This window comes from Hemiscyllium ocellatum, chromosome 28 (assembly GCF_020745735.1).
Source record: "Hemiscyllium ocellatum isolate sHemOce1 chromosome 28, sHemOce1.pat.X.cur, whole genome shotgun sequence".
Lineage (NCBI taxonomy): Eukaryota > Metazoa > Chordata > Chondrichthyes > Orectolobiformes > Hemiscylliidae > Hemiscyllium > Hemiscyllium ocellatum.
Window position 1 is genome coordinate 27038408 of NC_083428.1, and position 222083 is coordinate 27260490.

At 40.0% G+C, this 222083-nt stretch overlaps 1 protein-coding gene across 1 annotated transcript; it reads left to right on the forward strand.

Moving 5' to 3' along the window:
- The first annotated feature begins 36664 nt into the window (after positions 1-36664).
- On the forward strand, positions 36665-196954 carry LOC132828835 (A disintegrin and metalloproteinase with thrombospondin motifs 6-like). The gene is made up of 25 exons (XM_060845994.1): positions 36665-36871; positions 50801-51139; positions 68085-68449; positions 73848-74010; positions 76561-76778; positions 82368-82451; positions 93297-93442; positions 128437-128480; positions 131099-131204; positions 134100-134246; positions 136991-137132; positions 141975-142082; positions 143987-144132; positions 147416-147479; positions 160515-160617; positions 162755-162888; positions 163999-164122; positions 171513-171593; positions 178709-178872; positions 180132-180270; positions 182694-182823; positions 186937-187141; positions 187941-188117; positions 189313-189469; positions 196548-196954. Exons 2-25 carry the CDS (start codon positions 51043-51045, stop codon positions 196655-196657), a joined length of 3354 nt encoding a protein of 1117 aa, XP_060701977.1. The 5' UTR covers positions 36665-36871; positions 50801-51042; the 3' UTR covers positions 196658-196954.
- Positions 196955-222083: the final 25129 nt, after the last annotated feature.

Consider the following 222083-nt stretch of genomic DNA (forward strand, 5'->3'; position numbering starts at 1 on the left):
CTGCATCCGATGTGGCCTCCTCTATATTGGGGAGACAGGCCGCCTACTTGCGGAACATTTCAGGGAACACCTCTGGGACACCCAGACCAACCAACCCAACCACCCCGTGGCTCAACACTTCAACTCCCCCTCCCACTCCACCAAGGACATGCAGGTCCTTGGACTCCTCCATCGCCAGACCATAGCAATTGAATCTGGGACCCTGGCACTGTGAGGGTGTCAGTGGAAGGATACTAGTTGGTACAGCGGGAAAGGAAGAAGCGGAGGGCTTTGAGTCCTTCATGATGGGGGATGGAGGTGTACAGGGACTGGATGTCCATGGTGAAGATAAGGCGTTGGGGACCGGGGAAGCGAAAATCATGGAGGTGGAGGGCATGGGTGGTGTCTCGAACGTAGGTGGGGAGTTCTTGGTCTAAGGGGGACAGGACCCCCTTAGTCCAAGTACCTCGACACGGTCCTGTCCACCTTAGTCCAAGTACCTCGACACAGTCTTGTCCCCCTTAGTCCAAGAACTCCCTGGCAGATCAGGCTGTTTCTCTGTCATGGTAATGGCCAACCTGCTAAGCCTACAAATCACAAGAGAAAAGGCGTCACTGCCAACGGTTGGAAGTGGTATGCAATAAATGGGCAGCAGGTATAACATGAGAGTTCAGTGGAAATAAAACTGATTGATGGGACATGGGGATTTCAGCATGTCTACAGAAGCAGTCTCAGTCTTCTCTTTTCAAGTGGGTGAGGAGCTGAACATCCAACATCTCACCACCCATCCAGCCTCTTTTTGCCATGAAAAAGGCTGTTCTCTGTTGTACTATGAGAAAGGGAGGACCCAAGTATGGTGTAAATGGCAAGTACATTTAGTGATAACTTGTTCTTGAGCATCATCAATGTTTTTCAAGCTTCATTCATCAAAGTAAGTGGTGAGTATTCCATCACACCCCTGAATGCACCTTCAAATGGTGGATGGACTTCAAGAAATCAGAAAATTAGTTAACAATGAAGCTAGTTACAAGAATACATAAAACAATTACATTTCAGGTTTTTGAGTGGAGCAGAGAAAGAAGAATATTAGATCTGTAAAAGCAGAACTTTAGTCTAGCTCTGTCTTTCCTGCACCTTCTCTCAGCCTCTCAAAAACAGTGCTCAGTGAAAAGCAAATTTGAGAAATATTCATTTACCATGAGCTCAAACCTACCTACAAATTTCACAAGTGAAAAATACAAGTCATCAATGGCCTTAAGTTAAAATTAACTCTAAACACTTTTTAGCCTGCATAAACTCAATTGTTTTTGTACTCTCTTTATTAAATGTTATATCTAATCTTTTATCCATGTTTGATGTTGCACTGTTTTAGAATTAGTAATAAAATTCATTATTTTAACGAAAAAGTAGATTGCAACTGGCTCCTTAATTTTGACTACCTTTCCTTCTGATTTCTATTGACTTCAATTTTATCAGGATTCCTTTGTGTTACATTTACTCAAAAACTGTCTTAATGTTAAGGACAATCGCTGTCACCTCATCCCTGGAATTCGGTTCTTCTTCTCCACGTTTGACTCAAAGCTGTAATGAAGTATGAAGCCAAATGGCCTTGGCAGAACCCAAACTGAACATCAGTGAGCAGACTGGTGCTGATAAACACCTACGGCTAGATAACACAATCAAGTAACACCTTTTATCACCTTGAGATTGAGAGAAGACTGATGATATAATAATTGATCAGATTGGATTTCTCCGTTTTGTGGGAAGGACATACCTAAACAATTTTGCACATTGTTAAGATGATAGAACCTTGTGTTGTCAATGTATTCAAACAGCTTGACTAACACAGCTAGTTCTGCAACACAACTCTTCAGTGTTATTATTAAAATGTGCTCAGAGCACACTGTCTTTACTGTATCTAGTGCCTTCAGTCATTTCTTCTTAGCATTGGTATCATCATACTGTCCACAGTCCAATTTAAACCAAGAAACAATTGGCAATGTGTTAAAATAGAACAAAGATTATTGGAATGAAAAGAAAGTGCTCTGGGTGTCAAGTAGCATCTGTGGAGAGAAACAGTTAAAATGTCACATCTGTGATGAGGATCATCAATTTTAAATGTTCACTCTGTTTTACTTTCCATTGATATATCAGACCCACTGAATATTTCCAACATTTCTAGTAATTAATCACATTTTCCAGCGTCTCTAGTGTGTAATTAAAATTACAAGAGTTGCAAACTCGTCAAAGGTTAATAAGATCATGGGGTCATCATTCAACAATGCTGACATCTGTGAATACCTGAACCACGCAAGAATAAAACCGAAAAAAAAGTTGACCCTGATCATATTAAACTTCGAAACTGTGAATGAGATTCTCATTTTTTTTTGGTATGTTCAAAAGGAAATGAATGTTAACTTGCTTGGATATGCGGTCTAAAAGCAGACAGTATGTACGGACAATTTGATCATAAAATATCTACAGTGTAAAGCTGAAAATATTTCTTTCTTCATTCAGTTCTGCAGAAAGGACTTTGACTTGAAACATTAACTCTTTCCACTGATGCTACCAGACTAGCTGGGTATTTCCAGTATTTTCTGCTTTTTATCATCAGACAGTATATAGATTGTCATGAAGGATGGTGAAAATGTGTTGCTGGAAAAGGGCTTATGCCCGAAACATCGATTCTCCTGCTCTTTGGATGCTGCCTGATCTGCTGCGCTTTTCCAGCAACACATTTTCAGCTCTTATCTGCAGCATCTGCAGTCCTCACTTTCTCCTGTCGTGAAGGATGGTAAAACAAGGAAGGCATTACCATGATAGGTATTATGTTTTGGGGATATAAGAACACAGTTGAAGTGACTTTGAGTTGGAGGTTGAGCTATCATGCCAGAAGATACCAGCTGGGCCAGGTACTCTTCCGAGAGATGGAAAGGAATAGTATCATTTTCCTTTTCTATAATTACTGCTGCAATATCAGTGCTTGTAATCAACAACTGTTTCACCAAATCTGATGTCACCTCTAGTTTTTTAACATATTGTCCACCTCTAGAGAATTTTTTTACCTTACAATAGTTTCCATTTCCTCAACGTTGTCTACACCTACGCCATTACCAATCTCCACAACATATCTCAACTCTGCTCCACCATCAAATGCTCCGATACAGAAACACTTTCATGTTATAATCACCCTCAGAGTCACCTATGACAACAGTCTCTTTGCTGGTCTCTAAACCATTTATTAGCTAAAATGTGTTCTAACGTCTGATGTACTATCAGACCTTAGGCCCAATTCCCCTTTTATGTCAATTTGCTTAAAGCCACAGAGGTCTACAGCACAGAAAAAGACCATTTGGCATATCAAGTCTGTGCTGGTCAAAAAACACCACTAACTATTCTAATTCCATTTTTCAGCACCTGTCCCATAGGTATGTATGTCTTGGCATCGCAAGTGTACATTTAAATACTTCTCAGGGAACTATATTAACTCCCCACCCATCAATGCTTTACATCTAAATTTTATCATTTATGGTAAAATCCTTTACTGCCTTTGTCCTAATTTCTGGTATTGCCTTCCTAAACCCCCTTGCCTCCACTTCTCTCTGACACTATGAATTCCTTCTCAAAACCCAACCCTGTGACCAGTCTCTAGCTTGCTTCTTCAAATTCTTTCCTTTATTTTCCATTAGCCTCACAGATGAGCCAGAATTTCACATTGATAACATTGTCTAACTGGTACTTTTTAATAATTGTATATATTTCACACTACGATAAACTTTGGATTACTGTATCCCATCTTATTTTGTTCATGGCATAATAGGCCTTGTGAATAGAATGTTGGTCTGGAAAATACTGACTTTAGATTCATTGGGAATTCACCAAAATGTCCAGGAGCTAAATTAGACCCAAATACAAAGTTGGTGGCCTCCTTCCTAATCTTTCTTCTTTTGTGGTTATTCTGTACATAAAGTCTCAATCACAAATAAGGCAATAGATGGTCAGTTTCCTGTTTCTGAATGCACACTCTGACCTATTTTGCAATTTGACCTTTTTCACTATCTATACTTGGGAAACCCTCTCAACTCCTTGCAATTTCCTAACTCTCTCATCTTTGTCCTACATTCCATCGACACTTTTGCAGCTACCATACATTGTGGCTTTAATGATTGAAAGGTCAGTATTCCCAAACTCCTCTCATTTGTTGTGGCCTGTTGAAAATTTTACACAATTTGTATTATTATAACTTTTGTAAAGAAAATAATCTTGTCTTTAAAATGAACATACAGAAATTTACAAAATGGCTTCCAGATGTCACCTGAGTACTCTTGCGGATTCAACTGGTATGAAGACCAGACTTTATCTATCTCAAGAAATTGCCAAATAACTTTTAAACATCAATGAAAATTTCTAAGTGCAAACATCAACTCCTTGCAGTGTGAATAGTGTTTTCCTACTTCATCTCAAACCAGACAGATGAGAACCATACATGCTCATAGTTGAAGTAGTTATAAAGTTAATCATTTTGACTGAAAGACATTGGATGGATTTATGCCCCAGTCCTAGGTCAATCTAATACCTGACATGGAAGCATGATTTTACCTTTCTGGGATAACAGCTATTTTAAATTTTGATCTGTATTAAACACCGACTGTGAGCAACTATTTGTGCTGAACCACCAGGATAAATTCTGAGAGACATCATCAGAGATAAGGTCTGCCGTCAAAGGGAGCACAAGAAGGAAAGCGTACAAAATCAACTACTGTTCCACTGAATGTATCAAGATAACTTGCAAGTGCCATAACTGCAGAACAATAAGGGATAAAAAAAATCTTTTCTCTCTCTCTAATATCCTACTGGCCTGCTAAGTTCACATGTATAAAGCAAATATTAACTATTTGACTACAGAGCCATTGCACATGTGAGCTTGACTTCAAATTTCAACCTCTTCACTTCAGAAACTGAAATTAAAAGATGTAACAGGCTTGCAACAGTCTTCACCTATTTTTAATTTTTGTATATGTATGTTAGCTAATAGCATTTACTCTAAGAACTACAACAATAATCATGCAATAAATTAACATTTTAACTTGTTTACAAATTGAGGTGTGCTGCTGTTTTTAAATTGAAACACTCGATCTAAAAAGAGGCTATAAACACTTACTAATGTAACAAATGAAAGAATCAGTTTATACAGGACTTCAACACAATCTGAAAATGTGTTGCTGGTTAAAGCGCAGCAGGTCAGGCAGCATCCTAGGAACAGGAAATTCGACGTTTCGGGCTAAAGCCCTTCATCAGGAATCACTTCAGGCTTTAGCCCGAAACATCGAATTTCCTGTTCCTTGGATGCTGCCTGACCTGCTGCGCTTTAACCAGCAACACATTTTCAGCTCTGATCTCCAGCATCTGCAGACCTCACTTTTTACTTCAACACAATCTGACATGCGGTCATGACACACTGTTTTGCCGTTACCCATTATGACATCCAGACTTTGTGTTTGTCCACTCTGCATTGCATTAACTTTACAGTTTATGATTGTTCTGTGTTTAATCAGTGTGTACAATATTGTTTGCAGTCTATCAATTTTGCTACTTCCTGCAAAATTGGAGACTTTTGTTTCTTCCCAATGATCAAGTGACTGACATATTTTAAAACTAATAACATCCATAGTGATTACTGAGGCACTCTGCAAATTTGTTGCTTCAATCCCAAATCACATCCTAAAAAATTATCCTCTGCTTAATTTCTTTGAGTCTTTTTAAAAGTTTATTTCAACAGTGTTTCAACTGTGCTATAAGTTTCAAATTTAGGTAGCATTACCAAAGCGTCACTTTGGCAAAAGCTTTGAAGAAATTGCATTTAAAAATATTCACTTAATTTGTATGATGTGTCTTTGAGGTACAGTTTGAATATGTTGGTGAATGCAAAATAAAGTAGATCTATAAAATGAAGAATACGAAATAAATCTGCTTCTTCCTTCTCTTCATAGCACTTCTATTTCAGTTATCTCTTAAATATTGTTTTCCCTACGTACACAGCCCTCAAAAGATCGAGATTCTTCTTAGACAGCTTTTTGTATTCCTTTGAGTTCTCACTACTGGTTATTTTCTTACTAACATTTTTGAATCGATCAGTGCTGCATTTATTATAGATTTGTTCTTCATAAGTAGCTATTGTTGCCCCCTTGATCTTGCAGCATTTCTCCCCATGCTTCAATAGTCCTATGTTTGCTATCCACGTGCATTAGCTCTATTCTACGCCAGATATCAACTTACAAAATAATTGAATAGTACAATGCACACCTTTGACTGGAACCTGGATCTTGTACTGAACTCACTAACAAAACAGTATGCTGAAATTTATCATCTACTCCTCATCGAGTTGATTAAATAAAAATGCATTGGACTATCATCCACTTACTTAAAATTATAAAAATAACTGCAAATGTAAGTTTGTAAAGTAAGCAATCTGATTCAAAGTTCTTCACATATTTGTGAGAAAATTGCATTCAGTCTTAATGTTTAGTTTCTGAAATCAATCTTCAAAAGTTTTCCATGGAGTAGCTCAAAGTTGTGGTCTTTGTCGAACTATTCAACTGAAGACTAGAATGTTCACAAGTATACAGCTACTCCCCAATACCCAGTTTACTATCCAATTTTGTTAAACTGATAAATACTCATTCTAGTGTAATATTATCCATGAGTTATTATGTTATTTATTGAGTGATTACCAATGCAATTGATTTTTTCATTGTTTCTTGTGTTCTTATTTTATATTTTACTGGAAAATTAATATTAGACAATGGTCATTTTAAGATTTACAATCTTTGAAAACAGTTAACTTATCCAGAAGCTAGGTGTCAGAATGATCTGCTGTACTGAAATTATATTTCTGTAATGGTGAACAGTTTATTTCTGTATTGTCTAAAATCTTGTAACTCAAGAAACTATGCCTCAGCCCAAAGTTAAAAATCACACAACACCAGGTTATAGTCCAACAGGTTTAATTGGAAGCACTAGCTTTCGGAGCGCCGCTCCTTCATCAGGTAATTGACAAACACCTGATGAAGAAGCGTCGCTCCGAAAGTTGTGTGATTTTTAACTTTGTACACCCCAGTCCAACATTGGCATCTCCAAATCATGCCTCAGTATGTTTGCATCTAAGTCAACGTTGTAACTGGCGATGAATTCCACTAAAGTCATTGAATATGTGACAATAAAGGCTATTCTATTCCTGTTCTAAATCCAAACTTACAGCTCAGTCCAGCAACAGACCAAAATTTTCCAGCGACTATTCTATGAGATGCATTTGAAATTAGATGATCAATTATACTGCTCCTAGTAATCTTTAATATGTTATGTCAGTATTCTGTATCTATGATATCTTGATTCTATCATTTGTTGGCAATATCAAATTTCTGACAGTCCTGATTTCTTTGGATGAAAGGTCATCCATCTGAAGTGTTTAATTTCTCCCCAGAGTTGCAACATGTCCTGCTGAGAATTTGCAGAATATTTTTTCAGATTTCGAGTGCATGCAATATTTTGCTTTAGTATCAGATTTAGAAGAGTAGTATCTACATGGACATCATATTTCTTCTCCACACAGCAAATCCTGAGTCTATTCAGAGTGCCTGCACTTTCAATATAGTTTAGAGTTCTAAAAAAAAGCCATTGACCTGAAATATTAACATTGCTTCTCGCTTCACAGATCTTTCCTTATCTGCTGAATATTTCCAGAATTCTTTCTTTCTTGTTTCAAATTTCTATTATTCACAATATATATTTTGCTTTTGCTTCAATCAGTTCTACAATAGTTCATGAAGTCCACTGGATCCCCATAGCACTTTGCAATGTAAATTTGATGTTGTACAGTAATTATACATCAGATGTGTCAAAGCCAAGTAAATGTAATACTGACAAGACAAGTGGACCTCCCAGTAATCCTCTCTATATAGTCAGGTCAAGATCCAAATCTGGAATTATACTGCAAATTTAATGCAACTGCAAAGATAAACCATTTAACAATGATCCTTGGCCGCAACAGTACTTGAGCATTTTGTTACGATTCTTGTTGCGTACATACTGTTGGGTTTTTTCCAAAAATTAATTGTAGATACCATTGTTTTTGCAGAAGCCATGATATTTCAATCTTCACAAATTCTTTGGTCTGTGGTTGGCATTAAACACCATCATGAAGTTTATATTTATCCACATTGGACAAGTTAAATGACCTCAGAAAGTGCATCTTTCAAAGCATTTTGTACTTACCCTTCTTGATTTGGCCTAGAATCTCACCATATAAGTTTCTAGCAAGTTACACACATTAGCCAACTGGCGCCATTATATATATTAGTCATTATATGCTGTCAGCATGCCACATCTGCAATTTGCAGACAGTCAGAAATGTGAGGCATTCACCAGCGACACTGCTTATAAAATGATTGACATGCATGACATATTAGCTGAACCCTAGAACACATCCTCAGTTTATCTGCATAACAGATTCTAAGTTTTGGTGTTCATTTTTATAGGCTGCAATCAGTAGTCTTTTTTTAAAAGCAATTGCGTAAACATAATTTTTAAAATGCATGAAGTGTTATTGGAAAGATCTCCCAAAAATACAGCAAATAAACTTGCATATCTATTCCTTTTCTGCGTTGTGTGCAAATAGAGCTCTGAACTCATGGCTTTGTATCATATTACCAAGGTACACTATGAATGAGTTATTTATTGTCACATATATCTAGAAAGATACAGTGAAAAGTGTCTTGTCACCACAATCCAGCACCATTTTGAGTTACAAAAAGAATGAAAATAAGTTATACCAATAGATTTCATCTTCTGTAAAAGAGGTCTTCAAACATAGCTCCATGGCTTCTGCAAGGTCTATGCACAGTGTTCCAGGCCTCAAAGCGTCCCTGCTCCTGGGCACAGCGATGCTGACACTGCCAAGAGTGTGCATTTCAGGCACACTGCAACCAGGACTCCCCTGTCCCAACACCATCACCGCCTTAGCCATAGACCAAACACCACCTAACCCTAACTGAATCGCATGCAGATCTCAGAAAAGTTCACTGAATTCCTTCAAGGGAGAACTGGACCTGGCTGAAACTGTGATAATTCCGTATAAAAAGCAGGTATGTTATCAGAGACATCATGATCGCATGGATTAGTTTTGATCATTGAAAGTCAAAGAACATGGAACAGTACAGCACAGTACAGGCCCTTCAGCCCTCGATGTTGTGTTGACCTTTTATCCTACTCTAAGATCAAACTAACCTACATTCCCTTCATTTTACTATCAACCATGTGGTTATCCAATAGTCACTTAAATGCTCCTAATATATTTGACTCTACTACCACTGCTGACAGTGCATTCCAAACACCCACCACTCTCTGAGGAAAGAACCTCCCTCTGACATCTCCCCTAAACCTTCCTCTGATCACCTTAAAATTATTACCCCTCGTGATAGCCATTTCCGCCATGGGAAAAAGTCTCTGGCTATCCACTCTATCTATGCCTCTCATCATCTTGTATGCCTCTATCAAGTCACCTCTCATTCTTCTTCGCTCTAATGAGAAAAGCCCTAGCTCCCTTTCTTCATAAGACATGCCCTCCAGTGCAGACAGCATCCTGGTAAATCTCCCCTGCACCCTCTTTAAAGTTTCCACATCTTTCCTATAATGAGGCAACCAGAACTGAACACTATATTCCAATTGTGGTCTAACCAAGGCTTTATAGAGCTGCAGCATAACCATGTGGCTCTTAAACTCAACCCCCATGCTAATGAAAGCCAACACACCATGCCTTCTTAACAACCCTATCAACTTGGGTGGCAACTTTGAGGGATCTATGGACATGGACCCCAAGAAACTTCTGTTCCTCCACATTGCCAAGAATCCTGCCTTTTACCCTGTCTTTTGCATTCAAATTAAATATTCCAAAATGAATCACTTCATACTTTTTCAGATTGAGCTCCATTGCTACTTCTCAGCCCAGCACTGCATCTGTCAATGTCTTGTAACCTGCAACAACCCTTGACACTATCTACAACACCACCGACCTTTGTGTCATCAGCAAACTTACTAACCCACCTTTCCACTTTTCATCCAAGTCATTTATAAAAACTACAAAGAGCAGAGGCCCAAGAACAGATCCCTGTGGGACATCACTGGTCACCGATCTCTAGGCAGAACACTTTTCATCTTCTTTCAGCAGTCTCCTTTCAGCCAGCCAATTCTGTATCCAGACAACCAAATTTCCCTGTATCCCATACCTACTAACTTTCTGAATGAGCCTACCATGGAGAACCTTATCAAATGCCTTAGTGAAATCCACATACACCGCATTCACTGCTCGACCTTCATCCTCAAAGAACTCAATAAGGCTTGTGATGCATTACTTGCCCCTCACAAATTCATGTTGACTATCTCTAATCAAACTACATTCTTTCAAGTAATCATAAATCCTGTGTCTCAGAATCCTCTCCAACAGTTTGCCGACAACCAACATTAAGACTGACTGGTCTAAAATTCCCAGGATTATCCCTATTCCTTTTCTTGAATAAGAGAATAACATTTGCCACCCTCCAATCATCTGGTACTACTCCAGTTGACAGTGAGGACGCAAAGATCTTCGTCAAACATACAGCAATCCTTTCCCTTGCTTCCTGTAGTAACCTTGGGTATATCCCATCTGACCCAGGGGACATATCCATTCTCATGTTTTTCAAACTTTTCAGCACATCTTCCTTCTTAACATCAACCTGTTCGAGCATATCAGCCTGTTTCATGCTGTCCTCACAACTGACAAGGTCCCTCTCACTAGTGAATACTGAAGCAAAGTATTCATTAAGGACCTTCCCTACCACCTCTGTCTCCAAGCACAACATCCATCCCATATCCCTGATCAGCCCTACCCTCACTCTATATTCCTCTTATTCCTCACGTAAGTATCGAACCTTGGAGGTTTCCTTAATTCTACCCACCAAGGCTTTTTCATGCCCCCTTCTAGCTCTCCTAAGTTCATTCTTCAGTTCCTTCCTGGCAACCTTGTAACTCCCTAAAGCCCTGTCTGATCCTTGCCTCCTCAATCTGAAGTAAGCTTCCTTCCTTCCTTGTCATAAGGTGATAGACAAATAGAAAGATAGTTTGCTTCAAATATTTTGTGTTTTTATAAGGTTTTTCACATTTCCCAGCACATTGCATAGAATCATAGAATCCCTCCAGGGTGAAAGCAGGCCATTCAGCCCATCAAGTCCCCTGAAGAGTATCCCATCCACACCCACCTCCCTACCCTATCCCTATAAGCCTGCATTTCCCATGGCTAATCCACATAGCCTGCACATCCTTGGACATTATGGGCAATTTAGCCTGGTCAATTTACCTAACCTGCACATCTTTGGACAGTTGGAGGAAACAGGAGCACTCGGAGCAAACCCACGCAGACATGGGGAGAATTTGCTAACTCCCCACAGGCAGTCACCCAAGGCTGGAATCAAACCCAGGTCCCTGGTGTTGTGAGGCAGCAGTGCTAACTACTGAGTCACTGTGCTGAAACACGGTTTTGAGTGGCATGTTTGTCGAGTGTAGTGCTCAAATCATCACAATGTGATCATGAGGCTAGATCGGCAAAACAGTCTTTCACTGAGGGCCACTGATTATTTCTATCAATTAACTGTTTTTCTTTAATTAAAAAAAAAGTTTCCTGAGGATCCATGAATTACAAACTCAAATAAATTAATCATCGAAACATGAAAAGCTGCATGAGATTTTTAATGGCCTGTTGACAAATACAGGCTGAATGCAGCTCAAACAACAGCACCAGAAAAAAAGTATGATGAGTGTTTTTCCATACTGTGTGGTATCTATGCAATTTTATATCGGCTTTTAGTACAGCAAATGAATTTCACTTAAATTATTATTTGACAACTTATTGTTCTATAAGTTGCTGTAGGAAAAAATATTGTTTTGATTCACTATAATAAATTCATTCTTTGACATATAAAAACCATCAGGCTGAAAAAAAAGATTGGGAAAATGTTCATTCTGTCTTTCAATGTTTACTTAGAAATTGACAATCTTTCGCTGATATAGAAATATTGAATGGGCACAATTAGGTGTATCAGAAATTCAGGAAATCAGAAAACTTCCTTCTTTCAAGCCAAGCTGAAAATCTACATAAAGTGAGTGCATTTTATGGCAGCCTGACATGAACTTTATTTCCTTGAAATAAGATGCACTCATTTTCAATTTATATTTTAACTGTTAAAAATATGTTTCTTAAAGATGAATAATAAACCATTAATTTATGGCTGATAGTGATTAATATGGTCTTGGTTCTGAGTTCATGGAAAATGCTAGTTTTTCACAGAATGGCTGTCTTTTGGAATAGATAAAATAATTGATCAATATTCTGAAATGTGCGTTACAGGAAAAATATATAAAAATGAAGGCACACTTAAAATAACATAACTCATGGTGAGGGGAGCATATTTAATTTCTGTCAGAACCCAGCCAACCATTTGCTATCCTTTCAAAGATCTCACAACAGGTAATACTACTGCCACATTTTTAACTCACTATTAAAAAGATAAAAAGTTTAGAATTTGCAAATATTTCACTCTCAAATGAATTAATGACTTCAGAATCCATATTTTCCAACTGAAAGATTTTTCTTGGAACAGTCCAAATCTGATTTTGATTTAAATTTCATCAATTTAAACAATGAAACACAACAATATCAGAAAACACATGTTTATTAAGACAATTTTTCAAATGAATTTGTATTAGAAGAAAAATGGCCATATCAAGGATTCACTCTGATGTTCTGCTGCTCATTAAAGTGCTTTATGAGCAAAATACTGCCGCTGCAGGAATCTGTACTAAAAACAAAGAATGCTGGAGGTCACAGTGGGTCAAGCAGCATCGGCAGAGAGAAAGTAAGCTAACACTTTAAGTTTAAATGATTCTTCATCAGAGCTGACATGAAGTGCAGATGGGGGAAGCATTTATGCTATAATGGGGAAGTGGAGTGCTGGTAGGCAAAGGGTGCTGATAGTGCAAAGTAAATGCTTTAATTGTCAGAAAATATTCTAGTTAGCATATTATTTTCTTTCCACACACACGCCTTCCCAGATACAATTTTCTACATTTTATGTTTTGTCATTAGATTAATTTGGAAAGTGTATACCATTCTTAATTCCAATCTCATTGTTCCAGCTCTTGAAAATGTTGAAGTTGCAGTGCAAAAGGTTTGATATAACTTGATAAAGCTGCACTTACAGCTGTACACCCGGTGGGCTGTATAGTTCAAAAGACACAGATTTTGGATCTGATTTTGCAAAACAATATTACTAAAATGGCAGTATAGAGACTACACCATAAGATTTTCTGAAATTAAGCGGCTGTCAAACCAAGAAGACACATCCCGCCATTTTTATCATAATGTATGTGCTGCAAGTGGTTTTTGAATTCAAACGGAACTTCAGAGCAACTGTGGCATAAACAAAATGTCCAAATATGTATAAAATATCGGCGATCAGTGGATGTCATCTTGAAAAAGATATGAGTTAGAAAAATCCAAAGCGGAAACCGAAAGGTAATGTTGTGTACCCTACAAGAGCTGCAATGCCGCAAGTGAAATTTCATTCTATCAATTTGTTTTAAATTGAATGTATTTGAATGAATAATTACTTATTAATGCAGTCCAGCTTGAAAGCCTCACAACTTAACATTCTTAGAGCACAAATATGGTGTTACAAAATTTCGTTAAAATATACACAACTACGTGACAAGATTTGCATGGTGATAGCATTATAAGTAGTGATTTAGATAGTCGGAATGTAATCTTGCTTTTTTTTATCTTTTTATGCAGTGTTGGGTTTTTACGCATAATATTTGCATGAATACAGTTCTCACATTCTTGTGACAGCAATTTAAAAATGAACTGCTGGCACTGATGTCATTAACAAAAGAAAACTTCAACAATATTCTAAAGAAAGCAATGATTTATATGAATATTTCTGATTAAAGATATGAACATAATAATATAATGATTTATAAAATAATCACCTTGACAGCGGTATAATTCTAGTTTGATTTCATTTATTTCAAATATTAGTAAGTACACATTTGATGTGCCCATAATAGTTACAATTCTTCAGCTTTTTTACTCATTAATTCATTCATTTTTCTCTATTTGTTTAAGTTCTAAGAGAGTTGTGGAGACTCTCATTATTGGGGTTTAGAGGTAGGTGCTGTTATTATTGCTTCTGTTCATTTGGTACTTCACTGACTTCATTATCGCATCTTTTATAAGATACCAAAACAGAATTGAATTTTTAAATTGTACAGAAGCTTGTGCCTGACAAGTATAGAATTTTCATTTAAATTTGGCATCAAGCAGATACCTTTGTTGAAAATAACCTTTAGGATCAGTAGGAGGAGAGGGGAAAAAAGGCGCATTTAGATTCCTTCCAATCTTTTTAATAGTTCTTTCAAACAGCGAACAAAAAAAAAATTGTTTTCTAAGGCAACTGTTTCATGCTCTACAATGTCTTACATTTTGCCTTCAAATAGTCATCAAATTAGAATAACCATGGTGTTTTGCTCTTAAAGCATTATTCAAAGAAAAAATGTTAGCTCGGCAATATTAACTTATAAAAACTATGCAAAACTAGCACATGCTGTCAACATGAAATTAAATAAGTTGCTAATATCACTGAAATGATAGCAATATTTCTTTAGTGGCAATTATATGATTATAAGCATTAGGCAATCAACTTTGGTTACTAGACTTTGCATTGATCCTAGTCAACAATCAATCTTCTTCCCTATAATTAGGAACTTAATGTACAAGAGAAAGCATTTTGTCAGAAAACTATACAGTTCCAATTCCAAACAATTCTTCACAGGTTTGGGACTTTATCCCTCTCTCACATTTAACGATTCAAAAGCTTAACATGATATTCAGTAGCTCAAAAATATACATTTCATCAACAAGTTTTTCTAATGCACAAATTTCGGTATGGAAACAAATCAAAGTAAAAATTCTTGCATTGTATTATTAAACAGAACATAACTCAACGACATTAAGTATTCAAATGGTCTCCTCTGCAAGCTAAATTTATAAACAAACTTTTATTCTTACATAGAAAATATATTTCCTTAAACTCCCGGTATCTATAATACTAACATTTTCTCCTTATATAGAGCAGTTAAGATATGTAGAATTACATAAAAATATGAATTTAGGTAAATAATGTTGAAGCATTTTATATTGATTTCCTTGACCTTGTCATCACGCTGTACAGTAAAATCACACTTGGTTATGGTCAAGCTATGGATCTCATGATTGGTATCATGTCTGAATTTATTTGTAATTTTCTACAGAACTATTTTAATTAAATTAAGTTATTAAAAGCTCATTAATGAACATACACAATTTAAACATGCTCCAAAAGTGGAAATGCATTAGATTTCATTCTTCCCAATTTTACAAAAATATAGCACAGTAGAGCAACAAATGAAACTTACACCGTAATAAGACTATTTTTTGAAGTAAATAGTTAGCTGCAGAGTCTATTATGATAGTTTAATGTTCTAGTTTTTTTTAATGTGAGACTTTAATCCTGCTCATGTTTAGAACGTGGGTGTAGGTGAAATCACAGAATGGCTTGACTTTTGTCAATTACAACTTAAAGTGAATAGTGGAATCTGTTGTACATTTTTTTTTGTTTAACTTTTAATTATAAAAAGTTTAGCTCTAGCCATGGCTTTTAAAAGGGGTCTCAAGGGAAGATAATGAGGTGAAAATACACAAGAGTTTAGTGGGGGAAGTTTGGACCATATAGATTAATGTGTCTAAGGGTATGTACAAGAGATCAGAGTTGGACGGTTAGTTCTGCAGGGTTAGAGGGAAGGGACCATGAAGCTGATGGGATGGAGTGACAACATGAAGAGATTTTGAATGCTTGAAATGGATGGTAGCCTTTCCAAGTCTTGAACCCTGATAACTTCATTCAAGGCATGAAAATAAGTTTTAAGGTGCTTTTACACAAATGAACTTAATATCTTCATATACGCCTGTATATGACCCAAGCTCAACCTCACCTTCCCAATACACATGGTCAGACAGCCTCTCGAAATTAAGTCCATGACAACTGAAACCGGGCAAAGTGTTTATCTGACATTTGATTCATATCCGCATTTGGATATTTTTTTCACAAATGTATCATTTTAATGGCAACCTACCTTCCTTTGAAGATTAAGGTCTATTGTTTTCATGTGTAAATCTAGTGGAAATATTGACTGTATCAGACAAAAAGTTTGTCACACTAAATCGCCATTAAACACCTTATTTGTGCTTGCAAAGGGAATATTGTCTCAATCAAAGGATTCTTTTTTGCTTCATTTCGATATGGCAGACAGTATGCTTCTGGCTTAGAATTAACACACACTTCTTGTCTGCTGCTTTGGAAGGTTGGCAGCCTTGAATAATGCTATCATGTTTTGAAGTTTCAGTGTCTAAGATGTTTTATTATGACCCACATCTTATCAAAGTCAGTACCTTTGTTATGCCTTTTAATAAATAGTCATCGGTATAAACATTCCAATGCGCAATCTCATTGAGAATGTCAGCCGCTGAAACCGCTCATTTCTGTAACCATTCCTCTTACTGCCAGCAGATGGCATTCAAAAGCCTTTCCAGTGAGATTTTGAGAAATGTGCCATGCTGTTCCTGTCACAGAGGATAGTGAAAAGCTGATCTGTGTCTTCATGTTCTTCTGACTACGACCTTTTTTCCACTAATTGCTCGAGATGATTTCAACTACTTTACATCACAATTCTTTTCAGTGAGCAATTGTCGAAATTAAGCATGTAAACAAGGGTATCACAAAAATGTGGTCATTTGCCCATCAGACTGTATTTCATATCTTTTAATGTTTAAGTTTTTGTAAGCTGTCTCAAAAGCTTGAGCCTCAGCTTTTACCTCACAACAATTCAAAGAGACATGGTGATCATATCTGCACAATCTGAGCGTGTGCTGTCTACAACATTTGGCAGTGTGCAATCTGGTCATCGAAAGGAGTTGAAAGGGAGTAGGGTGGGTCGCCTCATCCTGTGAGAATTTGAGAGTTTCTTCATTTTATGTCCAGAATTTGAAAGAAAATAGTTTTCATGTTTTAAAGTTGTCAAGGGACTAAAACTATCTTTAAAAGAAAGATATTATCTTTATGCTACACAGATACAACCTTTGTAAAAACACCGATATGCAAAAACAACTATTTCAGTGTAATGAGTGAATATTATAGGACCATTGCCAATTGTGACAAAATGATTTTATGAAAAATAGCTGCTAATTAATCAATTACTCTTTTAGTTTAATATATCCTTAAAGTTTCTATCAACACCCTCAAGGTTTTCAGCAAGAGGTGGGTACCGTGGGGTGTGGAGTATTTATTTCCCACTCAGATTCTATTTCGATTTGATCCCTACCCCACCATTACTTCACTTTTTCAATCACCTAGGCATTTGGCTTGAAGAGAAGGACACTGCATGTCACTGGCCACTCAGGTGTTTCCTTTCTTCCTGGTGGTGGAATATGATTAAAGTTGTCTGCGCTCGTTGGTTTTTCATTGTGTCCTACACCTGCACATACAGGACATGGCTGCTGTTTGGCGGTAGTGTGCGAGTTTATTAAAAATAAACATCTAGCCATAAAGTTATAAGCAAACTGTCCTGAACCATTTTAAAACTCGAAGAAATTCTTCAATATAAAATAGGCATCTGTATAAACAGTATAAACAATGAACTTTTGAGGATACAATGATTTGTGATATTTATTCTCATTAGAAAGTTAAGTTCAATTTTAACAGGGATAGGAACTAAACAAGTCTCCACACACGTCTCCAAGAGCTGGCCAGTTTGAGAAGCCAATGATTTAAGACCCAAGCTTCCATATACTACATATAGTGTGTATCTGATTTACGAATCTCTGACTAATGATGCTCACACAAATGAATGCAATATCTTATAGGAATGTAATTTTAAAGAACCAACCTATGAACCAACTTATGAATGGCTATTGTCCTGCATTGTGTTCCAATTTGTGCACAAATTGACTTGCAAACAGACTCAAGAATGGAATCCGTTCACAACCCAGGGACCATCTTGATAAAAAATAGGTTATACTTTTCTATATATGTGTGTTCATGCATGTATATGTAAATAAAATACAATGAATTCTGCAATTAAATTTAATATGATGCTTCAATTCAATATGGTGCTCATGTGATTACATCAGGAAAGCTTTAAAAAGGGAAGTTCCAAGCCTAGTTTTCAGATTTCCTATGATAGTATGGCAATGAGAGCTATCTCTGATATGAGTCCCAGGCTTGACCTTAGGTTTTCACATACCTCACCTTCAGGTGCTGTTGAAAGACCTCAGCACAGAGAGAGAGAGAGATAGAGAGGGGTTGAATTTTCCCATTTTCAGTTCAAATGTTTTATGGGGTGAGATTCCTGGCACCCAATTGGCCAACACAGGGGATGACTTTTCTCATGCAATCTTCTGCTCATCACCTCATTAACCATGGGCTTGATGGCTCCCTTCTCATGGAACCACATGGCAGGAAAGCAGGAAGTGCTCACCACGGCCAGGACCTTCCAGCTGCTCATGATCTCTGGAACAGCAATCCAGACACAGCTCCTTACAATTATAATCAATACGATGGTCCAGAAAGGGAAGCTGGCAAACGGGAACAGCAGGGACCTGGATGTGCTTGTGGAATGTTTGGTGGAGAGGAGGGCACTGCAAAATGGGCGGCATTGTGGCACAGTGGTTAGCACTGCTGCCTCACAGCGCCAGAGACCCGGGTTCAATTCCCACATCAGGCACCTGACTGTGTGGAGTTTGCACATTCTCCCCATGCCTGCGTGGGTTTCCTCCCACAATTCAAAAATGCGCAGGTTAGGTGAATTGGCCATACTAAATTGCCCATAGTGTTAGGTGAAGGGGTAAGTGTAGGGGAATGGGTCTGGATGGATTGCACTTTGGCGGGTCGGTGTGGACTTGTTGGGCCAAAGGGCCTGTTTCCACACTAAGTAATCTAATCGAATCTAAAAGAACGCCAAGCCACCAGATTCGGCCAATCTGAACTGAGTTGGCAACCTGCGTCAGTGTATAGCTGTGGGTGAAAGGCAATGCACAGCAGTGCAGAAAGAAAGTCAATGATCTGCATGCAACAAGGTGGTACTACCTTCTCTCCATTATCTCTGTTACAGTCACAGGGCCACCACTCACTCTGACTCTGCCTCTGCACCAAGGCTCATGTGCTACAGCTATCATTATTGCACACAATATTTCCACTCATCAGGTCTGATCAACCTCATCCTCCCAAACGCCTCATCACCTGTCCTGATCCTGTATCACTACTAATATCTTCCAGCCATTTGCATCATTCTCAACCTGTCCATTTGTGTCGTGACATGAATAAATTGTACCACAAGAATGATGGCAGGATGGTGGACATCAAACTCCTCACTCCATACAAAGGGAAATTTCTTGAGTTAGCTGGACCTTAAGAAGGCCTAAATCCTGTTCCACTGTGGCCCAGCTGGAAGTGTGAGCAATTTATTCAATCCTCCTCACAATAAACATCAACAATAGCTTTCCTACTTGTTGTATGGGCACCCTGACCTGAACAAAAACACCATCACAGCCTTTTGTGATTCATGTACTTGGGCACAGCTTTTCAGAGCTGTGCACTCTCTCACCATTTAGGTGATATATTTTGTTTTATTCCTACTGCCAAAGTAGACAGTTTCATACTTTCCCACATTACACTTCATTTGGCAGATCATTGTCAACTCACCTAATCTATCTAACCTATCTTGTACCTTCCTTGTGTCCCCTTCACAACTTAATTTCCTAACTATCTGTCATCAGCAAATCTGGTGGATATTGACAGTTCCTTCATCCAAGTCATTCTATATAAATTATAAAACGTTAAGGCCAGCACTGATTCCTGTGGCATACCATTTCCCAACCAGAAAATGAACCATTTATACCTATTCTCTTTTCTATTGGCTAATAATCTTCAATCTATACTAATATATTACCCACTACACTGTGAGTTATTGTTTTCACCAACAATCTTCAATGTGGCATCTTATCAAATGCTTTCTGGAAATCTAAGTCCACTACTTCCACTGATTCCCCTTATCCACACAGCACATTACTTCCTCAAAAACGTCAATAAATTGGATAAACATGATTTCTCTTTTACAAAACCATATTCACTCTGCTTGATTAATCTAAACTTTTCTAAGAAGCCAGCTATAACATAGAACATAGAAAAATACAGCGCAGTACAGGCCCTTCGGCCCTCGATGTTGCGCCGACCAAAGTCTACCTAACCTACACTAGCCCAATAACCTCCATATGCTTATCCAATGCCCGCTTAAATGACCATAAAGAGGGAGAGTTCACCACTGCTACTGGCAGGGCATTCCATGAACTCACAACCCGCTGAGTAAAGAATCTACCCCTAACATCTGTCCTATACCTACCACCACTTAATTTAAAGCTGTGTCCCCTAGTAACAGCTGACTCCATTAACAGAAAAAGGTTCTCAGTGTCTACCCGATCTAAACCCCTAATCATCTTGTACACCTCTATCAAATCTCCCCTAAACCTTCTTTTCTCCAATGAAAACAGCCCCAAGTGCCTCAGCCTTTCCTCATACGATCTTCAAATATTTACTAGTAACTTCTGAAGTCTTCCCCATGATAGATGTTTGATTAGATTAGATTCTCTACAAGATGGAAACAGGCCCTTTAGCCCAACAAGTCCACACTGACCCTCCATTGAGCAATCCACTTAAACCCATTGCCCACCTTATAATTACACCTGACTAATGCACTTAACACTATGGGCAATTTAGCACGATCAGTTCACCTGACCTGTACATCGTTGGATCATGGAGAAAACCGGAGCAAACCCAGGGAGAATGTGTAAACTCCACACAGACAGTCACCCGAGGCAGGAACTGAAGCCAGGTCTCTGGCGCTGTGAGACAGCAGTGCTAACCATTGAGCCACCATGCCGCCCACAATGTGAAGCTAACCATTCTGTAGTTTCTTGTTTTCTATCTCCCACCCTTTTTAGAGTAAATCCATTGATCAACTATTTTCATTTTAATGTATTTTGAACGTTGCCTGAAACAAGGGAATTTTGGAAATTAGATCCATTACATCACCTATCTCACGAGCCACTCCTTTAAAGACCTTTGGACACAGTTAATCAGAACCCATCAAACTGGGTGTCACCCAACAGTTCCAATAGTCTCCTCAGGAATACTTCTCTGGTACTTGCAATTTTCTTTAGTTTCTCCTTCTCTTCCATTTCTTCATTTACACTTTTTTCTGGGATATTACCTGCATCCTCTATGGTGAAGACTGATGCAAACTACTTGTCCAATTCAACTGCCTTCCCTTTATTTTCCATTATGAATTCAATCAGCTAATTTTTATGGAACCGACACTCTCTTTGTTAACTCTTTCCCTTTTTACACATCTGTAGAAACTTCATATTTTTATATTACTAGCCAGCTTTCTCTTGTTCTTTAATTTTTGTGATTCAGTTAATCTTGGAGTCATAGACATATACAGCCCCGAAACAGACCTTGCTCATGCCGACCAGATATCCTAAATTAATCTAGTCCCATTTGCCAGCATTTAGCCCATATCCCTCTAAACCCTTCCTATTCATATACCCATCAAGATGCCTTTTAAATGTTGCAATTGTACCAGTGTCCACCACTTCCTCTGGCAGTTCCATATATGCACAACCCTCTGCATGAAAAAATTGTCTCCTTGTCCCTTTTAAATTTTTCCTCGCTCGCCCTAACCTATACCCTTAATTTCTGGAATCATTCACACCAGGGAAAAGGCCATGCCCATTTACCCTGTCCATGCCTCTCATGATTTTATAAACCTCTATAAGGTCACCCCTCAGCTCCTGATGCACTAGGGAACTCAGCCCCAACCTATACAGACTCTCCCTTTAGCTCAAGCCTTCCAACCCTGGCAACATCCATGTAAACATTTTCTGAAACCTTTCAAGTTTCACAACATCCATCAGACAGGAGTGGGACCAGAATTCATCAGACAGGAGGGGGATCAGAATTGCACACAATATTCCAAAAGTGGCCTAACCAATGTCTTGTCCAGCTCCAACATGATCCTCCCAACTCCTATACTCGATGCTCTGACTAATATTGAAAAGCATACCCAATGACTTCATTACTATCCGAGCTACCTGTGACTCCAGTTTCAAAGAACAATGAACCTGCACTCCAAGGTCTCTATGTTCAGCAACACGCTCCAGGATCTTTTAGTCATTTTTTAAAAATATTCTGCCTCATCTTTAAGTTTGCTACTATCATTAACTATTTTTGTTAACCACAGACAGTAAGCCTTCTAATCTGAATATGTCTTTATCTTTGGAATGTACCTCTTCTGTAATTTAAAACATCCCTTTAAATGTTTGCCACTGCCTCTCTATTTACCTATTCCTTAACCTAATTTTCAGTTCACTTTCGCTAGCTCTGATTTCATGTCTTTACAATTGTCCCTATTTACATTTAAAATAGTAGACTTGGACCACTCCTCTCTCCCTCAAAGTAATTGTAAAGTTTAATCATGTCTGCTGCTGCCAAGGGTCACCTTCTCTGTGAGGTCATTAATTAGTCAAGCCTAATTTGTTGCGCAATACCAGATCTAGTCTATCCTGCTCCCTGGGCAGCTACAAAATATACTCTTCTATAAAGTTTCACAAACTTCCCTTATAATATAACCTCGCCTATCTGTCATGGTGGGACTGCCAACAACTACCTCTACCTCTACCTCTTATGTGGCAGAAGGTTCCATCTGGGATGCCAGAGATTCCTTACGATGGTTGACCTGTGTCATGGGGCAGCTTATTGATTGGATTTGCCTTCTTTGCTACATTGCTCACAATATACTTGAGACATGATTTGGCAACCAGTCCACAATATACTTCATGGTTCTTGTTGGAATGTGATGTACTGATGTGCTGATAATGTGGGAATTGAAAGTGGCTGATCATGATTCACCACTCACTAGATGTCCCTTCTGTCAGCTGGAAAATCTAAACTGCAACTCTGACCATCCCTTCCCCCCAAATAACTTCTCTTTCCAATTTAGGTGTAGCCCTTTTGAAATTGAAAGAGAATTCCATGTGTCATTTGAATATAAAAGGTATGATTCACTATTTGTATCAGTTATTTTCAGTAGCTAACTCCTCCATCACCACCATTGAGTCTGACCCCCATTCTACTGCTTCCTCACTGCTTTATTATTTTTATTGCTTCATGACCCGCTATACTACCTCTAGTTTTGCAACCTCTTCAACACCATTGTTAAAAGGTCTCCTCCTACATCCAGATTCCTTCACTATCCATACCCTAATGCTCCTACCAAATCTCACCTTTCTTCCAGTCGAGGCTTCTCAATGCCAACTTGTGAGAAATTAACTTTTTGTTGGATTGAGAAATTTCAAAGGTGTGAACCTGATTTTTCTGCCTCTTGCATGATTCAGTCACTCCTCCCAGCCTTCTCACCTCTTCTGGGACTGTAACCTATCTCATGGTTCTAATGTTAGATCTCATGGAATACAGGGAGAACTAGCCATTTGGATACAGAACTGGCTCAAAGGTAGAAGGCAGAGGGTGGTGGTGATGGAGGGTTGTTTTTCAGACTGGAGACCTGTGACCAGTGAAGTGCCACAAGGATTGGTGCTGGGCCCTCTACTTTTTGTCATTTACATAAATGATTTGAATGCGAGCATAAGAGGTACAGTTAGTAAGTTTGCAGATGACACCAAAATTGGAGATGTAGTGGATAGCGAAGAGGGTTACTTCAAATTACAACAGGATCTGGACCAGATGGGCCAATGGGCTGAGAAGTGACAGATGGAGTTTAATTCAGATAAATGCGAGGTGCTGCATTTTGGGAAAGCAAATCTTAGCAAGACTTATACACTTAATGGTAGGGTACTAGGGAGTGTTGCTGAACAAAGAGACCTTGGAGCTCATAGCTCCTTGAAAATGGAGTCGCAGGTAGATAGGACAGTGAAGAAGGCTTTTGGTATGCTTTCCTTTATAGGTCAGAGTATTGAGTACAGGAGTTGGGAGGTTATGTTGTGGCTGTACAGGACATTGGTTAGGGCACTGTTGGAATATTGCGCGCAATTCTGATGTCCTTCCTATCGGAAAGATGTTGTGAAACTTGAAAAGGTTCAGAAAAGATTTAGAAGGATGTTGCCAGGGTTGGAGGATCTGAGCTACAGGGAGAGGCTGAACAGGCTGGGGCTGTTTTCCCTGGAGCATCGGAGGCTGAGGGGTGACCTTGTAAAGGTGTACAAAATTATGAGCGGCATGGATAGGTTAAATAGACAAAATCTTTTCCCTGAGGTCGGGGAGTCCAGAACTAGAAGGCATAGGTTTAGGGTGAGAGGGGAAAGATATAAAAGGGGCAATTTTTTCACGCATTGGGTGGTACGGGTATGGAATGAGCTGCCAGAGGAAGTGGTGGAGGCTACAATTGCAACATTTAAGAGGCATTTGGATGGGTATATGAGTAGAAAGGGATATGGGCAGGGTGCTGGCAGGTGGGATCAAATTGGGTTGGGATGTCTGGTCAGCATGGACGGGTTGGACCGAAGGGTCTGTTTCCATGCTGTACATCTCTATGACTCTATGACTCTCTGCTTCATGAGAGCTTGCAGTCTCATATGAACCCAAAATTTTTATTTTTTCCTAATGTCCAGGTGAAGAAATGATCACATTCCAAAAGATATCTGCATCTCAAGGCTAATTGTATCTCTATTTTCCTCTCCTGTCAGACCACAAACCCAAGCACAACAAATGTCCAGTGCCCAAATGCAGCTGAGTCCCTTGTGATCAAGTTCTACTTAACCCTTTTGCGAGATATTTCCTTCTGTCACTTCTTGTTATTACATGACAACATTGTAGAAAGGCAGAAAATTGGTCAAAACACTCCCAACAGCTTCAAGCAATTTTGCTGCTCATTTTCCCAAGGATATCAAAGATATTTCAAGTCACTCTAGTTATTCAACAAAGCACCAAGTCCAAAGAATCGATGTGAGCATAAAAAAAAGGCTTGCATTAGAATGACAGTGAAAGGAGAATTTGGAAAGACAATTATCATAATTGGAACAAGGGCCAGGTGGCTCTCATTGACAATGAGATCCTTGATTGGGATGTAAACCCTGGGCCAATCAGGGAGCCCTGGCTGACAGACATAAACAGGAGATTGAGTGTTTCATTTCCCCCTCCAACTCTATTTTGATTTAATCCCTACCCTCCCCTTCATTGTTTGATCACGCAGCATTGTCCTCCCTCAAGAAGGGCACTGCTTGTCACTGACCTCTCGGGTGTTTCCTTTCTTCCTGGTGGTGGAATATAAATAAAGATTTACTTACTTGTTGTTCTTCACCTGCACACACGACATGGGTGCTGGGGGAAAATAAGCACTATCGCTATTCGGTGGTAGTATGAGGGAAGGAAAAGAATATTTTAAAAAATAAACAGGAATGTCAGAGGTTCTAAACAAAAGAAATAAACAGGAGATTCAGAAGGTCTCCTCAGTCTAGGGACTGACTTTGAACAGGTTGGTCAGAGCCAATGTAATGTGCACATATAAATAAAGGGTGACCGTGATGGGACATCGGCCCCTGTGCACTTATTTCAGCAATGCAGTAAATGGAAATGAGAGAGAGAGTGAGTGCATGTGTGAATGAGTGACAGTGTTTCCTCTAAACTGTGCAGGTGTACAGTCATTCAGCAACCCAAATGTACCATCCAGGAAACAAACCAGTTGCACAGAACCAAAGTACCCTTAAGATTTTAAAGTGGCCACGCAGCAATCTTCAAGGGAATGAGCAGTGCAACATATAGACTACACACAACAAAGAGAAATTCGACGGAGTATTGGTGAGCACCAAAGTGAATGAGAAAGGTTGGAACAGTGCCTTTCAACAACGTTAAGAAAGAAGACATAGCTGGCGACATACTGTTCCTACTGTGGACATTTATAGTTTTACCCTCTGGCCCCCAAAATCTCAAGTATCTCAACTTCTAAACAAATTAACAGCATCACACACACACACACACACACACACACACACACACATCTGAGGAAGAGAGGAGATATCAAGTTATCAGAAAATCTGAACCCAGGACTCTTACCACAAGCAACTCAACCATCTCTGCACAAAACTGTGCATGTAATGAGAAAAATATATGCTTCATAGACAGTAAGCTTCACACATAACTAAGCCAGAATAGAGAGGCACAAGAAATTTTATGGAGAATGAAAAATCATGCAGGCCGAAACTAGCGAGCTAACTAGACATGATTGAAAGGGAGAGGCCAACATGCCATACTGCACTTAACTAAAAGTCAAGCTTCTACGACTAAATTTTTAGTCAAAAATAAAGGATCTGACTTTTACATGAATAACATTTTGGGGGAATTTGAAGTCTACCCTCTCCCACTACCTCACTATTACAACTGTCACACTGGAGACAATTCCTGTCAAAACTGCCTGAAAAAGTCATATAAAAGGAGACAAAGGTATACATTTTTTAAACCTCAACTGGTAAGTTGGCACAAGTGATGCCTAATCAAATTAATCATAAACAAAGTCCATGTCTAAAACTACATACAATCTCATTCAGTTCTCACAGTGTATAAAATAATGGTCAACCGCAGCATGCACTGAATCTAGAAACATCACCGCCCGTTTCATGACAGAACCAAATAATTTCTCTTACTATGCTTCTCTAATGACCTTATTATATGAATCATTGACATTACCTTCTTCATGATTCACCATGTCAGCGGCCCCATTATTGCATAAATAGTCACCTCCTATGCCATCAAATGCATGAAAACCCCACATGTTTTGAATAATTTGATGACAATCTCCATTTTGATTTCATCCCAGCTCTCTGCAACCTATATAGGATTGCCGAGAAATCTTGGTCTTCTGACACAGTTTATATATCTGCTATCAATCTGGCTTTGAATTCTGCACAGCTTAATTTTCTTGTTGGCTCCAGAGTGGAGATTTGGCTTGATCTTCAAAAATTGGGAGATACTTGTAGCAATTTTCAATGATGCATTTTGCAATTTCAGTTTCCAATAAAGGACATTTCTAGGCGTAGCACAACATTATATGCACACAGCACATTGAGTTCATGAAGGTGAACTCTCTTAAAGGCAAGATACACACTTAATAACTCCTAAGCCCGTTAGGAGTCAACAACACTTCAAAATGTCAGCACTAATATAGTTAGAGACAAAAAAACTGCAGATGCTAGAATCCAAGGTAGACAAGTAGGAGGCTGGGCAAACAGCAAGCCAGGCAGCATCAGGAGGTGCAGAAGTCCATGTTTTGGGTTTAATCATAAAGTCATAGAGATGTATGGCACGGAAACAGACCCTTCGGTCCAACTCGTCTATGCTGACCAGATATCCCAACCCAATCTAGTCCCACCTGCCAGCACCTGGCCCTTTTCCCTCCAAACCCTTCTTATTCATATACCCATCCTGATGCCTTTTAAATGTTGCAATTGTACTAGCCTCAACCACTTCCTTTGGTAGATTATTACATACACATACCACCTTCTGAGTGAAAACGTTGCCTTTTAGGTCTCTTTAATACCTTTCCCCTCTCACCATAAACCTAGGTCTGGTCTCCCACACCCCAGGGTAAAAACTTTGTCTACTCATCCTATCCATGTCTTTCATGATTTTATAAACCTCTATAAGGTCACCCGCCGGCCTTCAACACTCCAGGGAAAACAGTCCCAGCCTGTTCAACCTCTCCCTATAGTTCAAATCCTCCAACACTGGCAACATCCTTGTAAATCTTTTCTGAACCCTTTCAAGTTTCACAACATCTTTCCGATAGGCAGGAGATCAGAATTGCACGCAATATTCCAACAGTGGCCTAACCAATGCTCTGTACAGCCGCAACATGACCTCCCAACCCCTGTACTCAATACTCTGACCTATAAAGGAAAGCATACCAAACGCCTTCTTCACTATCCTATCTACCTGCAACTCCACTTTCAAGGAGCTATGAACCTGCACTCCAAGGTCTCTTTATTCAGCAGCACTCCCTAGGACCTTACCATTAAGTGTATAAGTCATGCTAAGATTTGCTTTCCCAAAATGCAGCACTAAGCATCCTTCTCTAAGCACTAATATATTGGCAATATGAACAGCAAAACTCCTGCCCAAAGTGACATTAAACTGCAATTTTTTTGCAAATATCTGGCAGCTTCAAGGTCATTAATGTTGATTTTAATATCCTTTTCAATTTTACATTAGTTAAGCAACATTCTGCTTCAGTCCTGATGAAGGGCTTTTGCCCGAAACGTTGATTTTCCTGCTCCTTGGATGCTGCCTGATCACGCTAATCTAGACTCTGATTTCCAGCATCTGCAGTCCTTGCTTTTGCCCTGAAATATTCACCACTATTCCTCATACTTACCCCAGTAATACAGAGCATGGTGTTCACACTGAAAGACTATATTGTCCCTTCATCTGCCAGTTGAATAAAACTTGCAATGGTTCCAGCCTACCCAGGAGAAACCAGCTGATGAATTGAAGGTGGAGGAAAAAGGAGGCTTGCATAAGGATGAGATGCCTCAAGTAATTACATAACATATGGAAATGGAAGAAGGGAAGCCATGAAATTGGGGTTTCACAGCTTGAATTAGCTAAGATAAAGATAGGAAATGAAAATAAAATACTTGCCTTAGAGAAAGAGAATGAAAAGATTTGAGTTAGTAGAAAAAACAAAGGAAGATAGCAAGTAAGGAGAGATTTTAAAAAAGACTAAGGGAAAGTGAGGATAAGTGAAGGAAATAGTAATAGAAAAGGACATAAAATTGCGAATTTGAAATGGAATGGAAGGAAAAGACAAACAGAGGCAGATGGATATTTTTATAATTAATTTCAAAGGTAGAATTTAGACAAAGTGAGTTGGTCAAACTGTAAAGAAGGAAAAAGAAAACAATAATTAAGAGGATGATTCTGATTTCAATGATGGGTTTGATTGAGATAAGAATTTATGTTCAGTGCCTTAATTTTATCTAATATGATAAGGTAGTTGTACAAATGAAGTAGCTACAAGATGTTTGGACTGCAGAGTATGAAGCTGTCAAAAAAGCAAATATGAATACTTGGAGAGCTTGTGTCTAAAGCTTATCAATCAAAATTTAGGACCAGAAGAAAGAAAACCTAATCAGACAATTGGAGAACTTACAAGGGAAAATAAAAAGCTTAGAAATAAATAATTTCTGTATGTGACAAACAATTCGCTCAGTAAGCCTAATGGTCTGGAAGGACAGTTGCAGTATCTGTTTTCTAACAATGTCAATCATGTACAATCAATGGTGGGGTCTTCGGGAGAACAAAGGGACCAGTTACATAATTCGTTGAAGTTTATGCCACATATAGACAGGGATGTTAAAAAGGCATTTGGCATACTTCCCTTCATTGCTCAGTTCTTTGATTGGGAAGAGTTGGGAAGTCATGCTCAGGTTGTACAGGACATTGGTGAGGCCTCTTCTGGAATACTGTGTCCCACTTTGGTTGCTCATTCATAGGAAGGATATTATTAAGCTGGAAAGGGTTCAGAAGAGTTTTACTAGGATGTTGGTGGGTATGGAAAGTTTGAGTTATAAAGAAAGGCTGGATAGGCTGGGACATTTTTCACTGGAGTTTAGCAGGTGAAAGGCAACCTGGTAGAAGCTAATAAAATAATGAGGAATATAGACAGAGTTAATAGTACTTGTCTTTTCCCTAGATGGGGGATTTCAAGAAAAGGGGATACATTTTTAAAGAGAAAGTACAGATATCTTAAAAATGACATGGGGGCAATCTTTTTACACAGAGGGTGGTTTGCATGTGGAATGAACGTCCTGAGGAAATGGTGCATGTGGGCACAATTATAACATTTAAAAGACATTTGGATAAGTACATGAATAGGAAAGATTTGGAAGGACATGGGCCAGAAGCAGGCAGGTTGGACTAGTTTTGTTTGCGATTATGATTGGTATGGTCTGGTTGGACCAAAGGGTCTGTTTTCGTGCCTTATGACTCAATGACTCTATGAGGAAAAAAAAGCTGTGGAATCAATGGTTTAGATCACTCAAGCTAGAGAAAGAAAGAGAAAATGTATATGGAAGAATTCTGAAATCGCATTCCTACTACCAGAAGAACTTATATACTAATATCGAGTATATACTGGCAATATCAAAATTCACAGAAGAAACAGAAAATCTGCGTAAAGAAGAGATATTAGTTTTATAGAAAAAACAGCAGGATGCCACTGTAATAAAGAGAAAGAGAAAAACAAAAAGCAATAGAAAGAAATTAACATACCTCCACTGAAATAAGTCTGGAGATATCAAAGCAAAATGTGAGAGGTTTAATAGGAGGCTGATTGCAGCAGTTGGATGTCTAGGATGAAAAGGGAGCACCAGGGAAAGAAATAGTTATTAAACCACAGCTGCAGTACAAAGACAAAATGTTTGCTTAGAATGTACTAAGAAGGGAGAGATGGCTCAGGCCAGTTATGTTGAGTTTTATTTTCAAACATTGACAAGGAGAATCAGACCATTTGAGGTTCTGAGTATTTTGTCTCAAAAAGCAAGGTATTCTCTTATGCTTCCAATCCAGAAGATAAAGCAATAAAGATATTGAGGCACACTGGAGCAGGTCAGTCACTGATGATGGTTGATGATATTATTATCTTCTTGAGTGGTTCATGAAGAAGAAAATATTAATTGGAAGTATACATGGAGGTTACAAACCAGTCTCCTTATGCAGATTTGCGTTAAAGAGTGACTTAGTAAGTGGAGAATTTTGTAGTGGGAGTAGGGAAACTAACTCCTGTGGAAAGTTTGATTTTATTGTGAGAAACGATCTGGCAGGTTCAAGGATATCAACTTCTAGAATGAGAAGTCATAGTTTTAGGCAAGGGGGTGGTAGATTTAAAACAGATGAGGAGAAATTACTTCTCTCGAAGGGTTGTAAATCTGTGGAATTCACTTCCCCAGAGTGCAGTGTATGTCAGAACATTGAATAAATTCAAGGAGATAGACTAACATTTAATGAGTAGTGGGTTAAAGGTTTATAGGAAGCATGAGTTCTATCTGAGTATTGTAATGAAATTTTTACAAGTGTCTCACGAAGTTCCAACGGCAGATCACAGGTATTGGAAAAACACAGACTGAAATATTAAAACATCTTTATTGGTCAGGATTGCATAAAGATGTGTGTGGTAGTGGAGAAACCCTAGCCCTCAATTAAACCTTTAATTCCAATACCAGCTTTTGAAGAAACATTTAGCAGGAACATAATCGATGGTGTAGGTCCTCACCTAAAACCAGGAATGGTAATCTGTATATTTTAATTAGTATGGATGTTTTCACAAGATTTCCTGAAGAAATGGAACTTCATGAAATGTTGCTACAAAAATGGTAGTGGAAAAGTTGGTTCACAAGACATGGATTACCGAAAGAAATACAATTAATCAACGTTCAAATTTTAAGTTGCAAATATTTAAAGAAGTGATGACTAATTTGGGAATAAAGCAATTTGCATCTTTGCTCATCACCCACAATCTCAACAAACATTGGAAAAATGGCATCAAACTTTGAAGGCCATTATTGGAGTTTATTGCCAAAAATGTCCTAATGACGGTAATAAGAGAATTCCATTTTTACTGGTTGCCATCAGGGACAGTCCTTTTGACCCAATATATGAACATGAGGTCAGAGGACATTTTAAATTGAATTATTTAAAGAAAAATTGCTAAGTGCAAAGTTCAAAGATTATGATTTAAGCCGATATTTCATTTTTCAGAGTGAAACTAGCCAAAGCATGTGAGATGGCTAAAAAAAATTTGAAGGGTGCTCAGCAAACATGAAAACGAGATATCATAAAAAGGCCAAGGTGCAACATTTTTGTTGCTGGAGAGAAGGACTTGGTGTTGTAACCTGCCTCTGGGGAGTACATAAAAGCAAGGCTTGCCCTGCTTGATCAATTCTATAGTGAGTACTCCAGTCAGGAGAAAGAATCATTGAGTATGGCAGGTTAACATGTTAAAGGGATCATGACCAGAAGAAAAGTCTACTTAGAGTAGTGAAAGACATAGAGAGTGAAACAGAAAAACCAGAACAATCAGACAATTGGAACTGAAAATGTGAATGTTGACCCTCCAATAATCAGATTGGACAATTGGAAAGTGCTTAAAAGTTGAGATAGGAACATGGTTAATCATCCAAAAATCTATCAAAATGACTTATGCAGGAATTATGGAATTATCAATTTATTTGTGTGGATAAACTGGAAGATTTTTTTGTGGCTTATTATGTTAATGTAGGAGCTGTCTTAGCTGCAAAACAACATTCATATGGACTCAATCCAGTGAGGTTAGCTCACGTGAGAGAAGATTTTTATTGAAAATGGACAATGACATGATTGCACTGAATCATATTAGCTGAAGCTCACCTATCTTGGTGGAATTCAAGCAGTCTATTGCAAAATTTCTATATTAATTATCACAATGTCAACATGGTAACAAAAGCAGACTCATATGCTATCCAGGATTGGAGTAATGCAATGAACAAATTAGACCTACGTGATTCATCACAAAAAAATGACCTCCTAAAAGGTTATCAGTAAGTTCCATTGACTAATTGAGCCAATTATTTTAAGATCAGGTTGACTTTGTCAATGCAAAGTCATGCTGTTTAGAACAGAAAATGCACCAGCACATCCTTTTAGGTTTTAGCCAAACCTTGGGAAGAACATGTATATCATTTGACTGAATGGTTTGATTATGTACAAAAAGCCAATTTGGTTATGAACCTGATTCGAAGTAAATTTGTCAAAGCAAAAGTGATTTATTTGGACCACAGTATAATACAGGGTCAAGTAGCTTTATTTGATATGAAGATAAAATCTATTTTGGATTTTCATGTGCCCAGGACAATTGTGAAATTTTGCATTATGTTGTCATCAGTCGATTTTATTGCATGCTTATCTTGAACTTCAGCACTTTCAATGCACTATTAATGATTTTGTTGAAGTAAAGCAGAAATTTTGAGTGGATGCACGAGGGTCAGAGGGACTTTGAAAAACTTGACAATAATGCTGACAACCACACTGCTTTTGGCACTGTTGGCTCCAGCTGTTAATGCCAGTGACATTGGTAAGGGTGCTGTTTGACAAAAGTGGCATTGAATGGCCTAAGAGTTATTTTTCAAGGCAGCTAACTATATGTTAGTAAGATTATTCAACAACTGAAAAGGAGACATTGGGTCTTATATGTATATATTGCCAACAGCATGGAAGAAACTTATTTATACAGGTGACAATTATTTGATTCTCTTGGAAAATGTTTAAGACAACAGTTTATCATTGTGGGATCGCACAGTGGCTCAGTGGTTAGCTCTGCTGCCTCTCAGTACCAGGGACCTAGGTTCGGTTGCAGCCTCGGGTGGCTGTCTGTGTGGAGTTTGTACATTTCTTCCTGAGTTTGCATGGGTTTTCTCAGGGTGCACCAGTTTCCTCCCACAATCCAAAGCTGTGCAGGTTAGGTGAATTGGCCATGCTAAATTGCCTATAGTATTCAGGGATGTGTAGGTTAGGTACATTAGTCATAGGTAAATGTAGAGTATTAGGGTAGGCGAATGGGTCTTGGGTGGGTTACTCTTTGAAAGGTCAGTGTGGACTTGTTGGACCAAATGGCCGGTTTCCACACTGTAGGGATTCCATGATTGTTTTGGTGCTTCTTGATTCTCCAACTGGTAATTGGAAAACCATTCGTGTGCCTTGAAAGAAAATGTTGTACTAAATACTTTATTAAGAGTATATTTGAAGCACACAGAGTGAAACGCCTATTGACTTATGTAAGATATGGCTGCAATGCAACTCATTATATGCTTAAAATCAAAATTTTATTACTACTCATGTGACATAAAAATAGTGCTAAGACATTGTTGATAGGTAATGAAAATTCTTCCTCAAGATACATTTTCATTTTTCTTTGGGTTAGGTGTGACTTTTATAAATATAGATATATTAATATAATAATTTATTTTAGATTTTTGTTTTGAAATAATGGACTGAGAGTTTTGATCAATGTGTAATGAGTGGATTTAATGATTAACTTGTAGTTATTTCCTGAACCCTAATTTGTTAAAAACCAGTATGAGAGAAAGAGTCCCTGGAATGATAATGGGACTTGTTTGCATCGTGACAGTTTCATAATCAGACAGAGTAAATTTGGAGAAGCATTAGGTTGCTTTCTGTTTAGAAGAATTGGGAACTGATTTTCTTCTTTATCAGAAGAAACATCCATATCTTGGAAAGCTCTTGGTCAGTTTGCAGAGGTTGATTGTAACGAACACTTTCACTCCTAGAGAAAGTAGTCCAAAACAGTTAGGGAATATGTTTCCTCAGTATAAAGATTTTTAGTTTGATATTCCAGACCAGAATTCAGAGTCTTAGAGTCATAGTGTTATACAGTACAGAAACAGCATGATCCAACTTGTCCATGCTGACCAGATATCCCAATATAACCTAGCCCCATTTGCCACAATTCGGCCCATCTCTTTCGAAACTCTTCCTATTCATACAGCCATTAACTTTTGTTTGACCAACTGGCAGGAATCAAACTAAGAAGCTGAGCCAGTTCATTTCGCCTCACCCAGGAGTATAACCATTTCGAAGTATTCATTCGGAATTGTAACCAACTGAGGACATTCACACATGGACTATAGAGTTTTCGAGTCAAAGAGATGAAGAGCACAGAAACAAACCCTTTGCTCCAACTCATCCATGTCAACCAGATATTCTAAATTATATCCTTCTAAACCCTTCATATTCATATACCCATCCAATATATCACCCAATTCCATAAGCCCTTATTTTGCCTACTTTCCTTGTGTGACACCTTATTTAATGTCTTCTGAAAATCAAGGTATATTACACCCACTATTTTTACTTTATCTCCCCTATTAGTTACATCCTCAATAATTCTAATAAATTTGTCAAGATATTGTAAAACCACAGTCACTTGTGTTTCAATAAATGACCACAATATTAAAGATAAGCAAAACAAAATGTGATCCATCTAGTCACATTTCAGTCTGGGAACTGACTTGTCTGGTAGTAGTATCAGCTGGCATCGGAACAGAAGTCATTATTAATGCTCTATTCTAACAAAACAACTATAAGTATTAGCAATCAAAGCCTTAGTAAGCAGTTCACAATAGAATAGGTGCAGTTGTTAATATTTGAATGAAATAAACCATTGAAAATTAAAGTCCCAGTTTATTTTTGGGGTGAAATAAAATTAGGTAAACTCAAGTGCTTTTGGAATGAGACAGTTCACCTCTAATCTCAACTCAGTAACTTAATGTGCAAATAGACAAATCTGCAAACTGAGGCAGGCTCAACATGTACAAGTCTCTTCAATTCTTCTCTGACACAAAAAGTCCAGTCTTTTTGGGAATAGCTGAGACTTAAAAGAAAGAATATGATGGAAAGCATTAAATGACACAAGGAGCTATCCAAGCTATACACTGAATTCATGTTAAAGTGAAAGCTGAGAATTTCTGATTTTGTTTGACATTTTGCTTTGCAGATTAGCAACTTCAGTTATTGAGAACTGGCAGAGGAAGCATAGGGAAATTAAACGGAGATAGTGGCGCTTTTACAGAGTCATTGATCAGATTAATATTAGCAGTTTTATCAGACCTCCACCTGTAGGCATTACAGTAAAATAGCAAAGAACCGGAGATGTTAACATTGTAATTTCAATGGCAAACATTGAATGATTTTAATGGAGCAGGATTAATCGGGGGTTCTTTATAAAGGACTTGTGAAGAATTGTTCACTGCAAAACTGCAGGACAAAATAAGTAAACCCAGAAGTATATACTCTTTCTTAATTCAGAATACACATCAAACGTATGATCTTCAGGAAACTCCTGACATATTATCATTATTATTGCAGACTTCCATTATGAATCGATTCTATTTGCAGCTTTACATGCACGTGAAAAATCCCAGGAGGACACAAAAGCGTACTGGCAACCGTTCTTTAACCAAGGATTATCGGACCATGATCTGTGTTGTACTTTCGGGAATCCTGATGCGTGCCTATGGGTCGCCACATCTGTATTTTCACCTAATCGAGCTGTTCAGAGATGATATTCCACATGTGTAGAGCAGGCTTGAACCCAGACCTCCTGGCTCTGGGGTAAGGTGACTACCACAAGGGACCCTAGCCACCGCTCCTACAATGACAGCACTCGCTCAAATTTCCTCATTGTTTGTACAGGAACACGCTGAGATTCCCTGAAACCTGCTCTTGCCAGTGAAAGGGTGCGGGGTAAAAATAACGTTGAAGTAATTGGTAAGATATTACCAAGTGGGTGAGTCACCTACAAATGGGGTAAAAAGTGAAGTTTTTTTTCTAATGTTGGTCTCATGACGTCATGACGTTAAATATAGTTTATTTAAAGAAGTTGTCAGGGATTAAGGATGTGAACGAAAGACTTCCACACTAGGCGGACCCCTCCATCGCTGCTCACTGCTTCAACTGGCGTGTTCCATGGAGAGTGAGTCTCTGAAAATCGTCAGTGTGTGAGCTAGCGGTGGAGCAGTTCAAACCTCAGAAACTTGACAAACCTGAAGAGAAGCTTCAAACAAATACTTGGACTGGAAGAAACAAGAGACGCCAAAAAGGTGGAGTGTGTCGTGCTATCCAGTTAAATCTCTTAACATTTATTCATGTCAGAATATTATAGGGTCAGTTCATAACTGCAGTTTGCAGAAAGGTAACTTGCTATTTCTCTGAACGTCGGCGTCGTGACACTTACTGAACTGTGTCTGTTTTTCAAACTAGCCTTCGATGCTGTCAGATGAATAGAGAATTAATACTCTTCACTTCCAAAGTTGGAGTTCAGGTGGCTTTTAAGAATGGAGCTTTGCAGCACATCTGCCTGTTCCTACTGTTTGTACCTATTAGGTTAGGGCCAGCATTGTGCTACAATAGTTCTTTTCATGAATTCTCAAAGTCAATCGGAGCTCGTTGAAAAAAAAGCAAAAAAAAAACTAAATAGACCAGTATTCACTTTTTTTTGTAATTCTGCAAATGCGTTCAGGGAACCGGCAAGTACTTCAGTGGCAGAAAGCCATCTAGTCTGGGTCACGTTTAACTTGTGCCAAGCGCTTCATACTCCTGTCTGGGAATAGGTCGAAGAGTTTTTTTTTAACTTTTATATATTATAGCATGAAACTACTACCGAAATATTCCTAAGGAGCTATTCATACAATTTAACTCGAGACCTGGAAGATAATTCTTCAGTGTAGATTGAAAATAAAGATTTACAAATCTCAGTCTGAAAGTTTAAGCAAACATTGATGTGATTATTGGATGTACCTAATTGTATAAAACAGCAATGTTTCAGGTATATAATATTTTCTCCATCTAATACTTCTAGATATACATATAGTTCTATTAAATGTAAAATTGCATAAGAAAAAAGAACATTTTTTTAAAGTACAGGTTCCATAACTAAATATCTTTAGTTGAGTTTTGCAGCATTATGTTTAGGTATGCTTTCTACAGTAACTATTAAAGCAAATTATTATATGTAAGAATCACTACACATCTTTATAAAAATACTAAAAAGAAATTGCTCAATTTCCACTTCATTTTCTAGGAGGCCTCTTGGAACTTGCCTTTTCAGACAAATTATTTCTCCATCTGCTCCCCATTACCTTCAGATACAGCTGGCTGCCAGCCACCAGCTGGGACTTAACACAGTTTTGTCTGTAAATGTGTTGTTCCAAGTTATTTACCATTATGATAATTTTTCTTCAGGTCTCTTTAGTGTCTGCTTTTGCTTTTTAGTTATATAAACATGATTTCTAAATATAATTCAGAAATGTGCTTGACTAGGTTTTTCTAAAGCTTGTTTTTTTGTGGAGATGAGATACATAAGTAATGGCAAGTTCATCTCTGACTGCCTGTAACAGTTACCAGCAGTTCTGGAAAGGAGATGTCTAGGGGGGTCTATGCTTCTGACTTTGTGGCAAAATGCTCATAACAAAAGGTTATTCAAGGTGTCAGTCTTCGAATGCAGCCAAGGCTACATACATTACAGTACATCCACAATTTCACTCAAGAAAAAGATATTCAGTTAACTTGGGCCAAATTAAAATACTCTTTTAATTTATGCTCAGATCATTACCACCATAAAGATCAACCTTTTAACTGCATACTTAGCAACTAAGATTGAGCGCTCCTTCACAATTGCAGTTTTTAACATAATCTGCAATGAAGTGTGTTTCAGAATATATACAGCACATAGCTTAATTTTAATTGTGAAATCCTTAATTTCTATGAATTTTATCTATATGAAAAAATGATTTTATGTCTATGCAAAATTCTCATCTCCCATGAATGTAAGCTAATTAGCTTTCCCCAGAAGCAACTAACTTCAGTTTAAGATATCATGAGCTATAATTTATTAATTTCATAAAAAGAAGACATGAGTAATATGGCATATAAAGTTGGAAAAAAAGCTAATGAATTACTTCGAGTTTGGTGCTGCTCTGGGATTTCCTAAATCCCCCAAAATGTACTAACGAACAAAAGTGAGAGGCAGAGCTGATCTTTGTCCATGGGATGAATAAATTATGAATTCAAACAGTGTTTTGTAAACTGCAGCCAAATCAAAAAGAAATGCCACATCAGAGCTGTAATTAATGAATTCAGCAAGGGAATATACTTTCCAGCATTGGCACAGCAGTAACATAAGTGACCAGCACATAGAAGGTTTCTTTTTGGCAGAAGCCATGAATATAGTGGCCTTTGTAGTTACATCAAGTGGAATGGAAGGAGGCAGTGACCTAGGAAAGCAAAGATATAAGACTTGCACCAGGTATTGCACTAAACAGAAGATTAGCATAACAGGGTCAGATAGCAGGGCATGAGGCTAACGGTCAGTTTTGCAAAAGCAAATATAAGAACTAAGTGCTAGAGTAGCTAATTCAGCCCCTCGAGCCTGCTCCACATGTCTGAAACGTACTACTTTGTCAGCAATTGATATCAGAGTGCCAATGAACTTAATGCTAAGGTGACAGGGTTTTCAGGAACCATCACAGCATGATGCTAGCATCATCTTTGCCTAATACAGAATGGAAGAATCATAGTTGCATTAGATTTATTTCATAATGTAGCAATAAGATCCATATATTTAACATGCTTCTCTTGTGTACTGTTATTGTTTTGTTTACTTATGTACTTTGTACAAAATGAAGCCTAAATTACAGTAGTCATATTAAGAGTTAACTGACAAAGTATTGTATCTCAAACTCATCTTGAAATACATGTCAGTGATTTGCTTTTCTATGTACAGTCATTGTAAGCTCAGGACAAGTGCTACCTGTTGAAACCAAACTACTGCTGACATAAGTTAGCAACCTCAATGGTCCAAGGTACATGATCACTGCAGGAAGACATCCCTTGCTGAGCTCCACAAACATGTGTGATCTTAGTGTGGTGGTAATGTGTTAGGTGTCAGGAACTTAACTTCATAGTTGCCCATAAATATTCTCCAAACAGATGAAACTAACTGGAATTTTATCTTTATGTTTATTAACCCTGCAGCTAAAACATTTGTAAGAGATGCTGCCATTGTGCCTTTACTGCACATATCCGAGCCGGGCATAGCACTTTGTCGGTGCTAGACAACAATGTTGATTCATTATTCTCAGCATCACACGTGAGAGTGACAACTTAAATCTGGGTATTAATCTGACCATTATCCTTCACTGTGAACAGAAAGGGAAACACTACATAAATATAATCCATCTACTTCAACAGCTTGCACATAATGTTTGGTGTGAACCACTGAGCCCAATATTAACTACCACCACTTACAATTGCTTACCAGGTTCATTTTTAAAGGCGGGGGGGGAAGAAGGCTTGGGTTTGTGTGGAGTTGTATCCCCAAAAGTGGCATCGGCTCACAACGGAAAAATCATTCCTCCCTTTTCTTTCATTATCTTTACTACTACCCCTCAAAGTTCTGACTTCTCAAATGCAAGTGGTCTGGAGTTTTCACAATTGTTTCCAGAATGCACTGTACTCAGACTTGGAAGAATAAATCTTTTGGTTGTGGATCCTTGACTTTGCCCTGATCCATGGATCATTTCTCCATTGGAGGATCTTCTTTTGTTTAGATTTTTTTTATGAACAATACTATTCGTTGTAGAACTTGCTGTTAGTCCATTTCTTTCTCTGTTGCTCTGAAACAATGGGCTGAATTTTCCCATTTTCAGTTAGTTTTATGGAGTGTTATTCATGGTGCCCAATCTACCAAGGCTCCCAACAACTTTTCCCTGTAATCTTCCACTCATCTCAACTCTTTGGCACCAAACTCATGGAATCAGGCAGCCCCGAGAGGTGGAATTGTTCGCTCCTGCTGGAACTTCCAACATTCACACTGCTGCCACTATATTTGAAGCCTAATCATATTTGACTTCAGACACTGCAAGTCAGGGACTGACCCTCACACTGAGGTGCTCAACCTTTATCACCAATGACTTGTCAAAATTCACTCCCTACTTTGTGGATGGGGGCCTGCATGTGCTAATGGCCAGGGTGGTGCAGAGGACGCCAGTTCTTTTGCCAGCAGATTTCCAAAGGAGTCCAGATCAAACCAACCTTGACCCACATAGCAGCCCAGCTCAGCGCTGTAACCCAGATTAAAACAAACAGTAGTGCAGGAAGAATGTTAATAACATTCTGTATCCTGGAAGGGTAGGTACCACCATTTTCTCTCTCCTCTCTCATATGCTTAAGGTTACCACTCACTGTAACTCTGCCACCGCAAACTCAGCTGAACAAGGCTCATACTACAACTCTCACTGTTGCATCATCCTAGTCGCTCATGGCTCTCGCCAACCTCATCCATTCAAACTACTAGTCTTGCTGTGCAGTGCGTTCACCTTAGGGGAAATGTCATCAGGTACCCCCTCCTAAATCACCGGTAACTGCTCTTCCATCCACTTTCAGCATACCCTGTCCCTTCCTACAACATATTTTGGGGAATAAAATGGCCCAGCCTCCAGACTGATTTCTCCACGGCACCCCAACGGATCGACCTTAATCCCAGTCTGGTAGCTCTTGACTTAGAGGACTGATGTGGCTGAAGTGCCAGAATTGCAAGAACACGGATGCCTAGACTCTGGTAGGATTGAGTGCCTGAGTGACTGTAGCTAATTCTTTGGACTGGAATAGGACACTTCCACTGACCTACTGCAGCAATACCAATAGTTACTCCTGAACCCACTAAGTACTGCTTCCATTATACTTTAACAAATACCCATTTGCTTGAATCACAAGCAATGTGTTTGCTGCATAAACTGTTGTATCCTGCAGTGTATATGTGACATTGATCAGGCACAGTGCCATTCAGCATCATGTCCACATGTTCAGTGCTACCCATGGTCAGAGGCTGCCTGTTTCTTCCTCTGTGCTACAGTACAAAGCAACCCATGGAGATGACCGTCCTCCAAGTCATTCACTGACTTAGTGTTGAAAAGAAGTCAAGCTAAGAATCATTAGCTGCATTGCTTAGCTGAGTGAGACATGTGTATGTATCTATGTGCTCAGTGATGTGGCAGAGGCATGGAAGTCCTAGATGTTCCTGAGCTCCAAATTAAAGTCTGAAAGGCTGAAATTGTATTTGAGTTTGGCTGGGAGCAAGCATGTAGGGTCTAGCAGTTTGGGCATGCTGCCTTGCATGGATGAAAGGTCGGGTAAGATTGTGTCCACAGAGCATGCAAGGACATTGTGGTGAATACAGAGTTGGATGAACACTGGGGCAAGCTGCAACTACCGGGTACCCACTCTGATTCACAAGTCTGAGAATTTGCACTGTCTGGTTTCTCAGGGAAGGTGAGGGGAATTGGGTGATATAGAAATGCAGTAAGTTGAGGGTTTAATGAAATACCAATGCATGGAAAAAGATAGTTACTCTCCAATAGCGAGATTCTGAAGTCAGCATTTAAAACTTGAGAAAAATTAGTCATTTTTCTTTTTTCTTGATGCCGAGGTTCCTTCTTTTTCATTCTTAAAGTATTTTCTTGACTTTCTCAGCATTTCCCATTACCTTCCAGAGGGCAATAAATTCTAGCTACGTCTTGCACTTGCATATCTTCTGGAAGTAACCCACAGTTTTACAAAGGTAACAGTCCTTTGTTACGGCAGGACACTGTCTGTGCCTGTAAGGCTTTGTTGGTCCACAGCACTGACACTGTCCTTAGCACATGGTATTTGGTTTACTTTGGGTTTTTCTCTTGAGGGTGTACATACTTTTAAAAACTAAGGAGACTCCATTTATGTTCTGAGGTAATAGAGATTTTCTCCTCTCAGGATGTGTCGGTGTCTTTCTGGTTTCTGTTTCCAGCACAATCTTGATTGCTTTCTGCAGCTTGAGGTTTTCTCTGAACTGTAATAAATCTGACTTTTCATCAACAAAACCACTAGCAATTCTGTCTCTTACAAATTCTGATTTCAATATTTCATAGGCACAATTTTTCACTAATCGGAAAAGTCATGAATTAGATGTTCATGCGAATTCTTCTGTTAAATCTTACTCGTTCAAGAATTCTATTTGTTCTCAGATTGAAATTATTCTGAGAGACATTTAGAACGTCATTAAACATATCTGTGCTCTGTTAAATATGTTTGTAACTAATAACATCATTTAAAGTAGAATCAATTGAAAACAGTAGTATGTTGACTTGTCCTGCTTCAACTTTAGTGTTAAGGTCTGAAGCAAATCTATGTCTTAAGAACTGGCTTCACTAAGAAGTCTAATCTTGCACCATGTATAGTCTATCTTGGACCTTGATTTCTTGAGGACTTGTTATTATGTCCTTTTCTATTTCTTTTCAATGTGCTTATTAATTCTTTTTGCTATGAAACCATGTTAAATTTGTATCATTTCAAAACTCTTTATAATCTGCTGTTATTGGTAATATTCTTGTATTCATCAATACTGTTTTATGTTTAATTATGGTGGGGCTTGCTCAACTCTGCAGTGTTTGATTTATTTGCCAGTCCTTTCAAAACCTGTATTGCTGTTCTGCTGTACTAAATTATTCAATACAGCTTTAAATTGTATTACCGGCTGTTTTGTAATGATTAACTGTTTTTAAATATTCAACATTCTATTTCTTTGCAATACTGTTTCTTTGTACTGCATACTGGATTTTCCACTGTTTTCTGGATTTTCATATTCTGTAGCCAAGGTGTTGGGTGCTCCTGGTCCTGGGGAAGAAATAGAAATTATTGTACTTTTTCCAGTTTAAAACACTAAGCATTTTCTTCCAGAAATCATTTTTTAAATGAGGTTCCTCAGCTGTGGCTTTTATAAACCTTCCTATCAAGTTGTTGTTTAAGTATTGAATGATGGAATACAGCAGTAGATTGACTTGTCCTGCTTCAGCTTTAGTGTTTCAGTTTGAAGTAAATCTGTATCTTAAGAACTGTCTCCACCTGGAAGCCAATTCTGTATCACATATAGTCCATTTTTCTCCTTGATTCCTTGAGGAATTATTATTATGTCCCATTCCATTTGTCTTCAACGTGGCAACTCCAATTGTTTTAAAGCTTTAGTTATTTTCTATATTTTCTTCCTTTGAGAGGTTCTCTTACAAGATTGCTTTGAATTTGTACTTAAGCTTATTCACTTCTTTAAGAACTCATTTGTTAAGTAAGGCTTCCCAATTCTGTAGTCCAAATTACTTCTCTTACCTTTTTACTGTCCTTTGCAGTTATGCCTCATGGAGATAATGCTCAGTCATGGTGATGCTCCAAGTGAGAAGATTTAATTTTACTCCCAGATTCATTTCTTATTTCTGAGCTAGTGTTTACTGTATGTTTAAAATGTGGTGAGCTTTTTCTCTTTTTCTCTTTTCTAAGCCAATATTCTTTCTTCTTGACCTTCTTAACAGCATCTCAGTGAAGGTTTATCTTTGGAGTGCTAAGTTTGTGCTGTTGCTGCTTCCATAACTGCTGTTTTCTCTCTCTCCCTCTCTGTCAGTAATTATATTTCTGCTGCTGATTGTCTTCTTAAAGCAATAATGCTCTTAAAGTGGTAAATTACCTTGCCTTCAAAAAAATCTTTCTTGCTCTGGATTTTACTCATGGTGGGATCTCTGCGTGGAGTTTAAATCTCCACTGTTGCCTATCATGTTGCAATGCTGGCACTTTGTCGTATCGTCCATCTCGACTAATATGTGACACAAGGTAAGGGTTGTTGAGGTAATTAGGCCCCTCCAATTCTTCTTTGACAATATTTTGTCCAGAGCCTGTCTAATTATCGTTGTAAAGAATAGACCATCGATGAATCTAAACAAATGAGACATTTGTCTCAGGTAGATATGATTTACATTACTAGCCAGGCATAATTAGCAAGAGATCTTGAGATCTCTACAGATACATCTGCTCCCAATGAAGATTAGTGTAGAAACCTTTGATTCTACCAAAAGACCCTGTAACATCTTAAAATTGAGTAGAACTAATAAAACTCAACATTTACTCTTTCAGAACTCTTGCCTTACAGATGTGAGAATACAATAAGATGAGGGTGAGTGTGAAAATTGTGTTCAGAAGGGGATTTCAGGATCCTGGAGAGAGGAATAAATGCAGCTGCAAGATGTATTCAGCTGGAGAGGATTCAGCAGGAGATTGCAGGGAAAGTCAGAGTATGGGACTAGATACATAAAAGTTTTATGGCACTCTCCTTTCCTTCCATCCTGAGTTCCTGGATTCTCTTAGCATACAGTCCCCAGTTTGGAGAGAACATCCTTCAGCTCCTAATTTCCTGACTCACTTCCGTCTGCATCAACTGAATGGAGAGACAGCAACCCCTTAGATTCCACTGAGAGGATGGTTGTTGACTGAAAAATTTACAAGCAGACAAGTTATTCCAACCCATGCCAGGATTCATTTGATTATAAGTCTGTTCTTTGTCAGATCCATGATGCCCCCAGCCCACTCTTCCTGGTTGAAAAACCAGAAAGCAGGATGTTAGTGCTATGACTTAGTGAAATCCCTGGCAAAGTACATAATTGGGCTGTGAGAGTTCCCAAAGGTCATTTTAGTTTTCAAATTGCACTTATTTCTTCTTCTGTAATATGCATACAAATGTTCAGCTTCAGTTGGCCCCTCAGTGAGTTAATATGTAGTACAAATCATTGGATAGCTAACAATTCATTACCACAGATTTGGACTTATTTCAAAACTTAGCAGGTCCACATTCGCATGCTCCCAGACACATCTATTAGAGCTGATTAAAGGACCATTATAATTCCACATTTACAACTCTGCTCATGAGCTTTACAGAATCTATAGCCAGAGCATCTGCTCTCTTAAGATTTGCAAGCATCAGTGCCTCAAAAGCTCAAGTTTTCAAGTTCAAATTATTGGCTAATTCCCTAATATTTTTCTCAAATATAGCTGTTACCAACGTACCCAAGATGTGGCTTCTTGAATGAATTTTAGTGAATTACTTTACTTAAACATTGTGTGTTATAGTTGTAATAATTCTTTGACATTTGTCATGCTCCCCTCAGTTATGTATTTGCTGCCAAGCTGTTTTTGTCTGACATCAAATCCTGGAATAGCCACAGCTTCCTGGAGCTCAATACTGAAGACTGAGACCATTGTTGTTGGTCTCCACTAAAACTCCTATACCAGCCTCTAACTGTTCTTTAAAGTTGAAATCAGACAGTTTGCAATCTCAGGATGTTAGTCAATACCTAGGCTTTAAAGGGAGCCTCCGAAAAATGTCCACCTTATTCTTCAGTCGAGGATTCTCCAGCACCATTGTCGACAGGGCCCTCCACCAGGTCCGCCCCATCTCCTGTATTTTCGCCCTCACCCCGTCTGTTTTCTCAAGCAACAGCGATAGGATCTTCTTTGGCCTTACCTACAATGCCACCGGCATCCACATGTAGAAGATTATCAGCCGCCATTTCTGCCCCTCCAATGTGATGCCATCATCTGACACATATTCCCCTCCCTTGTCCACTTTTCACAGGGACTGTTTCCTCTGGGATACCCTGGTCAACTTTTCCTTCATTCCCAACACCCCCTCATAGCTCCATGGCACCTTCCCCTGCAACTGCCAAAGGTGTAACATTTGCTCATTTACTTCCTCCATCCTCAGTATCCAAGAACCCAAACACATCGTTCAGGTGAAGCAACAATTTACCAGCATTCCTCACAAACTAGTCCACTGCATTCATTGTTCACAATGTGGTCTCCTATATGTTGGGGAAGCAAGGTGTAGACTGAGTGACCGCTTTGCAGAATATCTATGTTCTGCCCACATAAAAGAACCTGAGCTTCTGCTTGCCTGCCACTTTAACACACCACCCTGTTCCGTGGCCAGCATCTCTATCTCAGGCTTGCTGCAGTGCTCCAACAAAGTTCAGCGCAAGCTGGAAGAAGAACACCTCATTTGCCACTTGGGGACCCTGCAGCCCTCCAGACTCAATATTCAGTTCAATAATTTTAGGGCTTGATTTCCCCCATGTCCTAGCCCCCTACCACACACACCAGGCCTTATTATCACAGAGTCTGCCATTACACACTGCATATTGTTAACCACTAACAGTCTCCATTATCAGTTATTCACCCTCCGAGCCAGATCGTTATCCACTCCTTCTGCCTCTTTGGGCTCTTTCCCGACCTGTGGTTTACTCTTTACTGCCTCTCCTGACTGTATCTTCTGCGTACAAACCACCATGTTCCTAAGTACCATCAGTTCTGAGGAAGGGTCACTAGACCGAAACGTTAAATTTGATTTCTCTTCACAGATGCCACCAGACTGCTGAGCACTTGCAGCAAATTTTATTTGTTCCTGAGATTTAAATCTCTCATTCTTCCCATCAGTAAGAGTTCTTATTTCCATCTTATCAAGATTACCTCAGTCCCTGCTGCTAAAAGGTTTTAAATGCTTTTGTTACTTCCATGCTTGACTGCTCCAATGCCTTTCTAGCTTTTCATCCTTCTCCCTGTATTAAGTCTGACTTGTCCATGCTAAAGTAATATCTAAAAGTAGAATCACTGAACCATGGTGGGTCCTGTTGCAAAGAGAAAGAAGAGTCTGTGAAAAGGAAAATTTATAATATACAAGTGTTATACCATTCTTCAAATAACACCACCACCGGTGTGTAAATGTTTTACGTTATTAGAGATGGTGGGGGGGGGGGAATTAATATTATTAAGTGTTTGGAGTAATGAATTACCCAAGATAATAATCTACTAGGTGAAATAAGTGAGAAGATGGATAAAAGATAATAGATAAAGGACTGATTGCTGTTTCAATTGACTTCCAATAAAGTACTTTATCACTTGCCATCAAAGTGACTTGAGGGATATACAACATCACACAAAGAATGAAAGTGATCCTGTGGCGAGAGAATGGTTAGAAAGGAGAAAGACAAGACCCATAGGCTTTTGGATCGGAAGAGTGTGTAGGTATTGTTTGTGTGGAGATTTGTTTTGAATTCTTCACTTAATTGCCTAGATATCTAGGAATTGATGGAGAAATATTCAAACTAAGTGAATTCTACCAAACTGGGGCATAGCAAACACTAAGAAAGAATGTAAAAGACTGCAGAAGAGCATGCATTGGTTTTAAGATTTGGCAACGTGGTGCCCAGTAGAGTTAGATCTATAAATCTACAAAAATGGAAATAAGTACTCTTCTATTTTGCTCAAAGGATTGCAGATGTTGAAATGAAAACAGGACATGCTGGAATATATTCTGAAGAAGAGTCACATTTGATTCAACATTCACTCTGTTTCTCTGTCTACAGGTGCAGCCAGATCTGTTGAGTACTTTTGAGCATTTGTATTTTTGGCTCAAGTTTTCTAACTGTTGTACACTATGTACTCGGTATGGGGGAAACGTATAAAGTATTTTAGTGTGGGTCTTCTTATTGTTCAATAAAATATAAAAGAACTATGACCTAGGTCTTGAAAATTATAGTCCAGCTCTGTGTGAACATTTTCTTCACATGACACTGCTCTACATTTTTCTGGGACCCACTGAGTCCAATTTTTCCAGAAAAGTAGTCTGCAATGTTCCTCAGTATCTCTGTTGAAATAGAATGGAATCAGAAGGAAGAGAACACACATCCTCTTTTGTGGCACTATCTGTGTTTAAAGGTCTATGTTAGGGGCTGTTCTCATTGGAGAAAAGAAGGTTTAGGGGAGATTTGATAGAGGTGTACAAGATGATCAGGGGTTTAGATAGGGTTGATAGTGAGAACCTTTTTCCGCGTATGGAGTCAGCTGTTACTAGGGGACACAGCTTTAAATTAAGGGGAGGTTGGTATAGGACAGATGTTAGGGGTAGATTCTTTACTCAGCGGGTTGTGAGTTCATGGAATGCCCTGTCAGTGTCAGTGGTGGACTCTCCCTCTTTATGGTCATTCAAGCGGGCATTGGATAGACATATGGAGGTTATTGGGCTAGTGTAGGTTAGGTAGGCTTTGGTCGGCGCAACATCGAGGGTCAAAGGGCCTGTACTGCGCTGTACTTTTCTATGTTCTATGTTCTATGTCCAGTTTGGATTTTAGTGAATGGATGAGAAGATAAGTGTGTGAAAGGATAATGTGGTAACTTTCCTAGATCACTAGTGTGATGATAAGACTAGTGAAATGGCAGATGGGCAGGGTGAGTTGATAGTTGGTTGCGGGATATAGTCAAGTCATCAGGGAGCATTTGTGGGGTCATAGACATAGTCAAGGATCAAAGAGGTTATTTGGGGGCAAATTGGGAGCTCAGTGTGAGTGATTAAAGAGTCAGTTGCATGTGACCTGGTCTGGATGGTTGGAGACTGGATATAACCTAGAAGATATGCTTGGGGACCCCTCAAGTCCCAACATAAGGCTACTGCAAGAACTGCCTGGGAAGATTGAAATTCCAAAGGGCAATTCTCCAGGGCCTCAGGAGCCTCTATGAAGGTCTATGACTCTGAGTTAAAGTCAGAGACTTGAGACAATTCAGATTTACTAACCTCTATATAGTTACTCAGGGAATATTAACAGAAAAATCCTAGCCTGAACTCCTGATTCCACCCTCAACACCATCCAACAATCTCCTTAGCTTCACCACTTAACTATGCTCAGACTCCCAATAACACTTGAATACCTCCTGAAACTCCAAACCACCTTTTGAGATGCCACCACCTAATTCCCGTTCTGACACCTCCAAATAAATACCTCTCAATCGACCTGATAATCAGTCCTGGCTCTCCACCCAATCCAATCTGCCACATTATCCAACTATCTCCTACCCAGTCCTCCTACTTACCAATCCTCTCCCCATACCCACTTGTCTTATCAAACCTACCTTCTTATCCAAGCAAAGAAAATGCTGGAGAAACCTAGCAGGCCTGGCAGCACCTGTGGAGAGAGAAAGAGAGTTAATGTTTCAATATGACTCTTCAGAACTGAATAATTACTGTCGTATCTGTCCGTTACCCCTTATACACATACGTTGCCTACTGACTTCCTTACACACCTCGCCTTATGTTCTTACCTTCTCTCTGTAGTTTTTCTAAGAAGCTTTGGGTCATTTAAAGTCTTGACGTACCACTATATGTTTGCTCATGCTGTAAAAATGGAGCATGGCTTCTGCACAGATTCTCTGCACTGCCCCTTTCGAGGTTTGCTATATTAGAAAATGTCTCAGAAAAAAATTCAAAGGACAATAAGTTTCAATTTTTTTGTCTGAGCAGAGTCAGAGTTTGGATTTCTGATCCTGGTAAGAAAATCTGGGCCTAGGTTTTCTGCTTTCCAATAATTCTTGGGTAGCTATCCAGTTAAGTAGATACTCTGAATAGATTTGGAGGCATTTACTGAGTGTCATGGGAGCAAGGGAATTGGCCATTGGAAATGAAACTTAGTGGGAAATTCTGAGGACTTCTGTAGGGTCCCAACATGAACCGGGTCCCAACATGAACCTTTGGACACCAATGCTCGAGAGACTGAAAATTTTGGACCTGTATTTTACTGTACAATATGTTCACCATTTCCCTGTTTATTTCAAAAAGCTAATAAACATATTATTAAGGTTTATTTCGATGAAACAAAACTTTGTCCTTAGACCATATATTAACTGTAAACTAACAGTCATGATTATGCTGAAAATTTAATTCATTGAGTACCTAGAAAAAGAGAGGAAAAGAAAAGAAATAAGTTACATGCCTTCAAAAGAAATCTATTGTACATCAGAACAGTTAAGTCTTGCTAATAATTATAGGAAATGTCAAGGAGCATTGGTGGAGTAAGTTGATGACTTGACAATATTTCACTTGACCTGATGACTATTTCCAGCATTTTCTGTTTTTATTTCAGATTTCCAACATCCACAGTATTTTGTTTTTGACATAGCCTAGTTATATCGGATATGACTTGTGATGCCTCCAAGCAAACTGTTTGCGAAGTAAACATTTGTAATCGGTACAATTATGAACAGTGTGACTAGTACAAATAAGCTTCTTGAGATTCCTTTTCAGTCCTTTTTTGAGGATTCCAGTATCATTAGACTTTTATGTATTTTCTTTCTTGCAGAAGTTACGTCACTGTGAAGATCTTTTGATGTTGCATATTGTATGGAAAAGTTACCACCTCACCAGTATACTAAGTGAATTAAGCCAACAGCTTTTCAGCAAACTTAGCTGTGCTCAGAAATGGCAACTGGGAAAGTAGAGAATAGCATCCAAACATAAATAGAGTTTGGAGAGAAGACATGTTGGCACTGTGTGATTTAGCTTGGCACAACACTCGCTGCTCTGATTCTAGTGTACTTAATTATGGAAGTTGTTTGGAGGACTGTAACATGGATTTTATGCCTCACGATGGCTCCTTCAGCGTTCCACAGTCTCTCAATTCACTCAATGAATTCACAAGGTAATATTTTTAATGATGTTTGATTTTACTGAGGCAAAAATTTAAAGGTTATTAAAAATAAAGTTGCATGTCATGGTTGTTAAGTCTGAATGAATCAAAACATTAAGTAAAACAGTGAAGCATTTACGCTGAACATGTTCATTTTCAGTTTGTCATCAATGCCAGTGTTATGGTAATTGAGACAGTTGTTGTTGGGAAACATGGAAAACACTGGAACCAGAAATGCCATTCTGTCCATTAAAAGCCATTTCACCTGAATCATTATTTTATCAAGGACTTCTCTCCTACATCATCTAGATCTCTGGAGAGCACTAAATTATCACCTGAAAATAACATTAAACAAAGCTGTTAAATTTTACCAAGGCCCTCAATCCCATTTCTAATTGGTGTCATTCAGCATTTTAAAAAGACATCACTTGACTCCAATTCAGTTTCCTTCTCAAGTGGTTGATTCCACATTATCCTTAAGGGAGACTTTTCTTTAACCTTGCTCAAGATCTGAGTTTTATAGATTGTTTTCTTTAACTAACAGTTGGAAGAGTAGTATCATTCCAAAATGTAATTGCAAATAATGTAACAAAACAGGTTATCACAAAATTGCATGTTCCTTTAGATTCCAAAACTATTCATATAATTTTGCAGTAATGTGCCATTCAAATTCAATCGTGCTAAACAATAATCAACTTTTTTAATTTGCTGGAAGTACTACAGTTTTTAACATGCACACAGCTGTGTACCTTTTCTGAGAAACTTTCCTGAACAGTCTGATGCAATCTGCTGCAGTTTGCTAAGGATACAAGGGGATAGAGGTTTCTCTGTGGCATTCCGAAATGTATTACATTATATTAGAATGCATAGGCAGTGTCAGTTCAAGACTGATAAAATGAGCTGCACAACTGACAACTATTTAATCTCTCAAAACTAATCTTTATTTATATTTAATCTTGCTGTTTTTCAAAGAATGCATATAAATCAACTCAAAATAGCAGATCCAGACTTGGCAGTTTGCGTCGTTGAGAACTAAGTAGTAGACCAGATGTTTGGTTCTACTTTTTTTTTGTCCCACACATTTACAGAATTGACCTCACGGACTGGGTGGATTTTGAGGCCCCGTCCTATTCAGACTGGTCTGAGATGGTCAAATTCATTGAACATCCACATTGCTAATGAAAATGCATTACGTTTGTTTATTTATGTTTTGTATGTTAAGGAAAAGAATGTCCTACTGGTGTGCTGCAGACCTTTTTAAAACATTAGGATTGCACATACTTCAAACCTGTATACTGGTGATATTTCTACTTTTTTAATGAAGCTAAATTATCTGTGCCAATCCATTGATGTCAATAATCTTACAGCTATATTTTAAGCCTGTAGTATTTTGCAATTCGTTTCAGTATGGTATTTAATGTTTGGCCACTGTAAAGGGATTGGGGCCCATTCAGATTGTTAGGTTTAGAATACATCAGATGTGTCTAGCCTGTTTCTCCAAGAATTACCTATGGATGAAGGCCAACTACTCTGAAAATATTGAGTTGAGGGAGCACCATTAGAAATAGCAAGACACAACTTCCGTAGAATAATCAACAAAATTCTGAGACATTCTGAACTTTGTAAGAAGATATATCAGGAATAATTGAAATTGGATTAACTTATACTGTGGGCAGCAATTCCTCCTTTGAAAAATGGGCAACAGCAGAATAGAGTCACACTGACATAAAGTATATTCACAATACAGGACATACAGTATATATTAAGTTTTGAGATGCAAAAATTCAGATTGGATTTAGTCCTAATGTTTCCATAAGTCCTAATGAATCAGTCCTATTGTTTCCATAATTATAAAGTTTCCTTTCTGCCTTTGGAATGGTTTAAATCACATTAAAGTTCTAGATCGCAGTAATTATTATCAATATTAATTTAGGTATTTGAATATATAAAGCTTGACTGTCCTGCATTTCTTTCTTTAAATCCAACTCTAATACTAATATCACCATCTCAATATCCCATTTACTGACTAATCTACTCCTTACCTTTCATCTATCATTGCTCAATACACTGGTCACTTGACCACAATGCTAAAATAAACAGTGCAAACCAACTGCGCAGAGGAAAGTATGTCACACCAGACATAAAAGTCAACTTTCAACCGTTGTGTCTTTCTTTGATAATTGCCTCCTTTGCTCAATCTCTTGCTCCTATTTAGTGCAACCCTTTGGCTGCTTTCAGTGAAGGAGACTATGAATGACCATGCAGGATGAGTCCAAGTAGTCTTCAGTCTGGAAGACACAGCTGTTATACGACACAAACTAACAGCATGGGTCCAGGCAGAATGACAGTGTTGTGAGGATGAATGCTGTCTTCCTGAGAGAGGACAGTAAATTCATGCTCCATAGAGACACTGCTATATCACAAAGCTTTACATGAGCTGACCCCCTGCAAGGCTCTGTCCACATTGAATCCTACAGCCACAATGGCATCAGTCTAAACTTGTATAGCAGTGAGTTGACCTTTCATGACAGCGGTTTAATTTTCTACTACAGCATGGTGGAAGATGAGACATCAGCCATCAGAGACTGCATTGTGATTGTGTTCACAAGTACACAAGTGGAGATAGGTGCCACTTCTGTGCTGATCCAGATGGGTTCCAAGCTTTGTGCAAAGCCCTCTGCCAAGCTAGCTGAGAATTACAATGCGTTCTCACAGGCTTCCAAATACACGCATTTCATTGCGTATACCAATCAACCATATACTGCTCCATCAACCTCCTCAACTGCATTATTTGCACTGGAATCTGCCTATGACTTGAACCTTTGGTGAGCTAATACCTGCATTATCCTTGGAATGTGGATGTTAGCCACTTGTAATTGTTGTTTCAATGCTACATCAATGCTACTTTCTAAATTCTCTATACTGTCATAAAAGTTGCAAAGCCAATGACATTATATCCCATCCACTAACATAAGAAGAGATATCTGAACTGCTGGCTGCAAATATGAAACCAAGTCATAGTTCCTCTTTAATATCATTGCCTTCTATTTGTTTTTCAGAAAATGACTAAGTTTTTGGGTGTCAGAATGGAGAAAGGCACAAGTTTGTGTTTGATGAGAGAGAATGTGGAGAGTGTTGGGGAGAGGAGGGAAGAAGGCAAAGGTGAATGCTTACAGATGCAGCATGAAAATCCAAAGACCAGGTTTAAGGAAGTGGAGATGTGTGAGAATACTGCTATCTTCAATAGTTTGACCTTGAATTTCAACGTGGCCATTTTACCAATGAGTACTACCTTCTCCATGAAGGAAAGACTTCTGTTATTACATGTTCCCAGCCAGTGAGTGACTGATGCCTCCTGTAGTGTAACACCTTTTCCTGCAAGATACAGAGAAGTGTGACATTGAGTGTAGTCCCGTATGGTTCAGATGTGACTGTCATACCTGAATAGCTAGTGGTGCTCACACACTGTGAAATGTTGGATTTGGGCTTGCAATATTGAATGTATAAGGGAAACTGCATCTATGAATGTTCAGTATGAGTCAGGGTTGAGATTGCTTGCAGATGGGTATACTGCACTGGGCATTGGCTGGTTACAGTATATCTGTAAATGTATTTACTGACCTTGACCACTCATGTCAAGTAAGTGAACTTTTCGCAGACTGGTTTCCATGTCCTTGTGGACTCTTGTCACTGACTGCCACAATGCTCTGCTCCTTCTGTTTCATAAAGTTTATCTGGAGAGTCTTTTGATTGCCTGTGGATAAATAGCAGCTCTCCTCCTATTCACCCTCTGTACCAATTTTCAATTTGACTTCAGAAAATCATGGAGTCCACTCTCTTCCATTTTCTCTAATTGAAAACTCCCCTGCTTCAAAAATCACTTTAAGAACAACTTCTTGCACATGCTCCAATTAAGATCGACCTTCCCTTGTAAGAGCTGAAGGCTAGCTGTAAGTAGCAATTAGCACGGTGCTATGGTAGTTTCCCTATTTTGGGATCAAGTGATCTCTGTTCAAATCCCATCTGCCCCAAAGCTGCATCATAACATACCCTGACAGGTTAATAAATACAAAAAACCTTTGCAGTACTTTACAAGAGGAAACAGAGTTAATATTTCGTGGCTTTGATCTTTCACAAGAATAGGCAACCTCATGCATATTGTCATCGCTCTCTCAATCTCTTTGTATTCCCTGCTTTGATGTGCAGCTTAATGCTGATTATACAGTATAATTATTGAAATCAGCAGGTACACAAGCTTTATGCATTGGAAGCAACAGGTTTCAGACGAACCCTACATCATGATACATACCCCAGATTTTTTTTATTTTCTCCTATTTCCAGCTGTTTATTTGCTGTTATTAAATCATTTACACACTGCCTGATGTATTAATCTATGTGACATAGATCTGTGAATAAATGGTAAAATGAAATTGTACAATGCAGCAATATTGTTTAATGCTTTTATGCCTGTATTTCTGTCTCAATTCAGTATAATAGAGAATGAAGAAAATTAGAGAAAGTAAGTTTAGGGTACTCATGCTTAGTTGGTACCCCCAATGTACATTAAATTAAAAAAATATCAGTAGCATTGAAATTTGGTACAAGATTTTTATTTTCAAAATAAATGTTAACTTTGATATGAAGGTCCCTGCCCCAGGTAACATCACAGACAAGTGCTATTATAGAGCATCTCCATAAGAATTAACAAGGGAAGAGGCTTTAAACTTATCTAAGGACTATGATATATCAGGGAATCCTTGCTACAAACTGAGTTCCCAACCTGGTGGTTCCCTAAGATTAAGTCCAGGTGGAGTCTTAAGTCATTGTAAAATCACTGACCCTGCTATTTCATATTGAGAAATTCTACAATATTCCCCAAGGGCAGCATTTGTTGCCCATCCCCAATTGCCTTTGTACTAAGAGCACTTAAAGAGTCAGTCACATTGCTGTGTGTCTGAAGTTGCCGTGTACAGTGAGGACAGCAGATTTCCCTCCCTAATGAAGCTCAATGAAGGAATGGCTTTTACAACAATCAATGCAACATGGTAACATTACTGAGACCAGCTACATTTTCTAGAATTTTATTTTGTTGTTAATTAAATTTAAATTCCGCAAGCTGTTAGGAACCGGTGTTCTTACAGCATTAATCTGAGGCTCTAACTTACTGCAAAAAGATGCTACTGAACTATCACTTCCTCAAAATTGAGGGAGTCCATATCAGTAGGAAAATAAATATTTTCTTCTGTGAGAAAGAGAATTGATCAATCAGTTATTTTTCTGTACATTTCTTCAGCAAATTGTTGATTTAATGTCGTACAGAGTCAATTCCAGAAATCTAACAAAAATGGATAGTTTTTCTCTTCTTAAATTATGATCTAGTAATTAAATTGCAAAAACTTTTGAAATATGCCAATTCAGTGAGCGTAATGTAGCAAGCAAGTTATTAAATACAATTAAAATGTTGCATCCTTTTCATTAAGGAGAACTAGATCCAAAAGTGACTTGAGAAACAAGTCTGCCCAGCTGCCATTTAATCTTGAGTACTCAAAAAAGGTACAGTCGCCATAGTCTTACCAAACTTTAGGGCTGCTACAACAATCCATGACAAAAAGTACAAAAATGTCTTTTTCACCTTTTGAATGATTCCACAATGAGTACTCACTGAGAAGTCCTCTCAATGTCACAATAGCTATCATTTCATCTCTTTAGGTGCAATATGGGAAAAACTGATTGTAGAAGTGTTTTAATCAATTTATCCATTTCAAATGTCAGAGAAACATCAAGTTGACATCAATGTGAAACTCATAAACAAACCTGACCAGAATGTGTCATTCCACTGTTAGCTTTGCTGAAATGGCGTTGGTTCTATATTGAAATCCAGTCAGTGATATGTAGTGCCCAAGGTACAATCCAAACTGGCCACAAAATTAGCTCATTTCTATGTCAATCCAAGAACAATATTGCAACTCTATTTTAGTTCTAATTACTGTCAATCAACCTCAATAACAGTAAAAATAAATGAGGAAGCCAAACATCTCATTGCACTAAATTTCAGTAATAGGATGTATCACATCTACCCTTCTTATCTCCTCTCTCCTGTCATCATCCAAGGCCCCAAATATACCTTCCAAGTGAAGCAGCAATTTATCTGTAATTTTTTTTTCAACTTAGTTTCCTGCATTTACCACTCAATGTGGTCTGCTCTACATTGGAAAAAATAAACGGATGTTGAGTGCTTGTCTTGCAGGAAGTCTTGAGCATTCAATTGCTTACCATTTGAGATCACCACCTTGCTCTCACGCTAATATTTCTGTAATGCAAACAGAAAGTGATGGAGAAACCTAACAGATCTGGCGGCATCTGTAGAGAGAGAAACAGAGTTAACATTTCGAGTCCAATATGATTCTTCTTTGGAACTGAACGTTTCTGTCCTTGGCCAGCTGCAGTGTTCCAGTGAAGCTCAATCCAAGCTTGAGGAACAGCTGGCACTTTATCATCCAACTAGGCACGTTGCAGCCTTCTGGACTCAACAGTGAGTTCACAAATTTCAGACCATGAACTCTATCCCCCATGTTGATTCTGTTTCTTTTTGCCATGTGCTGATCTTAATCCTGTTTTCCAAAGTTTTGATTTTGGACAGAGCTGTTCATTATTTTGCCATTCACACTCACTCTAAACAAATATTTTGCTTATTTCACTACAACCATTACCATCCTACTTTCCTTTCATTATAAAATATCTCCTGCCCTCTCCCTGACCGGAGGCTCTCCCTTTTATTCTTCAAAACCAAACCCCTTCCCTCCTTCCAATGGCATTAAATCTACCAGTTAAAGAGGCCTCTTTAACTCAAAATATTAGCTATTTCTTCTCCACAGTTGCTGCCATGCCTGCTGAACATTTCCAGAACTGTCTGCTTTTCTTTATAATTCTGTAGCGTTATATTGTTTGCCTCCTGCATTTTCTACAACTTTCGCAGTAAAACAGTCCATACTAAGCAAGAACTGCCAAGCCCGGTTAATAGTGTACACCATTCTCTGGTCTGCAACTTATATCTTAGGGGAGAAATGTTTTCTAAATGCTGGTTGATTAAGAAGATGAAGGACCATAATTACCGGCTGCTTGAGCAGACCTATTTACTGGGTCGAGAGGAATGCTCTTAAATATTATATATCTGTTTATTCAATAGCAAGCAGAGCCACTTGAGTTTATAGAAGTCAGTCATCTGACAGTGCTTCTAAAGAATGACCCAAGGGCATGTGTAGCTCTTGAAAATAATATATAATTAGTTGTTTTTTAAATTACGGACATGCACCAAATACTTTGCATGCCTAAATTTGACACTGCCTGCTGTTCTGGCTTCCTGTAAGATTGTTTACTGTGCTTCCCTATGCACTGCAAAGGAAACCAATTAAGGAAGACTGACCATTGAGAGTTAAAGCAAACCACTCTTTTTTTAATAAGAATTAACTACCGTTTGTTTGAAAAGGAGTAAGTTTCCCAAATCCGAGAATTGCCCGATAAAAGTACAATTTAAAAAGAAAATTACATCCCATTTTGAATAAAGTTGTTGCATAAATTTGGAGTACAGGCCCAACTCAATTCTAAGAAGAAACAAAGTGAAACTCTTGGGGGAAAGTTACACACTGCTTTGGTTTTACACCAAATATAGCAAGAATTCCCAAAGTGGAGTTTGGGATCATAAGTGTGGTCACAAATTGAAGTTTTTGAGGTTACAAGCTCTGAGGCAGCAAAGCCTGCTGCTTAGCAACTGTGCTATCCCTTTAACAGGCCTTGTTCTCACAACCCACACCCCTTGACCTCTTCCTGCTGTCACAGCTGCTGAGCCACAACAGTTTGTAAAATGGGGTCAAAGGAGGTAATAAATTTGGGAAGCACTGACATACAATCTCTGCCAATAGTAACATCAAGTGACTACTCAGGATTTCTAGGATCTAAAGATCTAAAGTTTTAACCTGGCAGCAATTAATTAGAGCATTTATAGTGTCTAATAATTAATACTTTCAACAATTAGTTAATCAAATTCAAGCATTTTGATAGGAGCTACGTAAGCAATTAGTGGAAAAGAACACAGTTAAACAGTACATTGCATTGACTGAACTCAGCAAATTTAAATGTATGGATGTAATCAGTCGTGGATTTAGTAGTAAGGGAGCCCATCCACTTTGCAACATGTGTCACCAAGTTAATTAAGCAAAGGCTTTCCACAAAAGAGGTGCACAACTCTAGGTGGATGCTAAAACATATTCTTGGAACCCTTGTACTCTGGTTACTGACCCTCATCAGGGACTAAATATAAGCTCTCCAGCTGCAACAGGAGGTAGTAGTTCACATCTTGGACTGGGGAGCACAATTGTGATGTTTGGCTTCACCTTGGCTTGTTTGGAAGGCAGCTGTTTCAGCATTTCATGACTCAGTTATGTTTAATTCATTAGGGATCTCCCTTGGTGTTCCATCAACTATTTGGGAATTGTGAACTGGAACACCAGCAACCACTTTTCATTCAGTTCTTAACAAGTTAATGCATGAACAGATCTTTCAATGTCAATTCCTAGTGTGGAAATGTGGATCAGTTTTTGCTCGGAAAGTTAGTGAATTCCTAGAGTAATAGCATGGGTACAGTATCCGTACAAGATGGGTACAGCCCAACAGATATTTTACCATGCTGGCATTCTGAAGGAGGAATCCATCGGTACCACTCCCCACATTTATTTTTTCTGTAGCACTCCAAATTTTTTTTTCTGATAATTAACCAAATCTCCTTTTGAAAGACTTGATTAACCCTATCTCTAGCACACTCTCAGGCAGCGCATTCCAAATCCCAATCATTCACTAGATGAATGTGTTTTCTTAATTGTCACCATTACTTCTTTCAACCATTACCTGGAGGTTAACAATAATTATTATCCCAAGAGCTGCTGCTTGATTCAGTGATTTTCTTCATTATATTCTGTATTAAACGTTTCTAAAATTTCCTACTCACTCACAGTTATTGTATTGTACTCCCCTTTCAGGGTAGCAATCCCATTTGTGTAGCTTGTTACTTCTACATCTCAGACGCTTCAAGATGATGTTAGGTACACCTTTCTATGTTTTGATGGGCTGTGTATTTTACGGGCTTTCTTCCCTGCAGCCTATGTACTGAATCAATCCCCTCAATTTCTTCCTTGATGCTTTGTTTACCCTGCAAAAGAAACATCTTATTCTGCCCTCGGAGTTCATTTGACCTAGATATCAGCATTGCTTTTTCAACTGTGAAATCTTGTCTCGCTGGTGAAAGGTCTGGTGAGGCCTCATCTGGAACCTTCAACCCATCGCATGCATAATTTTCTCCAGGTCTGTAAAGGTTATTTATGAACAAATCTAAGCTTACCCAAGGCATCTGTTTTGTTTTCTGATTACATTTTGCAGGCTCTGCTATTAATTTTGCCCCTGCACTAAAGTACACATCGAAAACTCAATGCTATCTCATGCAACGCAGTATTTTCATTTGATGTCGCATCTTGCAACTACATTATTTACAGTGGTCCCCACCACATACAACAGTGTACTACCTTGCTTTTTGCCCTGTTATGTTCAGCTCCTTAAGCTGTTCCAGATCTTCCCTCCAAGCCTCCCATTCCTGACTCTGGAAGACTCCATTGATTTTTCTGGAATGGTTCCTATACTGATAGGTTAGCATCCATGCCTGACCTGCTTACAGCTGCCTGATCTCCCAGTCATTTCTCATCCTTCTAACAATGCTGCAATGATCCCTGACTTTACAGTGACTCTTAATATTATTTTGTTTTCCTTTTTGACTATGAGGTTCACTTTAATCTTGCATTTGATGCCCATTTCAATGTTTTTGCTTCATTGTCAGCTGCTGCCAACACTGGCACTGCGTTTGTATTTATGTGGTCTAACAGTAATTGTTCTCTGAGGTACTACTACACGAGTCCAAGGTACTTTCAATAAGAAGGCTTTATTTGCAACTTAGTAGATATTTAACTTTTTCATAAGACTTGGGTAGAGTTGCTCCCTTCCAGTCTTCTCTGCATAATCATGTGCCAGTCAGATATTTGCTATGCTTTTAATTATCATCATCATTATTCAGCATTCTGCTGATGCGTCGTGTCTCAACTCTCATGATTTAAATACCTCTATAAAACTCCCCTCAACACGTTTCTCCAAGAGAAACAGTTGAAACTTTTCCAATCTCACAATGTGGCTAAAGGCCATCCTCCTTGAAACCATTTTCATGAATCATTTCTGCATCCTCTCTAATACCTTCACTTCTACCCTAATGTTCAGTGCCTAGCAATAACTGAGTTGAGGCTGAAGCCAGTGTTTTGCACAGATTTTACCTCCTTGTTTTTGTATTACTATCCCCTATTGATAAAGTCTAGGCTTCTCTATCCTTAATTATTCACTTTCTCATGCTGTCCTGCTACTTCCAATATTTTATCTCTGGTTCCTCTGCTCAAGTATTCCCTTTAGAATTGCACCTTGTATTTTATGTTGTCTCTTTGCATTTTTCCTAAAAAATTAATCACTTAACATTTCTCTGTGGTGATTTCCACCTGCTACTTGCCTAAGCTGTAAATGTCTATTTGAATTTCTATACTGTCTTGCGTTTTATTTAATCTACAAATATTAAAATTGTGTCCTGTACATCAGGGTATAGATTATTGGTACATATATCTGTGGGACAACAGGGGTCCTACCACCTTAACCCTGGGGAAATCCACTCAATTTTCCTTCAGTCCCAAAGACAACTGTAAAGCACTACTCTGTGCTTTCTGTAACTCAGCCAATTTTGTATCAAGGTTTCTACAGTTCCATATATCACATGAGCACTAACTTTGCTCACTAGTCAGTTGTGAAATGATGTATCAAACAGTTATTGGAATTACAAGTTTCTATTCTAAATCAGTTATATTTGGCTTGTCATTTTCTCTGCCTGTTTTTTAAGACTTATCTTAAGTATTTTTACTTTAAGGTAGCTTACTGATTTATTTTGAGTCAAGAAATTGTCCCAACATTTTATGGGCCAGTTGACCACCCATTATCCACTATTTACTTAATTTCCATACAATCAACTAATGGGAAAATGTCAGAACTTTGCTGAGACTAAATTAAATACATTATCAACATTTTTTATTCCACTGGCCACTTTAAGAAATGAAAGTGATAAGACGTGTAGGAAGGATAAAGGAAAAGGAGATCAGAAGTAGCTGGTTTGTAAACTATTGAGCTTGCCAAACATTTTTTTAAAGAAAGATTTAAGAAGAAAGGTATTTCAGAAAAAATTGAGTTAAATTGACAAAGTGAGTAAATAATATAGAGCTGGATGCAGATATGTAAGTAAGTTTTTTACAAGTGCATTCATAGGTATGTGAATTTGATTAGCACAGGACTGGGGACTGAGCAGTTGCACACCAGATATGGAGAGATGTAAAAATCAACTTTTTGAGACCCATTTTTTGGGTCAAGTGCCAAAGATTAAGGCATTACAGACAAAAAAAACTGCAGATGCTGGAATCCAAAGCAGACAGGCAGGAGGCTGGAACAACACAGCAAGCCAGGCAGCATCAGGAGGTACAGAAGTCGATGTTTTGGGTGTAACCCTTCTTCAGGACAGAAAGGTTAGGGCATTGACTTTTATATAGCTAATATTTTAAAGGGACTTGCTTTCAAGTAAAGAAAGTGACTAGTAATGGGGCATACAGAAACATTTTAATTAACACTCTCATCATTTGGATATATCACTATGAACAACCTTGAATGACAGAACTAATTCAGTGTTCTAAACATGTGTCTACTCGATCAGTTCTTTGTGGAGTAGATACATAACCCATTACACTGAAAATTACATTTTCCAGTTGCAGGAACTTTTAACTGGACAAAGAGCACCCCGTTTTTCAGGTAGCTCGGCACTCAGTTCTGATTAATCCACTGGGCTCATTGGGTGTGAGGCCCCCATCAAAGTCCCATAGATTAGATTAGATTACTTATAGTGTGGAAACAGGCCCTTCTGCCCAACAAATTCAAATGCACTGCCCGATACATTTCACCACGCTGTGGTCCCAGTTCAGTTCTACTAATCGCCAACGGCCATAGCCCGGGAGAGGGAGCAGTCACATTGGTTGCTCTTGCAGTTTCAATGCTGCTTAGGGACGGCACACTGACAGCACCCAGCACTTCACCTGAACCTTGGTTCTGTAGGATTGCATCAAGTTGGCATTCACAAGTTCCATTTTAACTAATAACAAATTGATGTATCTGCAAATTTAAGGTATTTTTGGCCAGCAGTTGGAGGTTGACTTAAAGAAGATCAACTATTGTTCAACAATATATAGTGTTCAGCAAATAATGCACAGGAGAAAAGGGAGAACAGTCGCCGTTTTGATTGAAGGCTCTGCCACAGCATGAGAAATGTGAATGAGGTAAAAGTATCATGCAAATGGTATTTTAGAGTAAAGTAAAAAATTTCTACTCTCTGTAGTTACTGGATCACAGTCTATAAGGTAGGTCTTTTTGGACTGAGATAAGGAGAAATTTCTTCAACCACAGACTAGTCAGCCTGTGGAATTCTTTTGTCATGGAAGGCAGTTAAGGACAATACAATGAATGGTTTCAATAGGGGGTAGGTATAGTTCTTGGTACTAATGGAATCAAAGGGAATGGGGAGGAAACATGAAAAAGGACACTGAGTTGGATGACAGCCATGATCGTATTGAATGGCAAAGCAGGCTGAAAGGGCCAAATGGCCTCCTCCTGCTCCAGTTTCCATGTTTTGATAGTGAGGGGATTACAGACTGAACTTGTGAAGAAGGTGAGTAAAAATGTAAGAAAATAGTAAAAGAAGAACAGGATATTAGTAATGACTAAATCCAACTTTTCATAAAACGATCGTGCCAGGAATATAGTTAGTGATGAAGTAGCTGACTGGTTATTAAAATGGGTCTCCACTTCCACATCAGTGATGTGTTTTGAATTTAGATTAGATTAGATTAGATTAGATTTACAGTGTGGAAACAGGCCCTTCGGCCCAACAAGTCCACACCGACCCGCCGAAGCGAAACCCACCCATACCCCTACATTTACCCCTTACCTAACACTACGGGCAATTTAGCTTGGCCAATTCACCTGACCCGCACATCTTTGGACTGTGGGAGGAAACCGGAGCACCCGGAGGAAACCCACGCAATTTAATAAGGATGTAAATTATCACAGAGCACATTTATGACTCACGGTATTGATCACACATGCAAGGTGACATGGTTCTGTGTAGATTTTCAGAAATAAAATGAGCTGAAAGTTGTGACAAGGGTAATCAACTTGAATTAAACTCCAGATCAACAAAATGTGGCATATAACCTAAATGTTCCTTGTGCTCTGTGCTTGACACAGGGGTGTCGCTTGAAAGCCTCAGATTCATTGTGTATCTTGACTGAAGTCTCAAGAACAGGAACCAATCAAGCTCTGCTTTTGTCACAATGGTGATGATATAGAGTTGTGCCTTTTGAGTTAAGGAACACTAGATATTTATCGTTGGCTGATTAAATCTGTCAGACTGGAGCCAGGGAGTATGCCCTGGCATTCAATGGTACTATTGCCAGTTTCACTCAGGGATGAATGTTACTATTTGAAACATCAACGTTACGGTTGCTGCTGTTATCAGGTGGATGCAGTTAACAGATGTCTGAGGCAGGTGAAAGGCAGTGTGTCCTCAGCCAATCTCACAATCAAGCTCATCAGTCTAACAAGGATGTAACATTTTGGCAAGTTTATCCCAAACTGTAACATGATGGCTGAACTTTTCAACATAGAAGCTACATCATTGACAATTGCGACTTTTAAAACTAAAGGTAAAGGGGAGCGATGCATTCACAAATCTGAAATGAGCTGGGGTTAAACAACAGTCATGTTAGAATTGAAACTTTTTTCAAATGTCCATCTTAATACAAACTCTTTTCAATTTTATCATAGTTCCTAAATCATCTCCATTCAAAGAATGTGCCAGCTCATTTTTAATACATTTGTTTACAAATCAGGATTTACTGAAAGAAATATGGCAGTAAAATCAAGTCACTTAATGCAAATATAAACAAATGATTAGTTGAAATATGTTTTTAGTTAGCAGCTTTTTGTAAATCCAACAGCAACAATCTGTGCCCTGGTCGCTAAAGTATTTTATTTTAAAGGTCTTATTTGGACTGATTTTTGTAACCGGCCAAACAACATGCACAGAGAGAAAAACCGAGCTAATGTTTCATTTTGATAGCCTTCTGTCAGAGCTTCTGATTTAAGGTCATTGATCTGAAACATTGTTTCTTTCACCACAGATACTACCTGATTTGCTGAGTAATTCCAGTACATGTTATTTCAGATTTCCAGCATCTACAGTATTCTGTTTGTTTTTGATTTTGTTTTGGATTTTCTCCCTCCCCTCTCTCATTTTCTCTTTTTCCCTAAACCAAGAAAATATGAGACAATCCATTGATATAAAAGCATTTTTAAAAAAAGCAGACTTCGGCCATTTGGTCCCTCAAGCCTGCTAAGTCATTGAAGTGAATTGGCAGTTGTTTTACCTTGGCTGCATACTCTCACCCTAGCCCCATATTCCCTGATTTTCTTTGGATGGAATCTTCCTAGTCCCTAAACAATATGGGCCATGGTGAGAAATTTGGGAAAATCAGGTGAGCTATCAAGCAAGGCCCTTTTTAATGTTATCTTCAGAAAGCCATGTTTCTGAGTCTTGTAAGTTGATACAAAATTCCTGCTGGTGGGGGCAAAAGACATAGTAGTATGTGTTATCACTCATTATCACCCTCGTTATTACACAATCTCACCCCACTTATACAAGATCTCTCATTTTCCCACCCAACAGGTAGAAACTAGATGCCCAAAAATACCTGACATAAAGATCAGAGTGGGTACCTTATGACTCCAGCTTGCTGTTTGCTCCTCCAGACCCCAATCTTGGACACCCAACACCAACATCCCAAGACATACTCCATGGGCAGCAGCTGCATGCACCCCAGGTCCATCGACATTGGCATCAAACACATACCATCCTCACCACATTATCATGGCACAGAGTCTCTCAACCTGTTTGAGTGAAGTAATTTTCTCCTATCTTATTTCCAAATGGCTGAACCTTTATTCTGAGATTGCGAACCTTGGTTCTAGACTTCTGAATCAGGGAGTCAACTTTGTGCATGCAGCTGATTTTGGTTTGTGTTGGTTTGTAAGAAAGGTCCTCTTTAAATGGACAGAACATTCACCTGGCATGCAATCCTCAACAGAAACAAATGGCTTGTTGGGATGAGTCATGTTTATCCCTCTCTTTCCACAAGATACAATTAACTGGATGCACTTGAAGACTGGAGCTCTCATCTCTTCTCACTAAATCTTTCCTTGCCTGAGATATACTTAGAATATTCAATTTTTATTAGGAGTTAATTTTGTAGTGGTTGTGAAAGGTTATGCATGGCATCAAATGTTCTTGACCTGTTCCATCAGGCAGAAAGTACAGGTGCCCATCTTGCAATATTTAATTTAAGTAAATTGTGGACAGGAGACTTGCAGGTTTCAGTTCAACATACTCCTTCATGATGCCTTCACCATGATTGTGTCTCAGCAAAATGTTGCCTGCAAATTTGAACCTTTTGGATAAATCATGCTTTTTTATAATTTGCTGACTGGATGTGCACCAGATGTTTTTGACGATATGCAGTATACATTTTATTGTTCAATAATTCGTTTTTTGCAATGTAAACCCTATCTTGGGCACAGCCACTGGCAATTCACTCATCCTAAAATGTTATTCCAAATTAATAGCTTCCCTCCAAGGAAATGTGTTCCATCTTTGTTACCATGAATACCTTCAGCTCAGCTGAAAGTCATGATAATATTTAATTGTACTGTGTTGAATTGCCAGTATATTTTGTTTTTTTACAAAATCCTTTTATGAAGTAATGACTCTTGTTAAAACAATTCACATCACTTGCCTGTGATTTCATCATATCCTTCAATTGAAAGAAGTCTTCCAATTTAGAGCTTTTGAAAAATGCCTTTCCGATCTGAGGTATATATTTCTTTTAATTTTTCAATTATCAATAGTGCCAACTGATACCCTGCTCCCTGAATTCATTGTTTTCATGGAAAAGTGAAAACCCATTGTGTCCATTTACTGGTAGAAATATATCTGTAAATTTGACCTTAGTTCACTTTTAAATACCAAATAGCTGGATCTGGGGACTTCAAAATCTATTCGTAGAACATAAGCCAGTTGCTAAATGTTTCAAGCAAATTAATTTCTTTAGATGGTATAAGTTCAATACTATACCATACTTGAATTCCCACGTTATAGCCTGAATAAATGCATGCAACTTGGTTTATTAAAATCAACATTTTTGCTGACCATTTCCCTTCTTTAAGCTCATGGTAACAACCTCAGTGATAGTGATAGGATAAAATTGTACCCTATTTGATTAAGAAATTGACCATGTCATGATATATTAGTATGCAACCATTAGTGTAATTCAAGTGTAGAGAGCTGAACTTTTATTAAAGAGGGCAAATTTTAAACCCAACACTGACTGAAGCTTAAGACTTCTCTATTTGTGAGAAAGTTTTTGCTGATTTTAAGATGGGGTTATGAGATAAAAAGGTCTCCATGAAGAAATATATAACTCAGGGATCTGTTTCTGGTCTGTGAAATCTTACAGTCTGCTAGTCAACAGTTGTGAAGTTGCATTGAAGAGACTTTCAGTAATGATGCATTAATCTCCTACTTTCAGTTTAAAGAGTATTGTAAAGGTACAAAATTATATAATTGATGAGGATTCAGGGAAAAAAAAATCACTAAAGAAAACCTGTAATTGAGGGTTAGGATTACACAGCAAAATCTGTAAATTAATAACAAAATAAAACTTTTCTTTTAACACAGAAGAATTCCTGTCAACTCTTGAACACTATGAAATAGCAATTCCTGTCCGAGTTGACCACAATGGAGACTTCCTAAGCTATAATGTAAAAAGTAGCCATGAACTGCGATCAAAGAGAAGCTTACCTGCGTTTCAACATGAGCCAGTTGAGCAGCAAGTTTATTACAAAGTATCTTCACATGGATTGCACTTCCTTTTAAACTTGACTTTACACATTAATCTGGTATCAGATTATTTTACTGTAGAATATTGGAAAAGAGATGGCGTGGAATGGAGGCATGATTATATGGATGAATGTCATTATTTGGGACATTTAGGTGATCTCCAGGGAGTCACAAAAGTTGCTTTAAGTAACTGTAATGGATTGGTAAGTTATCAATTTCTCTGTTACTGACTGAATCATACATTTTATCAATAGCATGAACTTCATTTGTATCAGTTAAGATGATAATGCAGTTAATGCAGTTTAGTATTTGAAGAAATAAACCTGATATTTCTTTTAACACGCTTTGTTTAGTTATTGGGTAACTTAAACATAATGTTCCATTTTGATTAAACTGAGGTGGAGTGCTATTTTTGTTTCCAGGCACTATAATATGTTAATCAGGAGAGTGAACCTTGGCGGTGTGGCCACGACTAAGTCCATAAGGGATTCTTGTCTTCATTGTCATAATATGAATTGGTACTTTTCTTTAATGGTCTCAAAATTGCATACAACAAATAAATGCCTCATTTCTGAATACTTGTTCTGTGGGTGATGTTATTTCATGTTACAATGGGTTAATTGAATAGTACTCTGTCCTTTCCAGGGACATTTTGCACACTCAACCAGGTACAACTTGCTTCAACAATTGCTTCACTGGTTACTGAAGCAACATCTGTTACAACCATGGTGGTTTCCTCAACAGCTGTTAACTTTTGTTCCTCTCGAGACTACACATGAGTAATCCAAAATATATTTTATTCGCTACTTTAATCCATTAGTCAATACAGATAGGGGCATTAACCCATTTAAAATAAATTGGATTGATATTTTAAAGAAAGAGGAATTTCGTATGAAAATATTGAGCATTTCTACATTGATAATGCAATCAATCTTATTAACTTCTATTTCTTGTTTGTGTTTTTCAAAGCTAATTATACCAATAATCTTCCTTGTTAGCTTTATTCACAGGTCTGGCTATCCATACGATGTAATGTTCCACCTGATTCCCCTTATACTGTACATGATTTGTGAATTGTTAACTTGTGCTATAATAATAGCTTGGTCAGTTCATATATGCAGATCAAACATGTGTATGAATATAGTTAAAGAAGAACCTGTTTACTTAAAAATCATCTTTTTTTTAAAAGTGATAGCAAGACTTATAAGGGGCTTATTCACTGGAGCATAGGAGGATGAGAGGCATTCTGATCGACATTCATAAAATAACGAGAGGTATAGACAGAGTTAATGGTAATTGTCTTTTCCCTATCATGGGGGATTTCAAAATGAGGGGGCACATGTTTACAGTGAGAGAGAGAGAGATTTAAAAAAGAAATAAGTGGCAATTTTTTTACACAAGGTAGTTTGCATGTGGAATAAACATCCTGAGGAATCAGTGGATGCGGGTACAATTACAATGTTTAAAAGACATTTGGACAGACACGTGAATAGAAATGGATTGGAGGGATATGGGCCAGGAGCAGGCAGTTGGGACCATTTAGTTTGGGATTATGGGCTGATTAGATAACGGGTCTGTTTCAGTGCTGTAAGACTCTATAACTCTATGACACTATGTAACATCGGTTAAAGTCAGTGGAGAAACATGGAATGATTTTCTTGCTTTTCCACTTCTTGATTGACTGCCATAGAATGTGTTTAAGAGAAGAAGTGCTTTGACCATTTGAGTGCTGTAGCTTGAAAGAACACATGTAAAATTGTCAGTGTGGAGTTTACACGTTCTCCCAGTGTCTGCATGGGTTTCCTCCAGGTGCTCCGGTTTCCTCCCACAATCCAAAGATGTTCAGCTCAGGTGAATTGGCGATACTAAATTGCCCATAGTGTTCAGGGATATGTAAGTTAGGTGCATTAGTCATGGGTAAATGTCGAGTAATAGAGTAGGGGAATGGGTCTGAATGGGGGGATACTCTTCGGAGGATTGGGGTGGACTTGTTGGGCCGAAGGGCCTGTTTCTACACTGGAGGGATTCTTTGATATTGAACTGATAAAACAAGCTTTCTTGTAGGTTCAGTAGAATGGATAAATGTTTATTTGCACAACACTCTGAAAGTAGTCACAAACCCATTCCCCATCGACACAAGACATCGACACACACACACATAATAAGTGATTTCTTGGTGCACATAGATTAGACAAAGGCCCAGATTTCAGTGTTATTCCATTTTTCCAAGAAGGCCATTAGTGGTCTTGCAGACCTGAAAATTCTCAGTTCAGTTCATTGATGAGTCAGTGGTCTCTCTTGATAAATTCACGACTGTACTCCATTAATTGGTAGGTTTATGGCTTTTCAGTCAGATCTGTGGTTGAGATTTTGTGAGAGAGGATAAAATCTTGCATGTGTAAGTAAAGCTCGACATCTCTGCTTGAAAGAGTCTGTATGTGGCAGAGTTCCGCCATTTTTCTATTCAGGTCATTGTCCCAGAATGCATTTTCTGGGCTGTCCTTAGCCGGATAATATCTCTGCTATCTCAAGCTAGTTTCTGTCTTGTCGCTACTTAATCAATTTTCCCATTAACCTCAAGAAATGATTGGATGTCAGCCATCTGTACGCACCCTGCTTTACTGGATTGCAAATATGCAGATGCCAATCTGAGGCAGCCATTACACTTCAGCTTCTGCAAATATTCAGACAAACATAACTGTAAATTCCATGAGCAAGTTCTTGCAAAATCACAAACTGCTGGAGAAACTTAGCAGGTCTGGCTGCATCTGTGGAAAGAAAACAAGTTCAAGGTCAGCGACCCTTCGTCATCACTTTGCAGTTGGTGTAGACTTTGCAGTTAGCAGGGAAGTGATGACAAAAAGTTTGATAGAGGATTTCAAAACCTTGAGCAGGCTGGATAGGGTAGATTTGGAAAAACTGTTCCCGCTTGTAAAAGGATCAAGAAGAATAGGACATAGATTTAAATTGGTGTGCAAACGAAGCAAGTGGGATAGGTTAGAAAAAACAATCACACACTAAGTATTTAGGGTATGAAATGCACTGCCAGGAAATGTTGTAGTGGGAGGTTCGATTAAGGTATTTAAAGGGCTTTGGGTAAAAATGGTGTGCAAGTGCATGGGGAAAAGCAGAAGATTGGCAGTAGATAATGATGCTCACATGAACAGCCAGCTTAGACGTTATAAGCCGAATGGCCTCCTTTATGTGTTGTAACAATTCCTTGACCCTGTGATGATGCTCACTGTTGACTTTGAATATAGTTACACACAAAATTGTAACAGTTGCTATACTGTGTATTTCACCTTCCTGGTATTAATTTGAATCTACTGTCAAGTGAAAGTAATCTCTAGGCATCCAGCATCGGGGATGTCATCAAGCAAGTCAATCACCAATCACACTGAAGAATTCTCAGACCAGAAACCAGAAATTAAATGCAGGATTTCCTTTAAATAACAATTACTAATAACATTTTATAAATTTTGCATGTAGCAAAAATGCATTAGAAGTAAATTGTCAAACTTAAAATATATATATTAAAGTTATGGATTTATTTTACCATAATGGAAATATTTGACGTTTAAGAAATAGTTTTCAGAACCAGAGAGATTCTTCAGAAGTGGTGATAACGTAATGTATTGTTAAAAACCCAGTAACAGGCAGATAATAGGTCATAACTATTTCAGGAGTTTTTAACCATTTCCAGAGACGAAAATGGGAATTCTTCATCCATTCCTCATTTCCAAGGATTGCAGTCTATGTGGACTTCAGCAAGATAGGTCCAGATTTCCAATGTTTAATTGTACATTTATAAGCATCAGATGTTGCTGTTAGTTTCAAAGTTCTCATGACAACAAATGTTGACAGTTTTGCCATCATTCTAGAAGCAATATCCAAGCCAATGTTGTGTATATTTAAATTGTATTATATTTTATTTATATCTATCATGTAGATAATTAACCTGTACACAAAAATCATATCAACATACCACAAATAGACGTGTCTTAAGTTTGGGTATTATAATCCCAAATTGTAAGATCAGTCCAAAAGGACACTTCATGTATAAATTATTTTCCTAACTGACAAGTTGTAATTCCCAAATCCCATTAACAAATGTAATCACTTATAAGCAGTGCTGAACAATTAAAGAAGTGTTCTGTGTATCTCAATTAGAGTGGATACTAACCTGTGAGTAAAGACAGCTTGTTTCAGCACAACGAAGGACTTGGTTCTGCTCCTGATTGCAGTAAATCTTGGTTATATTTAACAATTGAAATTCATATTTCAGAGCTGCATTGATTTTGACACACAGTGTAACTAGCAAAAGATGGCACTATGACTGATGATTGAGTTTAATTACCACAATTCTCTTCACTGCAATATAAATGAGTGATGAATAATCAGGAAACTCTTTTACATCATTATAATAGGAGTTCATTATTGACATAATTTCCCACCTCACTTCCAACCCTCCATCCAGTAACCCCTGAAAGTTAGTCTAATGGTGACCATGTAACAACTGTTGAGTGGCATTAAAAAAATCTGATTATTAATGTCCTTTTAGGGAAATAAATTTGCTGTCCTTACCTAATCAGACTTAAATATCACCCCAGATTCAAAGCAACGTAGTTGACTCTTTACTACCCCCTGAAATAGCCTAGAAAGGCACTCAGTCTCAGGAGAGTCAGCGATAGACAATAAATACTGGCCAGACACTCACATCTGATGAATGAATATAGCCAAAAAGAAACCACAACTAAATGTGATGCATCAATTTTCTTTTTGTTCTGATTTTATCTTGCCTGTATATTCATATTTTGAAAAGGATATGAATACCTGTTTGTGCTAAGTCTGTTTATTAATTAATTTGGCAGGTGGATATCCTGGTTGTTTTGCTATTTATGCAGTTGTACACTTACCTACAATTACAGAGAAAAGTAAATATTCCTGCCCAGTCATCAAGTTAATTTGAAGGAGTGGGAAAATCCAGAATGGCAACATTTTCAATCAGCCCATTTTTAAGCTATTATTTGAGGGAAATTATTGTGTACTATGTTGTTTTCCATAAAACCGTAAATTAACTCAGTATTTACAAGTAGATGCTTGATATCTACATCTTTTAACAAATTGAAACCATTCTGTTTTCTGGATCCTGTGGTTATGAGTAAAACATGTGTTAGACTAAACACTAACCAGGCTCTCTTGATCTTAGAAGTTAGAATTGCTTTATATAGATGTACTTTGCAAGTACGTGTACATGTATTGGAATTTTAAATGTACTCCAATACAATATTTAGAGGAGGTTGTTTTTCAAAACCTAGCCACTCTGTCTCATACCTCAGTTCTCACCTCCTAGATGTTACAGCTATTAATTATGCTTTTTGTGCAATTTTGAGTAATATGACAAAATGAAACATTTTACCAAATGATGCTGGATTTCAGTCATGTGTGTCCACTGAGGAACAATGTAATGTTTGTTTTATTTTGTTTTGCATTTATTATAATGAAAAGTACTCATAATGGTTTTCAAATTGTTGTAGAAAGCTTGCAGTTTTCATAATAAATCCTGTGCTGGTAGTAACCACAGCAGTGCTTTACTTTCAGCATGGTGTAATAGCTGAGGATGAAGAGGAATACTTCATAGAGCCCCTCACCACTGTTAAAATGGCCGAATTTAATTACAGTGAAGGAAGTCCCCATGTAGTTTATAAACGATCCTCACTTCCAAATCAACGTCGACAACTTGACGCAACGTGTGGAGTTTCAGGTAATAAATCACTTATTTTGCTCATGCCCGCACTTGCTCTCTCTCTCTCTCTCTCTCTCTTTCTCTCTCTCTCTCTCTCTCTCTCTCTCTGTTTCATTCTTTCTCTGTCTCTGCCCTCAGCAGTGCCACCTTGCACTACGTCCCGGCTGAGCTGATCCACTCGACAAAGTGGCATTCGCCTTGTAGCTGCATTATGTTACTTTATGCAGACAGAGCTGCTCAGAGGATTTAGTCAGATGTCTACTCAAATATTGCAGTAGGTGTGGTGCTGCAGTTGTAGTGCTTCTGGGTCAGGGCTTTCCAAACTGGGGGCTCGGGGAGCTCTGGGGCAGCAATGGTTGCTACATAACTCTTACCAAGACCTGTTGCATTGCCAGAGCCCCTTATTAAAGTGGGTTTGGCCCAACCAGCAGAAACTTGAGGTCTGAGTATTGAGTGGTAAAGCCCTGTTGAAATCAAAAAAGGTGTTCTTTAAATGTAAAAACATTGGGATGTCAAGCATGAAAATGGAATCACAGTGGAAAAATGTTTGGGAAGCACTGCTCAGTGGCTAAGTTACAACCATGAAGAGAGCTGGAGCAGAAGAAAGGGGAATCTCTACACAGCACTATTTGCCAAATTGGAGCCGTTCTACTGTGTGTTTCTTGACTGTGATAGGAGGTTGTCTGGCAGGGTAAGCAATGCATTCAGCCTCTCTATATATCCCTCCCCTTCAATGTCCTCAATAAAGTTTGCTCCAGTTGAATTAATCTGCGTTAGGGTTGGGGGTTAAGGTTCACCCTCCAGTGACCTGACAAATCATCCTTTTCAGTCTGGTCTAGCTGCAGCCCTCTTGTTCCTGGTAACTAGTCACATGCAGATTCCAACTCCTTATTAGTCTGGAAGGTATATGCAGTGCCAATATTTGATCTAGTGACTGCCAAGGCCAGAACAAGTGGTAAACCCTCTTCGTCAGTGCTGTGTTTTCGATTGTGTTCTATCCTTGCTGGCTGTGTTATGGTACACAGTCTGCAGTTCTCTGGTGTCCAAAAAGCTGGAATTTTGAAAGAGAAAGGTTGGCAGCTGTTGGGGTGGAAAACCAGGGATCTCTGACTGCACCATTCATGCGATATAACAGAATGAGGGTGAGCTGAGAATTGAGAGTGACAGAAATATACCATCATCCACAATGTTCTTTGCTGATTGGTGATGTCACTGCTTCAGTCACAGCTGGCCCCATGATGCAGGTAACCATCCCCTCAGAAAATGTATGCATCTTGGTCCCCCACTGCTTCTGCCCAAGCCTGACAGGTTATGTCCCAATTTAAAGAGGGAAGCATTTGAATGATTTTGTTGCACTCTGTTTGGGTAATATGTTTGCTGCAGTTAAATCGCTGGAGGTTTGGGGAAACAATAGGAACCTGGGTGCAGGTTTGGCGTCATTGGAATGTGTATGGGACAAACAGAGTGCTGAGTGGCTGGAATTGCTAATGGGTAAGTGAAGGGCATCTGCTGCATTCAGCAGCCCTGAGGGGTTGGTGGTGCAGTTGGGTATGCAGCCCTTTGCAGATGAGGTGTTGTCTTTAGCTTTCTTGTGGCACAGCTGCCAGGTCTTTAAAAACTACATGTGGATTTTTCTGGAACATCTGCTTCAATTAGTTTGGAGAAACCCATGCCGCCCTTCCTCCGTCCCTCTATGACATCTCCATTCTACCTCCAACAGTGCATCCATGAGTCTCAAAGCCCTCTCTTTTTCACAGCCCTCCATTTGTGCAGGTCCTGCATGCATCCATTGCCTGTACTAGCATCAGCAGTAGATCCCTTCTAATGAGAAAACCTCCAATTCAATATGGACAGGCTGTCTTTAAAAAAGTACATTGAGCTGCAGGAAATGCTATCAGTTCCTGCTGAGCATTCAGGCAGCTAGTAGCATTTGCTCCACTATAGTCAATGCCACAAACACAAAAACAGAAGTTGCTGGAAAAGATCAGCAGGTCTGGCAGCATCTGTGCAGAGAAATCATAGTTAACATTCTGAGGAAGGGTCACCAGACCTGAAACGTTAACTCTGACTTCGCTTCACAGATGCTGCCAGACCTGCTGAGCTTTTCCAGCAACTTCTGTCTTTGTTTCTTATTTACAGCATCTGCAGATCTTACATTTTTATTTAGTCAGTGCCACATTCTGGTACATAAGAAGCTAGCACCAAATGCATGTGCTACCTGCCATCGTGGAAGAGGCATAGGCAGACATAAATCATGACTGCAACAATTGAAAATAGGCCATAATTTTCTTTTTAAATTCCTGAATCTTTTATTGACTCATGCATTAAGGATGATCTCATTATTGTTGTACTTTGTGAATGTAGGTGTGATTATAGAATTTGTGTTTTTTCAATGTCCCATGACAAAGATTTTCAGATGACAGGCAATGAGCAGTTGATAAGATTTGTAATGATTCTGGTTGCAGCAGTAATGCACTGTTTTGAAATTATTCCATTCCCATAGTCAGCCTGGTATTTGCTCTTCACATAAGAGGCATCATTTGAATGCTTACAGTGGTTCTGTTCCAGATGAGAAACCAGGGAAAGGAAGATCTCCATGCCTGAAGAATTTCCAGACTTCAGCAGTGACTCTTTCACCAAATAAGACCCTGAGAAACCAGCTACAATTGAAAAGATCAGTCAGTCAAGAACATTATGTGGAAACCTTAGTAGTAGCAGATAAGATGATGGTTGGATACCATGGACGAAGAGACATTGAGCAGTATATTCTTTCTGTCATGAATATTGTAAGTATATTTCATTATTTCACTATTCATTGTACTTCTAAGCACAATTTCCCTTTCACTCTATTTCAACTTTTCCTCTTCCTCTGCATCCAAATCTTTTAAAAAACTAAATACTTGAAGTATAGTATGTGTAGTGTGTTCTCAAGTCTATCAAAAAATCCTTTAAAAATGCTCCTGAATAACATGAGATGCTTTTCCATGCATTCATTGTGATGTTTGCTCATGGGTGAGGTACCAGAAGACTGGAAGGTGGCTAATGTTCTGCTATTATTTAAGGAAAAGCCATGGAATTATAGACTGGTAAGTCTGCCCTCCGTGGTGGGGATGTTGTTGGAGAGGAAGTCGTTGGAGGGGATTCTGACAGATAGGATCTACATGCATTTGGAAAGCAAGGACTGATTAGGGATGGCCATCCTGGCTTTATGCATAGGAAATTGTTGCTTACGTGGACTTTAGCAAGGCCTTAAGTAGGGATCTGCATTGTAGACAGGTTAGTAAGGTTAGATCAAAGGGATCCAGCGAGAGCTAGCCAACTGCATACAAAATTGGCTTCAGGGTAGAAAACAGTATGATGGATGTTCAGACTGGAGACCTGTGACCGGCAGTGTGCTGCAAGAATCGATGCTGGATCCACTGTTGTTCATCAATATATAAACAATTTGGATGAGAGTATGGGACAAATGGTTAGTAAGTTTGTGGATGAACCAAAATTGGTAGTATAGCAGACAGTCAAGAAGATTATCTAAGAGTACAATGGGATCTTGATCAATTTGGTCAGTGGGCTGAGGAATGGCAAATGGAGTTTGGTTTAAATAAGTGTGAGATGGTGCATTTTGATAGGACAAACCAGTGCATTGAGTACAGGAGTTGAAATATCATGTTATGGCTGTACAAGACATACTTGGAGGACTGCTTACAATTGTGTTCACACTGTTATAGGAAGGATATTATTAAAACTAAAAAGAGTGCAAAAACATTTGCAAGAATGTAACAAAGATTGGAGGTTTTGATTTATAAGGAGAGGCTGGATAGGCTGGGAGTTCTTTCCCTGGAGCGTAGGAGGCTGAGGGGTGACCATATAAAGGTTTATAAAATATGAGGTGCATAAATAAGGTGAGAAGTCAAGGTCTCTTGTTGTACAATTACAACATTTAAAAGGCATCTGGATGAATATATGAATAGGAAGGGTTTAGAGGGATATGGGCCAAATGCTGATAAGTGGGACTATATTAATTTAGGATATCTGGTCAGCATGGTCGAGTAGGACCAAAGGGTCTGTTTCCGTGCTGTACATCTCTTTGACTCTATGACTATCTACAAGATGCACTGCAGTAACTCAGCAAAATTTCTTTGACAGCACCTTCCAAACCCATAACCACTACAACCTAGAAGCACAACCATGTTGTTCTCATGCGAGTTCCTCTCCCAATCACACAACCCTTGGAAATGTATTGCTATTAAAATCAAAATGTCTAAATTATCAAAGAATGAAAGGTGATCACATTACTCACAAATTTCTAATGGGACATGACAGTGTAGGTACAAATAAAATGTTTCTCAATAACTGGTGAGTTTAGAACTGGAGACATGATTTCAAATGCCTCTTAGGATGAGATGAAGAGGAATTTCTTTACTCAGGGTGGAATCTTGAGAAAACTTTTCCCCAGAGGGCTCTGGAAGCTCAGTCATTGAACATGTTCAAGACAGAAAGTGATAGAACACTGGAGACTAATTTTATCAAACAAGTGCAGGAAAGTGGAGTTGAGATGGAAGATCAGCTATCCTTTTGTTGAATGCTGGAGTAAGTTTGATGGGCTGAATGGACTATTGCTGTTTTTACCTTAATTAGGGATGGACAATAAATGCTGACCTAGCCAGCAATGCCCACATGCAGGAACAAATAAAGAAGCACTCTGCAGCCTCACCCCCTCACTGTACCTTCCAGGTTGTTAAATATCTGCACACTGGTGCAGATTAATAAAATCATTGACCAAAATCCATTTCAAATCTCAAGCTGGGCTGATATTTTACTTTGGTAATCTCACCAATGGTACATGTTAATTGTGATGGATTGTCCATTTCTGTCTCTAACAGTGACTGGGAAAATCAGAGAGTCCTCCCTTCTAAGTGTTTAACATGGGGATAGTAGTGGTGTAATGGTAATGTCACCAGTCTCAGTACTCCAGAAGGAATAGAGAAATGTCATGGTGACACAGGGACAGGCTCAAATTAACCACAAATCCTACTCAAATCTGGTGGAATTTAAATTCAATTAATGTAGAAATCTGGAACTGACAGTTTGTCCCAGTAATAACACCAGGAAGCACCATTGACACTAATGAAAATCTATCAGCTTAGCTAACATTCATTTGTGAAGGAAATTTGTTATCCCTATCCAGTAAGGCCCTTACCTCGTAAAGGCAATGACATGAGGGAGGGGCTGACCAGAGTCGGTTGGAAGGGGACCCTAGTCAGGAAGATGGTGTAGCATCAGTGGCAGGAGTTCCTGGGAGTAATTTGGGAAGCACAGGAATTCATCCCAAGGAAGACGGGAAGGACAAGTCAACCATGACTGACAAGGGAATCAGGGACAGCATAAAAGTGAAAGATAAAGCATGCAATGTGATGAAGATTAATGGGATTCCAAAGGATTATGAAGGCTGTAGAAACTAGCAGAGGCTAACTAAAAACGAAAGAACAGAGAAGAAGATGAAATTTCAGAATAGCTAGCTAGTTATATTAAAGAAGATTGAAAGATTTTTAAAAATATATATCTATAAGGTAAGAGAGAGGCAAGAGTAGACATATGACCACTGAAAAATGAGGCTAGGGAACAAATAAATAGCGGAAGAACTGAATAGGTACTTTACCTCAGTTTTCATAGCCGAAGACCCCATCAGCATACCAGAACTTCAAGAGAGTTAGGGTCCGAAGCAAGTGTAGTGGCCATCACTAAGGAGAAGGTGCTGAGGAATTTGAAAACAATTAAGGTGTTAAAAATCACCTGGTCCAGATGGACTACACCCCAGAGTTATGAAGACGATAGCTGAAGAAATTGTAGAGGCATTGGTGGTGATCTTTCAGGAATCACTGGGCTCAGGGAGGGTCCCAGACAACTGGAAAATGGTTAATGTAACACCCCTGCTTTAGAGGAGAGGGAGGTAGAATACAGGAAACTATAGGCTAGTTAGCCTGACCTTGGTTGTTAGCAAGATTTTAGAGTCCATTATTACAGATGACATTGAAAGTGGATGGTAAAAAAGGGCTGAGTCCCACAGTTTGCAACTAGAAAATCCCTAGCTGCACTGACCATGTTTCAGTCACTGCAAATGGCACACGATATCGCCCCTGAATGGCCTGAGTTAGCTGTTGCTCTTGTGGGTAGCTGTCTCGCATAACTCTTTAAAAAATGATGCAGATAGTGCTGGCAAACCATTTTCTCAGCAAACAATGGGAATTTCCACACCATCACCTCTGGCAGACTTCCAGATGTGTCCTACATTGTGAAACACTGGTATCGTGAAGTGAGTGGTTAAAGGTGATACTAAGGATATCAGTTTCTAATATTGTTAAAAGATTAGGAGTGGGCATGTTAAATGGTGAGTATCGTGCCACCCCACCGTTGTCGACCAATCAGCTCATTAAAAGTGTAGATGAGTATGTTGTCCAATCACAGCCTATGACACTAGAATCCCATGTTTCCAGAAGCTGGTAGCCTATCAGAGACTGGCAACCTCGAGGTTCTAAAGGCTGCTAGTTTTGGCCTACTTTTTGGGGAATGCGCAGCCAGAAGGCTAGTGACCTTTATCTTCTCATCACAAGCTGGGGGTTCACTAGCAGATGGATTGGTTATCCAAGAGATTGTAGAATTGAGGCCCTCCCACAATCCAACAGCAGTTCACCACTGGTTTACCCATTGTAAAATTCGTCCCCTTTCTCACCCACTAGAGCCCCAAGTATTTGACCTCTGAAGAGTCTTAATTTTTGTGAGATGAGAAAGTCGCTGGTAAACCTTTTTATACAGCAACAAATTACTGAGGTAACAAAAGGGGAGTAAGTTTTTCTCCAGGACAACTTGCTCCATTATTTCCCCTTCTCACCACCCCCAGGGAAGGAAAGTTATGCCGCACATGTTTGAGTACCATTTGTAAATGTATTCGCTGTAGAAATTGAAAAATCATTCTTCTGCCCATAATCTATGTAACAGAATTGAGATGAGTAAGAAAACCACTTGAATTTGTCTGATAAAAATACTCTTTGCATTCTATTAGTAGGAGAGTGGTTAGTGAGATCAGCCACAGCTCTTTTGGAGGCATGGTTATTTTCAAAGGAACAAGGGACAGTGAGGTGTCCCAAATGCTTTCATTCTTTTAACTACATTCCTTCCTTTGATAACTTGGGCATACTTAAGAGAACCTGTGAAGAGGAGAGCACTTTTGGTGCATGTATTGAAATTAAGCCTCAGCGTACTGTATCTCAAGTTGATGCAAATGGAGCTTTTGAATCTAGCCTTTTTTTTAATTCAAGTCCTCTGCTGGAAGAGTTGGCTTGAACCTTAAAATTTTAGAAAAGTCCACTATGAGAAAAGACTACTTGGGCTTTTGCCTTTTAAAGTGAATGTCTTTTTATCACATCCTGGATGTCTTCTCACTTGGGAATATCAGAGAATTCTAATTTCCTTCTCCCACCTTAATATCTCTATATTCAACTGGTAAAAATTGAACCATATTCTTCTTAAGGGTGACAATTCATTTCCATCTTAGTCCATTCCTCTTGCCCACTATTTTAGAGTGAAAGTATATTATATCACTTGAGTTTTTCTTCCTATTTTTAGGCCTCACATTACCCCATCACTGTTCTTCATCTTTTGTCATGCGTTAAATTACTTTTGCTTTGTAAAATGCCTACTTTATGAGCCATAATGAAAATTATTGTGGAAAATAGGAACTGAGATTAATCGATTCAATTCATAGTTTTGGGTTTGGTACATCTTGAGCATTTTAGTCCCAATACATAAAAAAGCATAATTCTTTAGTCAAGGATTGTTATGTAGAGTAGATGTTTCCAAACTGTAACTAGTTGTCCATATACACCCTGTCATCCTTGATATTACGTCTTACAGTTATCAAGCATGCATTATACATTATACACATATATATTATTTGTATTTCTTAGTCACTGCTTTCTGGTTTTAAAATTGTTGAACATAGGAAATTATTCTGCTTTTGGTATTTTTACCTCAGTGCTAGACAAAATCAATAATCCAGATCATACGATCTGCAGCTTAAAATTAGACAGGTGGGAAGGTGAAAGAACTGAGTATTCTATTGGTGCATGTTACAGATAAAGGGGTGTGTGAGAGACATATAATATAACAATAAGTGTGGGCTTGTTCCCTAATCAAAATGCACAAAATGCAAGCCAAGCTATGCTTTAAGTGCAGATACAAAGTCTGTTTTTCTGCAATATCCTAATTAGTGCTTTAAAAATTATTCTGTGCCAGGGTCAATTGTGAGCCTAGAAGTGTCATCTGGTACCAATTTCATTTTTAAGACTGTTTCTTTCTTTCTTTTGTTTTCTGGAGGTCAGGTTGCCAAACTTTTGCAAGACTCCAGTATAGGAAACATTGTGAATGTGGTTGTAACTCGGCTCATCTTACTCACTGATGACCAGGTAAGAATGACTCTTGTTTTCTCCCTTGTCTTTTGTGTAACCTTTCCAATAATGTCCTAATCATCCTGTCCTATGGTCCACAAGCATCAGCTCATCCTACGTTCTGCTGTCCATAACATAACTTCATCAGATCTTGCCTCTTGAACTTAAAATGCCCTCACTGACCCAGTTCACCAATTGCTTGATTGTAAAATTGGCATTCTCCAGGGACTTGCCTCTCCCTATTTTGTAATCTGTTGTATAAGGTCATGGTTCTGAAAGAGTTCATGTTGAAGGCTACATTAAGCTCCACTCACTTGGATGATGCTGCTTAGATGTGGAGGAGAAATGACAGTATCACACAAGGTACCAATGGAGACAGACATTGCATATCTCCTTTTCATAATGTTTGTGATTATGGCTAATTGGTGAACGTATCTTGAGGGAACCTTATCACTGGAGAACAACAGAACCTATCTGCTTTATTCTGATTCAGTGTCTATGCTATAGAACAACACAGCCTCAAAGACAAAAAAACAGTGCCCAGTGATGACAAAATAACTTTACATCTGAAAACTATTGATCATCTCCAGAATACACGCAGAAATATTAAAAAGCCAAATGCTCACTTATATAAAAACGTTAGCGCAGTGAAATCTCCTCCTTCAGACAATGTACAACCAATGCAAAAGACATCTGAGTTTTTAAACTATTCCTTCATAGTATATGAACTTTGCTGACTCTGTTAGCACTTATTGCCCGTCATTAATTGCCTTTGAACAGGGAGCTGTGAGTTGCCTTCTTGAAGGGCTCAATCCTTTTGGTGTAGGTTCATCCACAATGCTATTAGTGTAGGAGCTCCAAGACTTTAACTCAACGTCAGTGAAAGAACAGTGATAAATTTCAAAGTCACTGGCACGAATGAGAGGTTGAGGCCTAAGGTTGACCGACCATGATCTTGATGATTGATGGAGCAGGCCTGAGTGGCTCAGCGGCCTACTTCTCCTATTGCTTATGTTGCCTTGTTCTTCAGTCAGGATGGTGAGTGGCTTAGAGGGGAACTTGCTGGTGTTCCCATGTAGCTGTTGCCCTGGTCCTTCTAGGTTCAAATTAGAATTAGGCTTATTGTCATATGTGTGCAGTGAAAAGTTTGAAATGTCACCACTTATAGCACTGTCTTACATACAAAATCTTAGCATTAAATTAGAAAAATAAAGAAATAAGAAGTTCAGCATTACAGTCTTTCAAGCAGTCTATACTGAGATCTCCCCTCCAGTCTGCACTGGGGCCTTCCCTCCAGTCCATGCTGTGACCTCTCCTCCAGTCTGTGCTGGGACCTCCCCTCCATTCCATGCTGGGACCTCTCCTCCAGTATGCATTGGGGACTCCCCTCCAGTCTGTGCTGGGACCTCCCCTCCATTCCATGCTGGGACCTCTCCTCCAGTATGCATTGGGGACTCCCCTCCAGTCCAAGCTGGGACCTCTCCTCCAGTCTGCACTGGGGCCTCCTCTCCAGTCCATGCTGGGACATCCCCTCCAGTCCACGCTGGGACGTCCCCTCCAGTTTGCACTGGGACATCCCTTCCAGTCCGTGCTGGGACATCCCCTCCAGTCCACACTGGGACGTCTCCTCCAGTCCGCGCTGAGACGTTCCCTCCAGTCCACGCTGGGATGTCTCCTCCAGTCCGCGCTGAGACGTTCCCTCCAGTCCACGCTGGGACCTCTCCTCTAGTCCACGCTGGGACGTCTCCTCCAGTCCATGTTGGGTCCTCCCCTCCAGTCCGTGTTGAGATCTCCCCTCCAGTCTGCACTGGGATCTCCCCTCTAGTTTGCACTGGACCTCTCCTCCAGTCCACACTGGGTCCTCTCCTCCAGTCTGCACTGGGACCTTCCCTCCAGTCAGCACTGGGGCCTTCCCTCCAGTCAGCACTGGGGCCTTCCCTCCAGTCAGCACTGGGGCCTTCCCTCCAGTCTGTGCTGGGTCCTCCCCTCCAGTCTATGCTGGGCATCCTCGCCAATCCACACTGGGGGCCTCACCTCCAGTCCATGCTGGGGCCTCACCTCCAGTCCATGCTGGGACCTCATCTCCAGACCACACTAGGCCTTGCCTCCAGTCTATGCTGGGGCCTCTTCGCCAGTCCACACTGGGCCCTCCCCTCCTGATCGCGCTGGGGCCTCACCTCCAGTCCAGATCGGACCTCGCCTCCAGTCCACGCTAGGCCTTGTCTCCAGTTCTTATATTGCACAACAGATGCAGCCCTGCTTCAGGCACAAAGTTCCGCTGCAGTTAAAAGCCCACTGAGTTCCCAAGTCCAGGCTCTGGGCCTACCGAAGTGAGTCCTCAATCCAGGCACTGCCTCCACTATTGCTGACAATGTTCTGGCTTCCCCATGATGTCAGAAGAGAAAGAAAAAGACAGGAAAGGAGAGAGAGATAGACAGAAGGATATAGCAGGCCTGCAGCATACAAGCTCCAGAGCCCTAACACTCCCTACTCTGCTGTCGCAGCCATTTTCAAATTGCGTTAGAGCAGTATAACTAGGTGCTGACTAGCAAGCATTGCTGAATTTCTGCAGTGCATCATCTAGATGATAAATGTTGCTCCTGAGCTTTGGTGTTAGAGAAAGTGTGGAAGAATGTTTGTGGATGTCGTGCCAATCAAGCAGGCTGCTTTGTTCTGAATGGTGTCAGGCTTCTTGTGAGTCGTTGGAGCTGCACTCATCCAGGCAAGTGGGATTATACAGCGCACTCCTGACTTTTGCCTTTTAAATATGGTTTGGAGATGCCGGTGTTGGACTGGGGTGTACAAAGTTAAAAATCACACAACACCAGGTTATAGTCCAACAGGACAATCACCTGATGAAGGAGCATCGCTCCGAAAGCTAGTGTGCTTCCAATTAAACCTGTTGGATTATAACCTGGTGTTGTGTGATTTTTAGCCTTTTAAATAGGCTTTGAGGAGACAAGAGGCAAGTAACTCTCAGCAGAATTTCTAGCCTCTGACCTGCTTTGTAGTCATGGTATTCATACAGCTAGTCCCAACTTAGCTTCCAGTCAATGGTAACCCCTTAGGATGTTGAAAGTGAGGGACTTAGCAATGGTAATGTCATTGAGTTTCAAGGAGCAATGCTAGATTCTCTCCTATTGAAGATAGCATTTGTGTGGCATGAATGCTACTTGCTACCTGCCACCCCAAACCTAGATATTGTCCAGGACTTGCTGCATTTGGATATGGATTATTTCAGTGTCTGAGAGTCATGAGTGGGGCTGAACTTAACATAATCTTCAGCAACCATCCCTACTTCTGATCAAAGGAAAGTCATTGTTGAAGCAGCTGAGGATTGACCTATCCTGAGGAACTCCTGTTATAATGTCCCAGATGTGCGATGACTGACATCCAACAGCCCCAGCCATCTTCTTTTGTGCCAGGTATGGTTCCAACTAGCAGAGAGTTTCCCCCCTCATTCCCACAGACTCCAATATTGCTAGGGTTCCTTGATGCCAAATTCAGGTGAATGTTATCTTAATGTGCACAGACCCAGGACACAGTCACAAAGAAGAAATTGCCCTGTCTGCATATCCACAAAAAAAGAGTGTGTCCATTCAAATTGAAAAGCAATTGCATGGTCCTAAAATCCAGGTTACTACAAAAAAGTATTTGTTGTAACAATGCATCCGACTTCCAATGTGAACATTCACAAGGTTAAAGGTCCTCCAATTAAGGTAATGGACCTACGAATGGGTTTAGTGGGAACACAATCTTTCATGAAGGACTTAGAGTCACAGAGTCATAGAGATGTACAGCATGGAAACAGACCCTTTGATCCAACCTGTCCATACCCAACCAGTTATTCCAACCCAATGTAGTCCCACCTGCCACCACCTGGCCCATATCCCTCCAAACTCTTCCTATTCATATACCCATCCAGATTCCTTTTAAATGTTGTACTTGTACCAGCCTTCACCACTTCCTCTGGCAGCTCATTCCATACATGCACCATCCTCTGCGAGAAAATTTTGCCCCGTAGGTCTCTTTATATCTTTCCCCTCTCACTCTAAACCTATGCCCGCTAGTTCTCGGCTCCCCCACCCCAGGGAAAAGGCTTTGTCTATTTATCCTATCCATGCCCCTCATGATTTTATAAACCACTATAAGGTCACCCTTCAGCCTCTGACGCTCCAGGAAAAACAGCCCTAACCTATTCAACCTCTCCTTATAGCTCAAATCCTCCAATCATGCCAACATTCTTGTAAATCTTTTCTGAACCCTTTCAAGTTTCACAGCATCTTTCCGATAGGCAGGAGACCAGAATTGCATGCAATATTCCAACAGTTGCGTAACCAATGTCCTGTACAGCCGCAACGTGACCTCCCAACTCCTGTACTCAGTACTCTGACCGATAAAGGAAAGCATATCAAATGCCTTCTTCACTATCCTATCTACTTGAGACTCCACTTTCAAGGAGCTATGAACCTGCACTCCAAGGTCTCTTTGTTCAGTAACACTCCTGAGGACCTTACCATTAAGTGTATAAGCCCTGCTAAGATTTGCTTTCCCAAAATGTAGCATCTCACATTTATCTAAATTAAACTCCATCTGCCACTCCTGCCCATTGGCCCATCTGACCAAACTCTCGTTGTAACCTGAGATAACCTTCTTCGCTGTCCACTACACTTCCAATTTTGGTGTCATCTGCAAACTTACTAACTATACCTCCTACACTCACATCCAAATCATTTATATAAATGATGAAAAGTAGAGGACCCAGCACCGATCCTTGTGGCACTCCACTGGCCACAGGCCTCCAGTCTGAAAAACAACCCTCCACCACCATCCTCTGCCTTCTACCTTTGAGCCAGTTCTGTATCCAAATGGTTAGTTCTCCCTGTATTCCATGAGATCTAACCTTGCTTATCAGTCTCCCATGGGGAACCTTGTTGAACGCCTTACTGAAGTCTATATAAATCACATCTACTGCTCTGCCCTCATCAATCCTCTTTGTTACTTCTTCAAAAAACTCAAACAAGTTTGTGAGACATGATTTCCAATGCACAAAGGCCTGTTAACTATCCCTAATCAGTCCTTGCCTTTCCAAATACATGTATATCCTGTTCTTCAGGATTCCCTCCAACAACATGCCCATCACTGACGTCAGGCTCACTGGTCTATCATTCTGTAGCTTGTCCTTACCACCTTTCTTGAACAGTGGCACCACATTAGCTGACCTCCAGCCTTCCAGCACCTCACCTGTGACTATCGATGATACAAGTGGGCGGCACGGTGGCACAGTGGTTAGCACTGCTGCCTCACAGCGCCTGTAGACCCGGGTTCAATTCCCGACTCAGGCGACTGACTGTGTGGAGTTTGCACGTTCTCCCTGTGTCTGCGTGGGTTTCCTCCGGGTGCTCCGGTTTCCTCCCACAGTCCAAAGATGTGCGGGTCAGGTGAATTGGCGAAGCTAAATTGTCCGTAGTGTTAGGTAAGGGGTAAATGTACGGGTATGGGTGGGTTGCGCTTCGGCGGGTCGGTGTGGACTTGTTGGGCCGAAGGGCCTGTTTCCACACTGTAAGTCTAATCTAAAAAAAAAGTATCTCAGCAAGAGGACCAGTAATCACTTTCCTAGCTTCCCACAGAGTTCTAGGGTACACCTGATCAGGTCCTGGGGATTTATCCACTTTTATGCATTTCAAGACATCCAGCACATTCTCCTCTGTAATATGGACATTTTTCAAAATGTCACCATCTATCTCCCTATATTCTATATCTTCGATGTCCTTTTCCACAGTAAATACTGATGCAAAATACTCGTTTTGTACCTCCCCCATCTCCTGTGGCTCCACACAAAGGCCAGATTTTCCAATGATTCCAATGATTTAAAGAGAATTAGAGTCACACTAAATAGTCCTCTAGCAAAAGAATAGCAAAACACAACAGAACCATTGTGGAAGAATTGTTAAAACCACTAGATTCCCTGATTTTGTGAGGTCAGACACTTGGAGAGGAGATGGCACATTGGTAAATAAAGAAGTAGTTACATGCCCAAAAATATAAATGTTAACTCTGGGGGAACAAGACACTTGGAGATATTTTGTAAGTAATGGTCCTGAAAGAGTTAATGATGAAGATGTATTGAGCTCCACCTAATTTGATGATATCACATAGCCTTTGAATAAGAAAATGGAGTGTAGTGCAAGGTCCTGATGGTTGCAGATGTGTCATCTCTAGTCTTTGTAATTAGACCTAAGTTTCTGTTTGAGTTCTTTAAGTTTTCATTGACTGTTTGTTTAATTTTAGCTTTTGTTACAGTGCCCACCAGATACTGTAAAACTTGTGTAAGGTTTATTTAAAAGAGTAGGAAGGATGCAGCAGTCTGTGGGTAAGTAGTGTTATAATCCCAGCTGATGTTTTTACTGAAAAAGTCAGATCCCAGACTGAAATTGACTTGATAGATCATATTATGCTTTTCTTTTATTCAACGAGGTAGTCTTTCACTAACATGCACACACACAATGTTTCACAACTGGTTTTAACAGTAAAACAGAAGCTGATTACACAGGAAAGGCATGCATAAAATAGAATAAGCCAAGCTATTTAAATATAGTATGATTGTAAAAATTCCAAAATACAGTAAAAATATGTCAATCCATCTATCCCAATCATATTCTTTGACAGTACTCAGACATCAGCAAGAATTTCCATTTCTATCTTATCCATATGGCTCATAAACTGTTGCCTTCAACTCCCACTCATGAGAATCTGATAACCTCATCCTTGACTTTAAAAAGCTGAGATTAGATTTTCTCAGCTTCAAGTAATCCCTTCAGCATTCTAACCAAACACTTTCAAACTTAAACCCTTACACTGAGATAACATGTATTCTAACTTTTCTGAACTAACTCCTTTCTCTTGTAAATATTGTCTTGTGCATCCCAAATTCAATCAGGATATCTGTGGACTTAAAACTGAAGTTTTCAAGCTATGAGCACTCCTTTAAGCAAAAAGAAAATCTCTTTCCTTTTTCTCGATGCAGTTTTGCAGTCTTTATAGCAGGTAGGATCTGGAAATTATCCTGATTATCAATTTTCAGCCAGATATCTCTGTACAAATAAATGGTTTTTGAGTAAGTTAAAATCATGCCTCATGCATTTTTACATGTTCGCCTATCAACAACACATTGTTATGCCAAATAAATGGGCCTAAACTAAATTATAATTTAACAATTCAGTGGGCCATTCCCAAACAGCATGAAGGATTACTGAAACACTGAACTCAAACAAACTTCAGACCCAGACTCCTAAATTTGTTTGATCTAGCTGAACCACAATACTATTTATAGGTCTTGAATGACCTAACTGATGGTCTATAAACTAACCACTGGAATCTGCTTAAAAAGCAGCAAGAAACTTAAGTGGACGTATGAATAGGCAGCAAGAGTAGACTATCTGGCTTCTTGCTCTGCCATTTAATAAAATTATGACTGATTAGAACATTCCATGCAGTTAGAAGGAGAACAAGTGCCCATAGCTCATCTGATGTATTTTGATAAGATCCAAGGTGAGTTTATTTTTGTCCTATAGTTGATCTTTGCTCGTGAGCTATCACTCTAACTCCCAGAATCATGTCCCGTTTTCAGAACTGAAGGATATAGGGCCAGTGATTCTAAATATGTCTTACTCATCTTACAAAAATACAGAAAACGAATTTTGGTGGATCTTTGGTTTTTGACATTCTCTTTTCTAAATTTGTTCTCTGGCATTGGTGTTGTTGAATTTTTCTTTCCCTTTGAGTACCATTATGAAACCATGTCAGAGAAGGTAGTTGAGCTTGTGAAAGAAGTAAACTTCTAATTTGCTTACTGTATCAAGATGTATATGCATGTGGTTTTTCTATTCTTGATCATATTCCTTTGGATAACATAATTTTATCAGATTCTATCAAAGACAGTGAAGCTGACTGACTGGTTCTGGTACTGCTTCTTTTAAGCATTTTGAGTTGACTGTAACAAGACTCCGCTACCAGTTTCTGATAGTTGTAATGTCAAAGTTAATGGATGATCAGATTTTGAAGATTCAGTGGTTGGAAGACCACCATTCCTCCAAATGTGTGAAATCAGTAGTCTCTTCTGATCTCTGTGCTGAATTGTTATCATATGTTAAAGTAATTAATGTCAAATGGTATGATTGTTCTGTTTGGTTCTCTGAGCATTCTTCTGCGATCTATGAAGTCTTCTTAATAAGTAACATTTTGTTGATGATTTGGCTTCTGTGCTAGCATACTGTAGAAATTTAAGAATGATGCTTGGTTTTCTGCTCAGAAGTAAGACGTGTTGCTTTTGATCAAGTATTCCTGTTCAATACAGTATTGGTCTATGTATTTTAAGAAGACTCACAACATACATTTCGTGTTCAATTGTACTCTGCCTGCACCATGCAGTTCTCTATCAGAAGGTTGAAGTTTCATTCTCCTCAACCAAGAGATTGTTTCAGATTTAAGAGTAATATTCACTCCAATGCTAATGTGGAAGTTGGTTTGATGTCTGTGTGAAGGAGAAAGTGATGCTGGAGATCAGAGTCGAAAGGTGTGGCACTTGAAAAGCATAGCAGGCCAGGGAGCACCTGAGGAGCAGGAGAATCGACATTTCGGGCATAAGCCCTTCATGAAGGCTGCTGCCTGGCTTGCCTGTGTCAAACCTGCTTCAGATGTTGTCTCCTCTTACCTCTAGAAAAAATTAATTTGTATCTCTCAACGGTGGCATATCCTCATATAATGTGCATTCTAATGGAAATATGTCTTGGTATTCTGTATTTTCTTCCCAAGGTGTTTGAAGTAAGATATTGGCTTCTTTATGGCAAATAAGCATGATGGGTTCTATAGTTCAATAGTTTTTTTTTAAGGTTTGAACACTCCGTAGTTATGTTCCCTTTTCTTGCAGTGAAGTTGCATTGACATAATCAAGCTGGATATGATGACTCTTTGACTTATTAATTCCCCATCTGGAATAGTAAGCTCTAGCATCACATGATTTAACTTTTTTTTTAGTTGATCTATCATGTGATTCTTAGGTGTTGACAAATTTTGGTGAACTTCTTTAAGCTTGGTTGATTTATTGTAACAATCATTTACTGAAGCTGTTTATAGATTTTAGCTTGTAACGCTATTTGAATAGCACTTTCCAGTGTGAGGTACTCTTTTCTATCAATATATCTGAAACCAATAGATTAGAAAATTAACAACAATTCTGTTGTGAATTAGTACCAGTTGTAAAGTATCATAATCACAACATTCTGAAAATGTGTAAACAATGATAAAGTTGTCAACAGGTTCTCTATGAAGTTGTATGCTTCTATTAAGTCCTGCTGTTAATGTTATACAGTTGGTACTTAATGTCCATGGAAAATTGTTTCGATAATATTGTCTCTTTTGCATTCTGCCCCATCTTAAAAGCATGATCAACTATCAGATTTACAGAATAAAGAAATTAGCTCTTTTGTTCTCTGGGATTCTGCTGTAATCCTGATACAATTCTATATTTTTGCAAGGTTTGTGGAGGTTTTTAGCTCAGGTTGAGGTTTAGGGTATAGGTTTGCTCGCTGAGCTGTAGGGTTGATATCCAGATGTTTCATTACCTAGCTAGGTAACATCATCAGTGGTGACCTCCAAGTGAAGCGAAGCTGTTGTCTCCTGCTTTCTATTTATATGTTTGTCCTGGATGGGGTTCCTGGGGTTTGTGGTGATGTCATTTCCTGTTCATTTTCTGAGCATTTGATAGATGGTATCTAGATCTATGTGTTTGTTTATTACAATTCTATATTACATGAATTGTCACTTACATAAAGTTTAATTTAAATTCATTTCTAAAGTATTTGTGACTCCTAATATTCTTAGAAGTATTTTTTCCTCCATTGTATTGCATTTAGTATTGTTATTTCTCCAAGTTCAATGATTGCCTTGAAAGCTGGTGTAAGATTTCTAAATTTTTTTGTGCAGATAATTTAGCTGTTGAGAGTTTTAAACTATACATTCAGCTCAGTAATATAAATGTTGAATCTTCAGGATGGTATTTTTTTTAGTTGCATCCTAAAAAAAAATGAAGCTGTACTGTTAAGAGGTTGTCTTCATGAAGGTTTCTAAGATCTCTTCTGATTTAATTTTTTCCTTAATTTTTGTTAATTGTCTTATAAACTTCTAAATACATGAGAATTATCCTCCTATTTCTACTGCTAGTGTTTCCTCCTGCTAGTGTTATTTTATGCCTTTTTCCCAATTTCTGAGTGATTGTTCACATACTTTTTAACAACATGGAGAGTCCCTCGTGCTTTCTCTGCTGCTCTTCCTGACAAGTTTAAATGATTTTATAAAGCTTTTTCCACTCGTCCATAACCCAGCCCTGTGACCACTTGCAACCTGCACCCCCGCACTCCCAAGATAGCTCACCTGTGCTAGTCCATGATGATTTTACATCTCATCCATCGTCTTCCTCGTGATGTTGCTCAGTAATAAGGAAGTACTGGCCTCTCTCTGCAGCACCCCCCCCCCCCCCAACAAAAAAAAGCTTAGGTGTTGGAGACAGTGTGTAGCTTTCTAGATGGGAGACTCACTGGGACTTCATTTTGGGGCATTCCCAAAAAGAGATGTCCTGCGCTGTTCTCCTGCTTGGCAACTAACAAGTGAGAGTCCCAACACTTTCAGAAATTACCAATGTGTTTCATTTTTGTTTAAGACTCTGATTTCATTTACTAGAACATTTCATTTTCATAGAATCAAAATACCACTGAAAGGTAGCATTTAGAATTCGGAAATTTTATGTTATATGAGATTCGATTTATTTGGTCATTTAGGATATTGTCTTTTATTTTCACATTTTAGCCAAATTTGGAAATAAATCACCATGCTGGCAAATCACTTGATAGTTTCTGTAAGTGGCAGAAATCCATTCTTTCCCGCAACGGTAACGGAAATGCTATCCCTGACAATGGAATCGCTCACCATGATAATGCCGTGCTTCTCACCAGGTAGGTCACCTGTCCTAAAAATATTTGAATTTCAATCTTGACAAAGTTTTGACTGCAAAAAGTAATTTCCCCTGTAATATATGTATTTTACCACTTTTTTAATCGAGGGCGTCATTACATACTCTGCATATTTGTTTAAACGTTGATTTTTGAGACAGGTTTTAATTATGGGAGTGACTTTTACACAGGTAATGTTTTTGAGAAAGTAACATGATTTGGGCCAAACAGAATTGCACCAAAATAAAATTGAAATGAAGAACTCTAAAGAATTGTTGTTGACCCAGCCTTTCTTATGGTCAGGTAGTTCATGGAGCAGTGGAGGCTGGCGTTGTTCATTGGGAATGTAGAGAATTCCCAATGTAGCTAAATCTGAAGGAATTGTCTGGGAAGTTGAATTTTCTAAAAAGCCATTCTCCTGTGGCTGGAACCTGCCAAAAACCTTACTAATGACAAAGTCTTCAGAGAGTTCCAACTCATTTAAGCTCAACAGTCATGAAAGAAAAATTAGAAGATTAAACACCTAGTCCAATTCCTGGATAACTAATAAACTATGCCTTTACTTCACCACTGATCCCTCCAAAACCAAACCCTCAGCACACTCACAATCACAGTCCCTCACCCACACCACTTCCCTCGACCGACACTACCACCTGACCCAGCAGTGACCACTCCATTCAACAAAAGTCTTTGTCTCCTCAAATCTACACTAAACAATCTACCACTTACCTGGCACACTAACCCTCTCACTGACCGAGCACCCTAACCTGCTCACTTACTGAGCACCCTAGCCATCTCACTTACCGAGCACCCTAACCCTCTCACTGACCGAGCACCCTAACCTTCTCACTTACTGAGCACCCTAACCCTTTCATTTGCTGACATCCCTAACCCTCTCAACTGCTGAGCACAAAACCCTCCAGATGACCGAGCACCCAACACCCTCTCGCTGACCAAGCACCCTAACCCTCTCACTGACCGAGCACACTAACCTTCTCACTTTCTGAGCACCCTAACCATCTCACTTACCGAGCACCCTAACCCTGTCACTGAACGAGCATCCTAACCTCTCACTAACCGAGCACACTAACCTTATCACTTACTGAGCACCCAACACCCTCTCACTTAATGAACACCCTCACCTACTCACTTACTGAGCATCCTAACCCTCTCACTAACCGAGCACCCTAACCCTGTCACTGACCGAGCACCCTAACCCTCTCACTGACCGAGCACCCTCACCCTCTCACTTACTGAGCACACTAATCCTTTCACTGACCGAGCACCCTCACCCTCTCACTTACTGAGCATACTAATCCTTTCACTGACCGAGCGCCCTAACCCTCGCTCTGACCGAGCACCCTAACCTTCTCACTGACCGAGCACCCTAGCCCTCACACTGACCGAGCACCCTAACCCTCTCACTTACCGAGCACCCTAACCCTCGCACTGACTGAACATCCTAAAATTCTCACTTACTGAGCACCGTAACCCTCTCACTGACCGAGCACCCGAACCCTCTGACTTACTGAGCACCCTAACCCTTTCACTGACCAAGCAACTTAACGTTCTCACTGACCGAGCACCCTTACCCTCTCACTTACTGATCACCCAACACTCTCCCTGGCCGAGCACCCTATCCCTCTCACTTACCGAGCACCCTAACCTTCTCAATTTCTGAGCACCCTAACCCTGTCACTTACTGAGCACCCTAACCCTCTCACTTACTGTGCATCCAAACTCTCACTGGCTGAGCACCCTAACCCTCTCATTGAGCGAGCACCATAACCCTCTCACTGACCGAACATCCCATAGTTCTCACTGACTGAGCACCCTACCCCTCTCACTGATTGAACACCCTAACCCTCTCACTTGCTGAGCACCCTAAACCTCTCTCTGACCAAGCACCCTAACCTTTTCACTTACTGAGCACCCTAGCCCCCGCACTGATCGAGCATCCTAACCCTCGCACTGACTGAACGCCAGAACCATCGAACTGCCTGAGCTCCCTAATCCTCGCACTGACCGACCAGCCTAAACCTCGCTCTGACCGATCATCTGAACGTTCTCACTTACCGAGCACCCTAACCCTCTCACTTACTGAGCACCCAAACACTCTCACTCACCGAGCATCCAAACCCTTTCACCGACTAAGCACCCTAACCCTCTCACTTACCGATCACATAACCCTCTCCCTTACTGAGCACCCTAACACTCTCACTGATCAAGCACCCTAAACCCTCGCTCTGACCGAGCACCCGAAACCTCTCCCTGACTGAGCACCCTAACCCTCGCTCTGACCGAGCACCCGAAACCTCTCACTGACTGAGCACCCTAACCCTCGCTCTGACTGAGCACCCTAACACTCTCATTGACCGAGCACCCTAACCCTCTCACTGACCGAGCACCCTAACACTCTCACTGAACGAGCACCCTAACAGTCTGACTTACTGAGCACCCGAATCCTCTCACTGATCGACCACCCTAACCCTCTCACTTGACCGAGCACCCAAAGCCTCTCACTTGCTGATCACCTAACCGTCTCACTGACCAAGCATCCTAACCCTCTAACTTACTGAGCACCCCAACGCTCTCACTGACCGAGCACTCTAACCTTCTCACTTACCTAGCACCCTCACCCTCTCACTTACCGATCACTTAACCCTCTCACTGACCGAGCACCGTAACCCTCTCACTGACCAAGCATCCTAACCCTCTCCCTTATTGATCACCCTCACCCTCTCACTTACCGAGCACCCTAACCCTCTAACTTACTGAGCTCCCCAACCCTCTCAGTGACCAAGCACTCTAGCCCTCTCCCTTACTAAGCACCCTAACCCTCTCACTGATCGAGCACCCTAGCCCTCGCACTGACGGATCACCCTAACCCTATCACTCACTGAGCACGCTAACCTTCTCACTAACTGAGCACTCTAACCCACCCATTGACCGAGCACCCGAAACTTCTCACTTACCGAGGATCCTAACCCTCTCACTTACTGTGCACCCTAACCCTCTTTCCTACCGAGCACCCTAACCCTCTCACTTATTGAGCACACTAACACTCACACTGACCGACCACCCTAACCCTCGCCCTGACCGAGCATCCTAACCCTCTCCCTTACCGAGCACACTAACCCTCGCACTTAGGGGGCACCCTAACCCTCTCCCTTTCTGAGAATCCTAGCCTTCTCACTTCCCCAGCACCATAACCCTCTGACTTACTGATCACCCTAAACCTCTCACTTACTGAGCACCCTAACCCTCTCACTGACCAAGCACCCTAACCCTCACATTTACTGAGCACCCTAACCCTCTCACTTACCGACCGTCTCACTTACTGAGCACCCTAACCCTCTATTTGACCGAACACCCTAACCCTCTTACTTACCGAGCACCCTAACACTCTCAGTTACAGGGGACCCTAACCGTCTCACTTAAAGAGCACACTACCACTCACACTGACCGATCACCCTAACCCTCTCACGTACTAAGCAAACTAACTTTCTCACTTACCTAGCACCCAACCCCTCTCATTTACTGAGCACCCTTGTCCTCTTCTTGACCGAGCACCCTAACCCTCTCACTGACCGAGGACCCTAACCCTCTCACTTAACGAGCACCATAACCCTCTCACATACTGAGCACCCGAAGCCTCTTACTGACCGAGCACCCGAACCTTCACATTTACTGAGCACCCTAACTCTCTCACTTTTTAAGCATCCTAACCCTCTCACCGACTGAGCACCCTAACCCTCACATTTACTGAGCACCCAAACCCTCTCACTTACTGAGCACCCTAACCCTCACCCTGACCAAGCACCCTAAGCCTCTCACTTACCGAGCACACTAACCCTCTCACTTATCAAGCACACTAACACTCTCACTGACCAAGCACCCAAACCTTTATCACTTACCGAGCACCAGAGCCCACTCACTTACCGAGCACCCGAACCCTCTCACTTGCCAAGCACCTGAATCTTCTCACTTACCGAGCACCCTTACCCTCTCACTGACCGAGCACCCTAATCTTTATCACTTACCGAGCACCCGAACCCTCTCACTTACCGAGCACCCTAACCGTCTCACTGACCGAGCACCCTAACCCTCACATTTACCGAGCACCCCAACCCTCTCACTTACTGAGCACCCTAACCCTCACCCTGACCAAGCACCCTAAGCCTCTCACTTATCGAGCACACTAGCCCACGCACTGACCGAGTACCCTAACCCTATCACTCACTGAGCATGCTATCCTTCTCACTAACCGAGCACCCTAACCCACCCATTCACCGAACGTCCGAAACTTCTCACTTACCGAGCACCATAAAGCTCTCACTGACCGATCACCCTAACCCTCTCACTGACCGAGCACACTAACCCTCTCACTTATCAAGCACACTAACACTCTCACTGACCAAGCACCCAAACCTTTATCACTTACCGAGCACCAGAGCCCACTCACTTACCGAGCACCCGAACCCTCTCACTTACCAAGCACCTGAATCCTCTCACTTACCGAGCACCCTTACCCTCTCACTGACTGAGCACCCTAACCATCTCACTGGCCAAGCACTCTAACACTCACATTTACTGAGCACCCTAATCCTCGCACTGACCGATCCCTCTAACCCTCTCACTGACTAAGCACACTAACACTCTCACTGACCGAGCACACTAACCCTCACACTGACCGAGCACACTAACCCTCTCACTGACTGAACACACTAACCCTCTCACTTATCAAGCACACTGACACTCTCACTGACCGAGCGCCCTAACCCTCTCACTGACCGAGCACACTAACATTCTCACTTACCGAGCACCCTAACCCTCTCACTGACCGAGCACGCTAACCCTCTCACTGACCGAGCGCCCTAACCCTCTCACTGACCGAACACACTAACCCTCTCACTGACCGAGCACCCTAACCCTCTCACTGACCGAACACACTAACACTCTCACTGACCGAGCACCCTCACCCTCTCACTGACCGAACACACTAACACTCTCACTGACCGAACACACTAACACTCTCACTGACCGAGCACCCTAACCCTCTCACTGACTCAGCACCTTAAACCCCCTCACTAACCAAGCACCCTAACACTCTCACTTACTGAGCACACTAACACTCACACTGACCGACCACCCAAATCCTCGTCCTGACCGAGCACCCCAACATTCTCACTGAGCGAGCACCCTAACACTCTCACTGACCGCGCGCCCTAACCCTCTCACTGACCGAACACACTAACCCTCTCACTGACCGAGCACACTAACCCTCTCACTTACTAAGCACCCTAACCTTCTTACTTACTGAGCACCCTAACCCTCGCCCTGACCGAGCACCCTAACCCTATCACTCACTGAGCACGCTAACCTTCTCACTAACTGAGCACCCTAACCCTCTCACTTACTGAGCACGCTCACACTCACACTGACCGACCACCCTAACCCTCGCACTGACCGATCACCCTAACCCTCTCACTGACCGAGCACACTAACACTCTCACTGACTGATCACCCTAACCTTTGCCCTGACCGAGCACCCTAACATTTTCACTGACCGAGCACCTGAACCCTCTCACTTACTGAGCACTCTAACCCTCTCACAGACCGAGCACCCTAACCCTATCACTCACTGAGCACCCTAACTCTCTCACTGACCGAGCACCCTAACTCTCTCACTTAACGAGCACTCTAACCCGCTCACTTACTGTGCACCCTAACCCTCTCTCCTACCGAGCACCCTAACTCTCTCACTGACCGAGCACCCTAACCCTCTCACTGACCGAACACACTAACACTCACACTGACCGACCACCCTAACCCTCGCACTGACCGAGCACACTAACTCGCTTACTTACCGAGCACCCTAAGCCTCTCATTAAAGGGGACCCTAACCGTCTCACTTACAGAGCACACTAACACTCACACTGACCGATCACCCTAACCCTCTCACTTACTAAGCATCCAAACATTCTCACTTACCGAGCACCATAACCCTCTCACTGACCAAGCATCCTAACCCTCTCACTTACTGAGCACCCTAACACTTGCCCTGACCGAGCACCTAACCCTATCACTCACTGAGCACGCTAACCTTCTCACTAACTGAGAACCCTAACCCACCCATTGACCGTGCACCGGAAACTTCTCACTTACCGAGCACCCTAACTCTCTCACTTACTGTGCACCCTAACCCTCTCTCCTACCGAGCACCCTAACCCTCTCACTTACTGAGCACACTAACACTCTCACTGACTGATCACCCTAACCCTCTCACTGACCGAACACACTAACATTCTCACTGACCGAGCACCCGAACCCTCTCACTGACCGAGCACACTAACATTCTCACTCAACGAGCATCCTAACCCTCTCACTTCACGTGCACCATAACCCTCTGAATTACTAAGCACCCTAAATCTCTCACTCACTGAGCACCCTAACCCTCTCATAGACCGAGTATTCTAACTCTCTCACTTACCGAGCACCCTAACCCTCTCACAGACTGAGCATCCTAACTCTCTCACTTAACGAACACCCAACCCTCTCACTGATCGAGCACCCTAACGCTCGCCCTGACCGAGCACCCTAACATTCTCACTGACCGAGCACCCTAACCCTCTCACTGATCGAGCACCCTAACGCTCGCCCTGACCGAGCACCCTAACATTCTCACTGACCGAGCACCTTAACCCTCTCACTGACCGAGCACACTAACACTCTCACTGACCGAGCACCCTCACCTTCTCATTTACTGAGCACCCTAACCCTCAACTTGACAGGGCACCCTAACCCTCTCACTTACCGAGCACTCTAACTCTCGCACTGACCGAGCACCCTAACTCTCGCACTGACCGAGCACCCTAACCCTCGCACTGACCGAGCATCTGAAACTTCTCACTTACCGAGCACCCTAAACCTCTCACTTACTGTGCACCCTAACCCTCTCTCCTACGAGCACCCTAACCCTCTCTCCTACCGAGCACCCTAACCCTCTCACTTACTGAGCACAATAACACTCACACTGACCGACCACCCTAACCCTTGGCCTGACCAAGCATCCTAACCCTCGCACTGACCGAGCAACCTAACCCTCTCACTGACCGAGCACACTAACCCTCTCACTTATCAAGCACACTAACACTCTCACTGACCGAGCACCCTAACCTTTTCCACTTACCGAGCACCTGAGCCCTCTCACTTACCGAACACCCGAACCCTCTCACTGACTGAGCACCCTAACCCTCTCACTTACTGATCACCCTAACCCTGTCACTTAACGCGCACCTTAACACTCCCACTGACCGAGCACCCGAACCTTCTCATTTAGCGAGCACCCTACCCCTCTCACTTATTGAGAACCCTAACCCCCAATTTGATCAAACATCCTAACCCTCTCACTGACCAAACATCCTAACTCTCTCACTGACTGTGCACCCTAAATCCCCTCACTAACCAAACACCGAAACCTCTCACTTACTGTGCACCTTAACCTTCTCTCTTACCGAGCACCCTAACACTCTCACTTACTGAGCACACTCATACTCACACTGACCGATCACCCTAAACCTCGCCCTGACCAACCTCCCTAACATTCTCACTGCCTGAGCACATTAACATTCTCACTGACAGATCACCCTAACCTTTGCCCTGACCGAGCACCCAAACATTCTCACTGACCAAGCACCCTAATGCGCGCCCTCATCGAGCACACTAACCCTCTCACTTAGAGAGCTCCCTAATCGTCTCTCTTTCTGAGCACCCTAGCCTTCTCACTTACCTAGCACCCTAACTCTCTCATTTACTTAGCACCCTAACCCTGTCACTGACCGACGACCCTAATCCTCTCACTTACCGATCACCCTAACCCTCTCACTTACTGAGCACCCGAATCCTCTCACTTACTGAGCACCCTAACCTTCTCACTTACTGAGCACGCTAAACTTCTACTAATCGAGCACCCTAACCCACCCATTGATCTGGCACCCGAAACTTCTCACTTACTGAGCACTCTAACCCTCTCACGTACTGAGCACACTAACACTCACACTGACCGAGCACCCTAACCCTCTCACTGACCGAGCACACTAACCCTCTCACTGACCGAGCACACTGACCCTCTCACTTATCAAGCACCCTAACACTCTCACTGACCAAGCACCCAACCTTTATCACTTACCAAGCACCGTCACCCTCTCACTGACCGAGCACCCTAACCCTCTCACTTACTGAGCACCCTAACCTTCTCACTTACTGAGCACCCTAACCTTCTCACTGACCGAGCATCCTAACCTTCTCACTTACTGAGCACCCTAGCCCACTTATTAACCATGCGCCCTAACCCTCTCACTGATCGATCACACTAACCCTCTCACTGACCGAGCACACTAACCCTCCCACTTACTGAGCACTCTAACCCTCTCACTTACTGAGCACGCTAACCCTCACATTTACTGAGCACGCTAAACTTCTCACTAACCGAGCACCCTAACCCACCCATTGACCGGGCATCCGAAACTTCTCACTTACCAAGCACCCTAACCCTCTCACTTACTGTGCACCCTAACCCTCTCTCCTACCGAGCACCCTAACCCTCTCACTTACTGAGCACACTAACACTCACACTGACCGAGCACACTGACCCTCTCACTTATCAAGCACCCTAACACTCTCACTGACCGAGCACCCAACCTTTATCACTTACCAAGCACCCGAGCCCTCTCACTTACCGAACACCATCACCCTCTCATTGACCGAGCACCCTAACCCTCTCACTTACTGAGCACCCTAGCCCACTTACTAACCGTGCGCCCTAACCCTCTCACTGACCGATCCCCCTAACCCTCTCACTGGCCGAGCACACTAACACTCTCACTGACCGATCACCCTACCCTCTCATTGACGGAGCACACTAACCCTCTCACTTACCGATCACCCGAGCCCTCTCACTTACTAAGCACCCTAACACTCACATTTACTGAGCACCCTAATCCTCTCACTTACTGAGCATGCTAACACTCTCACTGACCGAGCACCCTAACCCTCACATATACTGAGTACCCTAACCCTCTCACTTACTGAGCACCCTAACACTCTCACTGACCGAGCACCCAAACCCTCTCACTTATTGAGCACTCTAACCCTCGCACTGACCGAGCACCCTAACCCTATCACTCACTGAGCACGCTAACCTTCTCACTAACCGAGCACCTTAACCCACCCATTGACCGAGCAGCCGAACCCTCTCATTTACCGAGCACCCTTACCCACTCACTGACCGAGCACCCTAACCCTCTCACTGACCGAGTACTCTAACCTTTATCACTTACCGAGTACCCGAACCCTCTCACTGACCGAGCACCCTACCCCTCTCACTTACTGAGCACCCTAACCCACTATTTGATCAAACACCCCAACACTCTCACTGACCGAGCATCCTAACCCCCTCAATGACTGAGCACCCTAAACCCCCTCACTAACCAAACACCCTCTCACTTACTGTGCACCCTAACCCTTTCTCTTACCGAGCACCCTAACACTCTCCCTGACTGAGCACTCTAACCCCCTCACTTACTGAGCACCCAAAACCTCTCACTGACCGACCACCCTCACCCTCTCACTGACCGAGCACCCTAACACTCTCACTGACTGATCACCCTAACCCTCTCACTGACCAATCACACTAACACTCTCACTTATCAAGCACCCTAACACTCTCACTGACGGAGCACCTTAACCCTCTCACTGACCGAGCATCCTAACGTTCTCAATGACCGAGCATCCTAACCCTCTTACTTACTGAGCACCCCAACCTTCTCACTCACTGAGCACCCTAACCCTCTTACTTACTGAGGACCCTAACCCTCTTACTTACTGATCACCCTAACCCTCTCACTTACTGAGCACCCTACCCCCTCACTGATCAGCACCCTAACCCTCTCATTGACCGAGCACCCTAACCGTCTCACTTACTGAGCATCCTAACCCTCTCACCGAGCGAGCACACTAACCTTATCACTGACCAAACACCCTAACCCTCTCACGTACCTGCACACAGCCGCCAGCCTACACTCTTACCAATTTTGCTCCCTTACTTCTCAGCTGCCACCTTACCACTTCATTACCTCAAACACCTTTCTTCAGTCACTATCAATTCGGCATTGACACCTTTGAACAGCTAACTTCTGGAAATGCCATAAAAGACATGGGTGTGTCTAGGCTGCCATGATGCTCCTGCACCGAGCGAATGTCTCTCTGACTTCCTCTAATGGACGCTCTCTGCTCAGGGTAGACATGGAAGTTTGGCCAGATAAACTGTTTGGCAGCTATGTGGATAATTTTAAAGAGGTCTGCAGTTGGTTTAATCTGATCCAATGATAATGAGACTTTATGAGCTGTTGATTATCATTCATAACCCGATTGCTTTAATAATTTGAATGAATGAGCCAAAACATAAATGTATAAATTTTTTAAGATCTTAATTCCAGTTACGATGAAATCATGTCAGCTCAGTGGTTAGCACTGCTACCTCTCAGCACCAGGGATCCAGGTTCAGTTGAACCCTCAGGTGACTGTGTGGAGTTTGCCCATTCTCCCCACTACTGCTTGGGTATCCTCCAGGTGTTTTGGTTTCCTCCCAGGGTATAAGGATGTGCAGGTAAGGTAGATTGGCCATGCTAAATTGCCCATATTCTCCAGGGATATGTAGCTTAGGTGGATTAGCCATGGGAATTGCAAGATCATGACATATAGTATGGAGGGATGAGTGTGAGTTGGTGCTCTTCGGAGAGTCAGTCTAGACTTGATGGGCAGAATGACCTGCTTCCACATTGTCAAGATTCTATGATAGTATTATCAACATCTCTATCGTACTTAGTTATGAAAGTTTTCAGTTTTAATTCTTGAAAAACTAGTGGTGACTTTTATGCGAGATTAGCTTTTATTTACATAATATGCAGTTTTTTCTAGAAGTCCTTATTTAGAGAACACATTCAAATTTATTTGGTCCCAGTAATAACTTGAACACATAAGACGTTGCCTTTTGTTTTTTTTTCCCCATCAATTGGTCAGTTGATGAAAACTACTATTCATCTTTATTTACAAACCTATGTCTCAGCATGCTGAGTCCCTTAGATTCAAGAGAAACTAAATAGAAAAGAGGAGTTTAAAATGTGGAGAACTATCAAGTCACTATCAGAATCAAGAATGTGCCATTCATGAGGTCTCCTATTTGTGGTGTATTATAGTTGAATGTTATGTAGTAAGTGGGGGCAGGCTTTACTGACCATTTATATATGGCAATGGTTTTGGCAGCTTTCCCTGTCAGGACATGATGACCTTTCATTTATTTATTATGGAAATATGGTTAGCCTATCCCTGAATCATCATTTGGATGTATTTTCCTTTGTTTGTCAGCTGTCTTATTTCAATGAAGTGAAAATCACAATGCATTCCCTCCCACACCCCAGTATACTAGACAGTCAGGACAACAAATCAGCTTCCAGTTAGGTTTGTATCTTATGGTTCCAGTGTCAATTAGCACATGCCAGCAAGAATGATCCTTGGATTTGGACCATTTAGGTCCTATTCTTTAATTTAATTCCCAACTGATGAAACTCCCTTTACAGGACCCCAATTTTATTTATTATGTGATTGATTCCAGCATGAGCCACAACTCTGGCTTATTCCCCTTCGCTCTTTAAAATCGTCTGCACATGCTTATTGATACTTATTATTTTGGCACAAGGGAGGCAGAACGTCATTCGTAATGGATTGCTACAGCTATTTGGCCTGTTCAGTACAAGGGCAGTTCAACGAAAGTGAGAATTGTACATCAAGCCAGCACTAGGGATGTGAAAGAAATATAAACAAAATGATGAATGCACAGCTCTTCTAAATACACAATATAAAACTGGGCAACTAAGAAACAAACAAGTTTTAAGAGGACCCGTTAATGAGCCCGAATCCACTGCCTGGCTGACGTAGGTAGTTTTTGCAAGTGAAGCTAATGTTGTTGGTCACTCCTGCTCACAGGCTTGAAAGTCAACATGGGACCAGATTTGTCTTCATTTAAATTCTAATGCAAGACGCATGTAAATTAGTTGCAGCAGTATATGTGCATACCAAAACCTTTTGATCCTGGGAATTACAATGTCAAAGTCTTTAGTGCTAAATTAATGGACAAACTGACTGGCCAACTTCGATGAGTCTTTTTCTCAGAATCACAGGAGTGTTACAACACAGAAAGGGGTAATTTGGCCCACTCCGTTTCTGTCAGCTCTCCCAAAACAACAATTCCCTTAGTGCCACTGCCCTGCACTTGCCCTATAACCCTACATGTTCTTCCTTTTCAGATAATAATTCAATGCTACACTACACTCTCAGGCAATGTATTTCATGAAAAGATTCCTCATGTCTTCATCACTTCTTTTGCTCATTATCTTATATCCATGGGTGCTCATTCTGAATCCTTCCACGAAAGGGAATATCTTTTTACCTCTGTGTCCCATTTAGACTCCTCATGATTTTGAAAATCTCTTTAAAATTTCCTCCCAACCTTCTCTTCTCCAGGGAAATCGGTGCTAAATTTTCCAATCTAACAATGTAACCAGTGTTATTCAACCCTGGAATCATAGAGTCAGAGAGTCACAGAGTCATACAGCATGGAAACAGAGCCTTCGTCCAACTTCCTCACACCAAACAGGCATCCCAGTCTGACCTCGTCCCATGTGTCAGCATTTGGCCCATGTACCTCTAAACCCTTCTTATTCATATACCCATCCAGATGCCTTTCAAATGTTATAATTGTACCCACCTCCACTACTTCCTCTGGCTCTTTCCATTCATGCACTACCCTCTGCCTTAGGAATTATTTTTCTGCACTCTGTCTAATACTTCCATAACTTTCCTAAAGTATGGCACCCAGCACTGAATGTGATACTTCAGTTAAGCCCAAGTCAGCTTTGTACAGTCTGCCTTCTACAATTTAACATAGCCTGCATGCTTTCAACTGCTCTGTCAACCTGCTCTGCCCCCTACAATAACTTACACCCAAGTTCCTCTTGTTCTATACCTCATTTAGAGTTAAATCCTTTGTTTTTTCTTGTCTTTTTGCATTCTTCCCACCAAAATGAATCACTTCACAATGCCCCACATTGCGTTTAATTGCCTTTTCCTTCCTATTCCACCTTCCCAAGTCCAAATGAAGTTTTACACAATTTTCCTGAAATGTCACAATGTTTCCAAGTTTTAAACCACCAGCAAATTTTAAAATTGCTCTTGTCTGCCAAGGTTTAGATCAGCACTGTATATCAGAGAAAGTAAGGGTCCTTAAATCAATCACTGAGGAACTCATCACAAACTCTCCACTGGTCCAGAAAATATCATTAATCATGACTAATCTGGTTTCTGTCAGTCGGCCAAATTTTATGCCAATATTGCTACTGTCCTTTTTTATTCCATGAGCTATGACTTTCCTGACCAGTCTGTAGTGTGGAACTGTACTATGTGCCTTTTGAAAGGTTATGTTCACCACATCAACAACATTACTCTCAACAATTCATCCTTTTACCTTTTTTTAAGATTGTGGCAAGCTAGTTCAATATAATTTGCTGAATTAATCCACATTTGCTCACAATGATTATTCATTTTGCCCTGAAGTATTGTTTTTAAAAGCTCCCCCACCACCAAAGTCAAATTGACTCAACTGTAATTGCTAGCTTTACCTTTACACCCGAGTTGAATAAGCTCGTAACGTTTTCAGTCCTCCATTCCTGTGGCACCACCTTTGAGTCTAAAGATGATTTAAACATTATGATCAGTCTCAACATGATTTTCACTCTACCTTCTTTCAGTATCATTAGGTGCAAACACCTGCCCCAGCACCTTATCAATTTTAAGAGGGGATACACTATCCAATATCTCCACCTTATCAAATGTAAACACTTCAAGTGTCTGAATTATGTCCTCTTTCACGAGGACTTTGGCTGCATTTTATTCCTTGGTTAAGTCAGAAGTAACGTTTTCAGTTAATACTTCAACTATGTAGCCTGACCTTATGTGTAAGTTTCTGTTTAACCTCTAATTAGTCCAACTCCTCATTTGCCACACTTTCACATGCATATAGAAGATTTTGTGATTGGGTTGTATATTAATAGCCAGTCTCTTTTCATACTTTCTCTTCTTGATTATCTTGAATTCTTTCATAGTTCTCCTCTAAGCCTTGTAGGTTCTTGGTTGTTTTATCCACTGGATATCTGTCATCAACGCAAACTTTCTTCTTAATCTTAATCTCTAACACTTTCGTCATCCAGGGAGCTCTGGATTTGTTTGCCTAAACTTTCATCTTCATGGAAATATATTTTGACTGCGCCTGAACAATCTCATCTTTAAAGGCAGCTCATTGTTCAGTTACAGCTTTGCCTGCCAACCTTTGATTCTGGGCCAGATAAATTGGAATCATTCTTGCACCATTGAAATTGGCTTTCCTCCAGTTAATTATTCTGACTCTGGTTTGCTCTTTGTCCTCTTCTATCGCCAGCCTAAACCTTATGATACAATGATCATGATCCCCTAAATGTTCTCCAACTCACACTTGATCGACTTGGCTCATCTCATTCCCAAGAACCAGGTCTAGCATTACATCTTCTCTTGTTGGACTGGGAACATACTGCTGTAGAGAGCTTGCTCAATTTCTTTTTCCAATAATTTAAAAGAGGAATTAAGATGTAAAGCAAATTAATTTCTTATTTGAATGATGCACTTTTCCTAAGTTTCCCTATGTAAGAATTCTGACTGGATTGTGTTTTCCAATGGGTGTCAGGACCATATGCATTTCTCGATTAGTCATTGATGCTGATTCTCGTTTAAGCATGCTGGGGTTGGCAAAGTAACAGGTCAGTTTAGTCCTGTCAATAGAAGTGTCCAAGGTCAGAGGCTTTCAGGTTGCAGGGGTATGGATGGCTGTCCCTCCCACAATCGCAGAAGGAAAGATGCATCCATCTTAAAACAGGCCTGCCCTACAGACCTGTTGCACTGTGAGTGGGCTAAAGCAATGGACAGTGGTACTTTAACCTGCAGATTGGAGACCATCTCCAAGCAACAGTCAGGCTTCAGCAGGTTACCCATGCATGTACTTGGATAAAAATGGTCGTGAATGGGAGTAGCTAGACAACTCAGTTGAATTGATTTTTAATGTGCCTTCACTGGGCATCCCCTTGGAAATATTGAACAAGAAGAAAGCTGCCACATCAGCCTGCAAACACGCTTCAGCCTCTATGATAAAATCCAGCCCACAGTAATCCTCAAACTTGAAGTAACTTGTGGCCTCTTGAAGGTAATCTGCATAAATGTAATTTTGCTTATTCGCTATCTGAAATTTACTAACTCAACATTCGAACTATAGTTGCTTGCTCTTTTTGGATTTGTTTGTACTCTGCTTTTACAAGCAGCCATCATTTTTTTAAGTTGCTCATTTAATGGATTATTAAAAGGCTACCAGCACTTTGAAAGAGTGTTCCCTCGTTAAAAGTTTAAGCTGAAGCATTTTATGCAGTTAAAATGTCCAAGACAGTTTATGTGGCTGAAATGGAAACATGATGACCAGTTTCGGTATTAACTAAGTTTAATGTATTTTGTTCCGTGATCTGAAATGGGCTTGAACAGGAGCCATAATTGCATTGGTGCCAGAAGCAAAATGTGTTTTGTATCTGATTGCACTGTCTTGTTGTGATTATTGTATCGACATTTAAAAGTCTCCTTTTTTTATATAACTAAAATATCAGGATTTTGAATGGGTCCAGCTGTCTTGAGAAGCATATTAAAACTGTGGAGACCAAAAGCGATCAGACAGCAAGGGACTGACCTTAAAGTACTGGTACAAGTCATGTCTTAAGGTTAAGATCTGACTCATCTCACCCAACGAGCCATGTCTTAGATGAACTGTTTCTCCTTGGCCAGTTCATATGCGATTGTGAAATGCATCCAAGTGATGATAGGAAAACTGTGTATAAATGGAAGTGGTGGGAGAATTGAAGGGATTGTTTCAAATGGAGAGATGGAAAAGATTTTTATAACAGGCAACTCAAACCATTCATAGTCTTTGTCAAGAATTGACAGGCAAACATAAAAAGAGAGGATGCCCCATTATGGAAGTTTGAGGCTTCACATGTCAAGTTCAATGTGATCAATGGGTGTTCTTGCAGTAAAAAGCAGCTCACTGGATTTGGCCGTATGTTAACACAGACAATTCCTGTAACCATGATCAGGCAGGTACAAGGCATGTCTGCAAATATGGTTTGGTGGCAAATTAGACAAGGATAATTAATTGGGCTTGGCTAGGTGATCTGTCTGGCACGTTTTATTTCACACAGTGGTTGATAAAGCCATTGTTGGGAGACTCTGATAAACCATTCAACATTTACCTGCCAGTCATCGCATCCTGCCTGGTAAATTTGAGCCTCTGCATGTGCTGTTCATCTGTCAAAGTAAAGTTTGGCCACCTACAGCATGTAAATGCCAATATGTAAATAACGGCAGATTAATCCGGACTAACTGCAATGTAACCAAATCCACCTGACATTCCTTCAGTGGCTGCCCTCTTCATTTCAGCTGATGAACCTATATCATTGATTCCCCAACTAATGAAAATAGATTTTCTTCAGGAACCCTATCAAAATTCACCTTAATTTCAAAAGGTTCCCTTGACTTTCTCTGCTCCTATGGGAATTGTCCCATCTTCTGTGATCAGCACAGTAAGACACCATGGGACTGGATTATTGGGTCCAACCAAAGCCTTGGACAAAAGTAAGTGGGAGTTTAAAATAAGCCCTGCTGGTCAGAATGCCAACTCCTGACTCCCTGTCTCCAGACCATTTCATTAAGGCTAATACTGACATTGGTCATCATGTTTCCATTAAGGACTAGCAAAGCTGAGTTGAAGCTGAGTCAAGGAAGGCATCTGGGAATTGTGTTCCAATATTCAGACAGTAGAGATCAATTTAGGTGTTGGAAGTAAGTGATCGGTGAGGCATAGAAGGCCGTCCCCTCCGTTGGGATGCAGGAACAGCCACAGGCTGCCCTCTAAAGGGTGTCAGTTAAATCTTGCGCTCTCCAACATTCCCCTCCTCTCCCCACCCTTCCTGATACGCAATCTACACAAAACTGGCAAGCAGTCAAAGAGAAGAAAGAACAATACAGCACAGGAACAGGCCCTTCAGCCCTCCAAGCCTATACTGACACATTCTGCTCTTCCATACTAAAACTATCTTCAATTACAGGCTCCATATCCCTCTATTCCCTTCCTGTTCATGTATTCATCCAGATGCTTCTTGAATCCTGCTATTGTGTTTGCTTCCACCACCTCCTCTGGCAGTGCATTCCAGGCACTCTCTGCCCTTTGTGTGAAAAACGTGCCTCACATATCTTTTAAATTCACTCCCACACCCACACCTTGTGACTGATCTTTCCACCCTGAGAAAAAGCCTCATACTTCCCACTCCATCCATGCCTATCACAATCTTTTAAGCTTCCAACAGGTTGTCCCTCCACTTCCTGCGTTCCAGTGAAAACAAACCCAGGCTTTCCAACCTTTCTTCATAGCTAAAATCCCCCATACCATACAACATCCTGGTAAATCTTTCCTGTACCTTCTCCAAAGCGTCCACATGCTTCTGGTAGTGTGATGACCAGAACTCTGCATAATATTCTATGTGTGGCCTAACTAAAGTTCTGTAAAGTTGCAGCATAATCTGCCTATCCTTATACTCAATGCCCCTTCCAATGAAGGCAAGCATGCCATAGGTCTTTCTTACTACCTGCACACCCAGATCCCTCTGCATATCAATACACCTAAGAGTTCTGCCATTCTATGTGTAATTTCCACCTGTACTTGACCTTCCGAAATGCATCACCTCAGATTCATTCAGATTAAACCCCATCTGCCATTTTTCTGCCCATGCCCCCAACTGGTCTATATCCTGCTGTATCCTCTGACAATCCTCCTCACTATCCACCACCCCACCAATCTTTGAACAGTCCAGAAACTTGCTAATTAGTCCAGCCACATTTTCCTCCAAATCATCTACGTAGACCACGAACAGCAGAGGACCCAGGACTGATCACTGTGGAACATACGTGGTCACAAACTTCCATTTGGAAAAGCCACCTTCTACTACTACCCTCTGTCTCCTATGACTAAACCAATTCTGTATCCATTTGCCAGCTCACCCCTGATGTCATGTGACTTCACCTTTTGTCCCAGTCTTCCATGAGGGACCTTGACAAAGGCTTTGCTGAAGTCCATGTAGACAACATCAACCAATTTACCCTCATCAATCATCTTCATCATCTATTCAAAAAACTCGATCAAGTTAGTGAGGCACAAGCTCTCCCACACAAAGCCATGCCGTCCATTGCTAATAAGTCCAATTGCCTCTAAATGCATAGACCCTGAGAATCTGAACCAATAATTTCCCTACCACTGATGTGAGACTCACAGAGTTATAGAGTTTTTCTAACAGTCTTTGTCAAGAAGTGACATGCAAAAATGAAAAGAGAGGAAGCTCTATATAGAAGTTTGAATGCATTGTGTTATCAAGCATCTATCTATTCTAATTCCAATTTCCAGCATTTGACTGTAGCCTTGTATGCTCATCCATATAGCACTTAAATGTCTTGAGTGTTCATGCCTCTACCACCTTTTTAGGCAGTGAGATCCAAATACCTGGATGTTGAATCGTTCTTTTTTTTAATCTTTAATGTAAAGTTTAGAGAGAGGTTGCCTGTTGCTTCAGTCAGGTTGGAGGGCCAATGATTGGCTCCCTCAACTTTGAGAGCCTGCCTAAAAGTGGTCAACCTTTCTCCAAACCATTAATTGGTCACCCTCTGGAAACTTACAATTAAACAAATGAGTTGCCACTTCAAGTTGTATTTGTCACCCTCAAATTGTGTCAATCACTACTTCCCAACCTGAGAGGGAAAATCAAGTCCCTTACTGCTGTCTTTTTAAAATCTATTTAGACGTTATCTGCTGTATTTACTTTATCCACAAACACAAGCCTGTCAGAAAGGAACTCCACATACATGTTAAGCTATAGCACCGAGGAAAACTGGTGATCAGCTTCAGAAAGAAGTCTGAGAATGCTTCATGAGTTCTGTATTGAGAAACAAGATCTAAATAAAAGTCTATGAAAGTCTTCTCCCTGTAGCTGAAGAATCCTAATAAAAATGAAGTTGACTAAATGGACCAGCTATGCACGTATCCAAATTTGCAAAAAAGGACCCAAAATCAGATATCACACTGAAAATTTTCCATTTCAGATAGAGCAACATGGGGCATTGATTTGTTGGAATCGTACAATGGGGTCGCTTTATTAGTGAGTTTGTTGTTCGGAATATTATTGGGCAAAGTAATGGGAAGTTTGCAGCAAAGCAAATATTAATATAAACAGTGAAAAAATGTTCCATTTCAGCATTGAAATACCTCAACTTGAGCACACAATTCATCTCCTTTCCACCCTGTTTATAAAAAAAACTGAGAAACCTCCCACGACTCAATGCATTAGACATGCATTGAAAGCTAACTAAAACTTGAAGAAACCAAATGGAAAATGTGAAAGAGCATGTTCAGTTCTTGGATTAACTTTTTTACGCCTTTTGCTGTCCACCATTCCAAACAACTTTTAAAAAAATATTCCAAGTTCATTTGTTTTACAGTATTGGCTTGTTGCAGAAAATAAATGCATCGCATATGTCCAAATGTTGATAATTTGTCAGTGCTATTCCCACTTGCTTGTTGCTGCCAGTTGCAGTAAAATTCTCATCTGATAATATCCAATCTCAGTAATATCTGTTAAAAAAAACTTAGCGCAACGTGTTTTGAATATATTATCTTTCTGCAATGAAATAATTGTTGAAGATGGAACAGTTTTTTATACTAGCAGATCTTCCACGGTTGCCTTGGGTGTTTTGGAAGCCTTATAAGAACCAGGGCCTTTTACTAGATTGTATAACCAAGGATTTGGACTTGTATGAATTGCATCAAGTCTGGAAGCACGAGGAAAGGAATGTGATGGTCTGATAGTACCAGGATGGAGTGGGAGATAAATGCTGAAAATGTGTTGCTGGTTAAAGCGCAGCAGGTCAGGCAGCATCCAAGGAACAGGAAATTCGATGTTTCGGGCCTTGGATGCTGCCTGACCTGCTGCGCTTTAACCAGCAACACATTTTCAGCTCTGATCTCCAGCATCTGCAGACCTCACTTTTTACTGGGAGATAAATGCCCAAGATTTTGATGAAACTGGCAGGTTTTGCAGAATCGAGGAATCGTGAGCATTCTTGCAAGGTTCTGAGTCTAACAACTGTAAGATGAAAATGAGCCCCAGCGAATGAGATCAAAATGCAACAGTTTTCTGTCCATATGTTGCATCCCCATACCTTTCTGCAAACCTCTTACACCGTGACCACTCTGCTTTCTCTATTATTAATCAGTATCTGCCTTTATGATTCACAAAATATTTAATCTTTTCCCTCCCCAACTTTGTAATGTATGTGTTGTGCATGTGTGCTGAGTGTCTATGTTGTGTGTGTATGTCGTGTATATACCTAGATTTTCCCAGAGACAAGAGCATCAAACAGCATTTTTTTCACCATAAAGGATACTTGCCAAACGTATCCCATATTCCTGTTCAAATGATCCTCTGATATATTAATTTGAATAAGTTCTGAATTTCTTCAGATGTTACGTCATTTGCAAATATCTAAATTAATGCCTTCCTCTAAAAATTTCTAAACTTGTAGGACAATACTCCCAGTGCACAACATACTTGTGACCTTATCCAAACAAATATGTTCCTATAGCTGGTGACTCTAGATCGAAGGTGGTGCAATCCCTAGCTAGCAACATGAAACTTTACCCAATAGTCTCATGGAGGACACTTTAGCAATGACCTCCTGGTCAGTATCCTGAACTATGTGAATATCCTGAATTAGACTGTCATTAGCCATTAAATCTCACTTTTCACAGGTTTTCAGTAGGTCAGGGAGGCAGCACACCAATTCCTAAAGTCCTTAGGATGACATTCTCTATTAATTGCTGACTACTCTCTTACTGTTGTTCACAAGCTGCACCCTTTGCAATGTGCTTCAGCAGCTTTCTTACAATATATATTAAATTTACTTGCCTATGATGGTTGGATTTCTTTCCTTAAGATACAGGCACCTTCCAATTTTTTTCCTACGGCCCATCAGTATCATCCTAAAGCTAAAAGGGGCATGAGACTTATTAGGAGGATAAAGTGAGGACTGCAGATGCTGGAGATCAGAGCTGAAAATGTGTTGCTGGAAATGCGCAGCAGGTCAGGCAGCATCAAAAGAGCAGGAGAATCGATGTTTTGGGCATGAGCCCTTCTTCAGAAGAAGGGTTCATGCCCGAAACGTCGATTCTCCTGCTCTTTGGATGCTGCCTGACCTGCTGCGCTTTTCCAGCAACAAATTTTCAGCTATGAGACTTATTAGTTCATACGTCTTCCATCTCCGTTAGTTCAAAATACAATCAGGTTAATGTATCTTATCAACTATACATTTTCTTCACTGGAATTAATCAGGTTGTTGGTTTGCTCGCTGAGCTGGTGGTTTTATTCTCAGATGTTTCATCGCCATGTTAGGTCACAATGCAATGAGCCTCCAGTGAAGCTGTGAACCCACCAGCTCAGTGAGCAAACTGACAACCTGATCCAACAACCTGAGCTACAAATCTTCTCCAAAACTGGAATTAATTTTAAGAACCCAAGATGTAACTTGGCGGTTGGTTTCAATAGTGAAAATAGATGCCATGTGTCCATTTTGGAAATATATCTTGTTTTTCAAAACTAACATGGCCCATTAGTTTCTCAAAAAGAGATTGAAATACTATAAATTGACTAATTCACAAAAGCTTTACCACCAGTAGTACCCCAAAATGCAATGCCTTATTCAAATGTTCTTTTGACAATGTTAGTAATGGCTTTAGTTAAGTCCAAATGTTTGGTCTGCCAATCCTTTCCCTATGTTATGTTATCCATTTCATACCTGGCAAAATATGTATTTTTAACGAATATATTCTTACAAATCTTAATGTTGAGTAATTTGGGTTTCACTTTACAATGCAAGTTTTATTTTCGCTGAGGAACTCAGATGCTTTCTCTCACCATTATTAAATGTTCAATTTTTAAAACATATTTTTACTTCTTCTGTACCATAGCTATTTCTCGTACTACCCATTCCCTAAAGAACTGAAACCTGAAAGCTATGATGTCTATTTCCCCCAGATACTTAGAGTTAATCTTCTAATTTCCCACCTCCAAGCATGTCTTCCTATGAAGAGGAAACATGACCCTATAGCAATGTAGTTCTGCTGGTCTGCAGCAATGTCAGAATTGCACTCAGTGAGGTGGGTGCTGCCAACGCACCAGACAGAGCAAGTGTGCAGCCACCTCAAAATGGAATTGCACTTGCCTTGGTTCCGTGCATCAACGTTATAAATTTAAAGACCTGAATCCAGTCTGACCATTTATTTGGAGGGAAGCCTGTCACAGTTCTGTTTTACCTGAAAATGTGTTGCTGGAAAAGCGCAGCAGGTCAGGCAGCATCCAAGGAACAGGAGATTCGACGTTTGGGGCATAAGCCTTTCCTGAAGAAGGGCTTATGCCCGAAACATCGAATCTCCTGTTCCTTGGATGCTGCCTGACCTGCTGCGCTTTTCCAGCAACACATTTTCAGCTCTGATCTCCAGCATCTGCAGACCTCACTTTCTCCTCAAACAGTTCTGTTTTAGAAAGGTTATGGCCTTTCTTGCTGCAATCCATCATTAGGGCCTCTGGCTCCTTGGCCTGCTAGTTGAAATTTGCTTCAATTGAGTCAGTGGCCCAAGCAGTTTCTGCTTCGCTCTCTATTCTAAACTTGCCTTTATTGATCAGTGCATTGAGTATAGGAGTATAGGAGTTGGGAAGTCATGTTGCAGCTATTCAGGATATTAGGCCACTTTTGGAATACTGTATTCAATTCTGATCTCCCTGCTATAAGAAAGATGTTGTGCGAAACTTGAAAGGGTGCAGAACAAATTAACAAGGATGTTGCTGGGGTTGGAGGGCTTGAGCTACAGGGAGAGACTGGGCTACTTTCCCCCGAGCATTGGAGGCTGAGAGGTGACCATATAAAGGTTTACAAAAGCATGAGGGGCATGGATAGGGTGTTTAGCCAAGATCTTTTTCCCAGGATGTGGAGTCCAAAACTGGAGGGCATAGGTTTAGGGTTACAGGGAAAGATTTAAAAGGGACCTAAGGGGCAACTTTTCCATGCAAGGGTGGTATGTGTATGGAATGAGCTGCCAGAGGAAATGGTGGAGGCCAATACAGTTACAATATTTGAAAAGCATCTGGATGGGTATATGATTAAGTGAAGTTTAAAGGGAAATTTGCCAAATGCTAACAAATTAGACTAGGTTAGTTTAGATATCTGATCGGCATAGATGAATTGGGCCCAAGGGTCTGTTCCATGCTGTACAGCTCAATGCCTCAATATTTTTTCCCTCCTTTCAAGAGTAGGAGTGAAATTGACCTCAGTAAATTATAAAAGATGCAAGAGGAAACTAAATAGGCAGATCATCAAAGGAGTTGAGATTTTGCGGGTGCTTACTTTAAATGATTCCAAGAGAAGTTTTGACCTCTGTTTCCTTTTAACAAATGCATTTATGCACATTTGTTTTGCCCCGTTCTGTCCTTTTGTATCTTCAGCAATACTTAAATTAAACTTAACTTTGCTTATTTGTTAACATGTTTCATCACTGCTAGTGATATAGATGTATATTTCTTCAGTTAAGAAATATTTTTATTTTTATTTCTAATATAATTGCTTGCTACATCTTTTTCATGGATTTCCATAAATTGCCCTACTCTTGTAATTTATTAAGAAGTTGTGGTAAAGATAGACTTCCTCTCTTTTGTAGGATTGGCATGGCCTTTAAATGTTGATCCAGGAATAAAAATAGACCCCAAATCTCAGCATATAGACATTTAAGAATGGCTCATCTCTCTTGCACCAAGCAGTGCTATTAAATCTCACTGAATTCCTACCTTAACACTTGCCCGAAAGTTAAGTATGCGCTTTCATTGCAGGCTAGTACAAAGAGTGCAACAAACTTGGTGTTAGAAAATTGTCTGAATGAGATGCTTAATAGGATTTACATTAAGACAGATTTAATGGCTGAACATTGATAACAAAATTCAGATTTATAAAGCACTTCACAAGATAGGATTAATTCTAGAGTTGTTAGGTAACTCGAGGATTTGTGGATGGAACCACTTGTATAAATAACTCATGGATTCTCTTGTTTAAGAAACAGATCTGAAAGAATCCCAGAAAATAAAATCAGTACCAGTAATAATTCTAGACTTATGGTCAAGAAAAATGTCATGGATTTTCAGGGGGAAAAGTGTCACAGTTTGGATTGCCCATTCCGAACTTGTGTGAACTTTTTCCCATTATAAATTTCAAGCTGACATTTATCATCGATTTTGGTCTCTGAAAGCCCATCTCTATCTGGTTCGAAAAGTGTGGTGCTGGCAAAGCACAGCTGGTCAGGCAGCATCCAAGGAGCAGGAGAATTGACGTTTCGAGCATAAGCTCCTCATCAGGAATGATGCTTTTGACCCAGGGGCTGAGAGATAAATGGGAGGGGGTTGGGCCTGGTGGTAAGGTAGCTGGGAATGTAATAGGTAGATGAAGGTGGGGGGGAAGGTGATAGGTCGGAGAGGAGGGTGGATCTCATAACTGCTATCCTATCCATTACACACCCTCCTCTCTGGCCTATCACCTTCCCCCCATCTTCATCTACCCATCACATTCCCAACTACCTTGCTCCCCCCTCATTTATTTCTCAGCCCGCATGGGCCACAAGGCTTATGCTCAAAATGTCGATTCTCCTGCTCCTTGGATGCTGCCTGACTGGTTGTGCCTTTACAGCACCACACTTTTCGACTCTGATGTCCAACATCTGCAGTCCTCATTTTCTCCTATCTCTGTGTGGTTGTACAGTCTGACCACTGGGTTCCCCCAGATCACTTGTTATCTTTCATCTCAGTAATTGCAGTTTCAATTGGGGGTTTAAACAAAATTAACTTCACTGTCATGACATGAACATGTCAGTACTTGTGGCTTTTAATCCTGACCTGACTGAGGAGTGTCAGTCATTTTTGTCCTGACATTGCAAATGTTGATGTTACAGTTCTTTATAAATTCAATCTAATTTCTTTGACTATGTCCCAGAAGAGTCCCCAGGAATCAAATATTCTGGCCAAGAATTCCCACTGGAAGCCAAGTGTTCTTGTTCAGAGCAATGGGATGTCTGTAATCCCAGATCACCAGTCATTAATATGACAAATTAGGACTAAATATCTATTCTTCACCCGTGAACCTGCTTCACAACGTGACTTATTGCAGCTGCACTTTTACAATAGCACTGTGGGACTGTCAACTCCAAATGCCCTACAGTGGTTTAAGGAAGCAGTTCACCACGAGCTTCTCAGGGATATTTAGTGATGGGCAAGAAATGCTAGTGGCACATTAAGTCTGCGGAAAAGAACATTTTGAAAATTCCTGTCTAAACTGTTATACATAGAGGCTTATTGAATGTTCTTTTTCTGCAAAACAGAACAGTATTTTATAACTGGGTAAAATGTCAATTATTCATCATCTCAAACCTAATGAGTGAAGAAGGAAACAGATATAATGTTCTACCCTGCTGTTTATTTTTGAATCCTTCTTTCCAGTACCTCTTTAAATTACACTTTGCTGCCAGTGTGTCTTTCTACGTCACACTCTGTGTCAGTTCTTGTAAGTCCTGCTCTCTTGTTTGTGTATTAGGAAGTCTGCTGAAAATTAGTGTGAATCATGTTAGTTTACTTCCACTGTTATTCCTGGGCTAGTTGGAGTGAATGAAAGGCATTCAATATGTGGATGAACAGTTTGAGAATACTCATCTAAAGTTTCATCTCTGAGTAGCAATAAATCCAAATGTAACCAGGATTGACTTCCTGCATTGAGCTGATTCACATAGCAGTTAAGCAATTGGCTCGGTCTATTTAATAATAATAAAAAAAGTGCTCATTTCTTTGCTAATCTTGACCGGTGAAATATTTTTCCAGCTTTCAAAGTACTTTGGAAATAGACATTTTCATGACCACAAAGGAAACATTACAATTCATCTGGCCAATCCCAGTGGCTGAGTAACTTCCAGGAGCCACCAGGAAACTGTGGGCCTCTTCTGCCCCAGGCTTCCTCCACGTTTGTCTACATTTGCCTCCAGACCTCTCCATTAGTGCTATAGAGTGTTTTGTTTGGTCACTGGGGTTGACCCAAGCAATTTAAAGTTCTGCACCTGTCCCAAGCTGATTCCAGGCTACATTCTGTCTAAGCCTTCCGTATAGCAAGGAAGACAACTTACCTCTCATCCCCCACAAGGAGAAAGGAGGACTGCAGATGCTGGAGATCAGAATCGAAAAGTATGGCGCTGGAAAAGCACAGCATGTCAGGCAGGAGTGTCAACATTTTGAGCATAAGCTCTTCATCAAGAATGTCCTGATGACAGCTTATATGCAAAATGTCAATTCCCCTGCTCCTTGGATTCTGCCTGACCTGCTGTGCTTTTCCAGCATCACATTTTTCAACTCTCATCCCCCATATTCTTCCATGCAAAAAACGCACCTTGCCTTAAGATTAATTCCATATCTTGGCAGAGTTGGCCATTTGGCTATAAGACTACAGTTCAATTCACAGTCCAGCTGAGGTAGGCATAGAATCTGTCTTCCCCCCAAATCCCAGAGAGTAGAAAGCAATAGCAAACTATTTTTGACAAAAACTGAAAATGATTCCAGGTGAAGCATCATAGACAAGCAGGAGGCTGGAAGAACACAGCAAGCCAGGCAGGATCAGGAGGTGGGGAAGTGGACTGAAGAAGGGTTACACCCAAAACATCAACGTCCCCACCTCCTGATGCTGCCTGACTTGCTGTGTTCTTCCAGCCTCCTGCCTGTCTAGTTTGGATTCCAGCATCTGCAGTTTTTTTGTGTGTATCCAGGTGAAGCGTCAGCAATGAGTCAAGGACCTGTCTTTGGGAAGAGCACGCCTCTCCAATTTTTCTCCAACTATCATGGTTGCTACAATCAAATCTGTTGTCTCAATTGATAGTTTTTCACTCTGCATAAATAGTTAATTCTACATCAAAACATGTTTTTTTTTGTTTTCCCTCCCACTTCTAGCTTTAGGCCTAGATTTCTTCATGGAATCTATGACTATGTTGTGACTTCCAGTGGGCCAGCAAGTTCACTATATTCTTATGAGTTTGTGCCATAATTTTGGGAAGTGAACAGGAATACTCCAGCAACAGCATCGGCAGTTACATATATCTTTATTGTAACATTACCACTGACCATTTCGCAAAGTCTTAAAAGGACTTTTATGCTGGTTCAAGATTCAATTGCCCCAGATCAGATCCCAAGTCAAAGTTGTAAGATTGTTTCGAAACAATCTGCAAATTGCACTCTTCTTAGCAAAAGGCATGAGCAAGTACCTTTCTCATGTTGAAACAATTTATGACATTAATTGCTGATTCAAACACACCAGTTGAAATATTAAGTGGTTTGGTATAGGTTTTATAAAGTAATTTCAGTTAATTTTTTGTTTGAAATTGAAATTAGTCAAAAAAGATGTAGTATGTATTAATATAGTTTGAAATGTGACAGTCCAAACTTATACCCTTTTAAAAAACTTCATGCACTCAAGCAAGTTGAAGAAAATTTAAGGAACTTCCTCTGCAGGGATCAATTCTGGCCAACTAACTGTTAATTTGCAAAGAGAAAGGATAAGGTATGAAATGTTCCAAATGGCTTTCAGTCTGGCATCCTGCTATGCAGAGATGGGTCCTGATACTCACACAGTTATCACTAGGACTTTTTCACAAGTATTTCAGCCAGGAAAGGTCTTCCATTAGCTTCTCCAGAAAATTGCTCTTTTCTACATTGAGTTCTCAAAGGATTCTCTCAGAAAGGTAGCAAAGGGTTGAGTGAGGTGGCTTCCCAGCAGGTTACATTCTTAGAATTAGATTTCGAATTAGAATTGTTTTTTTTGGCATTACTCAAGTACAATAGTACAGGAGAACAGTGAAAAGTGTCCAATGTCACCACACAGCACAACCTTATGTGTAAAGTACTTAGTTATAAATCTTAGGTACTAAAATAAATTAGGTGAGAAAATGGAGACATAAAGAAAAAAAGCTAAAAGTTCTACATTACAGTTCTTCATAGTATGAATTAGGAAAGAAAGAAAGAAATTTAAAATATAGGTATCACAGTCTTTCTATAGCCTACAGTTGCTCCAGGCTGGGGGCTGTCCACATTTAGTCTCATTCTCCCCCAGTGCTGGGCTGACCCTGAGCTGGTAAGCTGCTGACCACCATCTGTGACTGTACCGGGCCCCAGTCAACTGACCGCCAGCCACCCCACTCTGGGCACCCAGCCCGCTGGTCACTCTGCTCTACCTGGGTCAGCTGACTGCTGGCTGTCGCACCTCACCCTGGCCTGCCATCCACTGTACTCGGTCGGCTGACCATCCTGCCCCAGTCCCACTGACCGTCCTGCTCTGGACCCACTGACCAGCTCGCTCTGTGCCTGCTGACCATCCCACTATCGATCCTACTGACCATTCTGCCCCATACCTGCTGACCATCTCCATCCTGGGCCCACTAACCATCCTGCTCTGGTCCCACTGACCATCCCACTCTGGTAAAATTGACCACTCTGCTCCAGACCTGCTGACCATCTCACCCCAGTCCCACTGACCATCCTGCCCCAATCCCACTGACCTTCCTGCTCTGGACCCACTGACCATCTCGCTCTGTGCCTGCTGACCATCCCACCATTGATCCACTGACCGTCCTGCCCCATACCTGCTGACCATCTCCACCCTGGGCCCACTGACCATCCCACTCTGGACCTACTGACCATCCCGCTCTCAGCCCACTGACCATCCCACTCTTGACCTACTGACCATCCCACTCTGGACCTACTGACCATCCCATTCTGGGCCCACTGACCATCCGACTCTGGACCTATTGACCATCCCACTCTGGACCCACTGACCATCTCGCTCTGGACCTACTGACCATCCCACTCTAGACCCACTGACCATCCAACTCTGGACCTATTGACCATCCCACTCTGGACCCACTGACCATCTCGCTCTGGACCTACTGACCATCCCACTCTGGACCTACTGACCATCCCACTCTGAACCCACTGACCATCCCACTCTTGACCCACTGACCATCCCACTCTGGACCTACTGACCATCCCACGCTCGGCCCACTGACCATCTCGCTCTGGGCCCACTGACCATCCTTCTCTCGGCCCACTGATCATCCCACCTCAGACCCACTGACCATCCCACTCTGGGCTCACTGACCATCCTGCTCTGGGCCCACTTTCCATCCCACTCTGGACCTACTGACCATCCCACTCTGAACCCACTGACCATCCCACTCTGGGCCCACTGACCACCCCACTCTGGACATACTGACCATCTCACTCTGGGCCCACCGAACATCCCACTTTGGACCTACTGACCATCTCACTCTGGGCCCACTGACCATCACACTCTGGACCCACTGACCATCCCACTCTGGACCTACTGACCATCTCACTCTGGGCCCACTGACCATCCCACTCTGGACCTACTGACCATCCCACTCTGGACCTACTGACCATCTCACTCTGGGCCCACTGACCATCCCACTCTGGACCTACTGACCATCCCACTCTGGGCCTACTGACCGTCTCGCTCTGGGCTCACTGACCATCCCGTTCTGGGCCCGCGGACCATCTCGTCCCGGGAATGCTGACCATTCTACTCTGGACCTACTGACCATTCAGGCCTGGGCCCTCAGCGGCTATGACACTCCAATGCCATCACTGCCACACTCTCCACAAGGTAAGTGTTTAATTTTTGTTTTAGCATATTTAAAAAGAGAAGAATGCAAAAAGGAAAATAAAGAGAAGTGGACAGTAAGAGTGAGCCCCGGGCTGAGCCTGGATGTTGCCTATTCCACCATCTTGAAAGTATCATCAACAGAACACCAACCAATATCTCAACTTGCCAATTCCTAACAGCCATAAACTCAGATGTGTGATTCCAATAAACAATCCATATAGACCATATTAGTCTATCAGACCTTTACTGTTTTCTTGTTTTAAGACATGTGAATTCCAGTAAGTTTTATTAATAGAGATCCATAAGTGACCTTCCAATAATATTTTATTTTTAAAAGAAAAATTTCCAAGTATCTCCTCCTCCTTTCAGATGAACTAATTTTCTTAGGCTTTTAACGATGAGTACTCAGGGATTATTCATATTGGAAGCAATGTCATAACACTGCAAGATTTTACATTTATTTTTATTGCAAAGAATTTTAGTGGAAACATGAACAATGAGCTATCAGATATACTTTGATCATAATTTCACAGTTGTGTCTAAAGCAGCAAGTCTAGCTCATCTTAAAATTTGATAACATTTCTAAACTGGAAGGGACTGTGTTGCAAAATAAAATCACAACAATGAAATACAATTTCTGCAGTCACTCATTATAGCACAGCAGTCTGAATCTTGCTTTCAGCGGCAAATAAACAGCACCAACTACTTATTAACCTACACTTGATCATAAACTAGAATTTGGCAATGAATATTACAGATAAGGGAGCCATTTCAGTGCAGCACTTCCAGAAATGATCTAGAACTTCCATGAACAGGACAAGCAACTATGGACCTACTTAACAATCAGATGAAGAATTCTTATTATAACATACAGAGTTTGAACCAAATATATGGACTATTAAATGTTGTACTAATAATATTGAACCTAGTCTATGGCTGTTAATTGATGACTTGAATCTTCAGCATTTACAACATTTATAGACATGATTTGGAGATGCCGGTGTTGGATTGGGGGGTACAAAGTTAAAAATCACACAACACCAGGTTATAGTCAACAGGTTTATTTGGAAGCACTAGCTTTCAGGACAACCACCTGATGGAGGAGCAGTGTTCCGAAAGCTAGTGCTTCCAAATAAACCTGTTGGACTATCACCTAGTGTTGTGTGAATCTTAACATTTATAGAATCATTCAATTCTTGCTGAATGGATGTTTCTCTGATTTTCTGCGTCACCAATACTAATCTTTGATTTGATCAGAGAAAACAGGGAGAAAAAAGGTATTTTAGTTTTTGCTGTTAACAATTCATTTTCTTTCTAAGTATTTGGTGCACTGCTAAGCAGCTACTGAAAATTGATTTATTTGTATATTGCTGAGTTTGGCTTCATTATCTTTCCAAGTTGGATGGCTTGGAAAAGGCAACTTTTCATGTTGAATATGGATAACTCTTCAAACAAGTAAAACTCTTTATACAGAAGACGCAAGTTTCTTAATGCCTAACCCAGTTGATTGGTTTTGAATCTTTTGATAAAATGATAATTCCAGTTCTGATAATTCTGTTCATATCACTTTGGTTTCCTGAACCTGCGTCAATCAATGATCAGGTCAGTACAGCCATTTGGGTTTCTTTTTCTTAACATTTCTAAACCAAAAAGGTCTTTGACATTAAAATCAAATGATGAAAGTTTAAATTGATAGTCCAGGTTTAACCATTGTTGTGATTAATGAGATCTGCCACTGATTAACCCAAATCCAAAATCTGTGCTAATTCTTCTGTATTTGATCTCTATATTCCCCAGTTCTTTTTAATCTAGTAGTCATTTTTATTTCAATGTAATCTAGAAAATTGGGATAGTTTTGTTTCTATTCCATATTCAAAATAATATGTGTGTGTATATCTCTAAACAGCCATATCCAAGAATGTTACCTCACCTTAGTAATTCCGTCCTTCCATGCCATGCATCTCTGTGAGCAACAGTTCTTTGCTGGACCAAGACAGTGTGTAAATAGTCTTGCTTTTGTCAACCAAGAGCTCAATGAGTTTTATCATTCAACCTGAGAATGGAGGATGGAGAGGTGCTTGGAATAGTTGGATAGTTATGATAAACAGATGTTTATAATTGACCATTACTACTAGAACTAGGACATTTTTGAATTGAAGAAGAACTTGAGTGTGAGTAAAGCTATTATTCAGCAAGATGTGAGGGATAGCCTAGTGAAAATGAGGCTGCATGTTGGAAAAGAAGCTGAGAAGGGTGCTGATTCCAAAGGCAGGATTAGCCAGACGCTGGCATTTGGAGAAAGCGATGACAACATGCCTTAAACCCACCTTCACTGGTCAACATATTCATTGGGATTCTTACAGTTTCATTGGCCATAGGTGTGAACAATCAGCAGCTGCATAAATAGGACCAAAGTCATTTGTACAAGCTTAATGCTATCATCGAGCACATCAAAACCATCCGATGGTATAATGGTTATTCTGATCGGATCATTTCTCATGATGAATTATGCACCCTCATAATTGGCCCTGAGACCATCACTTTTGCTCCTGAAATTTGCCCTACCTCAGATTATCCTAAAACAGAAAAGTCTCGAACAGTTTGAGCAACAGGTGAAGTTAGTTGTTTCATTCTGTGGTTTTCGCCACTAACAGCTTGCTGCTATCAATTTGAAAAGTTGTTTTGTCTATCACACAGCTCACTCGTGTAGCATATGGTTTTTAGTTTTGCTGTGATTCGAGGTAAGTATTCTACATGTTGAAAAGTGGAACATATCAAAAGCCCATGCTTGCAAAACTGGCAACTCAATGTGAAAATCAGAGTGATTCCAAGATTGAACAACATGTGTTAAATAATTCTGTGTTGTACAATGATTTTTACTGACACCAAATGTAGGGTTGTCAGTTGGGCTCAGTGTGTCATAACTGCATGTGCTGGAAAGTAGAAGATAATCAAGCATTCGACGGGATAAGTACAGAAAGTTTGTCCACAGTGACCTGAGAGTCCAGAGCCAAGGATCACAATTTGAGGATACTGGATGGGCCATTTAAGACTGAAATGAGGAGAATTTGTTTTTCAATCAGAGAGTGGTAGGCTTATGTAACTTTTTATCACGGAAAATGGTTGAGGACAAAACATTGAATATTTTCAAGAATGATATAGTTCTTGGGGGCTAAAGAGATCAAAAGCTATGAGGAGAAAGAAGCAAAAGGGATTTGGAAAATCAGCCGTGATCAAATTGAATGGTGGAGCAGGCTCAAAGGGCTGAATGGCCTACTCCTGCTCCTGCTTTCGAAGTTTCAACAAACAGTGTCCTGATTTTTGCAGACAGAAAGAACATGTGCACACAATGCAAGTGTTTCAAATCAACAAAAAACTGACAGTCTTTTGTTATGGACTAAGCCAGACCACTCAAAACATTCTTAAGCAGACAGCTCAGACCATTTGTTTCGGTAAGTGGACAGTGAAAATTACCCGGATTACATTGGCTAGGTCGCCTGCTAGATTTTAAAACAGACAAAAATTTATTCACAACATTACACAATGAAACAAGCACAAAGGACAGAATAAAAAACCCCTACAGAACTCAATCTATCCAACTCGACTTAAGCATGCTGTTCTGAATATACACAACAGTCCCAATAAGAAAACTCCCTTTAAAAATCAGTATAAATGGAACACATGCTTACAGGTTGAAGTTGGAGGGCAGAAAAGAGAGAAAGTTTCCACACAGTTCCTTGTTGAACATCCAACCAGTCCAAGACTGAACTTTAGATTTTTAGATTTAGGTTGGCCCATTCCCCTACATTTACCCCTTCACCTACTAAGTTGCTCAGCTCAGCTAGCCAGAGAGCTGACCACTTCCCTTTCATTATACAGGTCACTTCTAAAACATGACCACTTTGGCCTGACATCTCATCTGTTTACATATAAACAAAAGGCCTTTCAAAACCCTTTTCATCTCTGCACTAAACCAGATTTATCAGAGCCATGCCTGGTCTATATTTTGACCAATCAGAAATAACCTACGTGAACCTAAACTTCAAATGCAGCTTAGCAGTTAATAATTAGCCATCATTACCTGGTCCATTGTCTATGGTAATACCTCTATCAGTTAAAGTCCATTCATTAACCAATCAATACTCTTTTCTGATACAATTTATTTTTTTCTTTGGCATTTGTTGTAATTTGATGAATGCAAAACCAAAGGTTTTGACAAAATGCATTTTTTCCACCACTAACTGAACTGTAATGGCCATTCGGTTGAGTAGAGGGGCTTTGGGTGAAATGAGGTGACATAGGGAAATCATGGACGAGGCATGGGAATATGCGGATGGGACATGGAGTGAGAAGTGGAGGGATATTTTTGGTTTCATTCTTGTTTTGAGATCAAAGAAAACCATAGAGGGAGCTTTCAGGCTGAGAATTTCCTCCTCTCCAGCCAGAATTCAGTGGAGAAGTTGATACAGCAGACTAAAACTGCTTTCAGCTTGCTAGATGTGTCGTTCATTTATTGGTCCAGGGTGACACCATTTAAGCAAACAGAGAGAGGCTGGCCGTCATCAAAAGTGCTACAATGTTGGTTTACAACAGGATAATCAGCTGTTGTACCTGCGCTTCCCTTCTATCACGCGGCCCTGATTTCTCTGTAGTGGCACATATATCAGCCCATGGACATTATTAAACTATCTGTACTCCCATTAACTCTAGGTCAGGCAGCATCTGGATGCTGCCTGACCTGCTGTGCTTTAACCAGCAACACATTTTCAGCTCTGATCTCCAGCATTTGCAGACCTCACTTTTTACTCCCATTAACCCTAGGAAGTTATTTCCTGTCCAGAGTGGAGATTTTTAGTAGGTGCAGCCCAGCAATGCTACCACAGAATTGCAATCTTCTTGCCATCTTTCAATGTAAATAGTTGTTTCATCAAGCCAATAAGTTGCCTTGGTAACCTCTTTTGTTTCTGCAGGTATGACATTTGCATTTATAAGAACAAGCCCTGTGGAACTCTTGGTAAGTGGTCATAACCTGTAATTTAGGTTTTGAACATTCAGAAAAGTCCCATTTCTTTATCTACAATCTTGTTGTTTTTTTCTCTCAAGATGAGAAGGATTGTATTAGAGTGCTATATCAACATCATAAATTATATTACAGCCAGCCTCATCCATTACAGAGAAGACTCAACATGAGCTTCACTTGAATACATTTTATTTCAATATGCCATCCAACTTTTCGTCAAATTATTTGGACTGAATACAGCCAAATGAACACAGTCTGGTAGAGACTGATGAACATTCTTTCAGTTGGACTTGCAAAGTGCCACTGATGCATCTTGGAAAATTTATGCACACTATATATTCAGGCTGCAAGATCTCCTGTCAGTTTGATTATTGTGGCCAAAAATATCAACTAAAATCTGAGCTCAGATCTTTAACAGAACTTGTCACCTATGACATTAATAACATTAATAAGTATTAATAAATTAACTCAAAAGATAGATACTTTTAAATATTTAATCTTGTTATAATGAAATGTGTAATTTGTGCTTATGATAGAAATGTATAAACCAGACAGACTGGATGACGCATGCAGATATTAATGTACAAATCAGCCAGCCATTTTTGGCAAAGCAGAGATACCATGTGAATTGTAAATCACCATATTGTTGGCTAATTTCTGCTTCAGAGCTATTAGCTTCACAAAAATGGCTTCTCAGAATTTACTTCTTCACAATCTCAAATTACATGCCCATTGAACTCAGCACAGCAAGCTATGTCCTGTAAATATGCATAAAATTAGCCTGCTCACCTGACCTTCATGATTACAGTACCGTAGCTACACATTTGGGGGCCTCTTCTGGTGTGGTGGTAGTGTCCTTCCCTTTTGGCCAAGAGGCCCGGTTTCAAGTCCCATCTATTCCAACGGTGCATTATGACATCTCTGAACAGGTCCATTAGAAATTATCTACTCAATCCTTTTGTGCTGGACTCTTCTTCATAGTGCTGTAGCTTGCTCTGCAAACAAAAGTTGGGGTGGGAGGGGGGCAGGCAATATTGCTTGCTAATCATATTGGCTTGATCCACAGTGCAGGAAAGCATATCAAGAACAGCACCAGGCACACCTAAAAATGAGGCATTAACCTAGTGAAGCGACAAGTCAGGATGGTTTACATGCCAAATAGTGAAAGCAACAATGCAATGGACAAGGCTAAGTAAACCCTCAACTAGTTGAACAGATCTACATTCTGCAGGCCTGCGATATCCAGTTGTTAATTGCGCTAGACAATTAAATAACTAAACAAGAGGTAAAGTCTTTGCAATTATCCCCATCCTCAATGAATGAGGAACTCAGAACATCAGTGCAACAGCTACCGTTGAGGTATTTATATCCATCTTATAGCTAAAATGATGAGTGGATGTTCCATTCCTGCCTCCACCTGAAGTCCCAGTCTCAAACACCAATCTTCAACTAATTCAAATAATTCCACATGATGGTGACTCAGTGGTTAGCACTGCTCCTCACAGCGCCAGGTACCTGGGTTCGGTTCTAGCCTCGGGCGACCGTCTGTGTGGAGTTTGTTATTTCTCCCATGTCTGCGTGGATTTCCTCCGGGTGCTCTGCATTCCTCCCAGCATCAAAATGTGCAGGTTAAGTGAGCTGGCCATGCTAAATTGCCCATAGTGTTCAAGGATGTGTAGGTTAGGTGCATTAATCAGGGATAAATTTAGGATAATAAGGTAGAGGAATGGGTCAGGGTGGGTTACTCTTTGGAGGGTCAATGTGGACATGTTGGGCCAAAGGGTCTGTTTCCACACTGCAGGGATTCTACGATATCCAGAAATGGCTGAACACACTGGATAACACAGGCTATGGGCTTTGACAATTTTCTGACAATAGAACTGAAGTCTTGTGCTCCACAACTAGCCATTTCCCTAACCTCTACTAGTATACAGCTACAACACTAACATCTACTCAACAATGTGGAAAATTACACACATATGTCCTTTGCACAAAAAGCCAGTCAAATCCAACCCAGATAATTAGCAGCCTATCAGTTTGCTCTCAATTGTCGGAAAATGGTGAAAGTGGTTGTCTACAGTGGTATCAAGTGCCTTTTGCAATTAAATACACTTCTTACTGATGCTAAGTATGGGTTCTGCCAGGGCAAAAGAAGGGAGAAAAGCTAAAGAGTTGGTGACAAGAACATCTGCATATCCTGAGTGTTATGGAGAAGATGGTTCTGTGTATCATGTGGTGAGCTGTAACAATGGTGGGACCTTTGCTGGCCTACAGAATCCTAGCTGCTGCAAGTATAGGAAAACTCATTCCTTAGCGAAACTGAAGGAATTGTTATACTTGATCTGATGTATTTCCCAAGAGTCAGTGTCACCATATTAACACCAAGCTTTACTGTTATTGTCAACATGTTTTCTTCTGTTTTTGCAAGGAGGAATATTGCAGTTGGGATTGCTGTTAATAGCATTTTTGATGATCAATCAATTTTCAAGCTTCCAGTAGCATCATCGACTTTTTCAAGATGTACTTCCAAATGCTACTGAGAGCTGAATTGCTGATACCTATGTTTGAGTGCATCTTTCTTCTTCCAAGTTAAATGACCAATTCTGTTGCAGGCCTAGCTCCAGTAGGTGGTATGTGTGAGCCAGAGAGAAGCTGCAGTATCAATGAGGACATAGGCTTGGCAACTGCATTTACAATCGCTCATGAAATTGGTCACAAGTAAGAGAAATGTTACTATCATAAGTTGTATCTCCTTCCTGTGAAATGTAAAGCTAAACTTGTAACTAATTTTGAAAATCATTTTGCTTTGTTCCACTTGTTTGCAATTCTATGACATCCTGCAAATTAAACCATGAAAACTCAGCCTTTGTAAATAGTCAAGCTCAGCTTGTTAAACCTTGTTTATGGATGACTCTTACTTATTTATTGGTTCACTGTTTTCTTACCCGCGCAAAAAATTTGACTTAAAACTACTCAAGCTGTTCATTGGTATAGCTACAACATATTATTTTCTGCTTTCAAACGGTGATCTAATTTTCCATCACTTCCTTATTCTTTTTTGAGATGTGGCTATAGCATTCGTTACCTGTCCATAATTGCCTTGAACTCAGTCGCTTGCTAAGCCATTTGAGAGGATAGATAAGAGTCTGATGCCATATATAGGCCAGAACAAATAAGAGTGGCAGATTTCTTAGCTAAAAGATATGAAAATCTGATAGTTCATGGTCACTGTTATTGATTTTCTGTTTCACATTTATTCATGAACTGAATTTGAATTCTACCAGCTGTCATGGTACGATTTTAATCCATGTCCACAGAGATTATCCTGAGTTTCCGACTTAATGCAATGACATTACCACTCCACCACCATCTTCCTCTTCACTAAGCCGGGATAAGTGCAGTCCTGTTTCCAGCTCAGTATTCAGGTTCAAAGCCCAGCCAAGTGGCAGGCTTGTGTCTGGCATGTATACAGATTGGAGGAGGCAGGAAAATCACAGAAGCCTCAATCAAGACTAATCTTCTGTGCCAGCCGGTCACTCAGTTGGCACTCATCAGTGAAAATTTACCTAGACGTTTCCAATGCTTGCTTTTTCTGCCTTATTTACTTCACTTGATCGGAAAAGTCCAAGGTAAAAATATTCTTATGTATTATGTTTGACAGATGATGCCCCTGAAAGACATTGCATATATGCAAGGACTTTCACTTATTAACACCTTTTATGATTTCTAGACATTTCAATGATATTTATAGCCAATTATGTAAGGTAATGGTTTTGAGGGGGTTAATGTTCATGTTACATTGGCTTTATCCATTTTACTGATGTCACAAACAGTCTGTGGGTGGAAGGAAGCAAGGGACTTTCAGAGGAAGCAGATGATCTCTACCATCTCGCTGAAGTTTTCGTCATTATGCCTTACTAAATGTGGTGATACTAATTATTACGAACATACAATTAATAGCCTTGTTATGTCAGGATAGTACACCTTCCTCCACAACTAATCAAAAGATGGTCTCATGATAAAGGAGGCAGCAACCTATCTAACACCCCGTACCCAGTAGATATATTGATGGATGTGGCACATACAATACGGTGCCACAAGTGGTCATTTGGGAAAATATAAGAAGGATGTTGTGAAAGTTGAAGGGTTCAGAAAAAGATTTGCAAGGATGCTGCCAGGGTTGGAGGATTTGAGCTACAAGGAGAGGCTGAATAGGCTGGGGCTGTTTTCCCTGGAGCGTTGAAGGCTGAGGGGTGACCTTGCAGAGGTTGATAAAATCATAAGGGGCATGGATAGGGTGAATAGCCAAGATCTTTTCCCCGGGGTGGGGGAACCCCAAAACTAGAGCTCATAAGTTGAAGGTGAGAAAGAACTAAAGGGATAACCTTTTCATGCAGAAGGTGGTGTGTGTGAATGGAATGAGCTGCCTGGGGAAGTGGTGGAGCCTGGTACAATTACGACATTTAAAAGGTATCTAGATGGGTATATGAATAGGAAGGGTTTAGAAGGATATTCACCAAATTTTGGTGATTGGAACTAGATAAATTTAGGATATCTGGTCGGCATGGATCTGTTGGACTGAAGGGTCTGTTTCTGTGCTGTGACTCTATGACTCTATGACTCTAAATGAAATGGTTATGAAGTGTAGTCCCAGATGTAATGTGGACCTATGTAACAGCTAATTTGCAAATATGAAAGTTCCTTGAATGGAAATGAGATACATGATCAGATAGTCTATTGATAGAAAGATGAATACCATATTAAAATATTAGCCTGTATATTGGTCACCATTTTACTTCCACCTGAGAAAGCAGACAGAGTTTGTTTAATGTCACATTGGACAGGTCGACAGTCTCTCAGTACCGTACCGAAGTGATTGCAATCATTTCGTCGTTGAAATGTCTGGAGTGACCTTGAGCCCATGACAAGCCAAGACGAATGTCCCTCAAGCTACTTCCCCTCGTGAATCAGCAGATGGGAAGGAATGTTCTGTGGAAGTCAGTTTTCATGCAGCAAGGAACCTGAATATACATGTCCTCCTGTATCCAAGAGTATGTCTGTTGTATTCTCCTCTTTCTTCATATAGCACATGTTAGAACACTATGCCACAAGGATGCATGTCCTCAGAAAAGAGGTGGTGAAACCCTAGAAGTCCCCAGCTCTGTTCAAATATTTCAACCCATAACATGTTGCTATTGCAACAGGAAATCTTACTATTTGTATCAGCATCATAGCCAAAGGCTAGTTGATTGACACCTTGCCAACTTTCTGCCTACCTCTTTAAATTTGTCAGCTGTTTTATTGCAAGTTTATGAAAGGCGCAACACCTGTTTAAATGAGGACTTGGTAATCTTAAAGAGTGTTGGAATTCTGAATGCATACAATTTAAATAGTTTGCATTTCTGAGGGTCTATATGGTGCCTTGTGTCTGTTTCAGATAAAAATGCAATGAGCAAGATAGCCAGTGTATCAAATCTCCACCCCTTTTCCATTGTTTCCAAGAAATAAGTGTGAGGGTATATGGAAGAAAAATAAATTAAATTGTGTATTTGTAATAATAGTGAATGTCTTGGAACACATTGTCTTGTTTTATTTGACTTTTCTTTCTTTTAGTTTTGGAATGAATCACGATGGAGTTGGAAACACCTGTGGTCCGAGAGGACAGGAAACAGCAAAGCTGATGGCTGCCCATATCACTGTGAAAACAAACCCTTTCATCTGGTCTACATGCAGCAGGGATTACATCACCAGCTTCTTAGAGTAAGAAGTCAGGAAACATAGTAAAATACGAAAAAAAACAAGTTGCCTGGTGTCTGTCAGTGTCCATGCTGTGGTCAGGTTTAGACAAAGCAGCTCATTGACCAATGTGTTTTTAGAATAGTGCTTAGATCGTGTTTCATATAAAATTTACAGTTTAAAATCAATTCTGAACATGGGTTCAGGGTCTCGAAATGGTGTAAAACTAGAGTGTTGCAATGGCTTATGTTGCAGTTTGTATTTTGCTTGCAGCCCTTTAGTTCTACACTTTGAGCACAGAGACCAAGATAATATATGCCTGTGCTGCTCTGAATTTTCAGAAGGTTGCAGTTCATTGTAACTAATTGGCACATTTAAAGGTATGTTGCCCCCAGGAGACAGGACTGGTTTAGTGAATAAGGTGAAACAACAGCAGTGGCTATATTTTTACAGATGATTTATGAGGGTAAAAGCATGAGGTTAAAACATTACCATTCACCCAAAAGGTGTAACAAGGAAAGCCAAATTGTTTCTCATGCACAGAATGCAAACTATCTCCTGCACATCACAAAATCTTACATAAAAAGATTTATCTAATTTTGTAAATAAATTGAATTGGACCACAGTTTTAATATTTACAAATAAATCCACCAGTTGCATTAAGAGTATTTTAATGGGGGTATTTTTTTTATATGTAAAGAATTTCAAACTTCTTCATAAGTTGTAAAGGATCGGTAACTTGCTGTACTAAATCTCCAAATGAAACCTCACAGATTCATCAATTGTGCATTTGCAATAGTGAGTTGATCCAGATTTTTAACAGTTGAGGAACATGCATGACTATGTCACCATGTCTTTGTCCATTTCAAGCAAAGAATCAATCTAATGTACCTGAGAATCTGAATATTCATATTAACTTCCTTCATGATAAACTTTATAGGTTCAATACAGACATGGAATCAGCTTCTCTGCATGTGATCAATCTGTGTTTGCCATTAAGATGCACCTCAGAGTACCTCTTTGAGGTATATTCGTTCATTTAATAAAGTATTAAAAGCAATTGGGCCATATTCAAATTGCATATCCATAAAGCAAATCTGTAAAATAAACAATCATTTTGCCAAGTAATTTTAGAAACTTAAATGTTCAATTCTGTAATCTACTTTATTTGAATATGGCAAGAGATTGATAATGAAATTAAACATGTAATATTGAACATTTGCAACCACAGTCCCCAAAACATTGAAGATAAATGAAAGATGACATTTTATCTGCTTCACTCTATCATGCACATTACAGAGCAACCCAAAACATATTGCTCTTAGATCACATTGGAAACCTAGGAAACGTTTAGACCTCTATTCCTGATGAAGGGCTTTTGCCCGAAACGTCAATTTTCCTGCTCCTTGGATGCTTGCCTGGCCTGCTGTGCTTTTCCAGCACCACTCTGATCTAAACTTTCAGCTTCATAGTTCATTTCACTTTATCTTCATGGGAAAAGCATTCACCTTTATCAGTGGCATTCCTTTACTTAAATAATTTGATCTGCATAACAGCAATGCTTTTGGGATGCCCACACCCCTTCAATGAAAAGCTATAGCAAAAACCTTCAAAGAGTTTTAGTGCTCTGAATACAAATAAAAAAAAGACAAAGGCCCTGATAAGAACAGGTTAGGAAGAAAGAGGTTTAGCTCCTGCAGATCTTGGAAATTTGGGTTGCTGAGAGGCCATCTAAATTTATCAACATTATCATGTTAAAAAGTTTAAATCTGTTTCCTAGCTGGAGCCAACTAGATTGAGAGATTATCTGATGGTGACGTGCAGTATTGGATCTCAGCAGTTGAGAGATTTGATTGGAAAGGGGGTGTAAAAAATGAAGAGGAGGGTGGGTGGATCCGAATTGAACTTTCAGGCACAATCCAATCAGAAGTATGAACGTACTATCGCTTAAAACTTTTTGGTGGCTTGTTGGGAAGAGAGCAAGAAGAAGCACTCCTGTTTCTCTTGGTCAATTAGAAAAGTATTTACCTGTTCAATCTAGTCATTCTCATCTCCTGTCAGATGCTGGGTTAAGTCTGGAACAGAGGTATGTAGTTTCTTTGAAATATTTCAATGTCTTACCTTGCAGTTAGATGGCAGGATCAGTCATCTACTCCACTAAGTCTCTCCCCATTAAAAGGAGTAGAAATGTTGAATTGTATTTCTCAATATTTTTAAATTCCAAGATTTCCTGTCTGGCTCTATTCATCCATCCTTGTGTTATTTGAATTGCTCATTAAAGAATAGTAGGTTATTTGTATTACAAAGCTGGAGCATTCACTCTGAAGAGATGTTACACCAAAATGGGAAAAAATGTCATATTGATTGTCAGAAGTACTTCAGTCTTAGTATATGTTGATGTAAAAATGCCACTGAAACATTACTGAATTAATTATTGGGCAATTTTCACACCAAGTCAAAAAGAATTGCAGAAAACGGTGAACTGACCATTAGGTTAAGCCCTTTCTTGCCAATCAGTATTAACAAAGCTTTCTAGAATATTTAATTAAAATTAATTTAAGCAATTCATTTAGTTAACAGGTATTCATTTTAACAGGAACAAAGTATCATTGAAAAATATGGAAATTTAAATTTCACACGGAGACTTTATTCTCACAGTTTTGTTTTACTCCTCTGTGAGTTATTTAATTTCCTGGATTGCACAGAATTTTAGAAAGTTAATAAATTTGGTTTCCTTCCATAATAAAAATTCTTTTTTTTTCTGTCAGTTCAGGACATGGTAGATGTCTCATCAATGCACCTCCAAAGCAGGAGTTTTTTTACCCAACCGTGGCCCCGGGTCAGGTGTATGATGCCGATGAACAGTGCCGTTTCCAATATGGAGTCAAATCACGCCAGTGTAAATATGGGGTAGAGAGTCTTCCTGCTTTATTACTTTGAGAAATATTAATATGTTTTTGATGGGAAGGAGCGTTGATCTTTTGTTGTAGGTGGTATTATTGAAAAAGAGACTCATGCCACTATGTTTTATGTGCCATCCTATAATTGTCTGCTGGAACGTTTGGTTTCTTCATATACAAAAAAAGTTATGCTTTTGATACAAATCCAGTGGAAATCAAACTGAGATTGCCTCAACTAATTTTCTTTTAATCTCTTAAAAGCTGCAGCAAAGAATTTAGCCTCAAGGTAATAAAAATGATTTTATCATAGAGTCATAACAACACAGAAGGTCACTATTCAGACAACTGAGGCCACATACCAAGCAAATCAGTTCCATTCCTCCACTCTATTCCACAGTCCTGGAAAGTTATTACAGACAAGTGCCCATCCAGTTTCCTTTTGAAATTATTCATTGTCTACACTTCATTTTATATTTATCATGTGTTAATTGACACAAAGTATGTTCATGATATCCAATATACTATAATAACGTATAAAGAAAGCTACCCCTTTCAGAGATGAGGAACAGAATCAATACTCCCTCCTGGGGTGAATTTGGTGGCAGGAGATATTTAATTACCGTGACCTTGTTACTTTTGCCTCTGCTCTGATTAAGTCTAATGAAGGAAGACTTGTGGACTGCAATCCTGCCGTATTACCTAATCAGGCCTTTAGATGAGAACTACATTGTTTCTCCAAACTGTGGGTGAGAGCTCAGTTACCAAAATTAAATTTGTCTTAAGATGGTCTCTTTGTATGGGCTATAATGGAAAGTGTCAAATTGAGGGTCTTATTCCAATTCCATTTAAATTCAACCAACAGAGAGTGGGGCTATCTCCTAGCAAGGAGAGTGGTTTGCTTGTGAACTCCGGGGGCAGGGGGATTCCCCATTCAAAGGCACTTAGTGTCTGACCAAGGGACCTAACATCAGGCTGCTGAAAGCCACCTCGACAACCCTTCACCATCACCAGACTAGCAATTTGCTCCTCATGATCCACATTCCACTCTCAGCGATCCTAGACCTCTCCTTGCATGCTTTATCAGCAACAATCACTGCTCCTGGTAGATCTGGCAGAAGTAGAAAGGTGACAGCTTCTGATTAGCTAGCAGAAGCCAGCAGGTCTTGGCAGAGTGGGACTTTTATCACTGGGGCCATAAATCTGGGGCCCCAGCAATGATGGCCTCCTTCTTTACAGGTTGAAGATGCCCTCCAATGCATCTCATCCATGTCCCGCACCTCAGCCCTCAAACCCCACTCCTCCAACCACAACAAGGACAGAACCCCTCTGGTCCTCACCTTCCATTCCACCAACCTCCGCAGAAACTATATCATCCGCCAACATTTCCGCCACCTACAAACAGACCCCACCACCAGGATATATTTCCCTCTGACCCCTGTCTGCTTCCCGCAAAGACCGTTCCCTCCGTGACTACCTGGTCAGGTTCACGCCCTCCAACAACCCAACCTCCCATTTTGGCACCTTCTCCTGCCACTGCAGGAATTGCAAAACCTGCGCCCACACCTCTTCCCTCACCTCCATCCAAGGCCCCAAAGGAGCCTCCCACATCCATAAAAGTTTCACCTGGACATCTATAAATGTTATTGACTGTATCCATTGCTCCCAATGCGGTCTCCTTTACATTGGGGAGACTGAACGCCTTCACACAGAGCGCATTAGGGAACACCTCTGTGACACTCGCACCAATCAATCCCACCGCCCCATGGCCAAACATTTCAACTCTCCCTCCCACTCTGTCGAGGACATGAAGGTCCTGGGCCTCCTCCATCACCACTCCCTCACCGCCCAACACCTGGAGGAAGAACACAAGTTCTCCAACCTTGGGGTGAGAACTTAGTTGCCAAAACTAAATATGTCCCAAGATGGCCTCTTAGTATGGGCTACAATGGAAAATCATTATACAAAGCACTGAAACAAGAAAAGTGGTACTAGATGGTTTCAGGTCTCCGTTGGAGCATCACTGTTCCAGTGCTTTGAGACTAGTGTAGAAGGTCTTTACAATTGGTGGGCTGAAGTTTAGGCAAAGACTGTACATTAATGACCAATATCGATGATACAAATAACAGAACTACCAGGCAGGTAGAATTCTCAATACATAACAAAATAACAAACATCTCTATGTCTCTATAAGGCCTTACAGAAAGGAAATTAAGCAACAGTTTATTACATGAAGGATTAAATTAGGAATGAGGGAAGTTATGCTAAGTGTGTGTCAAACTTTGTTTGGACCCCAATTGGAGTATTATAAGCAGATCTGGTAGCCATATAATAAAAAGGAGAGGGTGCAGAGAAGACATAGAAAAATGATGCCAGAAATGTGAGGGAATACATTATCAGGAAAGATAAGCAGGTTGGGTTTGTTTGAAGACTTATTATGGACATGGAAGCTAGGGAACTTTAGAAAATAAAAAGTGATATCTTGAAAAGTGTCCATATTACAGAAGAGGGCGTGCTGTAAGTCTTAAAACACATAAAAGAAGATAAATCCCTGAGACCTGACCAGCAATATCCCAGAACTTTATGGAAGTTAGGGAAGAGATTGCCAGGACCCTTGCTGAGATACTTGTATCGTCAACATAACAGAAAACTGGAGAGTGGCTAATGTGGTGCCATTATTGAAGAAAGAGGGTAAGGAAAAGCCAGGGAGCTATAAATAAGTGAACCTGACCTCAGTGTTAGGTAAGTTGTTGGAGGGGATTCTGACGAACAGATTTACATGCATTTAGAAAGCCAAGGACTGATTAGAGATAGCCAGCATGGCTTTGTGCTTGGGAAATCATGTCTCACAAACTTGCCTGAATTTTTTTGAAGAGGTAACAAAAGAGGATTGATGAAGGCAGAGTGGTAGACATTGTCTATGTGGACTTCAGCAAGGTATTCCATATGAGTTTCCACATGATGAACTGGTTAACAAGTTTAGGTCACATGGAATCCAGGGGGAGTGAACCAAGTGGATACCAAATTGGCTTGAATGTGGGAGACAGAGGGTGTAGTACAGCGTTAGAGGTACTGGAGGCCTGTGGCCAGCAAGTGTCAGTATGGAATGAGCAGCCGAAGGAGGTGGTGGAGGTGGGTACAATTACAAGATTTAAAAGGCATCTGGATGGGTACATGAATGGGAAGGGTTTAGAGGGATGTAAGTGAAATGCTGGTAAATGGAACTAGATTAGTTTAGGATATCTGCTCGGCATGGACGAGATGGACCAAACGGTCTTATTCCGTGCTGTTTAGCTCTATGACACCTTGGCCTGGGAAGGCTGGATGAGGGTATGGTTTAGCATAAAAGAGAGAACCTAATAAAATACTAAAAGTCTTTGATACAGTAGATACAGAAAAACTGGAATAAATTTTGGAATAAAACTGGAGCGGGAGACGAGATTGGCGAAGGGTCATATAACTGTGCAGGAGGCAAAAGGTCAGTTTCTGATTGTGTGATGATAAATGACATGTAGGTTTGCTGCGGATTAAAGATGGATTGTATTCTCAAGGCCCATGACAGGAACCTATTTTTAATACAATAGTATGTTGTGCACAGTCATTAAACAAAGTCATATGATTAAGTTATGCACTGGCAGCAAATGAGAAATACTTGCTCATAGTTTTATGGTTGGTGAAAGATGGTGTGTAGTGGGCAAGGTGGTCTTGACAGAATGAGAGTGAGTAAAAGTTGTTTTTCTTGTGCGGAAAACACAGCGAGCCATGGATTATGAGGTTGACGTTTCTCATTAATGGTGGCCGTGCAGAGCAGGTGTGACAGTAACTCCGGGATCCAAGTATGGTAGGTGAGGGGTGAATGTCACCATTTCCAGCACAAAACTGTTCTTTCAGATAGGCAGAAAGATACTTTTGATTTGGAAGGAATGGATATCTACCCAGGCTGTTTAAATGTGGCAACTGAACCTGCACGCCCATAAGATAATAGATGCGTCAGCAACTTAGTCCCTGCCCCCATTCCACAATTGGCTGGGACACTTGACTGAGCCTAACTCATTAACTGGCCATCAAGTGATTGTAGGTGGCCGACTGTCCTGCCTTTGTGTGGAAGTCTTTCTCACTTAGTCCCACCATCAAGGATTCATTGCTGCAACAATTCCAGCCCACGTCTCCAACTGTGAATAACTAGAGGCCAACAACATAAGATAGTCATCAAGAAATCAAATAGGGAATTGAAGAGAAACCTATTCGCTCAGAGCGGTGAGAATGTAGATCTATGTATCACGTAGAAGTGGTGCAAGGGAATGGTGCAGGAGTATTTAAAAAGAAGAAGAGAAAAGAGGATTACACTCAGATTTAAACATGAAGAGAGGGGATTCCAGTGGAACATGGTCTGGAATCAATAACAATGTGTCAAAGGTTTCCACGCAAAACTCAAACCAGAGACAGCAGAAATGATAGTACCAACAGATGTTTGAAAAATCTTCTAAAACAGTCCACAATATCAAAAACATTTTACAACCATCAGCAAGTATTAGAATCAAGTTGAAGGCAATAAATCATCATTGCGTAGATTTATGCTAAACTTCCTAAAGGCAGGAGACATCCCTGTTGAAACTTGCCAGTCTATAATTTTAATACCCAAACTATTAAGTAAAAGGCTTCCCTCAACTTGTAGAATATTGCTCATGACTTTTAAAGAATTTATGAAAACCTTTTGCTTGCATTGTCCCGCAATGAATTTTTGTAAAATAATGTGTGCCATCAAAATCTAAAACTTAAAGCTTACAATTAACCTTATTAAACATAGTATTTTGTTTTTAGTGCTTGATACTTTCTATGAATGTTTTATTTGTAGGAGGTATGCAGTGAGTTGTGGTGTCTTAGTAAAAGCAATCGTTGTATTACAAACAGCATTCCTGCTGCTGAGGGGACAGTATGCCAATCAAATACCATTGAAAAGGGGGTAACTATAAATTTGTCTTTTTTTCTCTCTGTGATAATGTTAAATTGTCATTTTAAAGTCTACTATAATTGAGATGTTGAACTGTTTTTCGTATAATTCAGTTACAAATCCTAATTCATTAATCATATTTTTGTGACAAGTTAAGTCAACAAAGCTCACAATTTAAATAAAAATATGTTCGGAGAGAAAATATGCGCATGAAATAAATCTTAAATGGAATGTGAGTGCACTTGGGGAATGATTAAAACCAAGTATAGTGAAAAGATAAAACAGCCCATAATTTCATATCGCGCAGAAAGATTATAGGGATATAGAGAGAAGCCACCTGTGCTGCATTGGAAATAGGCCTAGGATCTGAAGTGAGTCTCAATTTTATTGATTCTGATTCATTTATACACTCATTCAGGTTACAGAGACCTTTATACAAATCACACTATGATGATACTATGGCTTTGAGGTATATTATGCGCTTTTTTTTTATGCAGACAGGTTAAGACAGAGGCTGTGAGCAGTCTGCTTCAAGCCAATAAAGAATTTGCAAGGCCTTGGGCTATTTTTTAAAGTTGGAACAGTAGAAATAGCCTGAATGGGTGGGGTCAAGCTCCCACAGAACCAGGATTTCAACTTTCAGTAACTGTTGGGGTTGTGAAATCTGCTACATGTCTTTCTCGCTTTGCTACAACTAAAAAGTGGTGTTATCTTCCTGTTGCTAGAATTGCATGTGAGACAATCTATTTTACTGACTTTGCCTTTGCCAAGGGTGTGTTTATGGGATGTTACTATATTGGAACAGTTAATGAGTAGTTTATTATTTTGTTAAGTACTTTGATAGAGTTACAGTTAAACCAGTTTTTATTTTAATTTTATTTTGTGAGTATTTTAATTATAGTGTATGAATAAAATGTGCTTCGCTTCAAGCCTACTAGTTTGGCCAATCAAATTGTACCTGGAATACAATGCCTGGCCCTTGCCTTTAAAATAAGAAAAAGTCAAGGAGATAGCTTAGATCCTAACATGTTTTGAGGGTGTTTGGTATGGTCCATATCAATATTCTTAGCTTTGGCCTAAGCAATGGCTTGTACAAATTCATGATTATTTTCATAATGCCATACTAATCAATCTAAATTATATGATCTCCTTTACACTTTAACCTGCACCCAGGAATGTGTATTTGAACACTGAGTTGTCATGATTTATCCACACCCTTCAGTCCCTTCTACTGAGTATTCAATTCTATCCCTATATTTTTTCCTTAATCTTTCACTTATCAATATCAAATGTCATCACCCATCTTTTTCATTAACATTGATCTTGCTGTAGCAATAATCAATAATGAAGTCCATCCAACTCATGTAAAATATGATTCACAATTAGCATTTGATGACAGAATGAATAGACAAATTAAATCACTGCAGTATATCAACTACATTTTTTCTCTCAAGGAAATACTAACCTACAAAGTGTGACATATTAAAAATTACAATGTATCAAATTGCATTATACAAGTAACCATACTGAAAATGTTCCTCATTGGCAATGATGTGAAATGTGACATTGACTATGAAAGGCACAATATTCCTGCAAGTTCAGTATAAAATATGTAAGGTATGTTGTGTCATAACATGGAAACTTTTTTATTAGATTTGATTATTTACAGTGTGGAAACTGGCCCTTTGGCCCAACAAGTCCACACCGACCCACCGAAGCACAACCCACCCAGACCCATTCCCCCACATTTACCCCTTCACCTAACACTATGGGCAATTTAACCTGCACATTTTCCCTGTATGATGCTTTGACTCACTTTCAACTCATCGATTATAAATTATTTCAATTGAATTAATATGAAAAATGTGTTTGTCTAATTTTGCTATGCAAAGTTTAAATTAAAATTTCTGTTACAGTGGTGCTATAAAAGAGACTGTGTCCCATTCGGCACTAGACCAGAGGGAGTGGATGGGGCCTGGGGACCCTGGTCATCATGGGGAGAGTGCAGCAGGACCTGTGGAGGTGGAGTATCATATTCTGGCAGGCAATGTGACAGCCCAAGGTAGGTAAATAATATATAGCATTGTTATAAGTATATACCTGTAAGGTCTATAACAATGCATATTAAAATGATCAGCTTAATTATTGTCTCTACAGGTGTATTTTAAATTTTCTTATTTTAATTATCCCCCAAATATCAAGAATAAATTATGAAACTGTATATTTGTAGTCTTTCTGATTTATACATAAATTATTTCTTTTACTGCATCCTGTGGGAATGGAGCTCAGTTAGATAAATTTAATTTTATATAATTGTATTTTTGATAGTACAAAATAGGAATATTATTGAAGAAAGAAATATCATGATACTTTTGCCTTGCACTTAGCAGGAAAAATTAAAGAATGACAAATTTCAAAGTAACACAATATTTTATAATACAGGAGAAAAAGATGATGATTTGTTGACAAGATGTTTGAATGGTTAAGGTATTGCCACAGAGAAAGCCACATCTGCTGTTAGATGTAATTCTAGGATTACCTAGCAAAAAGTGCTGCCCAATTTTAATTGTGCTAATAGCTTCATTTATGACCAATTTAAAATAATGAGTCAAACTAATAATTAGCTTAGTTACACTTGCTAGAAGTAGAATACATTCCTATGCGGATACTGTCCTCTGTAAACAAGCCTTGCCCTTTTTTGAATTACCCAAGAGCTTAGAATTCTTAAAGACCTCCCTTTCTTTCTTTATAACACCATCTCAAGCAATCAGAGATAACTCTCCAACCAACCAATTTCCTTTTCTCTTGTACAAAAAGATGTTGTGATCTTTTGAAATGTGCCAGTCTTGTATTTGGCCTGATGAATGCAACATGTCCCTTCTTTACAGCACATTCAGATTTACTTGTATAAGTTTAGAAACCACATGAACGAAAAAATGATCTTTCCTATTCTGCTATTAACCTCATCATTGCACTTATTCCTCTCCAACATTAGATATGGGGATTAGATTAGATTAGTGATTAGATTTACAGTGTGGAAACAGGCCCTTCGGCCCAACAAGTCCACACCGACCCGCCGAAGCGGAACCCACCCATACCCCTACATTACCCCTTACCTAACACTACGGGCAATTTAGCATGGCCAATTCACCTGACCCGCACATCTTTGGACTGTGGGAGGAAACCGGAGCACCCGGAGGAAACCCACGCAGACACGGGGAGAACGTGCAAACTCCACACAGTCAGTCGCCTGAGTCGGGAATTGAACCCGGGTCTTCAGGCGCTGTGAGGCAGCAGTGCTAACCACTGTGCCACCGTGCCGCCCATAGTAGTGTAACATTCTCATTACACTTCTTCAAAGCATGTAGGAACTACTGATTATTAAAAAGATTAAAATAAAGAAGGCTGTTAAACCTTTCAAACTTCATCCCTTCAGAATATCAACCATCCCATTTGTCCATGACAGTATCTATAGGGTGAATCTTGCATTTTTTCTAAGTGTGAGTTGCATTAAGTTTATTGGTGGATTTTCACCATGATTTATTATTTCCTAACCATGCAAAAAATAGTAATTATATGAATAGTCAAACTTACACACAAATACAGGAATAAAGTCTAAAAAAGGGAGAGTGTCTAGTGTTCTTCGAAGGGTCGGTGTTAATGCAATGGGTCGAGTGGCCTGCTTCCACACTGTAGGTTTTTTTTATTCCTATGAGTCTTTTACAATGAGCTTGATTATAATTTTACAGCATGCATTCATAATAATTGATTGTAGTGGTTTGGCAATTGACCATTTGATGAAACTGGCAGAATTTAGTTCACAACTATGGGGCAGAAACAGAGTCATGGCCAACATAGGAAAGGAGGATTAATTACCTCATAATTGCTGCTGCATTATTTCAGTAGCTGGTTTGTGTGCTTGCAGTTTCACAAATTTAATGTGCCACAGTGATTTGATAACTTATTGACTTTTTTTTTGTTATGCTGATTGTTCAATTGAGTTACCAATTCACTGACATCTATGGCTTCATTAATCCTTTGATTCTTGATTTCTCCATTATTTTAATAACATGATCTCACTGCTTTCTGTTACTTTGCTGATTTATTAGACTATGAATTTATTAATTCCATATGATCTCCTTTTCCATTTCATTTCCCATGACTGCTGCTGGATTATTTAATAATTGGTGTTCGTTCGCTATGAATTTATTAGTTTAGTGTTGTCAACTGCTCATTGTATTTATACAATAAACACATTGGTACATAGTTAACTGTGTTACAATTTGATCAGCATTCCTTTTCTATAAGTGAATTATTTGCTGTTGCTATTGCATGGCATTGGTAAGCAGTTGCTCTGATTTCAAATCACAAATTTATTTGTTTTTTAATCACATGCTACTGCCATTAGAACTTCATTAAGAAATTAAGACCATATTGTTATTTCATTCTGTGTAAGTCTTGACTTTGCATGGGCAATGTCACAGTGGATCAGTCAATACAAATAATGAAATCCTAAATGAAAACCAAAAGAACTGCAGATCCTGTAAATCAGAAACAAAATCAGAAATTGCTGGAAAAACTGAGTCAATCTGGCTGCATCTGTGGAGAGGAATCAAGAGTTAACATTTCGGGTCAGGTTACCCTTCCTCAGACATTTTCACCAGACCCTTCAGTGAAATCCTTATTAATTTGACCTTGTTACATCTTTAAACAACAACTGATAAGATCCTTGCTTAATTCTAATCCATCTGAATACTCACCAAAGAGGAATTTGTGTTAGTAGTGTACAAAGTATAAATGTGTGCCAGTGATGATTAACTACCAACCTGTGTAGATAGTTTGAATGATGGGCACAATGTTCCAACATACAAATGACAAAGCTACAAAAATATGCATTTTTTAAAAAAGATTGTATCAGTGCAAAGTTAATGCTTTGTTCCCATGACTTTAAAGTGTAATGTCCAAATGTTCTGTGCAGTATTTGAGTTTGGGAGTCTGGTAACTGATCTGCGCTTGATTGATTAAGTCTGGGGTAGATTCAAAGAAAGGAAACAGATGCTAGTAGAAAACAGAGCTGGAACATTGTATCAACACTTTAAAGCATTATATAAAATGCAGTAAACAATATTTCTGCATTTTTAGAAGCTAATATCATCACTGCATTGCTTTGGGACAAATCAAACAAATAAACTACATCAAAAGCCAATTAATATAGCAGAAGCAAAATAATGTCCATGTCCTCTGATAAGACTCGGTCATGTTGCTTTTCAAAATATATCAGCCGCATTGAATAAAATAGCCTGAACCTGCCATCCTCATGTATTGATATTTATCTCCTACTCCAGACCCACTATCGGAGGACGATACTGTCTAGGAGAGAGAAAGCGCTTTCGATCATGTAACATTGATGTAAGTAAATTGTCTTGATAATTACTTGTTGTTTTATGTTTTAGTAGTTTTTAATATGTCATACCAAATTAAAATTGTACAATTCTGTACCGTAAATGTGTATCGTAAATGCATCTCCAAGTTCTGAAATGTGTACTGAAACTGAGAAGATAAATTCTTTTAGCAGATGATTTTGGTCCTCAGCTGACAGTCTTTTCCTCTATACATTCCTTGATCGACTCCTTCATTACCCATTACTAACTGGGCTTACCTTCACTGTTCCATGTTCACTCCACCATTGCATCGATCCTTCAGACCTTTATTTGATCTGATCACATTTTCACTTCTCAACCTTCAGTTTAGATACTTAACCTGCTTCACCTGAATCTAAACATTCCCTGTTTACTCAAAAGTCTCTTTTGACAAATCTAGGTCCTATTCTCTTCTGTCCTTTTCTTCAAACATGGACATGTCATTCTTAAACGTCATCATTACATCCATCTTGATCCTTATTCTCACCTCTCATTACTTATCAACCTTAGTAGTCTGGAAACCTTTGTGTATGACATTCAATCTCATTCAAATGACTGCATCAAAGATGATATAACAAAATATATTTTTAGATCGATCTTGTGATTCTTATACCTAGGAACTGTAGGAACATTTAAGCTCATCCTTTGAGCAATAGGTTGCGCTCCTATAGTTTTGCTAACCCTGAATCCTATTTATTTGGTCGAAGTTTCACTAATTACATCTCATTACAGTTCATTGACTAAACTTCCAAAAGATGTATTCACAATGTGCTACTGCTTATCATTTAGGCTCAATGATATAACTTGGTAGTTGATACTAGGACCTGGGCATCTATTATCTCTGAATATAATGTCCTGAGAGCCAATCGGACCATGAAAAGAATATACATTACTGTTCTGCAGTAATATGCCACTTAACATACAAATCATATGGCATAATATGAATCCTGCGCTGTTGTGAGAGATTGTGCCATTTTCAAAAAAGATGAGGTGAGTAGAAGAGGTGCTAAAATTAAATGGTAGTATAAGAACATCTGACGAGAGGCTTTTAACTACTCTTCAGGTCTTGTCCATCCTGCATTTCTCTCTCTTGCAGTCTGGTGTCTGTAATATACTATTTTTGCTTCATATAGATAGAAAAGGGACATGTATTAGCATGAGAAAGTTAAGAGGTGTGTGGCCCATTTACACAAGCTTCTATCTTGTGGGAATTTCTGAACGTTTGGAGCATGCTTACTATTGGAACCTTGCCATATTCATAGACCAACTGACATAGCAATAATATGGAATTAACAACAAAAGAATGGACATGTTAGAGAGGTGTAATGGGATTTATGCAAATGATAATCGTGTAACTGATCCTATGTTGCTAACATCAGTAAGGTAAAAGATGCCAGTTTAGAATGAGCATGTGAAGAATGAGGTCTTGGGCATTAACCCAGATAGCTATATCTGATAACCTATTGTATACAGTGATAAATAACGATGTGTTACAGTACATAATGCATTGACGAACCTTCTTAGATAAAGAGCAAGCAGCCTCCAGGGCAGTGTATATGTAGATTTTCACAGCCTGAGATGGCCCAGACTGTGTGTGTGTGTATGTGTGTGTGTATATATATATATATATATATATATATAGTTAGCAGTAGTGACTTTAAGCACACAATAAAAGAGACAATATTTGATAAAAATAGGTGGAAGGTCAAAATGTTGACTATTCTTTATAAAATGTGGGATTATTAATCATTTGTTTCCATAGTTGGGGAAATAATCCCTTTTACTGTTTCTATGTTTGAGTTGAGGCATGACTGATTACCTACCATTTTGCTGGATTATTGAATGATGGTACTGCCAGGTCTAGATGATACTCAGAAGTAAAATGACAAACTATCTATTCTGGAGGACAGCCCAGCAGTGCAGACCTGAATGATTATTCTTTGTCTGCATCTTCTGCCTTCTCTCCATGTTGCTCTGTTGAAGATATTGTTGTTCATTCTTCTTAGGATGGTATCCCTTATCGATACCCCTTTAAGAAGCTCCTCTTTGTTTTAACATTGTACTTTAAAGCACTGTAAAGAGCGTTTTTATGTCTTGCTAATGGTAGTGAACTGTTCGAGTGTTAATTGTATTTACACTGTTAGCAGGCAAGCAATTATCTAAAAAGGATTGTTTTCTTCTCGTTAATCCAAAATTGGAAGTTAATAATTCCATAAATTGACATCTTGCAAAGTTACAGTGTAGAAATGAGTAAAGTATCTTGACTCCTACTGAAACAATTCTTTGGTACTGTATATGTATTTTGAAAATTTGCTCTAGATACTATGGGATTAAAGCCTGTTAATACCTCCAGTTGTGCTTTAATAACATTGCTTTCCTTAACATCATGGCACACACAATTTTGTCCACAGTATGCTTGTGGACTTCAGAATTGCAAGTTGAAATGGCACTATCCTAAATTATTTGTGTTATAGCCATTTTTCACAAGACCAGTAGTTCTTTAAGAGCTACCAGACAAAATAATCCACCCTTGGTGTTGTTACCCAGAGTGCTGGAGAAAAATTTCATTGGATTGATCTCAGATTAGGTGCAGTGAATGAAGCCGAATTAGTAGATACAGGCAGCACCCAAAGGTCAATTATTTTAGTGCCACTGTGTTGAGGCCACGTTTACAGAGCTAATAATTTCTTTGTTCTTTTTTAGATGACATTAGATTTCTTCTCGGGAAGTGTCTTTCGGTGACACTAACCAATTATTGTATCCAAAGTCTAGCAGGCAATGCATGTTTATCTATTGACCACCTCTTGGTGGGCTAGGCACAAGGGGAGCAGCCTTATCGTTGAGCATTGTGCACGAAGCACAGTCAGGCTACTGCTGAGTTTTCTGTAGCCATGCTTTTCTGTCAACTCATCCTCTGCTGAACTGGCAAATGAACATACTTGCGCTCAATTACTCATCACCATGTGCTGACCCCTCCTCTATGTTTGATTCCAGTGTAAATTCACTGCCAGTTTACCAGTTGCTTACGAGAAGTATCAAACTAAGTAATAGGGCATCTTTGCAGTGTTGTTGGTATCTCCCGTCTTCTTTCCACTGTAACCAGTGGATAGGTACCAGTTTTTTGTATCTAAAAGCAGAAACTCAGAAGTGGAAGATTCTACAGAGTGTAGGAAAGTGGAGAGAAGACTAGGAAGTACAAGACCCATAGTCACACCATCAGCAGTTTGCTCATAATGCTGGAAAATGCCGTAAATTCTCAGTAAAATGGAATGTTGTGGTACGGAAGATGCAAGGCTCTTTCAACATTGGCAGATGTGTGGTGATAAAATAAAATACCTGAATGATATCTATATCTGAATGCGACAATATGCTGCTGGATAATGGGGTGAGGTACAATGAGCAGCATGAGATGTTTGTGATTTGATGTGTGGAAGCTGTTACTGACCTTTCCCACCAACATGAAGGCCATTAGACTTCTTGCGTAAGTAGTCAAAATCCTTAAGGCCAGATTCTGGGATTTGATTATCCTGGCCAGCTGCATCCATTCCTTTAAAGGGATCTCTTTACGGGCTTTCTGGACCTCTGCAAGACCTTTTCTGCCCACCCACATTCATCCAGCATTACAACAAGTGGTCTAGACTCCTCCATGGGCCCTGGTGTACAGTTTGTAAGGACACTATTGTCTTTCCATTCAAGACGAGGCCTACCTGTACCACAGGCTGTGACACTATGCTGTTGGCACCTCCTGTTGTGCGCAGAGCTCAGGAAGTGGTGGTAAAAGAATTGACACTGTCGTTTCAATGAAGTGGAGAGTCTGAGCAGACATGCTCAAAAATCATTGTAAATGAATTTCATGTCCAACAGTTTTATCTGCCAGAATCATCCTTGTATGATCAAGCTCTGCCTTTAATTTTTAATCCTGAAACCTTCCAAAATCTTCATGAGCTCAATATGACCATAAATACTTAAAAATATTGTAGACAAAATTCTATTTATGTAATGGGATCATTAGCGGGACCACCAAGGAGATTGACTTAGTTAGATAGGTCTTTGCTTAAGTTATTTTCCATTGCAGAAGTGTGTAAGGTATTCATTTTTAATTTTAATTAGACAATAAACTGGTTTCCAAATAATAGTTTGACTTCTTTAGCTTTTCTCTCGTTGCTCACTGGCATCAGCACCTATCAAGAGCTTTTCGTACACATTAATCTTACCTGATTGTAATGCATCTACCTATGAGTATTATTGCTGAAGTCATTGTGAAGATAGATGTCAATTTTCATTTGGAACTGCAGGTAACCACTATGGGTATTATTATTCCTTTGATTTGTCATGATCCCAGCTGATAGTAATACTGGATAACTCAATCCCACATCACACCTGGCCTGATAGAATACACATTTCATATTTGCATTTCGTTAACAGACTGGTTTGTCATGAAAATATATTCACATAATGCTGCAGATGTTCTTTAACAATAAAATATATATTCATTACACAAAATATGAAAAGAAACAACGTTTTATATATACTGCAGTGGGGACTATCTTAACACAAATTTTAGAATATATTTCCCAAACCAGCCATTACAGAGACTCAAGGCAAAAGTGAGGACTGCAGATTCTGGAGATTATAGTTGACAGTATGGTGCTGGAAAAGCACGGCAGGTCAGGCAGCAGCTGAGGAGCAGGAGAATCAACGTTTCAGGCAAAAGCCCTTCATCAGCATTTTCAGACACTCAATCCCAGTGAAATATCCTTGCAATCTCAGCTTTTTAATTCTTAACTAATGCTTTACAGTTTCTTTGGAGTGTTGAGATAATTTTTTAACGATTCACTTCCAAGTCTACTAGTGTGATTTTTATTTTCTGAATGCCTAAAATCTAGCAACCTGAGAATTGATATCTAAACTCTTCTGACTTGCTTGGAAGTTGGAAGTTCCACAGACGAGAACTCACTTCTGCTAAGGTGACTGGTTTCCCCCAAACTGCACCTGATTCTCCTGACAAGAGAAACTGCTTTTCTTTCTGTCCTGAAGGCAAAACTAAACTGATTGCCTTAGGTGTTAACTCTGCTTGCCGTAAAATCAACAGTACGAGCATTTTTTCAATCAATACACCAAGCACGGTGGCACAGTGGTTAGGCACGGTGGCACAGTTGTTAGGGCACGGTGGCACAGTGGTTAGCACTGCTGCCTCACAGCGCCAGAGATCCGGGTTCAATTCCCGCCTCAGGCGACTGACTGTGTGGAGTTTGCACATTCTCCCCGTGTCTGCGTGGGTTTCCTCCGGGTGCTCCGGTTTCCTCCCACATTCCAAAGATGTGCGGGTCAGGTGAATTGGCCATGCTAAATTGTCCGTAGTGTTAGGTAGGGGGTAAATGTAGGGGTATGGGTGGGTTACGCTTCGGTGGGTCGGTGTGGACTTGTTGGGCCGAAGGGCCTGTTTCCACACTGTAAGTAATCTAATCTAATCACTGAACTCTAGTCACATGCCTTCTTGGAACTGATGGATTTATAAGGTCACTGCTTCAAATTAGATTTCAATATTCTCCAATCTTTAAAAAAATACTTTACAGAACTAACCCATATCCATCTGCCTCTATTTTAAAACCCAAATCCAAAATTATAAAACACACGATATACTTTTCATCACAGTTTGCATTTCAAACATTGCATAATTTAAGGATTACCCTCATGTATATGGCATGTCCAAAATAAGCCCACTTTTCCTACACTGTACATGTACCAGAGTAGTAATACTGTAACAGTAAGCTAGAAAGGAGCATGGGGCAGGTGTGGAATATGGCGTGAGAGAATGAACCACAAAAAAGTTAATATGCAAGTACAGTAAGTGGTGAAGAAGGCAAAGATGACTGTGAAACATAAACGTTGGGATGTTTTGCTACAGTTGTTCAGGGCTTTGGTGAGGCTACATTGATGTGCTGCTTTAGTGCCCTTGTTTAAGAAAAGAATATAAATGCATTAGAAGCAGTTCAGAAAAAGTTCACTTGACTGACATCTGGGATGGAACAATTATCCAGTGTCAAAAGAGTTGCCCAGACTGGGCATGGATTCTTTGGAGCGTTTGAGAATGATAGATTATTTTATTGCAAGATGTAAGATCCTGAGGGAATTGACAAAGTGGACTCTGAAAGGATTTCCCTTGTGAGGATGTTGCAACTAGGAGATGCTAATTTAAAAATGGCAGGTCATGAGTCTTTGGAGATTTTGCCAAGAGATCGGTCAAGGCTGGGTTATTAAACCTCTGGATTAATGCAGAAGCGGATAGATTCTTGACTCAAAAAGAAGTCAAAGGCAAATAGGAGTAGGCAGGAATGTGGATCTGAGTCCACAATCAGATCAGTCATGACCTTATTGAATGGCAGTGTAAACTCAAGAGGCTAAATGGCCTACTCTTGTTAGTATTTTTTAAGTTCTTATGAACCAGAAAGAGAAAACATTTGGAACTGGATGCAACTTATGAAGGAGAAAAAATAAATAAATTTGAAGAGGACACAATTTACAAAAAGTGCATTTGAAATAACGTGGGACTGAAAAACAGAGCAAATGAGAAAAAGTATGTGAAAAGATTATAAAGGACAGGGAAAGAGAGATTCAGAGGAGAGAGACACTGATAGAAGAGGTGAATGTAACAAAAAGGTTAAGCAGTGAAGCAAAGCTGAAATTTCACTAACCACACTACAATTTCCCTAGTTTTTGCACTTGATTATTTTTTCTTCATTCATGGGTGAGGACATACTGGCTAGGGCAGCATTTATTGCCCATCCCTAATTTGAGTCAACTTCATTGCTGGGGTCTAGAGTTACATGTATGCATGAGGAGGTAAGGATGTCAGTTTCCTTCCCTAAAGGATATCAGGGAACCAGATGGGTTTTTATGACAATCGACAATGAATTCATGGTCATCATTAGGCTCTTAATTCCAGACTTTTTTTGTTGAATTCAAATTCCACAATCTGCTGTGGTGGGATTTGAACCCAGGTCCCCAGAACATTCTGGACCTCTGGATTAATAGTCTAGCGATAAAGCCTATAGGTCATCGCCTCCGCTATGACTTATGCTTTATTGTTCATGGTTAAGATGATGATTATATGTCTTAGATTCTCTCTGTATCTCCTAACCTCCAAAATAGCACAGAACTTACAGGAAAAATGTCAGTAGTTCTATCCACAGACATTAAATTCTGTGTTACCTTCTTTCGCACAGAACTGATCCCTTGTGAAGACTAAGCTCAGTAGTAATTAGCCAATCAGAAAGGTTTTCAAGAAGCAATTGGAATAATTTGTTTGGGTTCTGTGATGTTGCAGTATGTGGGTAGTCTTTGATAATTTTTGACTGGAACTTTTTGAAATTGTTGGTTTTCATTTGTGTGCTGTGCTGACTCTGTACCAGGTGTCAAACCTCCTTGTTGCATGCATAAGAAATCCAGGACAATGAGGTGCAAGTGTAATCCTGACTTTGTGATGTCTAAGATGTGGTCTAGAAGTGTGATAGCTGAAGTGAGACACTTTTGGGGAAAAATATGAATTTTACCTTTCTAATATTGTTTGTAGCTCTCACATCATGTTAAGTCAGATGAAATGTATTATAAGGTCAATTGTCCCATGCAATGCAACATAAATTGTTCTCTTAAGTTAGAGCTATACATGTTTAAGGGACAAAAGTCACACTTTTGGTGATATAAACAGAAGCTCAGGTCCTGTTGAGCTTAGTTGCTGTTCAAATAGAGAATATAAAGTACTCATCGGTTTTGGCTCTAGATCATAAGCACCCAGCATTAAGTAACTGGCTTTTTTTGTTTTTTTTTAAAGATTCTTTTACATCTGCAGCAAAGTGTGCTGTCTGCAGTGTGATGTCTGCGCACTGAGGTGTCATTTTTAATATAATACTAGAACATCCTATGGTGCTGCTCTTGGTAAGTCAGGAACATTATATCATGTAAAGTGTAGGTGTGTGTCATTTTTAAGTTACAAGTTTAAGAGGTCTTTTTGTGCTCTTTCACTCTGGGTGTATTTTCTGGACTCCACATAATTGACCATTTCAATAGGTGAGCCTTTGTGTGTTTTAATTCCAGAAAATAGCATTATTTGCTTAATTTTTTTATCACCTCAGCCAGTTCTTAAAGTTCAACAGTCTTCACTTGAGAGGATCAAGACTGTTTTTATTCATGGTGTGACAATACGTCATTAATTCCTATTAGGCCCATCACCAATGTTAGATGCTCATGTTGTACTCATAAAAACTCATTCCAATAGAGTTGCACTGGCCTAAATGTAATATAACTATATGAAGCATTGTGGTCAAAATGAATTGCAAATGCAGCTCAATTTTACATAAGGCTGTAGCTTCTGCAATATCCAGGTGTCATTAAACCACAGTTTTATCAGAAACTGGAAGTAATTTCCCATGGCAGTGAGACAAAGGTAGAAATCTGAATTAGGTAGGAAGAAATTAGGAATAGAAGTTATGGGGAAATTCCTTAGAATCATCAGAAGTCAAGATTCTGTTCTGAAACTGCTTCTGCTCTAGATATTCACTAATAATTTGAGGATTAAGTTAACATCTCTAACATTTGAAATAGGCACAGAAAGTAGAAAAGAATAGTTGGTGGTGCTGGATTTTATTGTCCCTTTGGGGAAGGGGGATGGTGAATTGTCGGATGGGGGCAAGTCCGCAAAACGCTATAAATGCCAAACTTGTACTTACCATCCATCCACACTAACAATGTACAGTCTTATACACAAAGTGGAAGGCAATATGAGTCTGCCTACCCACAGTCCCATTGAAACTGTTAAATAGCCAATTATTAGCCACTGAAGGGCCTCATTCTGCTACTGTAGGGATGGCACCATCAGTAGGAGAGGCCCAATGCCAAGCACCAACCTAGCAGTTTGGACTGGTAGCAGGCAAAGGATGGGATGAGGGACACCTCCTTAATCTGCCCCTTGCACCCCTCCTGAGAGATATAAAATGATTATTTTCAGTGAATGAAGCATCTGGAATGAGGAGATATGGTTACAATGTTATGCATAAAATATTTAGTGCAAAAAGCAGGAGAAATCTTTTCACACGGTGACTGTGTCACTGTGACATGAATTACCTGAATTAATGACTGAAGCAGATAGTATCAAATTTCAAGAACAAGTGAATGGTTGAAGGAGAGAGAAGTAAAGGTATATGAAATAGGTAACAGATGGAATTGGGACAATCTGATCTTATGTAGGTTGAACAGCCTGTTTTGGTAATATAATTTGAGTGTTATTCTATGCAACAATTCCATGATCTTCGGGGAATCAATATTTCTTGGAATGTCTACAGTTTATGAGACTCATTCTATTATTCTCTGATCCAACATGTAATGTTCTAACCTAATTATATCTTTCATAACACTGTGTCATAGTGTATGCATGCTAATGCAAATAATTCAACAGTCCTGAGTTTTACCTTAGGAATAAGTTTCTTTGCATTACCAGGTTTCCTCAAGAGCAGTCAGCTTCCAGTTTCTATGTGGGAAATATCTGAGCTATTAGTGAACCTGTATAGTGAAGAAATATTTTGCTTTCAGGAAGAAGACAATAATTTTCCTTTGCTTACCTTTCCATTCATTTACCTCTCATTGCCATTTCCTTACGTGCCCTGTCAATGTACAGTTAAAATTCTTTGGAGTACATTCAGGTCATAGAAGATTAAGTTTAGGCACATTGCAGCAACTTCCTGGCTGAGACAACCTTCCATATACTGGAGCTCAATGTATTTGATATAACAGCTAACAGAAACTTCAAGAACTCAGACAGCTGCATCAATAATTAATGGTGTCAGAAAGCAAGGTGTTTTTATAACAAACCTTCAATAATATCAGATCCAGAATTCAAAAGCTGACTAATATTAGACCAACAATCAACATCTTTCCTGATCCTTTGTTGCTGTCTCCACTTGCTTCTTTTCACTCATACTGTCTGCTCTAACCAATGCTCTCCAGTTTAATAACCCGGAAGGAAACATTTGTACCTGTGCTCATTACTGGTGGGGTGAGAGTTGCTACATATTGTGAAGTGGGACACTCAGCATTTTCTGGAATTGTGTCTAGTTCATCCTTGAGGACACAATACCATGAAGTATTACAATAGAATCAGTAACATATGTCTTCAAATGTACGTGACTTGTAATAAAATGACATGATGTAATTCGGTACTGCATGCCAAGTTTGTGAATGAAATTGTAAATGATAAAGTGCCTAAGATCATTTTGAAATTGTGCAGAATCATCTCTGTTTTCAATCTCTTTCTTTTATTAGATTTTTTTTTACTTAGTAACAGATAGTTAAAATTTCTGAGATATAGTATGAGAGAAATTGGCAACAATCACATGGTGTGAATATGTAAGCTAGGACAAGTAGTTCCCTTTCTTGAAGGACAATAAAGAAGTTTATGAGCTTTTACTGTCCCACACATTAACAGATATCATTCAGTTCACTATTCCAACCTGATTTGGGATAATTTTAACTGATTACTTTTGGAATAAAAGTCCAGGGCTATAACCAGCAAGCTGCAATGCCAATTATTGAATAACTGAGACCATGTTATTGAAGCCGTAAAGAAACTAAAATAGATAAGGAAATAGAGAAGTAGAGATGAGGAAAAGGGGACAGATTAGCAAATAAATTATTTCCTCCTTTTTGACTTTGAGTAAAACTCCAGGAGATCAACTATACTGTACAAAACTGTGGAGGTTGAACTATTGAATATATTCAAAATGGGGATCGTAACTTTCTAGTATTAAAGACATGAAGGGATATTGGGATAATGTGGGAAAGTGGAAATGAAGTAGAATATCAGCCATATATCAGGTCTACTCTCGACCATTAGCAAAGTGGCAGAAAAATTCATTGATAGAGTCTCCTAGTCATACGTCGAAAGATACTCAATTCATGTTCCACCTGATGTCAGTACAACCATAGTCCTAACATGGACAAACAAACCGAACTCAAGGTGGCAATGTCGAGTAAAGGCTTTTGATGGCAAGGCAGGATTTGGCTGAGGTTGGCTCCTAGGAGGTTTATCAAAACTGGTTTCAATGGGAATCAGAGGGAAAACTCTTCACTGGTTAGAGTCATATCTGGTACAATGGAAGATAGTTGTGATTGTTGAAGATCAGTCACCTCAATTCAAGGACATCTCTGCAGGAGTTCCTCAGGATAGTGTCCTAGGTTTGACCGTCCTCAGCTGTTTCATCAATGACATTCCCACATTCCTAAGATCAGACGTGGGGAAGCACAATTGTCAGAACCATTAATGATTCCTCAGATACTGATGCAGTCCATGGCCATATACCATGGACCGAGACCTAGCTAACATCCAGACTTGGGCTGATAAGTGGCAGGTTACATTGTGCCACAGAAGTGCCAAGCCAAGGTCAAAGAAGATCATCCCTAACCAGCATGAATCTAACCATTTCTCCTTGATATTCAATGGCACTACCATCTGTGAGTGAACTTCTATCAACATCCTGGCAGTTACTATTAACCAGAAACTAAACTGCACCAGCTTTTAAAATATTTTGGCTCCAAGAGTAGATCAGAGGCTAGTAATTCTGTGGCGAGTAACTCGTTTCCTAACTTCCCAAAGCCTACTACCATCTTCAAAGGTACAAGTCAAGAGTGTGATGGTATACTCTCCACTCACCTGGATCAGCATAGCAAAAATATGCAAAAAGCTTGACACCATCAAGATATCCTACTTTATTGGCACCCTATCCAGCAACGTCAATACTCATTTTCTTCACAGTGGCAATAGTGTGTACTATCTACAAAATGCACTGTAAAAACTGAAGAGACTGCTTTGACAATACCTTCCAAATCCATGGCCTCTACCACCCAGAAGGACAAGGACAGCAGCTACATAGGACCACCACCTCCAGGCATTGGACTACATCACCGTTCCTTCACTGTCACTGTTGAAATCTAGAGTGCTCTTCCTAATAGCGCTGTGGATGGTCCTAGAACTCCAAGAACCTCAGGAGATAAAGAAGGCAATTCACTACCAACTCTTCCAACTCACAACCAGGCCTAGCCAGCCACGGGCACATCCCATGAATGAATCACTTTTTTAAAAATTGTAAGAAAGCAAAGTCAATAGATCATTTGTTACAACAAGATATTAAAAAGCTTTGTTCTGCCCTAGTTCATTAATACAAGCAAGCTACTACTCATTCATGTAATCAAGTCATCAATGATTTATCTTTAAAAGGATATTTTAACTAAAAACATTATGTTTCTCTAGTAACAAAAGTTAAATAAATTATGACTTTTCATCAGTATGGAACATATAATGCTGCATCTCCAGCCCAATTTACATCTCTCCACAATTTTTCCATTGATTTGAATTGAAATAAAAATGAGAAGAAACATAGCACATGCTGTTGATTCAGTAACACATGTTTTAGGCTATTGCACAAAGTCAGTGGCCTCTACAATAAACCTCAGTTTAACCTGACCTGACAACTCAGGATGACTAGTAGATGTCAGCTGTATGGCTGTCAGTTCAGTTTTCAGCTTATTTTACTGCCTGTGGCATCATTTTAAAATGTCAGAATTTAGCTGTGGGAGACTCTTTGACAGTTCCCTTCTTAAGATATATCTATTTCCAAAGTAAAATGCTCCATTTAATTTGAGGAAACTTTGCATCAACAAAATATATACAATATATATAATTATATGTTCCAAAACCTTGGACAGTAGACTGTCTTGTGTGAAAATTTCCCAACTACCGAGTCTGTCACAGCGCATCAAACTTTGGCAAGTGTTGTACGCCCAATGTCGCATATTAGTCAATCTGCAAGTGATTTCCAATAGTAAATACTCAGCAAAGATGTTCCATCTTATTTTCCATAAAGTGAGAGTAATTGAATTTTAAAATGATAAAGGAAGTGTTCTAATTTAACTTGATTTTCTCTTTGTTTTTTGAATGTTGCATTTTGACAATGTTTCTTTTCCCTGCTTTATGTAGGACTGTCCACCAGGGTCTCAGGACTTCCGAGAAAAGCAGTGTGCAGAGTTTAATAAAATCGCATTTCGTGGGAAATATTATGACTGGAAACCATACCACGGGGGTAAGATGAACCTCATAGTGTAAAAACATCATATTCATTACCTACTTAATGCAGTGATACACTTAATATTGTCTGAAAGGGGCTTGTGAAGGAATGTTCAAGTTATTCATTGACTATGTTAGTGGTGGTGTTGTTTAATCTAGATAATAGATTTAATGAAACTTGCTTATACAGGATCCAAGCACGTGCTCATGCAGGTTAGGCTCTTAAAAAGTTGAAATAGGATCATCTGTGTTGACAGACATTGGAGGCTTGTTGTTTTTGTAGTTGCCATCTTTCACTTCTGCAGCCTGTCTTCCTCAATTCTTCTTCTTCCCCCTCTTTCTCCTCCAAACACATATAGAGGAGAGAGGGCATTGTTGGGATGGGCCAGTCCCAAAATCAACGTCTCAGCCACTGGAGCAGAATTCTAAAAATGTACGCATCTAGTCAAAGTTTTTTGTCTTGTATTAATCAGGTTATTCATAAGAACTACCATTGTAAAGGGAAAACAACCTTTTTATATATGGTCAATCAACGTGTTCAGACAGTTTATGGAACAAGAGAATTAAACCCTTCTGAAGTAGACGGGACACTTTTCAGGGGTCTTAGGCCAGTTCATGAGTTTGCATGATACAAATGGGAAAATGAACTCATGATAGCCTATATCCTGCAGGTTGTGTACCAATTTCAGCATCAAGCTTATATGGTGGACAAATGACTTTGCCCCAGAGTACAAGTTGGCTGATAAGGCCAGTCTTACAGCAGGTGAAACTAAAAGAATCCCAGCATGTATATTAATCAATGGATGGAGACTTGCAGTAGACAATAGTAAGAACTCTGGCGAATATTCTTTAAGGGCACTTAAGAAGGGGAGCTCATTTGACTGCTTAATTTCAAAGTTGTATTTGAGCACCGGGTAGTTATTCATTGTAGGAAAATGTGTACATGCATAAGTAAATTCAAATATAGCAACATATCATCTACACTGGAGGTAGCAAGAGGTAGGACGTTAGGTGTCATTCCATCAAAAACTAGTTTTGCATGGAATGCAACAAACATGTTAGTGAGAGCCGGGCCTAGTAGGGATCCCATGCCACACCATCTATTTGGGCACACTTGCTGTTGTTCAAACTGACTTCAGCTGCTGAGTTGCTGAGTACTAATTAACACAGCGGTAGCAAGTTGAGATTGTTGTGATATCATTCTGCAGTGCACATGTCTGCACATTGGTGAATAGGCTAGCAATGTCAAATGAATACATTAGCACTGCATTGCTATCAATGTGCAAGACCTGCACAGTCTTAGCAAATATACTTCACTGCTTCATTGAGGCTTTCTATGTGTTTTAAGAGGAGGGTTAAAAGTCAGCCATGTTGCTGTTGGACTGAAGTCCAGAATGGTCAAGTTTCAACTCCCAAAATAACATTTGAGAACCAGTTGGGTTTTTTTATTATGCATTCATGGAATAAGGGCGTGCCTGCCTGATTACATCATTACCCACCCCTGATTGCCCACAGGGCAGTTAATAGTCAACCACATTACTGTGGATCTGGAGTTACATGTAGGCCAGACCAGTTAAGGGTGGTGGTTTCATTCCTTAAAGGAAATTAGTGAAGCAGATTGTTTCTTTTCCCCAACAGTCAACATTAGACTCTTAGTTCCAGATTAGACTCTTTCCTCAAGAGGTTATCATTAGACTCTTAATTCCATATTTTTATTGATTTCAAATTCCACCATCTGTCTTAGGAGAGTTTGAACGCCAGTCCCCAGAACAATGCCTGGGTCTCTGCATTAACTTTCCAGATGAAGGGCTCCTGCTGAAATGTCAATTTTCCTGCTCCTCGGATATTGCCTGACCTGCTGTGTTTTTCTAGCACCACTCTAATCTTGTCTCTGCATTAACAGGCCAGTGATAATACCATTAGGTCACCTCCCCTCACATGTTTTTACAATGAGCCAAATGCTTCATGGCCATATTATAAACCCAATTCCAATTCTCAATCTAACTAGTGGAATTTGAACTCTGAACCTCAGAATTATCACTTTAGAACTATACTTAAAAAATCCCTGTACATTTCATAAAGCATTTTGTCATCCTAATTTCTTTTTCTCCTCCTACATAGAAAGTCGGTCTAATTTCTTGTTTTAAATACAGGTGGTGTGAAACCCTGTGCTTTGAACTGTCTAGCTATGGGCTTCAATTTCTATACTGAACGTGCTTCAGCTGTAGTGGATGGTACCTTGTGTCGTATGGACTCACTTGATATCTGTGTCAATGGAGAATGTAAGGTATGATTCGATCCCTTCTTGCCTGTTTCTCAGTCACATGCCAAACAAGTAATCAGATGTGCAACCAAGTCTAAAGTCATTTGTTTATTTTAATGGCAAACTCACTAAATATCAAATTTCTATGGAGCATTTAATTTTGTGAATTTGAACAAGTTATCAACAACTTAAATAGAAATTAAAATGCCTTGCATCTGTACACTTTTTTTCAACCAATTATGATGTAAGGGAAATGAGTTTTAGAGGAAAAGTACTCAAATGTTTCTAGTATGTCTTCTCTGCCTCTTATCTTCATTAATTTTTATGCCAAAGTTTTCAATTGAAACTTAGATACAAATAAAGGTTTTTCACAAGAGGCAAAGAGGTTTTAGAAGCCAACTAAAACCAAATATGTTTTTGGCCCCAGGGAGAGAAAGATAACAACAATTTGGGGCCCTCTCCCTTTGCTTACTGTCAGCTTCCCCTTAGAGGTTATGGGAAGTAGGGCTAAGAGGTGCGATAAGCAGTTGGGAAGTAGTGGGAAAGCTTTCATTCACTCTTTGCCACAATTCCAAACAACATTAGTTCATATTGTGAAAGGGGACCTTAACTGCATTTTTATATGTAACAGACATAATATAAAGTTAAAAATCACACAACACCAGGTTATAGTCCAACAGGTTTAATTGGAAGCACACTAGCTTTCGGAGCGCTGTTCCTTCATCAACCACCTGATGAAGGAGCGTCGCTCCGAAAGCTAGTGTGCTTCCAATTAAACCTGCTGGACTATAACCTGGTGTTGTGTGATTTTTAATTTTGTATACACCAGTCCAACACCAGCATCTCCAAATCAAGATGTGGTATATGCAGTGTAGATACAGAAATGCTGTGATTGGTTCAGATTGATTCACAGTTTTTCTTTGAATTTGTGTGGGCAAATATTAGAAGTCTTTTTTGCAGAAAATCAGAGGTAAATTTATTTGTACTCTAATAGGGGAGTTGAAGAGCTTGAATGCCTAAAAGAGGCATTGCATCAAAAATTCTGAAAGATTAATTTAAGACATCCAACTGATATTGTATAAAACTGTAGTCTTAAGAAAACAACTTAGTATTTTGCTTTTATTTCCCTTGTAGCATGTGGGCTGTGATCATACTTTGGGTTCAGATGTGAAGGAGGATCGCTGTCGAGTCTGTGGTGGTGATGGGAGCACTTGTGAAACCATTGACGGAATTTTTAATGGCTCCAGTCCTCAGGGAGGTAAGACAAATCTGATGGTAATCTTGTACTTAGTGCCTACAGAAAGTCTGGTTTAAGGTGCAAGACTAGCTGCTTCTATCTTTCCTTGTTCTCTTGCTCTCTCTCTGCTCCTCTCCCTCTCCATTCCAGATTGCAGCACACTGACCTGTCGGGAGGTGCGGGGATATGTCAGGAAAACCTTGTAACTGAGTGATGCAGTGGCCTTTAATGGCTTGTCCAGGTATAAATGCTGATCAATGATCTTTGAAATCCTTAACTCTATCTTGAAATTAAACAAATTAAAGATTAGTCCTTACAAAATGTATCATTCATAATACTTTCCAATTTCCAAGCCGGATGTCTACAGCTTCCCTTTACATTGTTTACAAGTGTGACTGTCTGACATCTTATCAATAAAACTATTTAGGCCCCCTTTAACAGTTAAAACTCAAGTTACAAAGCTGGTTGTCAGACAGAATTCAACACTGACCATGTGGCTATCTTTATGCTTTCATTTTACCTTAGTTTTTTTTTAAATTACAAATATGACGGTTATAAAATTGCCTTTATAATTTTTTTTTATCTTCCTTGCCCTATCTTTTCCAATTGACATCAGAGAAACAGATCTGTAAGACCTCCTCATTGTTCATGTACGTGTAATTGTTATTCCACCAAACAATTCTAAAAGCAAGTTAGTGCAAAATGTCTTTTGTGGTCCCTTTTATGATTGTAAAACCCAGCTGGATTTTAAATCTGATATTGGATAATACATCTGTAATCCATTAATGTATCCTGTATTCAATGATATTTTAATTGGAATTGAGTGAATGATGCACACAAGATAATTATGTCAAAGATTATCTGGATCAATAATATTGCGTTTTAAAAAAACCTAATAATTCACACTTTTGGCACAGAGTTGTTGTTAAACTTTTAACAAACAGGCTCAAACAGTAATTATTGAGAAAATATGCCTCTACTGGGTTTTTAACCATGCTTTGGCATGACAAGATGTTAACTTAAAAAGCACAGATGTGTCGAAAGATTTACTACGATGAATGAAAATCCAAAATCTAAATCTAAAGTGCAAATTGAGAATTGCTTGCTGAAAATGTTACAAACTGCACAGAGCTGAAACTCAGGCTCAATCCTCAGGTGAATATTGCAGAAACTGTGGCCTCAAATATTCTGAGCCATCCAATGTCTCCTACCTTCTTAGACAGGAATACTGGAAAGAACAAGGCAATGAACATCCTGGAGCATATTTTGCGTACTCAACCTCCAAGCAGGGGACAGCTTGCTTCATGTAATGCACAGGTGACTAGAATATTCACCACCTTTGTTTCAAGATATTCACACCTGAACAAGCACTAAATTGAGTGTGACTCTTCCCTAACTATTTGCCTACTTCAGCTTCCACTTGATCCACAATTCAGTTTGATCAACTTGATCCAAGCTAAAAGAAATGTGTCCCCTACCAGAGGAATCTGCAAGCAAACCCTGCCCATTTTTGCCTGGGGGGGTCCTCACATGGTAATGCAAGTCACTTCAATGGGTGTCTAACAGCAAGCCTGTTAAAAAAACAAATCTCCAGGAAACCATTCCACCATCTGTCTAATTGTCTAAATTGCTCGAAAAAAAAGTGTTAAGTGGACTACAAAACACTGAGGCAACAGCCAGAGGATGTTTCTCTATGGCAAGGTGCAATGCCATCACAATTGAAAGGAGCAGGTAAACTTGATTGATAGCTCAGCACACAACAGAGCTACAGGCTGGTACTTTCAGCAAATAACCTATGTTATAGAATGGAGTATACACTCAGTGAAACCCCTACGCTACCAGAATTCTGATGGAAAGTGTAAGTACTGTTTTCCACTTGCTGCACATATTAGGTGCAGTTCTGCTGTACATCTCCCAGGAAGATATACAAATTCATCTATACAACAAGCTTCAGTCTGCAATTTGAGAGGGAGAGGGTACGATTGGAAGTGACAATATTTCTGTTGAATAAAGGGAACTATGGAGCTATGAGGGAGGAGCTGGCCAAAGTTCAATGGTGCAATACCTTAGCAGGGATGACAGTGGAGGAATAATGGCAGATATTTCTGGGTATAATGCAGAAGATGCAGGATCAGTTCATTCCAAAAAGGAACAAAGATCCTAGGAGGAGGCATGGGTGGCCGTGGCTGACGAGGGAAGTTAAGGAACATATAAAGTTAAAAGAGAAAAAGTATAACATAGCAAAGATAAGTGGGAAAACGGAGGACTGGGAAGCTTTTAAAGAGCAACAGAGGACTACTACGAAGGAAATACGCAGAGAAAAAATGAGGTACCAAGGTAAACTGGCAAAAAATACAAAGGAGGATAGTAAAAGCTTTTTTAGGTATGTGAAAGGCAAAGAAATGGTTAAGACTAAAATTGGGCCCTTGAAGACAGAAACAGGGGAATATATTATATTACGGGGAACAAAGAAATGGCAGAAGAATTGAATTGGTACTTCAGATCTGTGTTCACTGGGGAAGACACAAGCAATCTCCCTGAGGTAAATTGGTTGAAGGACCTGAATTTAAGGGAATTTATATTTGCCAGGAATTGGTGTTGGAGAGACTGTTAGGTCTAAAGATTGATAAGTCCCCGGGGCCTGATGGTCTACATCCCAGGGTTCTGAAGGAGGTGGCTCGAAAAATCGTGGATGCGTTGGTGATTATTTTCCAGAGTTCGATCAATTCGGGATCAGTTCCTGCATATTGGAGGGTGGATAATGTTGTACCACTTTTTAAGAAAGGTGGGAGAGATAAAGAGGAAATTATAGACCAGTTAGTCTGATCTCAGTGGTTGGAAAGATGCTGGAGTCTATTATAAAGGATGAAATTACGACACATCTGGATAATAGTAACAGGATAGGTCAGAGTCAGCATGGATTTATGAAGGGGAAATCATGCTTGACTAATCTTCTGGAATTTTTTGAGGATGTAACTCTGAAGATGGACGAAGGAGATCCAGTAGATGTAGTGTACCTGGACTTTCAGAAAGCTTTTGATAAAGTCCCACACAGGAGGTTAGTGAGCAAAATTAGGGTGCATGGTATTGGGGGCAAAGTACTCACTTGGATTGGAAGTTGGTTGTCTGACAGGAAACAAAGAGTAGTGATAAACGGCTCCACTTCAGAATGGCAGGCAGTGACCAGTGGGGTACCGTAGGGATCAGTGCTGGGACCGCAGTTTTTTACAATATATGTTAACGATATAGAAGATGGTATGAGTAATAACATTAGCAAATTTGCTGATGATACTAAACTGGGTGGCAGGGTGAAATGTGAGGAGGATGTTAGGAGATTACAGGGTGACCTGAACAAGTTAGGTGAGTGGGTAGATGCATGGTAGATGCAGTTTAATGTGGATAAATGTATGGTTATCCACTTTGGTGACAAGAACAGGAATGCAGATTACTACCTAAATGGAATCAATTTAGGTAAAGGGGCAGTACAAAGAGATCTGGGTGTTCTTGCATACCAGTCAATGAAGGCAAGCATGTAGGTACAGCAGGTAGTGAACAAGGCTAATAGCATGCTGGCCTTCATAACAAGAGGGATTGAGTATAGAAGCAAAGCGGTTCTTCTGCAGCTGTACAGGGTCTGGTGAGACCACACCTGGAGTATTGTGTGCAGTTCTGGTCTCCAAATTTGAGGAAAGACATTCTGGCTATTGAGAGAGTGCAGCGTAGGTTCACTACCTTACACTGAAAGACTGGAGCGACTGGGCTTGTATACCCTTGAGTTTAGAAGACTGAGAGGAGATCTGATTGAGACATATAAGATTATTAAAGAATTGGACACTCTGGAGGCAGGAAACATGTTTCTGCCGATGGGTGAGTGCCGAACCAGAGGAAACAGCTTAAAAATACGGGGTAAACCATTTAGGACAGAGATGAGGAGAAACTTCTTCACCCAGAGAGTGGTGGCTGTGTGGAATGCTCTGCCCCAGAGGGCAGTGGAGGCCCTGTCTCTGGATTCATTTCAGAAAGAGTTGGATAGAGCTCCCAAGGATAGTGGAATCAAGGGTTATGGAGATAAGGCAGGAACAGGATACTTGAGGTTAGATTAAATTACTTACAGTGTGGAAACAGGCCCTTCGGCCCAACAAGTTCACACCGACCCGCCAAAGCACAACCCACCCATACCCCTTACCTAACACTACAGGCCAATTCACCTGACCCGTACATCTTTGTGACAGTGGGAGGAAACCAGAGCACCCAGAGGAAACCCACGCAGACACAGGGAGAACGTGCAAACTCCACACAGACATTCACCTGAGGCGGGATTTGAACTCCAGTCTCTGGTGCTGTGAGGCAGCGGTGCTAACCACTGTGCCACCGTGCCGCCCATTACTGATTTAAGGATGATCAGCCATGATCATAATGAATGGTGGTGCAGGCTCGAAGGGCAGAATGGCCTACTATTGTCTATTGTCTATTCTATGTGTTGCATTATTTTTGCTGTTGAAAGGAGGAAACCCAAGGCAGCAAGCTAATGGAAGAGAAAGAACTAAGCATGCAGACACCCATATGAACAGATTGAGATAAAACAAAGATCTGTGGAAGATGGAGATCTGCAACAAACAAAAACAGAAATTGCTGGCGAAAATCAGAGTGCCTGTTTCTCTCTCCACAGATACTGCCAGACTCGCTGAGCTTTTCCGGCAATTTCTATGTTTGTACATAGTTACATCGAACCACACTGCTGCACCAACTCCCTCCTGCTTTTACAAGTATCTCTATATATTTTCACCAAGCTCAACATTTGTAGAAATCAACTGTTGCCATCAAATGAATTAATTATTCCAAATAAGATGAAGCTTGTCTATTTCCCTGCTCCAGCTGTAAGTCCTTGTGACAGAAGTTTGACCTGAATATTTGGTCATTGTCAAGCCTGAATACCAATACTGCTCAGTTGTACATTCCCTGCACACTACTGCCCCTCAGTGGAAACTTTCTGAAATGCCTTGGGATGTTCCATCTTTGTGCATCGTATGTTCCACCTGTATGCACATTAGTTTCTATACTTTCATGCTGTTTCTGTCTCCTAGTTGTCTCTTCTACAGTCATCTACTGGGGCAGATCAGTCACCATACTAAGCAGTGAAGATTTTATCTCTGTCTTTCTGCCATGCCTCAACATCTGATTACAATTGAGGCCAAACTTGTGGCCATGTTAAAAACCATGAACCCTGTCACCAAGGATGTTTTGATCTACTGTGTCAATCAAAAATAGAAGCTTCCTGTAAATTGGAGTCCAAAACCACCGCAAACAAAACTGCATCTGCTCTAGGCCTGTCTGTGGGGACGAGTGCAGGAGAGATGGTAAAAGGAGTTGCTGTTATACTCAGCAGTTTTCAAATAATTCAACATTCCTAACCAGTTATCAAAGTCCTAATATTACATCTCTGCACTGTTAAGCATGGAGCTTTGAAGTTGCTTAAACCATTAAGAGGATATTAGTTTCTGCTTAATTAACGCAGTCCTGGTAAACCATAAATCTGAGTTTTACATCATCTCCTCAATTATTCCAGATTCTCCATTCTTAATATTGTTGCCTGTTTGTTGCCAGCTTCACATGATCTTCCTCATTGATGTTTAATGCTTCACTAGTTGTTACTTCCTCATTTCACTTGCGTGGATCTCCCTAAGCTGATGTTCCCATAGTCTGGATCTCCCTAAGCAGATGTCCCCATAGTCTGGATCTCCCTAAGCAGATGTTCCCATGATCTGAATCTCCCTAAGCAGATGTTCTAATGGTCTGGTTCTCCCTAAGCAGATGTCTCAAGGTCTGGATCTCCCTAAGCTGATGTTCCCATGGTCTGGATCTCCCTAAGCTGATGTTCCCATGATCTGGATCTCCCTAAGCAGATGTCCCCAGAGTCTGGATCTCCCTAAGCAGATGTTCCCATGCTGGTGCCTGCAGGGTACTGAATATACCATATTTGATTGTGGGGATGAGGGGTACGCTTACTGCTGCTTTCTGGTAATAGCAGCTTTGTTCTGCAAGACCCGTGCCTGAAGAAGGAAGAAGCATTCATTACTATTAGCATATGGGGAGAAAATGTGGCTGCCGTCCTATTTAATCTCTCTTACCAGTGTTTCCATATTGAAACAAATTGTCTCACTGACCTCCTTGGGAGCAATGCACGTAACTTGGAGCACTTGCCTTCTCAAGTTGTTTCAAGAAGCAATAGTTTGGTGGTCCACCGCCTGAGTGAGTTATTTTTAAAGGGGTGTGAGCAGCCTTCACCTCTAAAAACAGGCAACAAATGCTGTCAGCAGAGAGTGTTACATGGTGCAGCTCTGCACTTTATCTCTGTGTTTTACCTGCTATGAAAGGAGAAAGTGATTGCATCCAAGCAGGCTAAGGAACAACCATAAATATGTGAAAAGATATGCGCAAAGTATATGAGCGAAAAGTACCCTTTACTTTCATCTGAAAATTAAATTGCAGTATCGCGGTGATGTTAGTGACAGTTTGTAAGAGATCTTGGGGCTACTTAGTTCTAGCTTCAAAGCTAGTAGCGTTTTGTATCAGCTATAAATAATGTAATCTTGTCACATATGTTCACTTCCTGATAATGCACGTGTTTCTTTTTAAATCTGCTTCCATTTATTTTCCTCTCTCTGTAAAAGTTAAATGTGAATGCACATCATTTTACATGAAAGCTGTGTCGTCTTCTGTGTGTGGGTATACACCTGAGGTGGCATTCATTATCTATCAGGTTAAGCTCAATGAAATGATGTCTATACATTGTAACAGCAGTGTTAATGTGAAACAAGCTCTGTTGAAGAGTAGAGTCTGACGATGATGAGCTTATGCTCAAAACATCCTGCTCCTCGGATGCTACCTGACTGGCTGTGCTTTTCCAGCAACACACTTTTTGGCTCTGATCTTCAGCATTTGCAGTCTTCACTTTCTCCCTCTATTGGACAGTAAACTGCTAAGAATGAACTAAAAACAAAGAAATCATTTTCATAAGATAATCATTGGCATATCCTAAATGGAATAGCTATATTTGAATCTGGATACAGTCAGTTCGGCGATAGCGTGGTAGGTGCATTCTCACGTTCTAAGAAAATGGCATAATAGCAGCATCATTTTAATTAGTGGGGCCAGAATTGTGTTCTAACCAATACACACTTTAAAGGCTCGCACTTTAGAAACAGTGTCACCAATTTGTTAATTGTATTATAGTAGATTTGCGTTAACAAAATGTGTGTTATAGCAGAACAGCCTGTAGATATAGTTAACTTAATCTATGTATGTTTAATAACTGTTTTACATAAAGAATGAGGTTGCTTGAATGATTTATTTCAGTGCAAATAACTGTTTAAAATATGTTCTATAATCAAATTAATATGTTTTTTTTCAGGTTATGTAGAAGTTATCGAGATCCCAAGAGGCTCAGTACACATTGAAATTAAAGAACTTAATGTATCCCATAATTACCTTGGTAAGTTGTGATCATTGTACAAAATTATAGCTGTTATGCATCTGCAGCTCCCAACCCACCATTACATAATCATCCATATTTATCTGAAAAAATAGTGATTGATTATCACAGAAACAGAAAAGTGAGATCCGTAATACCACCAAGATGTTGGCCCTTTGAAAACCGATTAAATTGAAACTTTTTTTCATGAGTTCTGGAAACCTAAATGAGTTGTCAACACATTAAACTGCCCTCTGATTTAAACTGTTTTTGTAACTACTTTTTATAACTTGAACATTATTTGCATTGTTTGACATTCAATCATACAATATGTTGTAAAGAGGTGTTGAGAACATTATATAATTGCACTTTAATCACAGAGTGGAAGTTGGGCAAATCTATTGCCCTCTGCAACCCCTTCCTGACCTGTTCAGATACTAAATAGACGGAATACGCTCAGCCTGTTCAGTAGATCTGTACATGAATTTGATGGGGTGTGTTTTCAGAGAGCTTAGTCACATCCCCCACTAAAAGTGTATCTCCTTTTACAGGCTATAGACCAGAAACTGAGTAAATATGGCCTGGCTGCCAGCTTGGGAGTCTACCTGGCTACAAGCAGAAATGGCAATCAGTAGCTTAGAGTTGCAAAAATAAGGCTAGTGCTACTGAAAAAAATACTATTTGCTTATTTGTTGTTACCGTAGCCTTAGTGGTAGGGCAGTTGGCATTGTCACCTTTCTTCCGTGGCTGTCTTCATTACCTCTCTCAGTCTGCATCTCAGTGTTGTCTATTCATCTGATGTTACTTCTTATGTTTTCACCCACAATTCACCCTTCAGTTGTTGCCAGGCCAGGGTTGCTGTGTTTCACTTTCAGTGTCTGTCCTTGTCTTCCTTTCTCTCTCTAACCATACTTCGCAATCCCTTTGGTTCCTGAATCTTCTACTCTTGACCTTACTCATTCATGTGTCTTTCTGCCAGCTAACTGAGTTGGGCATCTCTTCCATATCCCATTGCACATGCTAAAGAAAAGAAAAAAATTGAACACCATCTTCTGGCTTTATTTCCCTTGCTCTCAGGTTCTTTCAGATGTCCAGATCCTTAGCCCACTGTAGTGTCCTTGGGGACCTCATTTCTAGACACCACCAGTCTACAAGAACTGAAACTGAGGTGAAATAGTGACAAATGGTCCTGGAATACTAAGCCAATAAACTGTCCACAATTCACCTTCCAGGTGAACAAACAAAAAATGGTGATACATTACAGATTTGGAAAGGATCAATCAAATGTTTATTACACTATTGTGCAGGAAGACACTTAACTATGATCTCTGATAGTAATTACCAGTCCCAATTCTGGAAAAGCCAGAGAAGACCCTGTCTGAAAAAAGACTTCTCCTCCTGTCTTTCCTTCCTATAAATTCCACATCCTTGTTAATGCCAGTCCTCAGTTTCCCTGCAGACGTTGATAGGAGTTTGATAGGGTTAGTGCCCTAGGCTGAAATACCTTTAGTTGCTTCACCTCCAACATGAGGTCAGTAGTGATGTTCACTGATGATTACATGATGTTTAGCACCAATTGTGATTTCTCAGATACTGAAAAAAATCATCGTCCTATGCAGAAAACCTTGAACAACATTCAGCAATTGACAAGTGTGGCACAAACTTTAATTGCCACTTAAGTGGCAGGCAATGACTATGTACAACAAAAGGGAACATAACTATCTCCTCATGAAACTCAAGAGCATTACTGCTGCTGAATTTCCCTTTATCAACATCCTGTGAGCTATCATTGACCAGAACCTGAACTGGACTAATCAAATAAATACTGTGGCTGCAAAAGGAGATCATAAGCTGAGAACATTAAGACAAATAACTTACCTTCTGGCTCGCTAAGCTTGTCCCTAATCTACAAGGCACATGTTAGGAGTGTGATGGGACAGTCTCCTTTTGTTTGAATGAATGCAGATCCAACAATATTTAAGAAGCTTAACGCCATGCAGCGCAACAAGTGCACTTGATTAATAGTCAAGATTAGAGTGTTGCTGGAAAAGCACAACAGGTCAGGCAGCATCCAAGGAGCAGGAAAATTGACATCATGGGCAAAAGCCCTTCATCAGGAATGAGGGAGGGAGCCTCCAGGGCAGAGAGATAAATGGGAGGATGTGGGGCTGGGGAGAGGGTAGCTGAGAGTGCAATAGGTGGATGGAGGTGGGGTAAAGGTAGGTAAGAGAGGAGGGTGGAGCGGATAGTTGGAGCAGGTAGGAAGATTGGCAGGTAGGACAGGTCGTGAAGATGGTGCTGAGCCGGCAGGTTGGAATTGGGACAAAGTGGGGAGAGGGGAAATGAGGAAACTGGTGAAGTCGACATTGTAGCCCTGGGGTTGGAGTGTGCCAAGGCAGAAGATGAGGCATTCTTCCTCTCGCTACTTGGTTCGTAGTCCATCCACCAACCTAGGATTTCAGTCCTCCACCATCGATGTCAAGTAGCTGAAGCAAATATCACTTACAAGATACAGCCCAAACCTACTCTGACAGCACTTTCCAAATCCACGATCTCTATCACCTAGAGAGACAAGGGCAGCAGATGGATAGGAAACACCACCATGCAAGTTCCTGTCCAAGCCACACACCATCCTAACTTGGAGCGTTATTGCTGTTCCTTCACTGTCATTGGGTCAAAATCCTGGAACTCACTTCCAACAACATTATGTACCTGTATGTGCCTATACCAGATGCACTGCAGTAGTTCAAGAAAGGACCTCATCACTACCTTTACAATTGTTCTTGGGGATGAGCAATAATTTGGCTGTTTAAAAACCATCTGCCCATTTTGGTCTTCTATTTTGAAGATTACTATAGTCCATGAAAATTATAGTCAGCTTTTGTTATTTCGTCCTCTTTGTCAAATTACAGTAATGGTATCATGTCCACACTGTTTTTGCTTTGCGGCATTCTTTTCCCAATCTGCCCAGAGCAACCTCTTAAAGAACACAAATAGTAAAGCAAATCTCAGAACCCAGCTGGGGTGTGCAGGGCCCATATGAAGCAAAGAAGACCTTTTGAATCATTAATGGATCATATGTGATTCTTCGAATCCTCAGCAAGAATTGACCAGCCTATTTTTGGCTCATGTATGGTTCCTAATCTGGTTTCTAAATGAAGAATTTCCCTGACAGCTGATGAGAAGCAAAAGGGCATTGGTACGCAGAAGGGTGTGAAGAACAACTGTTCCTCCTCCAGAGGTCACTGATACATCGTGCAATAACTTTTTCTGTTTTAGTATGATTTTGATCCTCTGCTCTGTCTGATCATCAAATACAAATGTGAATATTGTGCATCAAAAAGACAACATACAATGAACATTGGAAGGATTCAATGAAGATCAAAGTTTGGGAGAAGATTTGTAGCTTGGGTGCTCGTTGTTGTGGTTCTGTTCGCCGAGCTGGGAATTTGTGTTGAAGACGTTTCGTCCTCTTTCTAGGTGACATCCTCAGTGCTTGGGAGCCTCCTGTGAAGCGCTTCTGTGATCTTTCCTCCGGCATTTGTAGTGGTTTGAATCTGCGACTTCCAGTTGTCAGTTCCAGCTGTCCGCTGCAGTGGCCAGTATATTGGGTCCAGGTCGATATGCTTATTGATTGAATCTGTGGATGAGTGCCATGCCTCTAGGAATTCCCTGGCTGTTCTCTGTTTGGCTTGTCCTATAATAGTAGTGTTGTCCCAGTCGAATTCATGTTGCTTGTCACCTGCGTGTGTGGCTACGAAGGATAACTGGTCGTGTCGTTTCGTGGCTAGTTAGTGTTCATGGATGCGGATCGTTAGTTGTCTTCCTGTTTGTCCGATGCAGTGTTTTATGCAGTCCTTGCATGGGATTTTGTATACTACATTGGTTTTGCTCATGCTGGGTATCGGGTCCTTCGTTCTGGTGAGTTGTTGTCTGAGAGTGGCTGTTGGTTTGTGTGCTGTTATGAGTCCTAGTGGTCGCAGTAGTCTGGCTGTCAGTTCAGAAAAGCTCCTGATGTATGGTAGTGTGGCTAGTCCTTTGGTTTGCGGCATGTCCTCGTTCCGTTGTCTTTCCCTTAGGCATCTGTTGATGAAATTGCGCGGGTATCCATTTTTGGCGAATACATTGTATAGGTGTTCTTCTTCCTCTTTTAGCATTTCTGGTGTACTGCAGCGTGTTGTGGCCCTTTTGAACAGTGTCTTGATGCAACTTCTTTTGTGTGTGTTGGGGTGGTTGCTTTCGTAGTTCAGGACTTGGTCTGTGTGTGTGGCTTTCCTGTATACCTTTGTGCTGAATTCTCCATTAGGTGTTCTCTGTACCATCACGTCTAGGAATGGGAGTTGGTTGTCCTTTTCTTTCTCTCTCGTGAATCGGATTCCTGTGAGTGTGGCGTTGATGATCCGGTGTGTGTTCTCTATTTCTGTGTTTTTAATGATTACAAAGGTGTCATCCACATATCTGACCCAAACTCTGGCTGACACCTGTAGTTTGTTGTTTTTTGTCTATTCCTTTGTGAGATGTGAATATTATTGGTTCGTCCAATGTGTACTGGCCTCACAAATTGCCTGAAGAAAGCAGTGATGAGCTGTCCTCTTGAATGGCTGCAGTCTCTGGTGGTGAAGGTATACCCCCAGCACTCTTAGGATTTTCCAGGATTTTGTCTCAGCGCCCAGTGCACTGTAATATGGAACTGCACAGAATTAACCTTAACAAAAACCACTGCCTCTGTTTCTAGACCTGCTTTGCTAGATCCCAGAGGGTGGTATGCAGTAGGGTATTTTCCACTGAAGCTGCCTTGAGAGCTGTATGGGGTGGTGTTATCTACAAGGCACAAGTCAGGAGTGTGACGGAATATTCAACATTTGCCTGAATGGGTGCCGCTCCAACAAAACTCAAGAACCTGGAAACTATCCAGGAGAAAGCAGCCCATTTGATTGGCACCACATCCACAAGCATCCCCTCACTTTACCTCTGCCACTCAGTAGCAGCAGTATGTACCATCTACAGGATGTACTGCAGAAAGTCACGAAGACTCCTGAGAGAGCACCTTCCAAAGCCACGACCAATTCCACTTACAAAAGCAAGAGCAGTTAATACATGGGAACATCAGCACTTGTAAGTTCCCTTCCAAGTAAATCACCATCCTGACTTGGAAATATGTTGCTGATCTTTCGGTGTCACGGAGTCAAATCCTGGAATTCCCTCCAATAAGGGCATTGTAGGTCAACATACAGCACATGGATGACAGTAGCTCACCACCACCACCTTCAGATATGCAATAAATGCTGGTGCAGCCAGAGATACCCACATCCTGTGAAAGAACAAGAGGAAGTACCTGATGTTTGCTTTTAAATGATAGCCAAGGAGCATTACTGCACATATTAGCAGTTCTTTTTTGTGACAGAAGAGATCAAGTATAAAGTCACAGCTCACTAGGTGATAGATACAGCTTTGCTGGTACTAGCAGGAAATTCAATTATTGAAATGTTCTTTTTGCTAACAGTGATTTCTGGGCCTGGATTCTACACATGAGTACATACATAGTGTGTTTGTTTACCATAATGCATGGTACAACTTTACCTCCAAAATGTCTTTGTACAAATTTATATTGGTTTTGCTTTGATTCTATAATTACATATTGGGCAGGGAAAGGCATTATGGAATATGAGTTAAAATGGAACATAGCAAGAGTTGTTGCAGTAAAGGATGGAAATATATTTTCCCTCAAATATGATGCTGCCCATCCTTTTGTCATTATCATAAAACCAATTTTGCTCTTTATATAATTTAGAAGTTTAATCAATTATGTCTATACTCTGCTCCTGTTTGTTAACAGCAGATTGTTGGAGTTCTCACAGTTTATTATTAATACTAGTTATTAGTAAGGAATTGCTTAATAAAATCTTCAAAGTATTTCACCCTGATTTCCATTCTTTTGTAATGAGTCAATGAAGAGCTGTGTTGAAATTTGTATCATTTAAGACTTCAAGGGAGGCAGTGATGTAGTGGCAACGGTCACTAAACTTGTTATCCAGAGACTCAGGATAATGAACTGGTGACAAGGGTCCCCATCGCAGGTGGCAAATTAAAACCTAGCTTAATAGCGACCATGTAACATTGTCGTAAAATCTCATCTGGTTCACAACTGTCCTTCTTGGAAGCAAATCTGCCATCCTTACCAATCTGGCCTAGATGTGACTCCAGTCCCACAGGAATATAGTTGGCTCATAAACGCCTTCTGAAATGGTCAAGCAAGCCATTAAAGATGGCCAATAAATGCTCGCCCAGGGAACAGCACTTACATTCCATGGATGATTTCTATTAAAAGTTAAAGCACAGAGAATGCTGGCAGCATCTGTGGAGAGAGAAACAGAGTTTACCTTTCAATTGCAATATGACTCTCTTTTCTAACTTTTAGAAATGTATGGTCCTTTCAGGGAAGTCAGACTCAAGCGTGTGTTGCTGGGAAAACGCAACAGGGCAGGCAGCATCCTGGGAGCAGGAGGATCGACTTTTCGGGTATAAGCACTTCATCAGGAAGCCTTTTGACATTATCATAAAACTAATTTTGCTCTTCCTTATATCATTTACAAATTTAATATATTGTCTATTCTCTGCTCATGTTTGCTCCTGCATTCCTGATGAAAGACTTTTGCCTGAAACGTCGATTCTCCTGCTCCTTGGATGCTGCTTGACCTGCTGTGCTTTCCCAGCAATACACTCTCGACTCTGATCTCCAACATCTGGAGTCCTCACTTTCTCCCTGCAGGGAAGTGTAAATTATTAACCACACCAAATTGTTTTACATCTGGGTAAAAATACACACGCAATATGATGGAAGAATCGAGTTCAATTGTAATACTGTCCTGTGGTTAAATAACATGTCCATATTTATTGTCTAGGTTGAGGGGAAGAATATAGTGGATGTGTGAAGTAATCAGCGACATTGTACCCTCTTTAGGAGACATGGTGGGGGGGGCCAATTAGTAAGATTGGCAGAGTAGAAGATGATGAAGTTATATTCAGCCACTGTTATTTCTTAGAACTGTAAATCAGCGACTTCCGGTGAACGAAAAGAATTTATACTAGTAATATCATTGAAACTTTCTTAATTAATATTAAACTTCCTTTTTAAGCACTGAAATCTGATGGTGAAGAATACTTTATTAATGGTGGCTGGTCCATAGATACACCACAGCGGTTTGATATTGCTGGAACTGCTTTCCACTATAAGAGGCCCGATGATGAGCCAGAGTGTCTGGAAGCATTGGGACCTACCAATGCAAGTCTTTTCCTTATGGTAATCATTATTTATTTTGATGTTTGAATACTAATAATTTAATTAAAGCAGGTGAAGTTTCAAGGATACATGAGAAGTTAGTTAAAAATGAAGTTAATTAGCCACAGGTTCTTCCTCATTTTGGCAAAATGGAGAGAAGGCTTAGAAGTACAGCCAATTTAATAATATTTTGTTAAGGAATCTTACTTCCAAACAAATTTGTGTTATCCTACCTATTAGTATAGGTGTTGTACTCAGTGTATTTAGCAAGTTAGGGAATTGGACTCCCCAACCTGAGGAAAAGACCTTGTCTATTCCCCCATCTATGCCCGTTGTGATTTTATAAATCTTTATAAAGTCACTCCTCAGCAGCCAACGCTCCAGGGAAAACAGCCACAGCCTATTCAGCCTCTCCCTGTAGCTCAAACCTTCGAAGCCCGGCAACATACTTCTAAATTGTTTTGAATCCTTTCATGTTTAATGTTTTTCTCATAGCAGGGAGTCCAGAATTGAGCATAATATTCTAAAAGTGGCCTCACCAATGTCCTGTACAAACATAACATGATGCCCTAATTCCTATACTCAATGCACTGACCAGTGAAGACAGGTGTGCAAAAGCCTTGTCTACTCCGCTTTTAAGGAATTATGCACCTTCACCCCCAAGTCTCTTTCTTTGGCAATAGTTTCCAAGGCCCTACCATTAACTGTATAAGTCTTGCCCTGGTATGCCTTGCCAAAATGCTGCACCTCACATTTATCTACATTAAACCTCATCTGCCACTTCTCGGCTCATTGACCCATCTGATCAAGGTCCTGTTGTACTCTGAGATAACCTTCTTCACTGTCCATTACACTACCAATGTTGGTGTCATCCACAAACTTACTAACCATACCTCCTATATTCACATCTAAATCATTTATATAAATGACGAAAAGCAGTGGACCTAGTAGCAATCCTTGCTGCACACATCTGGTTAAAGGCCTCCAGTCCGAAAAACTACCCTGTGCCACCAACCTCTGTCTCCAACTTCAAAGCAAATTTGTATCCAATTTCCACTCAGTTCATTTCTACTCAGAATTTATGTTGTTGTTAAAGAGGAATATGATGTAACTAGCAACGACTGCAGTAGTTAGTTGTACTAAGCAGCCATGATGTATCTTGAAAGTTCTGAGTATCAAAGTAAATAAAATCTAGCAAGTTATTATCACTTTGATGTAGTAAGTATTCAAATGGACAAAAATATGAATTTGTTGTGATTTATTTTTCATTTCCCATGCAGGTGCTGATACAAGAGGAAAATCAGGGCATTCATTACAAATTTAATGCACCCATCACACGCACAGTCAGTGGAGATACACAGGCAACCTATGAGTGGCAATATTTTCCTTGGTCCAAGTGCACTGCAATATGTGCAGGAGGTATGTAGAGCAATATGAAAACACATTATGATTACGAGGATTAGAGAATACCATGTTCATTTTGCTAATGACCATACCATTCTGAGTTAACACAATTCCTTTTGTTGGACCTTTCTTTCCTGGCCACTCTTGCAAAGAGTTCACTCCTGAGAATACATGTTAGCAAATTTTGCAACAGTAATTGGTGTCAGGAATCATAATAATTGAGTGCTTCATGGAATGTAAGGAATTAATAGATAGCTTTTTGTCTGACTAGCAAGGGATCACAGCTGAAGTGAACAGTTCATATCAATATTTAACTGGTATCTTAGGGTTCTTGTGGTGCAGTGGTAGTCTCCCTACCTCATGGACCAGGATGCTCAGGTTCAACTCCCACCTGCTCCAGAAATGTGTAATAACATCTCTGAGTAAGGTTATGAGAAAACACTTAACTGGTGCCTTTTAGCAGTTCTTATGGAGCAGTGGTACTGTTCCTAACTCTGAGCCACAAAACCTCAGTTCAAATTCCAACCTGTTCCAGGTGTTTACCATAATATCGTTGAACAGGTTGATTTAAAAAAAATGCCTTGACCTGGTGTCTTGGAGATCTGATGGTGCAGTGGTAGTCGCCCCACCAAAGGAGGCGTAGGTTCAATTCTCACTTGTAATAATGTTTCTGAACAGGTTGATTAAAAAATAAGCTTTAACTCGTGGGTCTTTTTGAAAGAAACACATAAGATCAGAACTTGGAGCTGCACCAAAAATTAGCTGATTCTTGAGGCCTTTTGATTTAGTAGCTTTAAAAAGAAACTGAGCATAAGAAATTGAAAAAAGATGTTCTGACAGCACAGCTGACTGGGTAGTGTTGAGTTTTCACTGAAAATTAGATAAACTGCACTCTCCAAATTGTGTTCATAGGATAACAACTTTGAGAAAATATTAAATACAATTTTAGAGAAGCTAATTCATGTGAATAAAGTATCAGTGGAAACATTAAACAATGCAAATACAATTAATAAATTTAATTGTGTTGAAAATTATTTTAAAAGAATTTGTTTTTGTTATCGGAGAGCAAAGAAAACAAGCAAATTATTTTCGGATGCAAAATTTTCAAAACCACGAAGTATTGTGTTTGAAAAATCAATCCCATGACCTGATTGTACACTTACAGTGATGCCTGTTGTAGTAGGGAATGGTTTTGAAGGGTTTAATGTTGATGTTTCATTGGCTCCACCCACTCTGTGGATGTCACTCAGAGCCTGTGGAGACAATGAGTTCAGGCTTTGGAAAGAGCAGATGCATCCTTACTAGCTTTCTACAGTCTTAGTAATAATGTGTGATCAAATGTGGTTGTACATGTTGGTATCAAACAGTAAATATTCCTGTTATCTAAGAACAGTGCCTCATCTTTTGATACTCGGTGGTGATACATTCTCCATCACTAACCACTGGATAGGCCCAAGACAAAGCAAAGCCAAGGACTGATGGCAGTAAGCCATTTCAAACAACCCTTAGCCAATACCACCTACTGACAGAGATGCAAATGCCACACAGTGCCAGGATGGTTATCTAGGAAAATACCAGTGCCCACCATCACTGATATTTGCTCCTGAAAAGATGACAGATTAAGTACACACAGACTGTTGCAGATATTGTGGGCAATTGCAAATTTAGCAGATGAGTAGAGACCCAATTAACATGAGCATAAAGTGACCATAAAGTTCATTTTAATGACATTGACTGACAAATCTCCCATGTGTTTTCTGGTAAATCAGATAATATGCTTTTATTTGATGTCACATATTAGGGCTAATTTTATATCCTTCATTCAGCATAGCTGTTGCAAACTGGTTCTTTTATGTAATTTACTGGCACTCGAGGCATTTTGTTCAGAATGTGCCATGATCACTGTGATTAGTACTTTTAAGGGAAATAAAATTCAACGAAGTGAATCTAATTTTGACCTGACTATTTCTGGTCTGCCCTTGGGAAAATTGCAAGCCCACTGAGCTAATAGAAATGTTGAAACTGATTGCAGCCCTCGATGTGACAGCATCCAATGATTCACAGACTGCGTGGTTCTTGGACTTTCATGTTCTCAGGAGTTTTTGACACCATTTACCTACTTCTCTTCCCATGCCATATCCAAGCAAACACATAAGACTATTAGATTGTAAAATTCCCCTGTAATATTTGAGCTGTGGTTATGCATTTGAGTTTAATATGTCAAAATAAGCAACAAAAACAGATTTAAAAACAAGTAAAATTATTGAGTTTTGCATGATTCCATTGGTTCTTTCTTCCTTCCGATTAACTTCAGGATCAAATTAATAAAATTGCACAAAATTTACAAGAGCTAATGAACTGTAAATTAAGCAATGATTTTCATGATGGTTAGCAAATCTTAATTTCACTGATTATCAAACTTTATCATTCCTGTATAGGTATACAGGCACAGGCTGTCGTGTGCAAGAAACTGGATGATAATTCTGTTGTTTCTGCTCATTACTGTAACAGTGAAAACAAACTTCCAGAAAAACAACGTGCTTGTAACACTGAGCCATGTACATCAGTGTAAGTAACACAAGAACTGGGTTAATATTTACAGCAAATGTTATAGCTGTGTCATACTGCCACAAACTAAATGGAATGGGCAAAATTTCATCTGATCAATGCCTGAGTTTGTTCAGTAACAATAAATAGGACATCTTCCAGAGTCACTGAGGAAACTATCTTCATTCACAAAATCTGGTTCTATTTTACATTTTTGCAAAATCGCTTTTGCCTCTGGTTAATACCTGAATGTCCTTAAGATGCTAAAGTCTACTTTTTAAAAACTTGAATTTTCTACCCTCATGGCATGGGGGTATCAACATATATTAAAGACTATGTGGCTGGCAGAAAACAGAGAAATATGCAAAATTAGGTATTTTTTCTGATTGGAAAGATATGAAGACTGGTATCCTGTAAAGGTTTGTGCTGAGCCTTTTCTCTTTATTTATATCAATGACTTGAATGATTTAAGGGAGCAAAGGCACGGTAGTTAAATTTGTAGGTGACATAAAGATAAGTAGGAAAATACGTTGTGAAGAGTACAAAGGGAGGATATAGAATATAGATATGGATATAGATAGCCTGCGAATAACTCACTGGCTGATGGGTTTAATGTGGGATAATGTGAAATTGTTTGCTTTGGCACGGAAAATAAACATAGAGTCTTACTTAAATGAACAAGTGTAAAATTCCATAGTTCAGAGGGAGCTCAGTGTTCTAGTGCAGAAGTCACAAACAGTTGATATTCATGTACAGTAAATAAATAAGGCTAATGCAATGCTGTCCTATTATAAAAGACAACTTGAACATAAAAGAAGGAATTTATGCCTCAGGTAGACAGGGTAATGGTGAGACCATGTCCTGAATATTGCATGTTGTTTTGGTCTCCATATTTAAAGAATGATATGAATATTGTGAAGGTGAGTTCAGGTGAGATTTATTAAACTAATACCTGGAAAAAGGTAAGGTTATGAGGAAAGGTTAGACAGACTGAGTTTGTTTCCGTTTTAGGTTTAGAGGAGTGAGAAGTAACTTGATTGAAGTGCATATTATCCTCAATTACCTTAACAAACTGGACATGTAAAAAAATGTTTCCTCTTGTGGGTGAGCCCAGAAATAGAGGACACCCTTTTCAGACAGAGTTAAGGAGACTTTTATTCCCTCAGAGGGTTGTGAGATTTTGAAACACTCTGTCTCAGGAGGTGCTGGGGATAAAATCATGAAATATTTTGAAGACAGAGATGGATTCTGAGGCTCAATAGGGGGGATCAATGGATATTGTGAGGAGATGGGTCAGTGGGATTTGAAATACGAACAGGTCAGCCATGATCATCTTGAATGATACAGAGGCTGAGGAGAGTGGACAGCCAATATATTCCTGCTCCTAATCTGTGTTCATGTTCTCTCACCAAATTAATTCAGAGATTAAAATCGATGTTTTGTGTATGTATGCATATTTCTCCTAAAGCGTGGTAGAACAAATTCCAAAGTAATGATCAAAAATGAAGTAGCTTAACTCCTGAAGGGTAAAGATTTCCAGAGCTCCAGGGAAAGAGGAGGGGAATGGAAACTATCTGTCCAAGACCCAGCACCAGGATGAATGTCCCTCACCTGAGCTTTATCATTCTATAATTTTCACGCATCAAATCACTGAAGGTCAGGTATTCCTATTCCAGAAAATGCTTTCAAACTGTGCAGGTAAACTGTTGGGAATAACTTAAATTAAGGTCTTATATATTGAATCATGTGTTAAAAGGGCAGAACTATGCACAGTATTGCATTGAAGGGCAAAGCTGGCAGCAGTTTGACCTTGGTAAAAACAATGACTGCAGATGTTTGACCTTGTTTGAGAGAAATCTGAGTTTCCATCACAGCATGCTTGGATCTGGTAACTTCCATTTGTGCCACACTGAAAGCTGAGACATCAATCACATCTCATCTACATTAGAGTGCGTCTTCCAGTGCGATAATGGAGTTGGTCACCATTCTGTGCTGGACCGTCCAACAGGCTGGAGGTTAAGCTCTGCACAAGGTTCTGAGATACGTTGGTGCTAGCCTTTCCTATGCCGCTTGACATTGCAGGCAGGTTTTCTGGCAGGGCTCCCAATGCACCAAGTATTCTATTGTGTATCCCAATCATCATTTGTAGGCAACTGCACTGAAACTTTATCCGTGTCCATCAAACCCCATGTGTGTGAATGCTCCCCTAATGGCATCCCCTCTGGTAATTCACTGCCCTTGATTCCTGACCTGGCTGAAGCCACGAGTACCCAATGTTTCACCAGGTGCAGACCCCACTTCTGAACTCTCCTCTAAATGACACGTAATTGCCCTGTTTAATCTCGAGACTTTGAATGTGTGATCTAGAGGCAGTGTTTCTTCATTATCATCGTCTTCACTGTTGCTTCAGTATCTGAAAGGCGAAAGGCAGAAATGGACTGGCAATGAACAGGTATGCAGCGCAGGGAGTAAGAGTTTCATACTTTTACTCTATCTTCTGCTTCTAAATCAGAAAAAAAAATTGGAAAAGGGGAGGTGAGTGAAAAGGGAGGCTCAGGTATGAAAATACCAGCATCTCTCATTTCAGGTCTTGCCTCGAGCTGCTCCAATATTCTGACTACTGTCTACTTCATGGGGATAATACATACATCCACACATGTCCTGCACCATTAGCATCTTCTTTCCCTGTTTGTGTGTCTCCTTTTGAAAGATAGAAAGATTTGCATCAGTGAATGTCATGCGATTGATTTGTCTGATGTGGCTGTTAATGGTAATGTTACCATTCAATGATGTGTAGGTGTGAGGTTTAGAGCAGTGTTGAATATTCAGTATGAGTCCTGACTGAAGGAGGATGGTGAATGATGGTGGGTTAGTTGCTGTATTGGTGTGATATGACAATTAAAGATGCATTAAATTGACCTTGACTACTCATATGAGGTTATTGAGTGATTTTGAGCATTACATCAGGTCATTAAGGATAGACTTCTGAGCTTGAGTCTGTCTCACTGTCTTATAAGTGTTAGTCTGGAGGGCCTCCAAGTCTCTTGTGGATACAGGACATCTCTGCTCTTCAGCAGCTCCTCCACACCAAGGTCTCCAAAACAATGTTAGAAAATTGTGGACCTGAATATTTTGGGCCCTGCCAGGGAAGCAGTGCCCCAGTAAATGTATCAGCTTTTCAACCTCCATCCCTCGTATCAGGCATTTTTTGGCAAATTAGTTTTGTGGGCAGTAAGGCTACCTGCCTTCACATGGTGGGTAGCCAGTTAAGCTCATTAACATCCTTCTAAGGTGCACTTACAGGAGGCTGAATGGAATTTTCCAATCAACATCCAGTTTGTTGATGTGACTGAAGCAGTTTTACTGTCTGGAGATGTTCACACTGTGACTGAGGGGTCAGTGCTGTCAGTAAACCCACAGGCACTCCCCCACACTTGTGGCCTGGAGACTATCCCTGACTGTTACAGTTGCTTGCATCTCTTATCATGCAAGTTCAGGGTTTGTTGGCTAGCCTGTCACACAATTCTGTGCACAGTTAAAATTGGGACTTACTTTCATCAGCCACTGGCATCATTTCCAGATATGTCTGGCTTTACCATGGATCCCAGTTTCAGAAGCAAGGACTCAAAGTGCATAAGTAACTAGAATGAATGTTATGTCTTTGCAAAAATCCAGACAATCCAGGCAAGCATCCAAGCCACCTAATATTGGTGTCAGATATTTGAAGAGTGCGCTGTCATTGAGGTGTTCATTTTATGTGTTTATGAGTTTGGGTTTGTGGTAGTAACATATTATGGGTTATTCAGGCACTTTGAGTTACTGTAGCAATGTGTACTTTTTATGTTGTATTTGTTATATTGATGACAGAGAGTCCAGACTTCTTTCCATCACACAGTTGAACAAAGACCTCTCCCAATCTTGCCACCTACCCAGTGGCATGTGTTGGAAAGATTTGTATGTTGTCAATCAATCTATTTGACCGTGTTATGAATGTACCTTCCTTGACCATCAAGTCCTGGGACTGAAACCTGGAGCTTCTGGTTCAGAGGCAGGGATAAGACTCACAGTGTCACAAGACTTCCTTTATGTGCTTGTCCACAAACATAAAGTCATTTTATATTTTTCATTTTCCAGCTGGATTGTAGGTGAATGGTCCGAGTGTAGTCGGACCTGCAATGGGGGACTTCGCACTCGTGATGTTGTATGTGTCCAAAAGGTCACTGCTTCTGAGCAAAAAGTACTGGATGATAGTCACTGTATGACTGAACGCCCTCTGATAAAAGAAAGCTGCAATAACCATACCTGTCCACCAGAATGGGTTCCTCTTGATTGGTCTGAGGTAATGTGTACTTCATTCTACTTGTAAGGTTTAAGTCTTCAATCAATATGATATTGTTTATTGATAGTCAAAGAAATACTTGAATGCAACTCAGTGATATTTAATGATTCCTGAAGAAGGGCTTATGCCCGAAACATCGAATCTCCTGTTCTTTGGATGCTGCCTGACCTGCTGCCCTGTTCCAGCAACACATTTTCAGCTCTGATCTCCAGCATCTGCAGACCTCACTTTCTCCTCGATATTTAATTAAAGTCAAGATGAATCATTTCTTTTTAGGATAGATGTTCAGGTCATTTAAAGGTGTGGAACTGTGATACAATCTCTCCAGTTTAAGATGGAACCCAGAACCTGTGTGAATCTTGCCCTGTTTCCTGATCCCACAAATTCCCCAGGAAGGAATGGGTGGGGGATGTTAGTGTTTCTCACTGCAGTTTCTGTCACCAATGTTTGAATGTTTGACCCAAGACTGGAATGACAATTGAGCTAGAGTGCTTGCAGGCAGAGGACACTGCTACTGTGCACTGCACCTTTTGTTCATGTCTGTAGTGGGAGATATTGGGACACATCATGGATAATATGTAGGTATCTGCCCTCAGGATATGATGTCCACTTTCCTGGAACTTTAAGTGGAAAGGCACCATGAGGTGAATAAAAATTCTGTCCTGAAAACACTGCAGAGATTTTTTGAGTCTTCATTAACTTTTGATGGTTGCATCCAACTTGTAGAATAAAGTGAATCCTGGTGAAATGTGTAGCACCTTTCAAAATTTTAAGCATGCCTTTCTCTTTATCTTCACAGTGCACACCAAGTTGTGGAATAGGTCATCGGCATCGTATTGTACTTTGCAAGAGCAGTGATTACACCATGACATATCCAGCTTCCCATTGCCCTGCAGACTCCAAACCTCCCACCCGAATACGATGTACTTCACAACGATGTCCACTTCCTCGCTGGCTAGCAGGAGAATGGAGCCCGGTAATCAATCCAATAATATGTTATTGTCCCATTCAAGAAAATACTGTTGTAATCGAAGATATGAGGTCCCATAAAATAAAGCTATTTTCATCAATTCAAGGTCAGATGCAAGACTTGAAAAATTAGATTAGATTAGATTAGATTACTTACAGTGTGGAAACAGGCCCTTCGGCCTAACAAGTCCACACCGACCTGCCAAAGCGCAACCCACCCATTCTCCTACATTTACTCCTTTACCTAACACTACAGGCAATTTAGCATGGCCAATTCACCTAACCTGCACATCTTTGGACTGTGGGAGGAAACTGGAGCACCCGGATGAAATCCACGCAGACACGGGGAGAACGTGCAAACTCCACACAGTCAGTCGCCTGAGTCGGGAATTGAACCTGAGTCTCTGGCACTGCGGGGCAGCAGTGCTAACCACTGTGCATAACTCATGAAGCTGTTTGAGTGTAAAGTTTACACTTATCATTAACCCGAACCTCTTTGAATCAATATCCCCTCCCTTCCTCATATGTGTTTTATACCTAGAGCCAATCCCTTAACCCCTCACACCCACCATGGGAAATTCAATTTCATTTTAAAAATGTAAACTAACAGTGGCACATAGTTAGATTTTTTAAAAATTGAAACAATTAAGAAATCTTTTCAGTTTATTGTAGCTGCTAGTTTGAACTTTCTCCTTTGCAGAAGGGGACCCAGTAAGACTGCACTACTTTAATGGAATCATCTTAGCTTAGCTCATTGCACCTTCACCCCTGAGTACAAGTTTATGGAGACAGATTTGACTCCAGAAATGGAGCGTATAATGGAGCGTGAAATCCAGGAGGTCTTGCAACATTCTCCAAGCTTCTCGCTTTCAGATAAGATGTTGGACTAAAGCTTTTTCTATCTTCTCAGAGAGACATAAATCATCCCATAGCACCTTTTGAAAGAGTTTTCTCTGAGTATTCTGGACAACATTCAACTATCAACAAGTCTCACCAAAAGCAGATTAACTGGCAGGATATCTAATTTGTTAGAAAATGTGACTTCTGGATTAATGTCTAACACATGACACCACCATGAGATATACATATAGTGTCAACTGTTATGCTGGGTATAAAAGAAGCTGTAAAAAATCATTACTTTCCTCTGATGCTTCACTCTATACCTGCTTAGGCTTACATTTACATTTTGTTTATTTCCTTAGTGTTCTGTACAGTGTGGTCTGGGTCAGCAGATGCGAATGGTTCAATGCTTGACTTACATTGGTCAGCCTTCCATGGAATGTCCAGAGTCCAATCGGCCTGCAGCCATGCAGCAGTGTGAAAGCAGATGTGAAGCTCTTCCCACTGAGAATCCAGAAGGTAAATCTACCTTTTCATGCTCTCATTTTGTGGTTATAAAGTCCAGATGGGTTTCTGCTGAAGCAGTATATTTAGGTCTTAGGTGAACAGCTTGATCTGGAACATAAACAGTAAATGCTATAAACAGTAATAAAACTTGTATTAATGTTGGACCATAAACACGATTAAATACAGGTCATTTTGCTATAATGTGCATTTCATTACCGTGAATTCGCTATGACGCGATTGATGAATTAGGGACACTGTCTCTAAAGCACAAAGTATTAAAATGTGCGTCGGCTGTAATGCGTTTACATCACCAATACTTAAAGTGCAGTTTCTAAACTACGTGATTTTTCTATAACATGGGGTTGCACAAGAACGTAACTATCGCATTATAGAAGAACTGCCTGTATATGATTCCAAGGCAATTCACAAGAGTCTTATAAAACAAGTTACAACACTGAATCATGTAATGAAATATTAGGTCAGAGAAACAAAGAGGTGATTTCAAGAAATGGTTTGAGCTTAGAAAGTTCTACAACTTGGAAATTAGCAAATTGAAGGTGCAACCATCAGTGATGAGTACTTAAAATCAGAAATGCATAAGTTTCCAGATTTAAAGGAGTACATTTAGAGTCATAAAATCATAGAATCCCTACGGTGTGGAAGCAGTCCATTTGGCCCATCGAGTCCACGCTGACCCTTCAAAGAGCATCCACCCAGACTCACCCCATCCCTGTAATCCTGCATTTCCCATGGCTAATGCACCTAGTTTGTCCATCCCTGGACATTATGGGCAATTTAGCATGACCAGTTCACCTAATCTGCACACCTTTTGGATTGTGGGAGGAAACTGGAGCACGGGGAAGAAACCCACACAGACATGGAGGGAATATGCAAACTCTACACAGATAGTCACCCCAAGAGTAGAATCAAACCTGGGTCCCTGGCACTGTGAGGCAGTAGTATTAACTATAGCAGAGATATGTCAGATGGTTGTAGGGCTAGAGGAGATTACAGAGCTTGGGAGGGGGATGGACATGGAAGGATTTGAAATACACAGCAGGTCAGGCAGTTTCTGTGGAGAGAGTTGCTGTTTAAAGCCTGTGATCTTGCATCAAAACCAGAGATTGTTTAAAAGATTTAATGAGATTTAAACATCCACAGAGGGAGATGAAGATGGGGAAGGAGAATGAAGAACAAAAGGGAAGATCTGTGATATGTTGGAAGACAGGAGTGGTTACATAACAAGGGCTGATGTGGTGCAAGATGAAAGATGAAGATAAATCATTTTTAAAAAGGTGTAATAACAGTTTGGTTTAGTGGATATACACATAACAACACATTTTGAGTGTGTCTGCAGTACATGGACTGCAGCGTTTTAAGAAGGCAGTTCACCATCACCTTCTGAAGAGCATCTAGGGATTGGCAATAAATACCATCCCAGCTATTGACGGTTGCATCCCATAAATGCATTTAAAAAGATTCATTACCAGCATCAACTGTCCAAAAGAAAAGGAAATAATGCTAATAACTGAACTGAATTTTGAGACTCTTAAGTTTGTAAAATGCCTCATTGAAATTGGGAAGTGGTTCCTCAAGCGTCATTGGAACCAAGAGAGCTGTGATCAGAATGAGAAAATTAGAATGGCAAATGAAGGGAAACTGAGCACACACTTTTCAATTGAGTGGAGGTGTTCAGCAAGGCAAAGCATTGGTTTTGGGCACCCACTGAAGGAGACACTGCATCATAGTCAGTGAACACAGTATATGTAATTGAGAGAAATACAAGTTTATCACTTGTTTCAGCTGAAGAGATTATCCTGGACCTTAGGATAGAGCAAAAGGGCAAATACTGCATCTCTTTCACTTGTTGGAAGATGCTGTAAGGAGCAAATTAGATTTTGAGAGTGATAAATATTCACGTTCAAATGTTGAGGAAGGAAGAGTCCCTTTTCAACTTGGCTTGAAATTCCCTCACCAGTTAAATCACATTTTGCACAGTTTTGTAATTTTTCAATTTTTGCCCCATTTTTGAATGTTAAGGACTGAATAATGTTAATAATGCTCATTAACACTTTGTCAAGAGCCAAGATCATGAAAACATGATGGCTAGATTGAGTTTGTGTTCATGATTGCCTACAAAGTAATCTCGTCATCTCAATATTGGCTACTAGCTGCCAACTGGAAATCAGTGCTTCCCTTTCCTGAGAAACAGTTATCTCAAATATTTGTACATCTCTGATCAATGTTAAGAGCAGACATCTGGTGTCACCATGTTTGGGGCTGCTTGCTGGTGCAATTTATGGGAAGCACATTCACGTTGTCTTCTGTCCATGAATTGAATCACAAAGTTTTGGCAGATTTTCAAAATGGCTTTGCACATTTAAAATCAAAGAAGAACTACAGGACCACTTCTTGTTCAAATAACTCCCCATTCATCAAATAATAAAAGTTCTAATAATATCATTGTACTTTTTTTCTTGGGATCATATACCTTGAGAAATTACAACTCTGTTGAAACTAATGGAACTGCTTTGAGATCTCATTGTAACCTTCTGGAGGCAATGTCTCCTGGCATAAAGGACATCTGTTTAAATTTAAAATTGATATTTTGAATATAGACATTGATTTTTTTATTCCCCAATCTGACGATGAAGTTGCCTTAGGAAAAGAAATTCTCTTTGTTTATATTGTAAGAGATGAAGCAAAGTTTTAATGTTTCCTCAAAAAGCAAGAAGTCATAATTATGTTCTGATTATTAAAGTTTAAAGTATTGTAGCAGAATGCATTCCAGTTTAGTGTCAATGACAAAACAGCTTTTCCATAGACACTTTCCATTTCACAGAATGTAGGAGAAGGGATGGTCTGAAAGGTGACTCAAGATATGAAAACATTCAATTACTCTCTTCACATTGGCATGAATCTGCATTTCTCATGCAATTGCTAATTTCAAATAAATGAGAGTTTTCAAATAGAATATAATACAAACAAAAGAATAGTATAATATTTCCTTAAACAAAAAACACAAAATTTAAAATGGTTAAGCTAAGTCCTCATTAATTGTATCATGAAACCTTTTTTCAGCCTGCTAATAACTTGATAAGGAAGCTTACTGATGTATTGGCAATCTGTAGAGTATTGGTTTGAAGATCATTCCAAATATTTTTCAATGCAAATTAGAGACAACAAGAAGATAATTACATTGTCAATTGCCTTTCAAGAGAATGTTTCTGGCATCCATGCATCTTGTAAGAGGCAATGGACATGCAGCAAACAGATCTGCTTCAGATGGAGTATCTCCCTACAGGGCATCAAAGACTGGTCTTTGTGAAGCAGGGTCTGCCATGAGTGCTATCTGTAAAGCTCCTCAGTTCTTGAAGGTTGTTGCTGCTGCCATGGTAACTGGTGCAAGTCACTGTTGTCCCAGTAATCAACAGGAGATACCTTCTCTGGGGTGGCATGATGGCTCAGTGGTTAGCACTGATGCCTCACAGCATCAGGGAACCAGGTTCAACTCCAATCTTGGGTGACTGTCTGTCTGGAGTTTGCACGTTCTCCCCATGACTGCGTGGGTTTTCTCCAGGTGTTCTGGTTTCCTCCTACAGGAGAAAGACATACAGGCTATGTGGAATGGCCATGCTAAATTACCAGGGATATATAAGCTAAGTGGACTAACCATGGGAAATGCAGGGTTACAGGAATGGGGTGAGTCTGTGTGGGATGCTCATTGAAGTGTCAGTGTAAACTCGATGGGCTGAATGGCCCGCTTCCACACTGTAGGGATTCTATGCTTTCCCAGCTGTCTGTGAATCATATAAGCATCACTTCGAGCTGGGACATATGCACATAGAAGTCACACTAATATTATACGCTGCTCCTCACTGAGTTACATCTAACGTGAAAAATCTGATCAGATGATTTAATGTAAACAAAGCTCATAAACATTCCTTGGGTACCAAAATAATGAAGTTTTTCATTATGGCTTCCATTCCCAGTTGTCACACTCTGTTAACTCTTAAACCTCACAAATCAGAATATTCCATTTCTGAATTTATTTGATGCACTGGGGCTGGATGTTGCCTGGAAAACACACACAGGTCTGACCTGAATAAAATTCCAAACTCCAGTATTTTCCTTATGTTTGTTACTTATAATGATGATGGTTGTCCTGAACTGTGATGGAGACCATTCACACCTTAGACAAACTAATGCATCTGTGATTGCCAGGGCCTTCTTGCCCTGAAAGAAGATGTTCTTGAAACAGAATCCATTCAGTGCATTCAACTCAGAAAGATGTCATTCTTTATCATTGATCTTCCCTGTCCCTTGTGATAACTGAGGCATTTTGACCATGAAGCACTGTCTGCCCCAAAGCATGTCGTCACCCAGAATGCATTGACTCTCGCCATTTAGCATATACCTCAGAATTTCACCTACGGAGTTGTGTAAAGGTATACAGAGAGACTGGTGTGCAAACCTAGTGCAGAGGCACGTATGGTATTGACTCTGTCTTTATCAGGTGACAGCCACAGGAAGATGAAGCACTTTACTGTTGCCACCAGTGACTCAGTTGACTTGGATGAGTGTTTACTTACTATGAAGCCTACACCATGCTTCCAATTTTCCTTGTCCCTGCTAGTAGCCTCATGATGAGAGTTTGTGCCAGCTAATCTGATTTCTTGTGAAGTGGTAATGTCAATACCAGGTTTATGTAACCCACAGCTGAAATTGTGTTGCTGGAAAAGCGCAGCAGGTCAGGCAGCATCCAAGGAGCAGGAGAATCAATGTTTCGGGCATAAGCCCTTCTTCAGGAATGAAGAAGGGCTCATGCCCGAAACGTCGATTCTCCTGCTCCTTGGATGCTGCCTGACCTGCTGCGCTTTTCCAGCAACACATTTTCAGCTCTGATCTCCAGCATCTGCAGTCCTCACTTTCTCCTTATGTAACCCACAGTCAAACAGGGCAGTTTTGTGTACACATACTGTGGAAAGTTGTTGTTCATGTCAAAGCTTATGCTCCTCACATTCCACCTTCCAAGTTGAAAGGTTACCTTCCTTTATTTGCTACTTAGTGTAGGCATGTTTTGGGCATGCAGACTTGCTTTTTTTTATTGATTCACAGAATGTGGGTGTTCTGGCCGGATCAGCATTTGTTGCTTATCGCAGATTGTCCTTGAGATAGTGTTGATGAACTGTGTTGAATTGCTGCAGATCATTTGGTGCAGTACGTAAGTGAGAGAATTCTGAGTCAGTGGCAATGAAGAAACACCAATATATTTCCAAGTCAGTACGCTGTGTGGCTGAGAGGGGAACTTGAAGGTGGTGGTGTTTCCATGTATCTGATGTCCTTGTTCCTAGTGAGTGTATAATGATGGTCATGCAGCCTATTTTAACTTCTGCAGTGCATCTTGTAGATTGGACAGACTACTGCTACTAAGTGTCAGTGGTGAGGGAATGCATGTTTGCCCTGGATGGTGTCAAGTTCCTTGATTGTTGTTTGAACTGCACTCATCCAGGCAAGTGAGGAGTGTTCCACTAAGTTCCCTGACTTGTACCTTTGGACAAGTCAGAAAACTTTGGGGAGTCAGGAGGTGAGTTACTAGCTGCAAGATTCCTAGGCTCAGACATGGTCTTGTGACCATTGTAGATATATGGCTAGTCCAATTTATGTTCTGGTTGATGGTAGTTCCCAGGATGCTGACTGTGGGAAAGTCAGCAAAGGTAATGTCATCAAATATCAAAGGTTGGTGGTCAGATTTTCTCTTGTTTGGTATTGGCATTTCCAGGCACTTCTGTGGACTGAATGTTATTTGCCACTTGTCAGCCCAAGCCTGAATATTTTCTAGGTCTTGCTGCAGTTGGACATGGGCCACATGAACATTGTGCAATTATCAGTGAACATCCTCACTTCTGACTTTATGGTGGAGGGAAGGTCATTGATGAAGCAGCTCAGGTTGATAGGGTCGAGGACACTATCTTAAGGAACTCCATTAAAAATCACACAACATCAGATTATAGTCCAACAGGTTTAATTGAAAGAACTGGCTTTTGGAGCACTACTCCTTCACCAGGTGGCTATCCTTAGGTACTATTGCAGGAACTCCTGCAGAGATGTCTTGAAGCTGAGCTGATTGACCTTCAGCAACTACAACCGTCTTCCTTTCTGCTAAGTATGTTTGTTGGGTAAGGTCTATATATTTTCCATTCTGCCACCCCCTATGCCTTCCACAGCCACATATAAGTTTGGAGCAGGAATAGGCCACACAGTCCCAAGAGCCTAATTTACCATTCAAGAAAATCATGGCTGATCTAATTGTGACCTCAGTTCCACATTCCCACCTACTCCCAGTAAACTTTGGTTCTCAAATTCATGGGCTGGTATTCAGATGATTGATAAAAGCCTTAATGTCTGGGGCCTAGACAATTGCAGGAGGGAATGGGGTGCATTCTTGAAGGAAGCACCACCTCCTAATGGGACAGAGTGCCAGTTCTCTTTCTGTCAGCTTTATTTAATTAGCCATTCACTTCTTCTATTGTTGTTGTTATTTTCATTGATGTTAACGTTGCAAGCTAATGTTGCATCGCAAATATAGATGTAATCTTGTGTTCTAAGTGTGTCATTCCCTGGGTCCTCATGTGACTAGATCCTACCTCCAATATCTACCGCTGAACCCAACCTGACCATTAATCTCCTTAGACTGCTCCTCCACCTCATCAAATTAAATTAGATTAATCCTCCAGGTAAGCCCACCAACTCGGCAATTTAATTCTCATAGTAAAACCCACACCTCAATACTATCTAGATAAGTCCAAATATCCCTCAATAACATGCATCACAGCATTAAAACCCACCAGATAAATCTGCCACCACTGCAATAATCCCTCCCAACCAGAATGGTAGAAAAAGACTTTGGTGTTACAAGTCTCTGATAATATTGAACAGTGGTGGTTGTGTCAAGGATATGCTGCATTTAAGAAAATGTTACAGCAATAATGAGTGGGGATTTCTCTTTTTTTTCTTAACATTGTTATGTAAAACATGCCTTATAGCAAAGAGAATTGTGATTTGATTATGATTTATTTTCATTCCACAGAATGCAGGGATGTGAATAAAGTGGCTTACTGCCCACTGGTGCTAAAATTTAAATTCTGCAGTAGGCCCTACTTCAGACAGATGTGTTGTAAAACTTGCCAAGGACATTGATCTTCAAGAACAGCTTCAAATGAGCAAAATATTTTCTGGAGCCGGACTGCAGTGTGGACCAAATGTGGATATGTCGTATTCATTCAAAGAGAAGATAGGAAGGAAAAACCAAGGTGTTAACCAGCTCATAAGGACAATCAACAAGCTTCACTTGGTACAGTCATCTCATTGATTTGTCATAAAACAACCAGCATTGGCCATGATTTATATCTGTTGCTGAATTCATGGACTTCATCATTTCAGCCAGTTGACTTAAATAGACAGCACCACAATACATAATTAATGCTCAAGACTACAAGCTATTGTATTGCCCATTCTTTTGTGAATTTGCAGGGTTTTTTTTAACATCATCTGAACAAGAGCTGATTTCCCATATTATGGATGACAGCATAGCTATATTATGAAAGTGCTGCTTAGCTGTTAATTTGTTCACAAAGAGAATATTTTAACAAATTTTGTAACAGTGTATCAATAGTGGATTTGTGAAGGGTATAAATGATCTCCATTCTTAATCCATAGATGTGCTATGTGCTGCAAGGATTTGCCAAAAAAGCTACAGCGTTATAACCCCCCAGTGAGCCTTGGGTGCTGTCCATCTGCTTTCTGTACTTCTGATGTTTTCTAGTATCTCCACCAGTGAATTAAGCTACCGATTTCAATACTGGACAGTTTTAATCTAGACGGTGATTATTTTTATTCTGGGTTGCACTGCTGAAACAATCATAAATAAAACATTTAATAGAATTAGTACAATGTAAATCAATATTAATGGACTGCAAACAAATTACTGTGAAGTCCAAGCTGCTCACCAATTGTTTCAGTTACTTTATTAGTTCAGATTGCTTTATATTTATGGAAGTTTAAATCTAAAGGAATATTCACAAGTTAATTGCACGTGTATTGCAGAATTTCCAAATGGTAGTCTTTTAACAATTGACCAGCAAGATTATACTGTTGTCACACAAACCACTTTGCAGCTGACCGGCTGCAGTCATTGTAGAGCATCCTGTCTTAATCACTGTTGGCTCTTTTAGCATTTGTGACAACACTGAAAACAAAATGGATAAGTGGTAGAACTGATGTTTCCCCCAGCAATGGCACTCAGACAATTGTTCACTGCGAAATTGTACTGCCTAACATTTTTAGTACAGATTGACAACTTACTTGCCATATTATGTTGTGGTATATCCAAACTATTAAGTAATCTTGACGGTTATGTTTTTTGCTCATCTGAAAAACATTATATTACAATACTTAATTGAAAATGGTGCACTTATTGACCCGAGCAGCTAACCCTGCTTGGCTCAACTTGGTTCGTCCATTGGTGACGTGAAAGAAGTACTCATCCCATCCCCTACTGAAAATTGCAATATCAGCAATATATGCCAGTATGTAATTCTGGCTGTTGTCAAAACAGGATCAACCAGTGTTAGCACATAATGTATGTATTCTTCATTCCAAAATGCCTGACTGTAAACATGTACATTTCTGATGGTGTAACAAATACAGAGCATGACTGGGCCTCAAAATTTAGTACCATCTGTCTTATTTCAGGATTGGATCTGTCAGATACTTGTTACCTACTAGTATCTTCAGGATCTTCACAGTGCAAGCTATTGGAAAGGACTTAAGCTCTGCCAATCCATTTATCATCCTGTAGAATTGTCTTGTCCTTTTTCAGGACAACAGCACTATCCATTCCCACAAGCTCTGGATATGCATTTTCTACATTTCTCCAAATATATGCTTTATCTCTCCTGTCTGGCATAGTGGATAAATGTCTATGTAATGCCCATGTTTGCAGTGTGTATAAGCTGAGTTGAAAAGTGTGGTGCTGGAAAAGCGCAGCAGGTCAGGCAGCATCCGAGGAGTGGGAGAATCGACGTTTCGGGCATAAGCCCTTCTTCAGGAATGACTTTCCTGAAGAAGCGCTTATCCCCAAAAGGTCGATTCTCCTGCTCCTCAGATGCTGCCTGGCCTGCTGCACTTTTCCAGCACCACACTTTTCAACTCTGGTCTCCAGCATCTGCAGTCCTCACTTTCTCCCAGTGTGTATAAGCTGCTTTGCAAAGCCTGGCTATTTCTACAACAGTGTCAGCAAACCTAGCAACAGTTGCCAAGTGTGATTTTTCTGTATGGAATCTAAAGGAGCTGATGCATTGCCTTCATGCATTGAGCAACCTAAGTTATTATATACCAAACCAAATGTTTCACCTCCTTTTCCTATCTTTGGAGCAAATGTGATATTTGGGGCCACATCCATGCATGTGAGGTAAGTTTTTAGCTTTCTTAGTGTTTCAACAAATGTACTTGTTTCAATGGTTAAATACATATGGCAACTGCATAGTCAACCTTGTTGATTCCACCTTTCCATCACCATATATGGACTAATTTAGTGAAGCTTTTGTATTTGAGCAGCACAAATTGCCCTACCTTCATTTTTGTATTTGGGATGTAAGCTTCACTGGTTGTTTTACACTGGTAATGGTAGAAGGGGCCCTCCTTTTTGAAATGCTACTCTTGCAATATTCTGGAGTGAGTTCTGGATTTTTGATGCAGTGACAATGAAGGAATACTAATGTATATCCCAGTCAGAATGACGCATGGAGTTCAGGGGACTTGACATACTGAACATAACACTCTCTCCACTGCAAGCATGGCACTTTGGTGATAGAGATGGTGGATGTTTACAGTGGAATTATCCTCACTTATCGCAGCAGTGACCAGTATTAGCAGCCAGATAAGTGATTTGCATCCCAGTGATTGTGAGTTTTCAAACTTATTCACTTATCTGCCTGAAATAACTAAGAATCTGGTGCGGTTGATCAAGAATCTATATCTTTGAATCAACTGGATCTAATTCTAGAAACAATACCTTAACAGTAATAGAGAGAACTCTTATTCATTGGTTACATTTTTCCCTCCGGCCACAGTTTATGTTGACCTTTTGGCCAAATGAGTAAGTGTAAGTATTTTCCACTTGTTCATGCTTGAGTGCTTTAAGTATGACACCAAAGGGGGTTTTACAGTTTCATTAACTGAACTTAAGAAATAGGAGCAGGAGTACATCATCTGGCTCCTCAAGCTATTTCAACGCTCAGTGGTGATCATGGCTGACCTTCTACCTCGATGTTAGTTTCCTGCTCTTGATCCCTGAGAGATTAGAATGTTGTCTGTCTCAGCCTTGAAGATACTTAGTAATGGAGAAGCCTCAACTTTCTAGGTTAGCAACTTCCAAGAATTCTAAAACTGTTTTGAGTAAGATACCGCTCCTCACAGTCTTAAATGATCAATTCTTTATCCTGAGACTGTGATCTTATTTCCTAGCCAAGAGAAACAACCTTTCAGTCAACACTCTCCAAAACGTTGTTTTATTTCTACGAGATCTCCTCCCATTCACCTAAGTTCCAGAAAGTTATAGATGGACTTTACTCTGTCTCTTAACAAAACATTTTCATTGCAGGACCCTACTGATGAACATTTGCTGTACCACCTTCAATACAAATGTATCAATTCTTAAATATGGAGACCAAGTTGAGAAAGGGAAATGTATGTTTTGCCACCCAATGATGATATTAGCTGTTAGATTTCTTTGTTGCACTTTTGGTGACAGGTTGATAATTGAGGCACTGATGAAACTCTTAATTCTAATTTTTTTCAGCATTTGATTTAAATAAATTATTTCCAGCAGGTTTGATCTAAGTCAACAATGTCACCTTTACTTGCTTCGATGCCTTAAATTGCTATTACTTATTCTTTTCCTGTACCTCAGTTCTGTGATATTCTTTATCCAGCTTGCATTGTTCCCTTTCCTACTTTATACTTGTTTTCTCATTGATGTATCCATCAATCTTTTGTCTTTCAGTTCTTAACCACTGTCATCTGTTTTGCTGATGTAGTGTGTGTGAGGTATGTATCATGCCCATTGTCCAAACATTTATATGTTTAGGTTTCTCTTGTTCAATAGATTTTTCACTTTCAAATTGCAGGCTATTCTTGCAACTGACTACATCCTCTCAAGTTTTCACTCACCTGAACAGCTAGATAATTCCATAGTACATCTGTGTCAATGAAGAACAAATTATTCCCAGCCAACTGCAGCTGCTCAATCTCGTTTGTGCCTCCAGAAGATTCTTCTGGTCTTCAGATAGTCGCAATATATTCCCCAAATTATAGTAATTGTTCCTAACTTTCCCTTATGTTTTCCATCTTTCCTGGTAGAACGCATCTGTTTTTAGGTTTTGTACAATATTCCTCAACACGATCCATTTTTCCCACCCTTCCTTTCCCCTCTTAACAGTGAGATTCATTTTTCTTAGCTCATTCCTTGAGAGACAACAGTCTAAAGTGTAACATCTATATTATAATGTTGTTTCCCTCATAAGCCAACCCATTTCAGATCACAAGAATGGGTCCACTTGAATAACACTATCCTCTCCTGTGCTATACCTAGTGTTAGGGTGATTCTTAGCCTCCACGTGCTCGCAGTGAGTCACAAGGAAGATTCGTGGGACAATAAGTGGGAGAATCCAGGACACTGGAAGTGGTAAATTTTCCTGGAAAGCAAAGGCACCTTTTAATTGACGTAGCATTCTCTTTGCCCTTTCGACAGCTGCAGACCTGCTTCAGTCTCCCCGGAAAACAGTGATGTGTCTTAGTTGCTGGAGCACCATTGAAAATGCCATCAGATTTAGGTTTAGGCCTGAGAATTCTGTTTGATTCTGATGAGTCACTCATCTGATGCGCTATGTAGCAGCATAAAAATCAGAGATGGTCAGAAAGACAGCAAGAAATAGAATTGCTCAATTTCAGCTGCTTGTCTGCTCCTGTTACAATTACAATTACAATTTTGAAGCTTCCAAATCAATGATTTATGATCTTGGAACAATCATTGACATTTAAAGTGCTGCCAGTCAAATTAATACAAAATTGTAAACTTCTGCTCAATCCCCTGAAGGTATGAATTTGAGTCATTTTGTTTTAGATCTTTCAATATGTGATCTAAGAGGAGCTTGGAAAGGTATTTGCCAGTTTTGATTTAAAAGGTCAGTTTATAGAAGTAGGAACAGTAGGAACTGCACTCAAAAGTGAAAATGTCAGAGACATTGTAACACTTTAATAAAGTTATTTTTGGCCTTATAAGGTCTTCAGTTCTTATGTGTGCTCTGTTGATGTGAATTCATAATGTTCTTACATAAAACTGACAAAAGTTTGAAGTGAAAGTTTCAGAGAAATGGTGAAAGGCCTGATACCTGTAATAAATGTGATGCTGAATTACCAAGATGGACCTTGAATATAATGTTACCTCTCACTTTGAACAAGTTATCATGGAATCTTCTTAAGCACAGACACTGGCATCTGCAGATGTGTGCGACTTTCGTCTACACATTTGAAACTTTATTGGTCGACATTGTATTGTTTTTCTTGACGGCTCAATGCAAACAAGGGATCTTTTAAAGAAGAGTCAGACATACCATGATTTCTGCACCAGGCAGACCTCTGGGTGATCAAGGTAACCAATACAATATGGATCATGGTGCTCCTGTCATGCATAGGAGTTTTACAACTACAGTCATGCAGTAGTATGCCAAGTAGTGGAGAGGACAATTGGGGTACTCCAGTTTGCTTGAGTTCAGTTTGCTTGGACAAGTCAGGTAGCATCTTAGGGAGTTCACCTGTGGTAGTGTCCCAGATTGTGGTGACATGTTGTGCTCTGCACACCTTTCCTGTCCAACAAGAGCTCCTCCTTGATGCCAGAGAGGAACTGGAAGAGTACATGGACCTGATCCATGAATGTCACATGGAACTCAGTGTTGTTATGCCTTTTGAAGAACACAAGGTAGCACAAGCACCAGCTGTTGCTGTAGCTGTGAGAGATCACCTGGTCATTACAGTTTTTGCTCCTTAAATATGTCAAACTGGTGTATCGCATTTCCTCCCTCCCTATGTATTATTCACCCTTTCTCACTCCCTACATGTTATCTCCCACGCTTCCTACCTCCTCTTTCTGTGTATCAGCACTCTCCCTCCTTTCTCCTATCTCCATCCCTCTCTGTGTATCTCTTTCCATCCCTCACTGTGTACATCGCTGACTCCCTCCCTGTGCTTCTCCCTATATATCTCTCTCCTTCACTCCTTTCTCTCCCTCCCTTATGGCATGATAAGGAGACTGTTGAGAAATATGTAAGCAAATGGCTTTATTTAGAAATAGAAATATTTTCAGAGGTAGTCATGTTGTATGTCATATTTCACCAGTAATGTTTATTTGTGATTCTTTGACAGTATTGATGTTAAATAAAAAGATTTCTCAGAATGTTCATAGCAAAGCAAAGGTGTCATTAACACTTACACTGTCATTATTTAAAGATATCAGTGCAAAATTATTTTACGGTAACAACAGATTCCATGCAAAAAATAATGAAAGGCATGAGTTGACACGGTGCAAATCTTTTAAATATTCCTTAATGAATAGTGCCTTCAGAAGACTAAACCAGAAGACTGAAAAGTACAGTATAAAATGTGGAGTTAAAAATGGGTTTCAACAGAATCGACAAGACATGAAAATATTGAATGATGGCCAAATTGGAAATGGGTTGCAGCAGCATTGAAGTGGGATGCGATTATTGATATGGTCCTTTGCTATCCTACATTTCCCCCTTCTTTGCAAAGGGACCTCCTCAGTCCTGAATGCAAGCTCAGATCCAGATGTCTGCATCTGGTCAAAGGTTACAAGGGGTTTCACTTGATCAGATGCTGCTATTGCTGCAGTCCTAGCAGGAAGCTATTGCTGGACATACTACAGAAACAGCCTCTTAAGCTTAGACTGCTGCCTCTAAGAATCCGAATTCTACTGCAGAAACTGTCTGTTCCTCTGCACAAGTAGACCTGTCAAGGCTGGATGGACTGTGTCAGATCCATTTACAATTCATTAACAGATTGAAGGAATGGGGCAGAATGGTCTCAAGTTTTTTCCATGTGGTGTGTAAATGTGATGCCGGATTCTTCTGAATTGCAGATGAATCTAAAATGGAGAAATCATTGTACACACCATTGTCAGAAGCAGGTATGCTCTCTGAGCACTGCCCTCCCTCCTCCACTTACAACATCTCATCGCTGTGATGTGCTCTCCTCTGTTCCAAGCACACCACCTTATGGTCAGTCAGGATGTGAAGACAATGAAGCACATTATGACCCAAGGTGCCAGCAGTATCTGTCAGAGGACAGAAATAATGGCCATTCGCTGCTCATCAAAATTGGTCACACAAATGGTGTAAGCATCACTCCACTTAATGATTCACCTCTTCTGCCAGTGTCTGAAACTCCAGTGGTCACAGTGAGATTCTCCAGGCTAAACACGTGTTACATGATCACCTCCTTTCTGTCAGCTTCTTGTGTGCAAGCTTCACCTGAAGGAAGACATGAAATGCAAATGAATTCATTCTGCCTCAAATAAAATGCAATCAAACTGAAAGCCTCTAAATTAAAAATAACAGTAGAGCCATTGTGTGGCGCATCTCCAATCCAAATGCATTCTATAGAATTAATAAGCAATACTGACCTTCCAACACTTAATGCTTTACATGTGAGGACCACATGAAGTTATAGCTTTCTCATAGACAACAGCAAGTTGCAATCTTTTTGTGACACCTAGCCCATTAGGTGACACTTAGATGCATTTAAAAACTGTAACTTTCAGACATTAATATGAAGAACAATCAGCAATGATATCCTGACATTTATATTTAGTTATTTGGATAGATCTACCATATCAAACATATAAAAGTGGCATTAACATTGAAAAGTTAACCATTTTCAGATTACTTACATGTAATATTTGAGGTTATTATCATAGAATTCGTAAAATGTGAAAACAGGCCATTTAGCCCAACACGTCTACACCAACCCTCCGAAGAGTAACCCACCTAGACCTATTCCCCTACCCTATTACTCTACATTTACACTTGACTAATGCACCTATCCTATACATTCCTGAGCACTATGGGCAATTTGGTATGGCCAATTCACCTAATCTGCACACTCTTGGACTGTGGGAGGAAACCGGAGCACCTGGACGAAACACATGAGACCCAGGGAGAATGTGCAAACTCCACACATACGGTCACCTGAGGTGAACCCGGGTCCCTGGTGCTATGAGGCGCAGTGCTAACCACTGAGCCACCATACTTAAACAATTATCGCACCTGAGATGAATAAGCTGAAGCAGATACTTCAAATCAATTCAATGGAATAGAATCTGCCTCAAGAGACATTCCCTTCAGCAGTGGCTCCAAATACATTATGAGAAGGACATCCATTGCAACTCCAACAATGCTTCCAAGGACTGGTCTGAAGCAGAATCCAGGCCAGAGCTCTGATTTAAAGGTAAGTCCATAAGGTTTTCTACCTTTGCCAGAATTCAGTTGACAATGTGTTGCTGGTTAAAGCACAGCAGGTGAGGCAGCATCCAAGGAATAGGAAATTCGACGTTTCGGGCATAAGCCCTTCATCAATTCAGTTGACCCCAATTTGTGAGCAGGAAGTCCAGTTCAATAGTTGAAACATCTTGCTGTGCGCTTCTCAATAAGCTAGGACCGCCATAATAAGTGACAATTGTAACAAACCACATATCCAATGAAGTAATGTAAGATAAACTCCAATTAGTTCTTGTGTTTTTCAGATTAACTTCCAAATGTGCTTTTGTCCAATAGTATTCACTTTTCAGATCTTGCATTTATTATGTTAAATTATGTGGTGAAATACTTATTGGCTAAACTATTAACTGACTTCCATATTTGTCCAGTTTTAAAACTTCTTTTTTTTCAGGTATAATATTATATGTTGTTGTATTTTGAGACCTTTAAGTTGTAATCCATTAAAATTTAGACCAATGAAACTTAAGTTCCTGTAGAAACTCCATGTTAAGATTTTCATATCTGCTCGTTTTCTTCTAAGGATATGATATTCTAAGAGGAGTTTACTTGTTACTTTTATAATTTATCTGTCACAATCCTCAGTCACATCATCACGTTCTTACGTAAGCTTCTCATGCCCTGAATAACCAGGGAAGGTCTTCTGTCAGCTCAATAATTGCAGAGATATACACACTCATGGTCAGTCATGTTCAATTCACCTTTACATTTGATTGCCCAGAGTATCTGGAAAGTGTAAGCTAGGTATGTCTGAAATGGGCCCCATTCAGAGATGTAAAGAACCAAACCAAACAACACAGGCAAATCAGCTGAGGAAGTGTCTAATCGCAAGGAAACGTCATTGCAAATTGGGAGGCTGTCTCTCAGAATGATGCATTTCATTCATCCTCCTCAAAAGACCAAAGCAGAAAAGGGAGTGCAAGCAGCTATCTCAAATGTACAAATGCCCACACCCCCTACCCCTGCCTGTGCTGAGATTCCTGCTGAAGGGTTTAAAATCTATCCCAATTCCAGGACGTTCTTAAGGAAGGCATCAGGGAACACTCTGACTCACTTCTTGCACTATGGCAACACACAGAAAGAACTTCAGGATTAGTGAGAGACAGCCACTGAGGCCTAGACAATGAACTGCACAGAGCACATTTTTCCCATTAGCAAATGAATTTACATTTGAATCCAATATCTAATTTAACATTTCTTTTGAGCTTATGGCTAGGTAAGCATTGATAGTGTGTAAAATATTGTAAGGACCATGAACTCATACATCATTGCTATAACAGTTCATGAAAAGCTTGATACAGGAACATTTGTCTTCAAGAGGGATTATAAGTTCAAATCCTACAGAGTATCCAGTAAACATTGACGGATTTCCCAAATGGGTCACTGCTCAAGTAGAGTTGCAAATCCAGAGACTCATCCTTATTAATACTTCAGACCATTTCTAGAATCGGTTGTATAGTGATTCCTCTTTAAACATCAAACCTGACAGCATGCATCATGGAACAATAATTTTGGGGCTGGTTTTGCCGTGCAATAAAATCACCCAAACTAATCCAAACAGTGGACTCATTTGCCTAAGCTATCTAACTCTATTCTGCTTGCCCCTTGTAAAGGCATTATTATATGTTCTCATACTGCCTGGTCAAGAGAAAAATAATATCCCATTGCCCATCCCTTTGAATTCTATCTAATATTTTTCTTACTCCCTTATAGTATTGGAGAAATGTTGTTACAACCGTGAAGTGTTTAGATAGAGTCAATAACAAGAAACTAATTCTAATGGCAGAAGGTTGGTAACCAGAGAGGTGTTTTTCAAAAGATCCAGAAGTGACTGAGGAAGAATCTTTTAGTACAATGAGTGTTTAGGATTCGGAATTGAATGATAGTTACTAGTTCAACAGTGGCCTTCAAAAGGGGAATGGAAAAATACTCAATTTTTTAAAATGCAGGGATAATAGTACAGAACAAGAAGACAGGATCATTTTTCAAAAATGCCAGTACAGACTAAATGGACCAAATGGCCTCCTCCTGTGTTATACTGATCTTCCTTCTTGGGCAGCCCATAGAACCATTGAAGTCAGCAGCACTACCCATAATGTCTCCTCCAAAACACGACATGTGGAATTAGACATGCATTGCTATTCCTTCATCATCACTGTCAAATGTCTTGTCTAACACTATTGTAAGAGGATTATTCTCAATAAAAGTAAACCAAAGGAAGAAGCAGAGCATTGGTATATAAGATTGTGGTTGTGAAGGGATTAATGTCATGTTATATCAGCTCCATCATTCTTCTGATATCACACCCATGTTTTTTTTACACTGAATTCAAATTCCACAATTTGCTATGATAGAGTTATAGAGATGTACAGCATGGAAACAGAGCCTTCAGTCCAACTTGTCCGTGCCAACCAGATATCTCAATCTAAACTAGTCCTACTTACCAGCACCTGGCCCATATCCCTCCAAGCCCTTCCTATTCATATACTCACCCAAATGCTTTTTAAATGTTGCAATTGTACCAGCCTCCACCACTTCCTCTGGCAGCTCATTCTTTGCACACACCACCCGCTATGTGAAAAGGTTGCCCCTTAGGTCTCTTTTATATCTTTCCCTTCTCACCATAAACCTATCCATGCCCCTCATGATTTTATAAACCTCTATAAGGTCACCCCTCAGCCTCTGACACTCCAGGGAAAACAGCCCCAGCCTATTCAACCTCTATAGCTCAAACCCTCCAACCCTGGCAGATCCTTGTCAGTCTTTTCTGAACCCTTTCAAGTTTCACAACATCCTTCTGATAGGAAGGAGACTAGAATTGTACTCAATATTCCCAAAGTGGCCTAACCAACATCCTGTACAGCCGAAACATGACCTCCCAACTCCTATAGCAATACTCTGGATTTGAATCCACGTCCTCAAAACATTACCTGGGTGTCCGGATTAATTGTCCATGATTGCAATAGTATAGATATGATCCCATTCCAAGGAGAAGAAATTCGGAAGATCCAGAAAAAAAAATCAAGGAAGTGAGCTCTCCACTTTAAGAGCATTGACACTTCAAAGAAACACAGTCGGTAGTTGAAATGTGATTAGGATTAATGATGGAGGCAAAATTTAATTCCAAATCTGATAAATATTTGTGGGGCTAGAATGTGAGCACAGAAAAAGACAGAAAAGCTAGTTACATTTAGAAAACTGTCTTGGTGAAGGAGATTCTAGAAGAGGACAACTAAGAACCCGTAAGGGGTAAATTTAGAGGTCCTTAAAGGAAAGGGGAATAATTTCATGAAAAACAGCACAGAGAATAAAAGGGCAGTGGATTGTAAAAGAGAGTTTCACTCCTTCAGAATGGGGTTCAGAATGTGACATCACTGCCATTGACATTAACTCCAATGAATTGTAGTTGCAGGAAACAACAGATAAGTCAGCAAATAAGTTTAGCCTGGCCTATGGGTTTGGGAAGGGCTCAGAATTTATTCAGCCTGAAAAACAAGTAAATCTACAACCACCTGATGAAGGAGCGGCACTCCAAAAGCTCGTGCTTCCAATTCAACCTGTTGGACTATAACCTGGTGTTGTGTGATTTGTAACTTTGTACACTCCAGTCCAACACCGGCATCTCCAAATCATGAATAAATCTAGTGAGTCCAGCATAAGAAGAAAAAAATTAAAAATTTGAGAGGAATTTGTAATTATGCCACAATTTGGGTGGCACAGTGGCTAAGTGGTTAACACTGCCACCCCACAGCACCAGAGACCAGGGTTTTATTCCACCCTCAGGCAACTGTCCGCAAGGAGATTGCACATTCTCTTTGTGTCTGCATGGATTTACTCCTAATGCTCTGGTTTCCTCTCACAGTCCAAATATTTACAACTTGGGTGGATTGGCCATGGGAAACGCAGGCTTCCAGGGATAGGGTTGATGGGCAGGTCTGGGTGGGTTGCTGTTCGGAGGATCATTGTGGGTTCAATGGGCTAAATGACCTGCTTCCAGACTGCGTAGGGATTGCAGGAAATTTTAGTGGTGAGGTTTGTAAAGGCTGCATCTAGATAGCTTTAAAACTTTGAGTAAAAGAAAGTGCTTTGTTTTTTAGACTATAAAAGGATGGAAAACATCTGTTTTTCCCCCAAAGATGTGGAATACACCATCTTGGCTCCAGAAGTTGGGAAAATTCTAGAAACAGCAGGTAGTACCATTTTGATCATTCAAAAGAGATCAGAAACCCTGAAAAAAATGGGAAACCCAGTAGGCAGTCCAAAAATACATAGAAAGAGATTTTAAAACTTGAAAATATTAGAACGTCCAGTCATTTAATTTAAACATTACTGAAGAATTTGTACAGTATCACAAAAATATAGTTAAATTAGATTAAATGAGCATTGATGAATGCAATAATGCATGCTTAAAAACTGCCAAGTTAAAGTAATGTTGAAGTGATATGAATTGGAAATACTTCTGCAGTAATCATTGCATTGAGAAGAAATGAGAGAAGTATAATACTTAATAACAGATTCAAGGTCAGAAGAATGACCATATGGAACACAAGACTGGACTGTCACAGAATGGAGGTGACAGTTCTTAAGACACAGCCTGGAACCTGAAATAAAACATGTAAATAAGTGAATCTTAGCAACATAATACACTTTATATTCTTTGGGTCCAATTGAAGGTTATTTTATCAACAGAAAGCAAGATCAAAGACAGCACAGGCACTTTAATTAGAATTAGAATTAGCTTTATTGTCACATGTACTCAAATGAGTACAGTGAAAAATGGACATTTCACCACTCACGGCGCCATCTTAGATCCAAAGGTCCCTAGGTACAACCTCCTTAGTTCCAGTTCTTAGAAAACTAGAGAAGTAAGAAGTCCATCATTGCAGAATTTAAGAATAATTTACAAAATATCCAATCGGAGTCAACCGTCCTTAAGTGAAATATTTCCCATTCTTCAAGTCCGAAGAGAATGCATACTGAGAAAGTGTGAAATATCTCTACGGTCTGCATAATAAATGTGTTAACTGTAGCAAAGATAACTTGGGGAGAGCTGTTGCATAAGTAAAGATTCTGAAGCTGTTAAATGTTCTTGTTACATTTACTCCACCCATTCTATTGTTGTTGCATAAAGTTTGTAGGAGGAGGTAAGAAGCTTTTGGAGAGAACAAATGTATCTGTGCCAGTTCCCTAACGTCCTAGTAATCATGTCTGACCAAATGTACATTAGCTATTGCTATAATTGCAATAAGCCTGCTTGTTATCTGAGAAATGTGCCTTTTCCATATATACTCTATGGTTGTGTATCCTTGACCACAAAGCACTAGATAGACCAAAGATGTAGGAGAATTGGTGGCAGCCAAATGCCTCAACAATGTCTACCTAGTACCACATGCTGGTAGAGGTAGCAAATGCCAGAAGGCACCAGGAGCAGTCATTTTGGAAGATACTGCAAATAGAATGGCAATTAAACATTGTTTTGCTAATATGCTCTAGATCTCATGAACTAATTCAGAAATAAAGCACAGGTAAGAATGTTTACAAGAGAAGTCCAGAATTAATCCAACTATCTAGGCTGAAGTGGGTACTGCAGATGCTGGAGATTAGAGTCAAGATAGAGTGGTGCTGCAAAAGCACAGCAGGTCAGGCAGCATCCAAGGACCAGGAAAATCGACATTTCAGGCAAAAGTCCTGCCCAAAGCGTCGATTTTTCTGCTCCTTGGATGCTTGCCTGACCTGCTGTGCTTTTCCAGCAACATTTTAATCATGACTGTAATCCAACTACCTGCACCTTCATCAACTTCAAATATTAACCCACTATTTTTTAAAATAAAATGATTTCCACCTCAACCAGTCCTTTTGATAAAGCATTCAATGCTTCAATAATTCCTCACTCTTTTCTCATAACCTCCCTCCTCCCACTTTTAGTTACCACATTAAACATATGACCATTGGTCACTGACTCTTCTGCAAAAACATTCTACATCAATATGATTTTTAAAAGTTTTTAAAACTTAACTCTGCCCATGAGTTCTTTCTTCCAATGAAAACAATTTCAGTATTATAGAGTCATTCAGCGCAGAATGAGTCCATTTGATCCATCATTACAGAACTACCCTTTCTAGGAGTCATCCAATGACTTCCACACCCTTTTCTTCCCCTGTGGCCTGGAACATTTTGCTAACTTTTTGAAAGATATTATTGGTTCTACTTCAACTACCATCAAATAACTTATTCCAGATCATAGCAACTTGCTGTGTTAAAATGTTTCTTCTCATCTGGTTCTTTTGCCAAATATCTCAAGAGTAGCCAGACAATTATAGATTCCTAACCCTCACATCACCTTAGTGAGTTGATGCTTTATGCCTTCTAAGCGTTTAATGTCATTTCAATGAAGAAATTCTGCAAATTGTACTTGGGTACGTAAACTCCCAGTCTAATATTAAACTTTGCTCAAGAGCCATGGGGTTTTGTATTATTAGGCTGCGTGATTGAATTTAATCAACTGGACGTCTGCAGTTATCTCTGTCCTTTATCCTCAAAAGAACAGCATACCCTGACCCAAAAGCTTATACTGACCTAATTTCCTCTGCTATGGGTTTGCAACCTTTTAGAGTAGACATAATCTAATGTTATGACTTTGCTGACTGCCTGGCATCTTTGGCGGATTTGGCCGAAGATTACTGGACACTTGTTGGTACTAATACTTAGTTTTTGACTGCCAATGGAGTCAGCATAGGTCTCAATTTTGAAACCACTTGCTCCCCTCCTTCACACAGCAACCCGCCACCTCTAACACTGCTAACCTTAAAGGACAACATATGAACAATGATTTACCAGTTAGGTGAAACACTAGAGATTATTTAGTGCCAATGAAATCCAACTCAATCAAGGAATGCAATTGATTTATTTTTCTTTTGGATTAATTTAGATAAGACTTGTTTTGATGAGTCTATATAAAACTTAAAAATTACAATTGTTAAATTATTTACTGAATTTTACATTTTACCATTTGAGGGATTTCTTTTTCAAAATGTAGACATAGAGCATAAAAACATCAATTAATTGATTTCTGAGTTCAGTATTTTTGTAAAAGAATAAAATTAACAATACAGGAATTGGAATGAATTAGTCATCTATAAAGTGTTTTTTTTGAAACCACACGATCTCTAAGAGTGGGGCTTGTCATTTCCTGTGAACTATTCAACACCTTGGACACTTCCTCTTACTATATATGATGCCATATAAGGTCAGAATACATCGACTGGTGTGAGAAGGGTAATTACACAGTGAGGAAGCAACATAAAGATCTTTCTAATCAGCATAATGATGGATTGTTCACACTTCCACTAAACAGCAGCTGTGTCCCACCATGTTTGTCTGGTGTGATGCCTGACATCTTTTTCTAAATTATTAGTTGGTTGGCAAATAAATTCCCACATCACTTTAAAATTGAATTACGAATTATATCTGAAGATGATTACATCACAACTTTGAAAACAGGAACAACAATAGACGATATTGCCCCACAAGCTTGCTCCATCCTTCAATAAGATCATGGCTGATCTGTTTGTGTTTTGAATTCTGCAATCACCTTTGATTCCCTTCCCTAACAAACATCTATCTACCTCTGCCATAAAAAGATTTAATGACCCAGTCTCCAACACCTTCTGGCACAGTCACACAATCCTTCTCATTTCTGTCCTAAAAGGTTGATGCCTAATTTTAAAATCATTCTGGACTCACACCTAAGAAGAAACATCCTTTCCATGTCCAACTTGTTAAGACTATTCAGGATCTTATGCACTTCAGTCAAGTCACCCTTCATTTTTAAATGCCAGTGGAATAAGATGATACATCATTCCAAGTGTCAATCCCATGAGACTCCTCCGAATAGCCTCAATGCATATACAGACATCCTTAAATAAGGAAACCAAAATTGTATCCAGTATTCTGTATAACTGAAGCAGAGTATCCTTATTTTTATCTTCAATTCCTCTCTTAATAAGTGCAGCATCCCATAAGCACTGTGATTATGTGCTGTACCTGTACACTAAGATTTTATGCTTTATGCACTAGAATACCCTAATCCTCTGCACTTTGGAATTCTGCAGTTATTCTCCCCCTTTATGTAATACTCTGCTTTCTCATTTGACCTGCAAATTTAACCAACTAAAACACTTTCCTATGTTATATTCCATCTTCCAGATTTTTGCCCACTCACTCAACCTATCCATATCCTTTTCCAAGCTCTTAATGTCCTCTTCACAATATATTTTCATACTTAGCTTGGTGTTGTCCTTGACTTTAGCTAAGTCATTGGTATAAATTGTAAGTAACCAACACTGACCCCCACAGGACTCTGCTCACCACATCCTGCCAACGAGACAACCATTTATACACACTCTCTATTTTCGCCAACTAGACAATCTTTAATAAATGTGTAAATTTGCAACACTACCACACCCCCCACCCCACCCCATCCAGTATCATGAGCTTTTATTTTCTGCAAGAATCATTGATGTGGCATCTTATCGAATGTCTTCTCAGATTCCAAGTACAATACTTCTACAGGCTCGCTTCCATCCAGAAAGCATGTTATTCTCTCAAAAATATCCAATAAATTGATTAAGCATGATTTCCTTTTGCTGAAACCATGCTGATTCTTTCTGATTACCTTGAATTTTCTAAATTTGCAGCTATAGTATCTTTAATGATAAATTCTAACAATTACCTGAAGACTAACTGGTACAATGTTTCTTGTTTTATGCCTCTTCTTGAATTGAGGGATTATATTTGCTACTTGCTAGTCCTATGGGACCTTTCCAGAATCTAGGACATTTTACGATATTAGACAAAAACATCTAGTAATTCATTAGCGAACACTTTTCAGACCCAAGGATGAAATTCATCTCATCCTAGAGACTTGTCAGCCCACAAATCCATCAATTTGCTCAGTACCATTTCCCCTCATGATTGTAATTTTGGCAAGCTTCTCTCTTCAACCTCCCGATTTACAGCAAGTTTTTTTTTAATAAAACAAAGGACAGAAGCAAAATGTTTGCTAATTTCATCTGTCATTTCCTTAGTACGCACTATCAACTGTTCATTCTCAATCTCTGGAGGACCAACACTTACCTTATTCCCACTTCTTTTCTTTCTATACACCTGTCGAAATACTTGCTATCTTTCTTTATATTCTGCATTTTCATGGTCTCATCATCTTTTTTTTATTCTCTGCCATTTTTTATATGCGAACCAATCATCTGACCCACTACCTACCTTTGTACAACTATATGCTTTCCCTTTATGTTTGATGCTTTCCTTAACTTGTTTCCTTAACGATAGTTGTGGGTCCTTCATTTAAAAGTTTTGTTTCTACAGAAATGCTTATTTGGAGTATTCTGAAAGATCCTCTTGAATGTCTATCACTGAATTTCTACTGACTTTGTTTGTTACACATTTCAGCTAATTCCAATTTCATTACCATATAGTTTCTCCTATTCTAAAGTTAAAATACTTGTCTTAGATCCAATCTTTTCCTTTTCAAACTAGTAATAAAATTCAATCGTATTGTCACTGCTACCTAAAATGCCTTTACTCTGAGGTCATTAATTGATCCTGTCACATTACAAGGTTAATGCTACCTGCTCTCTAGTTCATTCCAGACGTGCTGCTCTAAAGAAATTATCTTGAAACTTTCAATGAACACTTCATCCAGGCTACTATCAATCTAATTTTCCAAGTTTGTATGTAGGTTAAAGTAATCCAAGATTATTACCATTTCTTCATCACAAGCTTCTTGTATACTTTGTCTCACATTATGATTAATGTTAAGGGGTCTGCAGACCACTCCCACTAGCGACACCTTTCCCCTACTGTTGACATTATACAAGATGGTGCGGCACAGTGGCTCAGTGGTTAGCACTGCTACCTCACACCACCAGGCACCCAGGTGCAATTCCCACCTCGGGCAACTGTCTGTGTGGAGTATGCACATTCTCCCCATGTCTGTATGGGTTTCCTATGGGTGCCCCAATTTCCTCCCACAATCCAAAGATGTGCTAGGCAAGTGAATTGGCCATGCTAAACTGCCCATAGGTGCATTTGTCAGGGTTAACTATATGTGGTAGGGGAATGCATCTGGGTGGGTAACTGTTCGGAGGGTCAGTGTGGACCTGTTGGGCCGAAGGGATTGTTTCCATAGGGAATCTAAAAAAAAAGACAAAGCAATAAACTTGATTGCCACCAGATCCACAAACATTCACTCCCTCCTCCACCTACACTTGGTTGCAACGGATATACAATTTACAAGATGAACTGCAGAAGCTCACTAAGGCTCCTTAAACAGTACCTTCCAAACCCACGATCAAAGAAAGTCCAGAAAGTCAAGGACAGTAAAAGGGGAACCTGCAAGTCCTCTTCCAAGTCACTCGCTATCCTGACTTGGAAATATGTCACCATTTTCACATTGTCCCTGGATCAAAATCCTGAAACTCCCTTCCTAAAGGCATTGTGGGTCTACTCACACCAAATAAACTGTGGCAGTTCAAGAAGGCAGCACATGATCACCTTCTCAAAAGCAACTGTGAATGAGCAATAACTGCTGGCTCAGCCAGTGAGACCCACATCACATGAGTGAATGAAAGAAACTAACTCCACCACAGTATTACTGTAGCTGTTGGGAGTAAACATTTGTTACTGTTTTCTGAGTGCTACTTAAATGTCTTTCTTGTTGCAGTTCAAATAATTAAAGGAATGAGCAGCTTTTCATTAGTGGCTCACTTCCAATAGAGAGATGCAGTGAATAGTTTAACCTGCAAAGCTTGTAAGTCAACCATCCGAGGATGCTGCCTGGCCTGCTGTGCTTTTCCAGCACCACATTCTTGACTCTGATCTCCAGCATCTGCAGTCCTCACTTTCTCCCTGGATCAAGAACTGGCTCAAACTCCACAGTCAAACATTATCATTAATGAAATAGTTCAGATTTGAGCCATATTACTGATGGCATTCCTTGAGTAGTTGATCCTAGAGGCATTCTGTCTTCACTAATGCCCTGACCTTCAACAAATGGTCAACACATTTTCAGGGGAAAGGGTTAAAATAGATAACAATTCTAATCAAAGTCAAAAATGCACTAAGGGAGTGGGCCGCACAATGACAATAGATTAATGAAGCATCATTCATATTGGTGGGGCTAACAAATTTACATGTATCATTGTAGCACCAGGCATAGCTAAAGGTGAGATGTCAACCTGGTGAAGCTACCAAGCACAACCACTTGCATGCATAAACAGCAAGTGATGGACAGAGCTAAGTGATTCCACAACCAATGGATCAGATCTAAGCACAACAGTTCTTCCACATCCAGTCTTGAATGGAGAATGAGGCTTCACAACTATCCCCAGCCTCAATGATGGGGGAGCCCAGCACATCAGTGCAAACGATAAGGCAGATGCATTCGCAGCAATCTACAGTCAGATGCGCTGAGTGGATGATCCATTTTGTGCTGCTCCAGTGGTCCCCAGCATCACAGATACCAGGATCCAGCCAATTCAATTCACTCCACATATATCAAGAAATGGCTGGAGGCCCTGGGTACTGCAAAGGCAATGGCCCTGATAATTTCAGTAATTGTACTGAAGACATGTGCTCCGGAACTTACCACTCCCCTAGCCAAGTTCTTCCGTTACAGTCACAGCACTGGCATCTAACCAACAATGCGAAAAATCGCTCACAAAAAGCAGGACATATCCAAACCGGCCAATTAACGCCCAATCTGTCTACTCTCCATCATCAGTAAAGTCATGGAAGGAGTCATCAACAGTGCTATCAAGCAGCACTTGCCCAGCAACCAGCTGCTCAATACATCCAGGGTCACTCAGCTCGTGATCTTATTGCAGCCTTAGTTCAAACATGGACAAAAGAGCTGAATTCCAAAGGTGAGGTGAGGGCGACAGCCCTTGACATTCAGGCCGCATTTGACTGCGTATGGTGTCAAGGAACCCTGGCAAAACTGGAATCAATGGGTGTCGGGAGCAGACACATTGCTGGTTAGAGTCATGCCTGGCATGAAGGAAGATGGTTGTGGTTGTGGAGGGTCAGTCATCTCAGCTCCAGGACATCTCTGCAGGAGTCCCTCAGGGTAGTGTCCGAGACCCAAAAATCTTCAGCTGCTTCATCAATGAATTTCCCTCTGTCATAAAGTCAGAAGTGGGGATGTTTGCCGATAATTGCACAGTGTTCAGCACCATTCACGACTCCTCAGACACTGAAGCAATCCGTGCTCAAATGCAACAAGATCTGGACAATACCCAGGCTTGGGCTGACAAGTGGCAAGTAACATTCGCACCACACAAATGCCAGATAATGATCATCACCGATAAGAGACACTCTAACCACTGCCCCTTGACATTCAACTGTATTACCATCACTGAATTTTGCACTGCCAACATCCTTGGGGTGACCATCGACCAGAAACTCAACTGGACTCACCACATAAACACAGTGGCTACAGGTGCAGGTCAGAGACTCGGGATGCTGAGGCAGGTAACTCCACCTCCTGACATCCTAACGTCTATCCACCAGCTACAAGGCACAAGTCAGGAGTGTGATGGAATACTCCGTACTTGCCTGGATGTTTGCAGCCCCAACAACACTCAAGAAACTTGACACCATCCAGGACAAACATCAACAAACATTTGTTTGCTTGGCACCACATCAACAAACATTTAATCCCTTCACCACTGGCACTCAGTAGCAGCAGTGTGTACTACCTACAAGATGTACTGCAGAAATTCACCAAAGATCTTTACACAACACCTTCCAAACCTATGGCCACTTCCACTAGAAGGACAAGGGCAGCAGGTACTTGGGAACATCACCACCTGCAAGTTCCCCTCCAAGCCAATCACCATCCTGATTCAGAAATATGCTGCCATTCCTTCACAGCCATTAGGTCAAAATCCTGGATTTCCCTCCCTACCGGCATAATGGGTCAACCCACAGCAAGTGAACTGCAACAATTCAAGAAAGCAGCTCACCACCACCTTCCCAAGAGCAAACAGGGATGGGCTATCAATGCTGGCCAACCAGCAATGCCCATGTCCCACAAATTAACAAAAAGAAAATGAAAAAGGTTGAGGGAGAAGAAAAGATCCAACTGTTATTGTGCATAAATTACTGTAGGTTCATGACCCATAAGTTCATGATGTTTGTAGCAAACTTCAGCTAAAACTAATGGGGAGCTAGAACATATCAATAGAACTATTCAGTATAAATCAAAGAGCACCATGCTGTTACAAGTTGCAGGTCAGACTGCCTTTGGAGTCCACTGTTTTGGCTCACATGCTAAGTGATATAGTAGTCTTGAAAAAGGGCCACAACAGAGAATGAATCCAATCTTAAAGATTCTGACACAAGGACTCTACTTACTTTTGAGCAGCCTAGACTTAAAGATGAACTGATTATTAAATAAAATAATTGTCTATTAAATCATGAAAGGACTGGATAGTGGGTCTATCAATCATTTACATCAATTGAACTGATTGATTGGGACCAGTGGACAGCAGTTTGATCTAGATGAGTGTGCAACCAGATCAGATTTTGATGGTTCTTCTTTCAGAGGGTAGTGTCTGTCTAGGTACCCCACTGGGTGGGAGTTGAATGGTGATTCTTTGCACATCTTCAAGGAGAAGATGGGCCAGTTGTTGACTAGGCAGTATTAGTCTTTATAAATAGCATTTAGTCCAGGTGATCCCCTACACTGAGGGTCTCAGATGAAATTTCGAAAACACAATTTCTCTTACTAACCCTGGGTTCTTTCAAAGTCTCTTTGTCCTTTTCAGACTGTTAGGCAGGGGAGTGAACAGGCTGGCAGACAAATAATTGTAAAGATCCACTTGTCACACTCCAGCCAGTAATGATGGATTATTATTTAATCCATAAATTTGTATTTATATTCCAATCAGTAATTAAGAATGCTGCAACATTTTGAGTTTGTTTTCATCTATGTAGTTTGTGTATTTCAAATTCCACCCACAGATATGTTCTCACATTCTTGAGAGTATTTTCAGTTACCTTCACACCTAAAAGTTGTAGAGTCATAGGGAAGTACAGCATGGAGACATACACTTCTGTCCAACTCATCCATGCCAACCAAATAGTCTAAATTAATCTAGTCCCATTTGTCAGCATTTGGCTTCTATCCCTCTAAAGCCTTCCTATTCATGTACCTATACAGATGCCTTTTAAATCTTGTAATTGTACCAGCCTCCATTACTTCCTCTGGCAGTTCATTCTATACACGCACCACGCTCTGTCATGAAAAAAATTGCCCCTTAGGTTCCTTTCAAATCTTTCCCCTCTCACCTTAAACCTTAAAGCATTAGCTTTATCTTGTTTTTTTTTCAAAACTGGGCTGATATCTTCAATATTTCCAGCAGATGGCAATGCCAGCTAAGGACAAATTTGTATCACAATTGTGACATCAGTAAGTGTGAAACAGTTTGCACTCCCCTTACCATATCACTTACAGTGGAAATATATCTTCAATTAGGAGTCTGGATCCAACTTGATATCAAAGCGAAGAGGCTGGACACTTCCTGCCTTAGTTTGGGTATTGTAAGATTTGGTTAGGACTCGCAGGTTACTCAGAAGTGTCAAGCAGTTGTAGTTTGTTGAAAAGCAGCGGGTCAAATACAACACATAATCCAAATAAGCAATCATAAATCTTGTAACAGGTGAGAAATAAAAACAGAAATTGCTAGCGAAACTCAGCAGGTCAGGCAGCATCTGTGGGGAGAAAGCAGAATTAATGTTTTGAGTCTGGTGACTCTTCATCAGAACACAGATGCTGCCAGACCTGCAGAGTATCACCAGCAATTTTTAATTTGTTTCAGATCCCCAGTATCCACAGTTCTTTGATTACATTATTGTAAAAAGTGAGGATGGTTTACCAGTCATACCTGAAGTGGGTGAAGGAGGCAAAGTGGTTTGATCTCTGTTATGGTAATGTTTTTGCAGTTCTTTCTCAAACTAGCTGGAGATGTCAAGCCAAAAGTAAATACTCTTTCACCTCAAGGGTAACAGCTTACCAAAGTGTTAAGGTAAAGCTAGAATGAATCCACCTCAAGGAGCGTTTCCCCTATCCAATGTGGTTTTCTCCCAGGTGGCCGTTTATCTGTGTTCTTTTTAGAGGCTTGTGTACATTCCGTGCCAATCAGTTTTACAATTACATCTTTCCTTGCAATGATCTAATTACCAGGGAGACCCTTCTTGCTCCGATCCTGGATCACCTCTTCGCTTATCTCTTAGATGGATAACTTGCTATTTTCTCCCACACAGCATGTTTCCAAGATGCTAACATACAGGTCTATTCTCAATCAGGCCTGAAATATCTGCACTCAGTGTGGCCTTGGCAAGAAAACATGTGAAGATCTTGATCATTCCTGACTGCATCGCTGCTGAAGATGTTTTCTACAGAAGGTCAGACAAAGAGACTTTGTCTATTGAATACAATGACTTTCTTAAGATTTTGCAAGGCCATTAGGCATGCTTACTGTGACAGTGAAGTAATCCTCAAGAAATGTCCTGGTGGTGAAATCAAACAGCCAGCATTGACAAAAAAAAAGTTGCCCCATAACTATTTATTTTCTTTATCCAGATAATGATGACCATCCATATTTATTAACTGGTGCTGATTGCTTTGAGATGCTGGTGTCCTGGTGCTCATGGTGTTTCCTCAATATAATTAGATTGCAAATTTCAAAACTTGGCCATGTATACTTTTGAGATCACATAGCATAACCACAATATATCCATGATAGAAGAGGTGGATATTACATTTAATTACTGGGGATCAATCACGTAGACGTTTTTAGTCTTGTTTGGAGTTGAATGTCTCAACTATTTTTGAGTTAACATCATCTGAACAAATGATTGGTAATAATGCAGACTCTTTGACTTGAGCATCTTAAATGTTAAAAAGGCAAAAAGCAACCAAGCAGTGAGCCACTGATTATAGAGTAGTCCACCTCTTCCTTTTGATTGTGGGTACAGGCAAAACCAGCGTTTCTTGCTCATCCCTAATTATGGCTTGCACGAAGTGGAAAGGATGAATATTTGTCAACTATGTTTCTGTGGGTGCAGAATTACATTTAGGTCATTCAGCGAACGGCAGCAGATGTCTTACCCTAAAGGGTATTAGTGAAGTAGGTGGGCTTTCATGGTAGTTTCATGGTTGCCATTATTGACACTGGCTAACTACACTTTATGGCTGATAAAGCAGTATTGGGATTTGAACCTGTGAATTCCACCACACCCCTCCCTACCACCCACCCAAACCTCATGCCCACCCCCTTAACCTGCGCCTCTATTATGATTCCACTGTAATACCATCGCTATCCCCTCCCAGTCCCTCAGCATTGATATGGTTGGTCTTTTAAAGTTTCTGGCCAATGACAACTTTCCCCTGAGAGTGGATATTGAAGCATTCAGTATTATTGCTTCCAGTCAAGCTCAGATACAGATACTTGGGTTTTTCATGTCAAATATTATCAGTTCTACCACCTACACAGCATAATTGTTTTCTGAGGTATAAGATTTCTGAAGATAAGTCAGGCCAGGCTCAAAAGATTAACTCTATTTCTCTCCTCATAGGTGCTGCATGGTCTGTTGAGTTTCTTCAGGTTCTCTTTGGGTTTTTTTTCAGGTTTCCAGCTTGTGCAATTTTGTGGCTTTATTATCACAGTGTAATTGTTGCCTGTCAATTGTAAACCTGAACATGAGTATCATGTAGGTTCTGTTACAGGCTGGCAGGGACATTTTTGTTGAACCAAGAACAATGCTGAACACTAAAGAAACATTACTGAACAAGGCCACTGTGGATTTTCTGTCATTTTAAAATATTTGGACTAAGGACATTGTCTTGAGGATCTTAAGCAACAAAATTCGGGCAATTGTTCATTGTTCTTTCCTGTCCATGCTGGACATCTCCATAT

What these genes read in the sequence shown, in the direction of transcription:
- LOC132828835 (XM_060845994.1), top strand. Translation starts at nt 51,043, where the DNA reads ATGGAAGTTGTTTGGAGGACTGTAACATGGATTTTATGCCTCACGATG. An exon ending in GTGTCAATGGAGAATGTAAG is followed by an intron (nt 162,889 to 163,998) that starts GTATGATTCGAT and finishes TTTCCCTTGTAG; the next exon opens with CATGTGGGCTGTGATCATAC. An exon ending in TGTATCCCATAATTACCTTG is followed by an intron (nt 171,594 to 178,708) that starts GTAAGTTGTGAT and finishes TTCCTTTTTAAG; the next exon opens with CACTGAAATCTGATGGTGAA.